This window comes from Coregonus clupeaformis, chromosome 8 (genome assembly GCF_020615455.1).
Source record: "Coregonus clupeaformis isolate EN_2021a chromosome 8, ASM2061545v1, whole genome shotgun sequence".
Taxonomy (NCBI): domain Eukaryota; kingdom Metazoa; phylum Chordata; class Actinopteri; order Salmoniformes; family Salmonidae; genus Coregonus; species Coregonus clupeaformis.
The window spans coordinates 35,062,169-35,350,526 of record NC_059199.1 but is presented as its reverse complement, the minus strand read 5'-3'; the positions used below and the strand labels follow the sequence as shown (position 1 = coordinate 35,350,526).

The window sequence follows — 288,358 nt, the reverse complement described above, 5'->3', positions numbered from 1 at the left end:
CTGCAATAGGTAAGCAGCTTGGTTTGAAGAAATCAACTGTGGGAGCAATTATTAGGAAATGGAAGACATACAAGACCACTGATAATCTCCCTCGATCTGGGGGCGCCACGCAAGATCTCACCCCGTGGGGTCAAAATGATCACAAGAACGGTGAGCAAAATCCCAGAACCACACGGGGGGGACCTAGTGAATGACCTGCAGAGAGCTGGGACCAAAATAACAAAGCCTACCATCAGTAACACACTACGCCGCCAGGGACTCAAATCCTGCAGTGCAGACGTGTCCCCCTGCTTAAGCCAGGACATGTCCAGGCCCATCTGAAGTTTGCTAGAGTGCATTTTGATGATCCAGAAGATGATTGGGAGAATGTCATATGGTCAGATGAAACCAAAATATAACTTTTTGGTAAAAACTCAACTCGTCGTGTTTGGAGGACAAAGAATGCTGAGTTGCATCCATACCTACTGTGATGCATGGGGGTGGAAACATCATGCTTTGGGGCTGTTTTTCTGCAAAGGGACCAGGACGACTGATCCGTGTAAATGAAAGAATGAATGGGGCCATGTATCGTGAGATTTTGAGTGAAAACCTCCTTCCATCAGCAAGGGCATTGAAGATGAAACGTGGCTGGGTCTTTCAGCATGACAATGATCCCAAACACACCGCCCGGGCAACGAATGAGTGGCTTCGTAAGAAGCATTTCAAGGTCCTGGAGTGGCCTCCAGATCTCAACCCCATAGAAAATCTTTGGAGGGAGTTGAAAGTCGGTGTTGCCCAGCGACAGCCCCAAAACATCACTGCTCTAGAGGAGATCTGCATGGAGGAATGGGCCAAAATACCAGCAACAGTGTGTGAAAACCTTGTGAAGACTTACAGAAAACGTTTGACCTGTGTCATTGCCAACAAAGGGTATATAACAAAGTATTGAGAAACTTTTGTTATTGACCAAATACTTATTTTCCACCATAATTTGCAAATAAATTCATTAAAAATCCTACAATGTGATTTTCTGGATTTTTTTTTCTCATTTTGTCTGTCATAGTTGACGTGTACCTATGAGGAAAATTACAGGCCTCTCTCATCTTTTTAAGTGGGAGAACTTGCACAATTGGTGGCTGACTAAATACTTTTTTTCCCCACTGTACCTCAGGCGAGCAAAACCTCGAGACTTCCTTAGTATTTGATTTTGTGCACCAGCTGTTGTTTACAAATATACACAGACCGCCACCCCTTGTCTTACCGGAGTCAGCCGTTCTATCCTGCCGATGTAGCGTATAGCCCGCTAGCTGTATGTTATCCATGTCGTCGTTCAGCCACGACTCGGTGAAACATAAGATATTACAGTTTTTAATGTCCCTTTGGTAGGATAACCGTAATCTTAGGTCATCCAATTTATTTTCCAATGATTGAAGATTGGCTAATAGGATTGATGGGAGCAGCAGTTTACTCGCTCACCGTCGGATCCTTACAAGGCACTCCGACCTACGTCCACGATATCTCCGTCTCTTCCTCATGCGAATGACGGGGATTTGGGCCTTGTCGGGTGTCTGTAGGATATCCTTCGCGGCCGCCTCGTTGAAGAAAAATTATTCGTCGAATACGAGGTGAGTAATCGCTGTCCTGATATCCACAAGCTCTTTTTGGTTATAAGAGACGATGGCAGAAACATTATGTACAAAATAAATTACAAATAACGCGGAAAAACACACATAATAGTACAATTGGTTAGAGGGCTGTAAAACGGCAGCCATCTTCTCCGGCGCCATTCCAAAGATCAGTCACTGGCTTCATCAATAAGTGCATCGATGATGTCATGGATTACAGGAAACATCTGCACTGAGCTAAAGGGTAGAGCTGGCGCTTTCAAGGAGCGGGACTCTAACCCGGACGCTTATAAGAAATCCCGTTATGCCCTCCGATGAACCATCAAACAGGCAAAGAGTCAATACAGGACTAAGATTGAATCGTACTACACCGGCTCTGACGCTCGTCGGATGTGGAAGGGCTTGAAAACTATTACAGACTACAAAGGGAAGCACAGCCGCGAGCTGCCCAGTGACATAAGACTTCCAGACGAGCTAAACCACTTCTATGCTCGCTTCGAGGCAAGCAACACTGAAGCATGCATGAGAGCACCAGCTGTTCTGGATGACTATGTGATCACGCTCTCCGTAGCCGATGTGAGTAAGACTTTTAAGTAGGTCAACATTCACAAGGCCACAGGGCCAGACGGATTACCAGGACGTGTACTCCGAGCATGTGCTGACCAACTGGCAAGTGTCTTCGCTGACATTTTCAACATGTCCCTGACTGAGTCTGTAATACCAACATGTTTCAAGCAGACCACCATAGTCCCCGTGCCAAAGGACTCTAAGATAACCTGCCTAAATGACTACCGACCCGTAGCACTGACGTCTGTAGCCATGAAGTGCTTTGAAAGGCTGGTCATGGCTCACATTAACACCATTATCCCAGAAACCCTAGACCCACTCCAATTTGCATACCGCCCCAACAGATCCAAAGATGATGCAATCTCTATTGCACTCCACACTGCCCTTTCCCACCTGGACAAGAGGAACACCTATGTGAGAATGCTATTCATTGACTACAGCTCAGCATTCAACACCATAGTGCCCTCAAAGCTCATCACTAAGCTAAGGATCCTGGGACTAAACACCTCCCTCTGCAACTGGATCCTGGACTTCCTGACGGGCCGCCCCCAGGTGGTAAAGGTAGGTAACAACACATCTGCCACACTGATCCCCAACACGGGGGCCCCTCAGGGGTGCATGCTCAGTCCCCTCCTGTACTCCCTGTTCACCCATGACTGCATGGCCAGGCACGACTCCAACACCATCAAGTTTGCAGACGACACAACAGTGGTAGGCCTGATCACCGACAACGATGAGACAGCCTATAGGGAGGAGGTCAGAGACCTGGCCGTGTGGTGCCAGGATAACAACCTCTCCCTCAACGTGACCAAGACAAAGGAGATGATTGTGGACTACAGGAAAAAAAAGAGGACTGAGCACGCCCCCATTCTCATCGACAGGGCTGTAGTGGAACAGGTTGAGAGCTTCAAGTTCCTTGGTGTCCACATAACCAACGAACTATCATGGTCCAAACACACCAAGACAGTCGTGAAGAGGGCACGACAAAGCCTATTCCCCCTCAGGAGACTGAAAAGATTTGGCATGGGTCCTCAGATCCTCAAAGAATTCTACAGCTGCACCATCGAGAGCATCCTGACTGGTTGCATCACCGCCTGGTATGTTAACTGCTTGGCCTCCGACCGCAAGCACTACAGAGGGTAGTGCGTACGGCCCAGTACATCACTGGGGCCAAGCTTCCTGCCATCCAGGACCTCTGTACCAGGCGGTGTCAGAGGAAGGCCCTCAAAATTGTCAAAGACTCCAGCCACCCTAGTCATAGACTGTTCTCTCTGCTACCGCACAGCAAGCGGTACCGGAGTGCCAAGTCTAGGTCCAAAAGACTTCTCAACAGCTTCTACCCCCAAACCATAAGACTCCTGAACAGCTAATCATGGCTACCCGGACTATTTGCACTGCCCCCCCCACCCCATCTTTTTACGCTGCTGCTACTCTGTTAATTATTTATGCATAGTCACTTTAAATCTACCCACATGTACATATTACTTCAACTACCTCAACTAGCCGGTGCCCCCGCACATTGACTCTGCACCGGTACCCCCCTGTATATATAGCCTCCCTACTGTTATTTTATTTTACTTCTGCTCTTTTTTTCTCAACACTTTTTTGTTGTTTTATTCTACTTTTTTATTAAAAATAAATGCACTGTTGGTTAAGGGCTGTAAGTAAGCATTGCACTGTAATGTCTGCACCTGTTGTATTCGGCGCATGTGGCCAATACGATTTGATTTGATTTGAGTCAGGCATAAACATGGTCCGTGTTTGTCTTGTTGTCATAGTTGGTGTGTTTACAAGTAGGCTACAACTTCTACTGTAGTTCTCTCTGTATTATGGAAGCTTAGTTGATTGTTCATGCAAGGCTTGAAGTCTAAATTGGGAAGAAAATGATATTAGTAAGGAGGGGATGGTGTGGGTGACTGACTGGGGTGGGGATTTTATTTTATTTTATTGTGTGGGGCAAAGTAGTAAAATGTTGGCTAATCACTGTCTACTGTGTGTCCTAAAAAACTACTCCTGCTGCTGATGACCTTGACACCAGCTTTAGCAGTACAGAGCCTGTAGACCCATTGGATGAAAGCTTTCAGCCTGGAATAAGCTCAAGCTCAACATCATCTGACTTTGAAACAAGCCAGGACAGCAAAAGGTATTTATAAAAGCACAATACCCTATTGAGAAAACAAAATCACCACTAAACTGTCTACAAGACAAACTTTTTATACCCTTTCAGTCAGTTATTTGGCATGGGGGAGCGGGCTGTTAGTATACTGTTCTACCTTAATCACTATTGATGGCAGTGCTTGTCTACTCAACAGCACAACTATAGGTGCTCATGCACAACAATACACAACTAGACTATCTACAAGTCAAGCCCCCCTCAAACTTTTCACATCTTTGCTAACAACCCATATCAATGCTCCATTATTGACTGAGTGTAACAAAAACACATACCAGTCTACTGTACCCTTTTTTGCTTACAGATGAACATGGTTTATTGTATGGTCACACATCCTAATGACCAGTCTTCATGTCTTACACATCCTCATGATCAGTCTTCATGTCTTTCCAGGAGACTTGCCGTACAAACAAATCTTCTGCAAAAGGTCGAAGCAGTGGGTGGTGAAGAAAGTGTACGAGAGGCCTGTCCACCTGGCTGTGGAGTGCAGAAAGGACCAAACTGTTGTCTACAAGGAGCCAGAGTCACAGCCCCCCCAAACCCAACATCCCTGGCAACATCGCCACAGCACCAAAGCTTGCTAAACCATCTGACATTACCCAACACAAGAACAGGTTCACCAGCTGAAGAACATTTTGGAACCTGCCTGGAACATTCAACCAACACAACATCCATATTCAGTTAGTGATGTTTTAGTATAATATAGAATGCCTAGAATGCTCACAACTGCATTGTGGTATAGATATTGCTAGCTGTTGTACATATGTATATAATGGTGTTTTATCATATTTTTTACAAGTGTACTGACAAGTGACTAAATGATTCCAGCTGATTCAGAAACCAATAAAGTGTTGACTTCAACTTCTTGATCAATTCATTGTGATATTCAAGAAATGTATTTGAATAAACTGTACTGAACAAAAATATAAATGCAACATGCAACAATTTCAGTTCATACACTGAACAAAAATAAAAACGCAACATGTAAAGTGTTGGTCCCATGTTTCATGAGCTGAAATATAAGATCACAGAAATGTTCCATACGCACAAAAAGGTTATTTCTCAAAAATGTTCTGCACAAATTTGTTTACATCCCTGTTAGTGAGCATTTCTCCTTTGCCAAGATAATCCATCCACATGACTGGTGTGGCATATCAAGAAGCTGATATTAACAGCATGATCATTACACAGGTGCACCCTGTGCTGGAGACAATAAAAGGCCACTAAAATGTGCAGTTTTGTTACACAACATAGATGTCTGAAGTTTTGAGGGAGCGTGCAATTGGCATGCTGACTGCAGGAATGTCCACCAGAGCTGTTGCCAGAGAATTTCATGTTCATTTCTCTACCATAAGCCGCCTCCAACATTTCAGAGAATTTGTCAGTATGTCCAACCGGCCTCAAAACCACAGACCACGTGTAACCACGCCAGCCCAGGACCTCCACATCCGTCTTCTTCACCTGCGGGATCGTCTGAGACCAGCCACCCGGACAACTGATGAAACTGTGGGTTTGCACAACCGAATAATTTCTTCACAAACTGTCAGAAACCATTTCAGGGAAGCTCATTTGCGTGCTCGTCATCCTCACCAGAGTCTTGACCTGACTGCAGTTCAGCATCGTAACCGACTTCAGTGGGCAAATGCTCACCTGGCCACTGGCATAATGGAGAAGTGTGCTATTCACGGATGAATCCCGGGTTTCAACTGTATCGGGCAGATGGCAGACAGCGTGTATGGCATCGTGTGGGAGAGCGTTTTGCTGATGTCAACGTAGTGAACAGAGTGCCCCATGGTTGCGGTGGGGTTATGGTATGGGTAGGTATAAGCTACAGACAACGAAGACAATTTCATTTTATTGATGGCAGTTTGAATGCACAGAGATATCGTGACGAGATCCTGAGGCCCATTGTCGTGCCATTCATCCGCCGCCATCACGTCATGTTTCAGCATGACAATGCACGGCCCCATGTCGCAAGGATCTGTACACAATTCCTGGAGCTGAACAATTACCAGTTCTTCTATGGCCTGCATACTCACCAGACATGTCACCCATTGAGCATGTTTGGGATGCTCTGGATTGACATGTACGACAGCGTGTTCCAGTTCCCGCCAATATCCAGCAACTTCGCACAGCCATTGAAGAGGAGTGGGTCAACATTCCACAGGCCACAATCAACAGCCTGATCAACTCTATGCAAAGGAGAAGTTTTGTGCTTCATGAGGCAAAATGGTGGTCACACCAGATACCGACTGGTTTTCTGATCCACGCCCCTACCTTTAAAAAAAAGTATCTGTGACCAACAGATGCATATCTGTATTCCCAGTCATGTGAAATCCACTGATTAGGGCCTAATTTATTTATTTCAATTGACTGATTTCCTTACATGAACTGTAAATCACTAAAATCTTAGAAATTGCTGCTATCCACTGCAGCTCTACGAACGCACCATAACACTGCTAACCATCCACTCTAGAGCCGTATCATACCAATCAGGGCTGCAGTGGAGCGGGACAAGTGCTTCAAGTTCCTCTGTGTCCACATCACGGAGGACTTAACATGGTCCACACACACTGGCACAGTCATGAACAGGGCACAACAGTGCCTCTTCTCCCTTCAGGAGGCTGAAAGGATTTGGCATGGGCCCTCTGATCTTCAAGAAGTTCTATAGCTGAACCATCGAGAGCATCTTAACTGGCTGCATCACCGCCTGGTGTGGCAACTGCACCACCCTCGACTACAAAGCTCTACATCCAGGACATTTACTGTATACCAGGCTGTGTCTGAGGAAGGCCTGGAAAGTTGCCAAAGACTTCTCCCACCCCAGCCATGGACTGTTCTCTCCTCTACCATCTGGTAAACAGTACCAGATCATCAGGTCTCTGACCGACAGGCTCTGAGACAACTTCTATCTCCAGGCAATAAGACTGTTGAATAGCTAACCGATGGCTTCTCACCCTTATCCACAGACTATCTGCACTGACTCTATCTGCACTGACTCTATGCACACTCTCAGGTCTCTATCCACACACTCACACACACTTACACTGTCACTCTCGCACACACACACACAAACACACACACCTTCACACACACATATACGATGCTGCTACTATTTATTATTAGGTATCCTACTGCCTAGTCAATTTTTACCCCTGCGTACATGTACATATGTACATACCTCAACAATAATATGTGTGAAATGCTTGATATGTGATGTAAACAGAGAGGTCTATTTTCTTGGGGACCTGAATATTGATTGGTTTTCATCAAGTTGTCCGCTCAAGAGGAAGCTTCTCAATGTAACCAGTGCCTGTAATCTGGTTCAGGTTATTAATCAACCGACCAGGGTGTTTACAAACACTACAGGAACAAGATCATCCACATGTATCGATCACATTTTCACTAATACTGTAGAACTTTGATCTAAAGCTGTATCCGTACCCATTGGATGCAGTGATCACAATATAGTTGCTATATCCAGGAAAGCCAAAGTTCCAAAAGCTGGGCCTAAAATAGTGTATAAGAGATCATACAAAAGATTTTGCTGTGTCTCTTAAGTGGATGATGATAAAAAATATTTGTTGGTCTGATGTGATTAATAAGGAGCATCCAGACGCTGCACTTGATTAATTTATGAAATTGCTTCTTCCAATTATTGATAAACATGCTCCTGTTAACAAACTGACTGTTAGAACTTTTATGGCTCCATGAATTGATGAGGAATTGAAAAACTGTATGGTTGAAAGAGATGGGGCAAAAGGCGTGGCTAATAAGTCTGGCTGCACATCTGACTGGTTGACTTACTGCAAATTAAGAAATTATGTGACTAAACTCAACAAAAAGAAGAAGAAACTGTATTATGAAGCCAAGATTAATGATATAAAGAATGATGGAAAAATACGTTGGAGTACTTTAAATGAAATTATGGGCAGAAAGACAAATTCAACTCCATCTTTCATCGAATCAGGCTTATTTATCACAAAACCATTTGGTGTTGCCAATTATTTTAATGATTACTTCATTGGCAAAGTGGGCAAACTTAGGCAGGAAATGCCAACAACGAACAGTGAGCCATCGTATTCATGCATAAAAAAACAAATAATGAAAGAAAAGCATTGCAAGTTTCAATTTTGTAAAGTTAGTGTGGGAGAGGTGTAAGATTTATTGTTATTGATCAATAATGACAAACCTCCTGGCATTGACAACTTAGATGGAAAGCTACTGAGGATCGTAGCTGACTCCATAGCCACTCCTATTTGTCATATCTTTAATCTGAGCCTAGAAGAGTCTTTGTCCTCAGGCCTGGAGGGAAGCCAAAGTAATTCCGCTACCCAAGAGTGGTAAAGCAGCCTTTACTGGTTCTGACAGCAGACCTATCAGCTTGCTGCCAGCTCTTAGCAAACTGTTGGGGAAAATGGTGTTTGACCAAATACAATGCTATTTCTTTGTAAACAAATTAACAACAGACTTTCAGCATGCTTATAGAGAAGGGCACTCAACTTGTACTGCACTGACACAAATTATTGATGATTGGTTGAAAGAAATTGATAATAAGAAGATTGTGGGAGCTGTACTGTTAGATTTCAGTGCAGCCATTGATATTATTGACCATAACCTGTTGTTGAAAAAACATATGTGTTATGGCTTTTCATCCTCTGCCATACCGTGGATTCAGAGCTATCTATCTAATACAACTCAAAGGGTTTTCTTTAATGGAAGCTTCTCTAATGTCAAACATGTAAAGTGTGGTGTACCGCAAGTAGGCCCTCTACTCTTTTCTATTTTTACCAATGACCTGCCACTGGCATTAAACAAAGCATGTGTGTCCATGTATGCTGATGAGTCAACCATATACGCATCAGCAACCACAGCTAATGAAGTCACTGAAACCTTTAACAAAGAGTTGCAGTCTGTTTTGGAATGGGTGGCCAGAAATAAACTGATCCTGAACATCTCTAAAACTAAGAGCATTGTATTTGGTACAAATAATTCCCTAAGTTCTAGACCTCAGCTGAATTTGGTAATGAATGGTGTGGCTGTTGAACAAGTTGAGGAGACTAAATTACTTGGTGTTACCTTAGATTGTAAACTGGCATGGTCAAAACATATAGATTCAATGGTTGTAAAGATGGGGAGAGGTCTGTCCGTAATAAAGAGATGCTCTGCTTTTTTGACACCACACTCCAAAAAGCGAGTCCTGCAGGCTCTAGTTTTGTGTTATCTTGATTATTGTCCAGTCATGTGGTCGAGTGCTGCAAGGAAAGACCTAGTTAAGCTGCAGCTGGCCCAGAACAGAGCGGCACATCTTGCTCTTCATTGTAATCAGAGGGCTGATATAAATACTATGCATGCCATTCTCTCTTGGCTAAGAGTTGAGGAGAGACTGACTTCATCACTTCTTATTTTTACAAGAAACATTAATGTGTTGAAAATCCTAAATTGTTTGCATAGTCAACTTACACACAGCTCTGACACCCACACTTACCGCACCAGACATGCCACCAGGGGTCTTTTCACAGTCCCTAAATCCACAACAAATTCATTTGACCTAGATAGTTTGTGTGTATGTATTGATATTTAGGCTACATATGCCTTTTTAAAAATGGATGTAGTTCTGTCCTTGAGCTGTTCTTGTCTATTAATGTTCTGTATTATGTCATGTTTTGTGTGGACCCCAGGAAGAGTAGCTGCTGCTTTTGCACCAGCTAATAAAATACCTAAAAATGGCAACTTCCAACTTCCACCTTTTAGTCTGACTTAGGGCTGGATTCATTCTGTAGCGTCGAAGATCAGCGTTGCACCGTGATTTAAATTTAAAGGCAAAGTTTCTGCTTTCCCAGAGACTGCAGTCACGTAAACGCTGCATATATCCGCTCAAAGGAAAATTACCTTTACATTTCAACCGCGCTATAACGTTGATCTTCGACACTACGGCTTGAATCTATCCCCTAGTGTTGATTCATTGAACTCTGCGTAGTTGCGAAAAAGCTTGTAAGTAAGAATTTCACTGTATGGTTTACAGCTGTTGTATTATGCCATGTGACAAATAAACTTTTATTTGATTTGTGACAGAGACATACAGTATTTCAGGAGTGCTGAGAATTTGAGAAGTATGAAGCCAAAGGTCCAATATTCTAGAATGCGGCTGTGGGAATGCGGACACGTTTTGGACTGATAAGCCCTTTAGGCTACATACTCCACCCTATGCACCAGTCAGAAGCTAAATGTGGAAAGATGACACCAACTCAAAACCTGCCATCTCCATTACTGTCATCATCACATGACTTTAAGACTAGTGACAATCTTAAATAGGGTGTAGGTAATAACTACTTACTGAGTGGGTCAGGTCGCAGCCCCAGTAGGACATCTTCAAAAGCAGCCAAGGTCCATGTTTTAACTCAATATGGTGGCATTGCTCTGGAAGATGCATCAATGGAATGGGTGCCATTTCATCTATGAAGGGAAAAGAAGACAATAAAATACATTTTGAGGTTGTAGCCAGTGAGATGGCAACAGTGTCACACTATTCTGTACTAAAGGCCCAATCTGTAATTTTAGGCCACTTTGGTGACAGATGGGGGGGGGATGTAGTCACTCAGATTCATAGGCAGAGCTATGGATGAAAGTATGAACAGTCCATGAGAGCAACAGTTTTAAACACATTTTGAAGCTATACACATCGTTCACAAAGACTAATTAAAAAATGGCCTTAGATATTGGGTTATGATGGTGAAAGACATTGTAAACTCATAATGCATTTCTAAACTTTAGTCTTCAAGAATAAACATATTGACTAAGCTCTATGCATTATGATGTTCTTTTATCTAACATACTGCTTGACCAGCTGATTGCAAGCAGGGATGACAACTGTAAGGCAAATTGAGATTCTGTACAACCAAACACTGAAGGTCCTGGATAAAAAGGCTACTAGCACTAGCTTTTACCACTGAGTTTGGACAATTATTACAACATTTCAGATGCACGCCTAATTTTTAAGATACTGAATGATGGTGCTTCTCCACCAATAATTTATTAAACAAAAGATAGTGTCAAGACAACAAAATCAACAACTAAATGTGAGTAGTACCTTTCAGGCAGAACAAATTCAGATTGTTTGCTTTTTCAGTTACAGCTTCCCACTTTTAGAAGACCCTATATGGAACCCTACACACTTTGATTCCTTAGCAAAAAAGCTTGATCTGGTTTTGTCAAAAACTGATGTGTATGCGGTGGTGAAGTCAGGCGCAGGACACAGAGGATAAGTAAAGACGACTTTACTAACAAACTAAATACGCACAAATAAACGTCTCCAACACTGGAGGGAAAAACACCATATGCGTAATAGACACGATGAGCAAAATACCGACACATACATCCAAGACACGCGGACAATAACATAGAAAGGCAAAACATAAAACAGGTGAACTTATACGTGACATAATCAATACAGAATACGAAACAGGTGTACCAACTAGACATGACAAAACAAACATCGAAAACATCAAGCGGTAGTAGCTAGTACTCCGGGGACGACGAACGCCGAAGCCTGCCCGAGCAAGGAGGAGGAGCAGCCTCGGCGGCATCCGTGACAGTACCCCCCCCTTGACGCGCGGCCCCAGCCGTGCACCGACCCCGGCCTCGGGGACGACCAGGAGGACGCGGAGCAGGGCGCGTGGGATGACTCCGGTGGAACTCCGTCAGGAGGGAGGGATCTAAAATGTCCCTCCTAGGCACCCTGCACCGTTCCTCCGGACAGTACCCCTCCCACTCCACGAGATACTGCAGACCCCCCATCCGACGTCTCGAATCCACGATGGACCGGACTGAGTACGCCGGAGCCCCCTCGATGTCCAGTGGGGGCAGAGGAGTCTCCCGTATCTCACTGTCCTGGAGTGGACCAGCTACCACCGGCCTGAGGAGAGACACATGGAATGAGGGGTTAATGTGATAATCATTAGGCAGTTGTAACCTGTAACATACCTCGTTCAATCTCCTCAGGACTTTAAATGGCCCCACAAACCGCCGACCCAGCTTCCGGCAGGGCAGGCGAAGGGGCAGGTTTCGAGTCGAGAGCCAGACTCGATCTCCAGGTGCGTACACTGGACCCTCACTGCGGTGGAGATCGGCACTCGCCTTCTGCCTACGGATAGCCCGCTGCAGATGTACATGCGCAGCGTTCCATGTCTCCTCCGAGCGCCGAACAACTCATCCACCGCAGGAGCCTCGATCTGGCTCTGATGCCATGGTGCCAGAACCGGCTGATACCCCAACACACACTGGAAAGGGGTCAGATTCGTAGAGGAATGGCAAAGAGAGTTCTGGGCAATCTCTGCCCAGGGGATATACCCCGACCACTCCTCCTGCCGGTCCTGGCAATAAGATCTCAGAAACCTACCCACATCCTGGTTCACTCTCTCCACCTGCCCATTACTCTCAGGGTGGAAACCTGAGGTAAGGCTAACCGAGACCCCCAAGCGTTCCATGAACGCCCTCCAGACTCTAGAGGTGAATTGGGGACCCCGATCAGACACTATATCCTCGGGTACCCCGTAGTGCTGGAAGACGTGGGTAAACAAAGCTTCAGCAGTCTGTAGGGCAGTAGGGAGACCCGGCATTGGGATGAGACGACAGGCCTTAGAGAACCGATCCACAACGACCAGAATAGTGGTATTCCCCTGGGAAGGGGGAAGGTCCGTGACAAAGTCTACCGAGAGGTGAGACCACGGCTAGCAGCTCCCTGTCCCCCACGTCATAATTACGTTCCGCCGGGCTGAGCTTCTTAGAGTAAAAAGCGCAGGGCCGGAGTTTAGAAGGCGTGCCTGAGCGTTGAGACAGTACAGCCCCAATACCGGCCTCTGACGCGTCCACCTCCACCTGGAACGCTAAAGCGGGGACAGGATGCGCCAGCACCGGAGCAGAGGTGAACAGGTCCTTCAGTTTTCCAAACGCCCTGTCCGCCTCAGCCGACCACTGCAAATGCACCGGGCCCCCCTTCAGCAGGGAGGTGATGGGAGCTGCTACCTGTCCGAAACCCCGGATAAACCTCCGGTAGTAATTGGCAAAACCCAAAAAACGGTGCACTTCCTTAACCGTGGTTGGAGTCTGCCAATTACGCACGGCTGAAACGCGGTCAATCTCCATCTCCACCCCTGACGCGGACAATCAATGGCCCAGGAAGGAGATGGACTCCTGGAAAAACAGACATTTCTCTGCCTTGACATACCAGTCATGCTCCAACAGCCTACCCAACACTCGACGCACCAGGGCTACATGCTCGGCTCGTGTAGAAGAGTAAACTAGAATGTCGTCAATATACACCACTACACCCTGCCCATGCAAATCCCGGAAGATCTCGTCCACAAAGGATTGGAAGACTGAAGGAGCATTCATTAACCCGTATGGCATGACGAGATACTCATAGTGACCCGAGGTGGTACTAAATGCTGTCTTCCATTCATCTCCCTCCCTAATGCGCACCAAGTTGTAGGCGCTCCTGAGATCCAGTTTTGTGAAGAAACGCGCTCCGTGTAATGATTCCGTCATACTCGCAATCAGAGGGAGAGGATAACTGTATTTAACAGTGATCTGATTGAGACTACGGTAATCAATACACGGGCGCAACCCTCCATCCTTCTTCTTCACAAAAAAGAAACTTGAGGACGCAGGAGAAGTGGAGGGCCATATGTATCCCTGTCTCAGAGACTCGGCTATGTATGTCTCCATAGCCGCCGTCTCCTCTTGAGACAGAGGATACACATGACTACGCGGAAGTGCAGCACCTGCCTGGAGGTCTATCGCACAATCCCCCTGTCTATGAGGTGGCAATCGCGTCGCCCTAGTCTTGCTGAACACGAGTGCAGTGCGGGCACTTGGTTCGGACTTTCCACTGTGGTCGCCCCTACGGAAACACCTAGACACCGCCCGACACACTGGTCAGACCACTCCTTGAGAGCCCTCTGTTGCCACGAAATGGTGGGGTCATGGGCGATTAACCAAGGAAGCCCCAGCACCACGGGATACGCAGGAGAGTCGATCAGATACAACTGAATGATCTCCTCATGACCCCCCTGCGTCTTCATCTTTAGTGGCGCTGTGACCTCCCTAATCAACCCAGATCCCAACGGACGGCTATCTAGGGCATGGATAGGAAAGGGCACATCTACTGGCAGGAGGGGAATCCCTAACTTAACACAAAAATTACGATCAATAAAATTCCCAGCTGCGCCTGAATCGACTAGCGCCTTATGCTGGGAATGAGATGCAACCTGGGGAAATACTACTGGTATACACAGGTGAACAACAGAGAGCTCTGGGTGAGTAGGGCGCCTACTCACCTGGAATGACTCCCCAGGAATGACTCACCTGTTGCCTCGATCCCCTGGAGGCCCTCCCCAGCACCTAACCGCAGTGTGTCCTCCACGGCCACAGTTGGTGCAGAGGACGGCCTCCCTCCGGATCTCTCTCCTCCTCTCTCTAGCGCCAGCACCCCCGAGCTCCATAGGGCTCGGCTCGGAGGTGCTGGGGGATGGAATGGACGGCCCCAACTCCGGACGTCCGCGGGTAGCGAGCAGGGTATCCAGACGGATTGACATGTCCACCAACTGATCGAAGTTTAGATTGGTGTCCCTGCAGGCCAACTCTCGTCGAACGTCCTCTCGCAGGCTGCACCGATAGTGGTCGATGAGGGCCCTCTCATTCCACCCCGCATCCGCTGCTAGAGTCCGGAAGTCCAGGGCGAACTCCTGTGCGCTCCTCTTCCCCTGTCGGAGGTGGAACAGACGCTCCCCCGCCGCTTTACCCTCTGGGGGATGATCGAAAACAGCCCTGAAGCGGCGGGAGAACTCCGCGTAGCTGATGGTGGCGGCGTCTATTCCCCTCCATTTGGCATTGGGCCAACTCCAAAGCCTTGCCGGATAGACAGGAGATGAGGGCGGACACGCTCTCATATCCCGAGGGCGCCGGGTGTATGGTTGCCAGGTAGAGTTCCACTTGAAGTAGGAACCCCTGACACCCGCCTGCGGTGCCATCTTATGCCCTCGGGAGCGAGAGCCGAATCCCACTGGACTCCGGAGATGGTATGATGGGGCTAGCCGATGGTGGTGGTAATGTAGGAGGAGGTGTGGGCAAGCCTCCTCTTTCCCATCGGCGCAGGGTGACCATCACGTCTTGCATGGCGGAGCCGAGTCGATGGATCATGGCGTCCTGGCTGCTGACCCGATCCTCCAGTGACTCGGTCACCGCCGCTGCTCCTGCTGACTCCATGGGTGGTATGTTATTCTGTCAAAAACTGATGTGTATGCGGTGGTGAAGTCAGGCGCAGGACACAGAGGATAAGTAAAGACGACTTTACTAACAAACTAAATACGCACAAATAAACGTCTCCAACACTGGAGGGAAAAACACCATATGCGTAATAGACACGATGAGCAAAATACCGACACATACATCCAAGACACGCGGACAATAACATACAAAGGCAAAACATAAAACAGGTGAACTTATACGTGACATAATCAATACAGAATACGAAACAGGTGTACTAACTAGACATGACAAAACAAACATCGAAAACATCAAGCGGTAGTAGCTAGTACTCCGGGGACGACGGACGCCGAAGCCTGCCCGAGCAAGGAGGAGGAGCAGCCTCGGCGGCATCCGTGACAGGTTTGAAATCAAATAAATAATGTAATCATATTGTATGCGTTTTGTTTTATTTCTTCTCTGCATTTGGTCCCTCATAGACACCTTGAAATCATTGCAAAGGGTTATATATTCTGGATCCAGGGCCACAGCAAGGGTCTGACATTTAATGTTGTCCAGAGGGTGGATGGGGGGGAAATTGCACCTTGTGTATTCTACTATTCGAACTCGTAACAGTAAGTTGACCCCGACTGAGTTAAAACAATATATACACTGAACAAAAATATAAATGCAACATGTAAAGTGTTGGTCCCATGTTTCATGAGCTGAAATAAAAGATCCCAGAAGCTGATTAAACAGTATGGTCATTACACAAGTGCACCTTGTGCTAGGGTCAATAAAAAGCCATTGAAGAGGAGTGGGACAACATTCCAAAGGCCACAATCAACAGCCTGATCAACTCTAAGCGAAGAAGATGTCACACTGCATGAGGCAAATGGTGGTCACTCCAGATACTGACTGGTTTTCTGATCCACGACCCAATCATGTGAAATAAATAGATTAGGGCCTAATGACTTTATTTCAATTGACTGATTTCCTTATATGAACTGTTGCGTTTGAATTTTTGTTCAGTATACAGTTGAAGTCGGAAGTTAACATAGGTTGGAGTCATTAAAACTCGTTTTTCAACCACCCCACAAATGTATTGTTAACAATTTGGCAAGTCGGTTAGGACATCTACTTTGTGCATGACACAAGTCATTTTTCCAACAATTGTTTACAGACAGATTATTTCACTTATAATTCACTGTATCACAATTCCAGTGGGTCAGAAGTTTACATACACTAAGTTGACTGTCCCTTTAAACAGCTTGGAAAATTCCAGAAAATGATGTCATGGCTTTAGAAGCTTCTGATCGGCTAATTGACATCATTTGAGTCAATTGGAGGTGTACCTGTGGATGTATTTCAAGGCCTACCGTCAAACTCAGTGCCTCTTTGCTTGACATCATGGGAAAATCAAAATAAATCAGCCAAGACCTCAGAAATGAAATTGTAGACCTCCACAAGTCTGGTTCATCCTTGGGAGCATTTTCCAAACGTCTGAAGGTACCACGTTAATCTGTACAAACAATAGTACGCAAGAATAAACACCATGGGACCAGGCAGCCGTCATACCGCTCAGGAAGGAGACACGTTCTGTCTCCTAGAGATGAACGTACTTTGGTGCGAAAAGTGCAAATCAATCCCAGAACAACAGCAAAGGACCTTGTGAAGATAATGGAGGAAACAGGTACAAAATGATCTATATCAACAGTAAAACGAGTCCTAGAGTCCTATATCGACATAACCTGAAAGGCCGCTCAGCAAGGAAGAAGCCACTGCTCCAAAACCGCCATAAAAAAAGCCAGACTACGGTTTGCAACTGCACATGGGGACAAAGATCGTACTTTTTGAGAAATGTTCTCTGGTCTGATGAAACAAAAATAGAACTGTTTGGCCATAATGACCATCGTTATGTTTGGAGGAAAAAGGGGGTCGCTTGCAAGCTGAAGAACACCATCCCAACTGTGAAGCACGGGGTGGCAGCATCATGCTGTGGGGGTGCTTTGCTGCAGGAGGGACTGGTGCATTTCACAAAATAGATTGCATCATGAGGAAGGAAAATTATGTGGATATATTGAAGCAACATCTCAAGAAATCAGTCAGGAAGTTAAAGCTTGGTCGCAAATGGGTCTTCCAAATGGACAATGACCCCAAGCATACTTCCAAAGTTGTGGCAAAATAGCTTAAGGACAACAAAGTCAAGGTATTGGAGTGGCCATCACAAAGCCCTGACCTCAATCCTATAGAAAATGTGTGGGCAGAACTGAAAAAGCATGTGTGAGCAAGGAGGCCTCCAAACCTGACTCAGTTACACCATCTCTGTCAGGAGGAATGGGACAAAATTCACCCAACTTATTGTGGGAAGCTTGTGGAAGGCTACCCAAAATGTTTGACCCAAGTTAAACAATTTAAAGGCAATGCTACCAAATACTAATTGAGTGTATGTAAACTTCTGACCCACTGGGAATGTGATGAAAGAAATAAAAGCTGAAATAAATCATTCTCTCTCCTATTATTCTGACATTTCACATTCTTAAAATAAAGTGCTGATCCTAACTGACCTAAGACAGGGACTTTTTATTAGGATTAAATGTCAGGAATTGTGAAAAACTGATTTTAAATGTATTTGGCTAAGGTGTATGTAAACTTCCGACTTCAACTGTAAATATATATTTATTTATTTTTTGTTTATTTTTTACAGAGGTCCGGACCTCAGTGTCCTCATATGTAGCTGCGGCCATGTCTGTATCCAATAGCAGTCTTGTTAAATCCAGCACCATTTCACTTCAATATTGTGTTAGTTGTTGATTGTGTACTGACCCTGTTAAATAACTCAGCGACAGCCTCTTGGGTGATTCCTCACAATAACAGGACCAAAAAATACCATGATTTTGGGGATTTTCACGAAAACATAATCCATAGAATGGTCCTTTGGAGGAAGGATTGTTGACATTTTTGACATTTCTTTCTAAAAGCATAATTGAGAATTAATTTATTGAAGTTGGACTATTTGTAACATTTCGGCCATACCCAGGCCTCCTTTAAGACTCCATCATGTTTCATCTTATTAATAGTATTTTGATTTCAATAACAATTTTCTTACATTAATTTAATATAAACATGAATATAGAAAAACATTAATTTATGATTCAGCAAATTTTTCAATGTATTGTTGAATATAATATACTTTACTAGGGGCATATCAAAGTTCCAGAGAAGCATCTCTAAAGTTTTAAAGCTATGGCCCATTTCATACAGAGACGTCGACATAGTAGGCAATGTAACCAATCACAGCCCTCCTTTTACTTGTATCATTGCACATCCTGCAAATCACCAGCAGAAGGCGACCAATTTCAATCAATTTTCACATTCACCGTTGGTAATGCTTGAAAATGGGATCATAACTCTAAAACTAGCAGAGATCCCTCTCTGGAACATTGATATGCCTGTAGAGTATATTATGTTTAACAAATGGAACAATTATCAAAATACTACTCATATTACAAAGCAAGCGGAAAAGCTTCAAGGTATTAATAAGCAATTCAAAAATTGTCTAGACAATAAAAGGGTTGAGTTTTTTACCTACCTTTTACGAAATAGAGCTCAGCCTGCCGAATCATTGAAAACCGGATGGAGAGACGTGCATTGCCACAGTGATACAAGGGCTGGTTGACATGAGACTGCCTTCCACTTTCAGGACTCTTCTGAAAAACTAAAACATTACCAAATAAAACAATTTGTTACATGTGGCAAGACATTATTTGAAAAAGGTATATGGGAAATTGTCACTAAATTCTATGGGGGGGGGTTAATTAGGAGGTTGATCCTTTATATGGTTTGATAGCTGATACAAATAGAGATTTAGTACATATTTTAATATGAGAAGAAAACCCATGTTTTGTCCAGACTTTCAAGAATATGTCTGGACTAGGTGACTATGCAAAGAACTAGGTTTGAAACCATACATAACTTCAAACAGACAACTTTATGTACTTTAAATCTGAAATTGGACAAATTCACTCTGCTCATGATCAAGTAATGTAGGTCAAATATAGGCCTACTAAATAGATGGTGTAGCCTAGCCTACTTTACAATGCAATGACAGTTGCCGGCACATTCTTACCTTTGAGGTATTTCCAAACACGTGGGTCAATGGCCATTTCACTTCCCAGGTCGTTTGATGGTACAGAAGCTTCAGCATTAGAATCATGACCATCATATGCAGGACCTTTACTTTTAAAACCTTGGTTGGCCTCACCTGCATTAAAGTTGCCTTTTCCAGTGTTGAGCTGGGCTAGTGTTAGACCAATATAAACCCAAGCCATCAATAAAAGTGCCTTTAAGGATACGTTTGCGCTCCACACCATTTTCGCAAGGAACATGAATGTGAGGATCAAGGTCAAAATATCTTTACCTGGAGTTTAAATAAGCTTGTAATAGGAATTTCTAGCTGAACAAAAGAGAAGAGCAGTCACAGATACAGTCAATCAAAAGTCAATCCGCTTTATTACAAGTTGCAACAGGCAGACACCTCCCAGCACAGAATCAGAGAAAATGTCTAACTGGTCTCTTTGAAACAGGCCCTTTATATCCTAATCAGACAGCACCGAATGTTCTGTAAACACCAGCCCAAGAGGCTTGTATGAAGTCCAAACAAAAAGGCAGTTACTTTGTCAGCTGCTACAGAATCACACAATGTCCACAAAATGTCATCAATACAATACAGCAGTGAATAATCAGTGTGTCCTCGGTCCTTGTACTTGGACCTCCAGTCTGGCGTCAATCACTATCAACAGATATGAGAATAATCTAGAACTTTCAGTATCAAGTCTAGTGACCATCAACCCGCCCTTTAAGTGTCACAAATAGAACACTGGAAATCATGTGTATTAAAGAAAGGGAAAATATATAAATATGCTAAACATTGTGTTAATAATTCTAAATTGAATATGAACTTTAGTGATCATAGATTTTTCCATTACAAAGCTATAATTGAAAAGGAAAAGGTGCAATGCTCACTTACCATTAAAAAGTCATTATTTTATTAAAGTTTCAGCCTTCATCAATGGTCTTCATCGGAACAATGACACAATGGCAATGGACAAGTACATATAGGTTATTGGGAAGACAGTAACAGAGAAAATTGTCTTCCGCTGGTGGTGCCAATGGAAGCGATCGAGCGGAAACATTTTGCTAAGTTGGTGACCATTGTTGGTCACACCTTTCAAAGTGTGTTGCATTATGGGGATAAAAATTGTCCGACTTGCGCCTACATGTTAACTGCATGAACTTTACACAAACCATGTGATCAAAGGTCATGCAGTTTTTGATTAAGTCCCCTTCAAGTCGCTGCAGTTGCTTCTCACTGGCTGCACCATGCAGCCATCGCCTGGCTAGTGAGAGACATTATTTGTCAACCAATCATTAAGGTGTTTTTGTTTGACCCAAAGATGTGTCCAAAGACTTGACTGAAACAGGAACCAACTTTGAAGCTCTCTCTCACCAATTGATAGTACAATGTACACACATATATTTACAGTTTGTGAGTGTGTAATATGGGGGTTGGATAAAAATTTATTTCAACATTACAAAGAAAAATGTTTATACATTTTGTGGCATTGATGAATAAATACTTTTATTTTACTTAAAGTAATATGTTTATGTTATGTATAAAATATCAAACATTTATGATTGTCAGTCAAAGCATATTCCTAATAATAAATGAAGATAATGGATTAAGTGCTATTGCTACCAGTCTAATAAATCAATTTAACTACAAAAGCCTGGCCTCATTGGAGCCCCCTTCGTGCCAATGTAATTTGGTTGTGTTTATGAAGGTGTTAGGTAACATTAGAATACGAAATGTAAATATTTGAAAGAACATAACATTTTCATCAGTTTATGTTACTGTAGGCTATACTGTATGTAAAACAGAATTTCAAATGTAAAATCTATTTTATTCGTGGGTGCCTTTGTTACAACTATGAAACAAAAAGCATGTGCGATGAAACACAGTAAAGGTTATTTTTATAAAGACAAAATAACTAAAAAAATACCCAAAACGTGCCAAGTGTGCTTGTGAATAGCGAAAATCAGCACAAAAGCAATAATGGCATTTTAATGAATATACAGTAAGTGTCATATGACAGCAGTCAAAAATTGTATTTTATTGTCAGTTATTGGGCACATTATTTGTGGCCTAGCTCGTGCTTACAGTATGGTGTGCGTATTCACGCAACAGTTGGATCTCATTTTGCTGTTATCCTAACAGTCACCACAAACCTTTGTCACTTTCACTTGATTGCAACACTTCATACACACAAGTCGCTTGCAGCTGAAACAGGGGTCATGGGTTTTGTTCCGAGTGCATCTGCCCAACTTGCAGTTTCTCCTTCCCGGGAGCTGTGCTCAATTTGGCTCGCGTAATGGCTCGCGTAGTGGCTCGCGTGGAATCTTTGCTGCTACCTTGGCCTTCATAGTGTATGTCTCTCATGTAGCCCATGCGCCAGACTCATGATGAAGTCTCTCCGGCTCATGCTGTTGTTCATGCACTGCTTGAACAACACCTGTGCGTTGATAGCAGACAGCCAAGTCAAGCATGTTGTAGAACACAGCAAGAGGCCAGGGGCGAGTTCCTCCTTTCACTGTACCTCCTTTCACCTAGTACAGCCGTGCCATCTGATCCAAAACATTATGCCTGATATGGATCCTTTCCCAGATATGGAAAGCCGTGCAGCATGAATCACAATAATAATCATCAGACATTTTATGAAACATTTCTTCCCAGCAATCTGAGTCATTTTCATTCAGATCTTGTAGTAATGCTCACGCAGCATGTGCATACCTTCATCTTGGCCTTGCCATTGTAAATTATACACACTCACTGTGTAGCCTACTTGGACTGATATAGGGTAAATACCATTTTGAGATTATAATTAGAATAGATCAATACAATAGAATGGACCGCCCTGTTCTTCATTCACAATTGGTGATTACATAATTATGCATCGTTCGCTTCCCCTCAATCATCAACTCACCCATTTCCCCTTTTCTCCCCATCATACTATACTTCCTTTATGTGTTGTTATATGTGTGAAATTAGTTTCGGTATAGTTTAGGTTCAGTTTCGAGGCAATTATAGGTGTGATTATCAACTTGGCATGACACATTCAACTATTGAAGAAGGTGCAGGCCGGGGAAAACCATTCAAAAAATGACATGTCCTCTTAAAATTGGTTATAACTCCAGTTCTGTTTGTGATATTAAGATTCTAACAACAACAGTGTGTTATATAGACTTATTTAAGAAAGGTCGAGGACGAGGGGGACATGACTTTAAAAATTGTAGAGTAATTAAACATTTAAATTAGTTTTGAGTCATTATGATGCTCTCTGTCTTTCTAGTGTTAATATACACAATCACAAATCAATTCATTAATATTTCGTTTAGGAAGGTCATACAAAACATGATACGAGGCTATTTATTTCAAAAGAACAGAATAGCATGTTTTGAGTTGTATTTATCTGAGCTTAGTAGCCAAGGCTATGGCTGGGCCATGCCAATCTATGTCTGCCCATGCCAATGAAATCAACTTGTTCATTTAGCAGACATCACAGGGCGCTGCCTTACCACAGTCAACACACATACACTACCAATCAAAAGGTTGGACACACCTACTCATTCAAGGGTTTTTGTTTATTTTTAAAAAATTTTACATTGTAGAATAATAGTGAAGACATCAAAACTATGAAATAACACATATGGAATCATGTAGTAACCAAAAAAGTGTTAAACAAATCAAAATATATTTTATATTTGAGATTCTTCATATAGCCACCCTTTGCCTTGATGACAGCTTTGCACACTCTTGGAATTCTCTCAACCAGCTTTACCTGGAATGCTTTTCCAACAGTCTTGAAGGAGTTCCCACATATGCTGAGCACTTGTTGGCTGCTTTTCCTTCACTCTGCCGTCCGACTCATCCCAAACCAATCCAATTGGGTTGGGGTCGGGGGATTGTGGAGGCCAGGTCATCTGATGCAACACTACATCACTCTCCTTCTTGGTCAAATAGCCCTTACACAGCCTGGAGGTGTGTTGGGTCATTATCCTGTTGAAAAACAAATGATAGTCCCACTAAGCCCAAACCAGATGGGATGGCGTATCGCTGCAGAATGCTGTGGTAGCCATGCTGGTTAAGTGTGCCTTGAATTCTAAATAAATCACAGACAGTGTCACCAGCAAAGTACCCCCACACCATAACACCTCCTCCATGCTTTACGGTGAAAACTACACATGTGGAGATCATCCGTTCACCCACACCGCGTCTCACAAAGACACGGCGGTTGTAACCAAAAATCTCCAATTTGGACTCCAGACCAAATGACTAATTTCTAATGTCCATTGCTCATGTTTCTTGGCCCAAGCAGGTCTCTTCTTCTTATTGGTGTTTTTTTAGTAGTGGTTTCTTTGCAGCAATTCGACCATAAAGGCCTTATTCAAACAGTCCCATCTGAACATATGATGTTGAGATGTGTCTGTTACTTGAACTCTGTGAAGCATTTATTTGGGCTGCAATTTCTGAGGCTGGTAACTCTAATTAACATCCTCTGTAGCAGAGGTAACTCTGGGTCTTCCTTTCCTGTCGTGGTCCTCATGAGAGCCAGTTTCATTATAGCGCTTGATGGATTTTGCGACTGCACTTGAAGAAACTTTCAAAGTTTTTGAAATTTTCCGGATTGGCTGACCTTCATGTCTTTAAAGTAATGATGGACTGTCGTTTCTCTTTGAGCTGTTCTTGCTATAATATGGACTTGGTCTTTTACCAAATAGGGCTATCTTCTATATACAAACTAAGGGTGTAATCATAATGATACATAAGAAACTCTAAATCACTGTCTTGGGTAAAGGCGAAGAGCAAGAAGGCAGAATAATTTTCCTTAAATGTATCCATAATGGAAAGAAAAATAATTTGATCCTATGTTTTCTACGAACAGCATATTGTTAGAATTAACTGAATTCCAACTGGTTATTGGGACAGACAGGAATGCCATTTTGAACATGCAGGACAATTCTAATAAGACCAACTACAATCCACAGGCAACTAAGGCTCTCCAACATATACAGTCATGGTCCAAAGTTTTGAGAATGACACAAATACTAATTTTCACAAAGTCTGCTGCCTCAGTTTAGATGATGGCAATTTGCATATACTCCAGAATGTCATGAAGAGTGATCAGATGAATTGCAATTAATTGCAAAGTCCCTCTTTGCCATGAAAATTCACTTAATCCCAAAAAACATTTCCACTGCATTTCAGCCCTGCCACAAAAGGACCAGCTGCCATCATGTCAGTGATTCTCTCGTTAACACAGGTGAGAGTGTTGACGAGGACAAGGCTGGAGATCACTCTGTCATGCTGATTGAGTTAGAATAACAGACTGGAAGCTTTAAAAGGAGGGTGGTGCTTGAAATCATTGTTCTTCCTCTGTTAACCATGGTTACCTGCAAGGAAACACGTGCCGTCATCCTTGCTTTGCACAAAAAGGGCTTCACAGGCAAGGATATTGCTGCTAGTAAGATTGCACCTAAATCAACCATTTATCGGATCATCAAGAACTTCAAGGAGAGAGGTTCAATTTTTGTGAAGAAGGCGTCAGGGCGCCCAAGAAAGTCCAGCAAGCGCCAGGACCGTCTCCTAAAGTTGATTCAGCTGTGGGATCGGGGCACCACCAGTGCAGAGCTTGCTCAGGAATGGCAGCAGGCAGGTGTGAGTGCATCTGCACGCACAGTGAGGTGAAGACTTTTGGAGGATGGCCTGGTGTCAAGAAGGGCAGCAAAGAAGCCACTTCTCTCCAGGAAAAACATCAGGGACAGACTGATATTCTGCAAAAGGTACAGGGATTGGACTGCTGAGGACTGGGGTAAAGTCATTTTCTCTGATGAATCCCCTTTCCGATTGTTAGGGGCATCCGTAAAACACCTTGTCCGGAGAAGACAAGGTGAGCGCTACCATCAGTCCTGTGTCATGCCAACAGTAAAGCATCCTGAGACCATTCATGTGTGGGGTTGCTTCTCAACCAAGGGAGTGGGCTCACTCACAATTTTGCTTAAGAACACAGCCATGAATAAAGAATGGTACCAACATATCCTCCGAGAGCAACTTCTCCCAACCATCCAAGAACAGTTTGGTGATGACCAATGCCTTTTCCAGCATGATGGAGCACCTTGCCATAAGGCAAAAGTGATAATTAAGTGGCTCGGGGAACAAAACATTGAGATTTTGGGTCCATGGCCAGGAAACTCCCCAGACCTTAATCCCATTGAGAACATGTGGTCGATCCTCAAGAGGCGGGTGGACAAACAAAAACCCACAAATTCTGACAAACTCCAAGCATTGATTATGCAAGAATGGGCTGCCATCAGTCAGGATGTGGCCCAGAAGTTAATTGACAGCATGCCAGGGCGGATTGCAGAGGTCTTGAAAAAGAAGGGTCAACACTGCAAATATTGACTCTTTGCATAAACTTAATTGTCAATAAAAGCCTTTCACTTATGGAATGCTTGTAATTATACTTCAATATACCATAGTAACATCTGACAAAAATATATCATAACACTGAAGCAGCGAACTTTGTGAAGACCAATACTTGTGTCATTCTCAAAACGTTTGACCACAACTGTACTCTCTGATTACAACCTCATTGATGCCTGGCGAGCTCATAAGCCTAAAGCCAAAGAGTAATTTCTATTCAAACAGGAATAAAACATTCTTCCGAATCGATTGTGTACTATTATCTACTCCTCTATTTTCTTTAATCAAGAAAATATAAATTCAACATATGAGCCTATCTGATCACCATGCTTACTACTGCCAGCTAAACATTTCAGAATTTCCTAAAAGAGCCACAAGATGGGCTTTAATGTTTCCTTACTATAAAATCCTAGTTTATGTGAAAAATGTAAAACTGAATTGAATGAATTCATAATGATTAACAAAAATTCAGTCGATGATCCTTGGATTTTATGGGACACCATCAAAGGTTTAATTAAAAACAATCCAACTGCATTTGCATCTGGGCTGAATAAAAGTTGGAAAAGTTGTTAACGACGTTAGAGCCTTCCCAACAAACACATTTTTCCAGACCAGGTAGTGACTACTCTCCAAAGTTTGATGGGAGCCCGAATCTCTCTCCATGAACTTAAAAGGGCATTGGATAACATGAATAAAGGCAAATCACCTGGTTGGGACGGTATTCCTCCTGAGGTCTATTTAACATTTTGGAACCAATTAGGTCAACTATTACTCTAAATGACTAACACAGTCGTTCACAAAGGTTAATTTGGAAGGGATGTAAATACAGAACTAATTTAGCTTTGTTATCAATCAAGGTGAGACTGAACATGGACAAGGCGCAGGAGAAACAGAAGGAGAGCTACCGGAGCAGAATCAAGAAGGGGACCAAGTGTTACGACATCCGGGCAAATTACTTGGTTTGGAAGAAGGACAAAAGGAAGGCAAGACCTGGGAAAACTCGCTGCTCTTTCGCTCCTAGCTGGGGTCACCATCTCTTAAAGTGAATATAAAAAATCTCAGATAATAACTATTTGCATTTGCACACAAAATAACTTGAAGCTAGTTTTAGTTTCCCTAACACTGATATTTTTCTCTTTGTCTTCCTAGGGTTACCTCGGTGGAAGCCAACAATCTTCTACAGTTGGAGCAGTTGGACGGTCGACCACTGAAAGCACTGACGCCCTACACTTCAGTGAAACCCAATAGACAAAGTATGTTAAGCTTTGGTTGACATTTGAGAAAGCAAGAAATGGTAGTTATGCTGAGGTTATAAAAATGTACCTCTTTTTACCTCTCCATGTGACTTTAGGACCATCGACTGTCCGAGCCCCCCAGGAGGTATCCCATCCACCAGAACCAGTGAGTTCAGATCAGTCTGAGTGGGAGGGGGACCAGCTTGAGGTATGCTATACCTTCCAAAATTGTTGAAAAGTAAATATCTCCCATTTATAACACTGCACTAATACATCCAATTTTCTCACAGTAAAGTGTAACCTGTGTGTTTGCTTGTTTACGTCTCTGTCTCCTACCCTGTTCCCTTTAACTCTGCTCCTGTTCTCCAGGAGCTAGGGGTTCTGCCCAACACCCAGACGTGGATCCACCTGATGTCCTCCATTACCAACCACCCTCCAACTTTTCATTACATCATCTACAGCTACTGTTGTTGTCATGTTGTCAATATCTGCTAAGAAAGTTTTTTTGCCATATCATACTGGGCACATAATATGTGAGATACACAGATTAACTAAAAACACTAGCACTGCAAACACTCAGAACAAAGAGAGCAGCAGACTGGCTGCCTGTTGAGAACAAGTGACAGGCAGGACCTCCCACCCACACAGCAACCACCTCCTCTATATATTCCACACACCAGAATTCAGTATTTTAGTCTATGATTGCCATGTGAGTGTACAAAAAATATGTGAAAATAAATGAATGACACAACTGAACCAAAAACTATCAAAGTTTATGTATTAAAATCTTAAATATTGCCAGGTTGGTTTTCACAGCGGTTTCACAAGGTGTTCATTATTGTAAGTTGTAAGGTATCCTTTGATGGTATTTATTTGTTACACATTATTCATTGTTGTATCCTAGGACTTACAATAGATACATATATATTCAACCACAAGGGCGTACTAATGAGCTATGCGAGACATTAATTAATTAATCACAATAGAGGACTACTAAAATTATATTATTTCAGTGTAGATAAGGGAAGGACAGGTTAAAATAAAACATGACAGTCAGATAAGCCAGTGTATGAATCGAACGGATTTGCATATGAATGGAGTGGAAATTAGCTGACTTCGTGATCTGAAAGATAAGTAACTTTAATGTGTCAAGCATATTACACGTTTTCTTTGCCATTTCCGAAACGTAGCAACGTTTAAGACATGGATTTCATGTTGTAATGTTAACAAGGTACCCAAAAGTAGTTTGAATTAATGTTTTCATTTGATCAGCTAAACAAACTTGTTTAAACAGCTAAATTGTTGCAGAAATCAGCCTTGTTTGCATAGCGATGATGAAAAGAACGTAATTTAGGCTGTAATGATCTCCAAAATTCTAATCATTAGGTCATCACACCGTTTATATAGCAACGGACGCTAATAGTTTATCGAATCTCATTGTGATGCAGAGGGGTACATTATTTGGCATGACAAACCCCATCTCTACTTATGGAATCCCAATCGTTTCCCATTTGAAATATTTAGGAATAGATACAGTGGGGAAAAAAGTATTTAGTCAGCCACCAATTGTGCAAGTTCTCCCACTTAAAAAGATGAGAGAGGCCTGTAATTTTCATCATAGGTACACGTCAACTATGACAGACAAATTGAGAATTTTGTTTCCAGAAAATCACATTATAGGATTTTTTATGAATTTATTTGCAAATTATGGTGGAAAATAAGTATTTGGTCACCTACAAACAAGCAAGATTTCTGGCTCTCACAGACCTGTAACTTCTTCTTTAAGAGGCTCCTCTGTCCTCCACTCGTTACCTGTATTAATGGCACCTGTTTGAACTTGTTATCAGTATAAAAGACACCTGTCCACAACCTCAAACAGTCACACTCCAAACTCCACTATAGCCAAGACCAAAGAGCTGTCAAAGGACAACAGAAACAAAATTGTAGACCTGCACCAGGCTGGGAAGACTGAATCTGCAATAGGTAAGCAGCTTGGTTTGAAGAAATCAACTGTGGGAGCAATTATTAGGAAATGGAAGACATACAAGACCACGGATAATCTCCCTCGATCTGGGGCTCCATGCAAGATCTCACCCCGTGGGGTCAAAATGATCACAAGAACGGTGAGCAAAAATCCCAGAACCACATGGGGGGACCTAGTGAATGACCTGCAGAGAGCTGGTACCAAAGTAACAAAGCCTACCATCAGTAACACACTACGCCGCCAGGGACTCAAATCCTGCAGTGCCAGACGTGTCCCCCTGCTTAAGCCAGTACATGTCCAGGCCCGTCTGAAGTTTGCTAGAGTGCATTTGGATGATCCAGAAGAGGATTGGGAGAATGTCATATGGTCAGATGAAACCAAAATATAACTTTTTGGTAAAAACTCAACTCGTCGTGTTTGGAGGACAAAGAATGCTGAGTTGCATCCAAAGAACACCATACCTACTGTAAAGCATGGGGGTGGAAACATCATGCTTTGGGGCTGTTTTTCTGCAAAGGGACCAGGACGACTGATCCGTGTAAAGGAAAGAATGAATGGGGCCATGTATCGTGAGATTTTGAGTGAAAACCTCCTTCCATCAGCAAGGGCATTGAAGATGAACCGTGGCTGGGTCTTTCAGCATTGACAATGATCCCAAACACACCGCCCGGGCAATGAAGGAGTGGCTTCGTAAGAAGCATTTCAAGGTCCTGGAGTGGCCTAGCCAGTCTCCAGATCTCAACCCCATAGAAAATCTTTGGAGGGAGTTGAAAGTCCGTGTTGCCCAGCGACAGCCCCAAAACATCACTGCTCTAGAGGAGATCTGCATGGAGGAATGGGCCAAAATACCAGCAACAGTGTGTGAAAACCTTGTGAAGACTTACAGAAAACGTTTGACCTGTGTCATTGCCAACAAAGGGTATATAACAAAGTATTGAGAAACTTTTGTTATTGACCAAATACTTATTTTCCACCATAATTTGCAAATAAATTCATTAAAAATCCTACAATGTGATTTTCTGGATTTTCTTTTCTCATTTTGTCTGTCATAGTTGACGTGTACCTATGATGGAAATTACAGGCCTCTCTCATCTTTTTAAGTGGGAGAACTTGCACAATTGGTGGCTGACTAAATACTTTTTTCCCCCACTGTATATTTCCTTCTTTAGATAAAACCATTGCCAAAAACTTCAACAGAAGGCTCAAATCAATTCAATCAGACATCAGTAGATGGACTAACACCCCAGTCACTCTAACTGGCAGAAATGAATATATTGCCTCAGTTGAATTTCGTGAGCTCAACACTTCCTATGTCTCCCCCTTCCGGCTATTGGGATCAAATCCACAGTGCGTTTTCAAAATGTATATGGAAAAGTAAGAGATCCCGGATTAAATTAACACATTTACAGAGAGGGAAAGACGCTGTAGGGCTATCCGTTCCAAACTTTGAATTGTATTTCCAAGCACTGGCATTTTGCCCAACTATAAATTGATTTAGACATGACGCTTCAGCTCCCTGGCTGAGAATAGAGAGAAATATGGTGGTCAGATACCTGGTGGTGTGGTGCCAGGACAACAACCTCTCCCTCAATGTGAGCAAGACAAAGGAGCTGATTGTGGACTACAGGAAAAGGCAGGCCGAACAGGCCCCCATTAACATCGACGGGGCTGTAGTGGAGCGGGTCGAGAGTTTCAAGTTCCTTGGTGTCCACATCACCAACAAACTATCACGGTCCAAACACACCAAGACAGTCGTGAAGAGGGCACGACAACACCATTTCCTTCTCAGGAGACTGAAAAGATTTGGCATGGGTCCCCAGATCCTCAAAAGGTTCTACAGCTGCACCATCGAGAGCATCCTGACCGGTTGCATCACCGCCTGGTATGGCAACTGTTTGGCATCTGACCTCTGTGATTGGCAGCAAGGGTTTTACCACCAAGTACTAAGTCATGTTTTGCAGAGGGGTCAAATACTTATTTCCCTCATTAAAATGCAAATCAATTGATTTTTTTGTTGTTATTCTGTCTCTCACTGTTCAAATAAACCTACCATTAAAATTATAGATTGATCATGTCTTTGTCAGTGGGCAAACATACAAAATCAGCAGGGGATCAAATACCTTTTTCCCTCACTGTAAATTTAGCCCACAGCCCTTTGGTGACTGGTGATAGAGGGGCTACTTCCCCCCACGGCGGTCATTTTCTCTCTTCCACCCACCGCAGCACAGGACGCAGCTCTGCGTCCTCCTGGCAACGCCTCCACTCCCCAACGTCCACAACCTCGAGCTCCCGGCACACTGTCACCCCCAGCTGACTCACCGTGGCGGTGACTCCCTCCTCCGTGCACAGTTCTCTCTCTCGCTCCACCCGTTTGGCGCAGTACCCACAGCCGTCCTCAGCACACGGCAAAGGCCGGCTCTGTGCTCCACCTGGAAGTCGTAGGGTTGCAGCTCCTCCAGCCAACGGGCAATCTGACCCTCTGGCTCCTTGAAGGAGAGAAGCCACTGCAGGGTGGAGTGATCCGTCCGGACCACAAACGGCAGGCCCCCTAGGTAGTACTTGAAATGGCATACTGCTGCCACGACAGCCAACAGTTCTCTCCTTGTCACGCAGTAGCGTTTCTCAGCCTTATCAAAAGTGCTGCTGTTATAAGATACTACGTGTTCCCCATCAGGACCACGCTGAGCCAGCACAGCCCCCAAGCCTTAATTGCTTGCTTCGGTGTCCAGGATGAATGGACGGTTCGGGTCTGGTGAGGCCAGGACAGCGGCCTCCACCAGGGCACGTTTGAGGGCTTCAAACGTCCGCTGGTGCTCTTCGGTCCACTGAAGAGAAGGTGGTTTAAAGGAGCCGCTACCCCCGCAAACCCCTTCACAAACCTACGATAGTAGGATGCCAGCCCCAGGAAGCTCTTAACCTCTTTTTCCCCCCCTGGAACTGCCCCCCCCCCCTCACAGCCTCCACTTTGTCTAAGTGCCCCCAGAACGATGGGCCGTGCACCAATATGTCATCTAGGTACACGACACACTCGTCTCTAGGAAACCCAGCCAACACTCTGTCCATGAGCCTCTCAAAGGTGGCAGGAGCATTACAGAGGCCGAAGCACAGCACCTTGAACTGCCAATGCCCCCTATCCGTGGAGAAGCCAGTAACCACTGCGCAGATCAAAGGAGGAGAACCACGAGGACCCTCTCGCGTGGTCTAGCGACTCGTCGATCCTCGGTAGGGGGTAAGAGTCTTTAGTGGTGACAGAATTTAGGCCCCTGTAGTCAATACAAAGCCTAAGTTTACCCCCTTCATTAGGCACCATGATGACTGGCGCGGACCATGGGATATCTGATGGCTCAATGAAATCAGCCCGCAACATGTCAACAATAGCTGTGTCTGCTGCTTCCCTCCGGGCAAGGGGAATACGACGGGGGCCGAATTTTAATGGGTCGGGTGTCCCCAGTGTCTATTTCGTGCTGAACTAGGTGCGTTTGCCCTACCTCATCTTCCCCCCAAACGAAGCTATCTTTAAAGTCCAACAGCAGCTGCTTTAACTGTCTCTGTTGTCTCTCATCCAGGCCCTGACAGTCTTTCAGCCACACAGCCTCGACGGCGTTGATAGCTTCCTCCTTCCCCCCGTCGGGCTGATGGGGTGAAGAAGCCAGTGTGTTTTGGGCTACTGGTCTGCCTGTGCTTGCACTGTTATGGGGAGTGAAGGCCGTTGCCACCGGAGACAGCTGCTGGGATGGCACAACGACCAAGGGAGCAGCCGGTGGATTTTCGGCAAGCTTGGAGGAAGACGGAGTGACAGCCCTGCCCCCTGCTGGCCCTCCCGAAGGCGACATCCCCACTGTGGGCCCCCTCGACAGCCTCAAAGTGCCCGAAGCTAAGTCCAACTGAGCCCCACAGGTTTTCAAAAAGTCCATTCCCAGTATACAGGGGTCCTGCACCGCTGCTACCCACACCGGACACCCCACAGTTCTCCCCCCGACAGTCACAGACAGCTGACACTTCCCTAACATTGGGGCTAGATCCCCTGTGACAGTCCGCAGCTGGACAAGGGTCGGCTCCACCCGTACCCCAACAGGTAGTATGTCTGGTCTCACCAGGGTTACTGTAGAGCCCGTGTCGACCAGGGCCAAACATTCCACCCCCTCTACCTTGACGATGACATTGCAGAAGTCCCCCACAGTGGTACGTCCCACCACAACTACCGGACTAGGAAACGCGGTGGCAGCTACACCCTGGGGGAGCAGGTCCCCACCCTCTTGCCTGCGCTGCTGGGTACCTCTTCTGCTTACTGCAGAGGGGTGCCTGCGCTGCCCCCTGCGCGAGAACCTGCTGTCGTTTCCCTGATGACGGGAGAATGTATAATGAATCATTGTCTTCAATATTTAGTTCAACTGTTACTTTGTTGAATCCTTTCTTCCTGTTGAGTAACTTACACTATTTTGGGGGGGGTCTCGATGCCAGTTGGCTACCTTCCATCATATAATCTGGCTCCAAGGACCATTCCTCTGAGATGAGGCTATCCCCAAAACTACTGCAGTATTGTCATTTGATTACTTTCCATTACTTTTGGATGACTTTCACCTTAAGAGCCATTAGAAGAAGACAAAAAGGATCCATTAAACACATTGGTGTGTCATCATAGTGTTCTCTGACCTGTGGTCAGACTCGCTCAGGTGGAACAAACTAAACTGAATTTAATATCACTGAGAAAAAATAAGTGTCATAATGTTGTTGTTTTTTGCAAACATACTTTCTGAATTTAAAAGTAATCATAGAAGTAATAATCTCGTTTTTTTAAGTGTCTGTAATCTGATTATAATATTTTTGCTGGTAATGTAACTGATTACAGTAATCATGTAATCAGTATAATGTAATCGGTTACTCACCAACCCTGCTTGTTGGTGCCTGGGTTGAAGCAATAGTTTACCTCTCCTTTGGCCAACTTTTGTTACTTATGTCATTAGGCCATCTACTGAGTTATAAAAACAAAAGCTCTTTATATTTTTATGTTTGAAATATGATTTGTAATATGAGTTGTGTGTTTGAAATATGATTTATAATATGAGTTTCCAAGATCACAGTGTGTCTGGTCCTGAACTCTGTTCCAGAGTCTTCAGTTGAGGGGGCTGCTCCCATAGGGCAGACGGTGGGCAGAACGAGACCCCCTGGCCAACAGCACCTACCACTGCCATCCAACCAGCCACGTCTGATCCCCGAACCAATTACTTTTCCATGATTTAACTATGGAGCCCAGAGAAACTCCCCAGTCTGGCCTGGAACACAGGGAGGGGGAGAACACCCTGCAGATTTCCCCCAATGGCAGCTTGTGGGTTCGAACCAGGAACCCTCAGGTTACCACACTGTAAAACCAAATAAGTTAGCAGAACTCAATACATTTGTGGCAACTGATTGCTTTGTTTGTTTTGAGTTATGAAACTTAAAATTATTGATTGATACAGTGCTTAATAATTTATGTTAATTAATATACAATTTTGATTACAGGTAACTTAAAGTAATTAGAATTATTAACTTTATTACTATGATCTACAGTAACTTTAAATATATATATCGATTTAACTCATTATGTTTAAGTAAACATAACACACCCCTTTCAAGTAGTTTTATTACAAACTTCATGTTGCATGAACTTAATATTTTTGTGTTAACTAATACGCAAATTAAAAACTATAACTTACTTAAATCATAAGGTAGTTGTACATCTAATCCAAAACTTTGTGGCAACTGATTGTGTAGGTTTTTTTTAGTAACACCATCTCAAACAAAATAATGTTAATAGAACAAAAAACAAACAAAAGAAACATGGACAAAGGAATGCTTTAAACCAGGAATAATATGGATTTATTGTTGCAGTAACAATAACATTTCCTGAAGAAAAGACTCCTGATCAGAGTACATTTAAAGAGAATACAGTAAAAGGTTCACATGTTAGAGAACATAGTGCAAGGTTCACAATTAAAGAGCACAGATTGGGGTCAATGTGGCAATGTCTCAGTGTAGGTCAGGTTTGGGTCAGTCATTTTCAATTCAATCGATTTGGTAGTAAACTGAAATTCTAATATTTTCCTCATTGCCTCCTCCTTTACTTACTGAATTGACTGAATTAAAAATGGAATTGACCCGACCCGGACCTCCGCTGAGACATTGCCCCATATGTGTCACGACTGTCGGTGAGATGCGGTAAAAGAAGTCAGGCGCAGGACACAGAACTCTCGGACACGTACTTTAATCCGATAAGGATCCAAAAGAACACAGAAATAACTCCACGCAGGGAGGAAATAACCCGCTCACTAAAATGACAACCATGAAGGGAAAAACAATCACACACAATGTCCTGATGAGAGACAGGGGTAATATAAGGGAAACAATTAAACATAATGACGAACAGGTGTAAACAATACAGACAAAACTAAACAAACACCGATAACATCAAACGGCAGTAGCTAGTACTCCGGGGACGACGAACGCCGAAGCCTGCCCGAGCAAGGAGGAGGAGCAGCCTCGGCAGAATCCGTGACAGTACCCCCCCCTTGACGACCCCGGCCTCGGGGACGGCCAGGAGGACGTGGAGCAGGGGGAGTCGGGTGACTCCGGTGGAACTCTGTCAACAGGGAGGGATCTAGGATGTCCCTCCTAGGGACCCAGCACCGTTCCTCCGGACCGTACCCCTCCCACTCCACGAGATACTGCAGACCCCCCATCCGACGCCTCGAATCCACGATGGAACGGACTGAGTACGCCGGAGCCCCTTCGATGTCTAGTGGGGGCGGAGGGGCCTCTCGTACCTCATTCTCCTGGAGTGGACCAGCTACCGCCGGCCTGAGGATAGACACATGGAACGAGGGGTTAATGCGATAATTAACAGGCAGCTGTAACCTATAACATACCTTGTTCAATCTCCTCAGGACTTTAAATGGCCCAACAAACCGCCGGCCCAGCTTCCGGCAGGGCAGGTGAAGGGGCAGGTTTCTGGTCGAGAGCCAGACCCGATCTCCCGGTGCATAAACCGGACCCTCACTGCGGTGGCGATCGGCGCTCGCCTTTTGCCGTCTGATGGCCCGCTGCAGATGGACGTGCGCAGCGTTCCATGTCTCGCACACCGAGCAGGAAGAAACGTAAACCCTCACGTCCTTAGCTAAGGTGGGCCACCAGTACTTCCCGCTAAGACAGTGCACCGTCCGACCAATACCACGATGACCAGAGGAGGGTGACGTATGAGCCCAATAAATCAGTCGGTCACGGACCTCGAGCGGTACGTACCTCCGTCCCTCTGGACACTCTGGGGGAGAAGGGTCGGTACGTAACGCCCGCTCGATTTCCGTGTCGACCTCCCACACCACCGGTGCCACGAGACAAGACTCTGGTAGTATGGGAGTGGGCTCAATGGACCTCTCCTCTGTGTCATATCGTCGGGACAGGGCGTCTGCCTTAACGTTCTGTGACCCTGGGATATACGTGATCTTAAAGACAAACCGGGCAAGAAACATGGCCCACCTAGCCTGACGAGGGTTCAGTCTCTTCGCTGCCCGGATGTACTCCAGGTTACGATGGTCAGTCAGAATGAGAAAAGGGTGGTTAGCCCCCTCAAGCCAATGTCTCCACACCTTCAGGGCCTGGACCACAGCTAGCAGCTCCCTGTCCCCCACGTCATAATTGCGTTCCGCCGGACTGAGCTTCTTAGTATAGAAAGCACAGGGGCGGAGTTTTGGAGGCGTGCCCGAGCGCTGAGACAGTATAGCACCGATCCCCGCCTCGGACGTATCCACCTCGACTTGGAACGCCAAAGAGGGATCCGGATGTGCCAGCACCGGAGCTGAGGTGAACAGGTCCCTCAAATGACTAAACGCCCTGTCCGCCTCAGCCGACCACTGCAAACGCACCGGGCCCCCCTTTAGCAGGGAGGTAATGGGAGCTGCTACCTGTCCAAAACCCCGGATAAACCTCCGGTAGTAATTGGCAAAACCCAAAAAACGCTGCACCTCCTTTACTGTAGTTGGAGTCTGCCAATTACGCACGGCTGAAACGCGGTCAATCTCCATCTCCACCCCTGACGCAGACAACCGGTGTCCCAGGAAGGAGATGGACTCCTGGAAAAACAGACATTTCTCTGCCTTCACATACAGATCATGCTCCAACAGTCTACCCAGCACCCGACGTACCAGGGACACATGCTCGGTACGTGTAGCGGAGTATATCAGAATGTCATCAATATACACCACTACCCCCTGTCCATGCAAATCCCGGAAAATCTTGTCTACAAATGATTGGAAGGCTGAAGGAGCATTCATTAGACCGTATGGCATAACGAGGTACTCATAGTGACCCGAGGTGGTACTGACTGCTGTCTTCCACTCATCTCCCTCCCGAATGCGCACCAGGTTGTAAGCGCTCCTGAGATCCAATTTTGTGAAGAAGCGCGCCCCGTGTAATGACTCCGTCATACTAGCAATCAGAGGGAGAGGATAGCTGTATTTAATAGTGATCTGATTGAGACCACGGTAATCAATACACGGGCGTAAACCCCCATCCTTCTTCTTCACAAAAAAGAAACTTGAGGACGCAGGAGAAGTGGATGGCCGTATGTATCCCTGTCTCAAGGATTCGGCGACGTATGTCTCCATAGCAGCCGTCTCCTCCTGAGACAGAGGATACACATGGCTGCGAGGGAGCGCAGCGCCAACCTGGAGGTCTATCGCACAATCCCCCTGTCGATGAGGTGGTAATTGAGTCTCCTTCTTCTTACAGAAGGCGCTTGCCAAATCGGCATACTCAGGAGGAATGTGCATTGTGGGCATTTGGTTCGGACTCTCCACCGTCGTTGCCCCTACGGAAACACCTACACACCGCCCCACACACTGATCAGACCATCCCTTGAGAGCCCTCTGTTGCCATGAAATGTTGGGGTCATGAGATATTAACCAGGGAAGTCCCAACACCACTGGAAACGCAGGAGAGTCAATTAAATACAACTGTATAGTCTCCTCATGACCCTTCTGCGTTTTCATCTTCAGTGGCGCTGTGACCTCCCTAATCAATCCCGACCCCAAAGGCCGGCTATCTAGGGCATGGATAGGGAAGGGCACATCGACTGGTAATATAGGGATTCCTAACTTATATGAGATATGGTAATCGATAAAATTCCCAGCTGCGCCTGAATCGACTAGCGCCTTATGCTGAGAGTAAGAAGAAACTTCTGGAAACATAACTTGGATACACATATGAACAGCAGAGAGCTCTGGGTGAGTTGGGACCTTACTCACCGGGAATGACTCATCAGTGCACTGCCTGCTGCCTCGAATCCGAGGAGACCCTCCCCAGCACCGAACCGCCGTGTGTCCTCGGCGGCCACAGTTGGTGCAGGGGACAGCCTCCTTCCTGGCCTCCCTACTACCAGCACCCCCAAGCTCCATAGGGCTCGGCTCGGAGGTGCTGGGGGATGGAATGGACAGCCCCAGCGCCAGACGTCCGCGGGTAGCCAACAGGGTATCCAGGCGAATCGACATGTCCACCAGCTGATCGAAGCTTAGGTTGGTGTCCCTGCAGGCCAGCTCTCGACGAACGTCCTCTCTTAAGCTACACCTGTAGTGGTCGATGAGGGCCCTCTCATTCCATCCCGAATTGGCAGCCAGAGTCCGGAAGTCCAGTGCGAATTCCTGCGCGCTCCTCCTCCCCTGTCTGAGGTGGAATAGACGCTCACCACGCGCCTTCCCCTCCGGGGATGATCGAACACTGCCCTGAAGCGGCGGGTGAACTCTGCATAGTTCACAGTAGCGGCGTCTATCCCTCCCCACTCGGCGTTGGCCCACTCCAGTGCCTTGCCGGACAGACAGGAGATGAGGGCGGACACGCTCTCGTATCCCGAGGGTGCCGGGTGAATGTTTGCCAGGTAAAGTTCCACCTGGAGCAGGAAACCCTGACACCCGGCTGCGGTGCCATCATAAGCCCTCGGGAGCGAGAGCCGAATCCCACTGGACTCCAGATGTGAGACGATAGGAGTAGCCGGTGGTGGTATCATTGGAGGAGGTGTGGGCAAACCTCCTCTCTCCCATCGTCCCAAAGTGTTCATAACGTTATCCATAGCGGCACCAAGATTTTGGAGCATCGCTGCCTGTTGTAGGACGCGCTCCTCGAGTGATCCAGTCGGTGCCGTCGCTCCTGCTGACTCCATGTTAAGGTGTGTGATTCTGTCACGACTGTCGGTGAGATGCGGTAAAAGAAGTCAGGCGCAGGACACAGAACTCTCGGACACGTACTTTCATCCGATAAGGATCCAAAAGAACACAGAAATAACTCCACGCAGGGAGGAAATGACCCGCTCACTAAAATGACAACCGTGAAGGGAAAAACAATCACACACAATGTCCTGATGAGAGACATGGGTAATATAAGGGAAACAATTAAACATAATGACGAACAGGTGTAAACAATACAGACAAAACTAAACAAACACCGATAACATCGAACGGCAGTAGCTAGTACTCCGGGGACGACGAACGCTGAAGCCTGCCTGAGCAAGGAGGAGGAGCAGCCTCGGCAGAATCCGTGATAATATGTAAGCCCCAAAATCAACTTGTCAGTGCTAGGCCTATTCATGTGCCATGTTAATAACGGTGGACAACATGCTTAGAAAAAGTAATCTCAATGCATTTGAGCAAGGAAATAATAAGTTAAGGAAAATGGCAGATCTAAGAAACACCATGGCCTACAATGATTAGCCTACATACTGCAAAGGTTCACTTTTAAAGAGAACACTTTACAGTAGCACCTCCACCAGGGTTGGGGTCAATTCCTTTTCAATTCAGGAAGTAAACTAACATTTCAATATCAATTCCAATTTTCCTCATTGCCTCCTATGAGATTAAATTAGAACTGGAATTGCAGTTTACTTTCTGAATTGAAATGGAATTGACCCCAACCCTGGTGGAGGTGCTACTGTAATGATGATTAGGTGGTAAGAGCAAGTGTCTTTTGGGGTTATTTTACTAAACATACCCCGTGATGGGGTGGAAATACTGCAGTGACGCAACAGTATCACTTTGCACAACATTTTGTACATTAAAGTCATGGCTGGCTTATGTTCTCAGGCTAAACTCTTTGCGGACGTGTAGTGACTTGGCTCAGTATTTGGGTTCTGAGATTTTGCTTAGAATATCAGTGTTATTAAACAGTTCTTGAATCTAAAGTATTGGAACATACACCGTTGTGTGTCCAGGTTGCTCTAAGTCTACAACATACTGTACTGGCATTACCATGGGATAGTTTCTCAAAAGATGTCAGCTTTAGCTGATAAAACAGCTTATAAATAAACAAAATGCATATTAACCATAAAACCAAATACTATGGAAACAAAAACATAAAATTAATATAAGTGTACAGGTGAACACTCAGGAGTGTATGTTTTCATACAAAAAGTAAAGTCGCAACAATAGAATTCTATGCAAATTCCACCTGCATGATTCAGGGAAAACCCAATGTAAAGCACTTGTGGTAGGTTGCCTGTAAGATTTTCTGTTCCGACCAAACCAAATACTCTGACAATCTTTTGTACTGTATTCTAGCAGCTCAGCATTACACTTCTTACAGAATCCAACACAATGTCATCTAAATAAATAAGACTCCAACCTTAAGCCACATCTCGATATGTTGAAACAAAAACATAGAGTGTTATCAGCTTGTGGTAGGCATTTGGGCAATGCCTACACATGTATCATTAAATAATTATTCAGAGCCTGTAGCCTTGGCTTCAGTTTCCCATCTTCTAAACCTAGCAGGATTTTCTGAATGAACTCGAACGTGTTGGACAGTTCTTTCAGATAACTGAGATGTAGAGCATAGATCAGACCAAACATTACCAGGAAAGCATCCAGCAGTCTGGGGAGGTCAATCACCACAACTTCACTCTCCAGGACGACAGATCTTGACCGGATTGTAGTGGACTGGATTTTCCGTGTTGTCACCAACCATTGTCAGCAGGGCTACCGGTGAGTCACCAAGCTCTCGCTTGTCTGAAATACACAATGCACTTCAGAAGAGAATACTATACAGACATGTTATATAGCAGTATAAGTATTTAGTCAGCCACCAATTGTGCAAGTTCTCCCACTTAAAAAGATGAGAGAGGCCTGTAATTTTCATCATAGGTACACGTCAACTATGACAGACAAAATGAGGGGAAAAAATCCAGAAAATCACATTGTAGGATTTTTTATGAATTTATTTGCAAATTATGGTGGAAAATAAGTATTTGGTCAATAACAAAAGTTTCTCAATACTTTGTTATATACCCTTTGTTGGCAATGACACAGGTCAAACGTTTTCTGTAAGTCTTCACAAGGTTTTCACACACTGTTGCTGGTATTTTGGCCGATTCCTCCATGCAGATCTCCTCTAGAGCAGTGATGTTTTGGGGCTGTCGCTGGGCAACACAGACTTTCAACTCCCTCCAAAGATTTTCTATGGGGTTGAGATCTGGAGACTGGCTAGGCCACTCCAGGACCTTGAAATGCTTCTTACGAAGCCACTCCTTCGTTGCCCGGGCGGTGTGTTTGGGATCATTGTCATGCTGAAAGACCCAGCCACGTTTCATCTTCAAATCTCACGATACATGGCCCCATTCATTCTTTCCTTTACACGGATCAGTCGTCCTGGTCCCTTTGCAGAAAAACAGCCCCAAAGCATGATGTTTCCACCCCCATGCTTCACAGTAGGTATGGTGTTCTTTGGATGCAACTCAGCATTCTTTGTCCTCCAAACACGACGAGTTGAGTTTTTACCAAAAAGTTATATTTTGGTTTCATCTGACCATATGACATTCTCCCAATCCTCTTCTGGATCATCCAAATGTACTCTAGCAAACTTCAGACGGGCCTGGACATGTACTGGCTTAAGCAGGGGGACACGTCTGGCACTGCAGGATTTGAGTCCCTGGCGGCGTAGTGTGTTACTGATGGTAGGCTTTGTTACTTTGGTCCCAGCTCTCTGCAGGTCATTCACTAGGTCCCCCCGTGTGGTTCTGGGATTTTTGCTCACCGTTCTTGTGATCATTTTGACCCCACGGGGTGAGATCTTGCGTGGAGCCCTAGATCGAGGGAGATTATCAGTGGTCTTGTATGTCTTCCATTTCCTAATAATTGCTCCCACAGTTGATTTCTTCAAACCAAGCTGCTTACCTATTGCAGATTCAGTCTTCCCAGTCTGGTGCAGGTCTACAATTTTGTTTCTGGTGTCCTTTGACAGCTCTTTGGTCTTGGCCATAGTGGAGTTTGGAGTGTGACTGTTTGAAGTTGTGGACAGGTGTCTTTTATACTGATAACAAGTTCAAACAGGTGCCATTAATACAGGTAACGAGTGGAGGACAGAGGAGCCTCTTAAAGAAGAAGTTACAGGTCTGTGAGAGCCAGAAATCTTGCTTGTTTGTAGGTGACCAAATACTTATTTTCCACCATAATTTGCAAATAAATTCATAAAAAATCCTACAATGTGATTTTCTGGAAAAAAAATTCTCAATATGTCTGTCATAGTTGACGTGTACCTATGATGAAAATTACAGGCCTCTCTCAACTTTTTATGTGGGAGAACTTGCACAATTGGTGGCTGACTAAATAATTTTTTTCCCCACTGTACATTTGGAATAGACAGACAACAAAGGACAGTATTTAGAAGTTATCACAAGTTTGGAACACAGTATCACAATTTAATTCAGTATAACTAATATATTAAAGCAGGTCAAATTTGTGTAAAAACAGCATTGCAATTTGACCTGCGACTCCACGCGCAGAGCAGGCCAGAGATCAAGGAACTCCTTTACAGGTGAAGTGTTGGTGACTATACCCTGGCGCCGCAGGGCGAATGTGGTCTGCATCTTCCTATCGATCAGGGGTAAGTTCCTTTTCCGTCTTCTGAACTTCTTGGACCACTTCCTGCCTCAGCGTTTCAAGACTCCCTGAGTCCTCTCCAAGGGGGAAGTTTGGCACAAAGTTAACTTCAGCCCGCTTAGGTCTCTTATGTGTTCGTGCCGTGAAAGGAGGGGTTTCTTCTTTGTCTGAAAGCAATGGCTAGCTAGTATGCTAACTATTCTAGCTAACTAACTGGCTGAATAAATTGACGACGGACTCGCTCAAGCTGTCGGGACTAACCCACAACGTTAGACACGGACACGAACGATCTGCTTGGCGTGTTGACACACTGGTGGTTTGTTGTGGCCGAGTATTGGTGCTAAACCGTGTTGTTGGAGTCCGGCATGCTAGCTGGCTGTGGCGTCTTATGACTAGGTGCCCTGGACGATTTTCACTGAAGAATACTGTACCTAGTTAGCTAGCTGAATAAACTAAGTTAGTCTATTCCTAGAAAACATTGAACCGCTGTAGTTTACAACAATTATAGTTTCTTAGGTGGAAGTTGGGAGAGTTATGTTTGGGTGTTGTGGTGAGGGAGGCCCCGCTCTCTTATTTCCCAGATGTTTAGTTCATTTCATTCCGATCTCCTTTGCATTATTGTAGCCATTTTCTGCAGCCTGTCAACTATGCCTCTGTCTATCCCTGTTCTCTCCTCTCCGCACAGGCTATACAAACGCCTCACACCGCGTGGCTGCTGCCTCTCTAACCTGGTGGTCCCTGCACGCACCACCCACGTGGAGTTCCAGGTCTCAGGCAGCCTCTGGAACTGCCGTTCTGCTGCCAACAAGGCAGAGTTCATCTCAGCCTATGCTACCCTCTAGTCCCTCGACTTCTTGGCGCTGACGGAAACATGGATTACCACTGAAAACACTGCTACTCCTACTGCTCTCTCCTCGTCTGACCATGTGTTCTCGCATACCCCGAGAGCATCTGGTCAGCGGGGTGGTGGCACAGGAATCCTCATCTCTCCCAAGTGGACATTCTCTATTTTTCCTCTGACCCATCTGTCTATCTCCTCATTTGAATTCCATGCTGTCACAGTCACTAGCCCATTTAAGCTTAATATCCTTGTCATCTATCGCCCTCCAGGTTCCCTTGGAGAGTTCATCAATGATCTTGACGCCTTGATAAGTTTCTTTCCTGAGGATGGCTCACCCCTCACAGTTCTGGGGGACTTCAACCTCCCTACGTCTACCTTTGACTCATTTCTCTCTGCCTCCTTCTTTCCACTCCTCTCCTCTTTTGACCTCACCCTCTCACCGTCCCCCCCTACTCACAAGGCAGGCAATACGCTTGACCTCATCTTTACTAGATGCTGTTCTTCTACTAATCTCACTGCACTCCTGCAACTCTACTTTGTATCCTTTTCTCTCTCGCTCTCCTCCAACACTACTCACTCTGCCCCTACTCAGATGGTAATGCGCCGTCGCAACCTTCGCTCTCTCTCTCCCGCTACTCTCTCCTCTTCCATCCTATCATCTCTTCCCTCTGCTCAATCCTTCTCCCTCCAATCTCCTGATTCTGCCTCCTCAACCCTCCTCTCCTCCCTTTCTGCATCATTTGACTCTCTATGTCCCCTATCCTCCCGGCCGGCTCGGTCCTCCCCTCCAGCTCCGTGGCTTGATGACTCATTGCGAGCTCACAGAACAGGGCTCCGGGCAGCCGAACGGAAATGGAGGAAAACTAGACTCCCTGCGGACCTGGCATCTTTTCACTCCCTCCTCTCTACATTTTCTTCATCTGTTTCTGCTGCTAAGGCCACTTTCTACCACTCTAAAATCCAAGCATCTGCCTCTAACCCTAGGAAGCGCTTTGCCACCTTCTCCTCCCTGCTGAATCCTCCTCCCCCCTCCTCCCTCTCTGTGGATGACTTCGTCAACCATTTTGAAAAGAAGGTTGACGACATCCGATCCTCGTTTGTTAAGTCAAATGACACTGCTGGTCCTGCTCACCCTGCCCTACCCTATGCTTTGACTTCTTTCTCCCCTCTCTCTCCAGATAAAATCTTGCGACTTGTGACGGCCGGCCGCCCAACAACCTGCCCGCTTGACCCTATCCCCTCCTCTCTTCTCCAGACCATCTCCGGTGACCTTCTCGCTTACCTCACCTCGCTGATCAACTCATCCTTGACCGCTGGCTATGTCCCTTCCGTCTTCAAGAGAGCGAGAGTTGCACCCCTTCTCAAAAAACCAACACTCGATCCCTCTGATGTCAACAACTACAGACCAGTATCCCTTCTTTCTTTTCTCTCCAAAACTATTGAGCGTGCCGTCTTTAGCCAACTTTCTTGCTATCTCTCTCAGAATGACCTTCTTGATCCAAACCAGTCAGGTTTCAAGACTGGTCATTCAACTGAGACTGCTCTTCTCTGTGTCACGGAGGCTCTCCGCACTGCTAAAGCTAACTCTCTCTCCTCTGCTATTGTCCTTCTAGACCTGTCTGCTGCCTTTGATACTGTGAACCATCAGATCCTCCTCTCCACCCTCTCCGAGCTGGGCATCTCCGGCGCGGCTCACTCTTGGATTGCGTCCTACCTGACCGGTCGCTCCTACCAAGTGGCGTGGCGAGAAGCTGTCTCCGCACCACGTGCTCTCACCACTGGTGTCCTCCAGGGCTCAGTTCTAGGCCCTCTCCTATTCTCGCTATACACCAAGTCATCTCCCGTCTGGATTACTGCAACTCGCTGTTGGCTGGGCTCCCTGCCTGTGCCATTAAACCCCTACAACTCATCCAGAATGCCGCAGCCCATCTGGTGTTCAACCTTCCCAAGTTCTCTCACGTCACCCCGCTCCTCCGCACACTACACTGGCTTCCAGTTGAAGCTCGCATCTGCTACAAGACCATGGTGCTTGCCTACGGAGCTGTGAGGGGAACGGCACCTCCGTACCTTCAGGCTCTGATAAGTCCCTACACCCAAATGAGGGCATTGCGTTCATCCACCTCTGGCCTGCTGGCTCCCCTACCTCTGCTGAAGCACGGTTCCCACTCATCCCAGTCAAAACTGTTCGCTGCTCTGGCACCCCAATGGTGGAACAAGCTCCCTCACGACGCCAGGACAGCGGAGTCACTCACCACCTTCCGGAGACATTTGAAACCCCACCTCTTTAAGGAACACCTGGGATAGGATAAAGTAATCCTTCTACCCACCCCACCCCCCCCCCAAAAAAATTAAAATAATAATAATTGTAAAGTGGTTATCCCACTGGCTATAAGGTGAATGCACCAATTTGTAAGTCGCTCTGGATAAGAGCGTCTGCTAAATGACGTAAATGTAAATGTAAATGTAATGTTTGAGTGCGGTGGTTCATTCTCTGGATTGCTTCTGCTTCTTTTTCCTGTGTTTACAGAGACCTCCATCCTGCTCTCCTGGTTCTGTAGTTACCCATCTTGAATTTGATGCTGTTCATCCATCCATTCCACCCAAGTGTCAAATCCTGCCTCTTTCAGACAGGGGTGTTTCACAACAAGAGCTTCAGCTGCCTTTCCTATCTCTCGGCCATTTGGGTAAGCCTTGAAACTGTACACAGTAGTAGCAACTTTCTCTAAGATGTCATGTTTTTGGTCTCTAGACAACTGAATATATTTTCCTTTCCTTTCAAAGACAGCATTTCCTTTTTAAACTTCAACTCTACCTCTAATACAAAAGTAGGCACGGGAAAAACGTCTGGCGGTCACCTACTGAGGCGCTCTGGGTAAGACACATTGGAAAGTATTTCTGTGTCAGCTGTAGAACTTGTATCTCCTCCTTCCACTAAAAGGTGCAGTGTTGCCTTTTGTGGCAACTCCTCAATGTCCATCAGGTAGGTAAGTTGTCCATCAAAGTCAGGATCTTCATACTGCAAGCGGAAGTCATCGTCAAACTCAAACTTGGCCTTCAAAATGTTTATCAAGTCATCAACAGATGCTGGACGGGAGCTGAGGTTTATCTTCCTTGTATGGTCAGCATCAATAACGCAAAGTATCATGGCTTGGGGAGCTGCAGCTGCCAATGCTGAGGAAGAATACAACATCGAGAGGTTGCACTTGGAATATCAAAACAATACAAATGGTAACACTAGGTACATAATGGCTTCATTAAACAAATAATGACTCACCATAAATGTTAAACTCTGTCTCACTCAAATGAACCTCTTGGGGGTCAACAGCAGCTAGCCATCAATGTTGTATGCAGAAAAGGTGACAGTGTCGTTGAGCTCAGATTGCAATTGTACAGACAGGCTAACTTGTGTAGATGATAGCTCGTAGGAACGAAGATGTTCTACATACCATGACTCAAAGTGACTGCAGAGAAAGTAAACATTGTTATTCACATATCTGAGCAATTTTGTAGAACTGAGGCAGCCCCCCACTGACTCCAACTGACACAAACATGTTATGTTGTCCATCTCAGGTAATTTCAACCTAAGCTTACCTTTAACCACTGGCCTTCTGTCTAGAGCACCAACATCCTTCAGTCAGGCCTGTAGAGAGAAAGTATCAATAAAGAATTAGTATTACAATTTGTAGCGGTAACATTCTTAGGGTTGGAAACTAGTCTTTACGTCAAAGTATGTAGGCCTACTACTGTTCATTCAGAGAATTACAGAAAATAATATTCATAACTTTAGATTTATGTTTCACACCCAAGCCAAATTTCAAAGTCAGAAAATAAGCATATGTTATTTGAATTGTACATAACTAATTCAGAATTTGTTTTCACTTTCCGCATTGTAATTAGGCAGCATGCCATTGAATCAAGCTTAGGCTGCGCCATTTTGTGCACCTGTCACGTGGCAATCAGCAATTGCAGACATGAGCCAAATGAGGTAGCTACAGTTGAAGTCAGAAGTTTACATACACTTAGGTTGGAGTAATTAAAACTCAATTTTAAACCACACCACACATTTCTTGTTAACAAACTATAGTTTTGGCAAGTCGGTAAGGACATTACTTTGTGCATGACACAAGTAATTTTTCCAACAATTGTTTACAGACAGATTAATTCACTGTATCACAATTCCAGTGGGTCAGAAGTTTACATACACTAAGTTGACGGTGCCTTTAAACAGCTTGGAAAATTCCAGAATTTATGTCATGGCTTTAGAAGCTTCTGATAGGCTAATTGACATCATTTGAGTCAATTGGAGGTGTACCTGTGGATGTATTTCAAGGCCTACCTTCAAACTCAGTGCCTCTTTTCTTGACATCATGGGAAAATCAAAAGAAATCAGCCAAGACCTCAGAAACAAAATTGTAGACCTCCACAAGTCTGGTTCATCCTTGGGAGCAATTTCCAAACGCCTGAAGGTACTACGTTCATTTGTACAAACAATAGTACGCACGTAAAACACCATGGGACCACGCAGCCGTCATACCGCTTAGGAAGGAGACACATTCTGTCTCCTAGAGATAAATGTACTTTGGTGCGAAAAGTGCAAATCAATCCCAGAACAACAGCAAAGGACTTTGTGAAGATGCTGGAGGAAACAGGTACAAAAGTATCTACAGTGAGGGAAAAAAAGTATTTGATCCCCTGCTGATTTTGTACGTTTGCCCACTGACAAAGAAATGATCAGTCTATAATTTTAATGGTAGGTTCATTTGAACAGTGAGAGACAGAATTACAACAAAGAAATCCAGAAAATCGCATGTCAAAAATGTTATAAATTGATTTGCATTTTAATGAGGGAAATAAGTATTTGACCCCTCTCAATCAGAAATATTTCTGGCTCCCAGGTGTCTTTTATACAGGTAACGAGCTGAGATTAGGAGCACACTCTTAAAGGGAGTGGTCCTAATCTCAGTTTGTTACCTGTATAAAAGACACCTGTCCACAGAAGCAATCAATCAATCAGATTCCAAACTCTCCACCATGGCCAAGACCAAAGAGCTCTCCAAGGATGTCAGGGACAAGATTGTAGACCTAGACAAGGCTGGAATGGGCTACAAGACCATCGCCAAGCAGCTTGGTGAGAAGGTGACAACAGTTGGTGCGATTATTCGCAAATGGAAGAAACACAAACAAACTGTCAATCTCCCTCGGCCTGGGGCTCCATGCATGTTCTCACCTCGTGGAGTTGCAATGATCATCAGAACGGTGAGGAATCAGCCCAGAACTACACGGGAGGATGTTGTCAATGATCTCAAGGCAGCTGGGACCATAGTCACCAAGAAAACAATTGGTAACACACTACGCCGTGAAGGACTGAAATCCTGCAGCATCCGCAAGGTCCCCCTGCTCAAGAAAGCACATATACATGCCCGACTGAAGTTTGCCAATGAACATCTGAATGATTCAGAGGAGAACTGGGTGAAAGTGTTGTGGTCAGATGAGACCAAAATCGAGCTCTTTGGCATCAACTCAACTCGCCGTGTTTGGAGGAGGAGGAATGCTGCTTATGACCCTAATAACACCATCCCCACCGTCAAACATGGAGGTGGAAACATTATGCTTTGGGGGTGTTTTTCTGCTAAGGGGACAGGACAACTTCACCGCATCAAAGGGACGATGGACGGGGCCATGTACCGTCAAATCTTGGGTGAGAACCTCCTTCCCTCAGCCAGGGCATTGAAAATGGGTCGTGGATGGGTATTCCAGCATGACAATGACCCAAAACACACGGCCAAGGCAACAAAGGAGTGGCTCAAGAAGAAGCACATTAAGGTCCTGGAGTGGCCTAGCCAGTCTCCAGACCTTAATCCCATAGAAAATCTGTGGAGAGAGCTGAAGGTTCGAGTTGCCAAACGTCAGCCTCGAAACCTTAATGACTTGGAGAAGATCTGCAAAGAGGAGTAGGACAAAATCCCTCCTGAGATGTGTGCAAACCTGGTGGCCAACTACAAGAAACGTCTGACCTCTGTGATTGCCAGCAAGGGTTTTGCCACCAAGTACTAAGTCATGTTTTGCAGAGGGGTCAAAAACGTATTTCCCTCATTAAAATATAAATCAATTGATAACATTTTTGACATGTGTTTTTCTGGATTTTGTTGTTGTTATTCTGTCTCTCACTGTTCAAGTAAACCTACCATTAAATTTATAGACTGATCATTTCTTTGTCAGTGGGCAAACGTACAAAGTCAGCAGGGGATCAAATACATTTTTCCCTCACTGTATATCCACAGTAAAACAAGTCCTATATTGACATAACCTGAAAGGCCGCTCAGCAAGGAGGAAGCCACTGCTCCAAAACCGCCATAAAAAAGCCAGACTATGGTTTGCAACTGCACATGGGGACAAAGATCGTACTTTTTGGTCTGATGAAACAAAAATAGAACTGTTTGCCCATAATGACAATCGTTATGTTTGGAGGAAAAAGGGGGGACTTGTAAGCCAAAGAACACCATCCCAACCGTGAAGCACGGTGGTGGCAGCGTCATGCTGTGGGCGTGCTTTGCTGCAGGAGGGACTGGTGCACTTCACAAAATAGATGGCATCATGAGGAAGGAAAATTATGTGTATATATTGAAGCAATATCTCAAGACATCAGTCAGGAAGTTAAAGCTTGGTTGCAAATGGGTCTTCCAAATGGACAATGACCCCAAGCATACTTCCAAAGTTGTGGCAAAATGGCTTAAGGACAACAAAGTCAAGGTATTGGAGTGGCCATCACAAAGCCCTGACCTCAATCCTATAGAAAATGTGTGGGCAGAACTGAAAAAGCATGTGCGAGCAAGGAGGCCTACAAACCTGACACCAGCTCTGTCAGGAGGAATGGGCCAAAATTCACCCAAGTTATTGAGGGAAGCTTGTGGAAGGCTACCCGAAACGTTTGACCCAAGTTAAACAATTTAAAGGCAATGCTACCAAATACTAATTGAGTGTATGTAAACTTCTGACCCACTGGGAATGTGATGAAAGAAATAAAAGCTGAAATAAATAATTCTCTCTACTATTATTCTGAAATTTCACATTCTTAAAATAAAGTGGTGATCCTAACTAACAGGGAATTTTTACTAGGATTAAATGTCAGGAATTGTGAAAAACTGAGTTTAGATTTTTTTTGGCTAAGGTGTATGTACATTTCGGACTTCAACTGTAGCTAGCTACCTCAGCTAGCAAGCTAGACAAGTAGCGTAGCTAGCAAGCCAACATAGTTGCACATAACCAGGAAACATGGCGTAATTTTACAAAATATGCTTCAGAGAAAAATAACCACATATGACACCAAAATCCATATGTTTAAGCAACTAGCTAGTTAACATTATCCATCAACGCTTTTTTACAGCGCGTTCGTGAGTTAACTAGCTAGCTAACATGTTTGGCGGGTTTTACAATTCGGATAGGGATAGAGATCTTGACAATGGATATATTCTCCAAAGAAACGCTACCACACAAATAATGTTCAAACATTAAAATGTATTGCTACCGTTATCTACCGAAGCAAAGTAATTAACTTACTGCGTGAACCCTCAGCCCAGGCGACAGTGCACACTTGTCCACTCCAGCAGAGATAAATCTGACTCCAGTCACCTTCATACGTTACGCACGCTCCCAGAGCTTAGCTTGCCTGCATTTAATTTCCAGCTCTCATGAATTACTTTAAACTGATTATGTATCATCAACGCTACCTAACGTTACTTCCCCACCACTGGCATTTTCAAATCATACTATCTAACGCGTTAGCTAGCTAGCTCTAGCCAGCTAACCTACCTGGCGCCTAACTAGCTAATGTTAGCCCTGCCTGGTACTTGCCAGTTAACCAGATTCCTAGCTTGACAGATATCCATTCGAAGTTCGACAAATCATACACGCACGATACAGTTAATAATCATTATTACATTTTTACCATTAAGAAAGTATCCACTGTCGCGAGGACCGTCCGCCATATTGGAAAGATTTTGAAATGCCACATGCGTGCCTTTGAACGTCAACATACACTACCAGTCAAAGGTTTGGACACACCTACTCATTCAAAGGTTTTTCTTTATTTTTACATTGTAGAATAATAGTGAAGATATCAAAACTATGAAATAACACATATGGAATCATGTAGTAACCAAAAAAGTGTTAAAAAAATCAAAATATATTTTATATTTGAGATTCTTCAAATAGCCACCCTTTGCCTTGATGACAGCTTTGCACACTCTTGGCATTCAAAATATATTTTGATTTGTTTAACACTTTTTTGGTTACTACATGATTCCATATGTGTTATTTCATAGTTTTGATGTCTTCACTATTATTATACATTGTAGAAAATAGTAAAAATAAAGAAATACCCTTGAATGAGTAGGTGTGTCAACATTTTGACTGGTACTCTATATGACATCAGACGTAATCAAGGTCAAATTTGACAGATGTGTGCCTGTCAATCTATCATCAGAAATCCTGTTTACATAAACTCTCTGATACATTTAATCTGAATAAAAAAATATCGGTCTCACGAAATCAAAAGTGAGGTGCATGTTATGGGAACCTAAAACAGTTATGTTACTACAACGTTTTCACAGATATTATGTCTACAGAACTTAATCCAATTATTGAATAGTACTGTTCGGGTTTACAGTGCAGCCCCCCACTCTAACCGAGGGTACCGCTGCCCAATCTTATGTACAGTTTGTCAAGAAAATAATAAATGTAATAAAAATAGCCAATAACATCACTTTTTTTGCATGATGGTTCTATTCAATTTGTAACGCTGAAGCGTTACAGATTCTGTGATAGAAATGTAAAGGTAATTTCCGATTGAGCTGACATATGCAGCATTTACCGTGAATGCAGTCTCCGCTAAAGCGGGAACATTGCCTTTAAATTTCAATCACGCTGTAAAGCTGAACTTCAGCGATGCGGATTGAATATAGCCCATTAAAGAGGCAATCTGCAGTTCAAACAATAACATATTGCAAATTACATTTAGTGTTGTGAAGATTATTCATCAGTTAATCTTACATCTCAATGAGGTATGGCCATGTTCAGACTTGGGAAGGTCCACTTGAAATGGAATTAAAATTCCATTCCTTGCATAAATGGCTGTCAAACTATACTGTTGAGGGGTCAGAGACATCTAAACAATCTTACAATAATTATGTTTACACTGAAAAATGACCATTATAAGAAACAACTGGATCTTCAAGGACATATAATGAATAATATATTGTTAAACGAAATACATAGCTATTTATTTTTCATTTTCTTTACACATTTACCTGTCATTTCCCATTGTCAGAGAAAACGCAGTACTCATCTCTAGATTATGGGGCTGATTGTGATAAACTGCATTGCACTGTGGCTGCAAGTAAATGTAGCTGCAGCTGTTCTTTACCTTCATTTTCTGATATATAACCAAAATAAAAGTGCAGAGGATAGTCTACCTGTGTATTGCATCTACATGAAGAGGCTAGAAAATGGACCCAGACCCAGTCCCCACTCTCTTCCTCAATCGCCTGCATGGCGTTCGGCGGCATTCCCTGGGAATCAAATTATTAATGAGGCTTATGAAGCAAGAGTCCCCACTTTAAATCTTCAACATACTTCTGACTTATTAGTGTGGCTTGCGAAAGCAGCCACACTGTAGATATTGTACAAATTATTTTGCACGTATTATTATTATTATTAACGCTACTCCTCTCACACCGTTTAAGCTAGAAACACTGTTCAAACTTTAAAACGCGTAGACTGGTCTGGAATAGTGTGCATTCTTTGTCCTTCTTTTTGTCCTCAGAATTCCAAAGGCCCCAATGTGATGTCATCACTTCCAACTGTCACGCCCTGGCTCTGGGGACTCTTAAATGTTGAGCCAGGGAGTGGACTTGTTATGTTTAGTTTTCTATGGGTTTTGTTCTAGATCGTTTATTTCTATGTTGGCCAGGGTGGTTCCCAATCAGAGACAGCTGTAGCTCGTTGTCTCTGATTGGGGACCATACTTAGGCAGCCTTTTGGCATTTTAGTTTTGTGGGATCTTGTTCCGTAAGGTTTTGTGTATAACCTAGGACTTCACGTATTGTTTCGTTTGTTGTTTTGGTTCGTGTGTGTACTAAATAAAGAATGTACGCTTATCACGCTGCGCCTTGGTCCGCATCTGTCGACGATCGTGACAGAAGATCCCACCATCAGAGGACCAAGCAGCGTGCCAAACAGGAGAAGTTGGCGATGTCCCAGGTGGGCGAATGGTGGTCTTGGGAGGACATATTCACGGGCAGAGGGCCATGGGCAGGAGTAAAGGCCCAGGCAGGAGAGGAGAAACGGCGCCAACCGTGCCGACGACGGACACGCGAGAGGCAACACCAAGTATTTTTTTTGGGGGGGGCACACAGCGTGGACGACGGGGCTGCTGGAGGCAGCTACAGGGCGCATCGGCGATCTAGGAGAGGAGGTCATCAGGTTTGGGGGGCTGGAAGGGTGGTTGGCGGAGCCTAGAGGTAGAGCAGAGCCAACTCCCCATACTCAGGCTAGGCAGCGTGAGACTGGGCAGATTCCGTGGTATGCGGAGCCACGTACTGTGCCGCGAGTGTTCCGGCACAGTCCTGTACGTCCTGTGCTAGCACCACGCACGTGTCGTGCTAAGGTGGGCATGCAGCCAGGACGGAGTGTGCCGGCTCAACGCTCGTGGCCTCCAGTACCCCTCCTCGGTCCCGGATATCCTGCGCCAGTGCCACGTGCTGTAGTGCCAGTACGAGTGCACAGCCCTGTACGTCCTGTGCTGATGCCTCACACAGAGTGTGTGGAAATAGGCATTCAGCCAGGACGGGTTGTGTCAGCTCTCCGCTCCAGACCTCCAGTCCGTCTCCACAGTCCAGTCCGGCCTGTTCCTACTCCCCGCACCAAGCCTGTGGTGCGCGTCGCCAGCCCGGTCCGGCCTGTTCCTGCTCCCCGCACCAAGCCTGTGGTGCGCGTCGCCAGCCCGGTCCGGCCTGCTCCTGTCCCTCGCACCAAGCCTGTGGTGCGCGTCGCCAGCCCGGTCCGGCCTGTTCCTGTCCCCCGCACCAAGCCTGTGGTGCGCGTCGCCAGCCCGGTCCGGCCTGTTCCTGCTCCCCGCACCAAGCCAGTGGTGCGGGTCGTCAGCCCAGTCCGGCCCGTTCCTGCTCCCCGCACCAAGCCAGTGGTGCGCGTCGCCAGCCCGGTCCGGCCCGTTCCTGCTCCCCGCACCAAGCCAGTGGTACGCGTCGTCAGCCCGGTCCGGCCCATTCCTGCTCCCCCGCACCAAGCCAGTGGTGCGCGTCGTCAGCCCGGTCCGGCCTGTTCCTGTCCCCCGCACCAAGCCAGTGGTGCGCGTCGTCAGCCCGGTCCGGCCCGTTCCTGCTCCCCGCACCAAGCCAGTGGTACGCGTCGTCAGCCCGGTCCGGCCCATTCCTGCTCCCCGCACCAAGCCAGTGGTGCGCGTCGCCAGCCCGGTCCGGCCTGTTCCTGTCCCCCGCACCAAGCCAGTGGTGCGCGTCGTCAGCCCGGTCCGGCCCATTCCTGCTCCCCGCACCAAGCCAGTGGTATGCGTTGTCAGCCCAGTCCGGCCCATTCCTGCTCCCCGCACCAAGCCAGTGGTGCGCGTCGTCAGCCCGGTCCGGCCCGTTCCTGCTCCCCGCACCAAGCCAGTGGTGCACGTCGTCAGTCCGGCACGGTCCGTGCCTGTTCCACCGGTGCCTGGTCCGGCACCGGTCAGCTGCTCCACTCCGGAGCCAGAGCAATCCGCTCCACCGGTGTCCAGTCCAGCTCCGGCCAGCGGGGCCAGACCAGACCAGGGGCGCTACGGGGGGGTAGAAGGAGAGTGGTGGTCACGCCCGGAGCCGGATCCGCCTCCGAGGCGGAATGCCCACCCGGCCCCTCCCCTGTTGTGTTTGGTTGGCGCGGTCGCAGTCCGCGCCTTTGGGGGGGGGTACTGTCACGCCCTGGCTCTGGGGACTCTTGAATGTTGAGCCAGGGTGTGGACTTGTTATGTTTATTTTTCTATGGGTTTTGTTCTAGATCGTTTATTTCTATGTTGGCCAGGGTGGTTCCCAATCAGAGACAGCTGTAGCTCGTTGTCTCTGATTGGGGTCCAATACTTAGGCAGCCTTTTGGCATTTTAGTTTTGTGGGATCTTGTTCCGTAAGGTTTTGTGTATAACCTAGGACTTCACGTATCGTTTCGTTTGTTGTTTTGGTTCGTGTGTTACTAAATAAAGAATGTACGCTTATCACGCTGCGCCTTGGTCCGCATCTGTCGACGATCGTGACACCAACATTCCATTCACTGTAAATGCAGCAATGCTACTTTCGACACTAATCAGCTACTTTGACCACTTTGCCAACAACTTAGACAAAAAGTGAGCGAATATGACATCTTGGTCTATTTCCCTGCTATTCAAATCTGAAATCGGAACAGAATTATCTGGTACAGATGAAACGTTACAGCTGTTTTAATAACCTCATCAACAACATTTTCTGTAACTTTTTATAAATAACTGACATTTTGACCACTTTCGCAGCAAGCTAGACAAAAAGTTAGACGGTATGTCTACTTCTCTGCTATTCAAATCTGTTGTCATTTTCCCCAAACTTTTTCCAAACAACTGAAGTTTTGACAACATTCGCATGACTTTAGACAAAACTTAGTGCATACGAAATATGTGTCCACTTCTCTGCTATTTAAATAAAAAATCAGAACAAAAATATATTCTACCAATAAAAAGTTACAGATGTTTGTCTGAGTTTATACTGACAAAAAGTAGCTAGCTAATGTCAGCTAACAGCTCTCTCATTTCTCATCATCGAGCAGCCCAAACAGAGCTATTGCTATGGATACTCACAGATGCAGAGGAGCACAAAAATGTTGATGTGGGTGAAGAGGCTGAGGCAGCCAAGAGAACAGCACATCGTCCTCCTTCTCAGGATCATGCCCCGTGCTCTAAATAAATAAACTGGCTAGTTTGCCTGCTGTAAAGACAAGAGCGGGCTGTACGTTGAACCTTCTGCTCTGATTGGATAGAGCGAAGCTGTCTCCATTCACTCACTTCATATTTCACCCGATCACTTCTCATTGCACTTCTTTCAGTTTTTACATGCAACAATTGACCACAACTACTGACCACAACCAAACAACTACTGACCACAACCACACAAGTACTGACCACAAATACTGACCACACGTACTTACCACATCCATACTGTAGGGCCCAAAGAAATGAAACACAACTACACAACTACTTACCACACAACTACTGACCACAACTACACAGCTACTGACCACAATGACTGCTCTGGTCCAGCTCTGGTCCTTGGCGTAACTAGTAGCTAGCTTTGGTTCGCACTAGCTCTGGTCTTGCTCTGGTCTGCACTTTAAATTATAACTACTTAACTGTGCATGAATTAGCATTGAATACCCACTAAGAATAATTGTAACTCTTGAACCGTTGACGCTAGAGACACCAAACCAACTTTCACATGTTCAGGCTAACATATCATATCAATCAACCAATCCATCAATCAATCAATCAATCAATCAATCAATCAATCAATATTTTCATCTTCCTAATTGTTCAACTATAACCACTCACCACTATTACTACGGCAGACACTACCACTACTGTAACTTATTTCGAAACCATACTTTAAAACAAGCTAGCCAGCACACCACATTTTCTTCAGAAAATGTACTTTTCAGTGATCATTGTTAGCCCAATGTGGTGAGTGATTTAGAAGGAGTCAGGCGCAGGAGGGTAAATCACAGAATAAAAGGTTTATTCCGTAACACAGCGGTACGTAGCAATGCGTCAAACACTCCAGTGCGGAAATATGGCGCACTGGAACACAAGGCACACGGGTGAAAATCCCTGCGATACAAAATACAAAGAGCTCCACCGAGCTCATCTAACCTGCACAATAAACAATCACACACAAAGACAAGGGGGCAGAGGGAACACTTATACAGGTACTGATGAGGAGATATGAACCAGGTGTGTGTAATAAACAAGACAAAACAGATGGAATGATGAGGTGAGGAGCGGCAGTGGCTAGAAGGCCGGTGACGACGAACGCCGAAGCCTGCCCGAACAAGGAGAGGAGGCAGCTTCGGAGGAAGTCGTGACAGTACCCCCCCTTGATGCGCAGCTCCAGCAGCGTGCCGACACCGGCCTCGGGGACAGCCAGGAGGACGCGGAGCAGGGCGAGCAGGATGACGACGGTGGAAATCCCGCAACAGGGAGGGATCGAGGATATCCCTCACCGGGACCCAGCACCGCTCCTCCGGACCGTACCCCACCCACTCCACAGGGTACTGAAGGCCCCCCACCCGACGCCTCGAATCCAGGATGGAACGGACGGAGTACGCCGGGGCCCCCTCGATGTCCAGAGCGGGCGGGGGATCGAAGACTGCCCGGAAGAGGCGAGCAAACTCCCATAGTTGTCCAACGCGGCTCCTCCTTCACTCCAGACCGCGTTGGCCCACTCCAGGGCTTTCCCAAGAGGCAGGAGACGAGGGCGGACACCTTCTCCCACTCCGATGGAGCCGGGCTGATGGTTGAGAAGTAGAGGTCCTGCTGCAGGAGGAATCCCTGGCAGCGGGCAGCTGTCCCGTCATAATCCCTCGGTCGGGATAGATGAATCCCTCTGGGTGCTGGGGTGTGGGTGGCTGGATCTGTTCGCTCAGCTGGTCCCGAAGGGTCGGGTCCTCTCCTCTCCAGGCGTTGGACGACCTGGAGAACCCGATCCATCGCTTCTCCCAAGCTGGCGAACATAGTAGAATGCTCCCGGACCCACGCCACGACTCCAGGCATGTTCTCTTCTCCTGCTGACTCCATGTCTTGGTGTGTGATTCTGTGGTGAGTGATTTAGAAGGAGTCAGGCGCAGGAGGGTAAATCACAGAATAAAAGGTTTATTCCGTAACACAGCGGTACGCAGCAATGCGTCAAACACTCCAGTGCAGAAGTTTCTTCTGCAGCCTGTTCATCAATTTCAATTTAGATTTTTTGTTATGCTTGACATAGACCTTGCCAATTAGTTTCCTAACCAAACGATCCATAATCTCTGATGCATGCAAAGGGCCAGGCTAGAAAAATGGATAGTGTTTTGAATGGAATTGGCGCAGTATTTGAATAGAATTGGCGCACTCCCATTTCATTGTCTGCAACCAAAGTGATGTTGAAATCAATAATTTTGATTAGCAAAAATCTCAACATTGTTTATCAATTTTTTGCAGATAGATTTCACTGCCAACTACTGAATCTTTCATACGTGACGTGTATGTGGACTTTCGATTGTATGTGGACTTTGCACATCGTTGCACTTCCGGTACGTATATGATTCGGTTCAGCACTAAGGTAAAATTAGTTTTACATTGGATATTCGTTTTTCTCTCGTCAACAGCTATTGAACCAAGCATGCCATGACAATGAACATGATATATTCTGAAACATGGGAGGATGGAGAACACTTCACCCTGTGTTCTGTCTAAAATGTGCGTCCTTGTGTGTGTATGCATCTCACGTGCAAATTATGGTATTGTGATACCACTGAAGTTTTGGTATAGCATGCAACACTACTGTAAACTTGCCCCTGAAAAGTGTGTGGTGGATGCACACTTTTCAGGGGCATATTTCCAGTAGTGTTGCATGGTATAATAAAGATTTGGTGCTGTAACGTCTCTCTCTCTCTCACGCTCTCCTGAGGGAACGGCCCAACATCCACTCGGCCATTAGACCCAAAAAATGGATAGACAATGTTGAGATTTTTGCTAATCAAAATTATTGATTTCAACATTATGCTTCTGATGCGTTTCTTTATCACCAACAGGGAAGAAGTGTAAGCATAGTCAGTTTTTTTGTTTTGTTTCGTGATGTATTTCCCCAGGCACTCTAGTGTCAAAAGGTAATTTCAGTCATCCCAACAACAGTTGCGCATTTGAATGTGTTGAGGGGCTATTGCATATTAACTTAATTAAATAGTATTTAACTTTATTTAGATGTCCCAGGTTTCTCTTCTCCTTCAGACGGTGGTCTAATATTTTATAATTTCTGCCAACTATATGAACGAGATTAAATCTATTTAAATTCATGGTGTCAGAATGCAGTGCTGTATTAATGCAATTCAGAAGTAACTTGTTGACATATTCTGTTGCACATTCAAAGCCAAAGATGAACTCATTGCAGAATGTATCATGAATGTATCATGAATGAATAAGCATTCTGTATTTATTTGACAAGAAAACACCTAGTCACCCATCAATCATGTCAAACTATTATCTATGTATGGTCACTTTACCCCTACCTACAAATTACCTCGACTAACCTGTACACCCGCACATTGACTCGGTACCGGTACCCCCTGTATATAGCCTCGTTATAGTTATTTTATTGTGTTTCTTTTTATTCTTTTTTAAATTTTTTACTTTTGTTTATTTGGTTTATTTCTTGAACTGCATTGTTGGTTAAGGGCTTGTAAGTAAGCATTGCACAGTAAGGTCTACACCTGTTGTATTTGGCGCATGTGACAAATAAAGTTTGATTTGATTTGAACACATGAACTCGAACAATTGCATTGTTTAACAAAATCTTAAAAAAAAAAAAATTGTGACCAATTTTAAGTTTTTTAGAAGGGAGGTACAGGTATAACATTCAAAGTCATATTAATTCAGATATATTCATACATTCAGTTATCATATTTGCATTTCATATTTCATACTTTCCTCTACCTGTGGGCTGAAACTCGAAAGAGAAGAAAAAAAAACTATCAGAGAAATGCATACAAAGACAAAGAACAGCATCAACAGTTTTGTAATATTCTGTATGCAAGGAAAATAAACAAAAAGGGCTCCCCCTCCCAAACCCATTCACCCTAACCCGTTAGTGCCCATCCACCCGCCCGCATCATCTCTCCCCATCCGGAAACCATGTTTCCCACCCAGCCTAGTCCCCCTCCTACCGCATCTTCATCTGCCATACTTCCCCGACCCTAAGAAAGCATGCCTCTCACCCCCTCCTGTCCCACCCAGAAACCGAGGGTGCTTATCAGTACCCTTATTGGCTTCATCAATAAGTGCATCGACGACGTCGTCCCCACAGTGACCGTACGTACATATCCCAACCAGAAGCCATGGATTACAGGCAACATCCGCATCGAGCTAAACGCTAGAGCTGCCGCTTCAAGGAGCGGGACACTAATCCGGACGCTTATAAGAAATCCCGCTACGCCCTCAGACGAACCATTAAACAGGCAAAGTGTCAATACAGGATTAAGATTTAATCCTACTACACCGGCTCTGACGCTTGTCGGATGTGGCAGGCCTTGAAAACTATCATGGACTACAAAGGGAAATCCAGCTGCGAGCTGCCCAGTGACGCAAGCCTACCAGACGAGCTAAATGTATTTTATGCTCGCTTCGAGGCAAGCAACACTGAAGCATGCATGAGAGCACCAGCTGTTCCGGACGACTGTGTGATAACGCTCTCGGTAGCCGATGTGAGCAAGACCTTTAAACAGGTCAACATTCACAAAGCCGCGGGTCAGACGAATTACCAGGACATGTACTCAAAGCATGCGTGGACCAACGGCAAGTGTCTTCAATGACATTTTCAACCTCTCCCTGACCGAGTCTGTAATGACTGCATGTTTCAAGCAGACCACCATAGTCCCTGTGCCCATGGAAGCGAAGGTAACCTGCCTAAATTATTACCGCCCCGTAGCACACGTCGGTAGCCATGAAGTGCTTTGAAAGGCTGGTCATGGCTCACATCAACAGCATCATCCCGGATACCCTAGACTCACTCCAATTCGTATACCACCCCAACAGATCCACAGATGACACAATCTCAATCGCACTCCACACTGCCCTTTCCCACCTGGACAAAAGGAAGACCTATGTGAGAATGCTGTTCATTGACTACAGCTCAGCGTTCAACACCATAGTACCCACAAAGCTCATCACTAAGCTAAGGACCCTGGGACTAAACACCTCCCTCTGCAACTGGATCCTGGACTTCCTGACGGGCCACCCCCAGGTGGTAAGGGTAGGCAACAACACGTCTGCCACGCTGATCCTCAACACTGGAGCCCTTCAGGGGTCCTTGCTTAGTCCCCTCCTGTACTCCCTGTTCACCTACGACTGTGTGGCCAAACACGATTCCAACACCATCATTAGGTTTGCTGACGCACAACAGTGGTAGGCCTGATCACTGACAACGATGAGACAGCCTATAGGGAGGAGGTCAGATACCTGGTGGTGTGGTGCCAGGACAACAACCTCTCCCTCAATGTGAGCAAGACAAAGGAGCTGATTGTGGACTACAGGAAAAGGCAGGCCGAACAGGCCCCCATTAACATCGACGGGGCTGTAGTGGAGCGGGTCGAGAGTTTCAATTTCCTTGGTGTCCACATCACCAACGAACTATCATGGTCCAAACACACCAAGACAGTCGTGAAGAGGGCACGACAACACCATTTCCCCCTCAGGAGACTGAAAAGATTTGGCATGGGTCCCCAGATCCTCAAAAGGTTCTACAGCTGCACCATCGAGAGCATCCTGACCGGTTGCATCACCGCCTGGTATGGCAACTGTTTGGTAGGTTTGCACACATCTCAGGAGGGATTTTGTTCCACTCCTCTTTGCAGAACTTCTCCAAGTCATTAAGGTTTCGAGGCTGACGTTTGGCAACTCGAACCTTCAGCTCCCTCCACAGATTTTCTATGGGATTAAGGTCTGGAGACTGGCTAGGCCACTCCAGGACCTTAATGTGCTTCTTCTTGAGCCACTCCTTTGTTGCCTTGGCCGTGTGTTTTGGGTCATTGTCATGCTGGAATACCCATCCATTACCCATTTTCAATGCCCTGGCTGAGGGAAGGAGGTTCTCACCTAAGAATTGACGGTACATGGCCCCGTCCATCGTCCCTTTGATGCGGTGAAGTTGTCCTGTCCCCTTAGCAGAAAAACACCCCCAAAGCATAATGTTTCCACCTCCATGTTTGATGGTGGGGATGATGTTCTTGGGGTCATAGGCAGCATTCTCCTCCTCCAAACACGGTGAGTTGAGTTGATGTCAAAGAGCTCGATTTTGGTCTCATCTGACGACAACACTTTCACCCAGTTCTCCTCTGAATCATTCAGATGTTCATTGGCAAACTTCAGACGGCCCTGTATATGTGCTTTCTTGAACAGGGGGATAGTGCGCGGCGCTGTAGGATTTCAGTCCTTCAGGGCGTAGTGTGTTACCAATTGTTTTCTTGGTGACTATGGTCCCAGCTGCCTTGAGATCATTGACAAGATCCTCCCGTGTAGTTCTGGGCTGATTCCTCACCATTCTCATGATCATTGCAACTCCACGAGGTGAGATCTTGCATGGAGCCCCAGGCCGAGGGAGATTGACAGGTCTTTTGTGTTTCTCCCATTTGCGAATAATCGCACCAACTGTTGTCACCTTCTCACCAAGCTGCTTGCCGATGGTCTTGTAGCCCATTCCAGCCTTGTGTAGGTCTACAATCTTGGCCCTGACATCCTTGGAGAGCTCTTTGGTCTTGGCCATGGTGGAGAGTTTGGAATCTGATTGATTGATTGCTTCTGTGGACAGGTGTCTTTTATACAGGTAACAAACTGAGATAAGGAGCACTCCCTTTAAGAGTGTGCTCCTAATCTCAGCTCGTTACCTGTATAAAAGACACCTGTCCACAGAAGCAATCAATCAATCAGATTCCAAACTTAGAGTCACGGGTGTTCTCAGAGTTGTGTAGACGGTTAGGCGCGGAGAACACGCGCACTACTCCGCTTCACCCCCAGAGTGATGGGCTGGTGGAAAGATTGAACAGAACATTAGTGCAGCAGCTGGCTATCGTCACCTCAAAACACCAGAGAGATTGGGACACCCACTTACAGTTTATTCTTAGGTCGGCTGTTCAAGAATCGACTGTGTGCTCCCCAGCGCTACTAATGTTAGGTTGTGAGTTGCGCACCCCAGCCGAACTGACGTTTGGCCACCCTCCTGATAACGACGACGTGGTTTTTCTCGGCCCGAACTATGTTCGTCGTCTGCAGAACCGGTTAGAAGCGGCTCACACCTTCGCATGAGAGCAACTTGAGAATGCAGGGGTGCGCCAAAAGCGCCACTATGACTCGCACGCTAGGGGGAGAATGCTTGTGGCTTCACAACCCCACGCCCAAAGCTGGACAGTGCCTGGGTGGGGCCGTGCCTGGTGATAGAGAGAGTGGGGGAGGTAACGTACCGTGTGGAGGTTCCCCCACGGAGCAGGAAGGTGGTGGTCCACCGGGATCGATTGGCGCCCTACAGAAGGAGGAAAACGGTAGGGAATGGGAGTGAGGACTCTGCTGTGAGCACACGGGGACAGTCTAATGACTATAGCGCGACCTGAGCCTGGGGAGGGGGCTGCCTCTTCGGAAGGCGCTGGAAATGACATTGGGGCCGATGAGTGTTCTGGGGGTCCACCGGTGAGAGCTACGGGGAGGCCCAAGAGACTGATGCGACCTACGCATCGTTTTAAGGATTTTTATTTTGTGTAACCCTAGGGGCTAGGGTTTAGAAATGGGGGGGGCTATGTAATGACCCGGTATTGTGTTCTGTGTTCATGGGTGTGTTATTGTTCTCATGGGTGCTAGCAGGGATTAAATATGCCAGGACAGATGGAAAGGTTGGGGGGGTATGATGGGTAATCCCTCTGGGTTTTGAAATGCATAAATAAGGGCTACTGTCTCATCTCTCTCTCTTTCGATTCGGGATCTTGATCTGCTCCTATGAGTCTGCCACTTAACTTTACATTGTGTATTTGTGTACGTTCTGAATTTTGCGGTTTGGGCTGTGGCCTGAACAATAGCCCAGTTTAGGAATAAACCTGTGTTCTGCCCTGCACATCTGGTGTCCGTCTGTTTTTCCTTCATGACCCAGCCCGGGTCATTACAATACATTTTTGCACAGGGACATAATTTAGTGTTTTGTGTAAGCTATTATAATAGTGCACCAGAGACCCGCTTTGGAATGCTTGAGGGTGAGGCTAAAGTAATTGGGGTGAAATACCAGATCAGAAAAACATAAAATCACGGGAAGGGACAGAGTTGTAAACTCGCCACTGTGAAGGGAACCATAGAAAGCCAAAATAAACACAGCGTCAAACATAGTGTAAAGAAAAGGGGGGAAACAACCTTCCCTGAGAATGGATAGCATTTGTTGGAGTATAGAAACCTATTTTTTATGCCTTTGAGCATTAATTTAATAACGGGGTTAGAAAATAAACTCAGAAATGAAGGATCACAACATCTTGCAAGGAATTAAATAAGCACCACCATACAGTGAATGTGAGCAAAATGATGACGATGGTGCATGCAGAGCGTGATAAAGGCACCGATAGTAGTTATGAGGGCAGGATGTTAACGTTAAACAAAACGCAGAAAGCAGCAAACTATTTCTATGCGGAATTGTAAGACTTCAGAGTAGAAGTGGATATGCCATTGCGCATGTAAACGAACCCAATAGTGCGGCGATCGCAGTATTGATTAGAACAGCAGCATTTCCACGCGAGGAGGAAGTGGCACCGAACCTTCCTGGCTGCTGGGCAAAAGCGATGAAACTGCAGTATTCTCGTTGGCAGGGATGTACACAGCATTAATGATAATAATAATAATAATAATAATATTAATATGCCATTTAGCAGACGCTTTTATCCAAAGCGACTTACAGTCGTGCGTGCATACATTTTTTTGTGTATGGGTGGTCCCGGGGTTCGAACCCACTACCTTGGCGTTACAAGCGCCGTGCTCTACCAGCTGAGCTACAGAGGACCTGAATGACAGACAGCCATGTAAGGTGCCTGACCAGGGGCATAACTATGTTGGCTGACGAAGTCCTTTATTGATTATGCCAACTGCTGCTTCATTGTCACAATGAACAATGGTGCGTTTTTATTGCAATACACGGCCCCATATAGCACAAGCCACAACAGTGGGGCAGATTTTTTTATTTAAATTTTGATAAGTCTTTATGATCTAAGTTTGAACGCTTGGATGGCCATCTACCTGCGAAAGACTGAACCTGAAAATCCGCCCCTATACCCACGGAACTAGCCGCATCCGTGAAGAACTGTAGGGCATGCGAGGACACTGGCATCTCGTCATAGAAAACAGAGATGCCGTTCAAGTGGTTGAGGAAAACAGCCCAGATCCAGGATTACTGGTTTGAGGGGACCTGGTTTGAGGAAGCTAGCGTTAAGAGGCGTGATATACACTGAGTGGACAAAACATTAGGAATACAATGATATAGACTGACCAGCTGAATCCAGGTAAAAGCTATGATTCCTTATTGACGTCACCAGTTAAATCTACTTCAATCAGTGTAGATGAAGGGGAGGAGACAGGTTAAAGAAGGATTTTTAAGCCTTGAAACAATTGAGACATGGCTTGTGTGCAGTATGTGTGCCATTCAGAGGGTGAATGGGCAAGACTAAATATTTAAGTGTCTTTGAACAGGGTATGGTAATAGGTACCAGGCGCACCGGTTTGAGTGTGTCAAGAACTGCAATGCTGCTGGGATTTCTCCCCAAAGTACACACAGTATAAGCAAATCAAATGCAAGTCAATGGAGACTGGAGAGTGAGTCATTTTACAGCCTTTTCCCTGTAAAATGTTTATATACATATTGGTCCAAACTGATCTGAGAAAGATTTTTAAAACGCTGATAAAATGACTCCAATGAATTTGTTTATACTGTATATACTCTAGGGGTGTGAGCGTGAGAGAGAGAGTGTGGATTTATTTAGATATTCGTTTTATATTTATAAACTGAACAAAAATATAAACGCAACATGTAAAGTGTTGGTCCCATGTTTTATGAGCTGAAATAAAAGATCCCAGAAACCTTTTCCATATGCACAAACAGCTTATTTCTCTCAAATTTTGTGCACAGATTTGTATACATCCGTGTTAGTGAGCATTTCTCCTTTGCCAAGATAATCCATCCACCTGACAGGTGTGGCATATCAAGAAGCTGATTAAACAGCATTATCATTACACAGGTGCACCTTGTGCTGAGGACAATAAAAGGCCACTCTAAAATGTGCAGTTTTGCAGTGGTGGGAAAAGCACTCAATAATCATACTTGAGTAAAAGTAAAGATACCTTAATAGAAAATTACTCATGTAAAAGTGAAAGTCACCCAGTAAAATCCTACTTGAGTAAAAGTCTAAAAGTATTTGGTTTTAAATATAATTATGTATCAAAAGTAAATGTAATTGCTTAAATATACTTAAGTATCAAAAGTACAAGTATAAATCATTTCAAATTCCTTATATTACGCAAACCGGACGGCACCATTTTTTTTTATTTTTTTTACGGATAGCCAGGGGCACGGTCCAACATTCAAATATAATTTACAAATGTAGCATGTGTTTAGTGAGTCCGCCAGATCAGAGGCAGTAGGGATGACCAGGGATGTTCTCTTGATAAGTACGTGAATTAGACAATTTTCCTGTCCTGCTAAGCATTCAAAATGTAACGAGTACTTTTTGGTGTCAGGGGAAATGTATGGAGTAAAAAGTACATCCTTTTCTTTAGGAATGTAGTGAAGTTAAAGTAAAAGTTGTCAAAAATATAAATAGTAAACTACAGATACCCCAAAAAACTACTTAAGTAGTACTTTCAAGTATTTTTACTTAAGTATATTACACCACTGCATATCTGGTACACAACACAATGCCACAGATGTCTCAAGTTTTGAGGGAGCGTGCAATTGGCATTCTGACTGCTGTAATGTCCACCGGAGCTGTTGCCAGAGAATTTAATGTTAATTTCTCTCAAGTCGCCTACAACGTTGTTTTTTCAAATTTGGCAGTACGTCAAACTGGCCTCACAACCGCAGACCACGTGTAACCACGACAGTCCAGGACCTCCAAATCTGGCTTCTTCATCTGCGGATCATCTGAGACCAGCCACCCGGACAGCTGATGAAACTGTTGGTTTGCACAACCGAAGATAATCTGCACAAACCGTCAGAAACCGTCTCAGGGAAGCTCATCTACGTGCACGTCGTCCTCATCAGGGTCTTGAACTGACTGCAGTTTGGTTTCGTAACCGACTTCAGGGGGCAAATGCTAACATTTGATGGCCACTGGCACGCTGGAGAAGTGTGCTCTTCACGGATGAATCCCGGTTTCAACTGTACCCGGCAGATGGCAGACAGACTGTAAGGTGTTGTGTGGGCGAGCGGTTTGCTGATGTCAACGTAGTGAACAGAGTGCCCCATGGTGGCGATGGGGTTATGGTATGGGCAGGCAAATGCTACGGACAACGAACACAATTGCATTTTATCGATGGCCATTTCAATGCACGGAGATACCGTGACGAGATCCTGAGGCCCATTGTCATGCCATTCATCCGCCACAATCACCTCATGTTTTCGCATGATAATGCACGTCCCCATGTCCCAAGGATATGTACACAATTCCTGCAAGCTGAAAATGTACCAGCCTGCATACTCACCAGACATGTCACCCATTGAGCACGTTTGGGATGCTCTGGACATGTACGACAGCGTGTTCCAGTTCCCGTCGATATCCAGCAACTTTGCACACCCATTGAAGAGGAGTGGGACAACATTCCACAGCCACAATCAACAGCCTGATCAACTCTATGCGGAGAAGATGTGTCGCGCTGCATGAGGCAAATGGTGGTCACACCAGATACTGACTGGTTTTCTGATCCACGCCCCTACCTTGTTTTAAAGTGTCTGTGACCAACATATGCATATCTGTATTCCCAGTGATGTGAAATCCATAGATTAATGCTTAATTTATTTATTTAAATTGACTGATTTCGTTATATGAACTGTAACTCAGTAAAATCGTAGAAATTGTTGAAGCGAGAGAGAGAGAGAGAGAGAGAGAGAGAGAGAGAGAGAGAGAGAGAGAGAGTGAGAGAGAGAGAGAGAGAGAGTGTTGATTTGTTTCGATATTGTTTTCATATACACTACCAGTCAAAAGCTTGGACACACCTACTCATTCAATGGTTTTTCTTCATTTTTACAATTTTTTACATTAGAGAAAGATAGTGAAGACATCAAAACTATGAAATAACACATGGAATCATGGAGTAACCAAAAAAAGTGTTAAACAAATCAAAATAGATTTGAGATTCTTCAAATAGCCACCCTTTGCCTTGATGACAGCTTTGCACACTATTGGCATTCTCTCAACCAGATTTATGAGGTAGTCACCTGGAATGCATTTCAATTAACAGGTGTGCCTTCTTAAAAGTTAATTTGTGGAATTTCTTTCCTTCTTAATGCGTTTGAGCCAATCAGTTGTGTTGTGACAAGGTAGGGGGTATACAGAAGATAGCCCTATTTGGTAAAAGACCAAGTCCATATTATGGCAAGAACAGCTCAAATAAGCAAAGAGAAACGACAGTCCATCATTACTTTAAGACATGAAGGTCAGTCAATACGGAACATTTCAAGAACTTTGAAAGTTTCTTCAAGTGCAGTCGCAAAAACCATCAAGCGCTATGATGAAACTGGCTCTGTCAACTGTAAGTGCTGTTATTGTGAAGTGGAAACGTCTAGCAGCAATAACGGCTCAGCCGCGAAGTGGTAGGCCACATAAGCTCACAGAACAGCACCGCCGAGTGCTGAAGCATGTAGTGCATATAAATCGTCTGTCCTCGGTTGCAACACTCACTAACGAGTTCCAAACTGCCTCTTGAAGCAACATCAGCACAATAACTGTTCGGCGCGAGCTTCATTAAATGGGTTTCCATGGCCAAGCAGCCGCACACAAGCCTAAGATCACCATGTGCAGTGCCAAGCATTGGCTGGAGTGGTGTAAAGCTCACCGCCATTGGACTCTGGAGTATTGGAAACACGTTTTCTGGAGCGATGAATCACGCTTCACCATCTGGCAGACGGACGAATCTGGGTTTGGTGGATGCCAGGAGAACGCTACCTGCCCCAATGCATAGTGCCAACTGTAACATTTGGTGGAGGAGGAATAATGGTTCGGGCTAGGCCCCTTAGTTCCAGTGAAGGGAATGTTTTTTTATTTATTATATATTTTTTACCCCCTTTTTCTCCCCAATTTCGTGATATCCAATTGGTAGTTACAATCTTCTCTCATCGCTGCAACTCTCCAATGGACTCAGGAGAGGTAAAGGTTGAGAGTCATGTGTCCTCTGAAACATGACCTTCCAAGCCGCGCTGCTTCTTAACACACCACTTGTTTAACCCGGAAGCCAGCTGCACCAGCTTGCATGAAATCAGCTTGCAGGTGCCCGGCACGCCACAAGGAGTCTCTAGAACACAATGAGCTAAGGAAATCCACCCGGCCAAACCCTCCCCTAACCTGGACAACGCTGGGCCACTTGTGCGACGCCCCATGGGACTCCGAGTCACGGCCGGCTGTGACACAGCCTGTGATCGAACGAGAGGCTGTAGTGGCGCCACTCGGGATGCCCCATGAAGGGAAATCTTAACGCTACAGCATGCAATGACAATCTAGACGATTCTGTGCTTCCAACTTTGTGGCAACAGTTTGGGGAAGGCCCTTTCCTGTTTCACCATGACAATGCCCCTGTGCACAAAGCGAGGTCCATACAGAAATGTTTTGTCGAGACCGGTGTGGAAGAACTTGACTGGCCTGCATAGAGCCCTGACCTCAACCCCATCGAACACCTTTGGAATAAATTAGAACGCCGACTGCGAGCCAGGCCTAATCGCCCAACATCCGTGGCCGACCTCACTAATGCTCTTGTGGCTGAATGGAAGCAAGTCCCCGCAGCAATGTTCCAACATCTAGTGGAAAGCCTTCCCAGGAGAGTGGAGGCTGTTATAGAAGCAAAGGGGGGACCAGCTCCATATTTATGCCCATGATTTTGGTATGAGATGTTCGACGAGCAGGTGTCCACATATATACATGTAGTGTATCAATGTGGCCTGTGTAAACACTTGTAATTACAATGTTGACACAACATTTCATGTATTTACACCTAACAGAATTTGTTCAGTGGCGCATTTTGATATTGTACTAAGTATAGTACAAGGACGTGAATATCCTAATCAGACAAAAATTCAAAAAAGGCTTTGTCAGCTGTTACAGAATCACACAGTGTTCACAAAATGTCATCAATACAATACAAGAGTGAATAATCAGTGTGTCCTTGGACCTCCAGTCTGGCATCAATCACTATCAACAGATATGAGAATAATCCATAATACTCAGCTTCAAGTCTAGTGATCATCAACCCGCACCTTAAGTGTAACAAATAGAACACTGGAAATCATGTGTGTTAAAGAAAGGGAAAATATATAAATGCCTGGCGAAAACCAAACTCTGCATTCCACAGTAAGAACATCATACCAAAGGTCAAGCATGGTGGTGGTGGTGTGATGGTTTGGGGATGCTTTGCTGCCTCAGGACCTGGACGACTTGCCTTAATAGAAGGAACCATGAATTCTGCTCTGTATCAGAGAATTCTACAGGAGAATGTCAGACCATTGTCTCTGAGCTGAAGCTGAAGCGCAGCTGGGTCATGCAGCAAGACAATGATCCAAAACACACAATCAAGTCTACATAAAAATAGCTAAAAAGCAACACATTTGAAGTTTTGGAATGGCCTAGTCAAAGTCCAGACCTAATCCCAATTGAGATGTTGTGGCAGGACTTGAAACGAGCAGTTCATGCTTGAAAACCCACACGTCACTGAGTTAAAGCAGTTCTGCATGGAAGAGTGGGGCAAAATTCCTCCACAGCGACGTGAGAGACTGATCAACAAATACAGGAAGCATTTGGTTGGAGTCATTGCAGCTAAAGGTGGCACAACCAGTTATTGAGTGTAAGGGGGCAATTACTTTTTCACACAGGGGAATTGGGTGTTGCATAACTTTGTTTATGAAATAAATAAATGATTTTACCAAGAAGGAGAGTGATGGAGTGCTGCCTCAGATGACCTGGCCTCCACATTTCCCCGACCTCAAGTCCTCAACCCAATTGAGATGGTTTGGGATTAATCAGACGGCAGAGTGAAGGAAAAGCAGCCAACAAGTGCTCAGCATATGTGGGAACTCCTTCAAGACTGTTGGAAAAGCATTCCAGGTGAAGCTGGTTGAGAGAATGCCAAGAGTGTGCAATGCTGTCATCAAGGCAAAGGGTGGCTATTTGAAGAATCTCAAATATAAAATATATTTTGATTTGTTGAACACTTTTTTGGTTACTACATGTGTTATTTCATAGTTCTGATGTCTTCACTATTATTCTAAAATGTAAAAAATAGTAAAAATAAAGAAAAACCCTTGAATGAGTAGGTGTGTCCAAACTTTTTACTGGTAGTGTGTGACATTGCTAAATAGCCTACAAGGATAGACCATTACATTCTACATTTTAATAAAACAACAGTTTTATGACACATTTTATGAGTGCGCCCCCAAAAAAAGACGCAACACCCCATAAAAATGGCGCACCGGTAATACACATGTAACTTATTTTTATTGTCGGTCAATCAAAGCACCGCTACAGTCAGTGGCTCCATGTATAGCAAGTGAAGTGGCAGATTTCTAATCAATGTCAAATTACAGAATTCAATTGGCTAAATGACAAGGAGTAGGCTACAATGATCAACCAACAGGTAGGCTGTTGTTTCATATGAATGGGGAGTTATTGTAGACAAGGACACCTCAAAATGGTGGTGGTGCCAGGACAACAACCTCTCCCTCAACGTCAGTAAGACCAAGGAGCTGATCGTGGACTACAGGAAATGGGGGGGCGAGCACGGCCCCATTCACATCGACGGGGCTGCAGTGGAGCGGGTCGAGATCTTTAAGTTCCTAAGTGTCCAAATCACTAAGGACTTAAAATGGTCCACACACACGCAAACAGTCATGAAGAAGTTGCGACAGCGCCTCTTACACCTCAGGATTTTGAAAATATTTGGCATGGGCCCTCAAATCCTCAAAACGTTCTACATTTGCACCATTAAGAGCATATTGACTGGCTGCATCACTGCTTGGTATGGCAACTGCACCGCCCTCGGTGGTGCGGACAGCCCAGTACATCACTGGGGCCGAGCTCCCTGCCATCCAGGACCTCAATATAAGGCTTTGTGAAAGGAAGGCCCGGAAAATTGTTAAAGACTCCAGACACCCAGGCCATAGACTGTTGTTTCTGCTTCTGCACGGCAACCGGTACCGGAGCAACAAGTGTGCACCAACAGGCTCCTGAACAGCTTCTATCCCCAAGCCATAAGACTGCTAAAAAGCTAACAAAATGGCTACACGGACAATCTGCATTGACCTATTTTATTTACATTTTTGCACCGTCTCAATGCACACTCACTCTATGCACACTATAGACACTCACTCACACACACTCACACTCCAACAAACACACACACACTTCATTTTGCTCACACACACATTACAAGCACTCACATTCATACTGACTCTACACACACGCACGCACACACACTCACATTCAATCATCATATAAGCTGCTTCTACTCTGTTTATCATATATCCTGATGTCTAGTCACCTTACCCCTATACATATCTACTCCTACCACTCCAGTATCCCTGCACATTGTAAATTTGGTATTGGCACTGACCCTGAAACTGATCCTGTATATAGCTTATTTACTTTCTCTTATTTCTATTTCTCGTGTGTTTTTGTTCTACTTGACTTTTTTAAAAAATATATAGTACTACAGATATTGATTATTGCATTGTTGGGAAAAAGCAAGCAAGAAAGTCATTTCACTGTATTTGTGCATGTGAAAATAAAACTTGAAAAAAGTGTTATGAGTGATTGCATCACAAACATATTTTCAGGGTGTTGATGCATCCTCCTCTCAGCCTCTTCTAACACCACGGGTTGGGGAAGGGTATCTATCCATCAGTTTTGCTTTGATGTCATATCAACTCATATTGTTGCTACCTTAGCTTAGCTGTTGTGCTAGCTAACATGCTACTGAACCGTGACACTAGCATCAATTAGCATTGCTACTTTAGCTAGCTAGCTGGCTAACTTAGCTGGCTACTGTAGCTAGATAGGTTCTTTACAACGATTTGATGCAGTCAAACAGGCACAACCAGATGGTAGGATAGATAACCTATGGCAGCAACAAGTTTGTCTAACTAGCGCGAGTCGGTTTGGCTACTTTCTCTCTCTCCATGCAACACACATAGATTGTTACACCGGTCTCTGCTCCGCTCTCGCCCCTCCCCCACCCGTCTGCTGAAACAAGCAGAGCACAGTGCACTGGTGCGCAAGCAAGTCTCCATTGAAGTAAACAAATAAATATAGTTTTCTTTAAAACACATGTATTTCGACTATCCGGATATCCCCAAAACATATCATGATATTATTTGAATAGTGAAATCATTTCAAATGCCCATCCCTACATTACTCCATAGAGAATCTTTCCAGATCCTTGATATCCTTTGCCCTGCGCTTATGGACTGCCCTCTTCCATTCAAACAACAGGTTCCAATAGGGTTCAGCTTTTATTCAGCTACGAATTTCTTATTAAGGCACATGATAGTCCACATGTTCAAGAAGACATTTCAGCAAAATAATGAATTTGGAAGATGTATTTTATTTTATCTCCTGTGAAGTAGGAAAGTGTGTCTAATGTCACGTGCTTCATTTCCGACTTGCTAACTCGTTGTAGAAAGATTATCCCATGTTTCCCACTTGGGAAGTATGAGAATCAACCAATACGAAGCTCTACGCAAATAACTCTGATGTTCCGAGTTTCCGATAGAACGTGAACTCTGCATTACGCTCACCTTCCTGAATTCGGACACATATGGAAGAAACATTAGATTTTTAAAATATATTTTCAATAATATTCTAAGATCCTTTTGTAGGATTATAATAATTCATAATTCACTTATATGCTATTATTAAATAAAGAAAATACATTTCCCAGAATGCATCAAAGACTACAGAATGGAAGGGATCAACCTTATCTCATGACAAAAAAACAATAATAATACCGTGTGACTGAGTTGTAATCAAGCTAATATTTCTTTGCAGTAATAAGTGGCAGATGCTTTTGGAAAAATATTTGTCAAAGGAATTAGACTTTTATGCGTCATGTCTCAGTTGAATTTCTTTGAATTGCTTTGAATTAAATTCGACTTCCTTTCATTCAAATTCAATTGAAATTCTGCTTCCTGTAGGGTGTGTCCAATTTAAATTCGAATTTCATTTAATGGGTTGAATTGAATGAAATTCTGAAATGACCCCAAACCTGGGTTCCACAGTGCTCAAAAACACCACTGCCACTAATGTAATTAAGAAATTATACATAAGAGGCCATGTGTTATGACATTTTTATCATGGCTGTGACGTGGTCATACTGTAGCCACGAGCCGAAGCCGAGTGGAGTAGACCATCAGAACCATAATACAAATGTCATAACACATGGACTCAAGCATATTATTGCTTTTATAAAACGGTTACCAGCATACAAAAACCAAGATTAATTCCCAAACCATCATTTTTTTTAACTATCACTTTTTTCTCTCCACAGAACACATTGGTATCCGTTTTTTGTTTGTCCAGACGAAACCAGTCTGTCAAAAGTTTCTAGCTCATGTCCAAATTCTCAAACTAAATACATACTGCAATTCCAAAGACAAAATGTCTTAGCTTTGATTTTAAGACTCAAAATAAAACGACTTGCCTTGCAGTAAAAGTAGTAAATATTTGGTAGTAGTAGTTGTACGTAAACGCTGGCACTTTTTATGTTGTCTAGGATATCATGGGCAGGATAGGTTCTAAGAATGGGAATTCCAAACCACCCGTTGTATAATGTTCTGTAACGTGCCATTTGGAGGGTTCATGAAAGTTAAGACTAGACAGAGGCAGCATCCAGAGTGGTGTACTATGAATCTAGACAGAGGAGTTAGCGAGCTAACTTTGGTCAAATCCGAGTTCAACTCTGGATAACTGGTGACAAGAAATTGGCTCACCTTTTAGCCAGGTACATTTCTATGGCAACTAATCCTTCAGAACTAACCTGCTCCCAGGCAGGCTAACTTCACTTATCTTGAATATGAAGTGTTTGAGCCAATAAAATTAATCCCTTCATTATCCGGACCATATTTGAGGAAGACGACTGATTAAATATTTTATTAATCAAATGTTCTTGTGTGTTAAAAATAGTAATATTCAGATACATATCACACAACACATTTAGTGATAAAAGGATTTGAAACTTCACATGCAGTAAAACTTTAGTATGACTTAATACAATTATTTGATTGATAGGAGTGGGGAAAAAAGTTACTCCTGCATTGATAAGCACACCAAATAAACGATATGCGTAAGAAAGATGGAATTTCTAATAGCTCATTTCACACAATAGCCTGCTGAATTTGCAAGGTAACTTTTCTTTCAAAATGTGACATTGTCTCAATGAAGAATTTGGCATTTGACTAGCCATGTGCGACATGAACGTGCAGTTACAAGCCCGGCTCGAGCAGTCTTGAGTAAGCAGCGGGTGCACAATCAATATCTACCTTCTTAACATGGATGAAGCCTGAGCTGGAATGTGAAGCTAACTGAAGCTAGCTAATTTCAGAAAAGCCTGAGTAAATCTAGCTAGATTTGTAGTATATCCCTCAGGAGCTATATAAAACGTGACTTTATTATCAAGCAGCAACCACCATCTCAATTAGTTCACGTGACAGAGGAATTTATAGACACAGGTCAGGCATTACTAATCAATGATGAACATCCAATTCTCACTCCTGCACAATGAACAGTTGTGTCAAGATTTGGGCCTTGATTAGTCAGCTGTCAGTTGCTTTCATGTCATTTAGGCTAGGGGTTTTGTCAGAGGTATATCAAAAGTAGGCCTAAGCCTGTTAGTGTGCACACGCAGAGATTTGAAGGCATTTTGATTTTTCATCCTCATTCATGGGTTTATTACAACTAGATCAAATATTTTGTATTTCTTTAAAATACTCTATATATTTTTTTAAATCAATTTTCCTGTTGAAAAACAATATCCCAAGTATACATAGAGTAATGTACAAAAACATATGGTTAAAATACGTGTTTTAGACAACAGCAAATATCAAGAGTTGGTCATTCAAGAGGTTGGTCTGATGGGTCTACTCTGTCATCGGCCTTCCCCCTTGCTTGCGGGAACAATAGAGGACAGGTCCACCCCCCACTTGTGCCATGTCATACCTGGACTACCTACTGAGCTTTTGTTCAGTAAATCAGGGGCTAAATGAGGTGAAAATGAGACTGGAGTGTGCCTTTAATCGTTTTTTATAAAGGAGACCGGAGTGGTGTACTAAGGCATGAAAGAGGAGTTAGCGAGCTAACTTTGTTCAACTCTTGAGTTCAACTCGGGATAAACGGTGACACGAAAGTGGCTCACCTTTTAGCCAGATACTGTACATTTCTGTAAACAAATCCTTTAGAACTAACCTGTTCCGGGGCAGACTAACTTTGGGCTAACTCCATTTATCCTGAATGAAGTGTGAAGCCGCGAGTTGAGTACCAATGAAATCAGATTTCCTCCCTCTCACAAAGATTGCATCACCATCCCCTTCATTTGAGGAAGACGACTGATTCAATACTTTATTAATAAATGTTTTTTTGTGTTATGGCATGAAACATTTAGTAATAACAGGATGCATTTGAAACTTCATCCACAGTAAAACGTTTGTAGCCTATGACTTACAATTATTTTATCAATAAGAGTGGGAAAAAAGGTGCTTGTGCACACCAAAGACAGCATTAGCAAGACCATAGCCTGCTGAATTTGAAAAATATATTTCCTTTAATTTGGTGTGAAATGGGTTATTAGAAGTTCCATCTTTCTTACGCATATCGTTTCTTTGGTGTGCTTATCAATGCACCAGTCCCTTTTCCCCCACTCCTATCAATAAAAGAAGTTGATTAAATTATACATTTTTACTGCGTTTGAAGTTTCAAATGCATCCTGTTATTACTAAATGTGTTGTGTGATACACTACATGACCAAAGGTATGTGGGCATTAATATGGAGTTGGTCCACCCTTTGCTGCTATAACAGCCCACTCTTCTGGGAAGGCTTTCCACTAGATGTTGGAACATTGCTGCAGGGACTTGCTTCCATTCAGCCACAAGAGCATTTGTGAGGTCGGGCACTGATGTTGGGCGATTAGGCCTGACTCGCAGTCGTAGCTCCAATTCATCCCAAAGGTGTTCGATGGGGTTGAGGTTAGGGCTCTGTGCAGGCCAGTCAAGTTATTCCACACCGATCGACAAACAATTTCTGTTTGGACCTCGCTTTGTGCACAGGGGCATTGTCAAGCTGAAACAGGAAAGGGCCTTCCTAAGGGGCCGAGCCTGAACCATGAAAACAGCCCCAGACCATTATTCCTCCACCAAACTTTACAGTTGCCATTATGCATTGGGGCCGGTAACGTTCTCCTGGCATCAGTCAAACCTAGATTTGTCCGTTGGACTGCCAGATGGTGAAGCGTGATTCATCACTCCAGAGAACGTGTTTCCACTGCAGAGTCCAATGGTGGCAAGCTTTACACCACTCCAACCAACGCTTGGCATTGTGATTTTAGGCTTGTGTGCAGCTGCTTAGCCATAAAAACCCATTTCATGAAGCTCCGACGAACAGTTCTTGTGCTGACGTTGCTTCCAGAGGCAGTTTGGAACTTGGTAGTGAGTGCTGCAACCGAGGACAGACTATTGTTATGCGCTTCAGCACTAAGCGGTCCTGTTCTGTGAGCTTGTGTGGCCTACCACTTCGCGGCTGAGCCGTTGTTGGTCCTAGACGTTTCTACCTCACAATAACAGCCCTTACAGTTGACCGGGTCAGCTCTAGCAGGGCAGAAATGTCACAAACTGACTTTTTGGAAAGGTGGCATCCAATGACGGTGCCACATTGAAAGTCACTGAGCTCTTCAATAATCTGTTGCAAATGTTTGTCTATGGAGATTGCATGGCATCGTGCTCGATTTTATACACCTGGCTGTCAGCAACGGATGTGGCTGAAATTGCTGAATCCACTAATTTGAAGGGTTGTCCACATACTTTTGTATATATAGTGTAAGTGGTTGAGGAGTGTCTCATTTCGTTAGTGGGCAAACGGAAGCGTCGTCCCTTCTAGCCACCTTTCATAGAGGATACTAATGTTTAAAAACAATATGCTACTTATTGTTTTTTCTATAAAATGTCTCAAACTTAATTTGCTTTGATCACTTTACACATTTATTTTGGGATCCACCACTGTAAATTTGCCTAATGACTTGAGTGAAGAAGCACATTTTCATCCACGTTCACGCTCCTCGCAGACTCTCCTCGATATCTTTGACCTCTTTCAAAATAGGCGAGAGAGGACACAGGACATGACATCTAATTGATAAAAGGCCAGGGACTGTGTCTGGAGGCCTTGGGGGTGGGGAAGCTGTGAACGGTGATTCTCAGTGGTCATTTGTCATTGACTGACACACACACACCTTGAAAATTCAACCCTGACTACCAACACCTGATGAGATGAGGCCCAAGCACTACATTAAAGACAAGTGACTTACTACGAAGGGCTTAACGTACGTACCTCGTATATACGTATGCCATGTACAATTACGTTAGGCTTCGGTGTAAAGTGCCTAGGGCAAGGGACCGGGGGTCAATTTGGAATGGGGGATTTGACTGATGTCCTCCTGTTTTGCCCCCTAGTGACACCCAGCCATTGGATTACCCCGACTGGTCTGAGGTCATTAAGAAGCCAGACTCCTGCAATGTCGTTGTGGTGATGCGTGCCAATCACAAGCTGCCCTGCCTGTATAAGCGGAGCCGGCTAAGCCCAGGGGCGAGGCTTCCTTGGAAAACTGACAACGACCTGCTCTTCTGATTTCTGCCTCGGTACAGCAAGGACGAAGCATTGAGGACTCCCACACACACTCAAGGCACAAACTCGACATGAACGGAGTGGACACAAACAGGTAGTTGTACCAAAACATGGACACAATGGTGCACAGACACAAATACAATTTCTTAGCAATACCACAGTAAGGTCTGAACATAGAAATGTCAGCCACTCAACATATTTAATTAAAAATGGCTGTAAATAGGATATACAGTATGAAGACAGACATGCTACACATCAAGACGTACTAAAACCATAGTAAAACAATTTGATTGAAAATGATTAAAGATAACTATTCCTCCAAGTTAGCTGTACATTACTGTTTGCGTAACATTATGGAAATTGTACTCGTGTCTATTTTATGTATGCATGCATCACTTGCTATGTGTGTTTTTAAAATGGGCTAATTATAAAGCAAATCAAAAGACAGCACAAGCCATGGATGGGTCAATTCAATCAAAAATAGGCTATACAGCAATCAAATTGCACTTGAGGAGAATCAAACTTCAAATTAAAATACAAAAAGACAGTTTGTATAGCAGTAAAAATCATGGTCTTTATTCAACAACAAAAAAGTCATTACAATGGAACAAGACTGTAACAGTGGTTATACATCTCTGATGAGTTTCCAGTTAAAATAATTAAGACCTCAATGTTTCATGTGTTGAAGTTTTTAAATCCCCTACTAAATGTATAGGTTTTGCATCAAACTGATCGAATCCCCCACCCATTTTCTATAATTGGCATGGTACTGGCAAGGTGATAGCCATTGATTTTTGAACCCAACAACCTCACCATAAACCTCTCAAACTAAAAAAGCTGCGTTAACACAGGCAGCCCAATTCTGATATTTTTTTCCACTAATTGGTATTTTTATCAGATCAGCTCTGAAAAAGATCTGATGTGAAAGGTCAAAATAAATTAGCATAAACAAGTTCAGAATTGGAGAGTTCAGAGGCCAAATAATTAGTGTCATACAAGTGCAGCACTGTTTTGTGACAGTGGCTATGGTTTCAGTGGGAGAAAACAGATACATTAAGCAAAATATCATGCACATAAACAAATTATGCATATCCATAATAATAGGAAAATAGGAATAAGAAAAACAATCGCATGATACATCTTGGATGTCATCAATACAGACCACCCAATGTGGTTTCTGTCCCAAACTGTATTGGTGTAAAGTAGGAAAAAGGAGCGATTAAAGGGATATACTGCATATAAGGACAGAAAGAAGCCCAGTTCCATTTTGGACCCTATCCACTAACCCTTTTTGGTGTCAACTAATCATAAAAGGACAGCAAAGGCCTAAGCAACGTAGTGATGGCCCAGCCCTCTGATAGACCAAGTGGAGCTTCTTCCATCTTGCTTACCCCTCTTCAGCTCTTTCAGATCTGTGAACTTTGAGGGTTTAGGCATTAGGGGAAGGTGCTAGAGAACAAAATAGAACCAGTCCAGGGTATACAACAGCAGGACAGGTCAGAAGTCAGAAGTGTAGTAAATGGCTGGCAAAAATCATGTGCCCAGTTCCTCCATTTTCTATGGTTGGAAACTAAAATGGGCTATTCTATAGGTGAGTGGACTGACCATGTTCTTGTTTACTTGGCAAGGAATCCTTAAAGGCTGTCATGCTAGCCCCATTCAAGCAAGGAGAAGATGGCATAGTAGACCACACAAGTATGACAGAGTTCCCCTATTAAAGACCATTCCAATGGATAAAGGCAAGCGCTTCCGCAAGATGTCACATTGAAGAATACTGAAAGTTTAACAATCAAAGCTGTTGAGAATAAAGGTGTCATAGTAAATAGTGGTTTTGGCACACTCCAGCATCACAACCCCCAGTGGTGCTTTTTCCTACCTTGACACCACGGCAGCAGAGTGGGTAGAAAGGAGAGACAAAGAGAGAGAGGGGGGGGGTGTTCTCAGAAGCTGTTGAGGTCCTGCAGGGTCTGGTCCAGGGTGGCATGGATCTTGAGGTTCTCCTCCTTGGCATTGGCCAGTCTCTCTGGAGAGGGAGATAGATTCATAATTTACACTTCGTCTGGATTCGCAGGGGAACACGGCAAGAATCCCTAGGTACCACTTTAATGGAGCTCTCTGTCATAAGGGCTACAGAACACTGCCATATTCAGCCGTTGTCAGTTTATGACAACTGACTTTAACCCCAATAATTACTTCAGCCGATTTGCTAACCGTCGCAACGGTTTCTCATTGCGAATATGATTTTGCCCAATATGACTCAGGGTTTGGGTAATGTTACCCTCTAAAAATATAACATGACATTTCTAAAATGGGCAATCTTCAGTGATAGGGTTGCAAAGGGAAGGTATATTACTGGAACATTTCTAAGTTTACCAGTAAATTACCAGAATGTTGATAACTTTTCAATTTTATTTTATCAGATGACAACTTGGTGGTCTTTGAGTTCCTCAGATTTTCATGTGTCTAATTATCTCGGTCTGTGTGGCCTTATCACACGTAAAATATATAAAATAATCAAATAAGATTACTTTTATAAAGTTGGAAGAGTTGCAGAGTTAATTGAAATAATGCCATTGTTGATTAGATGCTTTCTTCTTAATTCAGCTATTTTCTCTTAAACCATATGGTCTATTCACTAGAAACTCGGACACAGATAAAAATTTATAAACGATTACATTTTTGAAAATGTATTCAAGTATAAATCACCAGAATTACCATAGATTATCTGTTAATTACCAAATTTACTTAAGAGTCCAGTAACTTTGGTAAATTACCGATAGCTTTGAAACCCTATTCAGTGGCTTAACTTGCTTTCATGAACCAAACCGATATACAAAGGCCGCATTTATAATAATAATAATAATAATAATAATAATAATAATAATAATAATAATAATAATATGCCATTTAGCAGACGCTTTTATCCAAAGCGACTTACAGTCATGCGTGCATACATTTTTTTTATTTTTTTTTTTGTGTATGGGTGGTCCCGGGGATCGAACCCACTACCTTGGCGTTACAAGCGCCGTGCTCTACCAGCTGAGCTACAGAGGACCACAAAAGACAGCCCAATTCTGATATTTTTCCACTATTTGGGCTTTTGATCTTTACACATCAAATCTTTTTTCAGAGCTTATATGATTGGTCAACAATATAAATTGGGCTGCCTGTGTAAATGCAGTATAATAAGTATCCAAAACCCAGCATTAACAGTTGGTCCCCAGGATACACATTGAGCAACACCGCTATAAAGTGTAGACAGTAAGACAATCAATCAAGTGGATGTGAAAAGGCAAAGTAGTAGAGGGTAGTAAACAGAATGAATAATACTACTAAACAAAAAATACTAAATAAGCAAAGAGTACAGAAAAGGTCACATTACCTGAGCATGGAGTAGTGGGAAGATGAGGAAAAAATTGCCACAAGAGGGCAGACTAACTAAATTAGCCACTAAGGCAGCGTTTCCCAAACTCGGTCCTGGGGACTCCAAGGGCTGAATGTCTCGTTTTTTTGCCCTAGTACTACACAGCTGAGAAATATGGTAGGACACTTGATTTCAACATCTGAACATAGTGGACAGGCTATCATGCTGTTCAAACAGTTGGAGACAGACAGAAGGGTGTGTTCATAATTAAACTGTTCTACCTTGTTAGCTAGCAAATCAATCCAAGTTCGCTATATATCCCCTTTTTGTCCCCATCCAAATTGGTAGTTACAGTCTTGTCCCATCGCTGCAACTCCCGTACGGACTCGGGAGAGGGCAAGGTCGAGAGCCATACGTCCTCCGAAACACGACCCTGCCAAGCCACACTGCTTCTTGACACACTGCTCGCTTAACCCAGAAGCCAGCCGCTCCAATGTGTCGGTGGAAACACCATACAACTGGCGCTAGAGTGCGACGGGACAAGGACATACCTGCCGGCCAAACCCTCCCCTAACCTGGACGACGCTGGGCCAATTGTGCGCCGCCTCATGGGTCTCCCGGTCGCGGCCGGCTGCGACACAGCCCGGGATCGAACCCGTATCTGCCACTCGGGAGGCCCAGCCTAAACTATTTTGATAAAATAATAATGTGTGTTTCTTATGGTTGAGGAAGGCTGATATTTAGCCTTGGTATAATCTCACAAGCCCTGAATTCATTACATTATTGCTGACCGTTTGAAATGCAATGCATTTGACTTTTAAATTGTACAAAGCTTAATTACAGAAAACAGTCCAGATCAATCCAGATATATTGTGAATCGCTCAGAAGTTAAAAGAAAAATACTAAATCTTTTTTATGCTGTATCGCCCAGCCCTAAGGAATATTTGAAGAGAGTGGCCACTCGTTGGAAGCCCACTAAAGCACAATGTAGGAAGAAAGTGTAAAGTGCATATGGAAAAGGAATGTGTACACTGAGGAAGGGAATACCTGAGCAACATGGAGACTCAAAGGCTACAAAACAAGTGGATGCTATACGACCAGTAAAAGGCCGCTACACACTTTAGAAAATGATGCAAATTTTGGAACGGAATGTATACGAAGCTCTGTCGCTCTATTTATGTAGGGTGTGTTGTGCCTTTAAAGTAATTGTGGAACGTTGCAGAAAGAAATGTCATGAACAGAGCTGACGTGTCCCCTATTCTACATGTCAGAGGAATGTTTGTTCTACATAATGTTTCAATCTGAACATTCCACAATTTGCCCAGTTGAACACGGCCTAGGATAGAATCACTGGGAAAAGTTGATAGAAGAGCAGTCTCTTGGAGTAATGTTTTTCCTCAAGCAAGAAAAATATTCCAGAATATTCAACCACTGCATCCTTAAGTTGAAGTGAATTTACTTCAAATACAATATATTTTTTCCAATCACTATATCAGGAATATGTGGTCATATTCAAATCTGATTCAAGTTTTTCTAATCTAATTGAAATCTATATAATCTTCAGAGTGCCTGCTGATTTTCTGGAAACCTGATTTTTTGCTCCTCAGTGCTCAGCTGCTGCCCCCTCCTTGATCTGCGATGAACGCCCTTGAAGTTTGTAGGCTACACCAGACGTTGTACACAAAGGACATGGTCGATATGTTCCAACTATTGCATTTCATGCCTCAGTAGGCTTTTAAACATAAGTGCGATTTCAAGTGCTTTTTTCAGGAGGGGGTGTTCCAGAGGAGCTACACCGGGATTATGCGTGGGCAAACAGGATGTGAACAGGACGTGAGCGCAGTAATTTTACCTGCCACACCAGAGATGTAAACAGATGCGGAATCAGTAGCACTCGGTATCTACTGCCAGGAATCTATTGACTTTGGGTCCAATATGACAACCATATTTCTCATGACATCAAAAATGAAAGTTGAATAAAAATTATACAACCATCTACAGTCAATTAATTAACCTCATTCATTAAATCAACAATTGAACAGTAGTTGGCTAGCTGTCTGTACTTTGCAGGGCAGAACAAACACACATCCATTTTGACATCTTTGTCCTGTCAAATCAGAACATAAGGGGAGGGGTCTACCCTACAGCATCCTCTGCCTCAAAAGTTAATACAAGGAAGACAATCTGCAACTGCCTTTCCATTCGTCAGCTGGTTTGAATGTGTAAAAGTTTCTAAAAACCATTGATACTATAGGATTACAACCTACCTCCAATTATGAACTAGGAAGACTACAGTTCCGTTTATATATTTGTTTTTCATACAGGTAGGCCTACTGCTATTGTATTGATGTAGCCTACTACTATTATTCATGTTTCTATTACATTTTCATACTATGAAGCTGAGTGAATGGTATAAATCCTTTGACACAAAAAAACTATTTCAGGCACTTTGTATGGTGTTTACGTGCATGGACCCGAGAAAAATAGACTCCAAAACGTAAATTGTACGTTGCTGCTACGCTTTACGCACGCGCCGATGTAGCAGGTAACATTGACTACAATAGGACTATCAACTTCGTATCACGCAAGTCTCACTGTCTCAGTTACAGTAGTGGTGTCATTTTCAGCAACTCTGGCTAGTGGCTACGATATGTCAGCAAGTAAAACGTAGACAGTAGATCTTGCTGCAGATAATGTCCTGGCCTGTCATAATATAAGACAAACAATTAAAGCTCCCACCGTGTCACACACATTAGCCCTTGTTGCTTGTTTTCTTTGTGTATTATTTCCCATGTACATTTGTTTTTTGTTGATAATTGCCAAAATAAAAGGAAAACACTTGAGTAAACGTCTAGGTGCAACAGCGGCTCAGCCGCAAAGTGGTAGGCCACACAAGCTCACAGAACAGGACCGCTGAGTGCTGAAGCGTGTCAAAATGGTCTGTCCTCAAAGCGAGATCGGTGTGGAAGGACTTGACTGGCTTGCACAGAGCCCTGACCTCAACCCCATCGAACACCTTTGGAATGAATTGTAACGCCAAATGCGAGCCAGGCCTAATCGCCCAACATCAGTGCCCGACCTATATCTATCTGACCATTTTATAAATTGCGTGAAATCACAGCATTTTGCGAACCCACTCGCCCCGTCGCTCCAAGATGACCCGGATCAAGGACAAGACGGGCAACTACAGGAGATCAGATGCAACACAGAACAAGCCCAAACCGAACATTAGTTAGGCTGTAAAACAGACACTAGATGGGGTAGATGTTCACATTGAAATTATTTTATGAATGAGTTTATTTTTTAAATCATGTTCATATATCATGTAAGCTGCACTGCTATTCAGTTTTTTGTATTGTAAACTGCTAAAGTGCACTCGTGGCATATCTAGTTGTATGTGTAAACAAAACCTATCCATTATTTGATATCTTGTTTGAATGAACTTGTTGCGAGTGGCTCTAGATAAGAGTAAATGAGCAAATGTTTAATGAAACCTTGTGCTTTGCCCTTAAAAAAGGCATTGTGTTCTTATTGCTAGTGCTAGCCTAAACCCCAATGTGGAGGCACCATCACTACTGCCAACACCTCTGCTCTTTAAAATCAGATAAATGTACAATTTCTACCATGACTATTTGTGGAAAAACAATTAACATGGTAAGAGCACCAGAAACCATTTGGTGTTTGTGATGTCACTTTGAAGCTACCCTAGGCCAAAAAAAATATAGGAAAAGGAGACAGTAGACAGGTTTTTCCTCCTCCCTTTGTTCAACATTTATAGAGAATCACATGTAGAGAACAGGGTGAAACAATGGACAAGACAATATGGTGAAAAGAAAGGAGAGAAAAAAAAATTCAAAGAAGTGTGCAGGCTTGAGCACAGTGCAGACAGTGACCCAAAGAAACAACAATTACTGTTGCCCAAAAGGAGGGTGGAGAGAGTGAGGTGAGGGAGGGTGCGTGCGTGGAGGGATAGAGAAATGGCGAGAGAAAGTGGGGGAAAAGAAACAGGACAATAAGAGTGAAAAGAAAAGCACTAAAGGGAACAGATTTAACAACCACGTAAGGAATGAGTGAAGATTGACAGGGGGGGGGCAGGAAGGGAGAGGGAGGGCGAGAGAGAGAACCGCGCCACCGAAATGGATGTTCATCAGGAGGACTGAGACGAAATTCTTGAAACCACAACAGGGGAGTGAGCAAGTGAGCTTCCCGACATTTATCTGAAAACACAGAGGGGTTGAGAAACCGTGACTACAGATTCTGAGAATCATTACATTGTGACGATTAGTAGCCATTGGGTATCACCGACTCTTGACAGGTAAAATTGCAAGCATTCAGTTATTCGGTTATTAGACTTCATGAACCACCTTTTAATGTCACACCACTCATATCACACTTAGATATTTTTCCAATCACAATTTTTTTTTAAAAGTATAAATCCAGTGTTGGTTGGCAGTTTTTGTTGCATGACTCAAGCTTTGCTTTTGCATGTTGTAGTTTGGTCACGGTCGGCCATCTCTTTAGAAACATTAACACATTACATGGATGTTAGGGGATGTGTTATAGAGTCTGGTGTTTTTCCTGACCCCCTGACTTCAGTGCAGTGTTAGGGGAATATTAGATTTACTCAGTCAAACTCCACAGTCCCTGCACGCCAACCACACACACAGCGAGCCCGTATTTACATGGAGGTCATGTCATTGAGGGCGTGGTCCAACTCCTCGCTAATGGCCTTGTACTTGAGTTTCTGTGCATATAGCTCATCTGTTCACGGAGAGGCCAAAGAGTGAAGGGAAAAAGAGGAAGAAGAAAAGGAGGCAAAGAGAAGATAAGGAGAGAGCGAGGGAAACAGCCAAAGGGAAAGTGATGTATGCTAAAATAATAGTCTGATTAAGCCAGAACAGGACTTTTTCCGTAGACGGTGCATTGGGAAATACAGGAGTTTTAAGGCAAAGCGGCTGGATCCTACCTTCCAGATCATCTATGGTCTTTTCCAGCTTGGCCACAGACCTCTCAGCAAACTCAGCACGAGTCTCAGCCTAAGAAAAGTCAAAACAAAGCAATCAATCAAGAAACTACTAAAACCTAGATGACCTAGATTAAATATGTTAACTTGGAGAGACTACAAAAGGAATTGAACCAAACTAACCTCACTTTGTGAATAAACAAAAAGGTGACTAGACCAAACAAATGCAATGAGCAAGACAAAGAAAAATACAAAGGAGACATCCAGACAAACAGATCGGAAACAAAAAAAAAACATCAATTAAATACTATCAAACATATCTCAGACGAAACCTTGGAAAAAAAACAAAAGGAAAAAAAAAAAACACCCCAGACGCCACACAAGATACTACAAGGGGACATTTCAGGGACATGTCAACACAGATGTCAGACAAAAACAAACAAAAGATGGCCTTCCCTGAATTTCGCTTGTGAAAGTGTCAACCATCTGCAATTATATCTACCGAACTAAGGAGGCTTTTTTCATTCTCTAAGTCAGGGTTCCCCAACTGGCGTCGCAATATATTATTTTATTGTTGGGACATAAGATAGTAAAAACACACGCAGCTCCAAGTGATTTTAATTTTGGAAATCTGTTCCAAAGTATTCCCTCGCATAGAGATATACAGTGAGCTCCAAAAGTATTGGGACAGTGAATTGTTTTGGCTCTGAAATGATACAATGACTATGATATTAAAGTGCAGACCATCATCTTTAATTTGAGGGTATTTTTTATTCATATCTGGTGAACCATTTAGAAATCACATCACTTTTTGTACATAGTCCCCACATTTTGGGGGACCAAAGTATTGGGACAAATTCACTTATATGTCCCATATTCCCAGCACGCAATGATTACATCAAGCTTGTGACTCTACAAACTTGGATGCATTTGCCATTTGTTTTGGTTGTGTTTCAGATAATTTTGTGCCCAATAGAAATGAATGGTAAATAATGTAGTGTCATTTTGGAGTCACTTTTATTGTAAATAAGAATAGAATACATTTCTAAACACTTTTACATTAATGTGGATGCTACCATGATTATGGATAGTCCTGAATAAATCGTGAATAATAATAATAATAATGAGTGAGAAGGTTAGACGCACTACTAACCTCTCACCTTTGCAAAAACAGTGGAGGTTAGCATTTTAGGGGGTATGATATTTGTGCGTGGGTCACTGTCCCAATACTTGGAGCTCACCGAATGTGATCATATACAAATGTAAAGCAAGGTTTGAAAATATTATGTTTTAGTCAAATTTTACATCTTAGGGCTTCTTGCGGTCAATTTGCAAACTACAAATTATTTGTAATTATTTTCTGGCCCCGACCAGCCGCTAAATAAAAACTTCAACAATTTAAACATATAATAATAATAATAATAATAATAATAATAATAAGCTCGCGTCTGAATCTAGTTGATGATCACTGCTCTACAGGTTATCCACTTACCTCTTTGAGCTTGTCGGTCAGGATCTTGATCTCTTCCTCATACTTGTCCTCCTTCTGGGAATACTGTAGTAGAAAATAGAGGATTGTCAGTTTAAAGCAGAGCATGCACACACCAAAAAATAAACTGACATGACCTCAATCTCATGTAAAAAACAGTGTGTCAATGCTGCAATAGAAGGATTCCTAAGAACATGCCATTATAATGCATGCCAAATTAGTTCAATATCAAGGGCAATCCCTGTGAAGTCAACAGCACGTGTGACTTGGCTCCTTCAGTGGTTAACTTAATTCATCCATCTATCTACAGCTCTAGAGATCCCAGAATTCTTGCTGAGATTTCAATTCTGGGTGGGGCCTTGAATACGGTTGGATCAAAGTGTCTCAATTGCCCAATCACTGATTGGCTAGAAAGAAAATACATATCCGATGAGTGTTGTGTAGAGTGAAACGTTCAGGATGTTGTAAATAGAAATGTACCAACAAACAAAAAACTGTAGATACAGTCATTTGAAGCATTCTTATGCAAAACATTTCTATTGACAAAGTTCTGAAACATTTTCCCCATAGGACTGGCCACTGGTTTCCCGGGACTAAATCTGCCACTGGTGAAACAAATGGAGGAATACGAGAACACTACTGTCCATAAAAGATGGAAGTAGAATACCACTGATCTAACCATTAAAGCAACTTTAAAACAACACTAAAGCAACTTTGCTTGCAGGGATGTTTACAGTGCATCTGCTCTGAGCAGATCTGGACATGCATATGTAGGAATGTACAGGGAACAATCATAAACCTGGGTTGTGTTCATTAGGTCACGCAATGGAAAACGTCAAATCGTTTTGCAACAGAAAACGAGTCCTGGTAGCCTCTCCTGTTTTAGTCTTTTCTGTTTGGTGCCTAATGAACATAGCCCTGGAGGAAGTTTTCATCTGTATTCCACTGCAGTGTCATTGAAGGATACCGATTACAAATGTGGTGCAAAGGAACAAGTCATTATGGCACCATTGCCTCTTCAATGTAATGAGAGCCATTAAGAGTAACATTTTGTTCTCTATGTTATATTAGACAAACCCTTAACTTAGTATGGGGGTGTTTGTCCATGCAGGCCTTCGGTCCAATCAGAAATATGGAGATTGAAGGAACTCAATGCCTCATGCAAGTGTGACCTTTCTAGAAATTATAAACATAGGCAGTAAAGGGCATTGATGACAAGAATGGTTGTCTGGGAGAGGTAGGGGGTATTCAAGACTGGAATGGTGGTAAACGCCAAAGGGAAATTAACTACACAGACCAATTAACCCAAGGGTAAGTGCCTGAGGTATCTGGATATGGACTACACACACACACTGCCAATGTTGTTCAAGGCAGAGTCAATACAGAACCCTTGTTAAGGGTGAATACAGCAGCTGTACTCTCAAATACAAATGCTGCACACAGATAAACAGGTACAGTATACAGTACACACCAACTGCAAAGGCAAATAAATTAACACAAAATACTTACAAAAATCGCTTCCTCAGAGATGTATACAGTCACAAAAAAACATGCCCACACAGGTAACATGCTGGTTTAATCTGAGGTTCATACAACCATGTAAAATACCAACACACAGACACACTACCTTCTCCGCCTGGGCCTCCAGGGACTTAAGGTTATTGGTGACATTTTTCAGCTCCTCCTCCAGCTCAGCACATTTACTGGATTTGAGGGGAGGTCGCCATTGAGTTTGTTTCAAGAGAACGAGAAGACAAGGAGAGATGACACAGTAGGCGACGAGGGCAGAGGGTGGAGCAGTGAAAAGAGGAAGGAAAGAGTAGCAGTGTGAAAACATTGGCAATACGGTTTAAGATAATTGATGGTGAGAGATGACAAATGGAGTTGGGAGGAGTGTGGAGTAGATGATTAGGAAACACAAAGAATGAGTGCCTTATGACAGAGAAACGGCAGAGATGAGGCTAACCACAAACCGCAGCGGTTACAGACCCTTGACACTACCATATCTCCATATTAAAGTGAGCCCACGTCACAACAGGAAATCAGTAGAACATCCTTAACCAAAGACAAGCTATACGAGCAATGTTCACTGTCGTTAGAACGGCATGCGTTAGGCTGGAGATGTCCTTATAAGGGCATTGAAAATAGTGAGTTGTGCATGCTCGAGTTCTCATGAGTCAATTCTTAATTGTGTTCAGTAGGGCACACCGTAGCAAAGTGTTTCTTACTGGATGAGTTCACATAGCATCACCCATTTTCCATCCTACTAAACACAACGCGAACTCTCCCATCGACTTTAGAGCAGTAGGATGTCACTTCCTTAACACGCACACTGGATTTCATGCAAACACAGGTTGAGAAAAAGAGTAGGGAAGGGAAATGGAGGCAAGCGCGAGTCAAGGAGAGAATGCAGATACTGAAAAGAAGGAGAGGTTAGAGTCCTGGAGTCATCCAAAGAGGACCACCCGTTTGTCCTGAGGCCACGATTCTGATTACTTCTTTCTCCTCCTCACTCACACACAGAAAATACTTTCCATGTCCACCTATTGAGATCTTTTAACTATAAATAGTTCCTATATCCATAAATCTCAAGACTGATTTTCTACCAATGGTATATTACACTAGAGCACATCTAGTCAGTTGAGCATGAACACACTCTCATACACTTTTTTCTCTCTTACACACCATGAAGTATAGGCACATTCCCCAAACACACATAAACAGTAGGGTGTCCAATCAAAAACACATGATTTTTACCAATGGGTAAAATAATGTTAATTGTGTAGATAATCCGCTAAGAAAAAAACAAATGGTCCAAACCTCATGTCTCTATCATAAGTTATTGGAGTTAATAATAAATAAATACAAATCAGGAAAATAGCATTGCGTCAGGTAGGCTGGATTCTGTGCAAGAACTAAGGCTACAGACTACCTGACAGGCTCACTTTCCCCGTTAAACTCATCTTTCTTCTCGAATCAGCAGGACATAAAACAGAGCTAAGATGGATATAGATTGAGACATGACATGTATCATTTTCATATTTTAGTAGACGCTTTTCATATTAATTAGAAATTCCTGTTTTTAGAAGATTTCTCACAAAAACAAGCGGATCTCTGAAATGTCAACGGAGCACTGAGCTTATTATTTTCAAAGCCTTTTACATTTAATTCAGCTTGTGTCATGCTAGTTTTGCGACCCGCAGAAACAACTGAAGATGACAACCAAAATGTAGAATCCTCAAAAGTTAAGAGAAACCTGAATGCTATGTCAACAGAGCTCTGTGATTATTATCAGATGTATTAGGTTACGAAATCTGACTTATTGGATATAAATGTTAATGATATGTTACAGAAAGACCCCACTGAATGATTCAAACATGAATAATCATATTTGTCTTGGTAAAATGTATTTTATAACATAAGGAAGTGAAATGTCATCACCAAATAGTGTTTTCAGCCACTGTGGGCAGAGTGGGTAGACACCCTATACACACACACACCTCATTTTCAGTATACACACTCACACTGAAGTATAGGCATTTGAACAACACAGTGCCTTCAGAAAGTATTCACACCCCTTGATTTTCACATTTTGTTGTGTTACAGCCTGAATTTAAAATGGTTTAAATTGAGATTGTGTCACTGGCCTACACACAATAACCCATGTCAAAGTGGAATTGTGTTTGTAGAAATGTGTACAAATTAATTAAAAATGAAAAGCTGAAATGTCTTGAGTTAATAAGTACCCCTTTGTTATGGCAAGCCTAAATAAGTTCAGGACTAAAAATGTGCTTAACATGTCACAAGTTGCATGGACTCACTGTGTGCAATAATAGTGTTTGACATGATTTTTGAAGGACTACCTCATCTTTGTACCACACACATACAATTATCTGTAAGGTCCCTCATTCGAGCAGTGAATTTCAAAACAGATTCAACCAAAGACCAGGGAGGTTTTCCAATGCCTCGCAAAAGGCACCTATTGGTAGATGGGTAAAAAAAAAGAACAAAAAGCAGACTATCCTTTTGAGCATGGTGAAATTATTACTTACACTTTGGATGGTGTTTCAATACACCCAGTCACTACAAAGATACAGGCGCCTTCCTAACTCAGTTGCTGGAGAGGAAGGAAACCGCTCAGAGATTTCACCATGAGGCCAATGGTGACATCAAAACAGTCAGAGTTTAATGGTTGTGATAGGGGAAAACTGAGGATTTGATCAACAACATTGTAGTTACTCCACAATACTAACCTAAATGAAAAAGAAAGCTTTTACAAAAATATTCCAAAACATGCATCCTGTTTGCGTTATTGGAGTAAACTGCAACATTTTTTACTTTATGTCCTGAATACAAAGCGTTACGTTTGGAGAAAACAACATCACAGAGTACCACCTTTCATATTTTCAAGCATGGTGATGGGTATGCTTGTCATCAGCAAGGACTAGGGAGCGTTTAAGATAAAAAATAAACAGAATAGAGCTAAGCAAAGGCAAAATCCTGAAGGAAAGAACCTGGTTCAGTCTGCTTTCCAACAGACACTGGGAGCAAATTCACCTTTCAGCAGGACAACCTAAAACAAAAAGGCAAATATACACTGCAGTTGCTTACCAAGACGACATTGTGTTCTAGTTACAGCTTTGACTTAATCTGTTTGAAAATCTATGGCAAGACTTGAAAATGGCTGTCTAGCAATGATCAACAACCAACTTGACAGAGCTTGAAGAATTTATAATAATGTGCAAATATTGTACAATCCAGGTGTGCAAAGACTCACAGCCGTAATCTCTACCAAATGTGATTCTAACATGTATTGACTCAGGGGTGTGAATACTTATGTAAATTAAATATGCAAACATTTCTAAAAGCATATTTTCTCTTTGTCATTATGGGGTACTGTGTGTAGATGGGTGAGAAAAAAAATATATTTATTCAATTTTGAATTCAGGCTGTAAGACAACAAAATGTGGAATAAGTCGAGGAGTATGAATACTTTCTGAAGGCACTGAATTCACTCCACAGACACACAAACACACACTACCTGGTCTTCAGAGGCCTGTAGGGACTTCAGCGATTGGTCGAAACCCCTCAGCTCCTCCTCCAGGGCCCTGGCTTTGCTGTTAGTGCAGGGAGGGTGCGGAGTCACATACATGCGGAGCGGGGGCGTATTGTGGGGGGGGGTCATGCGTGGAATTTAGGTTGGACCCACAGAAACATGCAGAGACGGACAGATGGGGGAGGAGGGCATTTATTCATTAGGATACAGAACCATTGTTATGCAAACACACAAGTTTATTCTCATGGCCGTGGGAACAGTGAGGATGGGGCAGATTTGGGATGATACCGGCAGTGGGATGGTATAATGCAGAACCGTATCAAATACTTTAAAAAACATGAGCTGCGCTTGATTTTGTTGGTCCGATACAATGGAACAGTCCCAAAAGTGCAAACAAATATAGTTTCAAGCAGCCATGGCGGGGTTCAAGCTATGGCCTCACAGTACCACCATCAGGACAAATTGGACAGATTGCCATAGGATTTGCTACTTCTGTAGTTTTTACCACGCTTGCCAAATATCAGAACACAACATCAAACAGATCAAGCAAAATGTTTTTGATGATGAATTTTGGACCATTTGTAATAACGTTGACTACTTTAAACGTCTTCTCCAGAACCGCTCGACTCCAAACTTGGTATATAGCATCTATGGATGCACATCTTTAAAACGCTATGTTTTCCAAGACTCTCGCTCACACAATATGGCCGCTATAAGCCAATGAACATGCATTAAGGTTTTTCCTGTCCAACAGTGCCACCATGCAGCCAAAGATAACCATACTCTACAGGTTAGCTAGACTCATCCCTGAGTGCGCCAAATTTAATCAGATCAAGAGCAATCAAGATAGTCAAAACAGATCAAGAGAAATAAATAAGTGCCCGTTATAGCGCCACTATGGTCAATTTAAATGTGCTTACATTGAGTCTTGACAGTGTTTGGAACATGTCTATCAAGATGTTACAATACGAATATTGTGTCTGATTTATATGCATTTATGTGCCAGGCCAAGACCACTTGAATGTTTATTGGTCAGTAGCAGCCATGTTGTTTGAGATGCTACCCATATTAGCTCAAAACGGGATGAGGGGCATGACCTTTAAATGTTTGCATCTTCTATCGCTTGTTATAGCGTCACCATGTGGCCAATTGACATGGCATTGCATGAGAGGGTGTGGCCTAGCTTTGCTGCTTGAACCCCTAACAATGCATTTGACCCTGGCATAGTGATGATGTAGACTGGGAATTGTTCAAATATAGTTCAAATATAATCCAAATGAGACGTCACAATGTATGTTCGCATTCTGCATTGTGTAGTTGTGACAAGAGTATGTTTATGACAGAGCTACAATGCTGTACATGTAACATTTTATACCGTATTCTATGTGCAATAGATGTCTACATTCCCTTGGGGGAAAATGTCAGTATAACTAAATTATTTGACAGAATCATCTTTCGCCGTGTGGAATAAGTGTTGTTAACGTACCACTAGTGTAGTTGTGTATACGTGTGTGTTTTACTATTGTGCAGTTCAATCATGTGGACGGCCACTTACGCCTCAGCAAGCTCTGCCCTCTCCTCTGTGCGCTCGTGATCCCCCTCGATGATCAGCAGCTTACGAGCCACCTGTAGATGCACACACAGAATTATTTGCTGCCAGTTGCACAAGAGGGCAGACGGAAACAATTGCTCACAAGATTGCCGCAGATGGTGTCCAGGTGAAGTATGAGGAGAGACGCCCATGGTGGCTATAAATTGGGTACATCTTGGCCAAAACTGTACTAGTGAGCTTACAGCCTTGCGTGAGAAGAAATGTATGCGATTATGTCCACTTCTGTGTCTCGATGTTGAGGATGAGGACGTTACCTCATTGTGTCCGTGTGCGTGCATATGAGGCAGTACTGAAGCATTGTGTATGTACATGATCGCACCAATTTCAACACACATACATTATTACCTTTCCTCAGCAATGTTGCTCAACTATCCGAGGATAGTTCAGGCACAGCAGGAAATTCTATTCATTCTGAGGAGGACCCTGCAGTGTGTGTGTGAAGTCTGCCGTGTGTGTGTCCGTGCGATATCCTCACCTCCTCGTACTTGCGGTCAGCCTCCTCAGCAATGTGCTTGGCCTCCTTCAGCTGGATCTCCTGTAGCTCCATCTTCTCCTCATCCTTCAGGGCCCTGTTCTCAATCACCTTCATGCCCCTGGAACCAACACACACACACGTTAGATGTATTGTATCATTTGGTATTGAAACGTACATTATATGTATCCTATCATAACAGCGTACCATTTTGTGTTAATAAACCAATTCTCGATATTAGACTTTGGATATTTGTCAAACTAAACACACTCTTATCATTGCACACTGTCAGCAGCATGTGACTCTACATTTCACACACACTCAGGGAGGGAGCATCAGAGAAAGACACATCCAATCAATTAACATTAGTGACTGGGCCATTGACTCATGTGGAGATAGCGAGGCCAAACATTTTACATTACATTTTAGTCATTTAGCAGACGCTCTTATCCAGAGCGACTTACAGTTAGTGAGTGCATACATAATTTTTTTATTTTTCATACTGGCCCCCCGTGGGAATTTAACCCACAACCCTGGCGTTGCAAACGCCATGCTCTACCAACTGAGCTACATCCCTGCCCTACCCTGGACGACGCTGGGCCAATTCTGCGCCGCCCCATGGGTCTCCCGGTCGCGGCCGGCTACGACAGAGCCTGTATTCGAACCAGGATCTCTAGTGGCACAGCTAGCACTGCGATGCAGTGCCTTAGACCACTGCGCCACTCGGGAGACTACACACACTATCATCAAAGATACTGGTAACTAACCCAAGATTCATCAATTGGCATCAGGAGCAACTGAAGCACAGTGGGCAGAACAAGCAAGGAGGAGGGAAGAGCCAAGCACAAGTTAGCGAGATCCTATTGGTGCGTTGTAGCATGTATTTGCATATTTCCGTTAGGGAACGCCTTGTCTGAAGTACACGTGTGCAATAACTCATTTCGCCCTTGCACTCCTAAACAACATTTTTTAAAACTAATGCAAACTTAGCGCACTCCGTAACTTTTTTGTAACAGAAAGTTTAATCAATGACAAAATTAGCAGAATGTCGGCCAAGTTTAATCTAGCTCCATCTTCTTCCACTTCCCGCCACTGGACTTCCTCTCATCATCATATTTGAGGGGAAGATCTAAACAGATGCGTTTCCCCTTTTGTCTGTGCCATCGTTGCGCCCATGTGCTTTCACTTCCTGTCCAATAACAAAGACAAACTAATGAGGTGTAGAACAGGGATGGGCAACTGGCAGCCCGCGGACCAATCTCATAACAAAAAAAAAGCTAAGAAAACTCAGTCAGGGTCTCAACTTACTGTTTTGCTCGCGGGGGGGGTGACGCACACCCACGAGCCACTGCGGCCCTTCCGATTTTTTGTGCCCCCACCCCCATCAATGTTGCCCATCCCTGGTTTAGACCATAATGACTGAGGCCAAGACCCCTCTTTTCAAGATATTGTCTTACTTCATGTTAAAAAGTTATGCTTCCATTGCTGCATAAGGCCTTTTATAATAATAATGTTGGTGGGTGCTTATATTTGTCCTATTTCACACATGTACAAGTGTATATAAGTTTATGCAGATGACACTTAGGTACTGTATGCCATTTCCAACAGTTGACCAGGCTATGTTAGAGCTGCAATCTGAGCTTGCTGCCTTACAGAAAGCCCTGGTTCGTTTATAACTCGTACTTAACGCGGGCAAGACTAAATAAATGTTGTAGCATGCTAACAGATACCCATAGACTTCCACTCATTGCGCTAACGCTAGTTAGCATTGGCTAGCGAAACTACTTCTAATTTCCTTCATACTGGACACAGATATAAAAATGGTATCCACTAGTTCAGCTGTCTCTAGGGAAGTAGATAAAGGGCCTCATTGCCAAAATCACTAAGTATCCCTTTAAACTGTGGCGTTTGGAGAATTAGTGTGGGGGCCTCTTTTCCCCTCTTTGTTCATGTGCGCTGTGGGTGTGTCCCACTGACCTCTCACTTTCGTCTGCAGCCTTCTCTGCCTCCTCCAGTTTCTGCAGAGCGGTGGCCAGTCTCTCCTGGGCCCTGTCCAACTCCTCCTCAACCAGCTGGATACGCCTGTTCAGGGAAGCAACTTCAGCCTCAGCCTGTATCAGGGAGGGGGAGAAGAGAAAGAGTTAGGCCAAATGTCAATATACTTCTCAAATTGAAATGGAATTGACCCCAACCCCTCTTAGAACCTACAAACAATGATGTACTATATATGCCACGATAGATAGGCTTTCTATAGTGCTTTTTCTAGTGCTCAAAGCACTTAACATTGCATCATGTAGGAGGCTAGACACAATGTTCCAGTCAGATGGCCATTTATTCACCTTGATTTTCTCAACACACACACATCCATCCAGTACACTGGTTATGTTCAGTGTAACAACATTGCAACTATGCAACATCTGTGACTTTGGGGGGGAATCTGCATTTATTTTATCCTACCAATTGTTTGTTAGTTTTATCCATGGTTAACCACCATTGAAGATGTCTCTAGAGCAGCTATAACAATTTGCCAGTGTACCCAGGTATACATAGGAGAAAAGGCAGATAACAGGAGAAAATAGATAGCCATAGACGGACAGACGAGAGAGACGGAAACATTGACACGCGAAAGGTGGAAGTAGCCTACAGTGGCTAAATGACAGAATCTGGCACTGAATAGCCATGTCAAGCTAAAGGGATCCTCTCCTCTAGAACTGTAGGCCTACCACGCTTTATGTGTAATGTGAGGTGGATCAATTTCCTTCTTAATGGTACATAAGGATATTCATTACAAATCACGGTTTAACTAGTGCTGAGCGATTAGCCAAATTCAGGTATATTTGGGGGTTTTAAATAACTAAATTGACCGACGTCGGTTCAATTATTTCAATTGCATTTTGTTCGTTTTTTTTCTGTGAGCTCAACGCACCGTTTCTCTATCAATCATGAACTGTGGGACGATGTAGGAAGGTGTAGTTTTCAACAGGTCAATATTTGTAGTAGTTAAGAGGAGAAAATGTGGCAATTAACTACAATGACCACAATCAATTGTGCCTACAGCTGCGTGTTATCAGTGAGGGAGTTCTATTACGCTGGCCCAGGTTTTCCATAAAATAAATGTTAGAATTTTCAAACTAGTTTTTATTGGGGAGGCAGATAAAGCGTTATCAAATCACTTTTGCATGTGAAAATACAGAATCCTACTTATTACTACACATGCTTAAATAATTCACTTTTGTTTTGAGCCGACTTCGCTGTTGGACAGAGCGGGGCACCTGGCTCACGCCCGGGAGGTAGCCTGGTTTCAAATCGAACAGAATTAACGTTCAGCTGGTAATTGCCAGGGCAAGCCTGTGGGGCCGGCAGACAGACACAGAGAGGAAGGGAGGGACAGAACACATTGCGAATGAGAGAGACAGTACTTATCCACTGAACACGATCATTCGGATAGCCATGCTAGCGTCGCCCTTATGCCGGTCCTAGCAAGCATGCTAGGTGAGCCAATCCAGTAGGGGCTGGAAGCTATTATGAGCTTTGATTGGTCAATCGCAACATGATATCACAGTGGCCTCCCTTCTTAAATGGAAGACGTTTGGAACCACCAAGACTCTTCCTAGAGCTGGCCGCCCAGCCAAACTGAGCAATCGGGGGAGAAGGACCTTGGTCAGAGAGGTGACCAAGAACCTGATGGTCACTCTGACAGAGCTCCAGAGTTCCTCTGTGAGGATGGGGGAACCTTCCAGAAGGACAACCATCTCTGCAGCACTCCACCAGTCAGGCCTTTATGGTAGAGTAGCCAGACGGAAGCCATTCCTCAGTAAAAAGGCACATGACAGCTCACTTGAAGTTTGCCAAAAGGCACCAAAAGGACTCTCAGACCATGAGAAACAAGATTCTCTGGTCTGATGAAACCAAGATTGAACTCTTTGGCCTGAATGCCAAGCGTCACATCTAGAGGAAACCTGGCATCACCACGCAAAATATATATATGAACTAGGCAAAAAAAGAAACGTCCCCTTTTCAGGTCCCTGTCTTTCAAAGATAATTTGTAAAAATCCAAATAACTTCACAGATCTTCATTGTAAAGGGTTTAAACACTGTTTCCCATGCTTGCTCAATGAACCATAAACAATTAAATGAACATGCACCTGTGGAACGGTCGTTAAGACACTAACAGCTTACAGATGGCAATTAAGGTCACAGTTATGAAAACTTAGAACACTAAAAGAAGCTACTGACTCTGAAAAACACCAAAAGAAAGATGCCCAGGGTCCCTGCTCATCTGCGTGAACGTGCCTTAGACATGCTGCAAGGAGGCATGAGGACTGCAGATGTGGCCAGGGCAATAAATTGCAATGTCCGTACTGTGAGACGCCTAAGACAGCGCTACAGGGAGACAGGGCGGACAGCTGATCGTCCTCGCAGTGGCAGACCATGTGTAACAACACCTGCACAGGATCGGTACATCCGAACATCACACCTGCTGGACAGGTACAGGATGCAACAACTGCCAGAGTTACACCAGGAACGCACAATCCCTCCATCAATGCTCAGACTGTCCGCAATAGGCTGAGAGAGGCTGGACTGAGGGCTTGTAGGCCTGTTGTAAGGCAGGTCCTCACCAGACATCACCGGCAACAATGTCGCCTATGGGCACAAACCCACCGTCGCTGGACCACACAGGACTGGCAAAAAGTACTCTTCATTGACGAGTCGCGGTTTTGTCTCACCAGGGGTGATGGTCGGATTCGCGTTTATCGAAGGAATGAGCGTTACACCGAGGCCTGTACTCTGGAGCGGAATCGATTTGGAGGTAGAGGGTCCGTCGTGGTCTGGGGTGGTGTCACAGCATCATCGGACTGAGCTTGTTGTCATTGCTGGCAATCTCAACGCTGTGAATTACAGGGAAGACATCCTCCTCCCTCATGTGGTACCCTTCCTGCAGGCTCATCCTGACATGACCCTCCAGCATGATAATGCCACCAGCCATACTGCTCGTTCTGTGTGCGATTTCCTGCAAGACAGGAATGTCAGTGTTCTGCCATGGCCAGCGAAGAGCCCGGATCTCAATCCCATTGAGCACGTCTGGGACCTGTTGGATCGGAGAGTGAGGACTAGGGCCATTCCCCTCAGAAATGTCCGGGAACTTGCAGGTGCCTTGGTGGAAGAGTGGGGTAACATCTCACAGCAAGAACTGGCAAATCTGGTGCAGTCCATGAGGAGATGCACTGCAGTATTTAATGCAGCTGGTGGCTACACCAGATACTGACTGTTACTTTTGACCCCCCCCCGTTGTTCAGGGACACATTATTCAATTTCTGTTAGTCACATCTGTGGAACTTGTTCAGTTTATGTCTCAGTTGTTGAATCTTATGTTCATACAAATATTTACACATGTTAAGTTTGCTGAAAATAAACGCAGTTGACAGTGAGAGGACGTTTCTTTTTTTGCTGAGTTTACTTTTTTAGTGGCGTGCCTCTGCTAAATGCATATAGGGGAAACACTGAAAATATATGTTTGCGTTTTCAAACTAGTTTTCATTGGGAAGGCAGATAAAGCCATTTTATCAAAAGCAATCACTTTTGCATTTGAAAACAGAATCCTACTCATTACTCCACGTGCTTAACCTACGTCACATTTGTTTTGAGCAGACCTCGCCATCGGCCAAAACTGGGCACCTAGCACAAGTCCAGGAGGCAGCCCAGTTTCAAAACGAATGCAATTAACACTAACCCGGTTCACTTATCAAATCCCCTCAGTATATTTGGCTTAATGTACATGTCCTGTGAAAATCTAACTTTCCTTTAACTCATACCCAAATAACGTTGATGACTCAGCCGATACTCGTATGTGGCCAAAGCATAAATTGGAAAAACACTTCAAAATCCCTACTTCGAACTTATATCTCAAACAGAAAGTAAAAAATTAAATGCTTGCTATTTCCTCAGACAGAGGATGTCATCATTTAGCAATTAGCAGTCTAATTGTGTTAATATTTTGAATGATATGTATATGCCCATACCATTCCAACACAGAAAAGCTGCTTTTAACAAACATAATTACAATTTTTGGAAGAAAAACTATTTCACCCATATTGTAATCAATTACAGGTCATATCCAGACAGTTACTTTAAGTTCCAGTCCCTCAATGACTTCAATCATTTGGTCGAAAAGTCCCCACCCATATTGCTCAAAACCTTCCACTAACAATTCCTTCGTAATGCTATTCAATAATACACACCCCATTTGATGTGTCAATGTCAATAGGAGATTCCATAAAAACACTTCACTTCGATACAGCTACGACCGGAAATTATGTTTTCGTAGCAGGTAGGGAGAATTAGGTTAAGGTTAGGAAAAGGTTTAGCGAAAATGCTCTCCTAACTCTGTGGCTCCCAACCAGCGGTACTATGACTTGCCCTAAGACTCATGATCCCATAAATCTACTGGTAAAATACACGAGAGGATACTTCAGGGGTACTCCGGCAGAGTAAAATGTTGTTGGTGGTACAGTAACAGAAAACGGTTGGGTACCACTGCCCAAACCTGCTACGAAAAGTCCCATGTCAATAGGCTCCTTGTAGGGCGGAGGTGTAAAATGTTAATTGCATGAATGACGACCCAGTCCCAGTGTACTTTAAAAAAAAGAAACAATGTAGCCTATCTGCGCACGTCGTAGATCGAATCTTGTCGAAATGCCGAGAATAAAAAAATAAGGGAACTTCTATGGATGATCCTAAAATATCATTTTACCTGTTCTCTTGATGTTTTCTCCACCTCGACCTGTCTCTGAAGAAGTTCAGCTCGCTCTTCGGCTTCATCTGCCTGTTGCTGTAAAACTTTTATCTTTCGCTTAACCGCGTCGATGCTGTTGTTTCCAGACATTTTCTTGTGTTTGTGAGAGTGGGCTAGGCCTAGTTAGTTTTTTCCCCCTTCTTTAAAAAGTTTCTTAGAACTTCTACTCCAGTACGAGTGCTCCAGAACGAGAGAAAAAAAAGCAGCAACGCCCTGCCAAAATGGTCAAACGTTGATTGTTGTAGGCTAGTGGCGTGGGAATATGCGTTCTTCCTCCAAACAGCAGGGACACTCAATAACGCACTTACAATTGACACTGGTCTAACCTAATTTCGTCGAAAATTCGTGTTTTCAAAGTAGCGTAATCCTGTTGGATGGTTTAAATAGTTTCTGCAGCTATCATTAGCCAGGAAGCAGCAAATATGTTATTTTTCTACAGACGTGGCAAGCAGTCCTAATTCATTGGCTTCCGCTGTGGAAAATGGGGCGAATTATTTCAATTGCACGCGGTTATAATTTAAGCTCATTCAAACGAATGAATTCTAAATTGCCTTGACAAGGGATTTGCTGTCCGGTCTCTCCCTCCCCTGTCTCAAAATCACTATGCCCTGCCCGCTTGGTTCAGCTCTTTCCTTTTCAACCCACTTCCGGCTTGCTCCACACCCAAATGTCTGGCGAAGACAATAAACTGGAATGCGGATACAGTCTGCCCGTAGAACACTAGTTGGTCCTCAGAGGAAAAGTAAAAATGATCCCGTCAGCGCATTGAGCAGGATATCTCTTCGACAGGAAGGCACTCCTTGGTTACACATGTCCTGACCAGGTGAAGTGACGTAACATGTATAAATCATTCGCATTCCAAGCCACTCCGGAGGTAACGAATGAGAAAGTCCATGTAGGTGGGTATATTGTCGAAACTTCAGCTTTCATTAAGAGAAACCAACCATTTAAGGCAGCACATAGTGTGCGTGTATGATTATTGCCCCAGTCTTTTATCTAAATTGATTTTGTTATGTGTGAACTTCTGACATATTTGTCTCAGCCATCAATCTGTATGTGAGCTGTAAACTATGTCACACTGTCTCTATACCCTGTCTACTGTCTAAAGTATGTGGAATGCAATTTTCACCTGCCTGAGAATGTCATCTATACATCACGATTTAGTACATATTTGTGAACGGTGTAAGTGTGTGTCTATATGTGTGTGTGTATGTCTTCTATCTACATGCTATTTTGTATTGTATGCCTACTTGTTCATCGTGTGTGACTATGTGCTTGGTATGTGTACATTTGTTTGCTTGTCATCACATTGTACCTGAAGCCTCCAGACACCGAATATGACGGCTTCTTCATTCCTTCATGTTGCACAACAACTAGAGGATGCTGAGACATGCACCAGAACACACACACACACAAATCAAGTCACTACTTGTGAACCATCAGTAAATTCAGTGTGATATAAAACAAGAAAATGCACCTTGTCTTGTTAAATGTTGGTTTATAGATGGGTTAAAAGACAGACGTTTTAATGAAAACAGCAGGCATGGCTAATATTTCAATTATGCCCAAAATAATATTTCCTTGTGCGATAAAGAAAGTGTTTTGAATGGAATTGAACTCTTCTATTTCAGTGAATGAACAGAGCTGTGAAGGTAGCTGTGTTTCAAACAGGCCTTGAGATGCAGAGTATTGAGAATTCCTGCTGTAGTCATCATGTTGCATTTCATGGCCCTCCTTTCCTGTCTCTCACTACCGGGATTGTGTTTATTAGGGCACGCAATTTAAAACATTTTCCAACAGAAAAAGAAAAAAAGCGTTTCTTATTGGTCAACTCCAGTTAGTCCCTCCTTGCTTTCTTCCGTTTGGTGCCTAACGAACACGATCTTGTCGTTCCCTCATGTGAATGGTCTCAGTAGGTGGATTGATTGTCCACTTGTACTTCCAGTTGTGACACCAAGTGTCGCCCCAGACCACATGATTGGCACTGTGAGCCATCTTTAGACATTGACTGAGTGTGTCTGCACATTGACCACGTTTACCTGCATTTCGAATAGTAGCTCATATCCCGTTTATGGGCTTATTCGGGATAAACTGTTTACATGCACCTTTGATATCCCGCTAATGAGTATCCCTGTATCCATGATTAAACAGAATATTCCTAATTTAAATTAATATGGGTTAAATGGAATAGTAACTGAAATATGGACACTGACTGTACTGTAGGCCTATAACCTCTCACATGTAGCATATAATATTATCTCCTACATAATTATTCATTTCTTGCAGTGAAATTATACAACAAATGTTAATTTTGGCTCGGTAACAGGAGTGGATAAATATTATTTCTTTCTTTCAGCATCTCTTGAGAAAATACGAATGCATGTGTAATGTATATTTTTTGACAACGTTATGCAAGCAGACAGTATTTCAACCACATAACATATGCAACCAAGACGAGCTGAAGTCTTATCGGAAGCGTGTTTCGTCGTTTCATCAGCTTTTAATTTCCTTAAAACCGGTCAAACTCATGGCATTTGGACATTTTGCACAGGAACAACCTTTCCACTGTTTTGGAGTTATTGCATTTTCTTCCCGGTCCCTAAACGAAACAGACAACTTTGCCAGTGTTAACTAGATTACTAATGCGTTCCTTCTATCGATGTCAGACATTATTCTACATTATTTAGTCTTTAGGGGCAACACGTTATGACAGAAGAGAATCTGCATGTATCAAACTATAGTTGACAAACAAATGGCCTACGAAATGTCGGAAATTATAATGACCTACCAAATTTACGAAAATAATAAGCAGAAACTTAATTTAAATGATAGTAAATTAATTATAGTAGGCTAATTTATTATGGAATTATTATGGTGGATCGAACTGTGCCGGTAGATTACTTTTTGAAGTGATTTGATTGACAAGCAGATGAAAACATAATCACCACAACGCCCATAATATGTGAAAGTGAGCCTGCGCAGACCGCGAAAAACAACAGTAAACGGGACAAGACTTTTACATGCCACAGTATCCCATCTTAGATCAGCATATCCTAAGCATCTTATCCGGGGATCTCATAACCTGGATACAAGCTTTTTCGGGTTATTGTAAACGGGATATGATGTTTATATGAGTCAACTCAAACACAGAATATTTCAGTATCCCGAAAAATAACTGAATATTTGGTGTGCATGTAAATGTGGTCAGTGATTCTGCATTGCTATGGCCAGAGTATCCCTATCAATTTACATAACTGTGAAATGTTAATTGTATGAGTAGGTCTAATTAGATGTATAACTAAGTTTGTAACTGTAAGTCTATTTTCACATTTCAAGTTTAATTGTCACATGCACAAGTACAGTGAAATGCATTTCCTGCTTGCTCTTTCCCAACAATCCAGTAATCAATATCAGTAGTACTATAAAATAAGTAAATACATTTTAAAAAGTCAAGTGGAACAAAAAAGTAAGTAAGCTATATACAGGGTCAGTTCCAGGGTCAGTGCCAATACCATATTTACAATGTGCAGGGATACTGGAGTGGTATGATTAGATATGTGTTACAGGAAGGGGTTGCAGTTCCGGAGTGACCCACTAGGTGTCATCCTCCGACAACCTTAGGCACCTCCTCACTCACAGTTGGGACTAATCATCTTCCTATTGGTGTCACCTGTGTCTATCTGATTCACCTGTGTATTTATGCCCTCACTTCCCTGTGTTCCCTTGCTCAGTTTTCTCTGCGAGTTTCACTATGCCAAGCAGTACTGATCAGTGTCTGATCGAGTGACGTATGGACAGGTACGTGAGAAGTGTTCTCCCTGTTTATTATTTCAGTCATAGTTAGTATTTCATATTTTTGGTTGTCTGCCTGTTTTTTGGAGTCTTATTTGCTCCGCCTTTCTTTTTCGTGTAAAGTCCGTTATTTTGTATCCTGGCTTTGGGACCATCAGTAAAGTTCCTTGTTTCACCATCTCTGCCTACTGTCTAACCTGCACCGCACCTGGGTCACACCTCACACCAACCCTTACAGAAAACTGAGCAACTATGGACCAAGCGGAGGCAGCACAGTATCATAGCACATTGGCAACGCAGGGAGCCATGCTGAACCAGCACGACCGCAGAAGATCATCAGCTGACGATCGCCGTGCAGAGCCGGGTGGACACCCGACCAGCACCGGCAGCCGGCGGAACAGAAGCCGCGGCAGCGGCGTCTCCAGTCTCGCCTGCGACATTGCGGGAACCCTACCTACCACCTCCGGAGAGGTACGACGGACGTCCAGAGGGCTGCAGGGAATTCCTCACCCAGTGTTCCCTGATATTCAGCCTACAACCCTCCTCCTTCCCGATGGAGCAGGGCCGGGTGGCCTACATTATCACTCTTGACGGGTCGGGCCCTTTCCTGGGCTACCGCGGAGTGGGAGAGCCAAACTCTGGTGTGCTCCGATTCCTATCTGTTCACCCGGGAGCTACGCAAGGTGTTCGACACCTCTCTGGTGGTGTCGGGGCATGAGGCCGGGAGGCGGCTCACGGCCTGTCAGCAGGGTGACCGTTCGGTAGCGGACTACTCCGTGGAGTTCCGGACCCGGGCTCGAGAGGCAGGATGGGAGGAGGCCGCCCTGGTCGTCCTTTATGCTCAGGGGCTATCGGAGGGGATGAAGGACGAACTCTCCTTCAGGGAGCTGCCTGAGTGACTGGACAGCCTCGTCAACCTCTTGGTGCGGGTAGACAATCGGCGTCGTGAGAGGGAGCACGAGAGAGGCATGATGCAAGGCGCGCCTCCGCGTCCCCCTATCAGCCCGGAGGCTTTCCGCCGATTCAGGGAGGAGACGCCTCAGGAGGAGGCTAAGCAGCTGGGTGCGGCGCGCTTGTCCAGGATGGAGAGGCAGAGGGGTCTGCGCCAGGGATGTTGCCTGTACTGCGACCAGACAGGTCACCACTGTGAATCATGCCCGGAGAAGCCGGGAAATGGGAGGGCTCGCTAGTATTGGGAGGGGTGCTAGCGAGCCGGAACCGAAACCCCAACTCCAGAGACTCTTCTCCCCTTCAGGGTTCAGTGGGCCCGCGCTGCGCGTCGGGCGCATGCACTGGTGGATTCTGGGGAAACCTGATGGACGCGGGGCAGGCCCAAGGGTGGAGCGTTCCGTTACTCTCCCTCTCCGAGCCGGTTCCGGTCATGGGCCTGGACGGCCAGCCGTTGGGGTCGGGCTTCATCACTCGGCGCACTGTTCCCGTGCGTGTCCGGGCGGCGGGGGGGCTATGGGAGGATATCCAATTTTTAATTGTGGACTCTCCTGAGTGTCCCCTCGTCCTCGGGCACCCCTGGCTGGTTGCCCACAAACCCTGGATAGACTGGTCCAAGGGGCGGCTCATCCTGGAGGGAGGCGCTGCCCCCGTCCTGTTCCGGTCTCCACCAACCACTCATCAGCCCAAACCACCGTCCCAGACCACCTACTAGTCCTCACCTCTTCCCCAGGTCCCGCACTCCGAACCGCCTACCGCCCTAGCGGCGGTTGCCATCGGGAGGACGGCGGCTACAGACTCCGTCACCGGCCCAGACCTGGCAGGCGTTCCCCGGGCGTATTGTGATCTGGGGTAGGTGTTTAGTAAGAGGCGTGCCAAGGGCCTACCTCCTCTTAGGCCATACGACGGTGCTATCGATCTCCTGCCAGGCGCCATGCCCACACAAGGGCGATTGTTTTCCTTGTCCCGGCCGGAGATGCTGGCCACGAGGGAGTATATCGACGAGGGTCACATCCGTCCCTCTACCTCACCCGCGGGCACAGGCTTCTTCTTCGTGGGAAAAAGGACGGTGAGCAGCGGCCGTGCATTGATAACCGGGCGCTCAACGACATCATCGTTAAGAACCGCTACCCACTCCCCCTGATGACGACGGAATCCGAGTCGTTACAGGGAGCCCGGATCTTCACCAAGCTGGACTTACTTAATGCCTACAACCTGGTGAGGATTCGGGAGGGGGACGAGTGGAAGACGGCGTTTAACACACCCAGTGGGCATTACGAGTACCAAGACATGCCGTTTGTCTCTCTGATTCACCTGTGTACTTATGCCCTCACTTCCCCGTGTTCCCTTGCTCAGTTTTCTCTGTTAGTTTCACTATGCCAAGCAGTACTAATCAGTGTCTGATCGCGGGTCGTATGGACAGGTACGTGAGAAGTGTTCTCCCTGTTTATTTATTATTTCAATCATAGTTAGTATTTCGTATTCTGCCTGTTTTTTGGAGTCTTATTTGCTCCGCCTTTCTTTTTCGTGTAAAATCCGTTATTTTGTATCCTGGCTTCAGGACCATCAGTAAAGTTCCTTGTTTCACCATCTCTGCCTACTGTCTAACCTGCACCGCACCTGGGTCACACCTCGCACCAACCCTTACAGATATGTATAGGGGTAAGGTGACTAGGCATCAGAATATATGATAAACAGAGTAGCAGCAGTGTGTATGATGATTGTATGCGAGTGCGTGTGTGTAGTCAGTATGTATGTGTGTGCGTCTGTGGAGGCTCCCCAGAGGAGGAAGGGGAGGACCATCCTACTCAGTGAATTAAATGAAAATGTAAAATAGTGAAACATTAAAAGTTATAATTTTTAGATAAAACTTTACTAAATATATTCACGTTACCAAATAACTGATTAAAACACACTGTTTTGCAATGAAGGTCTACAGTAGCCTCAAAAGCACTCTGTAGGGTAGTGCCATGGTGTAGCCGGAGGACAGCTATCTTCCGTCCTCCTCTGGGTACAATACAAAACCTAGGAGGCTCATGGTTCTCACCCCCTTCCATAGACTTATACAGTAATTATGACAACTTCCGGAGGACATCATCCAGCCTATCAGAGCTCTTGCAGCATGAACTGACATGTCGTCCATCCAATCAAAGGATCAGATAATTAATCTAGTACTGAAAGCATAAGCTACAGCTAGCTAGCACTGCAGTGCATAAAGTGTGGTGAGTAGTTGACTCAAAGAGAGAGAAAGACAATAGTTGAACAGTTTTGAACAAATTAATTTATTAAAAAACTAAGGAGAAGCAGCAGAGAGAGCTAGCTATATTTCATTGTATTTTCTTCTTCTTCCTAGTTTACCTTTCACTTACTTAGCTAGCTAATGCAGCTAATTTAGCCTACTCAACAACCTGAGGAATGCTATTTATGTTAGCTAGCTGGCTAAGGTTATCCTACACTGCAACTCTTCCAAGTGAAGGTAAGCTTTCGGTTTTATGCATTTATTGCCACTGGGGTGGAACTGCTAAACTGCTTGCTGTAGCAACCTCATGATGGGTATAGGTCAAATTCGAGTATCATGTAGTAGCCTAAACCTATCGATATTACATTGTGCTGGGCGAATGGAATATGAATGACAGTCATCCAATATGCTGTAATAGAAATAAGGCCATGTTCATAGAAAAACAAATCGTCCTCCCTGATCTTAAACGGCCCGGCGTTAAACGGCCACTGGTGTGCATGTTGTGTGTGTGAGCAAATTAAGTGTGTGTGTGTGTGTGTGTATGCATAGAGACCCCCCAAAATTATAGAAGGGTCAATGCAGATAGTCCATGTAGCCATTTTGTTAGCTATTTAGCAGTCTTATGGCTTGGGGATAGAAACTGTTCAGGAGCTGTTGGTGTCAGACTTGATGCTTCAGTACCGCTTGCCGTGCGGAAGCAGAGAAAATAGTTTGTGGCTGGAGTCTTTAACAATTTTCCAGGCCTTCCTGATATAGAGGTCCTGGATGGCAGGGAGCTCGGAGCTAGTGATGTACTGGGCTGTCCGTACCACCCTCTGTAGCGAGGGCGGTGCAGTTGCCATAACGAGCAGTGATGCAGCCAGTCAAGATTCTCTCAATGGTGCAGCTGTATAACTTTTTGAGGATTTGAGGGCCCATGCCAAATCTTTTTAACCTCCTGGGGGGGAAGAGGCACTGTTGTGCATTCTTCACATCTGTTTCAGTGTGTGGACCATTTTAAGGGTCTAGGAAACATTTAGGCTACATTTCCTAGACCTAGGGTTGCCAAAAATTGGCAAACAAAAAGGCTATTTCAGGATTTTTTTTCTGAAGACTGAAATTAAGACATGAAAAGTAAACAATGTGAAGAATGATTTGTGTTTTGACAGAGAAAGGTGGGGAAAAAACTGGATGCTAAACTATGCCTTCAGCAGGAGTTGAATGCACATTTGTTTTTAGCCGTTAGCTGCTGGCTAAGTAGCGCTGCTGAAAGAGCGGAGCTTTGAGAGCTCCTTAATGTGTGAAGATTGAGTTGCTCTTTACCCTCTTGCTGAAAGCTGGGTGCCTGTGATTTAGTACAAGAGCATAAGGAGCTAGGCACACTCAGGCAGTCATAAAACTGTCCTTTAGCGTGGTTTATTATGATGCTAATCCCGAGCATGTGGAGAGAGGCAGACAGGCCACTTAAGTCAAAGAGAGGTCTGTCCCAACAGTTTAGAACTCTGTCTGACTCCTCGGAGACTCAATGACACTGGAAAGGACACACACACACAGACAACCATACACATTGCACACGCAAAAGGAGCACAGAAAAAAAAGCACACAGATAGTCAAACACACACACACACAGCAGAGCACTGTTTGGAGAGATCTGGTTACACTGCAGGGATAAATGCCCTTCACTAATATCTTTGACACTATTGCTTCACGTTGATCTAGTTGTCTCTATGAAACAATTAGTCTATTCTGGGGGAGATATTTAGGACATAACCAGCTAGAGGGGAAAGAAGGTGGGGGCCCACCTAATATAGAAATACATGTTATTAAGATAGGTAGAAGGTAGGAAAAAAAGGGTAAATCAATATTAAGAAGAGAAGTAATAGGATGAAAGGGTATAGTACACTTAGCCTGACAGTGCAAGCTAAATTCTTCTGCTGCTCTGTCGTTCGCTACATACTTTATTTAGTCTGAGGATGCCATCATTGCAGTCATTTCTGGTGATGAGGGGCACGAGGGGAGTTGTACAAAACAAAGTCATTAGCGATTGGATCGTCTCTAACCAATCAGAGTATCAACGGCAATGGCTAATTTTCAAACCGCTGCTTTACCCACGTGTGTTCTGGCTCTGGCCCAACCTATCGGTTTCTGGAACAATCAGACTGCCCCAAATGTGTTCGCATTTGGTGTAGGTACTCAGATCCAGACTCATTGCGGAGAAAAAACTAACGTCCGTGGGTGTGGTGTAGCGTTTGGCCAGAGCAAGGAGTCTGGGTAGCCAGGCAAAAGTACACTCCCCTTCGTATGGACAGTGAAGCAAAAACTGTACATTTGGCTCTATACTCCAGCATTTTGGATTTCAGATCAAATGTTTCATGAGGCGACAGTACAGAATGTCACCTTTTATTTGATGGATTTTCATACATATCTGTTTTACCGTTTCGAAATGAAAGCACTTTATATATCTGGTCCCACCCATGTGAAGAAATCATAGGTATTTGGACAAATTCACTTATGTATCAAAGTAGCCAAAAGCATAGTATTTGGTGCCATATTTCTTGCACGTAATGACTATATTAAGCTTGTGACTCTACAAACTGTGACGTCACGAGAGGCTACACAGCTTTCAGCGGGATTGCTCAAGTAGTGCAAGGAGACAAGGTTCAAACAAAACAAGGATTTTATTATAGGTCTTGGGAAATTAACAAAAATATAACAAAATTCTGTTCTCTTGTGGCTCTTTAAGGGTTAACAGTTCAGGGATGTCTCTTCCACATCCAAAATCATAATTCTCACTCGCTCAGATAACTTTTCCCCAGCCTTACTGTAGTCCACGTTGCAGCTAGTGGCCAACCCAGCAAAAAGTCCTTCCAAATGTCTCTCACGTATTTCCACAGGTGCATATATCCAAAGGTGAGTATTTCCCAAAGGTAAGTATCTCCAAATCCTTATATTCCTCATGGAAGTGGACGTGCAGCACTCTTGTTCTCCAGAGAGCCCAGGTTGGAGACTGTGTCTCTTCCCTTCCCAAACCTTCAGCTCATCAGCCCCTCATTTGTTTCAGCTGCGTGGGAAGATTGGCCATAGAGGGGGTGGAGTTCCCGACCATACCAGCAGATGGAGCCATAGCTGTCTGGGTTTGCAGCCACCTCAGGGGGATGTAACGTCCCTCCAGGACACAGCCTCTCGTGACATCACACATCCCCCTCCTCGGGACCGACGTCCTCGTCGGGGTAAAGGCAGCGAAGAAGGCATCACGCCGGGAGAGGGCGTCCGCATTGCCGTGGTGCTTGCCAGACTGCTCTCTCTTCAACTCCTCCAACTCTAGGACCAGGGACTCAGCCTCCTGTTGTCTCTCCTTGAGTTTCTTACTGAACGCATCAGCCTTGGTTTTAGCAGAGTTTAGCTTCTGTTGAGCAGCTTTCAGTTCCTTCTCTCTCTCTGCCTCCGCATTCTTCATCTTGTTCTCCAACACCTTGTACTTCTCCTCTGCCTTCTTCTGGACCTCCTTACTCCTGCGCAGGGTCTCCTCACACTCCTCGATGGTCCTGCGCAGCCTCTCCAGCTCCTCCTGTTGCTTAGGGAAGGAGCTCTGTTGGAGTTTAGCCTGGAGGATATCTAACTCTTCTGTCTTCATGTCTAACTGTTGCTTTAACAAACGATACCTCTCAGCGGTCCCCTTCAGACCAGACAGTTCTTTGTCCAGATTCTGTAGCTCCGTCTCTGTGTCGGTCTGGGCACCTGCCATCCCTATCAGAGCCCGGGCGGGAGTGAGTAACTCGGAGGATTGCACCGGAGCCTTCCCAGGATGAGTCTTGCCTCTCCGTTTCCGAGGTACTGGGTTATCCTCTCCTGAGACTCTCTCCAGAGTGGGTAAAAGGCTGGGCAGTCTCGTCCAATTAGGACAGGGACGGGGAGGGAATCAACCACCCCCGCCGTCGTGTGTATGGTTCCCCGTGTGCTGGTCATTGTAAGTTCAGTAATGGGGTATTCTCTGGTGTCCCCATGGACACAGGAAACTGGGAGGACTTTCCCCGGGGTCAAACACGTTGGGCCCACCAAATCCTTACGCACCAGGGTGGCCCGGCTACCAGAATCCAGTAAGGCCTCCACATCATGGTGATTCACAGTTACCGGGCAGGTGGGGGGTCGATCTGGGCCGCCATCTACGACTCCCAAGAGCGAGGCAAAACGGTGTGTGGGTGCTGAGCTGGAGGACTCCGCAGTGGGCATAGGTTCATCGGCTGGTTTCCCACACTGCCAGGAGATATGTCCCATCTCCCCACACCGGTAACACTGTCGAAGTTTCCCCCTCCTGGTGTACTCTTCTTGGACCCGCCTGGTTTCTGGCTCCCCCCTGAGCCGGGATAAGTCCTGACGTGGCTGGGTTCGAGACCTTGGGGTCCTTTGGACGGGTTCTTCCCATTTGTGGTGGGGCCGCACTCCTGGGGTCTTTTTCGGGAAGCATTCAGCATCTCCGCTGTGGCCTGGTACTTTTCCACAGCTTCCACGGTCAGATCAGCCGTGGTCAAGGCCTGTTGACTGATGAACCGTTTTGCCTCATAAGGCAGGGCGCGTAGGTAACGATCCACCACAACGGCCTCCACCACCGCCGCTGCTGTATTCCTCTGCGGATCCAGCCATTTCCTTGCGATTCGGACAAGTTCATGCATCTGCGCCCGAGGAGGTTGGTCTGGTTGGAAGGTCCAGCTGTGAAAGCGCTGGGCCATACCAAACTTTGTGAGTCCATATCTGCTGAGGATCTCAGACTTCAGGGCATCATACTCAGTAACCTGGTCAGGGCCCAGGTCCCGGACAGCATTCAGCGATTCCCCGGTTAGAAAGGGGGCTAACAGACCAACCCACTGTTGCTTGGGCCAGGCTTCCCTAGTGGCCGTGGCCTCAAATGCATGCAGGTATGCCTCAATGTCATCGGTAGCTCCCATCTTAGATATAAAGTCACTTGCCTTTATTGGGCGGGTATTTTGGACAACCCTCTGTCTCTGCAACTGCAATTCCTCTGCCTTCAGAAGGTTGGCTTTCTTTTGCTCCTCCAAGAGAGCCACGTTTGCTTGCATCTGGGCTTGCTGGCCAGCAACAAGGGCTTTCAATATGTCCTCCATTTCAGTCGGTGGGAGCCCTACGGCCAACTTGGAAAACTGGGTGATCAAACCTTCGGTATCCTCCTCTGACATGCACTATTAACGCTTGAGCGTGCCCGTATTCTCCACCATCTGTGACGTCACGAGAGGCTACACAGCTTTCAGCGGGATTGCTCAAGTAGTGCAAGGAGACAAGGTTCAAACAAAACAAGGATTTTATTATAGGTCTTGGGAAATTAACAAAAATATAACAAAATTCTGTTCTCTTGTGGCTCTTTAAGGGTTAACAGTTCAGGGATGTCTCTTCCACATCCAAAATCATAATTCTCACTCGCTCAGATAACTTTTCCCCAGCCTTACTGTAGTCCACGTTGCAGCTAGTGGCCAACCCAGCAAAAAAGTCCTTCCAAATGTCTCTCACGTATTTCCACAGGTGCATATATCCAAAGGTGAGTATTTCCCAAAGGTAAGTATCTCCAAATCCTTATATTCCTCATGGAAGTGGACGTGCAGCACTCTTGTTCTCCAGAGAGCCCAGGTTGGAGACTGTGTCTCTTCCCTTCCCAAACCTTCAGCTCATCAGCCCCTCATTTGTTTCAGCTGCGTGGGAAGATTGGCCATAGAGGGGTGGAGTTCCCGACCATACCAGCAGATGGAGCCATAGCTGTCTGGGTTTGCAGCCACCTCAGGGGGATGTAACGTCCCTCCAGGACACAGCCTCTCGTGACATCACAAAACGTTTTGGATGCACTTGCAGTTTGTTTTGGTTGTGTTATGCTTTGCCCAATAGTTACTGAATGGTGAGTGATGACTGGAGTGTTTCTGAACACTTCTAAATGAATCCTAATAATTCCATGATTAAGAAAAATCATGAATGAATCATGAATAATTTCGAGTGAGATGCCGTTCAGAGGCTACAACAAAACATGCTAACTTCTCACCATTACCAATAACATGGGAGGTTAGCATTTTTTGGGGGGTATGATCTTTATTCATGATTTTGGGGGTATGATCGTCATTATTCATAATTCTTGATTCATTCATGATTATCCGTAATCAAGGTAGCATCCGCATTAATGTAGAAGTGTTCAGAAACATCTTCTATTCTTATTTACAATAGAATTTACTCAAAAATTACATAATACATTATTCACCATTCAGTTAATTTTGGGCAAAACAATCTGAAACACAACCAAAACAAACTGCAAATCCATCAAGTTTGTAGAGTCACAAGCTTGATGTAGACATTGTGTGCTAGGAATATGTGACCAAATACTACACTTTTGACTACTTTAATACAGTATGAGTGAAATTTGTCCAAATACTTATCGCGTCTTCAAATTGGGGGACTAGATATATAAAGTGCTTTCATTTCTATAAGGTAAATGTATGAAAATACCCAAAAATAAAAGGTGACATTCTGTACTGTCGCCTCATATGAAACATTTGAACTCAAATCAAAATGCTTGAGTAAAAATGTAGCTTCACTATCCAAATACATACGGAGGTGAGTGTATATATAAAGTTTAATGTTTTTTGCATTTAGTACGTTTGTCCCATTGTCTTCTCCTATGAGGCAGCTGTACATCCCCCTCTAGTATTTCTGTTATGCCCCATCTTTCCCCTTTCAGACCACTAAACGACTTGAAACTCGTAATGTGTAAGCTCACACACACACAGTCACATGATTTTGCCACATAACTGTACAGACAGTGTAGGGCAGACTGACCAGACGAGCACATAACACCCGTAATGACCTTGGCTGGTTGTAAACCATACGAGTCATTGGGTGATCATCACTCCAAGGCACCACACTACCTATTTACTGCAACACACACACCTAAGCCCCTCTGGTATTTCAACATGGTCACTCCATGCACTCTCCCTATTGAGGCAAACGATTATGATGGCAGCTGCTGTTTGTTATTTTATATATATATATATATATATATATATATATATATATATATATATATATATATATATATATATATATATATATATATATATATATATATATATATATATATATATATATCTTGGCTGTGATAGCCTCAAGGTTAGAGAGGCAGGTTGGTAATGGGAAGTTTGCCGGTTCAAATCCCAGTGCTGACTGGAAAAAGTGAGCTGGCAACCGGAGGATTGCTGGCCTCAATAACTAAAATGCCATCTACAGCAACTGTGCCCTTGAGCAAAGCCCTTAACCCCCAAACTTCTCCAGGGGCGGCGCTCTGTGGCTGACCCTGTGCTGCTCCCAGCCTGTCGTGTTTGTGTGTGGTGTGTCTGTTGGGTACTGTCACAGCAAAAATAACAATATCTGTGCAAATGGACAATAAAGGTCTATTATATTCTATTCCATTCTTTGGGGAGCGTTCAGATAGTAAAGCATGTGTGCACTATCCAAAATGAGCATGAAAACCAAACCCTTGAATTATATGTAAGCTTCCTAGCACTAGAGTTAACCCCTAACTCCAGCGGTTTACTGCTCGAAATGAACTGCTACTAAAGAGGACTAAAAGTGTCAGTCAAAAACTGACACTAAATGATCATCCCAGAAACAGGCATGGCTTTGTGGTTTTCACATACTCCTTGACCGAACTAAAACAGGTCCTCTTTGGCAATGTATGGGTAAAGGCACTATGGCTCGTGAATCCAAATGTCATGTGTTGTTCAGAAAATCGGAATGGTTATATTATCTGTTGCTCAAAAAGTCTGATGACTTTGGAGATGGTTAGTGTCTTGTCTTTCTATCGCTAGTAACATAACAGCAACTAGATCCAGTGTTCTTCAATCCTATTCCTTTGGACCCACAGGGTGTGCAAGCTTTGTTTTAGCTTAGCACTAGCACTCCTGATTCAACTCAAGGGCTTATTGATTAGTTAAATCAGGTGTGTTAGTGCTGGGCTGGAACAAAAGCCTGGTCCCCTAGTGAATATATCGATGGTTATTGTCCCTAAAATGGTAGCATGGTTAGTGTGATAGTCATAGCTTGACTGGATGACATAATGGTCACAATAGGGGGATGAAACAGCTGTGGATGGGTGATCAGAGGGAATGAGAAGAATGGGAGGGAGGGGAGACACCAGGCACCAGGTTTAACCTCCTGTGGTCAGCATACCACCCTGCATCCAACTGCTGGCTTGCCTCTGAAGCTAAGCAGGGTTGGTCCTGGTTGGTCCCTGGATGAGAGACCAGATGCTGCTGGAAGTGGTGTTGGAGGGCCAGTAGGAGGCACTCTTTCCTCTGGTCTAAAATAAAATATCACAATGCCCCAGAGCAGTGATTGGGGACATTGCCCTGTGCAGGGTGCCGTCTTTCGGATGGGACGTTAAACAGGTGTCCTAACTCTCTGTGGTCACTAAAGATCCTATGGCACTTCTCGTAAGAGTAGGGGTATTAACCCCTGTGTCTTGGCTAAATTCCCAATCTAGCCCTCATACCATGGCCACTTAGTTTTCCCCAGCTTCCAATTGGCTCATTCCTCTCCCCTGTAAATGAGAATGTGTTCTCAGTCAACTTAACGGGTAAAATAAAATATATAAACCTGTCTAACCCTGTAACAGCAGATTGTGTTTTAAGAGCACAAGTGTGTTTGCTTTGTCATACAGTATGTAATATAAGCAGGTATGAGGCTTTTGGTGCCTTCAAGCTTACTAAATGTTTAATGGGTACCTGCACAGAACCTGCATTGCTCCAGGTTCAAAGCTCGTATCTGTAGCCTGTTATAACTTTGGGACTTACTAAGGCATCTGGCTAGACCTATTCTACACCCTCTTCTGTTGATGATGATCACTGGACCAATTCCACAACACCTCTTCGAACTTATCATAATTTCCAAAGCAACCCCAGCATCTATGTCATGGCACCAATGTGACCGGCCTGGTGTCAAACCAGGATTGTCCCTGCTACTTAAGACCATGTTAACCCACGTAACAAATAGCCTAGGCATCAGTTCTTGGAGCTAACACAAGTCTTTAGGTCTCAGGAAAGTTTACTTATCTGGAGCTGAGTTGGTAGAAGTTGCACCTAACCACTGGTCCAGGGTCAGCTATTTTATTGTCCTCGTAATACTTAATGTAAGACCTAGGAAGAACACAACACACTTACATCTGCAGCCTTCTTGTCCGCAACCTCCAACTTCTCCTGGGCATCCTTCAAGGCCTCAGAGTATTTGTCCAGCTCATCCTCAGTTCCCTTCAGCTTCTTTTGCATCTGCAGCAACTCATCCTCGTGCTGAGAGAGAGAGAGAGAGAGAGAGAAAGAGAGAGATTTGCACACTTTTCACACTATGGTGCAGACCTGAATCGTACTGGGCTGACCCTGACATTTTCTTTTCACCTTGACCTTTCCAGCACGGTTCAAGCAACTATGGTGGATACATAACCAGGCCAGCACAGTAAAGCTCGGCTCATTAGTGTGAAAATAGTATTTGTTAACTGATAGCCTCATAACCTTGTCCATTGCCGTTCATCAAGGCATCTTGACTGTCACCCAGGCCTGGGTTCAAATAGTATTTTTCTTCTTTCAAATACTTTGAGTGTTTGATTGAGCTTTTCTGGGGCGGCAAATGGGCCGGTTTTGCACTTTTGGGACTTTTCCATTGGCTCCATTGCACCAGGCAAGCAAAAAAAAAAGTACTATTTGAACCCATCTCTGCAGCCGCCTCACCTGTCCTCCTGTCACAAGTAACCTAAAGCCTGATGACAGGCCTGGCGTGGTTCCACTTCAACGCCATCTAGATATAAATACTCCCTCTGGATGGTAACATCCCCTAACAATCACTCAGTGAAAGGATCCTAGTGTATAGCCCTTTGCAATTTCTCAGTGGAGAGATCACTAGTTAAACCACTCCAGCCTTGACGGACAGCCTGTCTGGCCTTGCTAATGAGAGAAATATGGTCTAACATTTCTATCAAGTTGTCTTGGCATGGTTTTGAATTTTCCAGTTGTCTTTTTTTTCCTGGACAGGTGTCACTTTGGATTCAGTTGTTAAGTCTAGTTAACTCGGTCCTATTCTTAACCATATCCTAACCTCTAGTATTTATAGTAATGTCATGAACTTAATACCTCATTTTCAAGAATAATTAAATCAAATCACTGGAATGTAAAAGAAAACCCTTACATAAAATATATATATATATATATATATATATATATACACACACACATCTGTTACAAACACATCTAGAAAAGCAGGTGAGATGACTCTTTCACTAACTAGTATATTGCAATATTGGTTTAACATTTCACATCTGTTTGAACAATTATTTTTTAACTCTAACTTTTAACAATGACAGGCCTAGGGGTTGCAACCAAGTTATATCTAAGCAGATGACTACCCCTGACCATTTCCAATAACACAGCCACATCATGGAAACATATAAGCCATTTCACCTTTCAAGACTTCCACTCCCCATCCCTGTCCCAGTGGGCAAAAGTTGGCATGGGACGTCATAATGACATTTTCTGATGGTTAATTGGATTTCCACTTGTACAGACAATACAAACAGGGTTCAGGTCAAAAGTAGTGCAATATATAGGGACTAGGATGCAATTCATGACACACCCACACGTCTTTTTCTGGTCACTAAAAATACGTCTGAAAAAACATCCTTGTACAATAAATATACAACCTGACCATGACGTACAAAAAATGACAGAATGACGTCATTGCAACCAGTTTTGCTCCCTGGGGTAGTAGTAGCAGCCTATAGGTGCCCATGTCCCCATCCATGATAGAGGGCCCCCTCTCACTCTCTGTAATGTTGTTGGCCCACCTGCTTGCTCCTCTCCTCGGCTGCCTTCTTGTCGGTATCGGCTTGTTCTGCTGCGTCCAGAGCATTCTCCTTATCCAGCTTCAACATAAGCATCTTCTTCTTGACTGCCTCCATTTTTACGAAGGTTTTTGGGGCTTTTTGACCTCGAAGATATAGGAAGGGGGGGGGAGATAAAGGGTGCAGGACAGCCAAGTCCTGTCAACTCAGTGGAACAGGACAGACAGAGAGAGGGAGTGAGGGAGAAAGAGTAGAGGAGAGACCAAACTCATGGATGGAAAGAGAACATATATATCCCCAAGTGTAGATGGCCACACCCACAAACATGTCCCTCCCACTTTAGCCTTCTGGCTCCAACCAATTCAATCCTTTAAAGCTCTGTTCTTCAAAGTGATCTACTGATCCTTCCTCTCCATAATAAAGCAAATTAGGATGAACTTAACTTGATGTTGCGTTGTTCCCCTAATGGTAAAGGTCAGGTTTGGGGACTTTTGGCAAGTCGGTTAGGACATCTACTTTGTGCATGACAAGTAATTCTTCCAACAATTGTTTACAGACAGATTATTTCACTTATAATTCACTGTATCACAATTCCAGTGGGTCAGAAGTTTACATACACTATGTTGACTGTGCCTTTAAACAGCTTGGAAAATTCCAGAAAATGATGTCATGGCTTTAGAAGCTTCTGAAAGGCTAACTGACATCATTTGAGTCTATTGAAGGTGTACCTGTGGATGTATTTCAAGGCCTACCTTCAAACTCAGTGCCTCTTTGCTTGACATCATGGGAAAATCAAAAGAAATCAGCCAAGACCTCAGAAAAAAAATTGTAGACCTCCACAAGTCTGGTTCATCCTTGGGAGCAATTTCCAAACGCCTGAAGGTACTACGTTCATCTGTACAAACAATAGTACGCAAGTATAAACACCATGGGACCACGCAGCCGTCATACTGCTCAGGAAGGATATGCGTTCTGTCTCCTAGAGATGAACGTACTTTGGTACGTAAAAGTGCAAATCAATCCCAGAACAGCAGCAAAAGACCTTGTGAAGATGCTGGAGGAAACAGGTACAAAAGTATCTATATCCACAGTAAAAGGAGTCCTATATCAACATAACCTGAAAGGCCGCTCAGCAAGGAGAAGCCACTGCTCCAAAACCGCTATAAAAAAGCCAGACTACAGTTTGCAACTGCACATGGGGACAAAGATCGTACTTTTTGGAGAAATGTCCTCTGGTCTGATGAAACAAAAATTGAATTGTTTGGCCATAATGACCATCGTTATGTTTGGAGGAAAAAGGCGGATGCTTGCAAGCCGAAGAACACCATCCCAACCGTGAAGCACGGAGGTGCCAGCATCATGCTGTGGGGGTGCTTTTCTGCAGGAGGGACTGGTGCACTTCACAAAATAGATGGCATCATGAGGAAGGAAAATTATGTTGATATATTGAAGTAACATCTCAAGACATCAGTCAGGAAGTTAAAGCTTGGTCGCAAATGTGCCTTCCAAATGGACAATGACCCCAAGCATACTTCCAAAGTTGTGTTAAAATGGCTTAAGGACAACAAAGTCAAGGTATTGGAGTGGCCATCACAAAGCCCTGACCTCAATCCTACAGAAAATGTGTGGGCAGAACTGAAAAAGCGTGTGCAAGCAAGGAGGCCTACAAACCTGACTCAGTTACACCAGCTCTGTCAGGAGGAATGGGCCAAAATTCACTTGTGGAAGGCTACCCGAAACGTTTGACCCAAGTTAAACAATTTAAAGGCAATGCTACCAAATACTAATTGAGTGTATGTAAACTTCTGACCCACTGGGAATGTGATGAAATAAATAAAAGCTGAAATAAATCATTCTCTCTACTATTATTCTGACATTTCACATTCTTAAAATAAAGTGGTGATCCTAACTGACCTAAGACAGGGAATTTTTACTAGGATTGTTTGTCAGGAATTGTGAAAAACTGAGTTTAAATGTATTTGGCTAAGGTGTATGTAAACTTCCGACTTCAACCGTATATTGTACGTTTCCTGCTGTGTGGGCTTTTCGTAATAAAAAGTGAGGTGGTGGGAGAGAGAAATAGATAGAAGGACAATCAGAGTGGGGCATAGAGGATTAGGCAGATGCGGTCATAAAACAAAAGAAACAGTTCTATTTCTGTCTTCCATACACGCATGCACAGGGTTCGAATTACAGAGGTGTCTATGGGTGCAGGGTAGTGTGGGGAGTGGGCACTCCCATAACAAATCAGGAAACCCCTATATCATAGCTCTGGGCACCCCTTAAAATGTTGAAAATATTAGCTTCAGTGAAATAACCTTGGCAACAAAACCACCAAACAGAGTAGTACCTGGCTTTAGTATTCATCCAAATTACATATTGGGTTTGTTACCCTATAAGGAGTCTATCGACAAGGCAAGGCAGCACTCTATCCTTTGGTTTTTACCTGGCCACTGTCTCCAAACGCTACATTTTGTATCATTTTTGTCCAAAAAGTCAATGTCCCTGATATAAGCATATTCTGCATTTCATGTCCAAATCATCTTAAAAAGTAACTTTATTGAGTTAGACAATTTTAGACACTTTGAGATCATTTAGACATGAAATGCTAGACATGCTAACAAGGAGAAAGGACTTCATCTCAACAGCTTATTCTAAAGAATCATGGCATAGTAAATATTGAGGTCATAAACTTATACTACTTCATAACTCTTTTATAACAGTTCAGCAACACCTGCTCATGTCTGACACCACTAGTGCAAACTCCAATGCTCTTAAACAGAAACTTGACAGCCAAAGATACAGAGTGACTGAAAGAGAGACGCCTAGCAATTTTACGTTAGGTTAGTTAAGGTTAGCTAATGTTAGGTTAAAGGTCAGAGGTTCAGGGGTTAGATCAAGGTGGAAAAGCCAACAACACTTAGGGCCCGATTCAATCAGATCCGCTTTAGCCGACATCCGCATGTCAAATCCACAAGCAGCTCCTGGCATTATACCTAAAGCGGACATTGCCATTTTCTGCACGGAGTCGCATTAAAAATAAATCTCATGCAGTCGAAGTTCGAACACTGGAATGTGAGATTAAATCTACACCTCGATCAAGCTGGTAGAAATCCTCATTATTTTGTTGAATGATTTTCAATTTGAGCGTCATTATTTCTATATAGCCTACACTTTCTTGTTCTGAACTTCTAACGTGAGTGGGATGAGTGTGGCTTCCTGACAATGATCAAGAGCAGCTGCTCACCGATTTTCCAGCTCCAACTTAGTTACACCTCAAACGCCACCAAAACATCAGCTATGCGGGTGTCGGCTATCGCCGGTTAACGCTTGACCTGATTGAAAATAGGCCTTAGTTTTGGAGGCTAAATCTGGAGGTCAGATCCAAGGTTTTATGTACCCTTCTAATAGTTACCACACTTGCAAAATGTTAAATGTAAGAACAATTTAAGACAGTTTGGTTGTACTGTGACCTAAAACATGACGAATACTATAAATCAGGTGATTATTTAAGCGCAAGAGGAAAATAAAAGACAGAGACGTGGGGGGAAAGGGAGGGAGATCTCTTGAAGAATGGGCCACAGTACAGCTTCCCAGTAACCCCACTCCCCCTTGCTACTCTCCCGGACCACCGGAGCTTGTCTGGGCTTACAGTGCCATGGCATCCCCAACGTTGGGAAATTCCAATGATAAATGGAGTGCAGGCGGGGCGTAGAGGGGCGACCACTATGCCAGCTATGTCCCCCAATGGGGATATTTATACATGTTACTTGGCTGACATTGTCCCCAGGATTAGGGAGGGAGGGATAGAGAGAAACAAAGAAATATACAGTGGGGATAACAAGTATTTGATACACTGCCGATTTTGCAGGTTTTCCTACTTACAAAGCATGTAGAGGTCTGTAATTTTTTATCATAGGTACACTTCAACTGTGAGAGACGGAATCTAAAACAAAAATCCAGAAAATCACATTGTATGATTTTTAAGTAATTCATTTGCATTTTATTGCATGACATAAGTATTTGATACATCAGAAAAGCATAACTTAATATTTGGTACAGAAACCTTTGTTTGCAATTACAGAGATCATAAGTTTCCTGTAGGTCTTGACCAGGTTTGCACACACTGCAGCAGGGATTTTGGCCCACTCCTCCATACAGACCTTCTCCAGATCCTTCAGGTTTCGGGGCTGTTGCTGGGCAATACGGACTTTCAGCTCCCTCCAAAGATTTTCTATTGGGTTCAGGTCTGGAGACTGGCTAGGCCACTCCAGGACCTTGAGATGCTTATTTCGGAGCCACTCCTTAGTTGCCCTGGCTGTGTGTTTCGGGTCGTTGTCATGCTGGAAGACCCAGCGACGACCCATCTTCAATGCTCTTACTGAGGGAAGGAGGTTGTTGGCCAAGATCTCGCAATACATGGCCCCATCCATCCTCCCCTCAATACGGTGCAGTCGTCCTGTCCCCTTTGCAGAAAAGCATCCCCAAAGAATGATGTTTCCACCTCCATGCTTCACAGTTGGGATGGTGTTCTTGAGGTTGTACTCATCCTTCTTCTTCCTCCAAACACGGCGAGTGGAGTTTAGACCAAAAAGCTCAATTTTTGTCTCATCAGACCACATGACCTTCTCCCATTCCTCCTCTGGATCATCCAGATGGTCATTGGCAAACTTCAGATGGGCCTGGACATGCGCTGGCTTGAGCAGGGGGACCTTGCGTGTGCTGCAGGATTTTAATCCATGACGGCGTAGTGTGTTACTAATGGTTTTCTTTGAGACTGTGGTCCCAGCTCTCTTCAGGTTATTGACCAGGTCCTGCCGTGTAGTTCTGGGCTGATCCCTCACCTTCCTCATGATCATTGATGCACCACAAGGTGAGATCTTGCATGGAGCCCCAGACAGAGGGTGATTGACCGTCATCTTGAACTTCTTCAATTTTCTAATAATTGCGCCAACAGTTGTTGCCTTCTCACCAAGCTGCTTGCCTATTGTCCTGTAGCCCATCCCAGCCTTGTGCAGGTCTACAATTTTATCCCTGATGTCCTTACACAGCTCTCTGGTCTTGGCCATTGTGGAGAGGTTGGAGTCTGTTTGATTGAGTGTGTGGACAGGTGTCTTTTATACAGGTAATGAGTTCAAACAGGTGCAGTTAATACAGGTAATGAGTGGAGAACAGGAGGGCTTCTTAAATAAAAACTAACAGGTCTGTGAGAGCCGGAATTCTTACTGGTTGGTAGGTGATCAAATACTTATGTCATGCAATAAAATGCAAATTAATTACTTAAAAATCATACAATGTGATTTTCTGGATTTGTGTTTTAGATTCTGTCTCTCACAGTTGAAGTGTACCTATGATAAAAATGACAGACCTCTACATGCTTTGTAAGTAGGAAAACCTGCAAAATCGGCAGTGTATCAAATACTTGTTCTCCCCACTGTGTATATATATATATATATATATATATATCCATCTATATACACAGCTAGAGAGAAAGAGAGAGGTAGTGGACAAGAGAGTGAGACGGTTAGCGATGGGAGAAGGGAGTGCATACATGTCACTTGGTCAACATTGTGTCCAGGTTTAGACTGTGGAAGGGAGGAAGGGAGAAAGAGAAACAAAGAGAGTGATAGAACCTGTCCGGAAACAACTCCTCATGGAGATGTGAGACAACTGGACAGGTGAGTAGGGGCTAGGGGCTGTTTCTAGACAGAGGCATAGAGTGTAGGAGAAAAGGAGAGTAAGAGGGTCAGAGATGGAGACAGATGGGAGAGGGAATGAATACAAAATTGTATAGAGGAAGTTAAAAAGGTTAAAGAGAAAAGAGAGATGGAGAAGAGAGTTAAGTGTATTGGGGTTTGATAGATTTGACCTGATGTTTCGGTAGAGGCATCAAGCCATCATGAGCGGTTTAGGGGGAGGTATTTGGGGAAGCGGTGTCAGCCTACAGTAGATATAGAGTATGAGACAGTGGGATACTTGAGCTCAGTCCCTCCTAAAAGACAGCTGCTTTTTACCACCGAATTGGTTGACATACTATGGGGATCATCATCAGTCTGATATGATAAGCTTTGGTATCCATGCTTTTGATTGTCTGTACAATGTGTCAGTTTAAAGCAGAGAGATTCAATTACCAGCATGCAGTGGTAATGATTCAGGTAAGAGCTACTGTTGATAACACTTCTTTGGACCTTTTCATCACAAGGTATACCTAACACTGTCATAATAATGACATACATGAGAGGTTATGACAAATGTCGCAAACCTTTACCTAGGCATACTTCCAATTAGGATAGGCATAATGCCAACAAACTTACCTTAATAACAGTTTGTGTCAGGAGGATGATAAATTGTGTAAATAAGTATTTCATTACTACACCATCTGTTGTTTTGACAGAGGGCCCAAGTGAGGTGGAGCACAACTATCTGTAGTAAGAGCACAAATCAGGAAGATCCCTTTCAATATGACCTTTACACCAGCACAAGTTATAGTAAGAACTTGTCAAAACGAGTGGATAGGTAATTGATACATAAATATGACTTTTGACACTAATTTCGATATTAAAACAAATGGAGGCGAAACTAACATATCTTTAGTATGGTTTTCGGTAAACCACAATTGAATACAGTAGTTTCCTCGTCAAACAAAGACAGACACAAAATCATTGCCCTTGTCATTTTCAGCCAGATTTATACACACTATTTAAGACAGCAGAATATGGTACATGAGTCAAATGAACAGTTGACAAGAAAGTACAACAATAAAGAAAGTGTTAATTAAAGCATTTTAGTTTCAAAACAATGTAAGGGCAAATATAACGGTTGCTCGGCTGTTCGTTGCTCAATAACAGTCCCCAAAGTCATTGGTTTAGTCCTTAATAGAGAAGACTCCATTTTATATTACCATCTTGGCAAAAACTTGATTTCCCATATCCCTCAAGGCATCTCAAAATGAATAACATGGCGCATTGTCCTAGTTCCATCTTCCAATGTCTTGTCCTTTTGTTTGTACAGACGAAAACCAAAGCAATATTGAAAGCTTTTAAAAAATATATATATATATATATATATATATAGTCAGCTAAGTCCACTGGAGTTAAACTTGTAAACTACACTGCTTATATGTGGTTGCACCTGTAGTGAGCCATATAGTGATTGGACTATTTTCGTCCATTTAGGTCAAACTTTATTTCATTCTCCCTTATTGCCAGGTATCTACTTAGTAACTGCATAATTCTTTCTGATAATTACTTGAAATTAATTGTTAACAATTGTCACTTTCCTATATTTGTGACGAAGAATCCCCAAGTAATATGTGTGTGCCACAAAAGCAAATACATTTAAAGTATAGTATATGTATGTGATCCCTACAGGAAATGAACCCACAAACCAGTAAGTCATTTTGGAATAATAATTATGTCATTATGCTGTTACCATGTGGTTTCTAAGTAAAAACATGATAATTAGGGGAGAGTAAAATACAGTGCTACCTCTACTTCTTATACAGTCACTAATGCTTGAGGTCTTAACTTACCTGCTTAAATAAGGAAGGAAGAATAAATAAACAAATCATTAGCATCATAAACAGCATTGAGAATTAGATCATCCTAATTATGGAAATGTAAAGGACTCAAGTGTGTGTGTGTGTGAGCGTGTATGACTGTGTGTTTGTGCATGTTTGTATCTGCGTGTCATATTTTTGTATGTGTGTCTCTCAGCACAAACTGCTATCTATACACGTCCGCATCCAACATCCTAATGCACAGAAGCAGCTACCCAACCAATATCATTCATGCAGTATCCCATTCAATTAAATAGACAAAACCCATCAGGTTTGTTATCCATTTACTGCTTTTATATTTGCTGTCCATTTCTTGCATATTCTTCTTTGGAATATCATTGCATAACTCCCTTCCTGTTATTCATGCCACTCTAATAGGTCCTCATTGGTCCAGCATCGATTCCAAAAGGGAGCAGTACAAATCCAAATAATCCCAAGCGAGAAATACGAAAGAATATAACGTAAAGTCACATATTGCCACTGGTCGTGTACTGTAAAGCAAAAGCCACAGAACAAACATATAGATCTATATTTGAAAATTAATGATACTTCCTTTTTAGTGTAAAAAGAGGAAGACTATTTCAAGTTCAGTTCTCTTGTTCTCTTCGGCCTATTTTTGAGAGTAGGGGAGGTGGGGCCCAGTCTTTGTTTCTGGAGGGTCATTAGCAGTGTGACACGTCAGGCTCTCGTGGTGGTTCTGCTGTAGCTTCGCTCTCCTCTGGAATGTCCTGAAGATCTGAGTAAAGAGACACAATTAGCCAATTAAAACAATTTATTATAATTGCCATAGATAGTTGTTCATCACAGATTCTTTAGAATAGTGGTTATTTTCATGCAAACCTGGAGGGTACTGTACTCTCTTTTGTTACGTTGGGCTGCAGATCATTAGTGTAGTGCGTGCCTTTCCTGGCACATACGTTTATACGCTTTTTGGCATATGTAATCTTGGATGCTAGCCTATCTCTTAATTTCAGCTATACATACATATACATATATATACATACATATATATATATATATATATATATATACACACATACACACACATACATATACATATATATACACATATACACACATACACACACACACATACACACATACACACATACACACATACACACATACATACATAGAGAGAGACACCAGCACTGTAATTTCTCATCAGGGAGTAGAATGAGTGAGCTGAGTACTAGCCCTGGAAAGACATCTCCACCCACACACCTAACACTGACAGAAGCTGAGAGATATGAGGTGTTCGCATGCGCACATGCACACAGAGAGAACATGAGGTGAGAAGGGCAGCGATGGTGTGTGTGTGTGCCAGAAAGAGAGTTTGTGCCTCATCACAAAATAGATATGTTATATAAAACTGTGTGTGGGCTTGCATTAGCATTATTGAGAGGACAGAGGTGAGCTCATCTCTGATAAAGCACATCTCTGTATAATGATACTGCAGTGGGGATATCCCCTATTGGGAATGTTATAATTTATTTATATTTCGTATATTGCAGCTTTTTGCTGTTTTAACAGAATGGCTCTGTACTGAAAGCCCTGACATGAACAACACTAAAGCAAATGTTTAGAAAAACTAAAGGATCTACAGCAGGGCCGGCGTTACAGGCGGGCCTTAGGGAGCCTGGCCCACCCTACCATAGAATACCTCCTGGCCCCTCCAAATAAAATGCATGGTTGAATGAAATGTACAGTATCTAAATTATAAGTATTTTTTTTTTTTTTTGCTATAAGACTATTATATGATATTTAGCCCATTTAACATTTAAATGACCCCCCAAAATATTTGTATGTTAAATATGGCTCAAGTAATTATGATTGACTGTTTTAGACCCATCATAAATGCATCATGAAGCCATGTCTCTTTTTACCGCCATTTCAAATTAATAGTGGGTGGAGTGTTCGGTAAACACAAGTGTGCCTCAGTGATCAGTAGACCTGGCTACCGTCAAAATGGATATTAGAAATTGGTTTAAAAAGAATGCACCATCTGCTACAACAAGTGCCGCTGAAACTCTGCTTGTCGAAACCACTGCTACAGTTGCTGGTGATCATGGCAATGACGAGCATCATCGGATACATTGACGGTACTCATGTCCAGATACAGGCCCCTTCTGACCATGAGTACCTACAGTGCCTTCAGAAAGTATTCATACCCCTTGACTTATTCTACATTTTGTTGTGTTACAGCCTGAATTCAAAATGGATGATCATTTTCTATAATTAAATTTACATGAGTATGTCTCATTAATAACTTCACCATGCTCAAATGAATATTCAATGTCTGCTTCTTCTTTTTTTCTCCCAATCTACTAATAGGTGCCCTTCTTTGTGAGGCATTGGAAAACCTCCCTGGTCTTTGTGGTTGAATCTGTGTTTGAAATTCACTGCTCAACTGAGGGACCTTACAGAAGTCATTCAAAAATCATGTTAAACACTTATTGCACACAGAGCGAGCCCATGCAACTTATTTACATTTTAGTCATTTAGCAGACGCTCTTATCCAGAGCGACTTACAGTTAGTGAGTGCATACATTTTCATACTGGCCCCCCGTGGGAAACGAACCCATAACCCTGGCGTTGCAAGCGCCATGCTCTACCAACTGAGCTACAGGGGACTACACTTATGTGACTTGATAAGCACATTCTTACTCCTGAACTTATTTAGGCTTACCATAACAAAGAGGTTGAATACTTATTGACTCAAGATTAGTTTGTACAAACTTCAAAAAACATAATTCCACTTTGACATTATGGTGTATTGTGTGCCATTGACAACAAATCTAAATGTACTCCATTTTAAATACAGGGGTGTGAATACTTTCTGAAGGCACTGTAGCTACATTTACACAAACAGCAAACCATTAACTCATCATCACCCAGACATTGATTGACATGTACAGTTGTCCAGTTCCCTCCCTACATACAAGTCCTCAATGTGGGTATCATGTGTTTGTTGATGAATATTCAATGGTACATTTGAAGCGGCTGTCAACCCCTAGGCTAATGTTTCTCTCATGGAATGTCATTCCTTGAGCACTATATCATAGAAAGTTATATATGCATTAGCCATAACAAAGGGGTTGAATACTTATTGACTCAAGACATTTCAGCTTTTCATTTGTAATTAATTTGTAAACATTTTTAAAAACAATTTCACTTTGACATTATGGGGTATTATGTGTAGGACAGTGACAAATCATCTAAATGTAATCCATTTTAAATTCAGATCCTACGAGAGAGCGCACACCAGTGGGAGTTTGAAGAGGTTAGATATTGTGGCATCCTGCTGGGGGACACTAAAAAGGTGGCTGATGACACTAGTGTTGGCACACAGACAGACTAGGAGCGGGAGTACAACAATGTTCATGCCTAGGCGAGGTGCCTTATTGAGCGCTACATAGGGGTGCTGAAGCACAGGTTAGTAGCTTACTTTTTCATTAGGCTATGACATGCAGCAAATAACATAAGATGATACCGAATAATAGGACACAGTGTTGCGTTACCGCAGTCTTATTGCATTGTACTCCCACTAGGTTCCACTGCCTACATGGAGAGATAAGAATAGCACCAGAGAGGACCTGAACTGTTATCGCTGCCACAGTGGTACTGCATAATATCTGCGTGGAGTAGAGGCTGCCCCATCCCATGATTGAGCCAGGGCACAGGGTCATGGAAAACCATAGGGAACCTGCTGGTCCAGACGACATCAGAGGTTGACTCTTCCGGAATCAAATCATCAATCAAATGTAGCCAACAGGTCTAGGCCAGGGATCATCAACTAGATTCAGCCGTGGGCCAATTTCTTATTGAGCGGATGGTCAGGGGGCCAGAATATAATTACAAATAATTTGTAAACTGAAAATTTACTGCAAGTAGCCCAAACAGGTATAATATTTGACTAAAACAATCATTTAAAACCTTGCTTACATTTGTATACGATCACATACACTATATATGCAAAAGAATGTGGACATCCTTCAAATTAGTGGATTCGGCTATTTCAGCCACACCCGGTGTATAAAATTGACAGGTGTATCAAATTGAGCACACAGCCATGCAATCTCCATAGACAAACATTGGCAGTAGAATGGCCTTACTAAAGACTTCACCTGCATCTTTTCTTGCGCTTGTCATGAGATCTTTCCATTTCTTGCGCACCTCTTCCACTGACCTGCAGCCAAGCTCCCCACTCTCCTCATTTACTTTACTACTTCCAGGTTGAGTTTTCCTTCCTGTTTGTAGCGGTGCTATTCAACTTAGCTGTTAGAATTGTAGCTAAGCAATGAGCGCTGCCTAGCAACCGTCACTACGAATCTTCTAATCTCATGAATGCGCATTACGCTGGATTTAGCTACAAATAGTCTTATTTTTGGTTGGTGCAACAGGTGTAAATTCTGATCACAACGTCGGACGCAGCTACGCCCGACCTAGCATTTAAGACCAACCTTTTTACACAGGCTGGTGCAACCGGCCCCTGGTGCCAAAACTTTACTGCAGTGTGTCAGCAAATTAGAGGTTTCTCCTATTCATCTAAGGCATAGATACTTATAGGTTTGCACTTTCATCTGTGTCTGGTGTTAGCTAGCAACTGGCTAGCTAGGTCTTCAGCCAGCATGGAACAAAAGCGGGGGAAGGGTTGCCCAAAACTCATCTTATTACATCAAGAGACATGCCTAACGGAAGATTTACACACCTCGGGGACTCTCTGAGCGCGGTGACGCTTTGGCCTCCTCCTCATCTGACGTCACCTCCACCTCCACATCACTGACATCCTGATGCCCCTCCGAATGCGCGATTGACTGCTGGCTGGCCAATTGGGTGTCTGCGTTAGTTTCACTTGCTCTACGAAGGGGTGGAGCCTAGGCAAGATGACAAGTGTTAAGTGGAACGACAAACCAAATCAATTGTGACACCTATTGACACTTTATTTCTAATGTATAACCTATATTAGCTCAACTCAGTTGATTGAGAGCATATTCCCATTATCAGATTCTCATCTACAACAATAACCTGGCTAAGAATAGGTGCACCCCCCTATAGTTAAGCTAAGTGCAACTACCCACAGTGCCAGAGAGTAGCTCTACCTGCTCTGAGCCTGCAGTTCCCACGCTGTCCACCATGGTGGCACTGTGGGCCTTCATGTCGCGGACCTGCCTCTCCAGCTGGGTTCGGGCCTTTTCGCTATCCCTCAGGCGGCCCTCGGCCCCCCGCAGTCTACCCAGCTCCTCCTGCAGGAGGCTGTGCTGCCTCTGGAGCAGGGCCAGCTCCCCAATGGCCGCCCCTGTGCTGGCCTCGGCCATGCCTGCGTCACGTGACAGGGAGCGCCACACCCGTCCGGTGGGCGTGGTTGGGGCATCGACTGGCGGGCCATCGGAACGCAGGCAGAGCTCCAGGATGGAGTCCTGCTTGATCACAGTGCCCTGGGAGAGGAAAAAGAGAGTAAGAGTAAATTAGAAGTGAATGAAGGGAGATATGAGGAGACTGGTCCATGTGACAGGGGTTTGAGAAACAGCTTCTATCTCCAGGCCATCAGACTGTTAACCTCTACGGGATTGGTGTCGCGTATACGGGACGGTTGAGCCAACGTTCGCTAATGTGATTAGCATGACTGTAGCATAGTTTTTTTGATAAAATCCATTTTTATATTCAAATGTAGCCATTTCTAAGATGATAAAAAAAATAATTGTATTATCTTTTACCAGATCTAATGTGTTATATTCTCCTACATTAATTTCACCTTTCCACAACCTTCAAAGTGTTTCCTTTCAAATGGTATTAGGAATATGCATATCCTTGCTTCAGGTCCTGAGCTACAGGCAGTTACATTTGGGTATGTCATTTTAGGCGAAAATTGAAAAAAAGGGTGTGATCCTAAAGAGGTTAAACAGTCACCACTAGCCGGCCTCCGCCCAGTCCCCTGCCCTAAACCTTAGTGTTCTAGCCGGCTACCACCCGGTACTCTACCCTGCACCTCAGAGACTACTGCTCTATGTACATAGAGTCATTGAACACTGGTCACTTTAATAGTGTTTACATACAGTTTCATCCACTTGATATGTATATACTGTATTCTAGTCATGGCTCATCCTATATAAATTCAACCCCCAAAAAAATCTGGATACATTTATAGATGCCACAATAGAAAATACATGCATTTTGTTAACTATGAGATAATGGAAGGAAAATAATAAAGAATATTTGACTAAGGTCTGGTACAAAGAGATGCATCCACTGACCTGGAGGGCATGAAGTTGGGCACTAAGGTTGACCAGCCTCTGATACACTTCCTGAAAAACACACACACCATCAGTGAATACAATAGTTAGCCATGTACAGATAGTGACAGTAGTTCATTATGAGACAGTGTTGATTCAGTGAGCATTTACTACTGTACCTCAGTTGGGGGCCTATCTCCAGCCTGATTCCCATTCCAGTCCTGGGAAATTTGAAATATTATACACTTAAACATGTTGAAACTATTGTTTATTCACAACATGTCAGAAAGCAATACCAGATGAATTGGTGTAAGAATAAATAAAATCAATGAAACTCCAATTAATGCCACAGAGCTAAACTGATAAGAATTTCATGCAAACATAATACTTTAAACAAAAATATCTGTATGATCCTCATATCATGTCACGCTTGTTGTATAAAGGATCGGACCAAGGTGCAGCGTGGTATGCGTACATAGTCATTTATTATTATAAACACCGACAAAATAACAAAATCCAACAGAATGTGAAGTTCAAGAGGCTAAACATCCAACAAGCCAAACAGAAACAAGATCCCACAACATAGGTAGGCAGAATGGCTGCCTAAATATGATCCCCAATCAGAGACAACGATCGACAGCTGCCTCTGATAGGGAACCACACCCAGCCAATATAGAAATAAAATAACCTAGATTCTATCCAAATCACACCCTGACCAAACCAAACAGAGAATACAGGTGATCTCTGAGGTCAGGGCGTGACATATCACTTGGTTTCTGTCTTTTGAGATTCCAAATGCCATTAAATGAAGCAAATTACTCACTGTTTGATTGTATTATAGAATTGCTTCTTATCACAATAGAAATTCCATTCCTTTGGTGGAGGTGAAAAATGTTTGGTAACAAACTATACTGAACAAAAATATAAAACGCAACATTTTTAAAGATTTCACAGAGTTACAGTTCATATAAGGAAATCAGTTAATTAAAATAAATTCATTAGGGCCTAATCTATGGATTTCACATGACTGGGAAAACAGATATGCATCTGTTGGTCACAGATAACTTTTTATTTTTTTAAAGTAGGGGTGTGGATCAGAAAACCAGTCAGTATCTGGTGTGACCATTTGCCTCATGCAGCGCGACATCTCCTTCGCATAGAGTTGATCAGGCTGTTGATTATGGCCTGTGGAGTGTTGTCCCACTCATCTTCAATGGCTGTGCGAAGTTGCTGGATATTGGCGGGAACTGGAACACGCCGTCGTACACGTCGATCCAGAGCATCCCAAACATGCTTAATGGGGGGCATGTCTTGTGAGTATGCAGGCCATGGAAGAACTAGGACATTTTCAGCTTTGTTTCAGAACATTAAATTAAATTATCTGGAAACAGCTCTGGGAGGACATTCCTGCAGTCAGCATGCCAATTGCACGCTCCCTCAAAACTTGAGACATCTGTGGCATTGTGTTGTGTGACAAAACTGCAAATTTTATAGTGGCCTTTTATTGTCCCCAGCACAAGGTGCAGCTGTGTAATGATCATGCTGTTTAATCAGTTTCTTGATATGCCACACCTGTCAGGTGGATGGATTATCTTGGCAAAGGAGAAATGCTCACTAACAAGGATGTAAACAACATTGTGCACAACATTTGAGAGAAATAAGCTTTTTGTGCAAATGGAACCTTTCTGGGATCTTTTATTTCAGCATTTTACATGGTGCGTTTATATTTTTGTTCAGTGTACTTTTCAACTTTGATGAATATTTCGAAGTAAACCAGTAGGGTTTCATTGTGAAACATTCATGTTATTGTCACAACATTTCAGAATAGAGTTGTCAAACAGGCTTCAGAAAAGAATGGTGATTGGAAAAATGGATGTTGCCATGGATACTCCAAGGCACTGTTTGAAACAGAGCTGTCAAGCTATAATAACTCAGAGAGCGGAAGACTCGGATAACGGAAGCCTTCACTTGAAACTTCAAACATAAAGCCTTGGTCATGTTCATTAGGCACCAAACAGAAATTGGACTGAAACAGAGAGGGACTACATGGACAATTTTTGTTCCCAAACGTTTTCACTTGGGCCAGGGCTCTAGACTAACTTTATCAACTGGTGGCACTAGTGCTACTAACTTCTTCAGTTGATGGCATCGGCACATGATTTGGTCGCACCAATAATGACCTGAGTCCCATAATGTACCTGCATTCCATACAGAACCAGGCTAATAATGACTAGACATCTTTTAAAGTAGCATGCCCTTGCAGGGCTTGACGCCTCTTCCCCCTCAGGAGGCTGAAAAGATTTGGCATGGGCCCTTAGATCTTCAAAAAGTCCTACAGCTGCACCATTGAGAGCATCTTGACTGGCTGCATCACCGCTTGGTATGTCAACTGCTTGGCATCCGACCGCAAGGCGCTACAGAGGGTAGTGCGTTCAGCCCAGTACATCACTGGGCCGAGCTCCCTGCCATCCAGAACCTCTATACCAGGCGGTGTCAGAGGAAGGCCCAAAACATTTTCATAGACTGTTCTCTCTGCTACAGCACGGCAAGCGGTACCGATGCACCAAGTCTGGAACTAACAGGACCCTGAACAGCTTCTACCCCCCAAGCCATAAGACTGCCAAATAGTTAGTCTGGGTAGCTATTGGTTAACTAATTAACTATCTGCATTGACCCTTTTTGCACTAACTCTTTTGACTCATCACATACGCTGCTGTTACTGTTACAATGAGTAATTTAGCTTGGGACCTGAAGAATTCTGTTAGCTTCCCAAGCTAAGGACTTGGCTTTAGCTAAACAAGCTAACACATTCTTGTGTCGCATGGGAGACCTTGGTTCTAAGCCTGGTCGACCACAGTAAATGACCATGCTATTATTATTATTATTATTATTATTATTATTATTATTATTATTATTATTAAGACCTCACCTTTGCTGCTGGGCACCTGTGCATTCCATTGAGAACCACCTCCTGACCATCTACAAACAAACAATGGTCACTCAATGGTCATTGCTCACAGTGCTATGGAGACTAGACTACTGTAAGCCTTGTCAATCAATGGCACAGAGGAGTCACTCACTGATCACTAGTGCTCCCGTGTGGTTCGGGTGACTGTTGAAACTGCAGGGCAGAGGCACTTCAAAGGTGGAGCCCAGCAGTAACTCACTCAGCCTATCCACTGGGAGACACAAAGACATACAATACAACATCAGTGCCTTAACAAAATGTATGGTGCATTCATTTCAGCTCACCCATGACACAGTGTAGGTAGAGTTTTCAAATTTTAGACCATTCCATTGGTCCTAAAGTCAAATCTCCACCCACATGGAAAATATATGGAAGAATCTAACAAAGTAATACATATGGCAGCAAATACACTAACAAGATTAATACAAAAATAATTATGAACATTAACAAGAATCTTGTATGGCAGAAGAAGTAGAATAATTATCTGTTAAGATTCTCTCGATAGCACATTGGTAGTAGTCAGTGACAAATATCAAAACTAAGCAGGGCTGGGCTTGGTTAAAACCCTGGACGGGGGACCAAAGGGATAGCTGTAGATAAATCAACTGTCCAGTAGGAGGTGCTGCCCAGCCTATTGCTTTTTTAACCATGGAAACTCATAGATGTAATTTTCATGTTGTTTTTTATATATTGTCTTATAAAAACAATGTGAAACCTATAACGAAAGCATTTCTTTTGTAAAGGTTACAGTGTCAGAACATACACTTTTCTTATAATAATCGTTGTTTCTCACACGTTTCCCAATTTTGTTGTAGCTCTAAACTCGCTCACCTGATTAACCTATTCAAGGGATTGATGATCAGTGACAAGTTGAATCTGGTGTGCTAGCTCTGAAATAGATCAAATACATGGAACGGCTGGGGGTATAGTCTATATAACAAACTGTGGTTGTTAGAATCTAATATCACAAACAGAACTGGAGTTATAACCAGTTTTAGAAGGGGCATGTCATTTGTTGAATGGTTTTCCCCCATTGCCACTCCTTCTCCCGACAGTAGGGCCTGCTCCGCTCCTTCTTCCGACATGAAGGTGCCATGCCCAGTTGATAATCACCCCAATAATTGCCTCAACTGAACCTAAACTAATTTCACACATGTAACAAGTAAAGTATGATGGGGAAGAAAGGGTGAGTTGATGAGCGAGGGGAAGCGAACAATGATTAATTATGTAATCACCAATTATGAATGAAGAACAGTGCGGGCCATTCTATTATACTAATCTATTCTAATTATAATCTCAAAATGGTATTTACCCTATATCAGGCCACCGAATCCAAGCAGTTTTATCAGTCTACTCTGGCCTACTTGGAGTACATACACAGTGAGAGCGTGCGTAATTTACAACGGCAAGAAGACCAAGACGAATGGATGCACATGCTGCGTTAGCGCTGCTACAAGATCTGGATGAAAAGACTCAGATGGTGGGGAAGAAATTTATCATGACATCTCTGATGATTTTTCTTCTGATTCTGAGCCTCAGTCTGAACCTACACCTTAGAGGCCAAAAAAGCCAAAACGGTGCGCACTGAGCAGGTGCCCGCACCACCACCAAATGAAACTGTAGTGAAACGAAACAGTGAGACAGGAGAAAGGAAGGGACGGCACCATTTGGATAGAACAAGCCAGTGACAATGCTAAGAGCCGATTATCAGCACAAAATGTCATCACTGAGAGAGCAAACCTTACATCTCAAGCAAAAACCAACATCAGCAATGAACTCGTTGTGACATGGACATGCTCCAACTGCTGTCATTGCATGAAGAAGCACACCATGTAAGCACGAGCATAGCGACACTTAAATGTATTATAATGCCATTATTGCTTTTGTGCTGATTTTCTTGAAACTGAGAAACTTGCTCTCCATCCCTCCGTCTATTACCCTACCTCTCTTTTTCACTTTTTCTCCCCCACCCCCTCTCTCCCTTCCCCCCACCCCCACCACCACCACCACCAACCCCTCACCCTCTGCGATGGCATCGGTGAGCAGTCTCTCGCCGAGCGGCACCTGGGGCATGTCGGCCCGGAACAGGTTCCGGGAGTTGGGGCCCCCTGGCAGCATGACCTCCTGGCCCCCTGTCACCTCGGCCAGGTCCGAGAACAGGGTGACTCGCTCCTGGAGCAGCTCCAGCACCTCCCGGTCCTTCTGCTGGATATCCGCTGGAAGGAGAGATTAAGGTGGAGAGAGGAAGATGGAGGGGAGGAAGGGATGGAGGGGGGAAAGAGAGATGGAGTAGAGAGAAGGGGAGAGAGAAAGAGGGAAGGAGGAAGGGGAGAGAGGGAAAAGCTGACATGATGCTTCTCCTTAAGACCTTGACTTAACAGTGGGGGGCAATCCTATTCACACATTGTTCAGTTGGATGTTGGCTATAAGAGATAGCGAGAGAAGGGGATGAAGGGAGAGGGAAGTGCAGGAGTACAAGTGAGCAAGAAAGATTGTGTCCGAGAGAAAGAGAAAATGAGAGAGAGTGACAGAGAAAGAGAGCAAGAGTGAAAATGAGAGAGAGAAAGGCTGTGATGGATAGATAGAGTTTGATGAGATCCTCCACTGGGCCTGAGTAGGAGTCAGGCTTCACACTTATCCTCCTACACACAGAGCGAGAACTGCACATTGTACTGTACGCAGCATGTAGAGAGAAAGAAAGATGGGGGGTGGGGAATGCAAAGGGAAGGGAGAGAGATAAAGATTGAAAGGGAGAGGTGGAGAGAGAAAAAGGAAGGGATGGATATGGTCAAAGGGATTGATAGAGAAAGAGAACAATGGAGTGGTAGAAAGGAAGAGAGATAGAGAGGGTAGTGTAGAGAATAATTGAAATATGGAGTTCCTATGTGGAAACACTTGATTAGCAGGTAGACGGCTAGTGATGGTTGTTCAACAGTCTGATGGCCTGGAGATAGAAGCTGTTCTTCAATCTCGCGGTCCCGGCTTTGATGCACATGTACCGTCTCTGTCTGCAAGATGGTAGTAGAGTGAAAAGACAGTGACTTGGGTGGCTGAGGTCCTTGATGATCTTCTTGGACTTCCTTTGACACGGAGTGCTGTAAATGTTCTGGAGGGCAGGCAGCTTGCCCCCGGTGATGCGTTCGGCTGACCGCACCACCCTCTGGAGAGCCAGCCATGCGGTTGAGGGAGGTGCAGTTTCTGTACCAGGCGGTGATGCAGCCCGACAGAATGCTCTCAATGGTGCTTCTGTAGAAGTTTGTGAGGGTCTTGGGGGCCATGCAAGGTGTCTGTGTGGTTGGACCATTTCAGGTCCTCAGTGATGTGCACGCCAAGGAACTCAAAGCTTTTGGCCCTCTCCATTGCGGCCCTGTCGATGTTGATGGGGGCGTGCTCCCTCTTCTGTCTCCTGTAGTCCACATTCAGCTCCTTTGTTGTTGTTTTTTACGTTGAGGGAGAGGTTATTTTCCTGGTACCACTCCGCCAGGGCTCTAGACTCCTCCCTGTAGGCGGTCTCATCATTTTTGGTAATCAGGCCTACCACGGGATAATTTTCTTTAGATTTCCTTTGTTAAAGTCCCCAGCTACAACAAATGCGGCCTCAGGATATGCGGTTTCCAGTTTGCTCAAAGTCCCGTATAGTTCCTTGAGTGCCACCGTGGTGTCGGCTTGAGGGGGGATATAAACGGCCATGACAATAACCGATGAGAATTCTCTTGGGAGGTAATCGGCATTTGATGGAGAGGTACACTACCGTTCAAAAGTTTGGGGTCACATAGAAATGTCCTTGTTTTCCATGAAAACATACATGAAATGAGTTTGAATAGGAAATATAGCAAAATGAGCAGGAAATGTAGTCATTGACAAGGTTAGAAACAATGATTTAAATAATAATTGTGTCCTTCAAACTTTGCTTTCGTCAAAGAATCCTCCATTTGCAGCAATTACAGCCTTGCAGACCTTTGGCATTCTAGTTGTCAATTTGTTGAGATAATCTGAAGAGATTTCACCCCATTCATCCTGAAGCACCTCCCACAAGTTGGATTGGCTTGATGGGCACTTCTTACGTACCATACGGTCAAGCTGCTCCCACAACAGCTCAATAGGGTTGTGATCCGGTGACTGTGCTGGCCACTCCATTATAGACAGAATACCAGCTGACTGCTTCTTCCCTAAATGGTTCTTACATAGTTTGGAGCTGTGCTTTGGGTCATTGTCCTGTTGTAGGAGGAAATTGGCTCCAATCAAGCACCGTCCACAGGGTATGGCATGGCGTTGCAAAATGGAGTGATAGATCCCTTTTACCCTGTACAGATCTCACACTTTACCACCACCAAAGCACCCCCAGAGCATCACATTGCCTCCACCATGCTTGACAGATGGCATCAAGCACTCCTCCAGCATCTTTTAATTTGGTCTGCATCTCACAAATGTTCTTCTTTGTGATCTGAACACCTCAAACTTCGATTTGTCTGTCCATAACACTTCTTTCCAATCTTCCTCTGTCCAGTGTCTGTTCTTTTGCCCATCTTAATCTTTTCTTTTTATTGGCCAGTCTGAGATATGGCTTTTTCTTTGCAACTCTGCCTAGAAGGTCAGCATCCCGGAGTCGCCTCTTCACTGTTGACGTTGAGACTGGTGTTTTGCGGGTACTATTTAATGAAGCTGCGAGTTGAGGACCTGTGAGGTGCCTGTTTCTCAAACTAGACACTCTAATGTATGTGTCCTCTTGCTCAGTTGTGCACCGGGGCCTCCCACTCCTCTTTCTATTCTGGTTAGAGCCAGTTTGCGCTGTTCTGTGAAGGGAGTAGTACACAGCGTTGTAAGAGATCAATTTCTTGCATTGAATAGCCTTCATTTCTCAGAACAAGAATAGACTGACGAGTTTCAGAAGAAGGTTCTTTGTTTCTGGCCATTTTGAGCCTTTAATCGAACCCACAATTACTATTGCTGATGCTCCTGATACTCAACTAGTCTCTGATTAAAGTTGCTTCTTTAATCAGCACAACAGTTTTCAGCTGTGCTAACATAATTGCAAAAGGGTTTTCTAATGATCAATTAGCCTTTTAAAATGATAAACTTGGATTAGCAAACACAACGTGCCATTGGACTGATGGTTGCTGATAATGGGCTTCTGTACGCCTATGTAGATATTCCATTAAAAATCAGCCGTTTCCATGAGTTATTAATCATGAAACATACATGTCCACCTTTGCTTTTCACCTTTGCTTTTCCTTTTTTCTATCTTCCTGTCTGCGCAATGTACGGAGAAGCCAACAGACTGTATGGACGGAGAAGGTGTAGCTGGGGAGAGCCATGTCTCTGTAAAACAAATTATGTTACAATCTCGTGTCCTTCTGGAAGGAGATACTCGCCCTGAGCTCATCAAACTTATTGTCCAGAGACTGTACATTAGCAAGTAATATACTCGGAAGCGGTGGGTGGTTTGGCCTCCTACTGAGACTGACTAGAACGACAGCTCTCCTACCTCTCCTTGGCAGCATCTTTTTGGTAGAGCACCCAGGATGAATGGAGCGGCTCTGTCTAATCCAAACAAAGGGTTCAGGTCTGGGAAGTCAAATTTGTGGTCCAAAAGATCTTGTCGATTATAGGAAATGATACCATAAATGTTCTGAGCAAATAAAGTAAATGAAATTCTGCAAAGTTGGCTAGGAGCTAGAAATAGGGCCGCCGTGTCTGTCGGCGCAATCGTGCCATCACTACGTTACATATAGATCTGTATGACTGGGTGTGTGTGTGTTCATTGCTGACCTTTCAGTCGTCTCAGCAGGGCCTTGTCTTCAGTCTCTATGAGTGGGAACTCTTCCCTGGAAGGACAACTGCAGAGACAGAAAATATTTTGACTATATGAGCAGTGTGTGTCTGTCTGTGTGTGTGTGTCTGTGTGTGTGTGTGTGTCTGTGTCTACCTCCTGACAGTGTGTTGTATGAGGCGTATCCAGGTGTTCTTGTCATCTTTCGAGGCAGCGTGGACCTCATACATCTCCGGAGGGGAGGAGTCACTGATGAGGAAGAGCCCTCGCTCCTGATTGGCTATCTCCCTAATCATGAGGTTCTGCAGGGAGAGGACCGGAGACTTGTCCTGCAAAGAGAACGAGGGAGAGGAGAGAAAGAAGGGGAGTTGCTATATTCCCTGACCTCCCCATACAGTATATTCAATTGTGACGAAACAAGTCTCTCTATATACACACACACAAGTGTTTTTTGTTTGATGTAAATTATTAGTCAGTGTGAGTGAGTGAGTGAGTGAGAGAGAGAGTGTGTGTATGCTTGTGTGTGTGTACTTACTAGACAAGGGAAGATGAACCTCTGGTCTTTCTCCTGTAGGAACACTAGGATGTCGGTCATCAGCAGGACCTGCACATCTAAACATTAAAACATGGGTAAGCAACATGTTTTGGGGATAGTTCCATCCCCTACAAACTTCTGTGACAAATTAAGCTAGTGGAGGCTGGTTTCCATGTGTTTGATACTGTTGATACATACATTCCATTCAAGCCATTACAAAGAGCCTGTCCTCAGCCTCTACACACACACAGACCCTTCAACCCACACACACCTTTGAGCCTGGACCCAGGGGTCTTCCAGAGCAGCATTCCCTCATGGATGAGTCTCCTGCGGAGCAGCTCTCCTCCCCTGAACAGGCCACCGTCCCTCACCTTGGCCTCGGCCCGTGGGTCCAGCCTGGCCCGGATCTCCTGCAGCCTCTGGGTCCGCTCAAGCTCCATCACCTGGACAGCAGGGTCATGTTCAATAGGCAATGAATGGAAGCAAACGGACTGAAACAGGGAGGGACTACCTGGACTTGTTCAATGAGAATCATCCATTTCCATGCCCTAATGCAGTGGTTCCCAAACTGTGGGGGGTGCGAGGGGTCGCCTCTAAAATAAAAGAATATACACTATATATACACAAAAGTATGTGGCCACCCCATCAAATTAGTGGATTCGGCCATTTCAGCCACACCTCTGGCTGACAGCCAAGTGTATAAAATCGAGCACACAGCCATGCAATCTCCATACACAAACATTGGCAGTAGAATGGCCTTACATTGCCACATTTCTAACTAAACATACAATTCTCTGAGGTCATACACCCAAATATGTATGGACAGATTAAACACTAGGCTAAGCTATTTCATTACTTTAATTACCAGATGGTGTTTGAGATCATTGACTGTAAGAAAAAGCTTCAATAATATATCCTCATAATTTAACCATTTAAGGGGTTAGCCTAGTGTTTGCTTTGTATTCGGCATAGGGTAATTAATATGGAGGCTCATTCCTCGAGTGAACATCAGAGGGCTGTTAACATAGAGATCCTATTACATTATTATAATTCCTAATTCTATGGCAGACTTCATTTAACTAACACACCATTAATGCTGATGTCATTGTGAATGGTGGTGACTGGAAAGGGATCAGCTCTCACTTTAGCCCCCATTTGTTGGTGTTATAGGGACTTGCTTTGGACCCTGGCTGGCCTGTTATTACTTGTCTTTGTTTTCATTTACCCGGCATGGATTATTTCACTGTCCAGTGCAGCTGTCTAAACATCATGCAACCATCATCATCACCACCACCACCCAACTAGCAGGGTTCTAAGAAACTCGAGAAAAGCCAAGAAAGGGGAAGAAAACTTAAATAAGCACACAAACTCTTCCCCCTGTATAATTTACAAAAAGTTGTGTTTCCTGTGGAAAGATGCCCCGTCACACCCCCCCCCAACCCAATGTCAAAGGGTAAAAGTCCTTACTGGAGTTATCTTGATAACATGCCCCACCCCTACTTGATTGTCATGGCACCAGTGCATACACTATATATACAAAAGTATGTGGACACCCCTTTAAATTAGCGGATTCGGCTATTTCAGCCACACCCATTGCTGACAGGTCTATAAAATCGAGCACACAGCCATGCAATCTCCATAGACAAACATTGGCAGTAGAATGGCCTTACTGAAGAGCTCAGTGACTTTCAACGTGGCACCGTCATAGGATGCCATCTTTCCAACAAGTCAGTTTGTCAAATTTCTGCCCTGCTAGAGCTGTCCCGGTCAACTGTAAGTGCTGTTATTGTGAAGTGGAAACATCTAGGAGCAACAACGGCTCAGCTGCGAAGTGGTAGGCCACACAAGCTCACAGAACGGGACCGGCGAGTTCTGAAGCACATAGTGCGTATAAATAGTCTGTCCTCGGTTGCAACACTCACTACCGAGTTCCTAACTGCCTCTGGAAGCAACGTCGGCACAAGAACTGTTCATCGCGAGCTTCATGAAATGGATTTCTATGGCAGAGCAGCCGCACACAAGCCTAAGATCACCATGCGCAACGCCAAGTGTATTTTTTTATTTTTATTTTTATTTATTTTTTTTGGGGGGGATGGATCAGCTTAATATTGCAGATAGATTGTATCTTCTATCAATGTAATTGTCTGCATCACTTCCAATCCCCCATGTTTAAAAAAATATATATATATATTAGGGCTGTCAAAAATAGCGCGTTAACGACGTTAATTAGTTGTTTGCTGTTAATTACGTCAATTTTTTTAACGCATTTCACGCATGCGCAGTGTGACAAATTATTCAGGTCAGGAAAGTGGTTGGGAGCTAGAGGCGAGATGGAGCAAGGTGAGCCTATTGACGGATTCAAATATAAAAAGAATGATGATGGTACAGTTAACAAGTACAAGGTTATTTGCAAGATTTGTAAGAAGGAGTTTCAATTTCACCGGAGCTGTTCAAGCTTGAAGTACCATGTCAACGCCAAACATGCGTTTGCTGGGCCGTCAGATTCAGCAAGTGGTTTGCGCCAGACCACGCTGAATGTTTGCAGGCAATTAACAAAATCAACCTCAGATAATTTGACCAACACAATAGCAAAATGGATTGCAAAGGATTGTAGACCCATTAGCATTGTAGAAGACTCAGGTTTCCTTGATGTTTTGCAAGTGGCGTCTCAAGACTCATTCTATAAGCCACCGTCAAGAGCCACAGTTATGAAGAAAATCCACGAGCTCTATGAAAACGAAAAAAGAAAAAAGGAAAGAGGTCTTGGCTCAAGTAAATCATATCGCCCTGACAGGAGACCATTGGACATCAGTGAGTAACAACAATTACCTCGGAGTAACTGCACATTTAATCAGTGACACGTGGGAACTGAAGTCTTTGCGCTGACTATATTAAAAACTGAGGAGCGTCATTTTGCGGAGGCTTGTAAAAGAACAGTTCCTGTCTGTTGCACGTGAGCGGGACATCGTATGCATTTCAGAAAAAAAATGGTTAGGATTCAGGTGTAATTGCAAATAGTGATTAATCATGATTAATCCACTGAAAATTCTGATTAATTTGATTAAAATTTTTAATCATTTGACAGCCCTAATATATATATATATATATATATATATATATATATATATACTCCCCTTTATTACTTTTCAACCCCACCATCCTTTTCCTACTTGGAGTAAATTAGTGAACAACAATGCCCAGGCCTCTACTTCCGGTCTATATTTACTATCTACACCTTATGGACAGAGTTCATTTGACAATAATTCTATTATACATATATATATATAAAAAAAAAAATTTTTGCTCCTGAACTTCTTCTACTCTCAACCTCTCCGATCATTTTCATGATGTCCATCCGGTTTGCTTCTATATGCCATATCTTTCTAACTGTGCTCTTTCCCAAAAGCTCCCAACATACAACCTCTCTTAACACCATCCATATAGGATTTCTATTTGCCATATATATTTCAACCGTACTGTGATGTTTTACAAAAGTTCTGAACCTTTCTATTCTCATTGCTTCTACAGATTGTGAATTAAAAATAAACATTTTTGCTAAAAGTATTATTATATTATTGATCGATTGACTATGACTTTTCAGATCACCCAGTAATGCTATCTGCAAGGTTAGTTCCAGGTAAATATTGCAATCCTTTAGCCATTCCTGGACCTGTGTCCAAAAAACAAGCTACAAATGGACAGAACCAAAACAAATGATCTAATGATTCTGTCTCTTCACAGCAAAATCTGCAGAGCTGGGAAGATTGTATCCCCCATATAAATAACATTCTATTGGTAGCAAGAATTTTATATAATAATTTAAATTGAAAGATTCAAATTTTTGAATCCGGTGTCGTTTTGCGTGTCAGTTCATAAACACTATGCCATGGGATCGGTACGTCAAAGATCTCTTCCCAACAATTTTGCAATCTATATGGGACGGCTGTCAATCCTTTGGTCCTTAAGTGAAACTGATATACTTTTTTATTTATCACAGTTTTCCTTAACCAATTATGTTCTTTAATGCAAGGCCGACAGACAAGTTCCTTACTTTCTTTAGAAATAGTGACATTTGGGAGATTATTTCCTTTTCAAATAACTGAAAGTGAGAGGTTGTAATCTGAATAAAGGGAAAAAGGCCTTTCTTGAACATTGGGTGAGACAATCTTACTAATTTGCTTGAGAACCAGTTTGGATTTAAGTATAACTTTTGTATGACTGAAGCTTTTAGTGATAGGTCTAATGCTTTAATATTTAATAATTTCTGTCCTCCGAATTCTTATTCATTATATAAATATGCTCTTTTAATTTTGTCTGGCTTGCCGTTCCAAATTAAATTGAATATTTTTTTCTCATATAATTTAAAAAACTGTTCGCTAGGCGTAGGCAAGACCATAAGCAAATAGGTAAACTGGGATAATACTAAAGAGTTAATCAGGGTGATTTTCCCAGAAATTGACAGGTATTTTCCTTTCCATGGTAGTAAGATCTTATCTACTTTTGCTAACTTTCTATTAAAATGTATTGAAGTGAGATCATTTATTTCCTTTGGGATATGTATTCCGAGTATATCCACATCACCATCAGACCATTTTATTGATAAACTACATGGTAATGTAAAAATTGTATTTTTTAGTGATCCAATACGTAATATAGTACATTTGTCATAATTTGGTTGTAATCCAGAGAGGTTAGAAAATGTATCTAGATCCTCTATGAGGCTGTGGAGGGATTCTAGTTGTGGATTTAAAAGAAAACATGAATCATCAGCGTACAATGACACCTTTGTTTTTAAGCCCTGTATTTCTAATCCTCTGATATTATTATTGGATCTGATTTTAATAGCTAACATCTCGATGGCCACAATAAATAGATATGCCGATAGTGGACAACCTTGTTTCACTCCTCTTGACAGTTTAAAACTTTCTGAGAAATAGCCATTATTTACTATTTTACACCTAGGGTTACTATACATGATTTTGACCCATTTTATAAGGGATTCTCCAAAATTGAAATGCTCCAGGCATTTATATATAAACCCCAGTCGAACTTTATCAATTGCCTTTTCGAAGTCTGCTATGAATAGCAGGCCTGGTTTCCCATATTTTCCATAATGTTCTATTGTTTCCAATACTTGCCTTATATTATCTCCAATGTATCTTCCATGTAAAAAACCTGTCTGATTAGAATGAATAATATCCGACAATACCTTTTTAATTCTATGCACTATACATTTTGCTAGGATTTTTGCATCACAACACTGAAGTGTAAGGGGCCTCCAATTTTGTAAATGGACTGGATCTTTATATTTTCCACTTGTATCCTGTTTCAGTAATAATGAGATCTTCTTCTTGAGTGTCAGATAATCTACCATTTACATAGGAGTGGTTAAAACATGCTAATAACGGTCCTCTTAGTATATCAAAAAAGGTTTGGTATACCTCGACTGGTATGCCATCCAATCCTGGAGTTTTCCCAGACTTAAAGTCTTTAATTGCATCCAGAAGTTCCTCCTCTGTAATTTCACCTTCACATGAGTCTTTCTGTGTGGCTGTTAATTTGACATTATCAATAGAAAAAAAATCTCTACAATTAGCTTCAGTTAGAGGAGATGGAGGCGACTGAAAAGAAAACATATGCTTAAAGTACTTTGTTTCTTCCTTCAAAATATCATTACATTTACATTTTTTAAAACATTTTTAGTCATTTAGCAGACGCTCTTATCCAGAGCGACTTACAGTTAGTGAATACATATATATATTTTTTATACTGGCCCCCCGTGGGAATCGAACCCACAACCCTGGCGTTGCAAACGCCATGCTCTATCAACTGAGCTACATCCCTGCCGGCCATTACCTCCCCTACCCTGGACGACGCTGGGCCAATTGTGCGCCGCCCATGAGTCTCCCGGTCGCGGCCGGCTGCGACAGAGCCTGGATTCGAACCAGGATCTCTAGTGGCACAGTTAGCACTGCGATGCAGTGCCTTAGACCACTGCGCCACTCAGGAGTATCATTTGGTGAATTATGGGTGACTCCGTCAATTGTAACCAGTTTCTTTAAGTTCTTTTTGAAGATTAAAAACGAATTTTGTGCATTTTTCCCCATATTCCATCCAGTTTGCTTTATTTTTATAATATATTACACTTGATCTTTCTTGAATAAGTTTCTCCATTTCTTTTTGTTTTTCCTCTCATTTATTCTGAGCCTCTATGTTACAGTTTTTATTGCCATCTATCTGTTCTGTTAGACTTTCTATTTCCTTTCTTAGTATAAACTCTTGACCTAAATTGCTTTTGTTTTCGAGATGAGTACTGAATTGCATGGCCTCTAAAGGCACATTTAAAGGTGTCCCATACAATAAGGGGATTCGCTGTACCTATGTTATGTTGGAAAAAGTCAGTTATAAATTCCTTTGTTCTAATTATAAATAAATTATCATCCAATAGGCTTTGATTACATTTCCAATATCCTCGCCCACGTGGAAATTCAGTAAGAGTAATGTATATGCCTATTATATGATGGTCCGACCGCATTCTGTCCCCTATCAACACTTTTTTTTACTTTTGGTGCCAACGAGAATGAGATAAGAAAGAAGTCAAGACGACTAGCTTGATTCAGTCTCCGCCATGTATATCTCACTAGATCAGTATATTTAAGCCTCCATATATCTACTAGTTCTAATGTATCCATGACATTCACAATTTCCTTAAGAGCATGTGGGTGATTGTTTGTGGTGTGATTTCCTTTACGGTCCATTGAGCTATTTAAAACAGTATTATAATCCCCCACCATAATAATATTGTCTTGAGTTGCTTGCAGGCTTGATGATTTATTATATATATTGTCAAAGAATTGTGGATCATCATTATTTGGTCCGTAAAGGTTAATGAGCCATATCTGTTTATGGTCCAATAACATATTTAAAATAATCCATCTACCTTGCGTATCTATTTGGACAATTTGCACATTCGGATCGAAATTACTATTAATTAATATCATCACCCCTTTTGAATTTCTTTGCCCATGGGAGAAGTATATTCCCCCCATTCTTTTTCCACGCTACTTCATCTCGAATTGTTGAATGAGTTTCCTGTATACAATAGATATTATATTCCTTCTCTTTGAGCCATGTAAATATTGTTCTTCTTTTGTTATTATCAGCTAAGCCATTACAATTATAACTGGCTATACTTATTTCACCATACACCATAACGAGATACAAGTTTCAAGTCTATTTATCATTATATATGTTTGTAAATTTACCAATAAAAAATAGCGTAATGATTGAGTGTCCATATAGCTGTACCGTGATATTTGCATTGCTACGGAGTAACCCTTCAATTGTTCTCCACTAATTCCCCCGCTAAAGCCCCTCCCCATCCCAAGTTGAGCCGTCATCCCAGTGATCAGCATCCCACCCACGTCCCTCGGTATCCCTAAGGCCCCGAGAGGCCAGGACCCATCCATCGAAAACAGCACACAGTGCCACCCACAAAACAGAAGCAGATTAACCGCCAAAAGCATTTCCAATGCTTTCACCTCTATATATATATATCTATATAACTATTTTTTTTTTTAATTATGCATATCCTATTTTCCATCATTATCAATTAATATGCGTAATAATGTCGGCAGTTCACGCGTAGGATTCTAACATATAACCCGGATTGCCATTGTATTACATTTAATTCATTGACAAGCAATTATTATCCTAGCAAATAATTCCCGTGGTCCATCCCATACCCTCCCCCCCAACATCCCCACAACAGATGCCAGACAAGCACACACGCACATACTCACATACTCCAACACACTCAACCCCCCTCCTCCACAATCCACCATAAAATCAAATCGGCTGTTATATCCCAGAGCCCAACTCGAGAAATAACTTGATTTACGAGTGCACATACAGTTAAAGCTGATTGAGAAAGCATTCAGATTGAGCAGAAATTGATAACAATGTGAAATTTGATTAATCTACTTAATCTATGTCAAGTCCTAGGTGATGGAGATCAGATCCACCCTCTTCATCTGAGACACAAACACTCTGATCCCCTGTTGTAACCATTTTTCCCAAGCATCTCCATGCGGTCAGACCTTTGATTATTTTGTGCCACAATGATAAACCCCCTCTCTGATTGTCCGAGTGTGACCCCCTCCCCATGGGTTACTGCAGCCAGTGTTGCCAGCACTGCCACTACCTGGGTGGGCGTACCCCACCGGAATCCCCACCGGCTAGGTAAAAGGTCGTCAAGGTTCTCATTAGCAGCTTTGAGAATTTCCTTGTATATTATGCTCTCCCATCAGGGGGCTCTGGCTTTGTAGGACCAACCCTGCCAGGCAGGCTCAGAATCTTGAGGGGCGGTGCTGCTCAAGTAGGTCTCTGACCGCATTTATTTCTCTGTTTAGGCTGCATATTCACAGCAGGTCCATAAAAGAGATGGGAACTTCTCTTTGGTGTATGGGTCGCTCAGGTGGGTGTCCAGGTTATAGGGTTAGGGGATCTTTCCATCATGATAGGACAATGAATAATTAGATTAGATGTATACTATATTTAAAAATGTATATCCCTCATCTACACAAAATTGAAAGCTCTCTCTCACTACCCCTGCTCATAGACCCCCGGTCGGCTCTGGGATATGCAACCATTTCCCCTCTCACTCACTTAACGGTGCACCTTTTCAAACACAAAAATGCACATCACATGGTTGACTGCGGAAGAAATGGGCCGAGCGTGCAAACGCACCCGCATCCACATCTGCCGCAAGGGGGAAAGGACGCCAGAGAGAATACAGGACCAACCACAACAACCATCCGCCAAAACAACAACCTCCCGCCAAAAAAGCCATGTTCTAATTATTTGTATTTAAAGATGTATTATTCTGCTTGTTATATCGTTTTATCCTTTTATAAAATACTATACTTACTATAAATGTTATTTAATATTACAATCCCTATCATTGCTAGTATCAGGTGCTCCAATATTTGACTCCTCTATTACAACTTTTAGAATAGCCATGGAGTAGTCTTTGTGTCTCTGAACAAGTGTTGGCTGGAGTGGTGTAAAGCTTGCCACCATTGGACTCTGGAGCAGTGGAAACGCGTTTTCTGGATTGATGGATCACGCTTCACTATCTGGCAGTCCGAAGGACGAATCAGGGTTTGGCGGATGCCAGGAGAACGCTACCTGCCCCAATGCATAGTGCCAACTGTAAAGTTTGGTGGAGGAGGAATAATGGTCTGGGGCTGTTTTTCATGGTTCGGTCTAGGCCCCTTAGTTCCAGTGAAGGGAAATCTTAACACTTTTCTTTGCACTCTATGACAAAATGTGTATAATTGCTGGAAATAAGCTTTAAACCTGCAAATTTCTCTCCACCAACAAGAGGGGTGTGTGGTTGGAAAGTAATGAAGGGAAATATAATTTTAAAAAGGATGTGTATGTATATATATATATATGTATATATATGTATATATATATGTATATATATATATATGTATATATGTATATATATATATATATATATATATATATATATATATATATGTGTGTGTGTGTGTATGCGTGTGTGAACAGTGCTTGTGCCCATAGAAATAGATGTGGTGCAGGGGGGGGAACGGGATGTTCCCCAATGCTGGAAGGGGGGCCCCCCCAAGAGTTAAAAAGTTTGGGAACCCCTGCCCTAATGAACAAAACCCTGGTTCACAATAGTGTCAGTGTGCAATGCACTTTCTGCACTGTGTAATTGCCACTTTCTCATGGACATAGTAAAAGGTCGGGTTTATAGATAAAGTAAAAATGGCATCCTTTATTTCAGTCTGACTAACAGGTGTTAGTGCATCTCAGTAATAACCTGAGTAAATAAAACTATAAATGGATTAATAGATGTGTAAAGCACCTGCTGGTCCACTGAGGTGAGTAGCTCCCTGATCTGAATCAGAGACTGGGTCAGACAGGAGGCCTCCTCTTCATTGTCTGGTTAAGGGAGAGAGAAAGAGAGGGGGATATAAGGGGGTTAGACATATTATTAGTAGTGCTGTTTTTTCCCATCCTCCGTCATTGACTTTAAAGACTCTGCGCTTTTAGTTAGTTCTGAGGACCTCGTCTCATGATATAAAAGGCATAGTTTGGATAAATGAGATATCTGTCTTTTTTGATACACCACATTACATTTACATTGACATTTTAGTCATTTACCAGATGCTCTTATCCAGAGCGACTTACAGTTAGTGAGTGCATACATTTTAATTTTTTATATACCCCCCGTGGGAATCGAACCCACAACCCTGGCGTTGCAAACGCCATGCTCTACCAACTGAGCTACATCCCTGCCGGCCATTCCCTCCCCTACCCTGGACGACGCTATGCCAATTGTGCGCCGCCCAATGGGTCTCCCGGTCGCGGCCGGCTACGACAGAGCCTGGATTCGAACCAGGATCTCTAGTGGCACTGCGCCACTCGGGAGGCCCATTACATTTAGCTTCCCCCAACAATATATGTTTTATTCTAAAGTGAGCATGATTGATACAGTGAGGGAAAAAAGTATTTGATCCCCTGCTGATTTTGTACCTTTGCCCACTGATAAAGACATGATCAGTCTATAATTTTAATGGTAGGTTTATTTGAACAGTGAGAGACAGAATAACAACAAAACAATCCAGAAAAACGCATGTCAAAAATGTTATAAATTGATTTGCATTTTAAATGAGGGAAATAAGTATTTGACCCCTCTGTAAAACATGACTTAGTACTTGGTGGTAAAACCCTTGTTGGCAATCACAGAGGTCAGACGTTTCTTGTAGTTGGCCACCAGGTTTGCACACATCTCAGGAGGGATTTTGTCCCACTCCTCTTTGAAAATCTTCTCCAAGTCATTAAGGTTTCGAGGCTAACGTTTGGCAACTCGAACCTTCAGCTCCCTCCACAGGTTTTCTATGGGATTAAGGTCTGGAGACTGGCTAGGCCACTCCAGGACCTTAATGTGCTTCTTCTTGAGCCACTCCTTTGTTGCCTTGGCCATGTGTTTTGGGTCATTGTCATGCTGGAATACCCATCCACGACCCATTTTCAATGCCCTGGCTGAGGGAAGGAGGTTCTCATCCAAGATTTGATGGTACATGGCCCCGTCCATCGTCCTTTTAATGCGGTGAAGTTGTCCTGTCCCCTTAGCAGAAAAACACCCCCAAAGCATAATGTTTCCACCTCCATGTTTGACGGTGGGGATGGTGATCCTGGGGTCATAGGCAGCATTCCTCCTCCTCCAAACACAGCGAGTTGAGTTGATGCCAAAGAGCTCCATTTTAGTCTCATCTAACCACAACACTTTCACCCAGTTCTCCTCTGAATCATTCAGATGTTCATTGGCAAACTTCAGACGGGCCTGTATATGTGCTTTCTTGAGCAGGGGGACCTTGCGGGCGCTGCAGGATTTCAGTCCTTCACGGCGTAGTGTGTTACCAATTGTTTTCTTGGTGACTATGGACCCAGCTGCCTTGAGATCATTGACAAGATCCTCCCATGTAGTTCTGGGGTGATTCCTCACCGTTCTCATGATCATTGCAACTCCACAAGGTGAGATCTTGCATGGAGCCCAAGGCCGAGGGAGATTGACAGTTATTTTATGTTTCTTCCATTTGCGAATAATCGCAGCAACTGTTGTCACCTTCTCACCAAGCTGCTTGGCGATGGTCTTGTAGCCCATTCCAGCCTTGTGTAGGTCTACAATCTTGTCCCTGATATCCTTGGAGAGCTCTTTGGTCTTGGCCATGGTGAAGAGTTTGGAATCTGATTGATTGATTGCTTCTGTGGACAGGTGTCTTTTATACAGGTAACAAACTGAGATTAGGAGCACTCCCTTTAAGAGTGTGCTCCTAATCTCAGGTTGTTACCTGTATAAAAGACACCTGGGAGCCAGAAATCTTTCTGATTGAGAGGGGATCAAATACTTATTTCCCTCATTAAAATGCAAATCAATTTATAACATTTTTGACATGCGTTTTTCTGGATTTTTTGTTGTTGTTATTCTGTCTCTCACTGTTCAAATAAACCTACCATTTAAATTATAGACTGATCATTTCTTTGTCAGTGGGCAAATGTACAAAAATCAGCAGGGGATCAAATACTCGCCCCTGGTTTCAGTTGCAGTATCAACGGGGTCTTGTTCTCACCCTTGGTGTTGTCAAGGATACGCTGGATGAGGACGGGGTACTTGGTGATGCGCTGAGTGACCAACAGGATGCACTCCTGGACGCCATGGCGACGCAACAGGTGACCCCGACACACCCGCTGAACAGAGAGCGGGAAAGATAGATTAAAGACGAAAGAGACAGAAGGGAGAGAGAGAGAGAAAGATAAATAAAGCGTTAGTGTGAAAGTGAGCACGAGAGTGTGAGAGAGGGAAAGGAGAGGGGAGAGAAGAGAGTGAAAGAGAGGGTATAAGAGTGCAGGAGCAGGAGAAAGAAAGGAAGACATGAATATGAACAAGACAAAAAGGGTGAGAAAAAACAGGAAAAGCGGCAAACAGAGAAGGATGGATGGAAAACAACACATATTAGTGTTTTGTAATGCAATCAAGTGCAAATATTTTTTTTTACCGGAATTCTGGAGATATCAATTGATATGAATGATACAACTTCAAAACTAGCTTGAAGAGCTTTAAATCTAAATGAGAGATAAAACACACCATTTACAATAGAAAAAGTACATGTACACAAACACGCACATTCCCATTGGCCTATTTTTATTTCTCTGTGCCCCCTCGCTCACTCTTTCTCTCTGCTAAGGAATATGAAACTACCAAATAGCATGATCATCACAAGTAAGACCTTAGTAGCGGTGACAAAATGTGTGGGTTTATTAAAATATAAAAAAAACACAAAAGCTCTCCCTCAGTCTCATTTGTTCATTCTATCCCCCTCCTCTCTCAATCTCAATTCAAGGTTTTTTATTGACATTACATACATTCTGTGAATACTGCCAAAGCATTCCAAAAAACATAGTTTTAGAAGTAAAAAATTGCATAAAGTCACCACTTGTTCTCCCTCTCTTGTTTTTCTCTTTCTCCCTCTGTCTTACCCGTATGAAGTACTGGAACCTTTTGTCTCTGGCCAGCAGCTCCTTGTACAGCTTGACAGCCTTCAGGTGGCGGCTGCAGAACTCAGCGTAGGTCTTCCTCATCTCGTCAGCACACTGGCCCGAGAACTGAGAGAAACAATCAATCCGTCAATCAATCAAATCATATCCATTTAAAGTACCCCGGCCTAAACCCCAAAGACCAATCAAAAGCAGAGTGGCTAGGATAAACTCCCTAGAAGGAAGAAACCTCGAGAGGAACCAGGGGAGGCCCATACTCCTCTGTTTGTACAGTGTAGTTAAGATTACATATGACCATCAAGGCCAGATAGTTTCTCAGGTCTTGCAAAGAATGAATGATCCACTAGGATGGTAAATGTATACATCACATAAGGCAGTGGGTATAATTTCCAGGTCTGTCTACCTGTTCCAGCAGCACATCTCCCAGCTGGTGGATAGTGAAGTTGTAGGTGCTGCCAGGCTGTAGGCTGTGGTTGCGCCGGGTAAGCAGCTGTGTCAGGAAGCGGCCATGTATGGCGGTGAGACGGTCTAGGCAGGGGAAGATGGCGTGCACCACGCCCGGCTCCAGCTGCACCTCCTCCAGCATGCCCTGGCAGAACACCCGCTCCATGATGCGCAGCGTCCGCACATGGTGCAGCTCTGTCTGGATCAACTCTGAGGAAAACAGAAACGCAAAGATAGAGTCGATCATGTAACATGGGTATAGAATAGAATACAACTTTGATTGTCCATCAGGCGAAATAAAATTCATTTTTTTGCTCTGTTCATAACCTGCCAGAAACACGTAGAACACACATTACAATTTGGGAGGAGGCACAGGGTCAACTGCACCCCTGGAGCTATGTCGGGGTTAAGTACCTTGCTCAAAGCACAACAGTAGTGGATTGTGGCCATGATCTGAAAAAAGTAGCCCCCTCCAGTTGCCACTTTTTCATTGCCCAGCCCACGGCCTTTTCACCACAAAGGGAAAGAGTTTCAAGTGCATGTCACTGCTCTCACCATAGATGACATCCTGCCTCTTGATGATGTCTTTGCGATGCGTCTGCAGGTAGCCTGAGTCCACCGCCATGCTCCATGAGTCTGCCTCAAAATCCCGCCCCTCGATCTCCATTTCCTCCAGCATGGAGGTGTAATACACTTCCCCTGAGAGAGGAAAACAACATTCATCCAGCATAAACAACAAATGGACTAAAACAGACCATCAATGCCTCAAATGTTCACAGTTCTAAAGTCTCTCCTGACAATCAATCCTTTTTTCTTACAACACTTTCAATGTAGACATGGACATGACAGTTGCCAATATCCCTGAGGCTTTCCCTATGTAATGGATGCAACCTTGTCCCAGACCCAAAGACTTGCATATGCTACACAATCTGTGCGCCTAGGCTTAAGATCAGTAGCAAATACGGAGCACAAATGTCCCACATTCAATCCCAGTCAGTCCCAACCACATCACTGTGTCTTACCCTCGTCGTTGAGCGACTCCATGGACATGGCTCTGTTCCTGAAGTTGAGCGAGTCTGTGGACTGGGACAGGATCCTGCGCAGCCCCAAGGGAGAGTCATCATTCAGGTTCCTATGCAGAAGCATGGACGAGGACACACACATACATACCAGGACAAAAATACAAATACACATATATACACATGCACCAAGAAACATGCAGGTACGGTATACACACACGCACACAGAAACCATCCACATAAATATGTATGAGTACACAGAAAACCAAAAAAGAAAGAAACGGTGATATAGATACAATCACACAGAGGACAAGCAGAGACAAAACACACACACACACACACACACACACCCATCCATGCATTTGGATACACAGACACACACGATTACAATGGTACAAAATCACAAAACGCACCAATGTATGAGCCACTGTGAATATTACTATTCATGCTTATGTCCTGAGACACACATACACATAGAGATGAGGCATATGCCATGTGTAGGTAAACATGCTAGTTCACACATTCAGTAGAACGTAAACTGCCATTGCTCCTCTATCATCAACTGCTGATAGCTATTATACATGTCTGAACCTTGTAAGACCAAACCAAAACTGATAAAACACCATATATACACACACAAAATATAAACACATACATACATACATACATACATACATACATACATACATACATACATACATATATACATACATACATATATATATAGTACCAGTCAAAAGTTTGGACACACCAACTCATTCAAGGGTTTTTCTTTATTTTTAAAATTTTCTACATTGTAGAATAATAGTGAAGACATCAAAACTATGAAAGAACACAAATGTAATAATGTAGTAACCAAAAAAAAGTGTTAAACAAATAAAAACATATTTTATATTTGAGATTCTTCAAATAGCCACCCTTTGCCTTGACGACAGCTTGGCATTCTCTCAACCAGCTTCACCTGGAATGCTTTTCCAACAGTATTGAAGGAGTTCTCACATATGCTTAGCACTTGTTGGCTGCTTTTCCTTACCTCTGCTGCAGAGGATAAGTTCATTAGAGTTACCAGCCTCAGAAATTGTAGCCCAAATAAATGCTTCACAGAGTTCAAGTCACAGACACATCTCAACATCAACTGTTCAGAGGGGACTGTGTGAATCAGGCCTTCATGGTCGAATTGCTGCAAAGAAACCACTACTAAAGGACACCAATAATAAGAAGAGACCTGCTTGGGCCAAGAAACACGAGCAATGGACATTAGACCGGTGGAAATGTGTCCTTTGGTCTGGAGTCCAAATTTGAGATTTTTGGTTCCAACCGCCGTGTCTTTGTGAGACGCTGTGGGTGAAAGGATGATCTCCGCATGTGTAGTTCCCACCGTAAAGCATGGAGGAGGAGGTGTTATGGTGTGGGGGTGCTTTGCTGGTGACACTGTCTGTGATCTTTTTAGAATTCAAGGCACACTTAACCAGCATGGCAACCACAGCATTCTGCAGCGATACTCCATCCCATCTGGTTTGGGCTTAGTGGGACTATCATTTGTTTTTCAACAGGACAATGACTCAACACACCTCCAGGCTGTGTAAGGGCTATTTTACCAAGAAGGAGAGTGATGGAGTGCTGCATCAGATGACCTGGCCTCCACAATCCCCCAACCTTAACCCAATTGAGATGGTTTGGGATGAGTCGGACGGCAGAGTGAAGGAAAAGCAGCCAACAAGTGCTAAGCATATGTGGGAACTCCTTCAAGACTGTTGGAAAAGCATTCCTGTTGAAGCTGGTTGAGAGAATGCCAGGAGTGTGCAAAGCTGTCATCAAGGCAAAGGGTGGCTCCTTTGAAGAATCTCAAATATAAAATATATTTTGATTTATTTAACACTTTTTTGGTTACTACATGATTCCATATGTGTTATTTCATAGTTTTGATGTCTTCACTATTATTCTACAACGTAGAAAACAGTAAAAATAAAGAAAATCCCTGGAATGAGTAGGTGTGTCCAACCTTTTGTCTGGTACTGTATATAGGCATGATGCCACTATTAATGTCAAGGACAAGATTGCCTGTGGTTTCCCTCGTACCATCCCCCTTTTTCTGTTTTGGCCAATGAGCAGGCGGTGGCGGGGCTCACCCTGCAATGTTATTGGTGGAGACGCTCTTGGAGAGGGAAAGGCCGGAGCGTCCACGGCGCGAGCCCAGCAGGGATTGGCGGAGGTTGTCAGAGTGGTAGATGGCTGAGCTGGGGCGTTCCCTCATCATGGGGGCTAACAAGGAGTAGATAAAGGAGGAGGAGGGGAAGAGGAGTAGGAGAAAGAGGGGAAGGAAGAAGAGGAGGGAATAGAGGAGGAAGGGGAAGAGGAGGAGAAATATAGTGGAATAACGTAAAAGGAAAACTCTCAGTGAAAAAAGAGTCTCCACAGATGCAATTAAGGGGTTTAAAAGTGAAACTATAACAACTCTTGCTCAATTGCAAAACTGACATTGTTATTACATTCTAGTCCAATAGTGAAAAATAAGTTTTCCTTCGCGTATGTAATAAAGAATTCGAAGTGTGTAGCGTGTGTGCGCACGTGTGTGTGTTTGCATGTACTCACTTTTAGTACGAAGGGTCACGTTCTGCAGAGCTGAGTTGTTCCTCATGAGAGCCATCTTCTGTTGCTGTGGTTACATACAGTACAGTTTAATATCATATACCACTTATTATTACATACTTGTATATGTAGTAGAATAAGGTTGCAATATACAGACAGCATATCAAAAGGCAAATATCCATATATTACACAATTCATTAATGTGTATTTCTTGTGCAATTCCCTTCATTTTATGTGTCATGGAAATGCACAAGTCTAATGTTTATTGTATATATTATATGGTATGGAATTGTATGAAAACTATATACTTCCAATATATTTTCCTATATATTTATTCAGTATTATCATCTCTTACCCTCTGTTTCATTTTGGCACAGTTGGGCAACGTGTCTCGACAGCGGTTGTGGATGGTGACACTGCAGGCTGTGAGAAAAATGAACACACAAGAGACTCACTCAACTATTTTCTCTCTCTCCTCTCCCACTCTGCTCTCACTCTCAATGTCCCCCCTACCCTATATTTATATTTTGACCCTCTATTTTATATGTCAACCTTTATCGAATATGGAGACACTTTGAATATATGGTGAGCATCTCCCTCTCTTTCTCACTCTCTCTTCCCACATCTCTTTTCATCTCCTGCATCTTGCACTTATCCCCCCTGCCTCGTTTGTGGCCATTGTTTTAAATCAGTTTGACTTCCTGTGCAGGGTTTGTGAACAGGAAGTTAGGGTTCAGACAACTGGCGGAGGGGAGGAGACCCAGGGGTGTTTTGGAACCCTCTAACTCAGTTCCACTGCTCCTCCACCGCCCACCCTTAACACTTGTCTGACCCAAATCTGGACTTAAAGCTTACTTAGTAGGCTTACACACTGAAGAAGGCAATCCTGACTCCCTGTTGCAGTAAAAAATGAATTTAAAGATATCTTTTAAGACAATATTTTGAGTGAAGACTGTTTTTGCTATCACCTGTTTGATTTGGTGCCGTGAAATCAAGTCAAACAAAGTCTGGTGAGTGTTCTAGCATCCATGGTATTCAGGACATCCTTCCCAACCCCTAAGTATTACCGTTTACTCATTTCCGTAGTTCATAATTGAGTATTAGGAATTTGAACGCTGTAAGAAAAAAACAAAAAAAGTGACCTTTGACCTATAACTCCCCTTCAAAATAGGAAGAGCCTGCAAGGAACTGAGTTAGCGCCTGGCTACGTTAGCAGTGGGATATCAGAGCAGAGCCTGGTGCAGGGCCAGCACAGGTTGCACAGTTCTGACAACAGCGGGACTATTATCTGAACAGGGGCATGCAATCCTGACACAACACAGGGTCTGTTTGTTATCTGTGACCAACCCTCTGTCTGAAAAACTGCATCAGGTTTGGTTGAGAAAGACAGTGAAGAAATGCTAACAGCAGAAAAAGTGAAGTAGGGGAGGTGCACTGGCTCACGGCATAACAGGAAAGGGAGTGGGTGTGTGTGACACGAGCAGGACTGGGTCTGTACGTGTGTGTGAACTGTGTGGCAAAATGTATTCCTACTATTTACATATTTAAAAAAGTAATACTAAGCATAAGACCCAAACCAAATGTATTCCACCACAATCTAATGTAAGTTAAATCAAATATAATGAAAACACATTGGGCTGCAGCTCCTTCTAGGCCAATGTGGCTGTGACGATGACAGTGGACAGGTGTTTTTGAGTTGGTGTGAAGCTCCCCATCTCCAACTCTCACCCATTATCTGACTGCATGTAGATCAATGTCCATAATCTAACTACTTTAACGGAATTCATAGTCACATTGTAGTTTATTACTGTGTTGTAGCTTGTTTGGAGAGTTAACAGGTTGATTTGGTTGTAAAGGAATGGTATAGATTGTGTAGATTGTTCCCTTTGGTAGTGCCCCGATATTCTGCCAGTGATGTGACAATGTATGTTCTGATAAATTATGCTGCATTATTTTAAAGCATGTTAGGGTTTTAGAGGTACAGGGTATGGTACGTTTTTGAGGTGCTTTGTGGTTTGCTGAGGTATTCTTTTTGTGTAGCTGAGGCCTGTATCTGAAGGATGTGGTGTGTAGGCAAGGCTTACTGGGGCAGTTAAGGGACACTATATATGGGTGCTGTGTGTGTGTAGTGGTAATAGTGGTAGTGGTAGTAGTAGTAGTAGTAGCAGTAGTGGTAGTGGTAGGAGTAGTAGCAGTAGTAGTAGCAGTAGCAGTAGCAGTAGCAGTAGTAGTAGTAGTAGTAGTAGTAGTAGTAGTAGTAGTAGTAGTAGTAGTAGTAGTAGTAGTAGTAGTAGTAGTAGTAGTAGTAGTAGTAGTAGCAGTAGTAGTAGTAGTAGTAGTAGTAGCAGCAGCACCACTCACTTGGGCAGCTGAGGGCCTCCTTGGCAGTGATGCTCTTGTTGCACGCTGAACAGAGGGTGGTCCCCGACACGGTGAGGGAGGTGAAGAGGTGCCCGTTGCTGTAGCGCGCCTCCCTTTCCCGCGCCTCTTTCTCCCTCTCCCTCATGCGCTCTTTCTCCTTATTCTGGGAGGAAATGAAAAAGGAGAGAAACAGAATGCACTGATGACATACACTGGCACCGTTGACATAAGGTGGACAGGTCAGAGCCTTTTGTCTGTTGCCATCCTGCACAGGAAGTAGACAGAGGAGGCTTCCTCTTTAATGGCTAAAGTGTGCAGGGTGAGCTGTTGCTAGGGCAACAGCGGCAAAAGAGGGACTACATGAGACTTGATTGTGTGTGAGATCAGTATGTATGGGTAGGTCTCAAAACCAAAATGTCACTGTAAAAGTAAGAGCATTTAGAACCAGTTAGAATTTTCTGACAGCGATGACCAGCAGAGGAAGTTATTCATACATCTATCTATCTATCCATCCATCCATCCATCCATATATATATCCATATATATATATATATATATATATATATATATATATATATATATATATATATATATATATATATATATATATATATATATATATATGAATGAGAGAGACCTATAATGAAACACAATAGATGTGGGTCTGCATTTTCACTGTCTTTCTCCACCTTCTCACTCACTACCTCCCACTCTCTCTATCATTGCCTTCTGTCTCTTTTCTCGGTTGGAGGATGCTATTGAAAAGAAAATTGGAGGACGCCTTGTGATGATCACATGAACTTTACAATAAAACAGGAACCCATGCTAGCCAGATTGACTGTATAACATTCCACAAAATCAAATACTCTGTAGTTTGCCATGTCATAATAATAATATTTCCAAGTTGTAAATGTCTAGACAATGACCGCCATGGTGTTTTCCACAATCTCATTTTCCACACAGCACTAACACACCTGATAAATTGTCTGGTTGACAAAACAAGACTTAATGAGTCGATGATTCATCACATCAGGTTGAATTGTGTGTTAGGGCTTGGTTGGAACAAAAATGTGGGTTGCGGGGACAGGAGTTGAGAAACACTGCTCTGAATCCATCCAGAGACTACTTGTACAGTTTAGTTTTTTTATTTAACCTTTATTTATATAGGTTTGTCCCATTGAGATAAATGTATTTTGCAAGAGAGACACGTTCAAAATAGCAGCAGTTGGCATAGTGATGTCCAAAAGTTAACATTTGCCAATACTACCGTTACATTTTAGCATCAGCACCTCAGTGATGACCCATGAAATTCAGGGTTGACTTCGAAAACCTCTACATCTGCACTGTCCCTAATTGCTGGTCAAAGTCAAATGTTATTTTGATGCAGCTATGCAAAGCACTAACATTTTTACAGGAAAACAACAAGAACTATACCAACGAAGTTTAGAATTAGTCATTTCTGATGCATCAGAGGCAAAAGCACACTTCCTTCTCTCTCTCGCTCTCTTTTTGCACGCTCCTCTTCTCTCAATATACAGCCTAGTGCTGTAGAATTGGAACGTTATCATTATAACCAAATGTAAGATAATGTCTCCCATTCTAAAATGACATCTACAAGTTACGTTTTATTAGTCGTATGTACAGATGCTCTAGAAACACTTGCTTTTTGCGCATTTCACTTTTCTTGTCAGAAGTTTGCCAGTAACACGTTATCAGTAATAGCAAGCCTCCAAATACATCTACTCACCCGTAAACTAATATCTCTCATTCTCTCTTGTCGAATTTTTGACAGATCTGCGACTCTGGACAAGAATTGGCTTAGGTTCTAAAGTGAGCAATACATAAGGGAGTGAAAGAATAGATGGGGTGAGATAGAGACAGGCAGATCTAGACGTCCTCCCTAAAAACGCTGTTTTAGCTGAAGTTAGTTTGTGCTGTCATTAAAAGGTGTCAGGACATATAACACTGAGAAAGACACGGGATTCCACCGGTTTACTTCACCGAGTCACTGATAAATACACACACAACACAAAGTATGTTTCACACCTCTATTATACAGTGTGTATGTGTGTTTCCTAAAATATCCATGTTTCCTGTGTGTTGGTATGTGCGGTGACATCAAATGTGTGTGTGTGTGCGTATGCTCCAGATTAATGACTGATCTGTAACTGCTGTGTGGATTGAGGTGGCCCTGTAACCTGGTTTCTTTCCTCTGGAGTGATGCTGGGCAAATCAGAGCCTGAGGTGGATTCAAGTTTAGTCTCCCTGAACGACATACCATACAGGACAAAAGATCACGGGGAGTCAGTCTAATATTGACTAGTGTGTGTGAGAGAGAGAGAGTGGCTGCCTCTGGATCAGATTCTGATGTGACATTTTCTTTATCCCCTCAACCTGAACACACAACTCAGGTCATTGCGCTCTACGGGAAGTCATATCCTCCATTTCTCCCTCCCTCTCTCTCTGTATCTCACACACACCATCTTTCTCCATCCATCCCTCTCTTTCTCACTCACTCCTTCTCCCTCACTTTATTTCTAACTCTCGAGCTTTGTCCTTCGCCCTCGGCCCTCTCGTTCGAACACATTCACGCCTACAGTTTCCCCTGTGTGCTATAGACTGCAATAGCTCCCTCCCACCTCACTCCTGTACTGTAGGAAGTATTCCTATTTTGTTTGGTTAAGTTCAACACAACCACCAACCATACATACCGGTAGCAATACCGATCAAAATAATAAAATATGGAATCACATAGTGATGAAGGTTTTTACTCTGGTCACTAATTGTACCTGGAACGTTACTATTTAATCAGGGTTCAAATTACAAGGGTGTGTAGGAGTGCTAGGGACTAGACAAAGCAAATAAGGTTTAAAACATCAACAGCAGGGGTTGTAATAAGCGTTTCAGTAAAACAATATTGACTTTGATATACTAGGGCAGTGTTTATCAGCCTTTATTAGGGACAGACCTGGGTTCAGATGTTTTTTTTCTTCAAATACTTGATTGCTTGACCTTGCCTGGTGCAAAGAAACCAAAAGAATACTCCCGAAAGTACAAACCCCACCCATATGGCACTCCAAGCAGGCTCTGTGAAACAAAGTATTTGAGAGAAAACAAATACTATTTCAACTCAGGTCTGATTAGTGTAGTGGAGTCGATGTGTAATTTGAACTGAGGACACCAGCAAAATTACTTGAAGCATAGGTGTCTCCTGAATTTGTGTTGACCACGCAAAGCCTCTAACTGTCCAGTTTGTAGTAGTGTATGAGTGTCCAATAGATTTGGTGGCACTGACCCCAATACTATGTTCACGTTCAATAAATACACACAACATGCGCGCCCATACACCCCAATGCAGGAAAGTGATGTTTATATGGCGCTGGCAAGCCAAGGTTCTCAGCCATCCACTGTGCCAGAGAAAGCAGATACTATCACACCAACAGTGGCATTTCTATGGCAACCATTGCTATAGTCAAACACACACTGAGCGCAAATGCATATAGTCCTCCCTTACACACAAGATCACTACATTAAAAAAAAAATAAGGGCACATTCAGTCCTCACTCCCTGAAACCAGCGCACACGCACACACATTGCTATTGCACACAGGATCTTGATCAAATCAAACATCCACACATGCAACCCTAGATCAGTGCTGTACAGTAGAGCATATTTACTCATTGAATCAGTACCTGCTGTATCAGTCTAATAGGAAGGCAAAATGGTACACACGTCATATTTTAATATTGCAGGCTGGCACGATAAGAGCATGCTGCACTGTTGTTTTGTTGTTGTAGCCTATGGTGTATAACGTTCATATGTCATTCTGAAAAAAACGAATACTGTACAGATAAGACAGATGCTTCTTCCAATTAGAAATTTTACACTAATTAAATATTACACTAATCAAAATAGTAAAACTTACAAACATAAGTTATTTTAGCTGTGTCTCATAGGCCTAGATATAGCCTACTTGGAAAACTGCAAATATGGAAACTGTTACTTCCAGTGACTATGTTGGCTTTCCAGTATGTGGCAACACCTCTGGGTGCCTGGAGAATCATGCCCAAACAGAAAAAGGTGATGAACAGTAGAAGCTTCCAGCGTACCCAAACCAGTTCTCATCATACGGGCTGCATCATTGCCATACGGGCTGCATCATTGCCATACAGGCTGCATCATTGCCATACGGGCTGCATCATTGCCAAGCGCCCCGCTTGCTTTTGTAAAGTATCTCCATATTGCGCAAACTTCCTGAAAAATAGCCTCCATGTTTCTGCAATGATTATAGCAATCTAAACGTTATCATTATAACCAAATGTAAGATAATGTCTCCCATTCTAAAATGACATCTACAAGTTACGTTTTATTAGTCGTATGTACAGATGCTCTAGAAACACTTGCTTTTTGCGCATTTCACTTTTCTTGTCAGAAGTTTGCCAGTAACACGTTATCAGTAATAGCAAGCCTCCAAATACATCTACTCACCCGTAAACTAATATCTCTCATTCTCTCTTGTCGAATTTTTGACAGATCTGCGACTCTGGACATGGTGAGAATCGGGTCCCTTCCTCTCCAGTACGATAATAAATCCTTTTAAAGGCAAAGCGCTTGTGGCTGTCAAGCAGCAACTCCAAATATCTGCCTGTTTTGTTCTTCCCTGAGAGGTTAATGCTAAAGTAGTTCTATGATTATATGGCTAGGGTAAATGTAATAGCCAAACTATAACACCTTTACAAAATAGAGCGTACAACTTCTCTGTATCCCTAGTCCAACGGTTCGGTCTCTGATGCTGCGCAAGAGGCGACTTTCTCATACAGGAAATTCAGTAGTTTTTTTGCACTTCAGATTATCCGGAATCACGCCTACTGGAGGAGGTTTCATAGTTTCAGAACCAGCCTCTCTTTCTCTTAATTCTGTGGTACCACTCAATGCGCTGTGCTAGCACAGAGAAAAAAATGGATGGAAGTAAATCAAGAAAAGTGTTGAACTCTTTCTGGTACAATTCTGGTATTATGGAGATTGAGGGAGAGGTCACTAAATGTAAATACATAAATAAATATAATAGATCACACACACACACACACACACACACACACACACAATGCCAGATAAATGGACAAGCATAGGCTAATAATATTCCATAAATAGCCAGAAATCAAAGTCACAAATGTGTTGAAATAAGATGACAGCAATGTCACATGTAATAGCTAAATAGCTTTGGAAAAGCAGAGAAATGCATGACCAACTTACACTGAGGGACCACTTCCAATGAGGTCAAGACAACTGAAGACATAGGCTATGCTATAATCAATGCCTTGTCAATTCATATGGACATGTTATATGAGTTGTAAATGCATTGTTGATAACAATCTCAAATTAAAATAGCATGTTTTGATCATGTCATTCTCATTTAAACATTTTCTATGGAGGAATGTGGGCTGAAAATGACAGCATAAACTTTGAAGCTGTAAGAAATGTAAAGTGAGTTGGGTGAGTGGGGAGTGGTAGCCAAAATGGAGGGACATTTTGAGGAGAGGCTAATGGTTACAGTCTCATGGCAATGCTGCCTCAACATCTGTTGCCAACTCTACATGCCTGGGTTATGTTTATTAACCAAATGAAAGAAAACGGACGGAAACAGGGAGGGAGTACCTGGACTTGCCCAATAAGAAATATTGCATTTGGTTTTAAAACATTTTCCTTTGCAAATATTGCATTTGGTTTTAAAACATTTTCTGTTGCATGACCTAATGAACACGATCCAGCACTCATATGGTTGGGGGAAGTATAATTAGTTTATTGTTCAAACTGGACTTGAGTAGCTATTAGCTAACACGCAACGAACAAAGGGAGTGTGACTGACTGGCGCTACAAATTTGTTTGAGAAGTGTTTTTAAAATTACCAATAGGGCTATTGATGAATCAGGACTTCAGTCTGTTATAGCTTTTATACAATACCTTTCAAAAAGGTGAGGAAGCACTTTTCTTGTTAACATTTACTTTTCGAATTCATTCCCTCTTTCAGTTCTCTCAACTGTCTCCATCTCATGGCATCGCTCGCTCTCTCGCGCCATAGAGGCCTCCTCTGTAGCTCAGTTGGTAGAGCATGGCGCTTGCAACGCCAGGGTTGTGGGTTCGATTCCCACGGGGGGCCAGTATGAAAAAATGTATGCACTCACTAACTAAGTCGCTCTGGATAAGAGCGTCTGCTAAATGACTAAAATGTAAATTTTCTCGGCTCTTTAAATCTAACTGTATCGCTCTCCCAATCTCTCTCCAGGCAACTGATAAATATAACCGCCCATTAGAAGGGTGGGAGTTAAAGAGGACAGATTGTTCTGTGGGCGGCCTTCCACACAGCAGTTTTAGCACTCTCTCTTTTACTTCTTTCACATTGGATTCACGGTATGTTGCATATAAAAAAATACATCATATATATACAGTGGGGAGAACAATAATTTTCCTACTTACAAAGCATGTAGAGGTCTGTAATTTTTATCATAGGTACACTTCAACTGTGAGAGACGGAATCTAAAACAAAAATCCAGAAAATCACATTGTATGATTTTTAAGTAATTCATTTGCATTTTATTGCATGACATAAGTATTTGATCACCTACCAACCAGTAAGAATTCCGGCTCTCACAGACCTGTTCGTTTTTCTTTAAGAAGCCCTCCTGTTCTCCACTCATTACCTGTATTAACTGCACCTGTTTGAACTCGTTACCTGTATAAAAGACACCTGTCCACACACTCAATCAAACAGACTCCAACCTCTCCACAATGGCCAAGAACAGAGAGCGGTGTAAGGACATCAGGGATAAAATTGTAGAGCTGCACAAGGCTGGGATGGGCTACAGGACAATAGGCAAGCAGCTTGGTGAGAAGGCAACAACTGTTGGTGCAATTATTAGAAAATGGAAGAAGTTCAAGATGACGGTCAATCACCCTCAGTCAGGGGCTCCATGCAAGATCTCACCTCGTGGGGCATCAATGATCATGAGGAAGGTGAGGGATCAGCCCAGAACTACACGGCAGGACCTGGTCAATGACCTGAAGAGAGCTGGGACCACAGTCTCAAAGAAAACCATTAGTAACACACTACGCCGTCATGGATTAAAATCCTGCAGCGCACGCAAGGTCCCCCTGCTCAAGCCAGCGCATGTCCAGGCCCGTCTGAAGTTTGCCAATGACCATCTGGATGATCCAGAGGAGGAATGGGAGAAGGTCATGTGGTCTGATGAGACAAAAATAGAGCTTTTTGGTCTAAACTCCACTCGCTGTGTTTGGAGGAAGAAGGATGAGTACAACCCCAAGAACACCATCCCAACCGTGAAGCATGGAGGTGGAAACATCATTCTTTGGGGATGCTTTCCTGCAAAGGGGACAGGACGACTGCACCGTATTGAGGGGAGGATGGATGGGGCCATGTATCGCGAGATCTTGGCCAACAACCTCCTTCCCTCAGTAAGAGCATTGAAGATGGGTCGTGGCTGGGTCTTCCAGCATGACAACGACCCGAAACACACAGCCAGGGCAACTAAGGAGTGTCTCCGTAAGAAGCATCTCAAGGTCCTGGAGTGGCCTAGCCAGTCTCCAGACCTGAACCCAATAGAACATATTTGGAGGGAGCTGAAAGTCCGTATTGCCCAGCGACAGCCCCCGAAACCTGAAGGATCTGGAGAAGGTCTGTATGGAGGAGTGGGCCAAAATCCCTGCTGCAGTGTGTGCAAACCTGGTCAAGACCTACAGGAAATGTATGATCTCTGTAATTGCAAACAAAGGTTTCTGTACCAAATATTAAGTTCTGCTTTTCTGATGTATCAAATACTTATGTCATGCAATAAAATGCAAATTAATTACTTAAAAATCATACAATGTGATTTTCTGGATTTTTGTTTTAGATTCCGTCTCTCACAGTTGAAGTGTACCTATGATAAAAATTACAGACCTCTACATGCTTTGTAAGTAGGAAAACCTGCAACATTGGCAGTGTATCAAATACTTGTTCTCCCCACTGTATATATATATTTTTATCAGGTAATCCTTACAGTCCAATTTTTACCACATTCTTGCCTGGATAAGTGTTGTATACCTCCCATACACATGCCAGCAAGTTTAGGAGTGGGAGAAGGCATGGGTCGATGTGGGTGAGCGTCTGTTTTAGTACATTTATTGAACATATACCATCACAAAGAAATCCATTTTTAATTTGTTTAGGCAGGTCCAAATGCAAATTAAAATCAATAGTTTGATATTTTGTTAATTTAAAAAAACAGACAATACACACTTACCCTGATCAAAGTCAACACATTTTATAGTAAGAATTTAACAGAATAAAATAGAAAGAACATATTTTTCCCACACAACTTATGTCACGGGAACGTGGAACCACTGTCATATAACAAAAAAATAGATATTTTGAAAACAGAGCCCAAGCCCATGCTTTTTTAATCTACATATTATCGCTTTCCTACTCCACTTAGTTATGGAGCAGACATAGGGTCTTACATTAAGAGTATCTTCATCATGATACCGATAGAAAATCAATATTTTCAAAAGCATGTGTTTCGTGTTCATATTTTACAACATCCACTGGCTTTTAGAGTTGCATGTACACCATCGAGCAAAATAATAGCCCTACACCTGATTTAGGCTAAATTATTGCATACTAAATGTTTCTTATCAGTGACAGACGAGCAAACAAATAGATGAGCTATAGGTCTACCACCGCCACTTATTTGCCCAGCGAGAGACCAATCAACCAAATATACAGAGAAACAAAATCACATTGATTGATCAGACAAGTCACAGGCTTTTGGTCAAGAGTAGGCCTAGGCTACTAAGCAACTGAGAGTGAAGAGCAAAACATTTCATTGTTAAGCTACATAACATGCTGGCAAGATTTTCTGATCAGTGCTAATAAATGAGTTAACTAGACAAGACGATCATGAGCATGCACTCACCTCAACTTAGCTAACATTTCCACAGCCTAATGTAGCTTATAACCAATAACCAACCGAGACTCAGTGAAAACAAAAATCTGACATTGATTCATCAAGACTAATCCCCATGCTTGTCTCAAAGTAGCGTGAAGGCGCTGTCCCAATCAAAACTGTGCTGAAATTGTCATATCGTTGACCACTGCGGGTAGGCTATTGCTTAAAATGTATTATAACGATTAGGTTACTTTGGCAGTTTCAGTAAGCAACAATTTGATGCATGCCTTCAACTGCATTAGCCCACTTTATTCCAATATTTTCATCATTCAGTGACATTCATTCCCACAGTAATTATTTATGGATCCATCCAGTTGTGGTTTAGAAAACAGTAAATGCTTAAAAAGGTAGCTAACACACTTTTGTACATCCCCCTGTTCCGTACATTTGACCTTATTTTAGCGCCCAAAAACGTAATACTTCCAGGTCAACTGTAATATTAATACCATTGTAAAGCACAATTTTTCCCCTTTCCAGCAAAATCAATGACGAGACCTTCATGCTGCCCGTCTCTGCATGATTGAAGAAAGCAATGGAGCTCCGCCGGTCTTTTTAAAAATGGCGGGTGGGGAAGCGAAAGCTACTGCGTCATAGTGAAAGGGGGAGCTATGTCTTGTGGGGAACTGGCTTTTTTCACCCAATTTGTCCAATTTATCACCTCTAAAATTTTAATAAAACACTATAAAGAGTTTATATAATGTCTCATTACATACCTATTTGAAGGTTTGTGTCAAATTTGAATAGGGTTTTTAGGGAGGCGCTAAAAAAAATCACTTTTTTCAACTTTTCTCCAATACCATCAACCCCGAATTGAAACTTAGTTCACACCCCGGATTTTGATGCCAACACAGTCACTACAGTCCCATTAGTTTTCATTGCAGCCTCGTTTGAATGCCACGGTTGCTCACATACGTACGGAACAGAGTTAGCTACCGTTAGTGGTGGGCTATGCGAAGAGATGGGCGAAGTGACAAGCCTCGCAAAGTTTATAACTGCCAGGAGAATGGTAACAGCCTAGTAACGGGTGCTGCCTACAATAAAAACATTTTTTAAAAGTGCAATCTAGAACCTAAAAGGGTTATTGGGCTGTCCCCATAGGAGACCCCTTTTGGTTCCAGGTAAAACTATTTTGGGTTCCATCTTGAACTCTTTCCACAGGTGGTTCTACATGGAATCTAAAAGGGTTCTACCTGACACCAAAAAATATTATCCTATGGATACAGCCGAAGAACCTCTTTGGAACTCTTAAAAAAAAACATCTTAATGACAATTTTCTGGTTGGTCTCTGTTACAAACAAGTACAGACGTACTTTTCATGATGAGATGAAGACGTGATACTTTGGTTGTTATGGTCAGGATTATTTGTAAAAAAAAAAATTAAAAAGAGTTAGCTGGATGTCTTTTGGGTAGTGGACCATTCTTGATAAACACAGGAAACTGTTGAGCGTGAAAAACCCAGCAGCGTTGCAGTTCTTGACACAAACCGGTGCGCCTGGCACCTACTACCCCATTCAAAGTCACTTAAGTATTTTGTCCTGCCCATTCACCCTCTGAATGGCACACATACACAATTAATGTCTCAAGGCTTAAAAATCCTTCTTTAACCTGTCTCCTCTCCTTCATCTACACTGATTGAAGAGGATTTAACAAGTGACATCAATAAGGGATCATAGCTTTCACCTGGATAGTCTACGTCATGGAAAGAACAGGTATTCTTAATCTTTTGTATACTCAGTGTATGTCAGCCTCTTGAAGGACGCAGGGATTGAACCCCAGTCGTCAGGGTTATACACATACATGTGTCAAGAGACGGGAGTGTTACCACTCACCCACGGGCTCTGTACTGTCACCTTTTAAAAGGCTTTATCTTAGGGAGTCTGCGTGGGAGTGAAAGGGTCCTCTTGATTTTAAAGGAGATGTTACGGGGCGGTGGCAGACACTGACAGAGTGACACGTTTGACTGTGCTGCCTCTATCAGTCCTCTCCCTCCACAGCTCTGGTAAATTTTGGTCGGCATGAGACCAGAGCGTTGCTGTGGGTTACCGCTTCGCTGCTGAGCCAGACCGCTTTGTGGAGAAATGTGTGTGTGCCTGTGTGACTGTGTGTGAGAACCAATGCAAGTTTGTTTGTATTCTGAGTCAGCACCGCGTAGGTGTCTCCATGGACAGATATGCTCCTGCTCCGGTGAGATAATGACCAGATGCTGAGAACCTTTACCCACAAACCCTGTCATTCAGCCCAGCACAGGGAGACCAGGACAAAATAACCACATAGGTGTGTTTGTTTGAATGTGTTTCATAGTGTGATAATGTAGCAACAGGAGAGAGCACTGGTATTGTGAGTAGCTTGTTTGAATTAGCCTTACATTTGTTCTCTGTTGCAATCCAGAAATATGACAGAACAGAGGATAGGAGAGGGAGGCTACAGGAGAGAGGAGGGGGCAGAGTGGTGGACGACCGTACCTACAAAACATCAGATCGAGTATTTGGTGCACTGACTTGCTCTTTGACACACACATTGTGACATACCCACACATTGCATACTCACCTATAGTGAATTCATACACAATACTTTCTCAAAAACACACAGATGTATGGACACATGGTTGCGCAAAGACACACACACACAGTGCCTTCAGAAATTATTCACACCTTGACTTTTTCCTCAATTTGTTGTGTTACAGCCTGAATTTAAAATAGATTACATTGAGATTTTGTGTCAATATTGAATAATGTTTAGATTTTTTAAACAAATTAATTACAAATGAAAAGCTGAAATGTCTTGAGTCAATAAGTATTCAACCCCTTTTATGGCAAGACTAAATAAGTTCAGGAGTAAAAATATGCTTAACAAGTCACATAATAAGATGCATGGACTCACTGTGTGCAATAAGTGTTTAACAATTTCTGAAAGACTACTTTATATCTGTATCCCACACATACAATTATCTGGAAGGTCCCGCAGTCGAGCAGTACATTTCAAACAGATTCAACCACAACGACCAGGGAGGTTTTCCAATGCCTCGCAAAGAAGGGCACCTATTGGTAAATTAAGCAGACATTGAATATCTCTTTGAGCATGGTGAAGATATTAATTACACTTTGGATGGTGTATCAATACACCCAGTCACTACAAAGCTACAGGCATCCTTCCTAACGCAGTTGCTGAAGAGGAAAGAAACCGCTAAGGGATTTCACCATGAGGCCAATGGTGACTTTAAAACAGTTACAGTGTTTAAAGGCTGTGATAGGAGAAAACTGACGATGAATCAACAACATTGTAGTTACTCCACAATAATAACCCAAATGACAGAGTGAAAAGGAAGCCTGTACAGAATAAACAATATTCCAAAACATGCATATTCTTTGCAATAAGGCACTAAAGTAAAACTGCAAAAGATGTGGCAAAGAAATTAACTTTATGTCCTGAATACAAAGTGTTATGTTTGGGGCAAATCCAACACGTCACTGACTACCACTCTTCATATTTTCAAGCTTGGTGGTGGCTGCATCATGTTATGGGTATGCTTGTCATCGGCAAGGACTAGGGAGTTTCTTTAGGATAAAAGGAAACGGTAGAGCTAAGCACAGGCAAAATCCTAGAGCAGGAGTGTCAAACTCATTCCATTGAGGGCCTAGTGTCTGCAGGTTTTTTGTTTTTCCTTTCAATTAAGACCTAGACAACCAGGTGACATTGGCTACACAAGGCCTGTCTGCAAAAAAACTTGATTAGTGACCTTACTTGATCAATCAAGTACAAGGGAGGTGCAAAAACCTGCAGACACTCAGCACTCGGTGGAATGAGTTTGACACGTGTCCTAGAGGAAAACCTGGTTTTGTCAACTGGGAGACAAATTCACCTTCCAGCAGGACAATAACCTAAAACACAAGGCAAAATATACACAAGTTGCTTACGAAGACGACATTGAATGTTCCTGAGTGGCCTAGTTACAGTTTTGACATAAATCTGCTTTAAAATCTATGGCAAGACTTGAAAATGGATGTCTAGCAATGATCAACAACCAACTTGACAGAGCTTGAAGAATTGTTTAAATAATAATGTGCAAATATTGTACAATCCAGGTGTGCAGAGCTCTTAGAGACTTACCCAGAAAAACGTACAGCTGTAATCGCTGCCAAAGGTGATTCTAACATGTATTGACTCAGGGGTGTGAATCCTTATGTAAATGAGATATTTCTGTATTTCATTTTCAATAAATGTGCAAACATTTATAAAAACATGGTTTTCACTGGCACTATGGGGTATTGTGTGTAGGTGTGTGAGAAAATAAAAAATATTTAATCAATTTTGAATTCAGGCTGTAACAAAAAAATGTGGAATAAGTCAAGGGGTATGATTACTTCCTGAAGGCACTTGCGCATGAACACACACGAAGAGCGAAGATAAAAAATAAAAACACTCAAGCCCTAACAAATGTTGTACAGATGTGTGTGCTACATCGGTCTTCAATAGATTTCTGCTCCCTACGGTCGACCTCTTAACATTTCAGCACAAAGGAAATAAACTGTGAACACCTATCACATTACAAAGGAACATCTACTAGAGATGTCAAACTCAAACAAACATCGCCAGCTACTGAACAGTATTATGATATTATTGGTTGTACAGGAGCAGTTGGTAATGCCCTTAGTTGCATTACATCCTGTATGTTAATGTGTGCGTGCGTCTGTGTGCGTGCGTGTATTTAGCTTATTAGACCACCATGAAATGATGGCCCCTGCTTAGTTCCTTAACAACAACAAGATACTTGTACAAAGCACACATGCATGAATGCACACACACCACACACACATTAAAGCGGTTCTCCAAAACCAGTCACGCAGGTGTCACAATCTGACTCCAAATTAGGCTTAATTAGCTGACACTCAATTTAAGTAATCAGTGGCTTTGATTAGCATGTTCCAGATATTGGCTAGCTCTTAAAACAAAAACACTCAAGACACACCCTATAAAAGCTAGCAGATCTGTACACCCTGGTGCCGTGCTACCAATGCTTTTCAAATACTTTTCATTGAATGGCTACTGCTGTACTAAAGTGGGTGTGATTATGAAGTCTTAGGGGCCTACAGGAAAGACTGGGTTGTGTTTATTAGGCACTAAACAGAAGAAACTAAACTGAGGAGGGATTACCTGGATTTGTCCAATAAGAAACACACATTTTGGTTTTCAATTTCGAAACGTTTTAAAATACTTTTACTCAAATACTGTAATGCAACTGAGGGAATGGGAAACTAGGGTAAGTGTGGCTAACAGTTATTTATTTATTTGACTGACTGATCCATGAGTATTTATGTCTTCAAACAATATCTATGTAGTGCTTATAAATAGTTTATTAGTTGACTTTCGTGGGACCTCTAGGTCCCTGTTCGGTGTTACCGCCACAACTGCCACTTGTGGAGGATCAACTGAAGTGGAGGTCAGAGGTGACAAAGTTTAGTGTGGAAGTCTTCCTGAATCAGAGGCCAGAGGCTGTCCTTTGAAACAGATTGTGACTTTTATTGATAATAAGCTATACAACCTGGCCAGGATGTCACGAAATACGTCATAATGAAGTCACTGCAACTAGTTTCAACCACTTTTTATAGCCTACAACTTAGTTTTAACTTGAAATTATCTAGGCCGGCTAATTGGAGCATGCTTACAGGACTCCTCCGTTTGTTATAGAGTGTTTAATGAAAATCTGTGAGGCAGGTTTCATTTCAGTTTAAGTCTGGTTTGTAGCTTTCCCCACTAAGGGAGCAGACAGATGCCGGAGTAAAACATTAAGGCTTTATGGTTCTCTTCAAAACCCATATTAATAGAAATCAGGAAGTCATGAAGAGAGTTGAAGCAGTTGAAAAATATTGTACACACACACACACATTCAATTAATATGCAAACATTGCAACATTAAAATGTACTTACATTCACACTTGCACATTGTGAACTTCTGTTCACATTCCTTCATAATACTATGCCAAAAAACAAACACATACACACTAGGACTGACCCCATTTAGTCGACTGGTCGATAGGCCGTTGGTCGCCCAATATATTTTTTTAGTCTAGCAGTCGCAAATATATATTTTTCATGGCACACGAGACACCGTCTGATTTGCACCCATCTTAGTGGACTAATCCATTGAGGAGGCCGCGGGGATGCCACGGTCCAAGAAGAAGGGAAGTGTGGCTAAGATGCACAAGGCATGTCTCTCTCCAGAATGCGCTCTCTCCCGCCATTTCGTGAGGTTTCATTGTATCATAACATAATTGTGTGAATTGTTTGGTATTTTATTGTTAGTGTCTATCAATTCCCCATTACATATATCAACAGTAGTAGCCTACATTTACCGTTAATTCCATAATTTCTAATCTACAATGTTTGTTTGGTTACGGTATTTTCTGTTAATACATTCAATATATTATTATTACTATTATTACAGTCGTTTACCGTTCTCATTGTCGAAGTGGACAGGTTGTTTACAGAGCTAACAACCTATGCTACACTTGTGAGAAACAAGTTTTGGATTATTTCATTCCATTTACGAGTAATGTCAATTTATTCATTGTCTTTTGTTTGGAGCGCGCCTATCAAATGTTAAGGAAGCGCACCTGAATACGCATATTGAAATAGGACTAGGCTACCTGGCCCGCGCACAAATGTAGGCCTATAAACGTGCCCATTTGGGGATGTCTGATAGTATTTCTGATTGTCTTAACTCACCACCACTAATGAGCTGTGGAGCTTCTCAAAGTAGATTTGTCTTCACCTCAAACTGTAAGTAAACAATGTCTGTTTTTAGAATCCATTGAGAATGACAAAAGTTCCTCAATGTATTTGAAACCACTACGCATGAAAGGGAAAAATGTAATGCTCTGATCCCATGGAAACATCATAAAATAATTGATTACTTCTCACCCCTTGCACAAATAGCCTACAGCTGTGTCTGTCCCAAGCTCACTGGCGCAGGAAACTGAGGCCTCAGAATATTTTATGCAATGTTGCAAGTTTGCTAGCACAAGCTTCAGGCTGGACACAGTTGATACAATGTTTCAAGTTCGTTGCAGACAGGCCTTGTGTAGCCAATGTGATTTATAGGACATTTATTTTTATCAGAATATTTTCTACCTGCAGGCTGCAATGTTTGTATTTGTTGGCTTTATGTACAGTGTATTCAGAATCCTTGACTTTTTCCACATTTTGTTACGTTACAGCCTTATTCTAAAATTGATTAAATCATTTTTTTCCATCAATCTACACACTATACCCCATAATGACAAAGCAAAAATAGGATTCTTTACATTTTTGCAAATGTATTAAAAATCGGAAATATTACATTTACATAAGTCTTCAGACTCTTTACTTGTTGAAGCACCTTTGGCAGCGATTACAGCTTCGAGTCTTCTTGGGTATGACGCTACAAGCTTGGCACACCTGTATTTGGGGAGTTTCTCACATTCTTCTCTGCAGATCCTCTCAAGCTCTGTCAGGTTGGATGGGGAGCGTTGCTGCACAGCTATTTTCAGGTCTCTCCAGAGATGCTCGATTGAGTTCAAGTCCGGGCTCTGGCTGGGCCACACAAGGACATTCAGAGACTTGTCCCGAAGCCACTCCTGCGTTGTCTTGGCTGTGTGCTTAGGGTCGTTGTCTTGCTGGAAGGGGAACCTTCACCCCAGTCTGAGGTCCTGAGCGCTCTACAGCAGGTTTTCATAAAGTATCTCTCTGTACTTTGCTCCATTCATCTTTCCCTCGATCCTGACTAGTCTCCCAGTCCCTGCCGCTGAAAAACATCCCCACAGCATGATGCTGCCACCACCATGCTTCACTGTAGGGATGGTGCCAGGTTTCCTCTAGACGTGACGCTTGGTATTCAGGCCAAAGAGTTAAATCTTGGTTTCATCAGACCAGAGAATCTTGTTACTCATGGTCCGAGAGTCTTTAGACGTTTTGGCAAACTCCAAGAGGGCAGTCATGTGCCTTTTACTGAGGAGTGGCTTCTGTCTGGCCACTACCATAAAGGCCTGATTGGTGGAGTGCTGCAGAGATGGTTGTCCTTCTGGAAGGTTCTCCCATCTCCACAGAAGATCTCTAGAGCTCTGTCAGAGTGACCATCGGGTTCTTGGTCACCTCCCTGACACCAAGGCCCTTCTCCCCAGATTGCTCAGTTTGGCCGGGCGGCCAGCTCTATGAAGAGTCTTGGTGATTCCAAACTTCTTCCATTCAAGAATGATGGAGGCCACTGTGTTCTTGGGGACATTCAATGCTGCAGAAATGTTTTGGTACCCTTCCCCAGATCTGTGCCGTGACACAATCCTATCTTGGAGCAAACAGACAATTTCTTTGACCTCATGGCTTGGTTTTTGCTCTGACATGCATGGTCAACTGTGGGACCTTATATAGACAGGTGTGTGCCTTTCCAAATCATGTCCAATCATTTTAATTTACCACAGGTGGACTCCAATCAAGTTGTAGAAACATCAAGGATGATCAATGGAAACAGGATGCACTGGAGCTCAATTTCGAGTCTCATAGCAAAGGGTCTGAATACTTATGTAAATAAGGTATCTGTTTTTTATTTTTTATAAATGTGCAAAAACAATTCTAAAAACCTGTTTTCACTTTTTCATTATGGGGAATTGTCTGTAGATTCCTGAGGCTTTTTTTTATATTTTTTTTATACATTTTAGAATAAGGCTGTAACGTAACAAAATATGGAAAAAGTCAAGGGGTCTGAATACTTTCCGAAGGCACTGTAGGCTATTTTTACATAGTTGGCAATGGCAATGAAAGTTAAGATTGGTATCATTTTCATTTAGATACAATTAAAAACCACATGACAGTGATTGAGATATAAATTAAAAACTACTATTATAAATTCAATTGAAACTAAAAAATGTGTATATGAAAATCATAACTGGCATGCAGATCAGTAGAAAATTGGAAAAAGTTGCCGACCCCTGGTGTAGCCTATTACCAGCAACTTCAGGCGCATAACGGCAGAATCTGTGAAGGACAGCAGCAGCGAGAGGAGGGGGGTCTGGAACAGTTTTTTTTTCTTCTGGTTAGGCTATCTTGATTTCTGGCTCCCTCTTGAGTCATTTGTATGTTTTAATTATTTAATCAAACAGCATGCTTCAAGCATTAGACATGCTCAGTACATATAGTTGATTTTATTAAAAACACATAGGGTGTGTCTATATATGGAAAATCACATTTTAAAATGTTGAAAGAAAAGACGACTCTCGGTCTAACAATATTTATTTGGGTCGGGGACAGCCCTAACACACACACACACACACACACACACACACAGATCTCAGTCCCGCCCTATTTAAAAAGTCCCTCCAGGCTTGTCAGTTTTCTATCACAAGCTTGTGGTGATGTCATGTTTCAGTGCTCAGTTGATCAGGCCCCTGATTCCTGACCTAAATGTTAGACGTCAGAATCTGTAAGAAATAACCAGTCTTTTAAACATACATAGGCAGTTTGTTTGATTGGCTTGACCCTGTCTTTTACACATAATCACAATGTTACACAGAATCAGCCTTGAAGACAGGGCTCGCCTGCTGTAGCCTGTAACCATGCAGACTGGGTAAGCAGACTGTTATGATAACTAGGCATGTCAGACAGAAACCAGCCTGTAAAATATAAATCACAACTGTCCATTGGCTCACCATTGGCTAGGCTCCATATAATACTCTTATTTATCTATACCCCCTGACGTGGATAGTATTCGTAGGCTACTTTGTTTAAAAAGTAGATAAAGTGTATACAACATTCTCCGGGGTCGAGGCATAGTTACATTTTTTACCCAGACTCCCATGGGACATGTGTTACAGTGTGTTGCCAATGGTATGTTCTCATGGCATCTAGTCAGATTATGCTGGAACATTGTCATAAATTCCCTGGAACACTCTTCCATGACAGTGTGTGTGTGTGGGTGTAAGTGAGTTGGACGTGTTTGTGTGTGATAGATTATTAGTGTGTGCCTATGTATGAGTGTGCACAGGATGTTTAAAGTCCAAGTGAACTCACTGTCTGATACAGGGAAGAGCAAGTTTGAGTCACGCTAAATTAGTCAGACTGTTAGTGTTAAATGTCATTGTCTTTTCAGTTTATGGATTGTACAAGCTCTGATGGTTGACTCAGCATTGTCGGGCTGCTTAATGCACTAGTGACAAAAAATTATGATATCATGACCTCGACGGCTATGGCTGACTGTGTGACGGACACCTAGCTGTCCTCTACCAGATTTGGACAATGTGCAGCTACTTGTTGTGTTCTAGTAGCAGGAGGGTTGACAGTGAGGGAGGGAGAGAAAAGCTGACTGCAAAGCTCTACTGAGCTCACAAGGAAATAGATTTACTCTGCCCTCTGCTGGACATAACTGGTACATACAACTCCCAATAGTACAGTCCATAGTCAAGTACAAGTAATATCTCAGGGAATTTCAGGGCTATGAAACACAAGAACGTATCAACATACGTATTGAATTATGTAACAAACAAGACCATTGAAATTATTTGAGTGCCAATCCGTAAAAAACATTGTTTCCATTGTGATGTTTTGCTGGTATTGTTATTACTCAATGTAAGCGGTCAGTCACTGCAAGTGAATGATCAGTCCCTTTCACAGTATACTACATAGTTATAAAGACCATGGACAAAGTCCACTGTAACCAAAAAAAGCCAATAATCAAGAAGTATCCACTCTGTCCAGCGAGGATCCACTCTGTTGTGCCATAAGTACACAACCGCCTAGGTCTCTAAGCCAATAGGTTGACTACACTATACAAAATTATTCAGTTATCACAACTAATGACTACTTATGGGACAAAATTATTCCGTTGTCATTAACAAATGACACCAAACTAAAATATATGTAAACATATTTAAATGACATGTGGTATGTTTATTGCTTTCCTTTCCATTTAAGCCATGAGTCAACACACCTTGTTCAAAGGTCAATTCTTTCTGACTCACTGTCTCCTCTACCATTACTTTGGTAGCAAGTCTACGGGCCCACCATTCAATATGATCAGCACTACCACATAGTGTCGTTGTCATAACGATATTACCCTATTAGGAAGAGACTTTAGATGTACAGTACCAGTAAAAAATCTGGACACACCTACACATTGAAGGGTTTTTCTTTATTTTTACTATTTTCTACATTGTAGAATAATAGTGAAGACATCAAAACTATGACATAACACATATGGAATCATGTAGCAACCAAAAAAAGTGTTAAACAAATCAAAATATATTTTATATTCTTCAAATAGCCACCCTTTGCCTTGATGACAGCTTTGCACACTCTTGGCATTCTCTCAATCAGCTTCATGAGGAATGTTTTTCCAACAGTCTTGAAGGAGTTCCCACATATGCTGAGCTCATGTTGGCTGCTTTTCCTTCACTCTGCGGTCCAACTCATCCCAAACCATCTCAAATGGGTTGAGGTCGGGTGATTGTGGAGGCCAGGTCATCTGATGCAGCACTCCATCACTCTCCTTGGTCAAAAAGCCCTTACACAGCCTGGAGGTGTGTTTTGGGTCATTGTCCTTTTGAAAAATAACTGATAGTCCCACTAAGCGCAAACCAGATGGGATGGCGTATCGCTGTAGAATGCTGTGGTAGCCATGCTGGTTAAGTGTGCCTTGAATTCTAAATAAATCACAGACAGTGTCACCAGCAAAGCAGCCCCACACCATCACACCTCCTCCTCCATCCTTCACGGTGGGAGCCACACATGAACGGATCATCCGTTCTCACAAAGACACGGCAGTTGGAACCAAAAATCTCAAATTTGGACTCAAGACCAAAGGACAGATTTCCACTGGTCTAGTGTCCATTGCTCGTGTTTCTAGGCCCAAGCAAGTCTCTTCTTATTATTGGTGTCCTTTAGTAGTGGTTCCTTTGCAGCAATTCGACCATGAAGGCCTGATTCACGTAGTCTCCTCTGAACAGTTGATGTTGAGATGTGTCTGTTACTTGAATTCTGCGAAGCATATATTTTGGCTGCAATTTCTGAGGTGCAGTTAACTCTAATGAACTTAACCTCTGCAGTAGAGGTAACTCTGGGTCTTCCTTTCCATTGGTGGTCCTCATGAGAGCCAGTTTCATCATATTGCTTGATGGTTTTTGTGACTGCACTTCAAGAAACTTTCAAAGTTCTTGAAATGTTCCGGATTGACTGACCTTCATGTCTTAAGGTAATGATGGACTGTCTTTTCTCTTTGCTTATTTGAGCTGTTCTTGCCATAATATGGACTTGGTCTTTTACCAAATAGGGCTATCTTCTGTATACCACCCCTACCTTGTCACAACACAACTGACTGGCTCAAACGCATTAAGAAGGACAGAAATTCCACAAATTAACTTTTAAGAAGGCACACCTGTTAATTGAAATGCATTCCAGGTGACTACCTCATGAAGCTGGTTGAGAGAATGCCAAGATTGTGCAAAGCTGTCATCAAGGCAAAGGGTGGCTACTTTGAAGAATCTCAAATATAAAATATATTTTGATTTATTTAACACTTTTTTGGTTACGACATGATTCCATGTGTGTTATTTCATAGTTTTGATGTCTTCACTGTCATTATACAATGTAGAAAGTAGTAAAAATAAAGAAAAACCCTGGAATGAGTAGGTGTCCAAACTTTTGACTGGTACTGTATAATGGGTTTTAGATATTGTGTGCTGTGGGTTGGTCGGACGGTTAAAGCCGCCACCAATGGCACATATGTGATCCCATGTCTGCGAGGGATGGAATCCCGATCCTCTACACTGTTTCTCCTCTATTGGTCTCCCCTTCATATGAATCAATGTCAATAAAATACGATTGACTCTCCTGCAGAAAGTAGGCCTCTCCTACCTTGCGGTTGCCGGCCATCTTGCGTAGGAAACTGAAGGTGCGCTCTAAAGGGCTGCCTGTCCTCTCCTCCTGGGCCTCGTCTCTCTCGACCTCTGTCCAGCTTCCCTCTCTCCCCCAGAGCAGCAGACCCAGGTCACTATCCACACTGAGGGAGAGGAGAGCAGGAGAACATTAAAGAGAACAGAGGGAAATAGACAGGAAAGTTAGACAAAGAAAAGAGAGAGAAGACATGAAAGTTTGTGACAGGATGAGAGGACGGAGGACGGCAAAGGGAAGAATTACAGAGAGGAGAGAGGGACAGAAGACAGGAAAGATTTAGAGACAGGATTAGAGGAAGGAGCAGGACAGGAAAAGGGAATGATAAAGAGAAGAGGTAGGGAGAAAAGTGGAGAGGTGGAGAAAGAGAGGAGTGCCAGATTGCATATTATCACTGCAGACCGCTTTTAGCATTGACTGTAAATGGTCATTTAATAACATCGGACACGCAACTATAAAAGGCACTGTGGCTTCCGTGAGAACAGGAAACAGAGCCAGAATGGAGACTGCAGTGCGCGAGACAAACAGGTCCAGAATGGAGACGGCGGTTTGCTAATGGAAATAGATAAAAAAAATGGCCACATCCTTTGCATGAAAGGGAAAACGAGAGAAAGGCAACTCACCTCTGCGTGGATCCTCCAAGTTGACGGTAGGGTAAAGTCTCTGGAACACACAGATCAGAAGACACTCAACACACGGAGACCTTCCTAAACACTCTCCAAAGCTTACGACTCTGGCTGAGCTTCTCAATAACAGCTATGCCTAGAACAAGGCAGAAATCAAAACCTAAAATACACAAAGTAAAAACAAAACATTTTTAAAAACACACAAAGTAGGGAAATGTCCCAATCACCTGATGCTCATTCAAGGGCTGCAGTGCTATCTTTAACCAATAATAAACTTGCCAAGCACAAAGAGTAAGTTGTTATGAGAGTGAAAGAGGCACAGATAGCCTATAGGCTACTGAGTTTGATAACACAGGTTAGAAGAGAGGGATAGGAAGAGAATGATAGAATAAATTCTAGTAAATCCGAGTTGGTCGTCTGAGCAGTGTGTTAAAATGGAGGAATTGAAGTGGAAGGAGACTAGTAGAGAGCGAGAAAGGAGAGATGGGAGAGTTAGAAGTAGAAATTGAGGCTCTGCTGTGAAACTGGAACTGGGGCTAAAGACAGAACAAACACAGGAAGAGCGCTTCCGCACTGCTGCACACACACACAAACACTGGGTGCATACATGTGCACACACACAGATGGAGGCATACACACACACACATACTAATAGGGGCAGGGGCATGCAAAAAACCCTGAGAAACACACACACGGACAAACAAACCCTTAAGAATCACATAATGAGAGACAAAAGACAGAGACAAACAATGAGAAATAAAGACTGAAGCATGCACACACACTGAAAAACAGTACACACAGTTGACATAAACAGTGAAAAAACAGAAACATACACACTGAGTAATAATCCTGACAAACAAAAACAAGCATGCACTTAGTGCAAATTACAATACCCAATTATAATAATTAAATACACCCACATACAATTTACAAAATGATTCAACTACTGTAAACAAAAACAAGGCATTTACACACAAACACATGTACTTTCACGCCGTCTATCAAACTCATGCACACATACACACGTTGCTGTTGACTGACACTGACAAACACTGACTTACTGTCCAACTTGAGCCCGACTCAGAGCAAAACAAAGACTGACAAAGTGTGTGTGTGTGTGTGAGAGAGAGCGAGTACGTCTGTGAGAGTCTAGATACGGTACAGACCACAGAAAGACCCTCTGCAGTCAGAGCAGTCTTTGGGTAGAGTGAGGAGTTTATAGACTTACTCAAATCTAGAGATCACTAAGGATACATTCTTCCCAACAAACATTCCTTGGCTGCGGTCAAATTCTCTAACCTTTTCCACAAAGTGAGCACTCCCATTCATGGACTGAATTGAAAAGGAATGGACGGACAGGTGTAAGAAATATGGGAGAAACGAGTGTACACTTTAGGGTGAAGGGATACAGAATAGGACCGCAGGCAGCCCATGTGACTCCTTCAACCCTGTTACCCGGTGAACTTGTCTGACCCTGGGTTGTGTTCATTAAGGCACACAACAGAAAACGTTAAAAACATTTTGCAACAAGAAACAAAAATAGGTGTTTCTTATTGGACAGTTCCAGGTAGTCCCTCCCTGTTTCAGTCTGTTTTCTTCATTTGGTGCATAATGAACATGACCCAGGCGTGCAGCATAGGCTTACCGTAGCAGTTGGAGCGTGGTCGGGGGGCCGCGCTTTGAAGGTTGCTGCGACGCGCCACACTGAGGGTTGGGGCCGATGCACTGCAGCCCTGCAGCTGGTTGGACTGTTCCTGTTTAATGCACATATTACACAAAATGAGCATTGCACTGCTCCTGTGACCCAACAAGAAGTTCGGGTTATAGTGGAGGGTGAACAGCATTTACGCACCATTTTATTAAGTAAATCGTGTTTACGCACCTATCACGCTAAATTAGCACTTACATTACTTACTACTCATCATCTCAACCAGTGTTCAGCATTGACCAACCTAAGCTACACTACATCCCAGGTAATAATATACTGTATGTATATGTACAAATCTTTATTTGGAATATACATTAACATTACATTTTGCTCATCCCACAATTTTCATAGCATTAAAAGTCCCTATGGTTTTCTCAATACATGCATCTCCATTCAGAATGAGTGACAGCCTGCTCATCCAATCCCACAACCCTGATTGACAGGCTCACCTCCAATACGGAGTAGTGCTGCGCGTCAGACCCTGCCTCTTCCTCTGTGAGGGAGGACAGGGAGCCCTCCTGGGTGATGGGGTTCCTCCGAGGATCCCTCCCCCCTCGCCGGACGTCCAGCGCCGCCCCCAGAACCTTCTCCATCTCCTCGGGGTCCAGGTTCTCCAGACTCACACTAAGGGGAGATTCAGTTCAGTTCAATATAACTTTATTTATCCCCTCAAGAGCAATTAAGAAAATCATCGTCAGTTTACAAATATAAATATACTCCACAAATACATTCAAAAAGACATCACATTTCCCAATAAAATACATATCCTGCAACATCATTAGTAGAATAGAAGTAGAGAGAAGAGAGAGAAAGGGAGTCTGTAAAAGTAACGAACTTTGACCCATCCTCTTCTACCTCTTCTGTAAAGAATGTCTCTGCACACATACACACTATAGTTGCAGATGAGAGGTTGTTTCCATAACCCCTGATACGTGTCAAGGCAAGGAGGTGTGTGTGTTGTGGTTGTAACACTGTCTGACTGGACCTGTCGTGGTGTTTTCTGTGTGTGAGGGGAGGGGAGGGGGAGAGATGTTGTCCAGCGATGGCAGTGCCAGTACAATGGCTACTCTCTGGACGGTGTGTGTATATGCAAGAGCGAGTTGACAGTGCATGTCAGAGCAAAAACCAAGCCGTGAGGTCCGAGACAGGATTGGGTCGAGGCACAGATCTGGTGAAGGGTACCAAAAAAATGTCTGCAGCATTGAAGGTCCCCAAGAACACAGTGGCCTCCATCATTCTTAAATGGAAGAAGTTTGGAACCACCAAGACTCTTCCTAGAGCTGGCCGCCCGGCCAAACTGAGCAATCGGGGGAGAAAGGCCTTGGTCAGGGAGGTGACCAAGAACCCGATGGTCACTCTGACAGAGCTCCAGAGTTCCTCTGTGGAGATGGGAGAACCTTCCAGAAAGACAACCAGCACTCTGCAGCACTCCACCAGTCAGGCCTTTATGGTAGAGTGGCCAGACGGAAGCCACTCCTCAGTAAAAGGCACATGACAGCCCGCTAAAGGACTCTCAGACCATGAGAAACAAGATTCTCTGGTCTGATGAAACCAATATTTAACTCTTTGGCCTGAATGCCAAGCGTCACGTCTGGACGAAACCTGGCACCATCCCTACGGTGAAGCATGGTGGTGGCAGCATCATGATTCCGTGATTGCAAACATTTTCAACCAATCACTGCACATTTACTGTATAGTTTGGCTCAATCGTGCCACACGTCAACAAATCTTTTCCCTCGTCAGAGCATTTTTGCATCAAATTGGACAAAATCATTGCATATTGCCATGCAAAATGTCAGAATTGCTGCAGTAAAATCAAGCATTTTTGCCTTCAAATATCACAAAAAATCCCAGCTAAATCCTGGAGGGACTGCCTGAGAGCCACATGAATACGGTTTTCAAATAAACCATGCACTGATGTTGATAGATTTGACTGTATTTTTGGGTGTGAACATGTGATTTAAGAGTGTGTGGATAAGAATGTCTATTAAAGCTATATTGTAGTTGTGTGGTGGGACTGGGTACTGTATAATAGATCAAGAAAGATTGTATTGTAAATGGATAAAATGTGAACATAAGGATTCCCGTATAGAATTGTATGTTTATTGCACCCCCTACCTGCGGTTGTCGCTGGGTTCCGTCCCCTTCTGCTGCACCGTAATGATAGCCCCAGGCTCCCAGCTGTGTCTCCTCCAGGGGTCCAGGTGGGTGAGGTGACGGGTGGCCGGAGAGCGCAGGATAACCCCCCCGGCCCCGCCAACCCCCTTCACCCCAGAGCCTGGGGAGCATGGCGGGGAGGGGTATGGGAAACAGGGTGGGGCGGGTGGTGTGGTAGAGGAAGAGGGCAGGCAAGCTGGTGGGTGGGCGTAGGGGGAAGGGGTGGTCGGCATCTGGATGAGGGGTTGAAGTAAGAAAGGGGCACAGTGAGAGCTCATACTGTTCAATAGGGATGGGCGATGTCAACCTTTGTCCTATCGTGACTATGTATCCATAAAACATTGTGATTAAAGATGCTATCGCCCCCCCAAAAAATATTACATTTTAGATGCATTTATTTATTTTTAAGATGCACCATGCAGAAATAGCTCCGCCATTTCCTGGTTGCGAAAATTCTAATAATTCGGCTAATTTCAGTTTGTGACAAAACAACCAAGTATAGTGTAGAGAATCATTGTACCGTCTAAACCGCTGTGAAATATATTTTCCATAAGCAAAAATATTATATTTTCAGCTGGTGTACAAAACCGAAAGTAAAAGATTCAAAAATTCAACTTAAGCACGGGAAGCATAGAAACAGTGCACATAGAACAGATCTACCACTTCTTAGACTTGCTTTCAATGAGAATGACAGATCTATAACTCACATTTCTATGCGAATTTGGTCGGGTCGCCCAAAAAGTTACATATTGCCGCTTTAACTCAGCTAAAAACAACAGTTGGGCTATAGCGTGAAATCAAATGCAACTGGACGAATCATGACGAAAGATAATGTTGTTGAAAGCCTGAGCAGAGGCTAAGTGCAGGCAAATCTTTTCTAATATTCCTTTCTGGTGGAGGAGCTTCAGCATGGAGCAGGTTTGTGTGTGTGTCTTTGTCTGTCTGGCGCGCTGTGATGGAGCAGTGACTGTCTGATGAAGAACGGGCTGTCTTACCGTAGTGACATCATTGGCTGGATAGAAGCAGTCTACCGTCTTCAGAACTGGATAATAATAATTACTTTATTTGCCTCATAAAATAAATAGAAAAATAAATAATATTGTTTGTTCTATCTATCATAAAGCTGTGATTGAGAATAGCCTTGGCTTAGGCTACAGACCAGGGGTGTCAAACTCATTCCACGGAGGGCCGAGTGTCCGCAGGTTTTTGGTTTTTCCCTTTCAATTAAGACCTAGACAACCAGATGAGGGGAGTTCCTTACCAATTAGTAACCTTAATTAAATCAATCAAGTACAAGGGTGGAGCGAAAACCCCACAGACACTTTGCCCTCCGTGGAATTAGTTTGACACGTGCTATAGACTTTCATTCTTGTCATTTTTGAAAGCCACAACTTTAGGACACCTTCGTAGGCTAGAATATTTGGGAAATAAGCTACTGTTCATAACTAACTTCTCTTAAAGCGTTTACGATAGCCCAGTACGAGGATAGGTTATTGTTATTGGCCATTTGGTTTTCAAACTCGCTTGGATGATTTTCCCGGCCCGCATGGATAATTTATTCTTAATAAGCTTAAACGTGCAGAAGAAATATCAGCCCGCGCAGAGAAGCACGAGATTGAACGAGTTTTCCCTGTTAGTTAACACTATCAACATTTCCCTTTAATGTGGGAATTGTGATCGAATCAACGCAATATTAGCCACTTTCAATGCAACATACCGAAATAAAACGAACTATGCAAGACTTCGCATGCAAAACAAACTAAGCAAGAGATGTTGTTGTAGGCAGAGCGCATCGTAGTAGGATTCTATTGCATTGACAGGCACGACTCAGACCCGTACTCTACACAGACCGGTGCGCCATAACCAATCAGAGCTGCAGTAGGCCTATATGAAAATAGACCATTGCCATATACGGATTTGTGCCATTGACTTTGAACTGGACTGTTTCACACGAGTGGTCGTCATTATTATGTGCTTGTTTTGAGATCAAAGCGAGAGCTGCATATAGCCATCTGTGCACATTTGTTCATATTCTTTGCTAGTTAGTGAGTTATTAGCCCAGTTATAGCTAATCAGTAATGTGAGAGTGATTGTTTCCTACAAGAGCACCAAATGTGTACATATCTAGCCATCTTTGAAAAGCTAGTCAGGTAAAGAGCTTTTTTTATTTTACATTTTAGTCATTTAGCAGACGCTCTTATCCAGAGCGACTGTGTGCATCATTTTTTTTTTATACTGGTCCCCCGTGGGAAACGAACCCACAACCCTGGCGTCGCAAACGCCATGCTCTACCAACTGAGCTACGCGGGACTTTTATGTCTTAAAGGGGCAGTGTTGTATTTTGAGACAGGCTTGAATAAACTAAGTAGCCAATAGGCAGAGGGTAGCATAATTTGTCTGATTCTCTGTAATAATGGTATGGGAATAATAACGCATTTTATTTTGTAAAGTGGTTTCTTGCATCAAACAACAACAAAATGTTCAGTCACCACCTTGTCTGTAGGACAAGTGGATAAACAGGTTAATGTCAAGCCCTGCATGTATTTTTTCAAAAGTCTCATGGAACGTAGGCCTACATTGAACACTACACATTGGCTGCTACTGTAGGCTGAATGATAGAACCGCTATTTCCATGTTAATTGATGCATAGTTTTTATGGTAGGCCACCCTGGTAGACCTACATTAAGATCAAATAGCCACAGTAGCCTACTTGGCCACTGTTAAAACAGTAAATTAAAGCAGGTACAGCCTCCGTGTCCACACTAAACGCGCGCCGGAAGTTGCAAAGATTTTTCACAATGTTCAAGTTTGCGCTCAGCAGACCTGAAATTCGCTCAGTGCCGAAAACAATTAGAGGGAACATTGCTGCTGAATACCTTATATTTCCTGCATAAATGGGTGGATGTGGATGACTAACTTATGAATTCTGTGTAGGACAAGTTTGCATGTTATTGATGTATGCCTCGTAGTTTCTCCTTCCAATCACTGTCTGTCTGTCTCTACCCGATGAATTGGAAGAAAATACTACTTAAGATCCAACGAGGGTTCGATCTCAAAATGCATTCAACACAATTAACCCAATATGATCTATTCACAACAATTATCCATTAAGTACAGCACTAGATAAAATCATCAAGAAAAATGTCAATCATTGATTTACATCAAAAATCGAATGTTTGGCTACCTTGTTAACAATGCTATACAAGTGGGTAAAGTACAATAAATGAAAATGGGTCAATAACACACACACAAACGCCCACATACACCAGGGATTCCAGACATTTCACCGGCAACATTTTAATTGACCAGAAATCACATTTGGATTATGGTAATTTATATTAACAGAAGATGCAAGTCAAGGATGCAATGATGTGCGGTCCTGCTTACCGAATTCTGATGTGGACTTTGAAGATATAACTCTCCACATTGACTTTTGCTCAGCCAACAAGACGAGTAACGAACAGCAAAATCACTAGCCTATGTCAATCTACTATCCCCCATAGTAGAAAAGTTGACCTATTGTATTGGTCAGCTTATTGAGAAAGCAATAGCCTATTCCAAAACAGACTCTGGGACAGTTGTGGGAAGATTGAATTTGGGATCTTAAAACCAGTAGGCCTAAGCTACAGTGAGGGAAAAAAGTATTTGATCCCCTGCTGATTTTGTATGTTTGCCCACTGACAAAGAAATGATCAGTCTATAATTTTAAGGGTAGGTTAATTTGAACAGTGAGAGACAGAATAACAACAAAATCATCCAGAAAAACGCATGTAAAAAATGTTATAAATTGATTTGCATTTTAATGAGGGAAATAAGTATTTGACCCCCTCTCAATCAGAAAGATTTCTGGCTCCCAGGTGTCTTTTATACAGGTAACGAGCTGAGATTAGGAGCACACTCTTAAAGGGAGTGCTCCTAATCTCAGTTTGTTACCTGTATAAAAGACACCTGTCCACAGAAGCAATCAATCAATCAGATTCCAAACTCTCCACCATGGCCAAGACCAAAGAGCTCTCCAAGGATGTCAGGGACAAGATTGTAGACCTACACAAGGCTGGAATGGGCTACAAGACCATCGCCAAGCAGCTTGGTGAGAAGGTGACAACAGTTGGTGCGATTATTCGCAAATGGAAGAAACATAAAATAACTGTCAATCTCCCTCGGCCTGGGGCTCCATGCAAGATCTCACCTCGTGGAGTTGCAATGATCATGAGAACGGTGAGGAATCAGCTCAGAACTACACGGGAGTATCTTGTCAATGATCTCAAGACAGCTAGGACCATAGTCACCAAGAAAACAATTGGTAACACACTACGCCGTGAAGGACTGAAATCCTGCAGCGCCCGCAAGGTCCCCCTGCTCAAGAAAGCACATATACAGGCCCGTCTGAAGTTTGCCAATGAACATCTGAATGATTCAGAGGAGAACTGGGTGAAAGTGTTGTGGTTACATGAGACCAGAATCAAGCTCTTTGGCATCAACTCAACTCGCCGTGTTTGGAGGAGGAGGAATGCTGCCTATGACCCCAAGAACACCATCCCCACCGTCAAACATGGAGGTGGAAACATTATGCTTTGGGGGTGTTTTTCTGCTAAGGGGACAGGACAACTTCACCGCATCAAAGGGACGATGGACGGGGCCATGTACCGTTAAATCTTGGGTGAGAACCTCCTTCCCTTAGCCAGGGCTTTGAAAATGGGTCGTGGATGGGTATTCCAGCATGACAATGACCCAAAACACACGGCCAAGGCAACAAAGGAGTGGCTCAAGAAGAAGCACATTAAGGTCCTGGAGTGTCCTAGCCAGTCTCCAGACCTTAATCCCGTAGAAAATCTGTGGAAGGAGCTGAAGGTTTGCGTTGCCAAACGTCAGCCTCAAAACCTTAATGACTTGGAGAAGATCTGCAAAGAGGAGTGGGACAAAATCCCTCCTGAGATGTGTGCAAACCTGGTGGCCAACTACAAGAAACGTCTGACCTCTGTGATTGCCAACAAGGGTTTTGCCACCAAGTACTAAGTTATGTTTTGCAGAGGGGTCAAATACTTATTTCCCTCATTAAAAATGCAAATCAATTCATAACATGCGTTTTTCTGGATTTTTTTTGTTGTTATTCTGTCTCTCACTGTTCAAATGATGTCTGATGCAACAGATAAGAACATTTAGCTTAAAATGTTTTGTTAACTATTATTTCTTCACATTATAAGCACAGCAATGTGCACAAGGCTGTAATCTATGCGTGAATGTTTATTCCATAATGCAATTAGCTGGAAAACAGTATTGTCAAAAGGGCACGGTTTAGTCTGACATATGAAAATATCAGTTTGAAATTTAGAAAGAGATCTAATAGGCTACTTTGAAGCAAGGTAAGACATGCCTCATAATATGTATTAAAATGTTCAGGTTTCAAACAATTAAGTATTTTTTTTAAACCATTTTTTTTTATTTTTTTTATTACAGGCCAAAAGCCAGCTATTACCGGCTAATGGAAAACCTGACATACACACACACACACACACACACACACCGGAGGTAAAGCATCTACAACTGCAGTTGGAGGCATTCAAAAGTTACTTATTCAAAATGTGCTATAGCAACTGTACATGTGACAGAACTCTCTCACAGGGTGATGCCAAGCTCCAAGTTACTTAGCTATTATCTAACAATAACTTATGTAGTGAAATATGCCCCACACGGTCCAGTTACGTCCTCTTTAAGCAAATGTTTCCCTATACTGCAATACAGGTTAACTACATCAATGTTTACTCATGTCTTTGAGAGGGAGTTTGTTTGTGTACTGCACAGTGTAATTATATTGGTGTTTATGAATTCAGCCGGTGTGTATACATCCTTTAAAAGGCGGTGTCTGTGTGTGTGTGTGTATGTACACTGCTCCAAAAAATAAAGGGAACACTAAAATAACACATCCTAGATCTGAATGAATGAAATAATCTTATTAAATACTATTTTCTTTACATAGTTGAATGTGCTGACAACAAAATCACACAAAAATTATCAATGGAAATCAAATTTATCAACCCATGGAGGTCTGGATTTGGAGTCACCCTCAAAATTAAAGTGGAAAACCACACTACAGGCTGATCCAACTTTGATGTAATGTCCTTAAAACAAGTCAAAATGAGGCTCAGTAGTGTGTGTGGCCTCCACGTGCCTGTATGACCTCCCTATAATGCCTGGGCATGCTCCTGATGAGGTGGCGGATGGTCTCCTGAGGGATCTCCTCTCAGACCTGGACTAAAGCATCCGCCAACTCCTGACAGTCTGTGGTGCAACGTGGCGTTGGTGGATGGAGCGAGACATGATGTCCCAGATGTGCTCAATTGGATTCAGGTCTGGGGAACGAGCGGGCCAGTCCATAGCATCAATGCCTTCCTCTTGCAGGAACTGCTGACACACTCCAGCCACATGAGGTCTAGCATTGTCTTGCATTAGGAGGAACCCAGGGCCAACCGCACCAGCATATGGTCTCACAAGGGGTCTGAGGATCTCATCTCGTTACCTAATGGCAGTCAGGCTACCTCTGGCGAGCACATGGAGGGCTGTGCGGCCCCCCAAAGAAATGCCACCCCACACCATGACTGACCCACCGCCAAACCGGTCATGCTGGAGGATGTTGCAGGCAGCAGAACGTTCTCCACGGCGTCTCCAGACTCTGTCACGTCTGTCACATGTGCTCAGTATGAACCTGCTTTCATCTGTGAAGAGCACAGGGCGCCAGTGGCGAATTTGCCAATCTTGGTGTTCTCTGGCAAATGCCAAACGTCCTGCACGGTGTTGGGCTGTAAGCACAACCCCCACCTGTGGACGTCGGGCCCTCATACCACCCTCATGGAGTCTGTTTCTGACCATTTGAGCAGACACATGCACATTTGTGGCCTGCTGGAGGTCATTTTGCAGGGCTCTGGCAGTGCTCCTCCTGCTCCTCCTTGCACAAAGGCTGAGGTAGCAGTCCTGCTGCTGGGTTGTTGCCCTCCTACGGCCTCCTCCACGTCTCCTGATGTACTGGCCTATCTCCTGGTAGCGCCTCCAAGCTCTGGACACTACGCTGACAGACAGAGCAAACCTTCTTGCCACAGCTCGCATTGATGTGCCATCCTGGATGAGCTGCACTACCTGAGCCACTTGTGTGGGTTGTAGACTCCGTCTCATGCTACCACTAGAGTGAAAGCACCGCCAGCATTCAAAAGTGACCAAAACATCAGCCAGGAAGCATAGGAGCTGAGAAGTGGTCTGTGGTCACCACCTGCAAAACCAGTCCTTTATTGGGGGTGTCTTGCTAATTGCCTATAATTTCCACCTGTTGTCTATTCCATTTGCACAACAGCATGTGAAATTTATTGTAAATCATTGTTGCTTCCTAAGTGGACAGTTTGATTTCGCAGAAGTGTGATTGACTTGGAGTTACATTGTGTTGTTTAAGTGTTCCCTTTATTTTTTTGAGCAGTGTATATATGTACAGTGCATTCGGAAAGTATTCAAACTCCTTCCCTTTTTCGACATTGTTACGTTACAGCCTTATTCTAAAATTGAGTAAAAAAAATATTTAATCAATCTACACACATACCCCATAATGACAAAGCGAAAACAGGTTTAGACATTTTTGCAAATGTATTAAAAATAAAAACAGAAATACCATATTTACATAAGTATTCAGATCCTTTGCTATGAGACTGGAAATTGAGCTCGGGTGCATCCTGTTTCCATTGATCATCCTTGAGATGTTTCTACCAGTGGTAAATTCAAGTCCACCAGTGGTAAATTCAATTGATTGGACATGACTTGGAAAGGCACACACCTGTCTATATAAGGTCCCACAGTTGACAGTGCATGTCAGCGCAAAAACCAAGCCATGAGGTCAAAGGAATTGTCCGTAGAGCTCCGAGACAGGATTGTGTCAAGGCATAGATAGATCTAGGGAAGGTTACCAAAAAGATTTATCCAGCATTGAAGGTCCCCAAGAACACAGTGGCCTCCATCATTCTTAAATGGAAGTTTGGAACCACCAAGACTCTTCCTAGAGCTGGCCGCCTGGCCTAACTGAGCAATCGGGGGAGAAGGGCCTTGGTCAGGGAGGTGACCAAGAACCCGATGGTCACGCTGACAGAGCTCCAAAGTTCCTCTGTGGAGATGAGAGAACCTCCCAGAAGGACAACCATCTCTGCAGCACTCCACCAATCAGGCCTTTATGGTAGAGTGGCCAGACGGAAGCCACTCCTCAGTAAAAGGCACATGACAGCCCACTTGGAGTTGGCCAAAAGGCACCGAAAGGACTCTCAGACCATGAGAAACAAAATTATCTGATCAGATGAAACCAATATTTAACTCTTTGGCCTGAATGCCAAGCGTCAAGTCTGGAGGAAACCTGGCACCATCCCTACGGTGAAGTATGGTGGTGGCATCATCATGCTGTGGGGATGTTTTTCAGCGGCAGGGACTGGGAGACTAGTCAGGATCGAGGGAAAGATGAACGGAGCAAAGTACAGAGAGATCCTTGATGAAATCCTGCTCCAGAGCGCTCAGGACCTCAGACTGGGGAGAAGGTTCACCTTCCATCAGGACAACGACCCTAACCACACAGCCAAGACAACACAGGAGTGGCTTCGGGACAATTCTCATTTCTAAAAGCCAGTTTTTGCTTTGTCATTATCGGGTATTGTGTGTAGATTGATGACGGAAAAAAAGATTTAATCAATTTTAGAATAAGGCTGTAACGTAACAAAATGTAGAAAAAGTCAAGGGTCTGAATACTTTCCGAATGCACTGTATGTGTGTATGCAAATGTGTGTGCGTGTGTGTGATGACAGCTTTGAGTGTATCCACGTGTCATATCAGCAGAACCTCAATGTAAGCACAGGGTTATACCATGCAATCACACAGTGGGTAAACACTTCTGAGATAAGTTAGATTAGATTTGGATGCCACCACACCCAATAGCACACAGAACAACACTTTCACAACCTTCTGACAACACTCAACATTTGTACAACCCATTCACAACACTCTCATCATGGCTATGAAAACAAACAGAACTTCCCCTAACCCATTATTTTTAGAACACAAAGGCTACCATAACCCTAAACAAACATACTTAAAAACAGTTTGAAAGCCTAGTATTCAACAAATCAAAAAGATATGATAACACAAAAAATCAATAGCAAGTTAAGTAGATTCCACAACATTGATACAGTCTCAACATTTCTATAACATTATCCATTATACTGTCATAACATAACACCCTCACAACGCTTGAATAAAATTTGTAACTCCATTACAACACAAGAGCACGATCACTATTCACATCACTCTTTTCAACACTTTCGCAACCCTTACAAAACGCAATATCAACATTAGATTTACTGGCATAGTTGTCATCAAATACAGGTTATACTTTTTTTGTCAACCTCTGCTCACTCCCGCAGGTGTTTTTCTTTCCTCTCCCACCTCATTCCTTTCTCTTCCTCTCTCCTTATTCCTCCCTCTATTCTTCAATTCAAGCCGTAATGAATAACAGGTTGGGGAATACTGTGTTTTGGCCATTAATTGGCAGGCAGCTTGTTGCAGGACATTTTGGTTTGCCTTGGGGTTGGAGAGTCCTATAACTGCATGTCATGATGATCAGTATATATACAGTATATGATAGTTGTGTCAGCACGGATAGCATATAAAAAGCTGGGTTATGCTCAGATGCATGAGAAAGGACATAGTTAGAGACACACTTCAGATCCAACACTGAGATCTATACAACACAATGGAGCTTCCCCAAAGCCAATTTCAGCTGAGCTTCTTAATAGAAGACCATCATCAATGCAAGACAGCTGTTTGAAATGGCTTGTTTTCACCAAGTACACAGACAGTACTCCAAATGAGTCACAAGTATAAACCTGTATACAAAAAGGGATTAACTGTTTGCAGTTAAACATTTCCTCTTCCAACTACCAGTAGGCCTTAAACAAGCAAAAATAACTTACGGGTTTCTTTGTACTAGTAGGCCTTCTTCACCCTCTCTTTTCTTTCTATTCTGAGTAGGTTCTATATCTCCCCCGTCTTAGGTCTTTCTCTAACAATTCCCTCCATCGTATCCAATTGTCATATTCCTGCTCTCTCCTGCCCTATCCTTGTTCAGGCCCATAGAGCAAACATGGAAAACAATGGGGAGTGTGATGGGTCAGCAAATACGTCAGTGTTCAACGCTGAGTCAATGAACGTGTGTGTGTGCCCGCGCACATTTGTGTGACAGACTGAAAAGTCTGCAAGCATACTGGACATGTCTAGCAGTATGTCAATATTTATCTGAAAGTGTATTCCCATATGAGTGAGAGAGAAACAAAGAAAAAGAAAGAAAGAAAGGTGTGTACAGTTATACTGTATGTCCATTCAAACTGCAGGTGCATGACACAGTAACAGGACACAAAGCACCGAACAGTGTTCGGTAAACAAGTTTGAACAGTCTCTATGGGCAACCAAAGCATCAAAACACAAGTAAATAGTTGGTAAAACTCAAGTTTGAAAGATCTGTTCTAAAGTCCCTCTATTCAATAAAATGATATCTATTCAATATATTGTGTAAATACTTCATTTTACTTATTCATCGTTGATCCACTATTTACCTATTTATGCCTTTATTTTATAGAGCTGCAGTGTGAGGGTCCGAAGTAGTAGTAGGTGGCTAGTGCGTAAGAGGATAAAGTACTGTAGAATTTTACATGGTAAAATGATAATTACATATTCGGGAAGTAATATGTAATTATCATTTTACATATTACTTCCCGTATTAACAAATTAGCTTTTGGTTTCTTGAGGATTCATTCAAACAAGCACCACTGTCTCCAATTTGTTGCCCATTGAGTTAAATTCTATGATGCAAATACCTGAAAAGTTCCCACTGTTACCACAATATTTCTTGGCTTGAGTACTTTAGAAATCTACTGTACTTTATCCTCTTACGCACTAGCCACCTACTACTACTAGCCTTGCTGCAGACCCTCACACTGCAGCTCTATAAAATAAAGGCATAATCTCACTGACATGGTTGCATCTGACTTCTTTAATTGCCATAGCTGCATCCCGACATCCACACGTTGCAGTGGTCAATGCTGCCGACTACACTTTTCAACACATGCTGCAGTTTTCATCCCCTATAGACTTAGACTGTAGACACAAATAGAAAGACTAAAATGGGTAGAATTAAAAAAGTGGGCAAGAAGACATAACTGCACCTCTTACCTTCCCACCATCTGTCCTTCCAGTCTTTGTCCTCCCTCTGTCCCTCTGTCCCCCTACATCCTCACTCCATCCCCCATCTCATGTCACTCACTCATTCTCCACCATAAACCCCCACTTCCCTCCCTCCCCCTCACTCTCTTTAGTCTCCTGCTCTTTCTTCCTATTCATGGAGGTGAGGTGAATTAAGTCACCAGTGCTTCTTTTGAGAGTGCCTGGGGGGCATTTGGTACAGTGGTAACTTCATGTAGCCTGGTCCCAGATCTGTTTGCGCTGTATAGCATGACAATGACCATAGGAGTCGACAAGACAGCACAAAAAAGATGTGCGATTAGACAGGCTACAGTTTATGTTCTAATGCAAAGATAGAATGTGGGAAAATTTTGAAGCAGGGGTCGAATTATACATTGACTTGAGAGAGTGAACGGTGTATTTGAACAACATTGATATTCTTAAGCCTAGGGGGGTGCTAACGTTAATATTTGAACATTTATGGTGCTGCCCTAATTTATATTGGGAGTGCCAATAAAGGCTCCGGCCTATTTTCATCCCTGTGTTTTTCTGGAAATAAAACAAAGATGGGTGAAGGTAGGAAAATACATGAGCCATTTTTACATCCAAAGTGACAAAATGCTACCACACAACATCATTCTTATTCTCCTCTTCTCTTGCCCATTGTCTTTATTTGATCCTTAATCCTCATCATCTTCCATAACTCCACCTTTTCTCCACCTCTCACAGATGGACCTGTATGAGAAGTTCCAAGTAAGTACCTTTAAAAGCTATTCTTCACTTGCATAATCTTGGTCTCCTTTCTCGACAACTTCATTCTCCGACCTCTTTCACTCCGACAGCTCGGTTTTGGTGAGGAGCACACTTCAAGCGTGAAAGCTGCCAGGCAGCACAAAGAGGATGGTTTAGTCTCAGGTAACCAGTGCTTTAGGGGATGCACCGTAACACACAAAGACATGGGCCCTTCACAAAACAGCTAAAGAGTTTAAGGGTTGATGTATTCCTCCTTTTCTCTCGCTCTCAAGGGGATACACATTCTTAGCTGAACATTGAGTGTGACTATCTACAGATTCTACTCTATTGGGACCCCTGGGGGAAGAGAGGGCCAAAGGGTCTTGAATTCTCCTTACCTCCCTATGACTCCAAGCATTCATTAGCTAATCTCTTTAGGATGGAAATGGGGACAGTCAGACACAAGCACATTGAGGAAAGGGCTTCTACTACAGTTGCTGCCTGGTTGTTGCCTATAGGCCTACACTACTAAGGTAAAGTCTGACTGACTATACATGCACATTGTTAGAATCCCTTATTTTTGCCCCCCACAATGATGAACCTGCAAAAGGAAGGTACTTTGCAGTTAAAGCCCTCTGTATGAATGGGGTATGAGTCTAAGAGCTGAGTCGAGTTATTGCTGTAAAACTAAAGCAGTCTAGCCTTCTCTTTAGAATAATGAAATACCTGCTAAAGCTAAAACAGGTGGCCATCCTCATAACTTCCTGTACGTTCTGTCTCCTGCTCCTAGGGTTTATTGTCGTCCACTATGAAATCGGGGAGGGGACTGTGGATCTGTCTCGGTCTGTACGTGATATCTCTGACAGCACTGTCAAGATTTTGACGAAACTTGGGTGAATGTGTCTTGCCATAGAGATCAGGCATTTACAAAATTACACTAATTGGCCCAAGACCGGAGAGGGGCGCTGCATCATTCGTCGGGGACGAGAGGTTTACTGTTGCCTTAGTTTTGAAGAATAATCCAGTGGAAAGAGAGACTTCTAAAACTAAGTATAGGTTTGGAGATATATTTCACTTAGTGTAAGCCACCTGTACTGTTAGGTTTGTTCCAAATAGTCAAGACATTGGCATTCTATTTAACACTAAATTGAGAGGTGAGCAAGTCGTAACATATTGCATGCAAGGTAGTAATTAGGCTTCAGTATAATTGTATGTAGGCTAATTTAGCATAAATATAGTGTAGTCATATCAAAATATGTCCTACTGAAAACCTTGGTTATATCGATGCAAATGTGAATACAATTAGACGAATTCACGTTTTTGTTGTACCGGACTCCAGGAAACATTCGCTCACTAAAATACAAATGGACTACTGTTTTGTTTCAAAGTTTGTACAATAATTTAGTTTATAAACTCTTTGTTCGTAGTTATATTTAGAATAAGAAGTTCTGTCGGCGGTTTTTACCTTTCTTCTTGTATTTAAATCAATCAACTTCTTTCTGCGCGAGATCCCAAGTAATAGTTCCAGAGAAAAGAAGCTGGTCCAAAAGGAAACAAACTTCAAAACACCACCTGGACTGCTTCTTGAGAATACTGCCAAACGTTTTTCAGGTCGAATGTTTACACGAAGTCTACGGTCATTTGTTTGTTGACCCGTCTCAGGAGTGTCGCCAAAGATCTTCTTGTCATGTTGCCCCTTGCTCTTCTAGCGAGAATCGTCACTCCTTCCTCTCCTCCTTAGTCTGTGGACTGCGTGCGTGCGGCTCAAGCAGGTGCGCACGAAGGACTGAAACGCACGCGTGCACCTTTTATTTGACGGGTTTATTATACATCATTGGTTTATAAAGAAATATAAATAACGCATTTGGAATTTTGCTACACCCATACATGCAACTTTATTTGAATTTCAACTTAACGCTTGATTACCGATATATATGATTTATAGAAATGACGTATAAGTGAAAATCACATGGCCTGCACCATGAAATATAGTTTTATTGTTCATGTTTTTGGACCGACTCTTTGATAGTAGCATATGTAAAACATGATATTATAGCTTTAAATGTCATTCTAAAATGATTTCTCTCACACAGAAGTGTATTCCTATAGGCCTAGACATTCCATGAGATACTTTATTATATCAACTAATTTCTGGTTGATAATGGACCACATTAGGCTATCAATTCACTGTTTTTTTCTGTATTAATCATCTCTCTCATCAAATCATTGATGGGCCAGCCCATGTATTCGTTTTTGTGCTTTATGGTTTACTCCTGCAGAGGGCGACCGAAGACTGTTAGAACCCCAATCTGCACTCAGAAAGGTAGTTTTTACTTTTTACATTACATTTTAGTCATTTAGCAGACGCTCTTATCCAGAGCGACTTACAGGAGCAATTAGGGTTAAGTGCCTTGCTCAAGGGCACATTTACGTCATTTAGCAGACGCTCTTATCCAGAGCGACTCACCAATTGGTGACTTAATGAATCTATGTTAATGAAAAACAAGATGCTTCATTTGGATAAATTACATAGGCCTGTTTTTAAAAGGAGAATGAGCATGATAAAGGCCAAATGATTATTTTAATTGTGGTCCTCAAAATATAGGCTACAGCTTCAATAATGGGTTATTACACAATGGTCATGCTCCTATTTACCCAAACACTTAAAGGATGCTGCTTGACAGCAGTCAGGTCCCCTCTGACCAACAATGACACATTGCAGAGTTAAACTAGTGCAGAGGTGCAAAGCTCTGGTCCAAGTTAGAATATTAAGAGCTGATAAAAAAGTATGGCCTGCACTATTGTTCTATTCCCTATGATTTGAAAAGTTTGCAAGGGGGATGATTCCAAAATGTATTCACAAAACCTGTTGACAACAATGTTCCTTTATTTAAAATAACCACACAACACTGGCAGTCGATTTAATGTATTTTCACAAGGTTATGATCAAATAAACAAAAAAAATGAAATTCTTGAACTTCTTAGAGAAACAGAAAACGTATATAGTTCTCACAAAAAGACAATTCATAGACCAACATGTTGTCACGTTACTTGGCATGCATCACTGTATGATCTTCAGTAATGCTACTGGTTCAGTTGAGCAGTGTTTCCAACCCTGGTCCTTGACTACCCCCAACAACACAGTTTCGTTGTAGCCCTTGACAAACACACCTCATTCAACTCAGTGAGGGCTTGATGATTTGTTGACAAGTTGAATCAGGTGTGCTTGTTCAGGGTTACAATAAAAATGTGTGCTGTTGGGGGTGCTCAAGGACAAGGGTTGGGAAACACTGCAGTAGAGCGAGGAGTGTTCAGAGTATTTACTGTATGCAGGACGACAGTATTGGATTAGTAAAACTAGAATTTATAGAACCTTTAAAAGTTGATTTGCTGTGCTATTTTTACTGGTCAGTTATCTTAAAACATTTGTCCATCGTACAATATGAGAGCACTTCGTAATCATGTTTAGGACACTAGATATTTTATCATTGTATAGCATTATATTTGTCAAAAACACATTACGAAGATGAAAACCTGCTAAATTCCATCCACCCTCTTATGGGGAACATACTAGATGTACAGATATACCTCAGGTTTAAACAACCCTACGTGGTTCAATCCCTACAAGCTTTCACAGTCTCACATCAGAATTAGACGTTCATCCATGTTTCTCAAACGTCATATTTCAAAGTTGTTCCAAACGTAACATTTTGAAGTGTTTAAGGTTACGTTTAGGCATTAACTCTGAATGGTTAAGGTAAGGGTTAAGGTCTGGGATAGGTTTAATTTTTAAAATTATATTGCTGGTTTCAAACATGGAACCTTTGGAATCAGAGACAGATGCTTACACCCATCCACCATCCCCATCCATAGCAAAACTTAAACCCACTTGAAGGTAACAGCGCTCACTGTTGCCCCTAGTGGCCGGTTTACCAGTCATCTCCTGACATCCTCCGACATGGATGGACGTCTAATACTGACTTGTATCACGGGTGACCTACCTGGCAATCCAGTACTGTTCATCCCCAAATCAGTAACTTCACCATAAGAACAATAATGTCGCCGCCTGCTATCAGTTGACCTTTACAACTGCAAAAGCACCATAAAAACATGCAATAAACCACAGTGATACTGAGCAGAGCTCTAAAAACAATCCACCTGAAGTGCATTGAGCCTAAAGTTGAGCCTTGACGGGCCTTGTTCTATAGATTCCATTCCACTTCATCAAGGAAAAGTCTCATGTAGGGACATAGAGCCCGAAAATTCCTTGTGTGCCTGGCACTTGTGTCAGCCTGTCTTGGTCTTACCCTCCCTCGAGGCCTGGTAAAGGGGGAGGGCAAATACTGTAGGCTTGGTTGTGTCACTGTAAAGGGAAGTGTGCATTGCAGCTTGATGCTTTGTCTCCCTCCTGGTGGTCGAGTCTATGAACTGTTGCTGAGTCGCCGGCGAATGAGAGAGGCTGGCTTGGTCTCTGTGTCCTCCTGGTCACTCTCACACTGTCTCTGATGACAAGGAGAGATACAGCAGGTTAGTTATCTTTTACCGGATTCACACTATAGGGCAGACACAAATCATAGTGTGCTGGCTCGGTTATTTTAGTTTCACATTGTTATTTTCAGAACAGTTCAAGCAACTAGGGTGAATGCGTAACCAGGCAGGCCAGTCCAGTACAACTTTGCTTAGCTCAATTTGGCTCAGTAGTGTGCAAAGGGTATTTGAATACAGTCAATTTCTTTGCATTGTTTTTTACCCTCACCCTCCCTTTTTAGTCGTTATTTATGCGATTTTCCTAACTCCTCACTCATTCCACTCCAATATTTGGCTTGCTTTTCAACTGGTGAGGATATCATCAAACACATCAAAACAAGAGATAAGCAAAGCTTGGTTGATAAGCCATTTGAGTTAATGATACAGTAGGCTATATTACCTGTTAATTTTCAAAGCCTGGAAATAAAGCATTTTTGCAATTAATAGCATTTTTTAACAATAGAGGTTGGAAATGAGGGCCACACTTAATAACCAATGTACTGGGTTTCGTTCAAGTGTAACTCTTAGTTGGACTGTCATGGCAGCCTTACTCACCAGTTCCTCGCCCGCCAGTGCACTAGTCTTACATTGCAGCTTCAGTCGACGCAGCCGGGTACACACCCATACCATGTTATATGACATCTAGGAGAGAGAGAGGATCAGAGGAAAGGAGATATGAAAGGAGATAGAACGAAAAGGGGAGGATGGAGAGAGGGGACAGGGGACCATAAGAGATGTTAGACAGAAAAAGACAGATCAGGAGAACAGAAGAGTAAGTAAGAGTAAATATAGAAGAGAGCAAAATAAAAGAGAAAGCGAGAGAAATTGATTGAAAATATTATATTTTAAGCTGCAATACTAACTACCACAGTAGCACAGAGTTTCTAAACCGAGAGACACAACATCGCGAGAAGGAGAGAAGTGGTATATAAAAGCACAACCTAGATTCGAGAAAATATCTTAAGTGGTTGAACATGTTATTACTCCAACCTCGTGAAAGTGACAAACTGACACGTTTTCATTTTCGTCAAAAACAGCTTATATATATATAGATAAGGATTGCCTTTAATTTGACAGCCTGGCAGTTCAGTGCGAGATGACAGTTACACCCGATTATGTGTCTCTGCACGTGATCTTAGCTAGCCAATGTTGTCATGACATCACCTACAAGTGTGATTGGGGACTTCTATTTGAGAAGCTGTGTCTGCCTATCTTCATACTGTATTTGACAGTAGTGTGCTAAAAGGTCATTTACACGTCAAGTTACACGTCAACTTCAGTAGAGCGTCTTCACTACAACCTCTACATAGCTTCATATTACTGCTATCAGCCTGAGCCTTATAATTGAGGCTATACGTGAACATGTTTAAGATTGGGTACACTTTAATTATTCTGGACACCATATTATTCTGTCTTAGCAAGGAAATTCAGCACCTTGCTAAAATGTGCGTTTTTAATTCATTTAAACTTTGCACATGAACATACAGATCTATGTATGAGGCTCGGCGCACTGCTCAGTCTTTCTCTGACCCACTTGCTGTGTCAATATGTTGTTGTTGTTTTATTTGAGCACCGCCCGGCTTAACTGACACTACGATGTATAGGCCCTGCTTCTCAATGTAGCTGTAAGTTCAAAACCGGTTTTGTGTTTGTCTTATGTAAACTACATTTAGTGAACATGTACTCTGTTGTCTCAGACTATAATGTCAGTGTGCTTTATGTTCTAATAGACAAGAGTAGACTTGAAAAGGGCCTTTCGGACAAAACATTGCCGCCTCACGTTCATGCCCTATTTTGTTCGTTTAGTTCCAGAAGACAAGCATTGACTGTGTAGCAATGACCTCAGTTTGATTTCATTATCCGTAATAAAACACATGCACATTTCCAAGATTTGAGCTTTATTCAGTGTCATAATAATATGTGATATGGCATAAAACTATAGGACAAAAATAGGACATATATCCTACTCACCTTCCATTTCCTCTTGGCATTGAACTTCTTAAAGTTCTTCATGTTGATGGAGGAACGATTCCTGTTGGCCACCTGTTTCCGTGTCAGAGGCTAAAAAAGAGGGAGAGATAATAAGTGAAGGAGATTAAAAACAAGTACATATATTAAACTGTTTGTAAGGAGCAAAGCCTTGTGCTGCTGACTCTCACCTTGATCCAGGGGTGGTGTAGACACTCCTCAGCGGTCATTCTCTCACTACACAGAGACAGACCGACAGAGAGACAATAAGATCGGCATAGACAGACGAACAGAGACAGGCAGACAGGCAGGCAGGGAGAGAGTGGCAGCCACAGACGGTCAGACAATGGGTAATCTATTAATTCGATACATGCAAGTTCTATTCTATCAAAAGCAGCTGAAAAAGAAAGCCGTCATTCTCAACTGTCATTATCTCACTACACAGAGACAGACAGACAAACACAGACAGCCAGACAAAGGGTGATATATTCATACAATACAGAGTTCCTATTCTATCAATAGAGGCTTAAAACCAAATATGGCTGAAAAAGTATCAATCCATTTACGATAGGTGCAAAGTTACAAAATAAGTGATCCATTCACTATTCCAGTCACCGTTCCATACTTGTCTTGATGTCGTAAAAGGACATCGTAATAGGCCAAATTACCCATGACCAATGCATTATTTACTTCAGATCTTTCACAAAGAGCTTCTGGATGAAGTCTTTGGCCATGGCACTGGTCATGCTGAAGTGGTGGTCGTCAAACTTGTAGTTCAGGGCTATGATGTTCCTCAGTGTCTCCTCGTCTGTGTCCCCTTGGAACGGGGACATACCACTCAGTCTGGAAAAATAGAGAAGGTTGCTGTTACTATAGCCCAATTCCAAGTCAACAGAGGAAGATAGCAATATTGGCACATTTGTACAGGGTTATGGTAGGCTAAGGGTTGATTTGGAATTGGGCATATGTGTAAATCCAAACGTACAGTAGCACCCCCCTTTTCTCCCTCAACTTACAGTATGTAGGTGATCACTCCGATGCTCCTATATGGGGAGGCAAACACAAACAAAGAACTAACAGTCATGTGGTTATTTTGTTCACAGAGGCCTAGAGACTCAGTTCTTATCTCAATATCTTAACTTTATTCCAAAGGATGTAGACAGAGCGGTTGTGGTGAGTAGTTCTTTAATGCTTGCTTTCGTATTTCCAAATGTACTATAATCAGCTGCCTCTGACAGTTTCCTGCCTAAGGCTCTGGGGGAGGAGCATGACACATTGAAAACATAAGCCTGTCTGTTTGTCCCTAAAATTAAACTCAAAGATCAACGCAGACATCTGAATGCTACTTTACTTTTTCGGGGATAGTCACAATGTGAAATGTCCTGGGGTAAAATTATTTTTCCCCGAAGTCCTCATTTTTTAGCACCATTTATTAATGCTGGGCTGGAGCGCGTCTGGGTACACTCATATTCCACTGTACAACAATCAAGTCCAACCCTTTAGACTCAAAACAGTTAATTTCTGTGTAAAAACAAACACAGTATCTAGCCGAAACCCACTAGAGAATCAGATTGTTATACAGTGGCTGAACTCATAGTGTGTAGATAATGCATTCAACCAGAAACAGTAACACTGTAAGGGTAGGTAACAACACATTGCCACGCTGATCCTCAACACGGGGGCCCCTCAGGGGTGCGTGCTCAGTCCCCTCCTGTACTCCCTGTTCACCCATGACTGCATGGCCAGGCACGACTCCAACACCATCATTAAGTTTGCCGACGACAACAGTGGTAGGCCTGATCACCGACAACGATGAGACAGCCTATAGGGAGGAGGTCAGAGACCTGGCCATGTGGTGCCAGGATAACAACCTCTCCCTCAACGTGATCAAGACAAACGAGATGATTGTGGACTACAGGAAAAAAAAAAAGAGAGGACTGAGCACGCCCCCATTCTCATCGACAGGGCTGTAGTGGAACAGGTTGAGAGCTTCAAGTTCCTTGGTGTCCACATCACCAACAAACTATAATGGTCCAAACACACAAAGACAGTTGTGAAGATAACGACAAAGCCTATTCCCCCTCAGGAGACTGAAAATATTTGGCATGGGTCCTCAAAAAGTTCTACAGCTGCACCATCGAGAGCATCCTGACTGGTTGCATCACCGCCTGGTATGGCAACTATGTCTCCCGAGTGGCGCAGTGGTCTAAGGCACTGCATCGCAGTGCTAGCTGTGCCACTAGAGATCCTGGTTCGAATCCAGGCTCTGTTGTAGCTGGCCGCGACCGGGAGACCCATGGGGCGGTGCACAATTGGCCCAGCGTCGTCCAGGGTAGGGGAGGGAATGGCTGGCAGGGATGTAGCTCAGTTGGTAGAGCATGGCGTTTGCAACGCCAGGGTTGTGGGTTTGTTTCCCACGGGGGGCCAGTATGAAAATGTATGCACTCACTAACTGTAAGTCGCTCTGGATAAGAGCGTCTGCTAAATGACTAAAATGTAAAAATGCAACTGCTCGGCCTCCGACCGCAAGGCACTACAGAGGGTAGTGCGTACGGCCCAGTACATCACTGGGGCCAAGCTTCCTGGTATCCAGGACCTCTATACCAGGTGGTGTCAGAGGAAGGCCATAAAAATGGTCAAAGACTCCAGCCACCCTAGTCATAGACTGTTCTCTCTGCTACAGCGTGGTACCGGAGCGCCAAGTCTAGGTCCAAAAGGCTTCTACCCCCAAGCCATAAGACTCCTGAACAGCTAATCATGGCTACCCCGGACTATATGCACTGCCACCCCATCCCACTCTTTTACGCTGCCGCTACTCGGTTTATTATTTATGCATAGTCACTTTAACTCTACCCACATGTACATATTACCTCGACTAGCCGGTACCCCCGCACATTGACTCTGTACCGGTACTCCCCTGTATATAGCCTCCTGTCACGATCGTTGACGAACGGGACGGACCACGGCGCAGCGTGATAAGCATACATGTTTATTTACGACTAAACACCACGACAAAACAACAAACGAAACGTGACGTCCAAGGTAGCATACACACAACATACCTTACACGGAACAAGATCCCACAACTAACAGGTGCCAAAAGGCTGCCTAAGTATGGTCCCCAATCAGAGACAACGAGCTACAGCTGCCTCTGATTGGGAACCACCCCGGCCAACATAGATCTACACATACTAGATCTTAAACATAGAACATCGACATAGCAAACACAACACAGAAAATACACACCCTGACTCAACAAATACAAGTCCTCAGAGTCAGGGCGTGACACCTCCCTACTGTTATTTTATTTTACTGCTGCTCTTTAGTTATTCGCTTTTATTTTTTACTTAACACTTTATTTTATTTTTTTAAACTGCATTGTTGGTTAATGGCTTGTAAGTAAGCATTTCACTGTAATGTCTAGATGGAAGGGGGACATTCTTTGTATATTTAAGAGGTTATTATTGGGTAGCAAGAGGTGTAGGATGGGTGTGTGTTTTGAGGTTCAAAGATCAAGGAATCTCAAAACACACACCCATCCCACATCCCTTGCTACCCAATAATAACCTCATATACACACACACACACACAAAGAATGTCCCCCTTCCATCTTGATGAATAAGCCCTTGGGATGCGTTCAGGCATGTGTAGGCACCCTCTCTCCTTTCCCTAATAACACAGTGTGACTGTTAGGTGTCTGTATATGTATAAGTGTGTGTGAGTGTGTATGTTGGGAGAGGTGGCGGGACACACACTCACCACATGTCGACAGCTGTGCTCAGAGGTTCATAGTTGATCACTTCAGGGGCTGAGAAAGAGAGAGATGATTATACAGTGACCTCCAAAAGTATTGGGACAGTGACACATTTGTTGTTGTTTTGGCTCTGTACTCCAGCACTTTGGATTTGAAACGATACACTGACTATGAAGTTAAAGCGCAGACTGTCAGCTTTGATCTGAGGGTATTTTCCATCCATATCGGTTGAACCATTTAGAAATTACAGCACTTTTTATACATAGTCTCCTTAGAATATGTTTCTAAACACGTCTACATTAATGTGGATGCTACCATGATGACGGATAGTCCTGAATGAATCGTGAATAATGATGATTGAGAAAGTTAGACGCACAAATATCATGCCCGTCCAAAAATGGTAACCTCCAGCATGTCTTGGGGGTATGATATTTATGCGTTTAACTTTCTCACTCATCATTATTCACGATTCATTCAGGACTATCCGTAATCATGGTAGCATCCACATTAATGTAGACGTGTTTAGAAACATATTCTATTCTTATTTACAATAAAAGTGACTCCAAAATGACACAATACATTATTTACCATTCATTTCTATTGGGCACAAAATAATCTGAAACACATCATTTCAAATCCAAAGTGCTTGAGTACAGAGACAAATAAATAAATATAATGGTCACTGTCACAATACTTTTGGAGCTGTATGTACTATTATTATTACTGCTGAAATTAACAGTATTTCATTATCCTCATTGCATTGTACTATATTTCCTGAAATGCTGTACCACTATACTGCTCTGGCAATATCTACAAATTGTATTTCGTGCCAATAAAGCAATCTGAGAGACTTGTCTATGCATGTAGCTGCATTTATGAAAAACACGCAAGCCCCGAAGGCCTGTCAGACTTCACACTATCTGTGAAGGAAAAATTTAACATTTTCAAGAATGCAAACTAAACACTGCATCAGAAAACCATTCATAGATTGTTCCTCCCAGTCAAACTCCAGGGACTTCCTCCACCAGTCGCATTGTATTATTTAAACCTACAGTACTGTGTGTAGCTGCTACTGCTGGGCAAACACATTTGAATTCTAAACTGGACAAGGTTTGTAACCATGCCAACCTTATCATGCTGACCAAATCTGTGTTGAAGCAGCTAGTATTTGAAAACAACTTGAGATGTCTATTTTTTTGGGCAAACTACCTGTTGTTTCAAAATCTAATAGGATTTTAAGGATACTTTTGCTTTGTCAAGCATTTTTGGTTTGTGATATATTACTAAATATGTAGATTTGGAATATATGTAGAATATAATTACTATATTGATAAGAGGTTTCTGAAATGATTTGGGTTGAAGGGTAATGTAGTTATGACCGAAATGGCGACTATCCTAGACCATCCAAATCGCTTCCTGTTTCAACTGGAATTGCAACCACCGTAGTTTATCAAAACACCATCAACTCAGATCATGACAGTGCACTTCTTGCACTGTCTCCATGGAAACACCTGGAAATAGGTGTTCACTTCCACAGACCACAGTAGGGATCTCAGCCACATAGGCACTGCATTACAAGGGGCCTGTTCCAATAATTGTAATAATGTATCTGCTGTGAAGGGTCATGCCAAGGGTCTCAAATTACCCTAGGCCATGCCCCTTTCCACCACACCTGTTTCCACTCCCAAATCACCCCTCCTCTGCCCTTTCCAACACTTTCAGTTCCCTATTTAAGCAGCATGCTCCTTCCTACACACTAGAATAGTTTGCTTGGTGATGCCATGGGGTGGCCCTATCATTTGTGTGATGAGTCAGTGCCTTAACTTGTAGGAGAAATGTAAGTCAACCTGCCTGAACTTATGTTGTATCTTTTATATCCATGCTATGCTAATGCCCTTTTATGTTTAGTCCTGGCAGCCTCCTTAGTTTGTGGTTATCTTAAGCCCATTCCCTGTAAGTCACTTGGCACTACTTTGTCATGTCTGTACCTTTTTATGTTGATGTATTTCTAATGTTTCCCTTTTGTATCTCCCTTCCAGACCACCACATCCAATCCTATCTTCTTTACAAGCCACATCCTAAAGTACATCCTTCCTACCGGCCTTACAAGCCCTACCTCTGTTCCAAACCCTCCCCCATGTGCCTCTGTTCGTTCCCATGTTCAACTGTATAATAAATACCCCTAAACCTGGATTACTGCTAAATCTCCGGATTCGCATTCTGACCGATGCACCAAAGGATGGCAGAAACAGTCCTGAACCTAGTTTAGTCTGTCCTAGTCCTTTTCTTCAGTTTCCTTCCTAAAAGTAATCACTGGTGTGACAATTTGCATATAATGTAAGCAATAGGTTTCACTACATAGCCCTCAAGAATCTAGTCATGTCAATAAGTGCTTCACAACAACTGTAGGTAGAAGGATGCATGAATTTACATGGTATTTAAACAGGGCCTAACTTGTATGAAAGGACTGTACTACTCACAAATGTACTGCGGGGTGCCACTCATGCACTTGTACTCCTCCCCCGGCTGGAAGCTGTGGGCAAGCCCAAAGTCAATTATCTTAATGTCGGGGTTTGGCGCCATCTTGTCCGACAGCATGATGTTTTCCGGCTGATCGTGGAAGGGGAGTACACATTTTACATGCAAAATTAGTACAATCTGACCATAAAGGTCAACAGCATGCTGAACGACCGGACCACGAACAGCACGTTCTTCAACACCCTAGTGCACAGCCACACTCCCTTAGTGACAACTGTGGATGCAAACATGAGCATGCGACATGGACGTTTGCACTAATAAGCAGCAGTGTCAGCATGTTTGTGTGGTTTTGGGATAGATGAATAAAGATATGCTCTTTTCACTTTAAGCACTCATACCTAAAATCCTAGGATTTTGGATTCAATAAATGAACAGGCTGTGTATTACTATTTCTATGCGTAATCCTACTTTAGCAGTGTTATTGGGGAGGTTAGATGTAAACCACTACTACAGACTATTGCAGCACTGGATTCATAAATGTCATATGGAGTGAGTAACGAACAAAATAAGTTGGATAATATGTTAAATAAACACACTAGCATAATTTACCTTTAGGTCAAAATGGCCTATTTGTTTGCTGTGCATAAAGCCCACGCCCAGTAGTATCTGCTTCATGAACTCGATGGCGTCGCTCTCCGTCAGGTTCTCCTTCACAGCGATGAAGTCAAACAGCTCTCCTCCACTAATACTGAAAGAGGAAGGAGGAGAAATGGAGAGGTGTTAGAACTTAAAGGGAAATTCCACCCAAAAACTATTTTGGTATTTGTTTCGTTAGTCCATTGTTGATATAGACCCAAATTGTTTTGCATGTTAGTAATAAAGTTAAAAATATATAACTTTCAACATATTGAAATACAGGCAGTGTGATGCATTTTGCATCATATGATCCAAAACGCAGCATTAGGCTTGGGCAGTATATCATATACAGTGCCTTCAGAAAGTGTTCACACCCCTTCACTTTTTCCACATTTTGTTGTGTTATAGCCTGAATTTTAAATTGATTAAATTGAGATTTTTTTTTGTCACTGGCCTACACTCAATGCCCCATAATGTCAAAAGTGGAATCTTGTTTATAGACATTTTTACAAATGAAAATCTGAAATGTCTTGAGTCAAGACATAAACCTTGTTATGGCAAGCCTAAATAAGTTCAGGAGTAAAAATGTGCTTAGCAAGTCACATAAGTTGCATGGACTCACTGTGTGCAATACTAATGTTTAACATGATTTTTGAATGACTACCTCATCTCTGTACCCCACACATGCAATTATCTGTAAGGTCCCTCAGTCGAGCAGTGAATTTCAAGCACAGATTAAACCACAAAGACCAGAGAGGTTTTACAATGCCTTGCAATGAAGGGCACCTATTGGTAAATGGGTAAAAAAAATAGAAAACTGACATTGAATATCCCTTTGAGCACGGTGAAGTTATTACTTACACTTTGGATGGTGTATCTGTCACGAATTCAGCCGAGGCTGCTCCTCCTCCTTGCTCGGGCAGGCTTCGGTGTTCGTCGTCACCGGAGTACTAGCTGCCACCGATCAGTTTCTGTGTTCTACTTGTTTTGTCTAATTTGCACACACCTGGTTCCAATTACGATAATTTGTTTCCCTATTTTACCCTCTGGTTCCCTCATGGTGTTGTGCGTGGTTGTTTTGTTGTCATTGACATGTTAGTCAGTATTTTCTTCCCTGCGTGGAAGATATGTTATTTACTCTTGACAAGTAAAGTACGTTGTTGACTAAGTTCTGTGTCCTGCGCCTGACTCCGTCCTACCGCTACACACTGACGCATGACAGTATCAATATACCCGGTCACAAAGATACAGCCATCCTTCCTAACTCAGTTGCCGGAGAGGAAGGAAACTGCTCAGGGATTTCACCATGAGGCCAATAGTGACTTTCAAACAGTAACATGGTTTAATGGACGTGATAGGAGAAAACTGAGATGGATCAACAACATTGTAGTTACTCCACAATACTAACCTAATTGACAGAGTGAAAAAGGAAGCCTGTACAGAATAAAAAATATTCCAAAACATACATCCTATTTTCAACAAGGCACTAAAGTAATACTGCAAAAAATGTGCCAAAGCAATTACGTTTTTGTACTGAATACAAAGTGTTATGTTTGGGGCAAATCCAATACAACACATTACTGAGTAAGTACCACTATCCATATTTCAAGCATAGCGGTGGCTGCATCATGTTATGGGTATGCTTGTAATCGTTGAGGACTGGGGAGTTTTTCAGGATAGAAAAGAAACGGAATGGAGCTAAGCACAGGCAAAATCCTAGAGGAAAACCTGGTTCAGTCTGCTCTCCTCCAGACAGAGATTAATTCATCTTTCAGCAGGACAATAACCTAAAACACAAGGCCACATCTACACTGGAGATGCTTACCAAGAAGACAGTGAATGTGGCCGAGTTACAGTTTTGACTTAAATCTACTTGAAAATCTATGGTAAGACATGAAAGTGGTTGTCTAGCAATGATCAACAACCAATTTGACAGAGCTTGAAGAAAGGTGCTGCTACAAATGATTGACTCAGAGGTATGAATACTTATGTAAATTAGATATTACCGCCCAAGCAGCATGACATGATGCAAACAAAATGCATCATACTGGCTGTATTTCGAAAGTTATATACAGTGGGGGAAAAAAGTATTTAGTCAGCCACCAATTGTGCAAGTTCTCCCACTTAAAAAGATGAGAGAGGCCTGTAATTTTCATCATAGGTACACGTCAACTATGACAGACAAATTGAGAAAAAAAAATCCAGAAAATCACATTGTAGGATTTTTTATGAATTTATTTGCAAATTATGGTGGAAAATAAGTATTTGGTCACCTACAAACAAGCAAGATTTCTGGCTCTCACAGACCTGTAACTTCTTCTTTAAGAGGCTCCTCTGTCCTCCACTCGTTACCTGTATTAATGGCACCTGTTTGAACTTGTTATCAGTATAAAAGACACCTGTCCACAACCTCAAACAGTCACACTCCAAACTCCACTATGGCCAAGACCAAAGAGCTGTCAAAGGACACCAGAAACAAAATTGTAGACCTGCACCAGGCTGGGAAGACTGAATCTGCAATAGGTAAGCAGCTTGGTTTGAAGAAATCAACTGTGGGAGCAATTATTAGGAAATGGAAGACATACAAGACCACTGATAATCTCCCTCGATCTGGGGCTCCACGCAAGATCTCACCCCGTGGGGTCAAAATGATCACAAGAACGGTGAGCAAAAATCCCAGAACCACACGGGGGACCTAGTGAATGACCTGCAGAGAGCTGGGACCAAAGTAACAAAGCCTACCATCAGTAACACACTACGCCGCCAGGGACTCAAATCCTGCAGTGCCAGACGTGTCCCCCTGCTTAAGCCAGTACATGTCCAGGCCCGTCTGAAGTTTGCTAGAGTGTATTTGGATGATCCAGAAGAGGATTGGGAGAATGTCATATGGTCAGATGAAACCAAAATAGAACTTTTTGTAAAAACTCAACTCGTCGTGTTTGGAGGACAAAGAACACCATACCTACTGTGAAGCATGGGGGTGGAAACATCATGCTTTGGGGCTGTTTTTCTGCAAAGGGACCAGGACGACTGATCAGTGTAAAGGAAAGAATGAATGGGGCCATGTATCGTGAGATTTTGAGTGAAAACCTCCTTCCATCAGCAAGGGCATTGAAGATGAAACGTGGCTGGGTCTTTCAGCATGACAATGATCCCAAACACACCGCCCGGGCAACGAAGGAGTGGCTTCGTAAGAAGCATTTCAAGGTCCTGGAGTGGCCTAGCCAGTCTCCAGATCTCAACCCCATAGAAAATCTTTGGAGGGAGTTGAAAGTCTGTGTTGCCCAGCGACAGCCCCAAAACATCACTGCTCTAGAGGAGATCTGCATGGAGGAATGGGCCAAAATACCAGCAACAGTGTGTGAAAACCTTGTGAAGACTTACAGAAAACGTTTGACCTGTGTCATTGCCAACAAAGGGTATATAACAAAGTATTGAGAAACTTTTGTTATTGACCAAATACTTATTTTCCACCATAATTTGCAAATAAATTCATAAAAAATCCTACAATGTGATTTTCTGGAAAAAAAATTCTCATTTTGTCTGTCATAGTTGACGTGTACCTATGATGAAAATTACAGGCCTCTCTCATCTTTTTAAGTGGGAGAACTTGCACAATTGGTGGCTGACTAAATACTTTTTTCCCCCACTGTATCTTGAAAACTTGATTGCTGACATCCAAAACATTTTGGGATTATATCAACAATGGACCAAAAGATAGTTTTTGGGTGGAGTTTTCCTTTAACTCTACTACATAATTCAACCACATCAACAGAATCAATGACTTGCCCTGCATGTATCTCATGTCAGACCTGGGATTAAAAAGTATTGGTTTTCTCCCTCCTCCTCCTCCTCCCCTCCCTCCACTCACAGCTCCAGCACCAGCACCACCTCAGCCCGACTCTCGAACACATCCTTCAGGGCCATGATGTTGGGATGCTTTAGGTCCTGCAGGACCTCAACCTCCCGTTCCACGCTCTTCCGCTCTATGCCCAGCCGGCTGCTAGCACACTTCCTGATCTTCAGGAACTTCCCAGCCCAGCGAGCCCCCGTGGCCCGCTCACGCACCTCCCGCACCTGCCCAAAGTGGCCACTGGGGGCGGCGACAGAGTGCAAAAATGTAGTTGTTTGTCCAATAAAAATATATTCCTTCTGAACACAACACAGATTTATTTATGTAGCTGTTCTGCAATGTCATTTGTGATGTTGAAAAGTATTCTTTCTATACACAATTCAGTCCGTTTTTGAATTATTCCAATTGCTTACATTGAATGTTAGTTCACATTGACCTATGCAGCAAGACAGCATATGCAAAATTGACCTTGAAAAGTAACTGAATTCAGAGTTCAAATACCTTCCTCACTTAAACAGCCTCATACAAGAAGACCTTTTATAATGACAATCCTTACCTCCCAAGTACTTCTCCGATCTCATAGAGGTCTTCCACATTCTCAAGCTGATTAAAGACTGCCATACTTCTCTTTTTCTCCACAGTTTATCCCTCAGTTTCCACCCTCTGTATGTTACTGGTGGTTCAAGCCCAAGTCCTGCATGGTGCGCTCAACTATGGCTTCACCAGGTCGGGACCTGAACAAAGAGAGAAAGAAAACAATATCACAGTTCTAAGGCAAACGTGATAGCATGCAGGGGTACTCAACTCTTACCCTACGAGGTCCGGAGGTTCTGTTCTACCTAATAATTAATTGCACACACACACACACACACACACACCTGGTGTACCAGGTCTAAAATCAGTCCCTGATTAGAGGGGAACAATGAAAAAAATGCAGTGGAACTGGCTTCGAGGTCCAGGGTTGAGTTTGAGGGGCATAGGGGATTCATTGAATCCTGACTTTTTGGGGGTCTTTATTATGGATCCCCTTGGCAGCAGCTACTCTTCCTGGGGTCCAAACACATTAAGGCACGTCACACAAAAAACAACACCAATATTGAGATGTGCTTGAGATGTGCACCCGCAACTCAAATGTTGAGACATATCTTCAGTTGAGGCCAATGGATGATTTTAGCTCGAGTTATAGGCCTAAGTGCGTATCTGAAATTAGGATTTGGCTCATAATAAGGAGGGGGCTCTATTGCAGCACAAATAACTTAAAACCACAAACAGTGACAGAACAATGAATCAACAGTAGTGGCATAAGGGTCGTTCCATTTGATTTCAATCATTTTTTGACCGCACCCATTTTGAAGGAATGGCAAATAAGTCTGGCTCCACAACTGATTGGCAAACATACTGCAAATTGAGAAATCATGTGACTAAACTGAATAATAAAAATAAACTACACTATGAAACAAAGATAAATAACATAAAAAAAGGATAGTAAAAAGCTTTGGAAGACCGTAAATGAAATTTTTGGCAAAAAGGCAAACTCAGCTCCATCATTCATTGAATCAGATGGCTCATCCATCACATATTGCCAACTACTTTAATTGGCAAGATTAGCAAACTTTGGCATGATATGCCAGCAACAAACGCGGACACTATACATCCAAGTATAACTGATCAAATTATTAAAGACAAGCATTGTAATTTTTTATTCCGTAAAGTGAGTGTGGAAGAAATGAAAACATTATTGTTGTTTATCAACAATGACAAGCCACCGGGGTCTGACAACTTGGACGTGAAAATTACTTAGGATAATAGCGGACGATATTGCTACGCCTATTTGCCATATCTTCAATCTAAGCCTACAAGAGAGTGTGTGCCCTCAGGCCTGGAGGGAAGCAAAAGTCATTCTGCAACCCAAGAATAGTAAAGCCCCCTTTACTGGCTCAAATAGCCAACCAATCAGCCTGTTACCAACCCTTTGTAAACGTTTGGAAAAAATTGTGTTTGACCAGATACAATGCTATTTTACTGTAAACAAATTGTCAGACTTTCAGCATGCATATTTTGAAGGACATTCAACAAGCACAGCACTTAGCCAATCAGTCATTTGTGAGAGAGAAATTGATGATAAAAAATATTGTGGGAGCTGTTGTCTTAGACTTCAGTGCGGCTTTTGACATTATTGATCATAGTCTGCTGATGGAAAAACGTATATGGTATGGCTTTACACCCTCTGCTATATTGTGGATAAAGAGTTACCTGTCTAACAGAACACAGAGGGTGTTCTTTAATGGAAGCCTCTCCAACGTAATCAGGAATTCCCCAGGGCAGCTGTCTAGGCTCCTTACTTTTTTCTATCTTTACTAATGACATGCCACTTGCCTTGAGTAAAGTCAGTGTGGCTATGTATGCGGATGACTCAACACTATACACGTCAGCTACTACAGCAACTGAAATCACTGCAACATTTAACAAAGAGCTGCAGTTAGTTTCAGAATGGGTGGCAAGGAATAAGTTGGTCCTAAATATTTCAAACTAAACTATAAACCTCAACTAAATCTTGTAATAAATAATGTGGAAATTGAGCAAGTTGAGGTGACTAAACTGCTTGGAGTAACCCTGGATTGTAAACTGTCATGGTTTACAATCCAGGGTTTATCAACAAGGCAGGTCCTACAGGCTCTAGTTGTCACACCTGGACTACTGTTCAGTCGTGTGGTCAGGTGCCAAATTACAATTGGCTCAGAACAGGGCAGCACGGCTGGCCCTTAAATGTACACGGAGAGCTAACAATAATATGCATGTAAATCTCTCATGGCTTAAAGTGGAGGAGTGATTGACTTTACCATTACTTGTTTTTGAAAGAAGTGTTGATGCAACGAGGTGTCTGTTTAACCTACTAACACACAGCTCGGACACCCATGCATATCCCACAAGACATGTCACCAAAGGTCTTTTCACAATCCCCAAGTCAAGAACAGACTATGGGAGGCGCACTGTACTACATAGAGCCATGGCTACATGGAACTCTATTCCACATCAGGTAACTGATGAGTAGAATGTGATTTAAAAACAGATAAAAATACACCTTATGGAACAGTGGGGACTGTGAAGACATTTACATTTTAGTCATTTAGCAGACGCTCTTATCCAGAGCGACTTACAGTTAGTGAGTGCATACATTTTTTTAAATTGTATTTATTTATTTTTATTTTATTTTATTTTACATACTGGCCCCCTGTGGGAATCGAACCCACAACCCTGGCGTTGCAAACGCCATGCTCTACCAACTGAGCTACATCCCTGCCGGCCATTCCCTCCCCTACCCTGGATGACGCTTGGCCAATTGTACGCCGCCCCATGGGTCTCCCGGTCGCGGCCGGCTACGACAGAACCTGGATTCGAACCAGGATCTCTAGCGGCACAGCTAGTACTGTGATGCAGTGCCTTAGACCACTCGGGAGGACAGAGACACACATACAGTGGGGAGAACAAGTATTTGATACACTGCCAATTTTGCAGGTTTACCTACTTACAAAGCATGTAGAGGTCTGTCATTTTTATCATAGGTACCACTTCAACTGTGAGAGACGGAATCTAAAACAAAAAATCCAGAAAATTACATTGTATGATTTTTAAGTAATAATTTGCATTTTATTGCATGACATAAGTATTTGATACATCAGAAAAGCAGAACTTAATATTTGGTACAGAAATCTTTGTTTGCAATTACAGAGATCATATGTCTCCTGTAGGTCTTGACCAGGTTTGCACACACTGCAGCAGGGATTTTGGCCCACTCCGTCCTGTCCCCGTTGCAGAAAAGCATCCCCAAAGAATGATGTTTCCACCTCCATGCTTCACGGTTGGGATGGTGTTCTTGGGGTTGTACTCATCCTTCTTCTTCCTCCAAACACGGCGAGTGGAGTTTAGACCAAAAAGCTATATTTTTGTCTCATCAGACCACATGACCTTCTCCCATTCCTCCTCTGGATCATCCAGATGGTCATTGGCAAACTTCAGACGGGCCTGGACATGCGCTGGCTTGAGCAGGGGGACCTTGCGTGCGCTGCAGGATTTTAATCCATGACGGCGTAGTGTGTTACTAATGGTTCTCTTTGAGACTGTGGTCCCAGCTCTCTTCGGGTCATTGACCAGGTCCTGCCGTGTAGTTCTGGGCTGATCCCTCACCTTCCTCATGATCATTGATGCCCCACGAGGTGAGATCTTGCATGGAGCCCTAGACCGAGGGTGATTGACCGTCATCTTGAACTTCTTCCATTTTCTAATAATTGAGCCAACAGTTGTTTTCTCACCAAGCTGCTTGCCTATTGTCCTGTAGCCCATCCCAGCCTTGTGCAGGTCTACAATTTTATCCCTGATGTCCTTACACAGCTCTCTGGTCTTGGCCATTGTGTAGAGGTTGGAGTCTGTTTGATTGAGTGTGTGGACAGGTGTCTTTTATACAGGTAACGAGTTCAAACAGATGCAGTTAATACAGGTAATGAGTGGAGAACAGGAGGGCTTCTTAAAGAAAAACTAACAGGTCTGTGAGAGGCGGAATTCTTACTGGTTGGTAGGTGATCAAATACTTATGTCATGCAATAAAATGCAAATTAAATCACTTAAAATCATACAATGTGATTTTCTGGATTTTTTTCCGTCTCTCACAGTTGAAGTGTACCTATGATAAAAAATTACAGACCTCTACATGCTTTGTAAGTAGGAAAACCTGCAAAATCAGCAGTGTATCAAATACTTGTTCTCCCCACTGTACATAAGACACGAAATCTACACATACGTGCACATGGATGTTCTATTGTAAATATGTGTTGGTCAAATGGTGGCCTGAGGGAACAAACTAAATGGTGTTGTGTAAGGTGTTATGAAATGTAATGTCATGTAGTATTTCAAACTGTATCTAACTGTCTTATGTTGCTGGACCCCAGGAAGAGAATGGGGATCCATAATAAATACAAATTTGAACTAAATGTTCTATACATATTTGCCTATGGTAGAAGTAGTCAGAAAGTAACTTTTTGGACCTGAATACCAAAACATTTAGGAGATCGAGGTAATCAAAGTTGACCCATTTTGCATACCCACCCTACCATGAGACATCCATATCTTCATCACTAGAAAATATAGAGTTTGATAATTTAAAAGTTTACAAACAGGGTTGGTCAACTATTTTATTTCTTATCAAAAAAAATATACACACACACACACACACACACACACACACACACTACCAGTCAAAAGGTTTGGACATTTGAGATTCTTCAAATAGCCACCCTTTGCCTTGATGACAGCTTTGCACACTCTTGGCATTCTCTCAACCAGCTTCATGAGATAGTCACCTGGAATGCATTTCAATTAACAGGTGTGCCTTCTTAAAAAAGTTAATTTGTGGAATTTCTTTCCTTCTTAATGCGTTTGAGCCAGTCAGCTGTGTTGTAACAAGGTAAGGGGGGTATACAGAAGATAGCCCTATTTGGTAAAAGACCAAGTCCATATTATGGCAAGAGAAACAACAGTTCATCAATACTTTAAAGACATGAAGGTCAGTCAATAAGGAACATTAAGAACTTTGAACGTTTCTTCAAGTGCAGTCGCAAAAACCATCAAGCGCTATAATGAAACTGGCTCTCATGAGGACCGCCACAGGAATGGAAGACCCAGAGTTACCTCTGCTGCAGACAATAAGTTCATTAGAGTTACCAGCCTCATAAATTGCAGCCCAAATAAATGCTTCAGAGTTCAAGTAACAGACATCTCAACATCAACTGTTCAGAGGAGACTGTGTGAATCAGGCCTTCATGGTCGAATTGCTGCAAAGAAACCACTACTAAAGGACACCAATAAGTAGAAGAGACTTGTTTGGGCCAAGAAACACGAGCAATGGACATTAGACCGGTGGAAATGTGTCCTTTGGTCTGGAGTCCAAATTGGAGATTTTTGGTTCCAACCGCCGTGGCTTTGTGAGACGCGGTGTGGGTGAACGGATGATCTCTGCATGTGTATTTCCCACCGTAAAGCATGGAGGTGGTGTTATGGTGTGGGGGTGCTTTTGCTGGTGATTTATTTAGAATTCAAGGCACACTTAACCAGTGCTGTATCAGATGACCTGGCCTCCACAATCCCCCAAACTCAACCCAATTGAGATGGTTTGGGATGAGTCGGACCGCAGAGTGAAGGAAAAGTAGCCAACAAGTGCTCAACATATGTTGGAACTCCTTCAAGTCTGTTGGAAAAACATTCCAGGTGAAGCTGGTTGAGAGAATGTCAAGAGTGTGCAAAGCTGTCATCAAGGCAAAGGGTGGCTATTTGAAGAATCTCAAATATAAAATGTATTTTCATTTGTTTAACACTTTTTTGGTTACTACATGATTCCATATGTGTTATTTCATAGTTTTGATGTCTTCACTATTATTCCCTGGAATGAGTAGGTGTGACAAACTTGTGACTAGTTCTGTATATATTTATAGGGATACTTTGGGATTTTTGCAATGAGGACCTTTATCTACTTCCCCAGAGTAAGAAGAACTGGTGGATACCATTTTTACATCTCTGCGTGCAGTTTGAAGGAAGTTGCTAACTAGCGCTAGCGCAATTGCTAACTAGTAAAAATGGTATCCACGAGTTCATCTGACTTGGAGGAAGTAGATAAAGGACCTCATTGCCAAAATATCCCTTTAATGTCAATTGTCTAAAAACTTGTCAATTCAGATTTTTTTCTTTTTCGCATATGTTGTAGTTGAGACCCTATTTTACATACTCTGAGGCATTTGTGTTGTGCCTGTCCTTGGTTGAGACACAGCATGCTCTTGAATACAGGGTGGGTCTCATGTTTTGGCTGAGAACTGTATTAAATTTCCATGTTAGCTTTCAAACGGTAGCACAAAGATGGTTGGATATCCACACATCAGAAAATGTTGACTTGAATGGGAATCAGGGGTTGGAACCGGTTCAGGGAACCAAACACCGAAAAAGAACGAAAGTGAGTTAAAGTGTCCGGAACAAAACCATTATTTTCACATTTTGAGAACCGGTAAAAAAAAGAAAGTAGTTTTAGTTCCAGAAATATTCCTAATTTCTAGTATATACACATTCTGTAATTCAGTGAAGTTATAGTACTAGTAATAGCCTAAACACATTGCAATTCACGTCATGATGTTCAGCGCTTCAAGCCAAGCCCCCTCCATGTCCACCCCCGCGAAATGTCAGTAGCATCTCAAACCTGCACTTATCCGACCAATCAAACATGTAAACAAATATCTTACCCTTTCAACAGCAAGCTGCTCTATCAGCGCAAATTGCTGGAGTAAATTAATGAGCTAAATGTTTTTTTTTTTTAAGAACTGGTTCCTAACCAGTTCAGAACTTAATTTTCTGGTCAGAACACTGGGACGAACAAAACATCAGTTCTGCTCGGAACGGAATGATTGGAAAATAATTTAGGGTTCCAACCCCTGATGGGAATATCAGTTGTTTTAAATTATACTGTCAATATTCCATAGGAAACCTATTAAAATCATAGAAATATAGATAATAGAACATACATTCCCTTTTAAATTGACGTTCGACGGTGGGTGGACCGGCAGCCATCTGTACAATGACGTACCAGCTAAATTGCAGTGGTCTGAAGGGATGTCCATTCTATAAATTATATTTATATGATTGAAATGCCAACCACCCTGTATTCAAGAGTATGGTGTGTCTCAAACAATGGAAGTCACAACACAAACACCTCAGATTATGTAAAATAGGGTCTAAACTACAACATATGCGAAAATTGAAAAAGTCTGAGTTGAGGCGTTTGATAATTTACTATTTTTATTAAATGACCATTTGTATTTTTTTGGGGGACAATTTTTTCAAGAAAATATAAAATAGTTTGACAACCCTGTTTGCAAGCTTTTAAACCGTATCAAACTCAACAGTTTATCTTTACCAGTGATGAAGACATGGATGTCTCATGGTATAGTGGGGTCTGCAAAATGGGTAAACCTTGAGCACCTCCATCTCCTAAATGTTTTGGCAGTTCTGACCACTTCTACCATGGGCAAATATCTTCTGAAGTTTCATTCCAATCAAAAGGGGTGCGGTCAAAAAGTGATTGAAATCAAATGGTACGACCCATAAGCCCTTATTAGCAGTGCATTCTGAGGGACTGAAGAGTGAGCCAGTGTTTTGAAGTGCAAGTTCAGAGCATTACTCTGTCTCTACCCATAGTGTGAAAACAAACGTGATTAAAATTACAGGCTGAAACTCTCAAAAAGCCTCAATTGTCGAAGTACATCAGCCCATGCATCAGTGAGTGTCTGCATGTTTTTTTTTTGCTTTGGTTATGTAATGCGGCACTTTTGAAAATTCTCCTTGAGAAAATCTAATCATATTGTATTTATTACATGCGCCGAATGCAACTGGTGTAGACTTAACCGTGAAATGCTTGCTTACGAGCCCTTCCCAACAATGCAGAGTAAAGAAACTATAATAAAAAGAAAAATAGTAACACAATAGGAATAAAACACACAAGAATACAGACGAGAGACAGACAGTGAGCTAATGACCTGTCGCAGGACGAGACAGGGGAGAAGGGAGATACGCGTAGGCATAAGACTGAAGAGGGAAGAAGAAAGAAAAGTGAGAGATGATACCAACATGGGACGAGAAGTGGTCAAGTGACTGTTGAACACACTATACCATGTCTGTCTATCAGAGTAGGGAAATGTGTCTATTTGTGACAGCATGTTTGTGAGTCTTCCTGTATAACTTACTATTTCACTCTAAAACTGTATTTATGTGCATGTCCCCTCCCCTCGTCCATGTGCTAAAAATCATTCCTAGATGTTGTTGCATCCCATATGTAACAGTAAATCCAATGCCAGCCTGGATTTCCTAAACTCCCCTCGTGATCCACCCCCAGCTTCCCACCCCAATACCATGAAGTCAACAACAGTACAACATCCTGAGAACAACTGCGTCTATTCAAGAAGCAGCTCCCGCGCAACTCCAAAACCAACCCTTCCCCCAATTACACTACAGTTGAACAATGTCCCTTGTCTTTGAACGGTGCACTATGACATCATGTCAAGAGGTCTGATAAGTGGCCAAAACTGAGGCCTCACTCCTGAACGTGGGCCAAAATAGACAATTGACAGACCGTGGCTTCACTGCTTTATCTAGGTCAGTCTATTCTGAAGAGTAAGGAAGAGGTTGTTTCAGCTGCTGGAGCCTATTTGCCTCTAAACATGACATATAAGGAGTAACGTTAGGATCCTTTAATCCATTATTGGGCTACTGCAGACCCTGACCACACATGTGTGTCTAAGGGAATGTGATCTGTTCATTTTTCAACATTATGTTGAGTTTGGCCTTCCCCTGTGTGTGTGTGTGAATATAAAGTCGTTGACCAGCTACTCATTGGAATGAATTCGTAGAAAATACTACTATGAATTCCTAACTGAAGTGATCACCACACAGAGCAAAATATTTAGAGAAGATTATGATCATATGGATACCACAATAACGATATATGGAAGCTGAATAGGTTGGAATTAGGGAAATATGAAAGCCAATGTGGAGAAAGAAGGGTGCCTAAACTTTATGCAAAACAAAACTTTTTTAATCAGAAGCTCAGATCAACCAGGTATGAAAAAAACAAATCCCATAACTCACACCAAACATCGACGCGCACAATTTCTCCAAAATAAACGGTGTGTAACGTGCCTAGCTTTCTCATTTTAAAATTACTAACCTTCAGATTCTGACAATCCATTACTCCCATCAGGTCATAGCAGAACACAACCCGAAAATAAATGTTCTATTCCAAAAGGTATTCCACCGTTTTTCAAACTCAACTCGTCGGGAATGAGGGAGAGAGACAGAGCGCTATGATTGCAGCAGTGATACGCAATGGACTTGACAGAAAAATGGGTGATAGAGTGGCGCATCGTTTATTGTGTGTTTATAACTTATTGTACGAAATGTGGTGGGTAGTCTGGGTGGATTACATATATAGAGAGAAGCATAAGTCAGAGAAAACACCGAAAATAATAAAATGCGTAGAGAAGAACATCAGGAGAAACTCACCCAACTGAATGCCAGACGAGGCTCTTTTGCAACCTGAAACAGATAAGCGTGTGGTCTTCTAATGTGTTGCAATTACTTTTCCTTCATGACAAGTACGACGACGACTAGTCAACGACGTAGCAAACTTTTCTGTGCCATGTGTAAATAGGCCTACAGCCAGAGGTCTTTACAGTTAGCCGTGGAATGCGGAAAAGTTCACCTTATTTCTGCCCCTCCTTCAGTTTCTGTGTAATTTTGTTGGGAGTGCTCGCTTGCCTGGGTGCAGCCCGGCTATGCCTCGTTTGGCACTAGTTACCACAGCCACAAAGTCAAAATTGGCTATCATAAAATTGTATGAAACTCAAATGTGCTTTTTGGTCTCAACTTAAGGTTAGGTATAAGGTTAGCAGTGTGGTTAAGGTTAAACATTTTTAAGAAGACACATTTTTTAAATAGGCGGGGTTTAGCCATAATGACTTTGTGGCTGTGGTCGCCAATGATTATGCCACTACGGAGTTCTTCAGTGTAGTCATGAATTGCTCAAGGAAAATGCGCGCGCACACAAAAATATATGGATTTGAAACTCACAATTAATATGTTATGATGTCTACTGGTATGTGGTACTGAAACAATACAGACAACACATTCCCCTGGGAACAGCGCAGAGAACTCATGTAGGCTCAACTCAGCAGAGCTCACGATGCTCTTCGCTCAAGTGCACACACTCACCCAATTCCCATCACTTCGAAGTAGTACCACTACACACAACCAGATTTACAGTAGGGTATCACATAAAAACGAACTAGGATAGAGAATGTGATTGTACAGTAGCCTATACATTACTAATATAAAATGGACCCCTCGCTCTCACTACATGGAGAGAATGGCATGTCGTACAAAACACTACAACCGGTATTTACAACTGTGTGCATTTCATTTTGCAATAGACCCATCTGGATGAAAATAAATACCAGCAATTTATTGGAATCCTGTTCTAGGAATGTAGCCTATTATAATCATTCAGGCAACGTTGTTTCGTTTGAATTGCGACATACCACAGCAATGCAACATGATCTGATACCCCGGCTATGTTCTGCTTTTCTGTATGAGTAAATATCGGTACCTAAAGGCATAAGGCCATGGAAAGAGGCTCACCTGTTTTCGAAACTGTCCTCGTGGCTGCACACCGAGACGTCACGAGTCGTGCCAGTCCAGCCAAGATCCGAAATCTATGCATGTACCGGCTGTTTCAAACAAAAGCGTTGAACAATTGTGCGGTTTGTATAGACTACAGTGTATTCCGAAAGTATTCAGACCCCTTGACTTTCCCCCCATCAATCTGCACACAATACTGTGGGGATTTATTATTCTCATAAATGGATGGGATGACTAACTTAGAAAGAATGCATTAATGATTAAAGCATAAAAGGTCTGTACTGTACTGATATGAATTGTTTCACCTAACAAGCTGTGATTAATGTGAGGAGCTGTTTTAGGGAGTAAGGGGAGATAAGAACTTGTCCCACAATACCCGAACACTCTCTCTTTGTTGTCTGTGAACCGTCCTTGAACGTAGGTACAGAAGAATGGTGTTTTTTGGGTGCTAACTCCACAGGTTATTATGATAGCAACTTATGCCTGGGAACGTGGAGCGCCAAGGGGTTGGGACCAGCCCCTGCGCCAACAGATTGTCTGAGTAAGTCTAAACCACGCTCAGTCTCTACTCTGATTGGCCAGCAGAGAGTGGGAACTATCTCTGTCAGAGTATTTGAAGAAGAACCTGTAACAATGGATTAGTTCTCTGTCTGCCCTGCGTGGTATTTCAGTGAGCCCGTATACGAACCAACATACTTATCATACATACATTTTGCATATAATAAATTTAGCTTGGATTGAATATCTCTTGATTATGTTTTCTCTTATTCCAATACCAGATTTGAATTACGCAATTTCTAACAATACCCAATAATGATGAAGCAAAAATGGAAATATTACATTTACATAAGTATTCAGACCCTTTACTCAGTACTTTGTTGAAGCACTTTTGGCAGCAGATTACAACCTTGAGTTTTCTTGGGTATGACACTACAAACTTGGCACACCTGTATTTTGGGAGTTTTTCCCCATTCTTCTCTGCAGATCCTCTGGATGGGGAGCATCGCTATGCACTCTGGAGCAGGTTTTCATCAAGGATCTCTCTGTACTTACCTCGGTTCATCTTGCCCTAGATCCTGACTAGTCTCCCAGTCCCTGCAGCTGAAAAACATCCCCACAGCATGATGCTGCCACCACCATGCTTCACCGTAGGGATGGTGCCGGGTTTCCTCCAGACGTGACGCTTGGCATTCAGGCTAAAGAATTCAATCTTGGTTTCATCAGTCCAGAGAATCTTGTTTCTCATGGTCTGAGAGTCCTTTAGGTGCCTTTTGGCAAACTCCAAACGGGCTGTCATGTGCCTTTTACTGAGGAATGGCTTCCATCTAGCCACTCTACCATAAAGGCCTGATTGGTGGAGTTCTGCAGAGATGGTTGTCCTTCTGGAAGGTTCTCCCATCTCCACAGAGGAACTCTAGAGCTCTGTCAGAGTGACCATCAGGTCCTTGTCTACCTCCCTGACCAAGGCCCTTCTCCCCTGAGTCTTGGTGATTCCAAACTTCTTCCATTTAAGAACGATGGAGGCCACTGTGTTCTTGGGGACCTTCAATGGTGCAGGACTTTTCTGGTACCCTTCCCCAGATCTGTGCCTCGACACAATCCTGTCTCGGAGCTCTACGGACAATTCCTTCAACCTTATTGCTTGGTATTTGCGCTGACATGCACTGTCAACTGTGGGACCTTATATAGACAGGTGTGTCCCTTTCCAAATCATGTCCAATCAATTGAATTTACCACAGGTAGACTCCAATCAAGTTGCAGAAACATCTCAAGGATAATCAATGGAAACAGGATGCACCTGAGCTCAATTTCGAGTATAATAGCAAAGGGTTTGAATAATTGTGTAAATAACGTATTTTTGTTTTTTATTTTTAATAAATTTGGTTAACATTTTAAAAACCTGTTTTTGCTTTCTCATTATGTGGTATTGTGTGTAGATTGATGAGGGAAACAAGTAATTTAATTCATTTTAGAATACGTCTGTAAAGTAGTAAGTAGACCTACATTGATGGAACAGAACAGTTGTGGACATAATATGAGCTCTTAGAAAAACAAATAGCTCTAAATGCTTCATAATTAGCAAGTGCCAAGTCACATGACAAGTTGAGACAATCACAGCTATATTGTGACTCACTTAGATATTTTTAGGTGAAAGGAAGTGGAGAGAAAGAAGTGAAAGAATGCAGTACCTTTACTGAGACAGATAGAGGGGTATATATATGTGTGTGTGTGTGTGTGTGTGTGTGTGTGTGTGTGTGTGGACTCACCCTGGGTTCTCAGTTCTCTAACATGATAAATGCAGAATGTGCACCAAAAAGAGAGTGCTAGGTTACATGTCGTAGGCAACAGGGTTAAGACTCAGCTCAGTTATTGTTTATTTTCATAAGAATGAGACGGGTAAAGTGACGGCCGTGAGCAGTTGTTATTTTATTTAAAAAATAATACATGAGAATTGTAGATTCATGCACATATCACATTTTATCTATGTATGCACAACTTAGGACATAATTATGTAATTAAGAAATTGGTAAAGATTCAATTTTCCCTCCCCCACCCACAAAAACTCATAGTTTATCTCTCTATTTTGTTTCCTCCCGCTCTCTCCCCCTTCCTCTTTATCACTCTCTCTCCCTTTCTTTCGCTCTCATAGACACACACACAGACAAACAGCAGTTGATGTAGAGGAGGAAAGATATGTTCAGACATCCGTTTTCACAGCCGTCTTGTGACGACCTATTTTAAACATCAACATGGACTTCGACTACCAGCGCTTAAAAGGTCAGGCTTATACTTTTAACAACTTTATATTCAGTCAGAACTATGTAGGAACAATGTTTTCATTATTAACCCATTTAATATCATTGCTAATGTCTACCATTGATTACATTTTTGTTGTCACGAGTCTTAGTTAACAAACAATGTATAGTTTCAAAATATACTTCAAAATATCATGTCGATCTCACTCAATTTGAGAGTGGTTACATTTCCCCAGCCCATTCACTCAGCTTTATACCAAGTTAGATAGACAGGTTTGTCTGCGCAGCCGAAGATTGTGTTAGCCCACTAAGCTAAAACCTACAGGCATTAGCTGTGGGAGCTAAGGCAAGTCTCATAAAAAGGTTACTCATCACACAAGAGTAGTTATCTTACTACCTTGATTACTCATTCCACATTTTGTTGTGTTACAACCTGAATTCAAAATGTATTAAATATACATTTTTGAAAACAAGTTTTTAGAAATGTTTGCACATTTATTGTAAATGTTACAGAAATATATAATTTACATAAGTATTCACACCCCTGAGTCAATACATGTTAGAACCACCTTTGGCAGCGATTACAGCTGTGAGTTTTTCTGGGTAAGTCTCTAAGAGCTTTGCTCACCTGGATTGTACAATATTTGCACATTATTCTTTTTAAATTCTTCAAGCTCTGTCAAGTTGGTTGTTGATCATTGCTAGACAGCCATTTTAAAATCTTGCAATAGGTTTTCAAGCCGATTTAAGTCAAAACTGTAACTAGGCCACTCAGGAACATTCAATGTCGTCTTGGTAAACAACTCCAGTGTATATTTGGCCTTGTGTTTTAGGTTATTGTCCTACTGAAAGGTGAATTTGTCTCCCAGTGTCTGTTGCAAAGCAGATTGAACCAGGTTTTCCTCTAGGATTTTGCCTGTGCTTAGCTCTATTTCGTTTATTTTTATCCTAAAAAAAACTCCCTAGTCCTTGATGATGACAAGCATACCCATAACATGATGCATCCACCACCATGCTTGAAAATATGAAGAGTGGTACTCAGTGATGTGTTTTGTTGGATTTGCCCCAAATATAAAGCTCTGAATTCAGGAAATAAAGTTCCTTTCTTTGCCACATTTCTTTGGCAATTTTACTTTACTGTCTTATTGCAAACATGATGCATGTTTTTGGAATGTATTCTGTATTTTCACTCTGTCATTTAGGTTAGTATTGTGAAGTAACTACAATATTGTTGATCCATCCTCCTATCACAGCCATTAAACTATGTAACTGTTTTAAAGTCACCATTGACCTCATGCTGAAATCCCTGAGCAGTTTCCTTCCTCTCCAGCAACTGAGTTAGGAAGGACACCTGTATCTTTGTAGTGACTGGGTGTATGTATACACCATCCAAAGTGTCATTAATAACTTCACCATGCTCAAAGGGATATTCAATGTCAGGGTGAGTCCAACTTATTATGTGACTTAAGCACATTTTTACTCCTGAACTTATTTAGGCTTGCTATAACAAATGGGTTGAATAATTATTGACTCAAGACATTTCAGCTTTTCATTTTTAATTCATTTGTAAAAATGTCTCAAAACATTATTCCGCTTTGACATTTTGGGGTGTTGTGTGTAGGCCAGCGACACAAAATCTAAATGTAATCCATTTTAAAGTCAGGCTTTAACACAACACAATTTGGAAAAAGTCAAGAGGTGTGAATACTTTTTGAAGGCACTGTATACAGTGGGGGAAAATAGTATTTAGTCAGCCACCAATTGTGCAAGTTCTCCCACTTAAAAAGATGAGAGAGGCCTGTAATTCTCATCATAGGTACACGTCAACTATGACAGACAAATTGAGGAAAAAAAATCTAGAAAATCACATTGTAGGATTTTTAATGAATTTATTTGCAAATTATGGTGGAAAATAAGTATTTGGTCACCTACAAACAAGCAAGATTTCTGGCTCTCACAGACTTGTAACTTCTTCTTTAAGAGGCTCCTCTGTCCTCCACTCGTTACCTGTATTAATGGCACCTGTTTGAACTTGTTATCCGTATAAAAGACACCTGTCCACAACCTCAAACAGTCACACTCCAAACTCCACTATGGCCAAGACCAAAGAGCTGTCAAAGGACACCAGAAACAAAATTGTAGACCTGCACCAGGCTGGGAAGACTGAATCAGCAATAGGTAAGCAGCTTGGTTTGAAGAAATCAACTGTGGGAGCAATTATTAGGAAATGGAAGACATACAAGACCACTGATAATCTCCCTCGATCTGGGGCTCCACGCAAGATCTCACCCCGTGGGGTCAAAATGATCACAAGAACGGTGAGCAAAAATCCCAGAACCACACGGGGGGACCTAGTGAATGACCTGCAGAGAGCTGGGACCAAAGTAACAAAGCCTACCATCAGTAACTCACTACGCCGCCAGGGACTCAAATCCTGCAGTGCCAGACGTGTCCCCCTGCTTAAGCCAGTACATGTCCAGGCCCGTCTGAAGTTTGCTAGAGTGCATTTGGATGATCCAGAAGAGGATTGGGAGAATGTCATATGGTCAGATGAAACCAAAATATAACTTTTTGGTAAAAACTCAACTCGTCGTGTTTGGAGGACAAAGAATGCTGAGTTGCATCCAAAGAACACCATACCTACTGTGAAGCATGGGGGTGGAAGCATCATGCTTTGGGGCTGTTTTTCTGCAAAGGGACCAGGACGACTGATCCGTGTAAAGGAAAGAATGAATGGGGCCATGTATCGTGAGATTTTGAGTGAAAACCTCCTTCCATCAGCAAGGGCATTGAAGATGAAACGTGGCTGGGTCTTTCAGCATGACAATGATCCCAAACACACCGCCCGGGCAACGAAGGACTGGCTTCGTAAGAAGCATTTCAAGGTCCTGGAGTGGCCTAGCCAGTCTCCAGATCTCAACCCCCTAGAAAATCTTTGGAGGGAGTTGAAAGTCAGTGTTTTTTTTTTCTCATTTTGTCTGTCATAGTTGACGTGTACATATGATGAAAATTACAGGCCTCTCTCATCTTTTTAAGTGGGAGAACTTGCACAATTGGTGGGTGACTAAATACTTTTTTTCCCCACTGTACGTATGCTGTTTTTTTGGCCAGGGTTCACTTTTTTAAAAGAGATGTGAAACTCAGTGTGACCTCTGGTTAAAAAGGTTGAATAAAAATATATTGTGTTAGTTCAATGTCAATCAATCACATTTATTTATAAAGCAGATGACAAAGTGCTATACAGTAACCCTGCCTAAAACCCCAAACAGCAAGCAATGCAGATGTAGAAGCATCAAAAATATGCTTTCTGTGGCCGTCACTTGTGATGGTTAATGTTTAGCTTTATAAGATGTATTTTATGTTGGTTTGCAGATGTTGATAATATCAATGGTTCTTACCTGTTTCAATAAAAGTTCAATTTAAAAAATATATAAATACATACATAATGTGTTAGTTCAATGTCAAAAAGATGCTTTCTGTGGCCGTCACTTTTGTGATGGTTAATCGTTAGCTTTATAGATTATTTTGTGTTGGTTTGCAGATGTTGAAAGCCTCAGGCGAGAGGAGCGAATCAGCTGCCTGCCTATCCAACCCCAAAAGCCTGTACCACACCAGCATTCTGCTCAAGACCTGCCCACCCGCCAGACTCCGCCAATCAAACCCAGGCGGAGCTTAAAGGTCCCGAAAACCCCTCGGGAGGAGGTGGCGCTGCCAGCCAAACAAACCCATGGCCAGGAGAATGAGGTTACAGAATTAAAATTTTACATTAGATTTAACATCAGATCCCAGATCAGTGGAAATTCTGCAAATTTGCATGCTTTTCAATAGTGTTTTCTATGCTTGGTAGACATGACACAGACAAGCATTTGTGCTTTAATTGACACGTGTATTTCTACTGTATGTGAATGCTTGTGTTCTAAAATGCATATGTCTGTGTCTTTGTAGAGGACTTCCCGTAAGCCTTCAGTCAGATTGTCATGTCTGAAACCAGCAGCCACACTTTACACCCTAAACCACACAGTACAGTTAGAGACACACAACTTCCTGTGGCTCGGTTAATAAAAACGGCCATTTCATGAAAGAATAAAACAAAGAAAACTGAAAGTTACCTCTCTACGTTCAGTGTTGCATGGGTCAGTCCAGTTCAGATTCTGTCTCTAGAGCCTTCTCCAAGTTTGATGTGCAAAAATGGGAAGGATTGGTGAAATACTATGATGGGTTTATTTGACCTACAGTGCCTTCGGAAAGTATTCAGACCCCTTGACTTCTCCACATTTTGTTGCGTTACAGCCTTATTCTAAAATTGATTATATAAATACAAATCCTCAGCAATCTACACACAATACCCCATAATGAGAAAGGGAAAAGAGGTTTTTAGAAATGTTTGCAAATTTATAAAAAATTAAAAACAGAAATACCTTATTTACAAAGGTACTCAGACCCTTTGCTATGAGACTCGAAATTGAGCTCAGGTGCATCCTGTTTCCATTGATCATCCTTGAGATGTTTCTGCAACTTGATTGGAGTCCACCTGTGGTAACTTCAATTGATTGGACATGATTTGGAAAGGCACACACCTGTCTATATAAGGTCCCACAGTTGACAGTGCATGTCAGAGCAAAAACCAAGCCATGAGGTCGAAGGAATTGTCCGTAGAGCGCCGAGATAGGATTGTGTCGAGGCACAGATCTGGGGAAGGGTACCAAGAACACAGTGGCCTCCATCATTCTTAAATGGAAGAAGTTTGGAACCACCAAGACTTTTCCTAGAGCTGGCCGCCAGACCAAACTGAACAATCAGGGGAGAAGGGCCTTGGTCAGGGAGGTGACCAAGAACCCGATTGTCACTCTGACAGAGCTCTAGAGTTCCTCTGTGGAGATTGGAGAACCTTCCAGAAGGACAACCATCTCTGCAACACTCCACCGATCAGGCCTTTATGGTAGAGTGGCCAAACGGAAGCCACTCCTCAGTAAAAGGCACATGACAGCCCACTTGGAGTTTGCCAAAATGCACCTAAAGACTCTCAGACCATGAGAAACAAGATTCTCTGGTCTGATGAAACCAAGATTGAACTCTTTGGCCTGAATTCCAAGCGTCACGTCTGGAGGAAACCTGGCACCATCCCTACGGTGAAGCATGGTGGTGGCAGAATCATGCTGTTGGGATGATTTTCAGATGCAGGGACTGGGAGACTAGTCAGGATCGAGGCAAAGATGAACAGAGCAAAGTACAGAGAGATCCTTGATGACAACCTGCTCCAGAGCTCTCAGGACCTCAGACCTGGGCGAAGGTTCACCTTCCAACAGGACAATTAACCTAAGCACACAGCCAAGACAACGCAAGAGTGGCTTCGGGACAAATATCTGAATGTCCTTGAGTGGCCCAGCCAGAGCCCGGACTTAAACCTGACCAAACATTTCTGGAGAGACCTGAAAATAGCTGTGCAGCGATGCTCCCCGTCCAACCTAACAGCTTGAGAGGATCTGCAGAGAAGAATGGGAGTAACTCCCTAAATATAGGTGTGCCAAGCTTGTAGCGTCATACCCAAGAAGACTCGAGGCTGTAATCGCTGCCAAAGGTGCTTCAACAAAGTACTGAGTAAAGGGTCTGAATGCTTATGTAAACGTGATATTTCATTTTTTCTTAATTTTTTATAAATTAGCAAAACAATTCTAAACGTGTTTTTGCTTGGTCATTATGGGGTATTGTGTGTAGATTGATGAGGGAAAAAAAACAATTTAATCAATTCTAGAATAAGGCTGTAACCTAACAAAATGTGGAAAAAGTCAAGGGGTCTGAATACTTTCCGAAGGCACTGTATGAAGTTTTATACCTTACACACTGTACCTACTGTATCAATCAATCAATCAAATGTATTTATAAAGCCCATATTACATCAGCAGATGTCACAAAGTGCTATACAGAAACCCAGCCTAAAACCCCAAACAACAAGCAATGCATATGTAGAAGCACGGTGGCTAGGAAAAACTCCCTAGAAAGGCAGAAACCTAGGAAGAAACCAGTCTCTGAGGGATGGCCAGTCCCCTTCTAGCTGTGCCGGGTGGAGATTATAACAGTACATGGCCATTAAGGCCAGATTTTTCTCCTAGATGTTCAAACGTTCATAGATGACCAGCAGGGTCAAATAATAATTACAGTGGTTGTAGAGGTTGCAACAGGTCAGTACATCAGGAGTAAATGTCACTTGGCTTTTCATAGCTGGGCATTTAGAGGTTGAAATAGCAGGTGCGGTAGAGAGAGAGTTGAAAACAGCAGGTCTGGGACAAGGTAGCACGTCTGGTGAACAGGTCAGGGTTCCATAGCCGCAGGCAGAAGAGTTGAAACTGGAGCAGCAGCACGACCAGGTGGACAGGGGACAGCAAGGAGTCATCAGGCCAGGTAGTCCTGAGGCATAGTCCTAGGACTCAGGTCCTCCGAGAGGGGAGGGAGAGAGAATTAGAGGGAGCATACTTAAATTCACACAGGACACCGAATAAGACAGGAGAATAACACCAGATATAACAGACTATAGGCCTGGTTGTCCACTGGCAGCACAGTAATGTTGTATCAAATGCCGGTGACTGTAGTGCCTTGCTGTTTGTGACAGAGAGCACCAACTGGATGGGCTGCGGGTAAGGCCCAATGTCCAGGATGGGAGGTATGTATGCCACTTCCATGTAGTTGACTGCATGCTGGAATGAAAAAGGCATGGATTAGCATATCAAGTGTTTAAAATGTAATTGTCTTCTCTTGCTAAGGTAACTTCTGTGGGAACGTATTCAAGCTTACGTGTGTGAACAGCCGTTGTCTCCCTCTCCCACCCCCTCTCTCTCTTTCCTTTCAGATCTACATGAAGTGGTAGTTGGTAGGTGCTGTTTCTGGACCAGGCCTTGTTTTCTTTTCAATATGGCCTTAAAATCTCCACAATAATGGAAAGATACCAGATAGCACAACAGAGAAACTATTGAATATGCCTATAAATCTCACAACCCTCACTGTCTATCTCCCTCTATCCCTCCCTCTCTCAGACAGTAGTGAAGAGGATGTCTCCTGCTCTGACTCTGGGTGGTCCCGGGCCCCTGGAGCCCTTCTCTCCGTCCCTTCGGGCCCACACCCTGCTGTGGTTCGAGAGGACACAGCTCCCCCGCCTGCGTCGGCCTGGCCGCCCCCTGCCCAGCTGGCTACATGGCTTCGCCACGCGCAGGTTAGACTGACTGACTGACCGCACACATAGAAACATATACTGGTATACATTATCTGCAATAGAAATAAAGAAACATCGCGCATCCAGGGAAACAAGTGCATATGCAAGAAGACCACAGACACACATGCACACACGTACACTCAAACACACGTAAAATGCACACGCGCACTCACACAAGACCACAGATGACACGACACATATATAGGGATACACATACTCATCTTGACCATTCCCACTTTGAAAGCCTTAAATTGTGCCTTGTTCATAAGATTGTCCACAGTACGGTCCCCGTGTACCTACGTAACTACTTTAACTTGGTCAGGGATAACCACAACTATTCCACTAGAAGAAGTGAAACTGACGTTAAGTGTGGTATGGGGAGGGAAACTTTTTTCTACTCAGCTGCCATTCTTTGGAATAGTCTTCCAAAGAACTTGAAATTCATAACAGTCATGGTCGGTTTCAAGTTCTAACTGAAATAATTACTAAATAGTAGTATGTCACGAAAGTGAGGAGTAGGCCTATAATACGTGGGTGAGAAGAAAATGCCCGGGATAGCATATGGACTGACTTTTGGTGCCTAGTGTGTTGTATATTGTGTAAAAGTGATTGTCGATATATATATATATATATATATATATATATATATATATATATATATATATATATATATTAGGGATTGTTGTATATACAGTGAGGGAAAAAAGTATTTGATCCCCTGCTGATTTTGTAAGTTTGCCCACTGACAAAGAAATGATCAGTCTATAATTTTAATGGTAAGTTTATTTGAACAGTGAGAGACAGAATAACAACAAAAAAATCCAGAAAAACGCATGTAAAAAATGTTATAAATTGATTTGCATTTTAATGAGGGAAATAAGTATTTGACCCCCTCGCAATCAGAAAGATTTCTGGCTCCCAGGTGTCTTTTATACAGGTAACAAGCTGAGATTAGGAGCACACTCTTAAAGGAAGTGCTCCTAATCTCAGTTTGTTACCTGTATAAAAGACACCTGTCCACAGAAGCAATCAATCAATCAGATTCCAAACTCTCCACCATGGCCAAGACCAAAGAGCTCTCCAAGGATGTCAGGGACAAGACTGTAGACCTACACAAGGCTGGAATGGGCTACAAGACCATCGCCAAGCAGCTTGGTGAGAAGGTGACAACAGTTGGTGCGATTATTCGCAAATGGAAGAAACACAAAAGAACTGTCAATCTCCCTCGGCCTGGGGCTCCATGCAAGATCTCACCTCGTGGAGTTGCAATGATCATGAGAACGGTGAGGAATCAGCCCAGAACTACACGGGAGGATCTTGTCAATGATCTCAAGGCAGCTGGGACCATAGTCACCAAGAAAACAATTGGTAACACACTACGCCGTGAAGGACTGAAATCCTGCAGCGCCCACAAGGTCCCCCTGCTCAAGAAAGCACATATACAGGCCCGTCTGAAGTTTGCCAATGAACATCTGAATGATTCAGAGGAGAACTGGGTGAAAGTGTTGTGGTCAGATGAGACCAAAATCGAGCTTTTTGGCATCAACTCAAATCGCAGTGTTTGGAGGAGGAGGAATGCTGCCTATGACCCCAAGAACACCATCCCCACCGTCAAACATGGAGGTGGAAACATTATGCTTTGGGGGTGTTTTTCTGCTAAGGGGATAGGATAACTTCACCGCATCAAAGGGACGATGGACGGGGCCATGTACCGTCAAATCTTGGGTGAGAACCTCCTTCCCTCAGCCAGGGCATTGAACATGGGTCGTGGTTGGGTATTCCAGCATGACAATGACCCAAAACACACAGCCAAGGCAACAAAGGTGTTGCTCAAGAAGAAGCACATTAAGGTCCTGGAGTGGCCTAGCCAGTCTCCAGACCTTAATCCCATAGAAAATCTGTGGAGGGAGCTGAAGGTTCGAGTTGCCAAACGTCAGCCTCGAAACTTTAATGACTTGGAGAAATATACTTCTCCCATGGGCTAAGAAACTCAAAAGGGGTGATAATATTAATTAACAGTAATTTCGATCCGAATGTGCAAATTGTCCAAACAGATACGCAAGGTAGATGGATTATTTTAAATATGTTATTGGACCATAAAAAAATATGGCTCATTAACTTTTACGGACCAAATAATGATGAACCACACTTCTTTGAAAATATATATAATAAATTATCGACCTTGCAAGCAATTCAAGACTCTTATTATGGTGGGAGATTATAATACCGTTTTAAATAGCTCAATGGACCGTAAAGGAAATCACACTACAAACAATCACCCTCATGCTCTTAAGGAAATCATGAATGTCATGGATACATTAGAACTAGTAGATATATGGAGGCTTAAATATCCTGATCTAGTGAGATATACATGGCGGAGACTCAATCAAGCTAGTCGTCTTGACTACTTTCTTATGTCATTCTCGTTGGCACCAAAAGTTTAAAAAGTGTTGATAGGGGACAGAATGCGGTCGTACCATCATATAATTGGCATATACATTACTCTTACTGAATTTCCACGTGGGCGAGGATATTGGAAATTTTATCAAAGCCTATTGGATGATAACTTGTTTTTAACTAGGACAGAGGAATTTATAACTGATTTTTTCCAACATAACATAGGGACAGCAAATCCCCTTATTGTATGGGATACCTTTAAATGTGCCTTTAATTTAATGTGCCATGCAATTCAGTACTCATCTCGAAAACAAAAGCAATTTAGGTCAAAAGAGTCCACACTAACAAAGGAAATAGAAGGTCTAACAGAACAGATAGATAGCAATAAAAACTGTAACATAGAGGCTCAGAATAAATTAGAGGAAAAACAAAAAGAAATGGAGAAACGTATTCAAGAAAGATCAAGTGTAATATATTCTAAAAATAAAGTAAACTGGATAGAATATGGGGGAAAATGCACCAAATTCTTTTTTAATCTTCAACATAGGAATGCTACCAAAAATAATTAATTGAAAATGGTTACAAATGACGGAGTCACCCATGATTCACCAAATGATATTTTTAAGGAGGAAACAAAGTACTTTAAGCATATGTTTTCGCTTCAGTCGCCTCCATCTCCTCTAACTGAAGCAAATTGTAGAGATTTTTTTTCTATTGATAATGTAAAATTAACAGTTATACAGAAAGACTCGTGTGAAGGTGAAATTACAGAGGAAGAACTTCTAGATGCAATTAAAGACTTTAAGTCCGGGAAAACTCCAGGGTTGAATGGCATACCAGTCGAGGTATACCAAACCTTTTTTGATATACTCAGAGGACCGTTATTAGCATGTTTTAACCACTCTTATGTAAATGGTAGATTATCAGACACTCAAGAAGAAGGCCTGATTTCATTATTACTGAAACAGGATACAAGTGGAAAATATAAAGATCCAGTCCATTAAAAAAAATTGGCAGCCCCTTACACTTCAGTGTTGTGATGCAAAAATTCTAGCAAAATGTATAGCGCATAGAATTAAAAAAGGTATTGTCGGACATTATTCATTCTAATCAGACAGGTTTTTTACATGGGCAATACATTGGAGATAATATAAGGCAAGTACTCGAAACAATAGAACACTATGAAAAATCTGGGAAGCCAGGCCTACTATTCATAGCAGACTTCGAAAAGGCATTTGATAAAGTACGACTGGGGTTTATATATACAGTGGGGAGAACAAGTATTTGATACACTGCCGATTTTGCAAGTTTTCCTACTTACAAAGCATGTAGAGGTCTGTAACTTTTATCATAGGTACACATCAACTGTGAGAGACGGAATCTAAAACAAAAATCCAGAAAATCACATTGTATGATTTTTAAGTAATTAATTTGCATTTTATTGCATGACATAAGTATTTGATACATCAGAAAAGCAGAACTTAATATTTGGTACAGAAACCTTTGTTTGCAATTACAGAGATCATACGTTTCCTGTAGGTCTTGACCAGGTTTGCACACACTGCAACAGGGATTTTGGCCCACTCCTCCATACCTTCTCCAGATCCTTCAGGTTTCGGGGCTGTCGCTGGGCAATACGGACTTTCAGCTTCCTCCAAAGATTTTCTATTGGGTTCAGGTCTGGAGACTGGCTAGGCCACTCCAGGACCTTGAGATGATTCTTATGGAGCCACTCCTTAGTTGCCCTGGCTGTGTGTTTCGGGTCGTTGTCATGCTGGAAGACCCAGCCACGACCCATCTTCAATGCTCTTACTGAGGGAAGGAGGTTGTTTGCCAAGATCTCACGATACATGGCCCCATCCATCCTCCCCTCAATACGGTGCAGTCGTCCTGTCCCCTTTGCAGAAAAGCATCCCCAAAGAATGATATTTCCACCTCCATGCTTCACGGTTGGGATGGTGTTCTTGGGGTTGTACTCATACTTCTTCTTCCTCCAAACACGGCGAGTGGAGTTTAGACCAAAAAGCTCAATTTTTGTCTCATCAGACCACATGACCTTCTCCCATTCCTCCTCTGGATCATCCAGATGGTCATTGGCAAACTTCAGACGGGCCTGGACATGCGCTGGCTTGAGCAGGGGGACCTTGCGTGCGCTGCAGGATTTTAATCCATGACGGCGTAGTGTGTTACTAATGGTTTTCTTTGAGACTGTGGTCCCAGCTCTCTTCAGGTCATTGACCAGGTCCTGCTGAGTAGTTCTGGGCTGATCCCTCACCTTCCTCATTGATGCCCCACGAGGTGAGATCTTGCATGGAGCCCCAGACCGAGGGTGATTGACCGTCATCTTGAACTTCTTCCATTTTCTAATAATTGCGCCAACAGTTGTTGCCTTCTCACCAAGCTGCTTGCCTATTGTCCTGTAGCCCATCCCAGCCTTGTGCAGGTCTACAATTTTATCCCTGATGTCCTTACACAGCTCTCTGGTCTTGGCCATTGTGGAGAGGTTGGAGTCTGTTTGATTGAGTGTGTGGACAGGTGTCTTTTATACAGGTAACGAGTTCAAACAGGTGCAGTTAATACAGGTAATGAGTGGAGAACAGGAGGGCTTCTTAAAGAAAAACTAACAGGTCTGTGAGAGATGGAATTCTTACTGGTTGGTAGGTGATCAAATACTTATGTCATGCAATAAAATGCAAATTAATTACTTAAAAATCATACAATGTGATTTTCTGGATTTTTGTTTCAGATTCCATCTCTCACAGTTGAAGTGTACCTATGATAAAAATTACAGACCTCTACATGCTTTGTAAGTAGGAAAACCTGCAAAATCGGCAGTGTATCAAATACTTGTTCTCCCCACTGTATATATACACATATACCCTTTAAAAATATATACATTTCCCTTTATTACTTTCCAACCCCACCATCCCCTCCCTAATTGAAGTAAACTAGTGAAATCCACAACTTGAATCCCTCCACAGCCTCATAGAGGATTGTTACGCACGCCTCTCGGAAGAGGGAACGCAACACCCTGCTACAACTCAACTCTCCGTGGTGTGAAAGAGGTATGGGACTGTAGGTGTGAGTAAGGATGACAAAAGGCAGAGAATACCGTTAACAGGGAATTTATTCCTTCGCACGGTAAGTTTGGGGAAAAGGGGCTGGACGGAACGGAACCAAAGCAAAGAAAGTAAATATCAAAGCCCCCTCTCCTACCTTACCTGCCTACCCACTACTTACTTAACTAGCACTACCTGGTGCACTAACCAAAATACAAGGGATGGTCCGTCCAGGTCTTTCCTAGTGTGCATAGACAGTCAACTTCTACAGGTAATTTATGCCAGCGGGCCTCTTGCCTAAGCACTCCCTAGGTGCCTTCCCCTTCCCCCCTTGGGAACAAATGAAACAAAAATAGCACAAACTGGTTCAACAACAAAACCTGAGAAAAAAACTAACTCAGGACATTAAAGAAACTCTGAGCCACAAACTAACACAAAACATTACAATTGGTTCTCAGAGCAACAACAACACAGTACATACCAAACTCTTAGCATACAACCAACATGCTGTAACTCAGCAATTCTGGTTCCCCTTTTCTCTTCTGAGCAACAGAACTGGGGCTTATATAGCTTCAGAAGGAGTTGGTAATTGGAGACAGCTGCGTCCTGACGAGGGCGCAGGGTCAGCTCTCCAATCATCAATGTTCATTGACCAATCAGCTGCTTGTTGGGGAATTTCAGGAACCCATTTCCTGAAATACATACATGAAAATACACAACCTACAACACAGGGGAAACTGGGGAACGTAACACGCCCACCACAAAAAATGCAAACATACAGTTTGCAATAACAAAAACCAACGCATCCCCAGTTATTAAACCCGTGATAGGGCGTCGGCAACCACATTTGCCGAGTCCTTCACATAGGCTATCTGTACATTATATCCTTGTACAATCAGAGCCCAGCGCATAAGGCGGCGGTTCTGATTGTACATTTGCTTTAAGAACACCAACGGATTATGGTCCGTGAAGACCATAACAGGCAAGGCACTGGAGCCCACATATACCTCAAAGAACTGTAAGGCTAGCAATAAAGCCAGCGTCTCCTGTTCAATTGTGGAGTACCTTGACTGACACGAGTTGAACTTACGGGAGAAGAAACTGACGGGTCGATCCACTCCATCTTCATCTCCCTGCAAGAGAACCACACCCACCCCCACTATACTAGCGTCTACCTCAAACTTAAAAGGTTTGTCAAAATTGGGGGCGGCAAGCACTGGGGCACTACAAAGTAGCGCTTTAGCGGACTCAAAAGCATAGTTACAGTCCTGGGACCACATAAATGGTACCTTAGGACTAAGCAGAGATGTAAGGGGAGCTACTACCGTCGAGAAATTCTTACAGAATGTACGATAGTACCCTACCATCCCCAGGAATCTGCGCAACTGGCGGCGATTCGTGGGATCAGGAAAAGCAACAATTGTTTCCAATTTGCCAGTTACTGGGCGCACTTGACCTCGTCCCACTTGTTTCCCTAAGTAACTCACACTTGGCCAAATTGAGGGTTAAAGAAGCATTCTCCAACCGCTGAAACACACTTTTCAAGGTGGCGAGATTATCAGACCAAGTAGACGAATGAATCACCACATCATCAAGGTAAGCAGTACAGTTTGGCACATCGGCGAACACAATGATAACTAGCCGCTGAAAGGTAGCAGGTGCATTACACATTCCAAAGGGCATCACAGTGTATTGTACGAAGTTATCTGGCGTAACGAAAGCCGAGATGTCAGAAGCCTTATCCTCCTCTAGGTCAAAACCAGGCTTCAGCACAACCGCAGCCACACTGGAGACGGCGGCCTGGACCGGCTTACCTGAGGAACTGTTGGGAGAATCACGCACATAATATGCTTTCAGCATGTTAACATGACACACTCGAGAAGAACGCCTCCGATCTGGGGTCTTTATTACATAATTGGTGTCACTCAGTTTCTTTTCCTCTAGATATGGTCCAGAAAAACGTGCTGACAGAGATGAGCCAGGGATTGGCAACAAAACTAAAACTTGATCCCCTGGTGCAAAAGAACGGCCAACAGCCTTTTTGTCATAATGCAACTTCATGCATTTTTGAGTAGAGGAGAGAGACTTTTGGGCTAACGCACATGCAGTGTGCAGTCTCTCCCGCATCTTACTGACATAATCCAAAACATTTTTAGGGGCACTACTGGGTGTAGGAGATAAGATATGCTCCTTCAACACTTTCAGCGGACCCCGTGGGGTGTGTCCAAACACAAGGTCAGCAGGGCTGAACCCTAAGGACTCTTGTATTGCTTCCCTACTAGCAAATAGGACAAAGGGCACAACCTCATCCCAATCGGTACTGGTATCCATGCAATACTTGCGTAGCATTGCCTTCAGCGTCTGATGCCAGCATTCGAGAGCCCCTTGACTCTCCGGATGATACGGACTGGAGACCTGATGGGAAATACACAGCATCTTCAACACATTTGAGAACAGCTTTGACATAAAATTGGATCCCTGATCAGTTTGGATTACTTTAGGGAGTCCAAACGTAGAGAAGAACTTTACCAGTGCTTTCACGACAGTCTTAGCCGTTATTGTACGGAGAGGAATAGCCTCTGGGTATCGAGTAGCACTGCACATTATTGTTAGTAAGAACTGGTTACCTGACCTGGTTTTCAGCAACGGACCTACACAATCAATTATCACTTTTTCAAACGGTTCCCCCACCACAGGAATCGGGCAGAGCGGCGCACAAGGAACTGTTTGATTCGCTTTCCCAGTGAGTTGACATACGTGACAAGTTTTACAATATTGGATAACGTCAGACTTCAAACCTGGCCAATTTTTTTTTTGAAGGACTCGGTTATAAGTCTTCGTGATCCCCAAGTGTCCGGACCAAGCCTGGTCATGGGCGAGTGACAGCACCTGCTGTCGGAACAACCACTTGACACACTTCACTCCAGTCACTAACGGTGTCATGAGCTGCCCATTTACGCATCAATACTCCTGCTTCCATAAAGTAGGCAGTCTCCTTAGTTTTAGCTTCCTCAATGGACATTACCGAAGTAAAACACTTGCGAAGACTGGTGTCTCTTTTGACATTCAATCACCTTCTCAGGGGTGACAGACAAAAGAATGTCATGTAATTGGGGCGCGATTTCACTTTCCCCTGCCTTAGTTTTTACGGGAGTAAAAACTGTCGGCATTGCAGAAGGAATACTCGGTGCATTGTCTTCTACCTCAACCTTCTCAGAAATGGAACTAGCCAAATCCACCACATCTCCTAGCTTGCGAGATTGTGCCCTCGTTAACACACTGCTGGAAAAACATGTGGAAATGCTTGAACCAGCTTATCATCTGCAGTTCTGATTTCTGGGTTGTCTACTACCTCTAACACAGGAGTGACGTTACCACCAGCAATATCATTCCCTAGTAACAATGTAACTCCTTTTATTGGCAGTGTAGACACTACACCAACTCGGAAACATCCTGATACCAAGTCTGACACTATGTGGACCCAGTGTAATGGTACATGTACTGTTTTTGTCTCGACCCCCTGTAATATGACATGCGAGCCACAATATGTTTCATGAGACCAGGGTAAAGCATCAGTAACCATTACTGACTGCGCCGCCCCGGTGTCTCGCAAGATTTGAATGGGCTTTTGATCAACTTGTTCTCCAGTTAAGGAAACACAACCAGCAAATATAAACGGAGCATAGACAGGATCCGGATTCTCAAATGCTGAATCAATAACTCGGTCCAACGGACGAGCCAAAGACTTGACTAAACCCATACTTTTCATTTTTGGGGACGGTGACCGGGACTGTTTCGGTTTATTTTTCAAAACCGGGCAGTCCGCAATCACATGACCCTTTTGGTGACAGTAAAAACATTCACGGTTTTCATGAAAAGGCTTAGGGTTGTCAGAGGAAAAGCGACCTGAACGAGGCACTGATGATGTAATCGTTCGGTCTTCAAAACGAGGCACACCAAAGACAGTCTTGTGTGTCAAAGCGTTCTCATCTGCTAACACTGCTGCCTGGGCCAATGTCACCACTTTCTGTTCATTTAAATGAACTACAATTCTATCAGGGAGGTTGCTTTTACAATCCTCTAACAGCATCAACTCCCGAATATCAGCAAAGGTGTTAGCTTTGCTGGCTGAACACCAGCGATTAAACAGACACTTTGTCCCTTGCAAACACAACAAAAGTACGGTGAGATGTTTTTTTGTGGTTCCTGAAGCGCTGTCTATAAGCTTCAGGCACCAACTCATAAGCCCGCAACACGGTAGTTTTAACTGTATCATACTGTAAACTGTCTTCCAGGGAGAGAGCAGCTACTACTTCCTGGGCTTTCCCAGACAATTTACATTGTAACAGGAGCGGCCAAACCTCGGGTGGCCAATGTAGCGCAGCGGCCACACGCTCAAAAGCAAAGAAATAGGAATCAACTTCCGACTCTCGGAATGGAGGGACTAACGCTATATTTTTACTTACATCAAAGTGGGCTTGATGATAAGCAGTTTGTGGAGTCGCACTGAAGCCAGCGTCTAGCTCCAGTTGTCGGATTCTCACCTCCTTTTCCTTTTCAATTTCCATTTTCCTTATTTCAAGTTCAAACTGCATCTGTCTCTCTTTATCTTTTTGCTCCATTTCTAACCGGGCCAGCCTCACCTTTAGCCTAGCGGTCCCGCTTGAACGACCTGAAGCAGAAGATAAAGGATCGAATCGGGGCAATGTAAAGGGGGTACGAGCAACCCCTTCCTCCGTCCTGTCCTCCGACTTGGCATCGGAAGGTCTACCCGTCTCCTCTCCTGAAGCCTCCTGCTCCTTATCTTGAAATGAGAGAATTCGCTCTCTCATTAAACACTCCCTGACTAGCACCAAAAGCTCAGCCTTTAGGGCTTTCTCAGGGACAACAATTTCATAATGGTGAGCAATAGCGAAAATATCTGTTTTCCGAAACCTCTCCAAACTATCAACAGAGGGCACTTCAATGAACTTGGAGATGGCTGAGGCAGCCATCTTGTATACAGCAGCCTCCTGAATACACACAAACTAAACAAGTCACCAAACTCACAACCTACCATTACACCTCAATCCCAACTCAGAGAGCTCAGTGCAGCAGGGTCCGGTGGGTTTAAAGAAATCCCGGACGAGCCCCCATTATGTTACGCACGCCTCTCGGAAGAGGGAACGCAACACCCTGCTACAACTCAACTCTCCGTGGTGTGAAAGAGGTATGGGACTGTAGGTGTGAGTAAGGATGACAAAAGGCAGAGAATACCGTTAACAGGGAATTTATTCCTTCGCACTGTAAGTTTGGGGAAAAGGGGCTGGACGGAACCAAAGCAAAGAAAGTAAATATCAAAGCCCCCTCTCCTACCTTACCTGCCTACCCACTACTTACTTAACTAGCACCACCTGGTGCACTAACCAAAATACAAGGGATGGTCCACCCAGGTCTTTCCTAGTGTGCATAGACAGTCAACTTCTACGGGTAATTTATGCCAGCGGGCCTCTTGCCTAAGCACTCCCTAGGTGCCTTCCCCTTCCCCCCTTGGGAACAAATGAAACAAAAATAGCACAAACTGGTTCAACAACAAAACCTGAGAAAAAAACTAACTCAGGACATTAAAGAAACTCTGAGCCACAAACTAACACAAAACATTACAATTGGTTCTCAGAGCAACAACAACACAGTACATACCAAACTCTTAGCATACAACCAACTCTCAGCAATTCTGGTTCCCCTTTTCTCTTCTGAGCAACAGAACTGGGGCTTATATAGCTTCAGAAGGAGTTGGTAATTGGAGACAGCTGCGTCCTGACGAGGGCGCAGGGTCAGCTCTCCAATCATCAATGTTCATTGACCAATCAGCTGCTTGTTGGGGAATTTCAGGAACCCATTTCCTGAAATACATACATGAAAATACACAACCTACAACACAGAAACTGGGGAACGTAACAAGGATCTAGATACATTTTCTAACCTCTCTGGATTACAACCAAATTATGATAAATGTACTATATTACGTATTGGATCACTAAAAAAACAATTTTTACATTACCATGTAGTTTACCAATAAAATGGTCTGATGGTGATGTGGATATACTCGGAATATATATCCCAAATGAAATAAATGATCTCACTCCAAAAAAAAAAAATAGAAAGTTAGCAAAAATAGATAAGATCTTGCTACCATGGAAAGGTAAATACCTGTAAATTTGTGGAAAAATCACACTGATTAACTCTTTAGAATTATCCCAGTTTACCTATTTGCTTATGGTCTTGCTTACGCCTAGCGAACAGTTCATTTAAATTATATGAGAAAAAAATATTCAATTTTATTTGGAACGGCAAGCCAGACAAAATTAAACTGGCCTATTTATATAATGAATATGAATTAGGAGGACATAAATTATTAAATATTAAAGCATTAGACCGATCACTTAAAGCTTCAGTCATACAAAAATGATACTTAAATTCAAACTGGTTCTCTAGCAAACTAGTAAGATTGTCTCACCCAATGTTCAAGAAGGGACTTTTTCCCTTTATTCAGATTACAACCCCTCACTTTCAGGTATTTGAAAAGGAAATAATCTCCCAAATATCACTATTTCTAAAACTAGCCATAGAAAGTTGGTTGCAATTTCAATTTAATCCTCCAGAAATGACAGAACAGATAATGCAACAAATATTGTGGTTAAACTCAAATATACTAATTGATAAAAAAAAACGTTATTTTTTGAGAAAAAAAGGTATAATCTTCGTAAATGATATCATCGGTGGGACTGGTGGAGTTATGTCGCACATGCAGCTAACAAAAACAAATGGAAATGTCTGCTCTACCCAAAATTACAACCAAATAATTGCAGCATTACCGCAAAAATGGAAGAGGAAAGTGGAAGGAGGAAAAAGTAAGGAACTTGTCTGTCGGCCTTGCATTAAAGAACTGAATTGGTTAAAGAAAATTGTGATAAATAAAAACGTTTACCAGTTTAATTTAAGGACCAAAAGATTGACAGCCATCCCATATAGATTGCAAAATAGTTGGGAAGAGATTTTTGATGTACTGATTCCATGGCATAGTGTTTATGAACTGATACGCAAAACGACGCCGGATTCAAAACTTAGAATTTTTCAATTTAAATTATTATATAAAATTCTTGCTACCAATATAATGTTATTTTTATGGGGGATACAATCTTCCCAGCTCTGCAGATTTGGCTGTGAAGAGACAGAATCATTAGATCATTTGTTTTGGTACTGTCCATTTGTAGCTTGTTTCTGGACACAGGTCCAGGAATGGCTGAAGGATTACAATATTTGCATGGAGCTGACCCTGCAGATAGCACTACTGGGTGATCTGAAAAGTCATAGTCAATTGATCAATAATATAATAATACTTTTAGCAAAGATGTTTATTTTCAATTCACAAACTGTAGAAACAATGAGAATAGAAAGGTTCAGAACTTTTGTAAAACATCAGAGTACAGTTGAAAAATATATGGCAAATAGAAATCCAATATGGATGGTGTTAATAGATAGATGGGAGGTGTTGAATGGAGCTGAAGGATGGGACTAATAACAACAACTAATAACAACAAGATAACTAGTGTAAGACATGCTGTGTCCATAATAAGTATATAGGTTATATATTGTGAGCTTTTGTGAAAGAGCACAGTTAGAAAGATATGGCATATAGAAGCATACCAGATGGACATCATGAAAATAATCAGAGGAAGTTCAGGAGTAAAAACAAACACAATATAATTAGTGACTGTGTCCATAAAATGTATATAGTATGTATAAGCATGAAGTAGAGGCCTAAGCGTTGTTGTTCACTAGTTTACTTCAATTAGGGAGGGGATGGTGGGGTTGGAAAGTAATAAAGGGAAATGTATATATTTTTAAAGGATATATATATGTGTGTATGTGTATATATATATAAAGTGGGGAGAACAAGTATTTGATACACTGCCGATTTTGCAGGTTTTCCTACTTACAAAGCATGTAGAGGTCTGTAATTTTTATCATAGGTACACTTCAACTGTGAGAGATGGAATCTGAAACAAAAATCCAGAAAATCACATTGTATGATTTTTAAGTAATTAATTTGCATTTTATTGCATGACATAAGTATTTGATCACCTACCAACCAGTAAGAATTCCATCTCTCACAGACCTGTTAGTTTTTCTTTAAGAAGCCCTCCTGTTCTCCACTCATTACCTGTATTAACTGCACCTGTTTGAACTCGTTACCTGTATAAAAGACACCTGTCCACACACTCAATCAAACAGACTCCAACCTCTCCACAATGGCCAAGACCAGAGAGCTGTGTAAGGACATCAGGGATAAAATTGTAGACCTGCACAAGGCTGGGATGGGCTACAGGACAATAGGCAAGCAGCTTGGTGAGAAGGCAACAACTGTTGGCGCAATTATTAGAAAATGGAAGAAGTTCAAGATGACGGTCAATCACCCTCAGTCAGGGGCTCCATGCAAGATCTCACCTCGTGGGGCATCAATGAGGAAGGTGAGGGATCAGCCCAGAACTACTCAGCAGGACCTGGTCAATGACCTGAAGAGAGCTGGGACCACAGTCTCAAAGAAAACCATTAGTAACACACTACGCCGTCATGGATTAAAATCCTGCAGCGCACGCAAGGTCCCCCTGCTCAAGCCAGCGCATGTCCAGGCCCGTCTGAAGTTTGCCAATGACCATCAGGATGATCCACAGGAGGAATGGGAGAAGGTCATGTGGTCTGATGAGACAAAAATATAGCTTTTTGGTCTAAACTCCACTCGCCGTGTTTGGAGGAAGAAGAAGGATGAGTACAACCCCAAGAACACCATCCCAACCGTGAAGCATGGAGGTGGAAACATCATTCTTTGGGGATGCTTTTCTGCAAAGGGGACAGGACGACTGCACCTTATTGAGGGGAGGATGGATGAGGCCATGTATCGCGAGATCTTGGCCCCATCAGTAAGATCAGCCTTCCCTCAGTAAGAGCATTGAAAATGGGTCGTGGCTGGGTCTTCCAGCATGACAACGACCCGAAACACACAGCCAGGGCAACTAAGGAGTGGCTCCGTAAGAAGCATCTCAAGGTCCTGGAGTGGCCTAGCCAGTCTCCAGACCTGAACCCAATAGAAAATCTTTGGAGGGAGCTGAAAGTCCGTATTGCCCAGCGACAGCCCCGAAACCTGAAGGATCTGGAGAAGGTCTGTATGGAGGAGTGGGACAAAATCCCTGCTGCAGTGTGTGCAAACCTGGTCAAGACCTACAGGAAACATATGATCTCTGTAATTGCAAACAAAGGTTTCTGTACCAAATATTAACTTCCACTTTTCTGATGTATCAAATACTTATGTCATGCAATAAAATGCAAATGAATTACTTAAAAATCATACAATGTGATTTTCTGGATTTTTGTTTTAGATTCCGTCTCTCACAGTTGAAGTGTACCTATGATAAAAATTACAGACCTCTACATGCTTTGTAAGTAGGAAAACCTGCAAAATCGGCAGTGTATCAAATACTTGTTCTCCCCACTGTATATATATATGTGTATATATGCGAGAAGAAAAAAAAACATATGGGGGATTGGAAGTGATGCAGACAATTACATTGATGGAAGTTACAATCTATCTGCAATATTATAGCTGATCTTCCCCCTAACAAAAAAAAATATATATATATATTCAAACACATTCACACGGGGGGGGCAGCCTTATGCTGCAGAAGGCTTCATCGGACTGCAAATACAGGACTATTAAAGGCCCAGTGCACTACTTTTGTGATCAAAAATGTTATTTTTATTATTTATTTATTTGTTAATTCTGGGGGTGCTGCAGCACCCTGAGCACCCCTACATCCTGCGGCTATGTATGTAAACAAAAGAGAAAATAGTTCAGAAAGACTACTCCTCAATGGAACCACTTTATAGTTATTCAGCACCAGAGGGGACTGAATAATGCGTGACACACACGAGTCAAAGCAAAGACACATAATTGTACACACATACGTGCTGTGTTTGTACAGCTTATACAGTTTGTTAAAGCTGAATTGTTCTCACTTTTCTTTCGGTCTCTGTGTGTGTGTGTGTGTGTGTTGACTGTTTGGATAGGGAGGCAGAGGAGCTTCTGAAGGACAAGCAGCAGGGCTGTTTTCTGCTCAGGCTCAGCGAGTCAAAGATTGGTTTTGTACTCTCGTACAGGTAAAGTCATGACAGACCACACACACACACACCATACACACGCAAACCTAAAGACATTTTTGGATAGACACATCATTTTCCCCCCAGAGGAAAGGATAGATGCCGCCATTTCATCATAGAGGAAGAAGAGGGTGGCAGAGGGGCATGTTACCTCATCGCTGGGGAGGAAAGTCGCCATTGCAGCCTGCAGGAGCTGGTCAGCTACTACACACAGAATCCCGTGGGGCCCTTCAACGAGATTCTCAACACGCCCTGTGACGAGGTGCCGAGTACATATTCCACACCCCATGCCACCTTCATGAACGAAAGGGAAATAATCATTGGCACCATCTAATTAGCCTATAAACATCTAACAAACACATTTTGTGGCAAACTATCCTTTTAGGTAAACTCAACTGCAAGTTTGTTTCTCAATCTTTCTGCCTCTCTTTTCCTCTCTCTCTCTCAGTCCAGTGAAACTTGTGAGGGTACAGTTAAACTGGGGTTGCAGGATAAAGGTGGAGAGACAACGAAAGTGACCGAAAAGGAAGCCACTGTACTGTCATCAACTGCACCCTCGGCTCCTGACACTGTCCAAGTTCAAGAGATATTGGCCAGCTCAGCCCCTACCAACGACGGGACACCAGAGTATGCTGTGGTGAGGAAGGTGCTCAAGAAGTCCTGTTCTCTACCAGAAAGCCAGCTTGTGAAACTGATGGAGGTGAGGAACTATCCTCACTTTAACATTTGTAAGTTATACCCACTCAAAAAGTAAATGCTATTAATGGATTTATGGACTACATTACCAATTTTTTTCCAGGTGACAAATCTGATCCCCCCCCCTCAAGATGTGACAAAACCTGGCGTTAGCTGTGCAGGAGGATGTGGGAGGGGTGATGACGCCACCGACGCACTGTACGCCCGGGTCAACAAGCCACCAAGCATGCTTTCCCAAGCAGACATAACTCCCAAAGTCAATGTGGACAACCCTCCAGGCCAGAAGGGGGCGGCAGCGTCCTCCGTCCCGCTCACGAGCAGTGGCTCCGCAGGGGACACGGGCTACTGGAAGCTGGAGCCCCTGCACACCTACGAGGAAACCCCTCATCTGGTCCAACATGAAGAAGAAGAGGCGAAGGAACACCTAGACTTCTATGCCATGGGGTGCTGGCGGGATGCCGAGAGGAGCGCAGGTGGGCGAGGTGAAAGACAAGACTAGCCACTTGTCTTTCAGGGGTTGTATTGTTATTGGCCTGAGCAAGGCACAGCATGCCTGATTCGACCTGAAATTACCCATTACACACTTTTCCGTATAAGTTTTAGCTGCTCCTTAGTTTTATGTTCTATTTATACAGCCCCATTGAGCACTTGTTTTTCTCCATGCCAAGAATGAACATATATGACTGTATACATGTATTACAATATATCTGCTCTCATTTGCAGATCCCCAGCATCACCTCTACTCAGAGGTGAACCTAAGAAGAACAAGAGAGGCCCCCAGTCACGTTCCCCTTCCAGCCAGGACAGCCCCCAACCGGCCTTTACACCCCCCTCGATCAGACGGAAATGTGCAGGTACTGGAACACCAAACTTATATTGTTATGCATATATTATCTAAACCATTTTGGTAAGAGGTTGTCAACAAAGAAAAAAAATAGGCTAATGGAATTGTAAATAACTGATGTTAATCAGGCTTTGTCAATAATTGATTAAAAATAACATATTGGTAGATTGGCAGGTAGTTTGAAAATGTTAGATAAAATATTTTATATAGAAGTACTTTGATAAGGTTTCAGTTTATAGACGCATCTTTTTTTCTCCAATACATTTTTCTAGAGATGTGGAGATCCTATCTTGTCTTCTTCCTCATCCCGACCTGGGATCTTTCTGCCACCTCGTTCAAAACAACCTTTGACCGATGACCAGGGCAACAGCATCTACGAACAGATACCAGAGAGGCCAACCAGCGCAAAGCCTAACTACTAAAGACCCTATAATACAACTCCTCTTGAAAACCCCAAAAAATGACCACCCTATATCAAACTATAAACCTTAAGCATTCTTCACCCAAGACCCTCTCTCAATTATCATTGTGAACAAAATACTGACAACCCCAATATATTCAGAAGTAAGCCTTACTGTACACTTAAATCAACAGATCAAGGTATATTAACTAGAGGCTTGAGACCATCCTGAATGTCAAGTCTCTGTGTGCCAAAAATGCATCTACAGAAGTTAAGCTTCATTTTGTGCCCCGACCTACCCTTGAAGTGTACACTTGCGCACTACCCCACAAAAAGATTGAAAGAGAAAATGGTAAAAATACAAAAATCTCACTTTATAAAACCCAGCTTGTTTATTTCCCAAACATGACGAAGTTCCAAACCGCCTGGGAATTAAGACTTTTTTCTGTAGAAATTACCGTGGAGGGTTTCAAAACAAATTAATTATAAAATAAAACAAAATAAAAAAGGCAGCCGTTCATGTCATTCTTGCATTGCGGCTGTAGTGGGACTTTGTGTGTGTACTGTATGTAATGCATGTGCGTGTATGGAATAGAATAACCAGCAATGAAACCTCTAGCCCATCATCGATCGCTATAGTCCACAAAGCTCATACCTCCGAATCACAAGGAAGCACATCTTCCCAGATCACTCATGTTTTGTTTTACCCCCAATATGGGTAATTATGTTATAAAAAAAAAAAATGTTTACTGTCACTCCCCTCCCATCCCGATCTTCTAATACCCTTTTCACACTACTGAGCCGAGCTGTACAGCACTAGTCTGTTTACACATCCAGCATGGTTGCAAAAACTATGCTGTAAAGGACAAAGTGACAAGAAAATATCTGAGCCAGCACAGTTTGTGTCAGCACAATAGTGTGAAAAGGTACACGTTATTAAACCCTAACCCCATCCCTAGCTAGTTCCACAGTGGAGAGTATAGCGTTCAGTTCTTCTTGGCCTTGGGTGAGTCGTATTTCCTCTTGCTGGAGAACCACAGGAGCAGGGGGATGCCAATGGAGGGGAGGGTCATTACACCGAAGGCGGCCCAGTCCAGCTGGAGGGAGAGAGAAGGGGGTGAGGGAGGGAGATGTGATGTCACAGCCAATTCAAGGCTTAGGTCAAATTCAGCAAGAAAACATTTAGGAAAACGGGGAGGTACTTCTTGAACTTGTCCATTAAAAACAGGACAAAAATGATCTTGCAAAACCCTACTGAAGTGGGGTTCCATTTTATACAAACAGAGTGGAGAATAAAACAAAATTAACCATGGTTGTTTGTAGTCTTTGTTTGGGGTGGCTAGTAACTGGTTGGTAAACAGAGTCCTTGTCAGTTATTTTCAAGTGTGCCAGCGATTGAGGATAGGACAAGCAGACGATAACACACTAGTACCGAAGACATAGCACTGGCTTTGTTCTAACTCCATACATTACAAACATAAGTACTGAGCAACTATATGTATGCCAAGAAATGGAGAGTCTGGTTCTTTATGAGGAACATACTAAGGCCATGTATTTTTGCAAGGATATTTTAGGCTATGCCTCTGTCCAATATAGTAATCAGAAGCTTTTTGTCAAGAAGGTTCTGCATCTAAGAACAACAAAGGCTGGTTTCCTGGACTCAGATTGACACATTCCTAGAGTAAAAAGCACTTCCAATAAAGGGTCGCCATTGAGCATGCGTTTAAGACTAGGAATAAGCTTAATCTGGGTACAGGAAATCAGCCCAAAGGGCATCAAGTTAAAAACTCTGTCCAAATATGAGGTATATCACCAAGCACTCCTTTAAGAGGTATTTGAGAGAAGTCTACTAGAACACAATGCTTTGAAAGGACAAATGACTTACATAGTGGGGGGAGAAACGCCTGTCAAACTCCCTCTGAGCCAAGATCCCACCCTGTCCGGGGGCACTGGTGTAGCCAACCTGAAGGAAAAAGGCAGAAGGGAGTTTAATTTCCTCAAAAGGTAACAAACATCACTACTCTGCATCAGTCTTTAGTTGAATTAACTAGAGGGAGTTTCCAATTATTAGAAATCCATAACAGGAAGTGTGCAAGTACACAATGCATAAAAACCATTGCCAGGAAATAACACCAGCCTAATAGGCTAGTGGGTGTTAGGCTACATTCTGCACGTTAATGTAGCAGAGACAAAGTTCCAGGGTGGAGAGAGCAGTAGAGAACGGAGTCTGCATCAGACCGGAGATCAAATACTATATGAAATAATTTCAAATATTTCAGCTCTGCTTGATGGCGCATGCCTGTTGCAATGCAACCAATACAAAAGCACAAAAAGTTCAAACCCTGACCACATGCCAGTGCTTAAGCAAATGCTCAAAGTATCTGAAAGATTTCAAATAGTATTTGAACCCAGGTCAGGGCCTGTATTTATAAAGCATATCAGTGTAGGAGTGCTGATCTAGGATCATCATCTTATTCATTATGATGTAAAAGGGAAAAAAATGATCCTAGATCAGTACTCCTAAAACGCTTAATGAATACAGGCCCTGATCTGCATAGATGATTCTCCTCTCCCTTACCACAACTTGTCCTCCCTCCTGAGCCAGGTAGCTGACGGAGGCAGATGTGAAGTTGAAGTATCCGGCCTTCAGGGGGCGCAGTACCACAGTATGAGAGACATTGCTGGCACTGGGGAGGGTTAAGGTATAAACAATTAGAGTAGGGGTGTTAAACTCATTCCATGAAGGCCTAGTGTCTGCAGGTTTTTCCTTTCAATTAAGCCCTTGACAACCAGGTGTGGAGAGTTCCTTACTAATTAATTCATCAATCAAGTTTAAGGGAGGAGTGAAAACGCGCAGACTGCCATCCGTGGAATGTGTTTGACAACTGAACTTGAGAAACTGCAATAAGACTACAGAGTACAATGTGGGCTTCATTGAAAAATAATGGTGCTTAGGAGCCGTTGGGCTGAAACATGTTTTAGGATTGTGGCTTTAAAAGGATACGGAGCGATCCTGTCCCATTTCACGTTCAGCATCCCGGAGACGATGCCGAAATCCTCAGGGGGGAAGGAGTCGTCAGACAGCTCGACCTCTAGGGCAGCACTGTGGAGAGTGTATTCAGAATGAGTTAAGGCGGATTGTGAAACTGCACACTTTGGGATAAGGGTACAGAATTGGGACACAAACAAAAATAACTGTAGATTCATTTTCAGCACACAGACACTGACATTCAATGGCTTGTCTTAACGCACTCAATGTCGTTTTTCAATACCTGGTTCCAACGTTGTAGATATTGTACTGCAGTGTGAGATCACGGCCCTCAACGGCATAACGGTTCAACAGGGACTTCGATGCCAACAGACGAGCCCCCTCCTCTCCTGTCCCCAGACCCAGCAGAGCCAGCAGAGCAAACACGTATAGGGCCCTCATCTGCAATAGAGTAGGAAGAGTGGTCAATACATACTCTCGTGGCATTACAGTGAAAAGTAGCGTACGTATTTCAGTTGCTTCAAAGCATCATTGATCCCTGACAAAATGATACACAAGTAGCATATCTAGCTATGTGCCTAACGTTATATTTCTAAATATTGTCAACAAACTCATTCACTTTGTATGATAAGCAAAAACGAAGTGCCAACTAGCTAGCTAAGCGAGGATAAAAGGCCCAATATTTGATCCATTCGTGCCAAAACTAAAAGATTTCAACATAGTATTGGATAATTAAATACAGCTATCTAACGTTAGCTATTGACGTTATATATTATAGGCCAATCTACCACAATATTCTGATTCGAAATACAGCCAACTCACTCAAGTATACGTGTACATTGTGTCAACTTTGAACTAGGCGCTATGAGATTTGTCCTGGATAGCTAGCTAGCTACAGCAGTTAGCTGGCTAACGTTCTTGCTAGCTAGATTATCTACAACCTGATGTTAAAATGAAAGATTATAGTTAGCTAACTAGCTGCAATTTTCTTAAATGGATTTCAAAAAAGACATGGTCAACCATTTTGTCAAAAAACGTTAGCCACAGCCTGACAAAATGAACATTACGAGACGCCAGTTAGCAGCTAGATAGCTAACGTTAGCTAACAAACAATCAGCATGCCAAGCTTACGCTTACGTGTACTTGGCTAACTGGGTTGACTACTGGCAGTCAAGAAACTAGCCAACTTGCAAATTGTATGTTTTCAAATAATACGTGAATCTTTGACATGGTATTAAAAAGCGTGAATTCCTCTGTCTGTGTTATATTATAAGAGGGTAAAACACATAAAACTTCACAAACCACAATAGACAAAACAGTCTTACCTTCCTGTCCTTTCCTGTCAAAAATCAGCAAGGAACATCTACACGCATGCTCAATATATTTCAGCCCTCGTTTGGAGTGACGTTAGTGAGAGGCGTGCACAACCCGTTCTGGTCACATATTTACAGTAACATCAACGCCCCTACCGACTCGGCGAGGACTCGTTCCACTATCCTTCTTTTAATTTTTATTTTATTTTTATTTTTTATTAACAAACAAATGTCAACAAACAGAAGAGGAATAGTCACATGCAAACAAGCATACATATACACGTTTTACTTTTCCACTGCTCCTTCTTCTTCTTGACAAACTGGACAGACAATTATGACCATGGTGGTCAGAAAAATATATGATACTCTGGTCAATAAAAAGAGGGGGGAAAAAACGTCATTTTTCAACCAGTTTGCGACCTGAATAAGAATTCATTAATTCTTATCAGACAGACTTATTTTTACTGACCAGAATATAAAGTATTTTCTGGCCACAATACTACCAGTTGGTCATAATTGTGACCTCTATCTGACCAACTGGTCATAATTCTGATCACTATATTATGTGATATATTATGTAGCCTACTGGTCATAGTTAAGACCTCATCATAACCTGGTAATGACCACCTGACTACAGCTTATTACCTATTGTAAAAAGTATTGCAGAGGATAGAGTTGGATATTGAAAAAATTGTTCATTACATTTCTTGCCTATGGAGCAGTGAGGGGAACGGCACCTCCGTACCTTCAGGCTCTGATCAGTCCCTACACCCAAACGAGGGCATTGCGTTCATCCACCTCTGGCCTGCTGGCTCCCCTTCCTCTGCGGAAGCATAGTTCCCGCTCAGCCCAGTCAAAACTGTTCGCTGCTCTGGCACCCCAATGGTGGAACAAGCTCCCTCACGACGCCAGGACAGCGGAGTCACTCACCACCTTCCGGAGACATTTGAAACCCCACATCTTTAAGGAATACCTGGGATAGGATAAAGTAATCCTTCTACCCCCCCACCCCAAAAAAAAAAAAAAAAAAAAAAAAAGATGTATTGTAAAGTGTTTAACCCACTGGCTATAGGGTGAATGCACCAATTTGTAAGTCGCTCTGGATAAGAGCGTCTGCTAAATGACGTAAATGTAAAATGTAAATTTCTATTTGTTTCCATAGTGTCACCAATTAAAGTTTAAATCAGCAACATATTATTTTGTGACCAATTCTTTATTAGCTTTTTTTCTAAATTGTTCCTATTGGGCAGGCTACATGCACTAAACACAAATTAATATAATTTAATGCATCACAGAGCCAAAAAGTAACAATACACAGAGAGAAAATAAGAAAAAAATAAAGAAAAAATAAGTGAGCCTCCACCCCATTCCCCCTACCCCACCCATTCAACATGTATCCCTCGATATTCTGTTCCAGTTAAAGGGTTGTTCATATTCACTTACACTACAGGTCAAAAGTTTGGACACACCTACTCATTCAAGGGTTTTTCTTTCTTTTTATAATTTTTTTACACAGTAGAATAATAGTGAAGACATCAAAACTATGAAACAACACATATGGAATCATGCAGTAACCAAAAAAGTGTTAAACAAATTAAAATATATTTTATATTTGAGATTCTTCAAATAGCCACAGCATAGCTGACCTACAGTAAGTTGTAGGTATAGAATAAAGGAGTTGCCTGGTAATGTGTACAGTGCCTTGCAAAAGTATTCATCCCCCTTGGCGTTTTTCCTATTTTGTTGCATTACAACCTGTAATTTAAATTGATTTGAATTTGTATTTCATGTAATGGACATACACAAAATAGTCCAAATTGGTGAAGTGAAATGAAAAAAATAACTTGTTTCAAAAAATTCAAAATAAATAAATAACGGAAAAGTGGTGCGTGCATATATGTTCACCCCCTTTGCTATGAAGCCCCTAAATAAGATCTGGTGCAACCAATTACCTTCAGAAGTCACATATTTAGTTAAATACAGTCCACCTGTGTGCAATCTAAGTGTCACATGATCTGTCACATGATCTCAGTATATATACACCTGTTCTGAAAGGGCCCAGAGTCTGTAACACCACTAAGCAAGGGGCACCACCAAGCAAGCGGCACCATGAAGACCAAGGAGCTCTCCAAACAGATCAAGGACAAAGTTGTGGAGAAGTACAGATCAGGGTTGGGTTATACATCCATTATTAAAAAATGGAAAGAATATGGCACCACAACAAACCTGCCAAGAGAGGGCCGCCCACCAAAACTCACAGACCAGGCAAGGAGGGCATTAATCAGAGAGGCAACAAAGAGACCAATGATAACCCTGAAGGAGCTGCAAAGCTCCACAGCGGAGATTGGAGTATCTGTCCATAGGACCACTTTAAGCCGTACACACCACAGAGCTGGGCTTTACGGAGGAGTGGCCAGAAAAAATCCACTGCTTAAAGAAAACAATAAGCAAACACATTTCGTGTTCGCCAAAAGGCACATGGGAGACTCCCCAAACATATGGAAGAAGGTACTCTGGTCAGATGAGACTAAAATTGAGCTTTTTGGCTATGTCTGGTGCAAACCCAACACCAGTGGCGGCTCCTGAAAAAATTCTCAGGAGGGGCAATTTGTCTGATGATTTAGGTGACCTACACACATTTTAAAAAAGATATGTCCAGCAACAACATGAAGACAGGGGCAGCATATAAGTCAATACCAGAAGCATTTATTGACTGATCTGGGGAGATGGATTCCAGTTTCTGTGACAGATTATAAATAATCTCTGATGCCTTTGTTATATTAGCTTTTGGTTGAATGTACTGTCGTAGTAAATATATAATGTTATAGCTTGGTCTGACTAAAATCTTGTGCATGACCCATTTTGTGTTGGGCCTTTGTATTCAATACAATGAACAAGAGTCCTATCTTGTCAGCCTTGTCAGCAGGTGGCTAAGGATAACACCCACGCCATAGGTCTCTCAGTTCTTCCAACTCACGAGTTCTTGCCCTGAGGACACACACACACACACACACACACACACACACACACACACACACACACACACACACACACACACACACACATCATCACTGATAACAAACACACACACACACACACACACACACACTGATAACAAACACACACACACACACACACACAAATCCTCTTCTCTTAGGCTGAACATCTGAAGACAGAGAACCCGACTCAGAGCCAATGCAACAGTGACACTAGCCTGGAGGTGACCTCGCCCAACTCATCAGGACCAATCAGAAGATCAGAACTACTAGATTCAACCTACTTCATTTTATTGTATAAAATGTCAGCACACAATGTTTAGGGGCTCTTCTGATAAACTCCCTACGAGTTTGCGAACGGGTCCGTGCACGCGATTCCAGATATCTTTACCTCTGAATAAACTGCCTTATATTATACAATTATCCACCTTGTCCAAAAGTCTCTACTTGGTCTCCGTTCTCCAGTAAACTTGTTTTATCAACAATAGTAAGGTTCAATGACACAGAAAGCAGTTCAATGTCGGGGTACAGAGTCGCTCTCTTACCAGGATCGCGGTCCGCTCTGACCAGGGTGAAGCCGGCCGGCTCCACCTCTCTGTCCGGGACTCTGTCATCCAGCCAAGTCTCCCAGCTGTATTGGGATTCCGCTGCCAGCAGCGTTTTCATTATTTAGTCCGTTCAGTAGCGGGTATGTACACGATCAACAAGATCAGTCCAAAACCGAAGATCAGTCCAAAGCAGAATGTTTGCAGAATGTTTGTAAACTAAGTCTACAAATTAAAAACATAAAATAACGCCACACTGCAGGTCGCAACATAGACGCTGCTAGCCGCCATTGTCTTAGTTACGTTCAACGTTACGTCACGTGATGACGCGTAAGTGCATGCCCACAGACACCCATAGAGAATGTATTGAAAGCTTTGAAATGTGAAAAAAATAGATTTTACATGACAGGCTATGAGAGACTTCTGGGCGATTTTCAACCTGACTGAAATCGCCCCAAAAACGGGCGGGGCCATTTGAAGCACGACTTTAGCCTGATTTGACATTTAGTGGCTGGCAGATCAGACGTGAACACTGATAACTGCTGTTGCCGTGATATAATTGATTAGAAAAAAAATCCCTTCCTTTTCCCGTTTGGCAGTGCGTCGCCCATATCGCCCTATTGAACAAGCCGTCCCTGCCCAACACCTCTCATCACCCCGAGAACACCACAATGTTTTTCATCTGCAGGGACTGGGAAACTGGTCAGAATTGAAGGAATGATGGATGGCGCTAAATACAGGGAAATTCTTGAGGGAAACCTGTTTCACTCTTCCAGAGATTTGAGACTGGGACGGAGGTTCACCTTCCAGCAGGACAATGACCCTAAGCATACTGCTAAAGCAACACTTGAGTGGTTTAAGGGGAAACATTTAAATGTCTTGGAATGACCTAGTCAAAGCCCAGACCTCAATCCAATTGAGAATCTGTGGTATGACTTAACGATTGCTGTACACCAGCGGAACCCATCCAATTTGAAGGAGCTGGAGCAGTTTTGCCTTGAAGAATGGGCAAAAATCCCTGTGTCTAGATGTGCCAAGCTTATAGAGACATACCCCAAGATACTTGCAGCTGTAATTGCTGCAAAAGGTGGCTCTACAAAGTATTGACTTTGGGGGGGTGAATAGTTATGCACGTTCAAGTTTTCTGTTTTTTTGTCTTATTTCTTGTTTGTTTCACAATAAAATATATTTTGCATCATCAAAGTGGTAGGCATGTTGTGTAAATCAAATGATACAAACCCCACCAAAATCCATTTTAATTCCAGGTTGTAAGGCAACAAAATAGGAAAAATGCCAAGAGCGGTGAATCCTTTCGCAAGCCACTGTATGTGTCCTTCAAATCTTGGAATGTTCTCAAACTATTACTGTCCATGATATTGGCAAAGATACGGCAGGCAGGCAGCCTAGCGGTTAGAGCTAAATTTCTTAAATGTAAATGACACATTTGGACCATTGGAGGGATGCAAAAGGGCGCCCTCAAGATCGCAAGGCATTATTGTGTATTGGAGTATGGGCATGCCATTTTTATTCCCAGTTACATTGTTTTTCAATTTCGCGCCAGATAGAGATTGAAATGTACAGCGACAGAATTTAGAACATGGGCCGTTCTTACAGTATTCTCCCTGTACACCAAGTCAGAACCGTAGGATAAATAAAGGGGGCATATAAGCAGACAATGAAAGCTCTTACAATATTCGATGATGAAATTTCACTAAAACAGGCTATATGAGCACAACCAACTCCGAACAGTAGGCTAAGTTGTGAGGTGGAAAAGGATCAAATTATTAGGGTGAGGCACATTGGCTTCTAACAGCTTACTACACAACATACTCTTAGTATTACTTTCTTAGCTACAGTATACATATCTCCCTGGCATATTACATCATTTATGCAGCAACATTTTTGGACTCACCGTTGTGCTGTGCTCACTTGAATAGGAAGGTGGCACGGCGGTCCTTCTTGTGGATACATTTTGTCATTAAACTTTGTCATTCTGGCATTATCTGGATATATGGTGCTTTCAAGACAACTGGGAACTCTGAATCAAACAAGATCGACTTGGAATTCTGAGTTGGATGACCGTTCAAAACTTATTTTCCCAGTCGGAGCTCGTTTCTTTCTGAGTTCCCAGTTGTCTTGAACTCACTGAAGTCTGAGATTTCCCAGTTTCGAGTTTCCAGATGTTTTGAACAGAGCAGAAGTCATGCTGGATTGACAGCATAGCCAATGTATTCAACTTTTCTGGCCCATGGTGTCATGCGTCAGTGTGTAGCGGTAGGACTGAGTCAGGCGCAGGAAACAGAACTTAGTCAACGACATACTTTACTTGACAAAAGTAAATAAACATATCTTCCACGCAGGGAAGAAAATACCGACTCACATGTCAATGACAACACAACAAAACAACAAACAATCACGCACAACACCATGAGGGAACCAGAGGGTAAAATAGGGAAACAAATTATCATAATTGGAACCAGGTGTGTGCAATATAGACAAAACAAGTAGAACACAGAAACATAGATCGGTGGCAGCTAGTACTCCGGTGACGACGAACGCCGAAGCCTGCCCGAGCAAGGAGGAGGAGCAGCCTCGGCTGAATTCGTGACAGTGTGTGAATGTTTATCCTTTTAAGCTTGGAAACCTAGACTTGGACCACACACCTTCTCCACCGAATAGCAGGTAGGGAAGCAAAATAGTGATTGCTTTGCAAAGCTTGCAGTTAGCCACTGATTCCTTAAAAACCACTCATTGTTGAATTTGCGATTTCCAACTTGTATAATGTTTATGTCCCCCGAGTTTATGGCTTCCGAGTGGCGCAGTTTTCTAAGGCACTGCATCTCAGTGCTTGAGGCGTCACTACAGACCCCCTGGTTCGATTCCAGGCTGTATCACAACCGGCCATGATTGGGAGCCTCTTTGCTTGACATCACAATTGGCCCAGCGTCATCCGGGTTTGGCCGGTGTAGGCCGTCATTGTAAATAAGAATTTGTTCTTAACTGACTTGCCTAGTTAAATAAAGGTAAAATTGCAGACGAGCACCGATACATTTTATCTATAATTTCTCTTCATATGACAAGGATTGAAAAGGATTTGCCAGTAGATTGTCGACATGATTCATGATGATGACTGCTTGTCTAGCTTGCTAGCTAAGATTTTGAAAGTATGATGTTGACATGATCAGTCCAATCAAAGCTACGGTAGATATAATGTGATTTGATGTCATTTTATCTGTGGCCAATGATCTTGAGCCTTCTTGGATGGGAACTTCTAATGTAAATCTATGGCAGCACCCAAGGGGGCTTGAACAGTTCTCAATAACAATTTATTAGAACACGGGGCAGGCAAAGGGCAGGTCGAGGACAGGCAGAGGTTTGTAATCAGGTCTGAGTCAGGCAGGTACAGGACGGCAGGCAGGCTCGGGGTCAGGGCAGGCAAAATGGTCAGAACCGGGAAAACTAGGAAATAAACACTTGGAAAACAGGAAAGCACGCTGGTAAGACCTGACAAGACAAGACGAACTGGCAACAGACAAACAGAGAACACAGGTATAAATGCACTGGGGATAATGGGGAAGATGGGCGACACCTGGAGGGGGGTGGAGACAAGTACAAAGACAGGTGAAACAGATCAGGGTGTAACAACCTCCTTATTTAGCTACTGATATTAAAATAAAAGAACTTCACACAATATGTTAATTGCATAAAATCTTTAAGGGAAAATATAATAGTCATGCTTTCAGGGTCAAATTCAGGTGCAATCATTTTTGGCTAATTATTTATGGAAATATATGCAATAAAAAGAGGGTTTTGCAAATCCTGGTGTGTAGTAGGATATTGAAATAAAAGACATAGGCCTATGTGTTATTTGTTAAATTCTGAAAACAAATGTAGTTAGTCATAATAGAACATCAAAATTACATTCAGTGGAACAGAAGAAAATGCCCAGCACAATAGACAGTGCAATTAGATAACACAGACAAAATATTACCATTAGAAGCCAACACACACAGCAAGCTACCAGATATCATTAATGAACAACCATTATTTAATTGTACTGCATTTTTACTGCATTTTTAACGGCAGTGCATTTTAGTAAGGACATACTGTATTATTGTGCATGTTTATCTTACATGCTGGTAGCCTAGAACAAATTTTATGGTAGTGAATGTGCACATTTCAATTGGGTGGACTGCAACTACGAAAAACACTGCCATAGCCTGTAGTAAAAGCAAAAGCATTTATAGCATTGCAGATTCTCTAAATTAGGGACCATCTCTGATAGCTATAGGACCACAAATGTTAGCTTTTAATGACCTAGCAAATTAGATGACTTGAAAGTGAAACATATCACTTTTATTTTATTTTATTATTGGTATTTCATCACCTGCCGAATGAAAACCTCAAATGGCCCTACTCCTGAAAAAGTTAATCGGGCCGGATAAACTGAAGTGGACTTGGCCCGAGTACCATTAGCCGGAGCCCAGAGTAATATGATTCTGCCGAAGTCCATGCCGAGTCCCCAGAGTCTCAAACAGTATAGGCCTGAGCCCAGCATCTTGACCGTGTGCAGTATACCATGATAATCTAACCCACTTTGGTGTGCTCTGCCAGCTGTTGTTTGCCAACTGTGCTAAGCTGAATCATGCAAACCCTGCTGAAAAAGAACATTACTTCAATTTTTATAATTGTAATGGTTCTTACAAAAGAAATCTAATAAAATGTTATTCGTCACATGCTTCGTAAACAACAGGTGTAGACTAATAGTGAAATGCTTACTTACGGGCACTTCTCAACAATGCAGAGAAAAAGAAAATAGAGAAATAATAGAAAAGTAAAAACACATTATAATAAAAGTAATAATAAATACACAATGAGTAATCATAACTTGGCTGTATACACAGGGTACCAGTACCGAGTCAAAGTGAAGTGGTACGAGGTAATTGAGGTAGATATGTACATATAACTAGGAATAATACAATTTTTAGGGCCTTCCTTTGACACCACCTGGTATAGAGGTCCTGGATGGCAGGGAGCCCTGATGTACTGGGCCGTACGCACTACCCTCTGTAGCGCCTTAAGGTCGGATGCCAAGCAGTTGCCTTACCAAGTGAGGATGCAGCCAGTCAAGATGCTCTCAGTGTTGCAGCTGTAGAACTTTTTGAGGATCTGATGGCCCATGCCAAATATTTTCAGCCTCCTCAGTGGGAAGAGGCATAGTCGTGCCCACTTCACGTCTGTTTTGGTGTGTGTGGACCATAATACATTCATAGAGATGTGGACACAGAGGAACTTGAAGCGCTCGACCCGCTCCACTACAGCATCATCGAAGTGAATGGGGGCATGCTCGGCCCTATGCTCCTTTGTCTTGCTGACGTTGAGGGAGAGGTTGTTGTACTGGCACCACACTGCCTGGTCTCTGACCTCATGCCTGTAGGCTGTCTCATCGTCGTCGGTGATCAGGCCTACCACCGTCATGTCATCGGCAAACTTAATGATGGTGTTGGAGTCATGCGTGGCCACGCAGTCGTGGGTGAACAGGGAGTATAGGAGGGGAGTAAGCATGCACCCATGAGGGGCCCCTGTGTTGAGGGTCAGCGTAGCGGATGTGTTGTTTCCTACCTTCACCACCTGGGGGCGTCCCATCAGGAAGTCCAGGATCCAGTTGCAGAGAGAGGTGTTCAGTCCCATGGTCCTTAGCTTAGTGATGAGCTTGGAGGGCACTATTGTGTTGAACGCTGAGCTGCAGTCAGTGAACCGCATTCTCACGTAGGTGTTCCTCTTCTCCAGGTGGGAGAGGGAAGGGGGGGGGTATGTGAATTTGAGTATGTTCAGGGTGTCTGGGATGATGGTGTTGATGTGAGCCATGACCAGCCTTTCAAAGAATTTCATGGCTACAGATGTGAGTGCCACAGGGCGATAGTCATTTAGACAGGTTACCTTGGTGTTCTTGGGCACAGGGACTATGGTAGTCTTCTTGAAACATGTAGGTTTTACAGACTGGGTCAGGGAGAGGTTGAAAATGTCAGTGAAGACACTTGCCAGCTGGTCAGCTCTGAGTACGCGTCCTGGTAATCCGTCTGGCCCTGCGGCCTTGTGAATGTTAGCCTTTTTTTAAAGGTCTTACATCGGCTACGGAGAGTGTGATCACAGATTAGATCTTAGTCCTGTATTGACGCTTTGCCTGTTTGATGGCTTCTGGTTGGGATATGTACATATGGTAACTGTGGGGACGATGTTGTCAATGCACTTACAGTATTAATGAAGCCGATGATTGATGTGGTAAACTCATCAATGTAATCGGATGAGTCCTGGAATATATTCCAGTCGGTGCTCGCGAAACAGTCCTGTAGTTTAACATCCGCTTCATCTGACCACTTCCGTATTGAGCGCGTCACTGGTACTTACTGTTTTAGTTTTTGCTTGTAAGCAGGAATCAGGAGGACAGAGCTATGGTCAGAAGTGCCAAATGGAGGGCGAGGGAGAGCTTTGCATGCGTCTCTGTTTTGGAGTAAAGGTTATCTAGAGTGTTTTCACCTCTAGTTGCACAGGTGACATGCTGATAGAAATAAGTGTAACCCTCTCACCAGGCTAGAATTTGACTCTCACAATATTACCTTATTTAGAATATCTGAACAGCATGGGATATTAGGTGAGAAGGACATCTCCAATAAGAATCCCTATTGTAAACTTGCTAGGGTGAATGACAAATAGGGTATTAACTTCAGATAGAATGATTATAGACTTGGTTATTATTATAAGGATATGCTTTCCCATGCATTAAATGAAACTGAAACAGTAAATGACTCCACCAATACAACAGACATAAGGTTCAAGATCTATATTAATCAAATTTTCAATGTATCACATCAAAATAAATAAAAATAATAAACCCCAATGATTTTTCCACAACCCATGTCCAAATTATTTGCAAGCTTGCTTAAACCCCTGGGCGCGCGTTGGAGCTCATAAAAAAATTACGACATACATAAAGTCCCGAAGTCCACCCCACATTTGTAGTTACTCACTACTTGTAGATAATGCCTCAGCAAAATATAGTAGTTCAGTGCAGGTGTCCTCACAAGATCCACAGCGAACACAGCTATCAATGCAGCCAGTACTCGGTAGCAGCAACAGACATCCGTTGGAAACCCGAACTCGTTGATCGTCACAAGCAATTCTCTCCAAGTCTTGCACGATGCTAGGCTAACCTCTAGGATGTCGAATGTCTCCACAATGCGACGGCAGCTTCAGTCTCCACTAGGTCTTTCTTAACGAAATAATAAACACTCTCTTATAGAAATAAAATCAGGATTTCCCTTAAAAAAAACTCTGTAGGTATGGTTTTGTTTTCTCTTTATCGTTTCCTTTGGTCGTTTTTCCTTCACCAACCCCAATAACGTCTCTCCTCTCCCTTCTTTAAACCTTTCCCTCTCTTTTCTTTCCCAGCAAGTTACCTCATTGGTCAAAACTTTAACGAGATACGTGGGAAACTTAAACTTAAAAGTAAACCAACCTATTCACTTGTACATTTTTTTAAAACATTGCTTCAAAAGAAATGCATTAATGACATTACAAATCAGGAGCTATTCGATCACCTTTTAAATCTAATACCAATGAATTATAACAAATAAACTCTATACTTGGTTTTAGCAAGGTATTACATGAGCTAAGACGGATTTCAGTTTCCCTACATTAAAATCACTGGCCACTAGGAGTGCCACCTCTGGATGAGCATTTTCTTGTTTGCTTATGGCCTTATACAGCTCATTGAGTGCGGTCTTAGTGCCAGCATCGGCTTGTGGTGGTAAATAGACAGCTACGATAAATATAGATGAAAACTCTCTTGGTAAAATGTATGGTCTACAGCTTATAATGAGGTATTCCAACTCAGGCAAGCAGAACCTAGAGACTTCCTTAATTGCACACCAGTTGTTGTTAACAAATAGACACACACCACCCCCCTTGAGCTTACCCGAAGCTGCCGTTCTGTCCTGCCGATGCATAGAAAAACCAGCTAGATGTGTATTATCCATGTGCTTGTTCAGCCAAGTTTCAGAGAAACATAGGATATTACAGTTCTTTAGGTCCCGTTGATAGAATAGTCTCAAACGGAGCTTGTCCAGTTTGTTCTCCAGTGATTGTACATTCACCAATAGAACAGAGGGTTTATTTACTCGCCAAAGTAGTTTAATCAGGGTGGCCTGATTATTATTATTATTATTATTATTATTATTATTATTATTATTATTAACGTCTCTTTCTCTTCCAAGTGTTGGGGATTAGGGCCTGGTCCGGGGTGAGCAATATGTCCTGTGCCGCCGACTCGTTGAAGTAGAACTTTTCATCCAAATCGAGGTTAGTGATCTCTGTTGTCCAGAAGCTCTTTTGTCCAGAAGCTATTTTCAGTCATAGGAACCGGTGGTGGAAACATTAGGTACAAAAAAAGTTAAGATCAGCGCAAAAAAAACACACAAAATAAATTGGTCAGGAGCCCGTAAAATGGCCGATATACATTCCAGCACCATTCCTCCTGAGTCACTGATTGATCACAAGGCAGGTGCTCTGTCCAATCGACAGTACAGCCTCCTCCACAGAGTTCAGACCACATTCACTCATCCCCTCTGTCTCGGGTTTTGCCCGGTTTTTTATTTATTTATTTTATTTCACCTTTATTTAACCAGGTAAACCAGTTGAGAACAAGTTCTCATTTACAACTGCGACCTGGCCAAGATAAAGCAAAGCAGTGCGATAAAAACAACAACACAGAGTTACATATGGGGTAAAACAAAACAAAGTCAAAAATACAACAGAAATACATATATATATATACAGTGTGTGCAAATGTAGCAAGTTATGGAGGTAAGGCAATAAATAGGCTATAGTGCAAAATAATTACAATTAGTATTAACACTGGAATGATAGATGTGCAAGAGATGATGTGCAAATAGAGATACTGGGGTACAAATGAGCAAAATAAATAACAATATAGGGATGAGGTAGTTGGGCGGTCTAATTTCAGATGGGCTGTGTACAGGTGCAGTGATCGGTAAGGTGCTCTGACAACTGATGCTTAAAGTTAGTGAGGGAGATAAGTGTCTCCAGCTTCAAAGATTTTTGCAATTTGTTCCAGTCATTGGCAGCAGAGAACTGGAAGGAATTGCGGCCAAAGGAGGTGTTGGCTTTGGGGATGACCAGTGAGATATACCTGCTGGAGCGCAGACTACGGGTGGGTGTTGCTATGGTGACCAATGAGCTAAGATAAGGCGGGGATTTGCCTAGCAGTGATTTATAGATGGCCTGGAGCCAGTGGGTTTGGCAACGAATATGTAGTGAGGACCAGCCAACAAGAGCGTACAGGTCACAGTGGTGGGTATTATATGGGGCTTTGGAGACAAAACGGATGGCACTGTGATAGACTACATCCAATTTGCTGAGTAGAGTGTTGGAGGCTATTTTGTAAATGACATCGCCGAAGTCAAGGATCGGTAGGATAGTCAGTTTTACGAGGGCATGTTTGGCAGCATGAGTGAAGGAGGCTTTGTTGCGAAATAGGAAACCGATTCTAAATTTAACTTTGGATTGGAGATTCTTAATGTGAGTCTGGAAGGAGAGTTTACAGTCTAACCAGACACCTAGATATTTGTAGTTGTCCACATACTCTAGGTCAGACCCGTCGAGAGTAGTGATTCTAGTCGGGTGGGCGGGTGCAAGCAGCGTTCGGTTGAAGAGCATGCATTTAGTTTTACTAGTGTTTAAGAGCAGTTGGAGGCTACTGAAGGAGTGTTGTATGGCATTGAAGCTCGTTTGGAGGTTTGTTAACACAGTGTCCAATGAAGGGCCAGATGTATACAAAATGGTGTCGTCTGCATAGAGGTGGATCTGAGAGTCACCAGCAGCAAGAGCGACGTCATTGATATACACAGAGAAAAGAGTCGGCCCAAGAATTGAACCCTGTGGCACCCCCATAGAGACTGCCATAGGTCCAGACAACAGGCCCTCCGATTTGACACATTGAACTCTATCTGAGAAGTAGTTGGTGAACCAGGCGAGGCAGTCATTTGAGAAACCAAGGCTATTTAGTCTGCCAATAAGAATGCGGTGGTTGACAGAGTCGAAAGCCTTGGCCAGGTCAATGAAAACGTCTGCACAGTACTGTCTATTATCGATCGCGGTTATAATATCGTTTAGGACCTTGAGCGTGGCTGAAGTGCACCAGTGACCAGCTCGGAAACCGGATTGCATAGCGGAGAAGGTACGGTGGGATTCGAAATGGTCGGTGATCTGTTTGTTGACTTGGCTTTCAAAAACTTTTGAAGGGCAGGATGGATATCCAATGAAGGGCCAGATGTATACAAAATGGTGTCGTCTGCGTAGAGGTGGATCTGAGAGTCACCAGCAGCAAGAGCGACATCATTGATATACACGGAGAAAAGAGTCGTGATAGATTAATTTGTGTATTAAAAATAATGACTAAAAGATTTCACCCCAAATACAGTAGAAATGTGTATACGATATTCGAATTATCATGTAGTGTCAACCCACTAACATTACTAAACATTCAAGGGTAAAGAAGAAGGCGGGAACTGTTTTAAGAAAGCCACCTAAAGGTGGGAGGAGCATAGTGCCTTTGTTTGTCAAGGGGTATAAAAACAGTATGTTTGTGTTTTTGACCAGAGCTCTCCATGAATAAATATACCGATAATTACTTGTGGATTGTGGACCTTGAATCATTGATGATTAAAACCAGAGCTTTACAACCTCTGGTAATGATTCAAGCTTAGGTTGAATTAGAGATAGAAATTCACATGACAAGTCGGCCCAAGAATTGAACCCTGTGGCACCCCCATAGAGACTGCCATAGGTCCAGACAACAGGCCCTCCGATTTCACACATTGAACTCTATCTGAGAAGTAGTTGGTGAACCAGGCGAGGCAGTCATTTGAGAAACCAAGGCTATTTAGTCTGCCAATAAGAATGCGGTGGTTGACAGAGTCGAAAGCCTTGAGCACATCTTATCAGTCCCAAACAACTGCTGTTGCAAGGCTTCTGATTCGTTAGACTGAGATACTTACATACCGCTTATGCTCCCTCAAAATACTTTTTGGTACACCAAAACAAAAACCAATTTTGGGATGCAACACTAGTGTGTGGAACAGAATTCCTGGACCACTCTAGCACCTTGGGGTTCACTTTTGCATTATCAGCACAATCCAAGAAATAATGGTTTAATCAGTGAGTACAAGAACATATAGATGCTTGCCAAATCCAATTCTCAGAGTCAGTGCTGTCTAATGCTGGCTCATATTATTACACATCGATCTACTTGAATGCGCTGTGCTTATATTGGCTTGTCTCATCCATAATTTACTACGTGCTATTAAATAGTGCCACTACACATCCTCACCACAGTGCAATTTATGATTGCTCCTTATCCCAGTGTGTTGCACAAGCAGCATTTTCATGATGCTGTCAGGGTTTATAACAGCCAGATCGAAACAGTTCCATATTGTGGCTGACTGTCGAGAGCTCACTGATGCTAATGAAATGGAGTGATAATAAAATTCAGTACACTGATCTGATTGCAAACTGTAGAGACAGTGGCTGAACTTCTGGAGAAAAAAAAATCATCATGGCACAACAGCAGCTCAGCAAGGAGCAGTTATATTGTAGCCCGTCTGGTGTTCAACCTTCCCAAGTTCTCTCACGTCACCCCCCTCCTCCGCACACTCCACTGGCTTCCAGTTGAAGCTCGCATCCGCTACAAGACCATGGTGCTTGCCTATGGAGCAGTGAGGGGAACGGCACCTCTGTACCTTCAGGCTCTGATCAGTCCCTACACCCAAACGAGGGCATTGCGCTCATCCACCTCTGGCCTGCTGGCTCCCCTTCCTCTGCGGAAGCATAGTTCCCGCTCAGCCCAGTCAAAACTGTTCGCTGCTCTGGCACCCCAATGGTGGAACAAGCTCCCTCACGACGCCAGGACAGCGGAGTCACTCACCACCTTCCGGAGACATTTGAAACCCCACCTCTTTAAGGAATACCTGGGATAGGATAAAGGAATCCTTCTACCCCCCCAATTGTAAAGTGGTTATCCCACTGGCTATAGGGTGAACGCACCAATTTGTGAGTCGCTCTGGCTAAGAGCGTCTGCTAAATGACGTTAATGTGCCCTTGAGCAAGGCACTTAACCCTAATTGCTCCTGTAAGTCGCTCTGGATAAGAGCGTCTGCTAAATGACTAAAATGTAAATGTAAATATGAAAATGATTGAACTAATTTTGAGAAACGTTTGGTTGAAAGACTGCGTAAATCCCTCTTATTCCTCTTCTGTTACAGCTGCAGCTCTTGGGAACCTGGTTTCAGACCTGGCTGGACTTGGGTAAGAGGACCAATCACTCCTCCATTATGTCTAATATTTAGTCTGTGATAGAACTATCAAAGCCGTGCAAGTACTTCAGGGGTGGGGCATCACAAGTTACTGGGTAGACGGGTATGATTATGAAATGAGTGTGTGTATTTCTTTTCTGTGAAAATTCAAATTTGACCTTGAAATGGAATGGTAATAAAAATGTTTTACATGACTACCATGGCTGGGTTTCTTATAGTGTCCTTCTGTGGGTAGTCTTGCAGGATATGTGGAAGTTCTAGCTTCCAGGCTAGGGATGCAGGTTCCTGACTTGACCCCCAAGCAGGCGGACATGTGGCAGACCAGGGTTAGCTCCCACATGGTGAGTGATTTAGAAATTATTATCTTTATAGGCTGGCCTACTCCTGGACTAAAAATCTTAATCTGGTTATGAGAAACTGGCCCTATCAAGTTGAGATATTTAGAGGATACCTGGATTACTAGCTATCCTTGTTCAAAGATTTATGAAAAACTAATAGACATTTATTATTCTCCCGTTGTGTGCAGGGAAAATGCATTGGAGTCACAATCGGATGCATTCTGGGAATGTTCCCCCTGCTATTCCTAGGGGATGATGATGAGCGCAAGAAAAAAGAAGCACAAACCAACACCACAGACTCTTAACAGCATGTGAACCATCTTTCTGGTTTCGAGTCAATTAAAACATGCATCATCAGCATGATTTAAGTTGATCTCTAACTCTGAAAACCTTTCTTCTCTATTTCATAATATATGCCACTTAGCAGACGCTCTTATCCAAAGTGACTTAGTCATGGGTGCATACATTTTACGTACGGGTGGTCCCGGTAATCGAACCCACTATTCTGGCGTTGCAAGCGCCATGCTCTACCAACTGAGCTACCAGATAATCTTCTGAAAATGTATTATGAGCCATTAGGCTTATAAAGTAGTTGCATTTGATGGCAAGGTATTTTCGTAGGATGGATTTCGTTGATGAGTTGAACATTTGTTTGATTAATTTAAACCAATGTATGTGATCGTCATGAGTCATTGCAAGTTACTCATAGACTCATCCCTGTTGCCCCCTGCACTACACTGCAGTCAATCGGTTTACATTTATCATGGAGTCGTTGAAAGCTGAAATGAAAACACAAATCATGGTGTCAGTCTTCAAGTTTCACAATTTTGGCAAAAGATAAAACCAAGGAACACGTGTAAAATTAAATGCCAATGAGGTAGCAGTTTTGTTCTGATTGAAACAACGGGTTGAACTAGCTTGTACATTATAGAATATTTTCAAAGGATACTTCTTTTGTTGAGGAATTTCTGTACAATATATGAAGCTTTTAACTTTATTGATTTTGTTTGTCAACAAGGAAAAAGGGATTACTCTAGCATTTCAAAATCAGGTCACAAATGCTGTTTATAGCACTACCAACCCAGTTTTTCAGATGCATAATTACAAACATACCTCTACTATACTTGCACACTACATTGAGTAGGCATAATGCCTTGGGTTCCTAGCATGTCAACATCTTAAGTTGGCTATCTATTAGGCTAACTATTGATCCATGTCTCTTAGCCTTCACAATTATTTTAGCAAAGCCAAATCATACCATAGAAGTGCCTCAGTTTATTTTCATCACATCAATTTTTTGACCTTTTTAAAAACAAGCACATAAATACTTTTTCACAAAATAAAATCTAACTTCATGTTTGAAAGCGTCATTTTTAGTCTGTACATGTTTGTTAATCTACTTTATTTTGGAGAAATTAAGGAAACAGTTCATGAAGTGAGCTGAACGCTTAAGCGTAAAACTGCGCACTAACTACTGTATGCGTTCTAAAACAGGTTGGATTTATGTGCACAGAAGAGAAGCAATACAATGTTTCTTAAAATGCAATTAATGCACCTATTATTTCTTTGCCAATATTATGGAGTTTTTGTAGGATAGCTACGGATTTGTGTTTCTGATCGACAACCATTTACTTATGGTGGCCTAAATCAGATTTTGTTTATAGATGTAATCAAACTAGTCATATTTATTGTGTGAAAGACATTCTTTGTTTTCTGTCTATTTCTGTCAGTATTAGTTTTCTCCGTTTGCCTTTTCTGATTTCTGTAAATGCAGTACTTAAACTGGAATGCCCCTCACCACACTGCTGTATTTCCTCACGAATTGTAATGAATGTTTTTAATGACCCTTATTATTTAAACTATTACTGCCAAATGCAGCTTTGTTGTCACCAAAGTACTTGGCTGTAAAAAAAAACTGTTGCAGCACAACCAGACTAATAAGAAGGTGTAACAAATGGTTTGATCGTTTTGTTTGAAAGCAATAAATGTTCTGTTGTGGGTGAGTAGTATTTCTGCAGTTTGGTCTTGATCCCTCTACATCCTCTTTAGCACTCATCGCCATGCACTAGTTCCTCAACACCTCTGGTGGATGGAAACTATTTTTTTCTGCCCCAACTCATTCTCCCTACTGCTATTCCTCCTGGCGTTCTCTGGTCTCGCTTGTTGCACCACTGTTCTGGGCTTTCTGGAGACTCCTGGTCACGTGCCCTTCAGCTGTTTTGGGATCTCCAGCTCCAGCTACTCACTTGATCCACACACTATTTGGTGTTTGTCTAACACAACTCCATTGGTCTCTTCATCTCCTCCTCTATTGTCTTGGAAATCCCAGAACTATGTCGGATCATAGTTCATGTGAAAGGCAACCCATCTGCCTAGGGATATACCATCTCTAGGATGTATTTTGCTCTTGCCAATTTTCTCCTGCAATTGTCATGTGATGTCTCCATCTCATCTCTTTCACCTCGACACTTTTCTTCTCCAAAACATGTACAGTGGGGAGAACGAGTATTTGATACACTGCCGATTTTGCAGGTTTTCCTACTTACAAAGCATGTAGAGGTCTGTAATTTTTTTCATAGGTACACTTCAACTGTGAGAGACGGAATCTAAAACAAAAATCCAGAAAATCACATTGTATGATTTTAAAGTAATTAATTAGCATTTTATTGCATGACATAAGTATTTGATCACCTACCAACCAGTAAGAATTCCGGCTCTCACAGACCTGTTAGTTTTTCTTTAAGTAGCCCTCCTGTTCTCCACTCATTACCTGTATTAACTGCACCAGTTTGAACTCGTTACCTGTATAAAAGACACCTGTCCACACACTCAATCAAACAGACTCCAACCTCTCCACAATGGCCAAGACAAGAGAGCTGTGTAAGGACATCAGGGATAAAATTGTAGACCTGCACAAGGCTGGGATGGGCTACAGGACAATAGGCAAGCAGCTGGTGAGAAGGCAACAACTGTTGGCGCAATTATTAGAAAATGGAAGAAGTTCAAGATGACAGTCAATCACCCTCGGTCTGGGGCTCCATGCAAGATCTCACCTCGTGGGGCATCAATGATCATGAGGAAGGTGAGGGATCAGCCCAGAACTACACGGCAGGACCTGGTCAATGAGAGCTGGGACCACAGTCTCAAAGAAAACCATTAGTAACACACTACGCCGTCATGGATTAAAATCCTGCAGCGCACGCAAGGTCCCCCTGCTCAAGCCAGCGCATGTCCAGGCCCGTCTGAAGTTTGCTAATGACCATCTGGATGATCCAGAGGAGGAATGGGAGAAGGCCATGTGGTCTGATGAGACAAAAATAGAGCTTTTTGGTCTAAACTCCACTCGCCGTGTTTGGAGGAAGAAGAAGGATGAGTATAACCCCAAGAACACCATCCCAACTGTGAAGCATGGAGGTGGAAACATCATTCTTTGGGGATGCTTTTCTGCAAAGAGGACAGGACGACTGCACCGTATTGAGGGGAGGATGGATGGGGCCATGTATCGCGAGATCTTGGCCAACAACCTCCTTCCCTCAGTAAGAGCATTGAAGATGGGTCGTGGCTGGGTCTTCCAGCATGACAACGACCCGAAACACACAGCCAGGGCAACTAAGGAGTGGCTCCGTAAGAAGCATCTCAAGGTCCTGGAGTGGCCTAGCCAGTCTCCAGACCTGAACCCAATAGAAAATCTTTGGAGGGAGCTGAAAGTCCGTATTGCCCAGCGACAGCCCCGAAACCTGAAGGATCTGGAGAAGGTCTGTATGGAGGAGTGGGCCAAAATCCCTGCTGCAGTGTGTGCAAACCTGGTCAAGACCTACAGGAAACGTATGATCTCTGTAATTGCAAACAATGGTTTCTGTACCAAATATGAAGTTCTGCTTTTCTGATGTATCATATACTTATGTCATGCAATAAAATGCAAATTATTACTTAAAAATCATACAATGTGATTTTCTGAATTTTTGTTTTAGATTCCGTCTCTCACAGTTGAAGTGTACCTATGATAAAAAATTACAGACCTCTACATGCTTTGTAAGTAGGAAAACCTGCAAAATCGGCAGTGTATCAAATACTTGTTCTCCCCACTGTCCATCAAGTTTTCTTCAATTTCCCTTCCTGTGGAATCTTTGTTTTTGCCTGTTTTCCATAAATTATCTGAACCTCCATCTCCCTGTCCTTGCTATCCAACTTGTCGCTCTCCCTTGGCTATTGGTCCACCATGATAGTTTTGTCCTCTCACACCATGAATCCCAGTACACCTCTCCAGCTCAGTTTTTTCTTTGTCACCATTAATGAAAATGCGAGAAAGTCTCATGCTAATAAGATAACTACCGGTATTCATTTAAACCAATATGGACTTATCATCCAATGCTCCTCCCCACGACCATAAAATGTATCTATGCTGCCATGTTTACATTTTAAAATGTATACTTATGCCAACTGATGACATCCATTGAAGAGAAAATACTAGTGTAAAAAGATTAGGTTTGATTTGGTGTTGTATTTTTAATAAAACATGCAAACAATGTTTAAGGTTCTATTACTTTTTATAAAACGGTTAGTTCTGACCCTCCTTTGTGCCTGTGGCCTGTGCAAATGCAGGCTAAGGGGGTTTGCTTTACCTTAATCCAACACATTGCAACCTTGTTAAGGATCTAATGGCTAAAGTGTTGGGTTGAGAGTCGCTTGACCCAAGTTTTAGTCCTGGTTTGGGCCATCCCCTGAATGCGCTACAGTACTTAACAGGTGCTTAGTCAATCCAAATTACAGAGAACAAAAATAACAACTTCTGTAATAATCCTTTAATAATTTAACATTTTAACAAGGGAACAGGTAGCTAGACAGGAGTTCCTTCAAAAATATACCTTTGGTAACCAAGTTTTTATTTAAACTAGTATTTAGTTTTTACTAACAGCTCATAATCTTACATTCATTGAACATTTGAACAGCTAGACAAGGTACTTCATTTCCCCCCCTTGTGTCACCACGTTTTTCATTCAACTAGTATTTATTTATTTATTAAAAGCACAATCTTTAATTCATTGAACATTTCAACAGGTAACTAGACACGAGTTCCTTAAAATATTCCCTTGGGTCACAAGGGTTTTCTTTCAACTAGTATTTTGTTTTTATTACTGATTACTGGTGTGAGCCATTCAGGGGCACTGGTGGTGCCAACACGATTACAGGCGCATCTGTCAATCACACCCTCAGGGGCATCCTATTGGGTGAAGGAAAAGTTTAGAATCAACCAACTGCTAATATCAATTCACAAAGAAATGAGCAATGGACCAGACAGGGGAGGGATGAGACTGAAGAAGTAGGTACAGTACGCGGCAGTACATGTTGGTGTTCAAAATGGTGTCTGAAGTATAAGAGATACTAGAATGGTTGTGTGCCTGGTTTTCCTCCATGAGAAAGAGGTAAACAACATACTAAATGTTTTGTTGTAGAGGATCTAAAGCCCTTTAAATACATTTCCAGTGGGTTGTAATGTATCCCATACACGTTGGGCATTTTCCAAGACACAAACATTTAAACAAATACTGTACCAGCAAAATGTTGACTAAAGCTCCTGGTGACCCCTTGAGCCTCCAGGAACTCCTTTCCCCTTTCGCTACCAATTTGATGCACCAGCTTGTCCAGGTCCATGGGGTTGTAGAGGAGGATGGATGATTCCACCCCCAATTTCTCAAGCTGGATGATCTTGATAGAAGCCATGGGATTAAGAAGATATATTGGGGTTGCAAAGAGAGGTTACAGAAGTTAATGGATGTATTTCTTTAAATACATTTCTTCTTTCTTCAAAACATGGGGTGTATAGAACAAATATAATGAATTGCTTTGAAAGTGTCTATGGACCTCTATAATATTTCACTGCACAGTCCCACCATACATCATTGTACACTTTCTCACCTTTGAATGCACTGATTTCATTATTCCGTTTACATTCATTGATCTTTTTCTTTTCATTGGTCTGTCCTTATCTAACTCCAGACTATTGTTGCGCTGCTCTGCCTCCTTTCTTAACTCCTCTTTCTTATTTTCAGAAATGGTGGCCCGTCTCCCTGCAAGGTCTTGCAGACTTCCTGGCATGCAACATGAGAGATTGAAGTAGGCTACATTAATAACACTGGCACTACAATGTAATTATGTGCAATATGAAAATATATATTCATATTTCAATGTGGCAGTCATTTGAGTGAATGTTAACTTTTCGTAAAGGTAACTGGAGGTCTTGTACCAAAGGGCAACCGAATTTGACATGTTTTAGGACAGAAACACAAAAGTCACTCCAAAAGTATTTTACTCATGTGCAACTTCTTTTTGGTGCCAACCAGATTGTGGAGGCCAGGTCATCTGATGCAGCACTCCATCACTCTCCTTCTTGGTAAAATAGCCCTTACACAGCCTGAAGGTGTGTTGGGTCATTGTCCTGTTGAAAAACAAATGATAGTCCCACTAAGCCCAAACCAGATGGGATGCTGTGGTAGCCATGCTGGTCAAGTGTGCCTTTAATTCTAAATACATCACAGACAGTGTCACCAACAAAGTACCCCCACACCATAACATCTCCTCCTCCATGCTTTATGGTGGGAACTACACATGCGGAGATATAATAATAATAATATGCCATTTAGCAGACGCTTTTATCCAAAGCGACTTACAGTCACGCGTGCATACATTTTTTTGTGTATGGGTGGTCCCGGGGAGATCATCCGTTCACCCACACCGCGTCTCACAAAGACACGGCGGTTGGAACCAAAAATCTCCAAACTGAACTCCAGACCAAAGGACAAATTTCCACCGGTCTAATGTCCATTGCTCGTGTTTCTTGGCCCAAGCAGGTCTCTTCTTCTTATTGGTGTCCTTTAGTAGTGGTTTCTTTGCAGCAATTCGACCATGAAGGCTTGATTCTCACAGTCCCCTCTGAACAGTTGATGTTGAGATGTGTCTGTGACTTGAACTCTGTGAAGCAGTGGTAACTCTGGGTCTTCCATTCCTGTGGCGGTCCTCATGAGAGCCAGTTTCATAGCGCTTGATGGTTTTTGCGACTGCACTTTCAAAGTTCTTGAAATTTTCCGGATTGACTGACCTTCATGTCTTAATGTAATGATGGACTGTTGTTTCTCTTTGCTTATTTGAGATGTTCTTGCCATAATATGGACTTGGTCTTTTACCAAAGAGCTATCTTCAAATAGTGTGTCCTGTGCCAGCGCCCTGCACTTGCCGGGCTCCAGTGATGATCCATGGCACGAAGCCTCAAGTGATCATCCATGGCACGAAACCTCCAGTGATGATCCATGGCCCGAAGCCTCCAGTGATGATCCATGGCACGAAGCCCCCAGTGATGATCCATGGCACGAAGCCTCCAGTGATGATCCATGGCACGAAGCCTCCAGTGATGATCCATGGCATGAAGACTCCAGCGATGGTCCAAGGCCCGGAGCCTCCTGCAACGGTCTGCAGTCCAGAGCCTCCAGCGACGGTCTGCAGTCCAGAGTCTCCAGCTCCGGTCAGCTGCTTTACCCCAGTGCCAGAGCAGTCCGCTCCACCGGTGCCTAGTCCAGCGCCGGTCAGCTGCTCCACTCCTGTGCCAGAGCAGTCCGCTCCACCGGTGCCTAGTCCAGCTCCGGTCAGCTGCTTCACTCCAGTGCCAGAGCCGGGGCAGTCCGCTTCACCGGTGCCCAGTCCGGGTCCGGTCGTCTGCTCTTCCCCCATGCCGGAGCCATCCGCTCCACCGGGGTCCGAGCCGGAGCCAGACATCAACCCCTCTCCAGGGTCCAGACAGGACTTGGTGCATCGCGGGAGGACTGCTGGGCCGGGACCAGACATCAGCCCCTCTCCAGGGTCGAGGGCTCCCACACCAGGGTCCAGACAGGGCTTGGTGCATTGTGGGAGGACTGAGAGGGGGAGCATCTTGCCGGGGTCCAGACCGGACCGGGTGTGCAAAGGGGAGGCAGGATGGGAGAAGAGTTTACTGCCTATGTCACTTCCGAAGAAGGAGCCGCCACCGAGGCTAGATGACCACCCGGACCCTCCCCTAATGAGTCAGGTTTTTGCGGCCGGAGTCCGCACCTTTGGGGGGTACTGTCACGCCCTGACATTGAGATCTCTAGTTGGGTTGGTCAGGGTGTGAAATCTAATTGATATATTTCTATGTTGGCCGGGTGTGGTTCCCAATCAGAGGCAGCTGTCGGTCGTTGTCTCTGATTGGGGATCATACTTAGGCAGCCATGTTGCCTACCTTAGTTGTGGGATCTTGTTTCTGTTTGGCTTGTTTGATGTTTAGCCTCTTGAACTTCACGTTCTGTTGGATTTTGTTATTTTGTCTGTGTTTATTAAAATAAACGACTATGTACGCATACCACGCTGCACCTTGGTCCGATCCTTTATACAACGAACGTGACAGTAGCTCTTCTTGCATTTGGGACAGGTGTATGTTTTCTTCTCATTGTGTTGGAGCAGAAGGTGTTTCTTCATGGCAGTCTTCTATTTGTATTTCTTTGTGCACTTGGGACAGGCGTATGTTCTGATAACAGCACTGACAGCGCACCTGAGAAAATACCTCATGACATCTGTCAGAGAACATTGTCAACATGAGACAGGATATATCACTGTAATAATTTTTGTCAGCTTTACAAGAATGTCATGAAACAGACTACAGGGCATAGACCTACACCACAGATAATGGTTAATATGTTTTGTATAGTTACATAGCCTATGACTTATGCTACAGTACATCTGTAACAAGTGTGTTCCTCAACAAGTGTATGAGTACAGTAAGGTAGTCTATACTGCAAATTGTACTCATCATACTGTATGCCGTAATGCTGGGAGCGCCTGTCAATGCATACGATCTGGAGCATTGCCTAGTCTCATAGAAATCCCATTACTGTGCTGCAGGTATGTTTTACAATTATTACAAGTGAGACTGTTCAATTGGCATTGTCAATTGCAGGATATTAGGCTACTTGATTATTAATTAGGCTACTTGATTAGTCTTGTAAGTAAGGAGCTAATGTTAACTATTTTGTAGTGCAAATCAAGAACTCTCTTAAACTGAGACCTACCCTGTATCCCAATGCTTCTAGACACCTCACATCTGTTTGCAGTTTCCTCTCCTTGTAGTGTTTTTGCTTCTTCTCCTCCTGCTCTCTCTTCTCCATCCTCATTAACTCTCTTTTCTTCCTTCACTTGTACATTTCCCTTCTCCTCATCCACTCGTTCATTTCCCTTCTCTTCCTTCATTTGTTTATTTCCCCTCTCCTGTT

General features: G+C 43.0%; 5 protein-coding genes, 2 long non-coding RNA genes and 1 other non-coding gene across 20 annotated transcripts; 2 read left to right on the top strand and 6 right to left on the bottom strand.

Annotated features, from left to right (window-relative positions):
- Positions 1–40,995: 40,995 nt before the first annotated feature.
- Positions 40,996–51,911, bottom strand: LOC121572932. The gene is made up of 4 exons (XR_006001933.2): positions 51,638–51,911; positions 47,672–47,720; positions 47,355–47,541; positions 40,996–41,370 (listed from the first exon to the last, which is right to left on the bottom strand). It is a non-coding gene; the product is annotated as an uncharacterized LOC121572932 (long non-coding RNA).
- A 28,632-nt stretch (positions 51,912–80,543) lies between these two features.
- Positions 80,544–121,833, bottom strand: LOC121571974 (tropomyosin alpha-3 chain). 8 transcript variants are annotated; one of them, XM_041883794.2, is made up of 10 exons: positions 121,575–121,833; positions 119,905–120,030; positions 98,925–99,058; positions 96,951–97,068; positions 96,419–96,489; positions 94,849–94,924; positions 89,811–89,873; positions 88,322–88,391; positions 88,038–88,116; positions 87,084–87,572 (listed from the first exon to the last, which is right to left on the bottom strand). In XM_041883794.2, the coding sequence occupies exons 1-10, from the start codon at positions 121,686–121,688 to the stop codon at positions 87,569–87,571; spliced, it is 855 nt and encodes a 284-aa protein (XP_041739728.1). In that variant the 5' UTR covers positions 121,689–121,833; the 3' UTR covers positions 87,084–87,568. The 8 variants fall into 8 exon arrangements, with proteins under 8 accessions (XP_041739729.1, XP_041739726.1, XP_041739733.1 ...); XM_041883791.2 differs by lacking the exon at positions 94,849–94,924 and adding an exon at positions 91,435–91,510 and having other exon boundaries at positions 87,085–87,572; XM_041883795.2 differs by lacking the exons at positions 87,084–87,572; positions 88,038–88,116 and adding an exon at positions 80,544–82,014.
- Positions 121,834–128,233: 6,400 nt separating this feature from the next.
- LOC121571975 (rho guanine nucleotide exchange factor 2) lies at positions 128,234–204,230 on the bottom strand. Of its 4 annotated transcripts, none has more exons than XM_041883800.2 (28): positions 203,990–204,230; positions 190,504–190,775; positions 188,835–189,009; positions 188,323–188,431; positions 186,675–186,714; positions 186,016–186,160; positions 164,141–164,303; positions 162,135–162,202; positions 161,783–161,846; positions 161,320–161,452; positions 159,194–159,303; positions 158,727–158,870; positions 158,131–158,381; positions 157,710–157,835; positions 156,803–156,920; positions 154,534–154,610; positions 144,907–145,078; positions 144,636–144,712; positions 144,257–144,429; positions 144,100–144,167; positions 140,352–140,546; positions 138,443–138,541; positions 138,292–138,341; positions 135,542–135,583; positions 135,384–135,434; positions 134,232–134,567; positions 133,841–134,006; positions 128,234–129,865 (listed from the first exon to the last, which is right to left on the bottom strand). In XM_041883800.2, exons 2-28 carry the CDS (start codon positions 190,773–190,775, stop codon positions 129,792–129,794), a joined length of 3,498 nt encoding a protein of 1,165 aa, XP_041739734.2. In that variant the 5' UTR covers positions 203,990–204,230; the 3' UTR covers positions 128,234–129,791. The 4 variants fall into 4 exon arrangements, with proteins under 4 accessions (XP_041739734.2, XP_041739735.2, XP_041739736.1 ...); XM_041883801.2 differs by having other exon boundaries at positions 159,194–159,267; XM_041883802.2 differs by lacking the exons at positions 186,016–186,160; positions 186,675–186,714; positions 188,323–188,431; ... (1 more) ...; positions 190,504–190,775; positions 203,990–204,230 and adding an exon at positions 168,629–168,941.
- Positions 204,231–205,393: 1,163 nt separating this feature from the next.
- Positions 205,394–231,030, bottom strand: LOC121571976 (death-associated protein kinase 2-like). Of its 3 annotated transcripts, none has more exons than XM_041883806.2 (12): positions 230,964–231,030; positions 220,297–220,474; positions 219,759–219,980; positions 215,861–215,999; positions 215,254–215,383; positions 212,779–212,827; positions 210,036–210,062; positions 209,710–209,862; positions 209,211–209,256; positions 209,023–209,112; positions 207,607–207,693; positions 205,394–207,026 (listed from the first exon to the last, which is right to left on the bottom strand). In XM_041883806.2, the coding sequence occupies exons 2-12, from the start codon at positions 220,359–220,361 to the stop codon at positions 206,946–206,948; spliced, it is 1,089 nt and encodes a 362-aa protein (XP_041739740.2). In that variant the 5' UTR covers positions 220,362–220,474; positions 230,964–231,030; the 3' UTR covers positions 205,394–206,945. The 3 variants fall into 3 exon arrangements, with proteins under 3 accessions (XP_041739740.2, XP_041739738.2, XP_041739739.2); XM_041883804.2 differs by lacking the exon at positions 230,964–231,030 and adding an exon at positions 229,830–230,075; XM_041883805.2 differs by lacking the exon at positions 230,964–231,030 and adding an exon at positions 229,495–229,783.
- A 2,595-nt stretch (positions 231,031–233,625) lies between these two features.
- LOC121571977 (SH2 domain-containing protein 2A) lies at positions 233,626–259,009 on the top strand. Its single transcript, XM_041883807.2, has 9 exons — positions 233,626–233,741; positions 237,261–237,463; positions 240,748–240,923; positions 256,484–256,573; positions 256,661–256,835; positions 257,022–257,273; positions 257,373–257,742; positions 257,993–258,123; positions 258,386–259,009. The coding sequence occupies exons 1-9, from the start codon at positions 233,714–233,716 to the stop codon at positions 258,533–258,535; spliced, it is 1,575 nt and encodes a 524-aa protein (XP_041739741.1). The 5' UTR covers positions 233,626–233,713; the 3' UTR covers positions 258,536–259,009.
- Positions 258,883–262,927, bottom strand: LOC121571978 (translocon-associated protein subunit beta). The gene is made up of 6 exons (XM_041883808.2): positions 262,828–262,927; positions 261,786–261,943; positions 261,518–261,616; positions 261,092–261,200; positions 260,399–260,476; positions 258,883–259,610 (listed from the first exon to the last, which is right to left on the bottom strand). The coding sequence occupies exons 2-6, from the start codon at positions 261,941–261,943 to the stop codon at positions 259,500–259,502; spliced, it is 555 nt and encodes a 184-aa protein (XP_041739742.2). The 5' UTR covers positions 262,828–262,927; the 3' UTR covers positions 258,883–259,499.
- LOC121573134 lies at positions 259,895–260,030 on the bottom strand. Its single transcript, XR_006001998.1, has one exon. It is a non-coding gene; the product is annotated as a small nucleolar RNA SNORA57 (small nucleolar RNA).
- A 15,718-nt stretch (positions 262,928–278,645) lies between the features above and the next one.
- LOC121572933 lies at positions 278,646–281,092 on the top strand. Its single transcript, XR_006001934.2, has 3 exons — positions 278,646–278,737; positions 278,981–279,086; positions 279,272–281,092. It is a non-coding gene; the product is annotated as an uncharacterized LOC121572933 (long non-coding RNA).
- The last annotated feature ends 7,266 nt before the right edge of the window (positions 281,093–288,358 follow it).

Coding starts and splice junctions, on each gene's coding strand:
- LOC121571978 (XM_041883808.2), bottom strand. CDS start 261,943: ATGAGGGCCCTATACGTGTTTGCTCTGCTGGCTCTGCTGGGTCTGGGG. Junction 261,617..261,785: donor ATCTACAACGTTGGAACCAG/GTATTGAAAAAC, acceptor CACTCTCCACAG/TGCTGCCCTAGAGGTCGAGC. Junction 261,201..261,517: donor AAATGGGACAGGATCGCTCC/GTATCCTTTTAA, acceptor AACCCTCCCCAG/TGCCAGCAATGTCTCTCATA.
- LOC121571976 (XM_041883806.2), bottom strand. CDS start 220,361: ATGGCAGTCTTTAATCAGCTTGAGAATGTGGAAGACCTCTATGAGATC. Junction 215,384..215,860: donor TAGGCCATTTTGACCTAAAG/GTAAATTATGCT, acceptor TTCCACGATCAG/CCGGAAAACATCATGCTGTC. Junction 207,027..207,606: donor CACTGGCGGGCGAGGAACTG/GTGAGTAAGGCT, acceptor CCTTGTCATCAG/AGACAGTGTGAGAGTGACCA.
- LOC121571977 (XM_041883807.2), top strand. CDS start 233,714: ATGGACTTCGACTACCAGCGCTTAAAAG. Junction 237,464..240,747: donor CCCATGGCCAGGAGAATGAG/GTTACAGAATTA, acceptor TCCCTCTCTCAG/ACAGTAGTGAAGAGGATGTC. Junction 258,124..258,385: donor GATCAGACGGAAATGTGCAG/GTACTGGAACAC, acceptor ACATTTTTCTAG/AGATGTGGAGATCCTATCTT.
- LOC121571974 (XM_041883795.2), bottom strand. CDS start 121,688: ATGGAGGCAGTCAAGAAGAAGATGCTTATGTTGAAGCTGGATAAGGAG. Junction 120,031..121,574: donor CCGAGGAGAGGAGCAAGCAG/GTGGGCCAACAA, acceptor TCTCTCTCTCAG/CACGAGGATGAGTTGCTGCA. Junction 97,069..98,924: donor GCTGCAGACGAAAGTGAGAG/GTCAGTGGGACA, acceptor TGTTGGTTCCAG/GGGCATGAAGGTGATTGAGA.
- LOC121571975 (XM_041883800.2), bottom strand. CDS start 190,775: ATGCCGACCACCCCTTCCCCCTACGCCCACCCACCAGCTTGCCTGCCC. Junction 154,611..156,802: donor TATCCTTGACAACACCAAGG/GTGAGAACAAGA, acceptor TCCCTTAACCAG/ACAATGAAGAGGAGGCCTCC. Junction 140,547..144,099: donor CCTGCTGAGACGACTGAAAG/GTCAGCAATGAA, acceptor CTCTCCTTCCAG/CGGATATCCAGCAGAAGGAC.